General features: G+C 38.4%; 39 protein-coding genes and 1 pseudogene across 56 annotated transcripts; 20 read left to right on the top strand and 20 right to left on the bottom strand.

Moving 5' to 3' along the window:
* Nucleotides 1–2489: 2489 nt before the first annotated feature.
* On the top strand, nt 2490–3661 carry LOC137943092 (basic leucine zipper 61-like). Its single transcript, XM_068788785.1, has 4 exons — nt 2490–2740; nt 2860–2950; nt 3055–3181; nt 3504–3661. Exons 1-4 carry the CDS (start codon nt 2490–2492, stop codon nt 3659–3661), a joined length of 627 nt encoding a protein of 208 aa, XP_068644886.1.
* Nucleotides 3662–7334: 3673 nt separating this feature from the next.
* Nucleotides 7335–8758, top strand: LOC137943093 (U-box domain-containing protein 1-like; annotated as a pseudogene).
* A 198-nt stretch (nt 8759–8956) lies between these two features.
* On the bottom strand, nt 8957–22779 carry LOC137942467 (UTP--glucose-1-phosphate uridylyltransferase 3, chloroplastic-like). Its single transcript, XM_068788118.1, has 17 exons — nt 22097–22779; nt 21225–21405; nt 20977–21126; nt 20211–20372; nt 14006–14178; nt 13765–13831; nt 13292–13458; nt 12868–13026; nt 11960–12051; nt 11787–11881; nt 11102–11179; nt 10868–10963; nt 10537–10611; nt 10335–10423; nt 10078–10240; nt 9908–9968; nt 8957–9278 (listed from the first exon to the last, which is right to left on the bottom strand). Exons 1-17 carry the CDS (start codon nt 22723–22725, stop codon nt 9166–9168), a joined length of 2550 nt encoding a protein of 849 aa, XP_068644219.1. The 5' UTR covers nt 22726–22779; the 3' UTR covers nt 8957–9165.
* A 6003-nt stretch (nt 22780–28782) lies between these two features.
* On the bottom strand, nt 28783–30306 carry LOC137943094 (uncharacterized). The gene is made up of 5 exons (XM_068788787.1): nt 30042–30306; nt 29840–29916; nt 29653–29689; nt 29478–29561; nt 28783–29387 (listed from the first exon to the last, which is right to left on the bottom strand). Exons 1-5 carry the CDS (start codon nt 30304–30306, stop codon nt 28783–28785), a joined length of 1068 nt encoding a protein of 355 aa, XP_068644888.1.
* A 5196-nt stretch (nt 30307–35502) lies between these two features.
* LOC137936267 (pentatricopeptide repeat-containing protein At2g30100, chloroplastic-like) lies at nt 35503–39186 on the top strand. Its single transcript, XM_068780854.1, has 2 exons — nt 35503–36505; nt 38165–39186. The coding sequence occupies exons 1-2, from the start codon at nt 35783–35785 to the stop codon at nt 38936–38938; spliced, it is 1497 nt and encodes a 498-aa protein (XP_068636955.1). The 5' UTR covers nt 35503–35782; the 3' UTR covers nt 38939–39186.
* A 2774-nt stretch (nt 39187–41960) lies between these two features.
* On the top strand, nt 41961–47033 carry LOC137936233 (ethylene-overproduction protein 1-like). The gene is made up of 5 exons (XM_068780806.1): nt 41961–42232; nt 42322–44500; nt 44696–44987; nt 45605–45917; nt 46439–47033. The coding sequence occupies exons 2-5, from the start codon at nt 42564–42566 to the stop codon at nt 46669–46671; spliced, it is 2775 nt and encodes a 924-aa protein (XP_068636907.1). The 5' UTR covers nt 41961–42232; nt 42322–42563; the 3' UTR covers nt 46672–47033.
* A 1521-nt stretch (nt 47034–48554) lies between these two features.
* On the top strand, nt 48555–49562 carry LOC137943095 (uncharacterized). The gene has a single exon (XM_068788788.1). The coding sequence runs from the start codon at nt 48555–48557 to the stop codon at nt 49560–49562; it is 1008 nt and encodes a 335-aa protein (XP_068644889.1).
* A 3741-nt stretch (nt 49563–53303) lies between these two features.
* Nucleotides 53304–57142, top strand: LOC137936243 (importin subunit beta-1-like). 2 transcript variants are annotated; one of them, XM_068780816.1, is made up of 3 exons: nt 53304–53492; nt 54118–56550; nt 56647–57142. In XM_068780816.1, the coding sequence occupies exons 2-3, from the start codon at nt 54125–54127 to the stop codon at nt 56846–56848; spliced, it is 2628 nt and encodes an 875-aa protein (XP_068636917.1). In that variant the 5' UTR covers nt 53304–53492; nt 54118–54124; the 3' UTR covers nt 56849–57142. The 2 variants fall into 2 exon arrangements, with proteins under 2 accessions (XP_068636917.1, XP_068636926.1); XM_068780825.1 differs by having other exon boundaries at nt 56650–57142.
* Nucleotides 57143–57654: 512 nt separating this feature from the next.
* On the top strand, nt 57655–68336 carry LOC137936260 (uncharacterized). The gene is made up of 6 exons (XM_068780844.1): nt 57655–57753; nt 57870–58014; nt 58926–59083; nt 59332–59416; nt 59495–59588; nt 66786–68336. The coding sequence occupies exons 1-6, from the start codon at nt 57659–57661 to the stop codon at nt 68114–68116; spliced, it is 1908 nt and encodes a 635-aa protein (XP_068636945.1). The 5' UTR covers nt 57655–57658; the 3' UTR covers nt 68117–68336.
* Nucleotides 68337–68496: 160 nt separating this feature from the next.
* Nucleotides 68497–69141, bottom strand: LOC137943096 (non-classical arabinogalactan protein 30). Its single transcript, XM_068788789.1, has one exon. The coding sequence runs from the start codon at nt 69139–69141 to the stop codon at nt 68497–68499; it is 645 nt and encodes a 214-aa protein (XP_068644890.1).
* A 412-nt stretch (nt 69142–69553) lies between these two features.
* LOC137936296 (pollen allergen Che a 1-like) lies at nt 69554–70198 on the bottom strand. Its single transcript, XM_068780885.1, has 2 exons — nt 70008–70198; nt 69554–69902 (listed from the first exon to the last, which is right to left on the bottom strand). Exons 1-2 carry the CDS (start codon nt 70162–70164, stop codon nt 69580–69582), a joined length of 480 nt encoding a protein of 159 aa, XP_068636986.1. The 5' UTR covers nt 70165–70198; the 3' UTR covers nt 69554–69579.
* Nucleotides 70199–75231: 5033 nt separating this feature from the next.
* Nucleotides 75232–75857, bottom strand: LOC137943097 (pollen allergen Che a 1-like). Its single transcript, XM_068788790.1, has 2 exons — nt 75660–75857; nt 75232–75554 (listed from the first exon to the last, which is right to left on the bottom strand). Exons 1-2 carry the CDS (start codon nt 75814–75816, stop codon nt 75232–75234), a joined length of 480 nt encoding a protein of 159 aa, XP_068644891.1. The 5' UTR covers nt 75817–75857.
* Nucleotides 75858–76234: 377 nt separating this feature from the next.
* Nucleotides 76235–83791, bottom strand: LOC137936254 (inactive receptor-like serine/threonine-protein kinase At2g40270). Its single transcript, XM_068780834.1, has 9 exons — nt 82831–83791; nt 82601–82730; nt 81021–81092; nt 80270–80413; nt 80043–80180; nt 78832–79310; nt 78562–78752; nt 77946–78078; nt 76235–77081 (listed from the first exon to the last, which is right to left on the bottom strand). Exons 1-9 carry the CDS (start codon nt 82907–82909, stop codon nt 76483–76485), a joined length of 1965 nt encoding a protein of 654 aa, XP_068636935.1. The 5' UTR covers nt 82910–83791; the 3' UTR covers nt 76235–76482.
* Nucleotides 83792–90316: 6525 nt separating this feature from the next.
* On the bottom strand, nt 90317–91924 carry LOC137943098 (protein NODULATION SIGNALING PATHWAY 2-like). The gene has a single exon (XM_068788792.1). The coding sequence runs from the start codon at nt 91922–91924 to the stop codon at nt 90317–90319; it is 1608 nt and encodes a 535-aa protein (XP_068644893.1).
* A 3257-nt stretch (nt 91925–95181) lies between these two features.
* On the bottom strand, nt 95182–96521 carry LOC137936286 (uncharacterized protein At5g39865). Its single transcript, XM_068780874.1, has one exon. The coding sequence runs from the start codon at nt 96165–96167 to the stop codon at nt 95469–95471; it is 699 nt and encodes a 232-aa protein (XP_068636975.1). The 5' UTR covers nt 96168–96521; the 3' UTR covers nt 95182–95468.
* A 1585-nt stretch (nt 96522–98106) lies between these two features.
* Nucleotides 98107–107039, top strand: LOC137936275 (LRR repeats and ubiquitin-like domain-containing protein At2g30105). The gene is made up of 10 exons (XM_068780863.1): nt 98107–98657; nt 99695–99789; nt 103801–103959; nt 104094–104204; nt 104358–104458; nt 105522–105659; nt 105903–105951; nt 106040–106105; nt 106469–106588; nt 106747–107039. Exons 1-10 carry the CDS (start codon nt 98486–98488, stop codon nt 106870–106872), a joined length of 1137 nt encoding a protein of 378 aa, XP_068636964.1. The 5' UTR covers nt 98107–98485; the 3' UTR covers nt 106873–107039.
* Nucleotides 107040–107188: 149 nt separating this feature from the next.
* On the bottom strand, nt 107189–112254 carry LOC137943099 (sister chromatid cohesion 1 protein 1). The gene is made up of 20 exons (XM_068788793.1): nt 112202–112254; nt 112031–112099; nt 111887–111945; nt 111745–111789; nt 111586–111605; nt 111402–111478; nt 111025–111130; nt 110376–110457; nt 110067–110148; nt 109799–109899; nt 109615–109715; nt 109366–109530; nt 109042–109210; nt 108819–108940; nt 108597–108717; nt 108423–108513; nt 108108–108250; nt 107911–107998; nt 107617–107729; nt 107189–107284 (listed from the first exon to the last, which is right to left on the bottom strand). Exons 1-20 carry the CDS (start codon nt 112252–112254, stop codon nt 107202–107204), a joined length of 1890 nt encoding a protein of 629 aa, XP_068644894.1. The 3' UTR covers nt 107189–107201.
* A 3122-nt stretch (nt 112255–115376) lies between these two features.
* On the top strand, nt 115377–117279 carry LOC137936320 (protein VAPYRIN-like). The gene is made up of 2 exons (XM_068780911.1): nt 115377–116472; nt 116766–117279. The coding sequence occupies exons 1-2, from the start codon at nt 115513–115515 to the stop codon at nt 117222–117224; spliced, it is 1419 nt and encodes a 472-aa protein (XP_068637012.1). The 5' UTR covers nt 115377–115512; the 3' UTR covers nt 117225–117279.
* Nucleotides 117280–117364: 85 nt separating this feature from the next.
* LOC137936304 (ubiquitin-activating enzyme E1 1) lies at nt 117365–123466 on the bottom strand. 3 transcript variants are annotated; one of them, XM_068780894.1, is made up of 7 exons: nt 123212–123466; nt 122701–123005; nt 121808–122025; nt 120425–121216; nt 119158–120026; nt 118629–119061; nt 117365–118144 (listed from the first exon to the last, which is right to left on the bottom strand). In XM_068780894.1, exons 2-7 carry the CDS (start codon nt 122990–122992, stop codon nt 117548–117550), a joined length of 3201 nt encoding a protein of 1066 aa, XP_068636995.1. In that variant the 5' UTR covers nt 122993–123005; nt 123212–123466; the 3' UTR covers nt 117365–117547. The 3 variants fall into 3 exon arrangements, with proteins under 3 accessions (XP_068636995.1, XP_068637002.1, XP_068636991.1); XM_068780901.1 differs by having other exon boundaries at nt 122701–122981; nt 123212–123309; XM_068780890.1 differs by lacking the exon at nt 123212–123466 and having other exon boundaries at nt 122701–123203.
* A 2315-nt stretch (nt 123467–125781) lies between these two features.
* Nucleotides 125782–127703, bottom strand: LOC137943100 (pentatricopeptide repeat-containing protein At1g11290, chloroplastic-like). Its single transcript, XM_068788794.1, has one exon. The coding sequence runs from the start codon at nt 127701–127703 to the stop codon at nt 125970–125972; it is 1734 nt and encodes a 577-aa protein (XP_068644895.1). The 3' UTR covers nt 125782–125969.
* Nucleotides 127704–129267: 1564 nt separating this feature from the next.
* On the top strand, nt 129268–131737 carry LOC137942518 (peptide-N4-(N-acetyl-beta-glucosaminyl)asparagine amidase A). Its single transcript, XM_068788207.1, has one exon. The coding sequence runs from the start codon at nt 129409–129411 to the stop codon at nt 131533–131535; it is 2127 nt and encodes a 708-aa protein (XP_068644308.1). The 5' UTR covers nt 129268–129408; the 3' UTR covers nt 131536–131737.
* Nucleotides 131738–133311: 1574 nt separating this feature from the next.
* LOC137942469 (uncharacterized) lies at nt 133312–136522 on the bottom strand. Its single transcript, XM_068788122.1, has 3 exons — nt 135740–136522; nt 133957–135031; nt 133312–133712 (listed from the first exon to the last, which is right to left on the bottom strand). The coding sequence occupies exons 1-3, from the start codon at nt 136078–136080 to the stop codon at nt 133428–133430; spliced, it is 1701 nt and encodes a 566-aa protein (XP_068644223.1). The 5' UTR covers nt 136081–136522; the 3' UTR covers nt 133312–133427.
* Nucleotides 136523–137710: 1188 nt separating this feature from the next.
* On the top strand, nt 137711–162447 carry LOC137942471 (uncharacterized). 3 transcript variants are annotated; one of them, XM_068788126.1, is made up of 22 exons: nt 137711–137799; nt 137896–138155; nt 139465–139508; nt 139628–139691; nt 140565–140676; nt 140761–140828; nt 151080–151177; nt 151354–151525; nt 151769–151988; nt 152143–152269; nt 152491–152600; nt 153107–153199; nt 153542–153670; nt 153831–153964; nt 158538–158611; nt 159254–159398; nt 159503–159574; nt 160099–160138; nt 160456–160736; nt 161061–161238; nt 161319–161530; nt 161816–162447. In XM_068788126.1, exons 2-22 carry the CDS (start codon nt 138093–138095, stop codon nt 162110–162112), a joined length of 2733 nt encoding a protein of 910 aa, XP_068644227.1. In that variant the 5' UTR covers nt 137711–137799; nt 137896–138092; the 3' UTR covers nt 162113–162447. The 3 variants fall into 3 exon arrangements, with proteins under 3 accessions (XP_068644227.1, XP_068644229.1, XP_068644228.1); XM_068788128.1 differs by lacking the exon at nt 137711–137799 and having other exon boundaries at nt 137825–138155; nt 159290–159398; XM_068788127.1 differs by lacking the exon at nt 137711–137799 and having other exon boundaries at nt 137825–138155; nt 140565–140673.
* Nucleotides 162448–168847: 6400 nt separating this feature from the next.
* On the top strand, nt 168848–172014 carry LOC137936328 (protein LIGHT-DEPENDENT SHORT HYPOCOTYLS 5-like). Its single transcript, XM_068780924.1, has one exon. It carries the CDS (start codon nt 169141–169143, stop codon nt 169888–169890), a length of 750 nt encoding a protein of 249 aa, XP_068637025.1. The 5' UTR covers nt 168848–169140; the 3' UTR covers nt 169891–172014.
* Nucleotides 172015–178542: 6528 nt separating this feature from the next.
* Nucleotides 178543–180039, bottom strand: LOC137943101 (UPF0481 protein At3g47200-like). The gene has a single exon (XM_068788796.1). It carries the CDS (start codon nt 180037–180039, stop codon nt 178543–178545), a length of 1497 nt encoding a protein of 498 aa, XP_068644897.1.
* Nucleotides 180040–180673: 634 nt separating this feature from the next.
* On the top strand, nt 180674–182282 carry LOC137943102 (uncharacterized mitochondrial protein AtMg00810-like). The gene is made up of 3 exons (XM_068788797.1): nt 180674–181003; nt 181128–181178; nt 182250–182282. The coding sequence occupies exons 1-3, from the start codon at nt 180674–180676 to the stop codon at nt 182280–182282; spliced, it is 414 nt and encodes a 137-aa protein (XP_068644898.1).
* A 1413-nt stretch (nt 182283–183695) lies between these two features.
* Nucleotides 183696–190083, top strand: LOC137936346 (gamma-interferon-responsive lysosomal thiol protein-like). Of its 2 annotated transcripts, XR_011109526.1 has the most exons (6): nt 183696–184075; nt 184859–184924; nt 185079–185219; nt 185725–185817; nt 189354–189573; nt 190055–190083. XR_011109526.1 is itself a non-coding variant. In XM_068780944.1 (5 exons), the coding sequence occupies exons 1-5, from the start codon at nt 183830–183832 to the stop codon at nt 189510–189512; spliced, it is 705 nt and encodes a 234-aa protein (XP_068637045.1). In that variant the 5' UTR covers nt 183696–183829; the 3' UTR covers nt 189513–189705. The 2 variants fall into 2 exon arrangements, 1 of the variants encoding a protein (XP_068637045.1); XM_068780944.1 differs by lacking the exon at nt 190055–190083 and having other exon boundaries at nt 189354–189705.
* Nucleotides 190084–190130: 47 nt separating this feature from the next.
* On the top strand, nt 190131–196080 carry LOC137936355 (gamma-interferon-responsive lysosomal thiol protein-like). Its single transcript, XM_068780963.1, has 5 exons — nt 190131–190467; nt 191236–191301; nt 191455–191595; nt 192105–192197; nt 195702–196080. Exons 1-5 carry the CDS (start codon nt 190222–190224, stop codon nt 195846–195848), a joined length of 693 nt encoding a protein of 230 aa, XP_068637064.1. The 5' UTR covers nt 190131–190221; the 3' UTR covers nt 195849–196080.
* LOC137936338 (cinnamoyl-CoA reductase CAD2-like) lies at nt 196063–198038 on the bottom strand. Its single transcript, XM_068780934.1, has 6 exons — nt 197710–198038; nt 197404–197576; nt 197120–197305; nt 196859–197021; nt 196532–196718; nt 196063–196449 (listed from the first exon to the last, which is right to left on the bottom strand). Exons 1-6 carry the CDS (start codon nt 197825–197827, stop codon nt 196305–196307), a joined length of 972 nt encoding a protein of 323 aa, XP_068637035.1. The 5' UTR covers nt 197828–198038; the 3' UTR covers nt 196063–196304.
* Nucleotides 198039–203992: 5954 nt separating this feature from the next.
* Nucleotides 203993–210724, top strand: LOC137936363 (uncharacterized). Its single transcript, XM_068780972.1, has 19 exons — nt 203993–204325; nt 204411–205190; nt 205457–205514; nt 205658–205763; nt 206218–206337; nt 206509–206580; nt 206656–206737; nt 206827–206886; nt 206968–207020; nt 207106–207278; nt 207438–207624; nt 207710–207767; nt 207872–207928; nt 208042–208281; nt 209165–209226; nt 209347–209403; nt 209618–209711; nt 210004–210144; nt 210231–210724. Exons 2-19 carry the CDS (start codon nt 204519–204521, stop codon nt 210303–210305), a joined length of 2367 nt encoding a protein of 788 aa, XP_068637073.1. The 5' UTR covers nt 203993–204325; nt 204411–204518; the 3' UTR covers nt 210306–210724.
* A 334-nt stretch (nt 210725–211058) lies between these two features.
* Nucleotides 211059–219247, top strand: LOC137942472 (arginine biosynthesis bifunctional protein ArgJ, chloroplastic). Of its 2 annotated transcripts, XM_068788129.1 has the most exons (18): nt 211059–211173; nt 211281–211406; nt 211927–212050; nt 212302–212328; nt 212595–212668; nt 212806–212850; nt 213078–213128; nt 213230–213298; nt 213381–213439; nt 213555–213624; nt 213730–213810; nt 213928–214014; nt 215167–215289; nt 216640–216702; nt 218194–218271; nt 218341–218486; nt 218690–218760; nt 218961–219247. In XM_068788129.1, the coding sequence occupies exons 1-18, from the start codon at nt 211105–211107 to the stop codon at nt 219041–219043; spliced, it is 1446 nt and encodes a 481-aa protein (XP_068644230.1). In that variant the 5' UTR covers nt 211059–211104; the 3' UTR covers nt 219044–219247. The 2 variants fall into 2 exon arrangements, with proteins under 2 accessions (XP_068644230.1, XP_068644231.1); XM_068788130.1 differs by lacking the exon at nt 212302–212328.
* Nucleotides 219248–219650: 403 nt separating this feature from the next.
* LOC137936369 (uncharacterized) lies at nt 219651–222964 on the bottom strand. 2 transcript variants are annotated; one of them, XM_068780992.1, is made up of 5 exons: nt 222666–222964; nt 221206–221262; nt 220546–220953; nt 220099–220394; nt 219651–220000 (listed from the first exon to the last, which is right to left on the bottom strand). In XM_068780992.1, the coding sequence occupies exons 3-5, from the start codon at nt 220888–220890 to the stop codon at nt 219862–219864; spliced, it is 780 nt and encodes a 259-aa protein (XP_068637093.1). In that variant the 5' UTR covers nt 220891–220953; nt 221206–221262; nt 222666–222964; the 3' UTR covers nt 219651–219861. The 2 variants fall into 2 exon arrangements, with proteins under 2 accessions (XP_068637093.1, XP_068637084.1); XM_068780983.1 differs by lacking the exon at nt 221206–221262.
* Nucleotides 222965–227778: 4814 nt separating this feature from the next.
* Nucleotides 227779–228861, top strand: LOC137936382 (histone H2A-like). Its single transcript, XM_068781005.1, has 2 exons — nt 227779–228033; nt 228443–228861. The coding sequence occupies exons 1-2, from the start codon at nt 227824–227826 to the stop codon at nt 228701–228703; spliced, it is 471 nt and encodes a 156-aa protein (XP_068637106.1). The 5' UTR covers nt 227779–227823; the 3' UTR covers nt 228704–228861.
* An 844-nt stretch (nt 228862–229705) lies between these two features.
* On the bottom strand, nt 229706–230406 carry LOC137936402 (histone H2B-like). Its single transcript, XM_068781051.1, has one exon. It carries the CDS (start codon nt 230309–230311, stop codon nt 229832–229834), a length of 480 nt encoding a protein of 159 aa, XP_068637152.1. The 5' UTR covers nt 230312–230406; the 3' UTR covers nt 229706–229831.
* A 351-nt stretch (nt 230407–230757) lies between these two features.
* Nucleotides 230758–233608, bottom strand: LOC137936390 (transcription factor bHLH110-like). Of its 3 annotated transcripts, none has more exons than XM_068781029.1 (10): nt 233502–233608; nt 232883–233043; nt 232715–232772; nt 232461–232576; nt 232276–232358; nt 231911–232105; nt 231757–231831; nt 231569–231634; nt 231147–231191; nt 230758–231027 (listed from the first exon to the last, which is right to left on the bottom strand). In XM_068781029.1, exons 2-10 carry the CDS (start codon nt 233040–233042, stop codon nt 230884–230886), a joined length of 942 nt encoding a protein of 313 aa, XP_068637130.1. In that variant the 5' UTR covers nt 233043; nt 233502–233608; the 3' UTR covers nt 230758–230883. The 3 variants fall into 3 exon arrangements, with proteins under 3 accessions (XP_068637130.1, XP_068637139.1, XP_068637120.1); XM_068781038.1 differs by having other exon boundaries at nt 231911–232078; nt 232276–232361; XM_068781019.1 differs by having other exon boundaries at nt 232276–232361.
* A 4150-nt stretch (nt 233609–237758) lies between these two features.
* LOC137942540 (uncharacterized) lies at nt 237759–238633 on the bottom strand. Its single transcript, XM_068788235.1, has one exon. It carries the CDS (start codon nt 238563–238565, stop codon nt 237972–237974), a length of 594 nt encoding a protein of 197 aa, XP_068644336.1. The 5' UTR covers nt 238566–238633; the 3' UTR covers nt 237759–237971.
* A 1415-nt stretch (nt 238634–240048) lies between these two features.
* On the top strand, nt 240049–241839 carry LOC137942473 (small ribosomal subunit protein uS8z/uS8w). 2 transcript variants are annotated; one of them, XM_068788131.1, is made up of 4 exons: nt 240049–240134; nt 240971–241122; nt 241210–241370; nt 241538–241839. In XM_068788131.1, exons 2-4 carry the CDS (start codon nt 240990–240992, stop codon nt 241634–241636), a joined length of 393 nt encoding a protein of 130 aa, XP_068644232.1. In that variant the 5' UTR covers nt 240049–240134; nt 240971–240989; the 3' UTR covers nt 241637–241839. The 2 variants fall into 2 exon arrangements, with proteins under 2 accessions (XP_068644232.1, XP_068644233.1); XM_068788132.1 differs by having other exon boundaries at nt 240072–240134; nt 240985–241122.
* Nucleotides 241840–243519: 1680 nt separating this feature from the next.
* LOC137936411 (protein SUPPRESSOR OF K(+) TRANSPORT GROWTH DEFECT 1) lies at nt 243520–249897 on the bottom strand. 2 transcript variants are annotated; one of them, XM_068781063.1, is made up of 9 exons: nt 249818–249897; nt 248819–249353; nt 246968–247073; nt 246493–246691; nt 244483–244551; nt 244335–244409; nt 244138–244236; nt 243867–244022; nt 243520–243778 (listed from the first exon to the last, which is right to left on the bottom strand). In XM_068781063.1, exons 2-9 carry the CDS (start codon nt 249285–249287, stop codon nt 243653–243655), a joined length of 1299 nt encoding a protein of 432 aa, XP_068637164.1. In that variant the 5' UTR covers nt 249288–249353; nt 249818–249897; the 3' UTR covers nt 243520–243652. The 2 variants fall into 2 exon arrangements, with proteins under 2 accessions (XP_068637164.1, XP_068637171.1); XM_068781070.1 differs by lacking the exon at nt 249818–249897 and adding an exon at nt 249429–249783.
* A 339-nt stretch (nt 249898–250236) lies between these two features.
* LOC137942474 (CDT1-like protein a, chloroplastic) lies at nt 250237–253789 on the top strand. Of its 2 annotated transcripts, none has more exons than XM_068788133.1 (8): nt 250237–250451; nt 250943–251300; nt 251407–251526; nt 251610–251835; nt 251974–252492; nt 252577–252778; nt 252875–252965; nt 253351–253789. In XM_068788133.1, exons 2-8 carry the CDS (start codon nt 250972–250974, stop codon nt 253406–253408), a joined length of 1545 nt encoding a protein of 514 aa, XP_068644234.1. In that variant the 5' UTR covers nt 250237–250451; nt 250943–250971; the 3' UTR covers nt 253409–253789. The 2 variants fall into 2 exon arrangements, with proteins under 2 accessions (XP_068644234.1, XP_068644235.1); XM_068788134.1 differs by lacking the exon at nt 253351–253789 and having other exon boundaries at nt 252577–252650; nt 252730–252778; nt 252875–252963.
* Nucleotides 253790–264844: 11055 nt separating this feature from the next.
* On the bottom strand, nt 264845–270253 carry LOC137942475 (soluble inorganic pyrophosphatase 4-like). 5 transcript variants are annotated; one of them, XM_068788136.1, is made up of 11 exons: nt 270025–270253; nt 268991–269041; nt 267877–267925; nt 267627–267768; nt 267410–267438; nt 266548–266613; nt 266363–266470; nt 266058–266123; nt 265607–265727; nt 265302–265383; nt 264845–265086 (listed from the first exon to the last, which is right to left on the bottom strand). In XM_068788136.1, exons 4-11 carry the CDS (start codon nt 267757–267759, stop codon nt 265044–265046), a joined length of 648 nt encoding a protein of 215 aa, XP_068644237.1. In that variant the 5' UTR covers nt 267760–267768; nt 267877–267925; nt 268991–269041; nt 270025–270253; the 3' UTR covers nt 264845–265043. The 5 variants fall into 5 exon arrangements, with proteins under 5 accessions (XP_068644237.1, XP_068644236.1, XP_068644240.1 ...); XM_068788135.1 differs by lacking the exon at nt 268991–269041; XM_068788139.1 differs by lacking the exon at nt 267877–267925.
* Between the last annotated feature and the right edge of the window lie 3565 nt (nt 270254–273818).

Consider the following 273818-nt stretch of genomic DNA (forward strand, 5'->3'; position numbering starts at 1 on the left):
TTTCTCCTCCATCAAGGAAATACTTGGGATTTTTCCTAAAAAAATATTGCATGGATTGAAAAGAGGTAGTTGTAGCTCATTGCGGCCTTCAAGGGCATGATAGAGATATGCATAAATATAATAATAGATATAAAGATAATGATAGAGATAAAGATAACTAGCGAAGGTATTTAAAAAAAAATGTGGAGCCAGTTCCGTCGCCTGGCGCCGTGCCAACACCTCCCCCCTTGGCGCTTACTTCGCTCTGATGCCGCTGCCGCCTTCCGCCGCTTCGCTCGACATCTTCATCACCGTTGCCCCAATGTCGTCGTCGTCGTCTGCTCTGCCGACAACTCTCACGCCAACGTCGCATAACTTCTCTTCGACCCTCCGGCCACTTGGTGTCTCTCTGTCCCTCTCTATAGTCCCTCTGGAACCCGCTGCCATAGACAGTACCGAGCTACTACCACCACTACCGCTCGTCGACTCTTTGTCCCTCTCTGCAACTCCTCTGGTCCCGTTACCGTAGATAGTACCAAGCTACCACCACCGCTTCCACTCGTCGCATGTCGCTGCCGCACACCGTTGTTGCACGCCGCTACAACGAGCCATCATCATTCCTATATTTTTATATGGTATCAGAGCTTTCGATCAATTAATCAGAACCAGTCTGTCGTCACTGGAAATCCTTATCGGAAGTACCCATACTTGCTATCTTCTCTACCCTTTCTCCGTGCAATCTCATCGGAGGTATTTTTGAGGAAAAAAAAAATCGTCGCCGAAACCTTCCGCTGCTTCGTTCATCGGAGCCAACCCAGAACCCTTTTGCTCCTTCACTGTTCTCGTCGCCATCACTACTGAGCTGTTCCCTTCGTTCGGCGCTGCACTATGTAGAATTTTCCTTCTCCCTCCCAAGCCACCATTGTCACCGTCGTTCGTCCCGACGGCCACAGTGCCGGTGCTGCCCAAATTTCCCTCAGCCGTCACTGTTGTATCTCCCACTGTTGCTACCACTCGTTGCTGCTCGATGTCGTACGCCGTCACCACCTTTCGCCCCCACGGTCGGGCCTCATGCTCCCACTTCAGTAACGGGACCCGTCCTGGCCGTCCCTCTCCCGCTGAAATACTTTGTTTTGATCTTTCGCCCACTGACGATCATGCGCCCGCGTTGCAGTCAAAAACCGTCGCCCACTAGACCCTCCGTCGAACGTTGAAAGCTTTTGTCGCCGTCGCCACTCGCCTTGTTACCGCCTGCCTGTTGTCAGCTCTGCTGGCAACTCCCTCGCCAGCGCTGCCCCCCCACCCTACCGCCCGTCCACCCGTCTCGGTAACAACCTAAGTTCAAGGGGGAAAATTATTTCCCACTTGGACGCGTTGTCCCGCCAGTGCGCAACATGCGAACTCATGCGTGGGCATTCACATGTGCGAGATTCGCCAGTACGATTTTTTTTTATTTAAAAAAAAAATCTTCATTCTAGACGATGTGATTCTGTCTGCCTCCAATGCCGCTGATCTGCCACTTGACGATGACATTCTATCCACACCAGCCGCCTCCAGTGCAATTGCTCTTCCACCAGACAATGTGATTCCGCCTACCCCAGCCACATCCAGTACCGCTACTCTGCCACCTAACAATGAAATTTTGTCCACACCAGTCGTCCTCTAGTACCGCGGCTCTGCCACTTGACGATGACATTCCGTCCGCACCAGCCACCTGTAGTGCTGCTACTCTGCCACCTGACGATGACATTCCGTCCGCACTAGCCGCTTCCAGTGCAACTGCTCTTCCACCAAATGATGTGATTCCGTCTGCTCCAACCGCCTCCAATGCCATTGCTCTACCACTTTACGATAAAATTTCGTTCGCACCAGCCGCCTCCAATGCCGCTGCTCTCTCCAAATCACTTCCAATAACATTCTTTTTGAATATCAAGATTGGACTCTCCTCTCGGAGCTCCATCTTGCATGGGCATGATAGAGATAAAATAAATATAATAATAGATATAAAGATAATTTTGAATTAGAGAATAGACTCAGATTGTAGAGTACTAATCACCTACAATCTCTCTGTGTAATTATATAATAGTTTACACCTGATCAATAATAATCACGACAATATTATTCTTCATTCATATATTCTACACTTTCCTGTTGGAAGGATTGTTTTGCATTTCACAAATTCCCTCCAAAACATGAACCGGAGAGAGGAAAACGACCCTTTGAGAAGTTCCATTATTCAAATAGACTTTAAGAACTTATGGAGGTTTAAAGTAGCCTTTATCAGGTGAAAGAAGCAACGCATTCAAAGCAATAATTTTTCACACCTAATAATAAGCTTTCGTTGTATCTACCCGGCATCCATGCATCTCTCCAGGTTAGTATTTGCTACATATAGCGATACAGTAAATCGGTGGGGACACTCGCCCACGCCTACAAAGCCTATTGCTTTGGCTTCTATTCCCATGTTTCACAGGTGATTCTTCCATTTCACAGTGAGCAAGCACGAGAAGATGGAGGCCAGTGGCTTGCCGCCGAGACCCCCGACGTCCATCCGGACTAACAGGCAACTCCAATATCCGCCAGAGATCGGTGCCTCCTTTGGGTCTGATACTATACTTGCTATTGATCAGCCTCTCGCCTTACCACCAGCAGGCGGATCTTCTCTGCAGATTGCACCTGTTAGCCACCAAAGCTCGCCAGGAAGTGGTTTAAACTGTAGAATGGATCGTCACAACAGCGAGGAGGACAGGAAGGCGAAAAGGTTGGAAGAAAGCTATCCCATTTTCTTATACGTCTTTGGAGAAACAATCCAGAATCGATATCATTAATGAGACTAACGTGAACTCCATTTTTATTTTTATTTTCTGTTTCTTTTGCAAGGATGGTCGCAAACAGGCAATCTGCATTGCGAGCTCGTCTGAAGAAGGCTCAACACAGAGACACTCTCGAGAAAAGCCTTTCTTCGTTGGAGGCCAGTGAAGAGAACTGATTAATACTGGACTTCTAATCTATCGAACGTGTGAACTTGTGTTAATTTTGATTTCTTTGTAATTTCCTTTTTATTTCTGTTTGCAGATTGAAATCGCTACCTTGACTCCTAAAGTGGCGGAATACGAAAAGCTTGCGATGGTTTTGAGCTTGGAAAACGAATCCCTTAAACAACAGCTTGCCCACGGCACGCAGGAAAACGAACTCAAAGATGGTAATAATGGCGAATGAAGGCTCTATTCTATTACGTCCCTTCCCTCCTCTTCTGCCTTTCTCTCCTTCCCTTTCGTTTTGCATATTTGGAAAATAATCCACCTTAGATTTCCTAGAAATGGGGTTTTTTTAATTTCTCAAATATCTGAATGCCTGATTTAAAAAGAAGAAGATTAAATTGCTACTTTATGTTTCAGTTAAATAGTTTTTTTTTTTTTCTTGAATAATGGAGATTCCAAGTTTGACATGAGGAGACGATCTAATAGGCTGATTTTATGGATCATCTTCTTTTATGCTTATTATAATCTTTTCTTTCACTTCAGAGCGGTACGAGTTTATGAAGCACCAAAAACAGAAGCTCGTGCAACTCTTATGTATTCAGTCTCAGCCGGAGCACCAGCTCTCCGCGGCAGGCGAACTCGCGATGCAAGTACCGTCTCTGAACATGCGAGGGAAGTCCTCGGGTTCTTCCCAGTTCTAGGGCTTATTGATTAATGTTTTCTTCTCTATGCAAGATTTCTCTGTGTTTTTTCTCCGAAGGTGGACGGATTTTCATAAATAAGAGAAAAATAATATGGGTCATGCTGGTTATGAATATCACTTGCAACAGTTTCTTACGTTGGATTTGACGATAGAAACAATCTTCCATCCCTTCTCTACTTTGTTCTTCAGTCTACTTTTGCCCCATTGGAATAAATTTTAAGCTGTGATTGAGTTTTGCTTGATAGGCTATTTGCTTAAAACTACTTTGGGAGGCTTTTCAAGTTTTGGGTTTATCCTTTTAATGACTTGTGAGACAAGCAAAAAACTAAGGATAACCATAGAACAACAAATACTTTGCTGTACTCATAAAGCTAGTTTCCGAGCATTAAACATGATTCCAAATATAACTCACAGGCCTGCCTCTATTTAATTTTTTTAAGAAGAAACTAATGCGATATGTGAAATTTAGCTGTACAAGAGGAATCGTTTGAAGCAATTAATGTAAAACTCGGACCCAAAATTAATAGGACTCTGTGATTAATAGTTTTTCATGGAAACCAGAATTCCATACCCTTCTCAAGGTCAAATGGCGTGGGGATTGCTAAAGCTGGAATCTGCTTTCCCGTTTTGAATGTGACTCCTCGTTCTTTCTGAAGAACCGGTTGTGAGTTTCGGCAGCCAAGGAATCAAAATCTAATGAGATGGCTAGTCAAATTTCAATGTAAGACAGCTAAAATTTCATGTGTGCCATAGTTGAATTAACCCCTTGTTATCGACCATTGCTGGTGTTAGTAAAAGTGTCCGGTTAGAACACTGGAGTTATATTTGAAAACCTCATAAGGCAGTTGCATCGTGACTGAGTTACGTCTTCTCCCATTGACTCGATCCCTTGATGGAATGAAGAGCAGAATTTTGAAGTTAAAGCTCGGCAAGTCGACCAGGTTCTCTATCTTATTTATTCATTTATTTATTTTGTATTTTTTTGTAATTTATATTTGTGTCAATAATCATCTTCTACCTTTTTTTCTTTTGTTGTCCATGTATGTATGTATATGGTACAAGCAATATTACTCATTAGGGATTCGAATAACGGAGTTAACTAGCTCTTTATCTACATATGCTCTCGAAATGAAATAAATAAGTAAAATCATTTTGTGCCCGAATATATAAAGCATACTTTTAAGCTTATGTTTGGAACACAAAAAGTGGAGAGAAAAGAAAATTAAGAGAAAAGATAAAGAGGTTTATTTTCTCTTGTTTGGATGCCCATGAAAAATAAGAGAGAAAATGAAAGAGAAATATAATTTCTCTTGTTCAGATACATGTGGAAAAAGAAAAAGAAAAGAAGATTAATAAAATTTAGAGTCTCTTAAGTTTCTATTGCTTTTATTTTCTCTCCAAATTTAATCATTTTATGAGGGAAAATTTATTAACTAAGAGAGAAAGTGATTTTCTCATTGATTATCTACTGCCAAACAACAAAAAATAACTTTCTCTCCCATTTTTTCTATTGTCATCTACCATTAAGAGTAGACATGGATTGGGTTAAATGGAAACCCACATAATCAAATCAAATTTTGGCAGGAAGTGTTTTTTCCATCACCATGGTGACAGCTGGATCAATCGGTCACTAAGCCAAGTTAATTAAAAAAATAAAAAAAAAGGTTATTCTAGATGTTAATTTAATGAGATACATGGATAAAAATAACGAATTAATTTTAGGTTTTTTGTAATTTAAATTTATTATTTTCTACCTCTACCTCATTAGCTTCACCTCAAATTCGTCTTTGCAAAAACCTGTCATAGGATAAGGATGGAATTAGATTTCCAAACCTGGGATGGATTTTTGTGGGGATGGATTTTAGATCAAATTTATAATATTTTCCAAAACACCATTCGAACCAGACTTGCACCCACCCTTAGCTATCATCCTACAACCCTTTCTAAGTATAAATAGTAGGTGTATGCCACCAAGTCTCCTTTTTTTCTTAATTATATATCATAAAAATTAACTTGATAATATACCAATTTAATATTTTTCCACGTTATATAGTTTTTATTTTTTATAATTATATATGTTTTCGACTATCCTTAAAATTTTAATTTCTTCATTTATTTACTAATTTAAGTAAAAATATACCGACATTCAGGATGAAATTAAGTAAAGACTAATCATATGATTAAAAACATAACGAAGTATCTTTTACCAATGTCTAGCCCTAATGAAATTGATAAAACTCATGTAAGTTACCTAAGTTGTCTTATTCAAAAAATTTGGATAACCTGAATTCTCGAGTTCTACAATTATTATTCTCTTGTAAACAAACCTACAAAATCAAATGATAAAAATATTGTTATTCCTTTTCATATTAATTTTTCAAAGCTATTTAAATTCCCTATTCTATTAGCTGGTCTACGGTAGTGACCAGTGGCAACTGGCAACCTAAGCTAGTTACTTTCCAAGTTTTGAGTCCATTCTCTAAGGTTGTGTTTGGAACACATAAAGTGGAAAGAAAAGAAAAGGAAAAGAAGAGAATGAGGGAAAAAAAAGAAAAAAAAAAAGGTTTCTTTTTTTTTCTTTAGATGCCTAGGAAAAATGAGAGAGAAAATGAAAGAGAAAGATAGTTATTCTTATTTGTATGTGTAGAATTTAGGAATGAAGAATAATATTGTCGTGATTATCATTGATCAAGTGTAAACTATTTACAGAATTACACAGAGACTGTAGGTGATTAGAACTCTACAATTTGAGTCTGTCTCTAATTCAATCACTAGTTATCTTTATGTCCATCATTATCTTTATATCTATCACTATGTTTATATCAGTATACTCATGGAAATAAAAAGAAAAAAATTAGTAATATTTTACAATTTTGATGATTAAGTTTTTTCTTAAGTTTGTATTTCTTTTTTTTCTCCCTAAATTCTATCATTTTGTGAGAGAAAATTTATTAACTAAGAGAGAAAGAGATTTTCTATCTTATTTTTTTTCTCAGTGAAAATAACATTCACTCCCTATTGTTCCAAACAGCTAAGAAAAGTACAATTTCCCTTCTTTCACCTCTACTGTCTCCTAGTATTTTATCTGTCTCATCGTTCTTCCCACTTCATCCCTTGCAAATCAATAATTATGCCTACCATCGACCAATCTGTAATCTGAAAGGGGGACCTCTCTCTGATTATATTTGAATCAAAAGATCGACAAATTAGTAATCAACATCTAGCTTTCCCGTGGAAAAATAATGCGTGGCTCATGTTGTACCTCACAGTTTAGCATGATTTTATGGTCGAACTCATTCTAAATTCTAAAGAAAGATGACAAGAAGACGTACTTGTTGGTAACCAAATTAGAGTTCTATAACAAAATTTCTTTCTTCCATTGGACCCAGTTGTTGAAATGTTCAAACCAGATATTATAAACTCTTGTACCTTCCCTATTAAGGCATCTTCATCGCTTTGGACAGAAACCCAACCACCCCTCTAATTCCCCCAAGTCAAAAGCAACCCAGAAGCACTCTTGCCCTTCCACACTCCATCAAAATCTCACATTAGTTTAGACATTTTCTTACCTGACTGCCCAGAAAATTGAGGGGGCAGACTAGTGTTTCCTGAGCTTTGCCAAAAGAGAAATAGCTTGATGGAGGAGAAAGCAATCCTGTAGCAGAAACTGAATGGACACCTCTGCGCCCATCATGGCCTCTGGTCTCCTCCCTTCAGCCTCTTTGGTGGAGGCCTTGAATCAATTATCCAATGAGGTGCTGTCTGAAGACAAGCTCCCTTGCTTACAAACACGTAATAATGCTTCCATGATCCGTAGGATCAAGCTTCAATCCTCTCTCCTTGAAGAGATTCGAGAGTCCACCAACCCTTCCCCTCCCTCACTGAGATGTTTTCTACTATCAGAAGGGTTAAGCTTTTGATGCAAGATGTAAGAATCAAGCTGCTTTATGGAATCTCTTATAGGCAGAGTTTGTGGCGAGGGGATTTCATTGGTGAAGGACATGGGCAACACACTCAATATCCTCCCGCTCAGCTTGCTTGACGTGTCGCCAGATGTTCGAGAACAAGTAGAGCTACTGCACAGGCATGTGAAGTGGGCAAATGTGTTTTTGGATTCGCGAGACAGTGGCAGAAGGGAAAGGCTGTTTGAACTGATGGGTAACAAGGCTGGAATTGGCAGAGAGAATTGAGTTGTTTTGAGAGCTTGAATTGAGAAATGTATCGGATTACCGGGAAGAAATAAGTCGCCTTGAGTCTGAGATACAGAAGTAAGCAGGAACCGGAGGACTGTTGGTGGTCTTCAACCTCAACAAGTTCATCTCGCTTGTTGATTATTCAAAATCTCTCATCCTCAGTGATGATAACATCATGAGGGGATCAGACAAGATGGTCAGTGGAAACAGGACTGAGCTTTGGCTTCTAATCCCATGGCTCCTAATATACCTGATGAGTTCCGATGCCCAGTCACTCTTTGACAATAACAAGCTCCTCATAGTGGAAGCTGGGGCAATAGATAGCATAATTGAGGTCGTGGAAAAAAAAAAGAGCATGGAAACCAGGGAGAATGCTGCCGCAATAATCTTCAGCTTGTCAATGATAGAGTATAAAATCACAATTGGAACTCATTCTACCGTGATGCCTGGACGGACCTGTTGAATTGCTTAGGGAAGGAACATCCCCGGGGAAGAGAGATGCGCCTTGGCTCTCTTTAATCTAGGACTATAATACCAACAAGGTGAGGGCCGTAATAAGGCTGGGATCACAGACGAGGCTTTGGCGGTTTTGGCTCTTCTTTCAGGATGTCCAGAAGGGTTGAGAGAGATCAGAGAGAGTAAGGCTTTAGTGCTACTTGTGGAGTTTGATGAGATTTGATTCTTCTACAGGAAAAGAGAATTCACTGAATCTTTTACTGGGGATGTGCCGAAATGGAGAAGAGATAGCAAAGCATTTTCTGTTAAACCCACAAAGTATTCCTTCATTATGGATTTTGGTGTCCAATGGGTCACCAAAAGCCAGAAGAAAGGATGATGCACTTCTCAGTTTACTTAAGCGCCATTATCTCCAACGCAACAATGTGTTTTATGGAAGAAACTGAGAGTTGGATTATGTTCAGGACTGCTAAATACCATCTATACTTTTGCATTTCATTGAGCAATCTACAAATTGCGGCAAACGTTTCTTGTGTAAAGCTGCATTAGAAACCCTGTAAGAGCACTGACAAAGAATGCCACTGGTTGAAGGAAGAAATATGAAACTTCTCATTAATCACAAACTAACATTTGAGTTTGTCCATTCATTACCTTATACAGATGTTACAGAACTGAGGTATATCATCCACAAAATATTACAATGCTCATAGGCATATTAATTACGAAACATATTTCCAAGTGTTGAACTTTCATTCAACAGATTGAGGAACGGAAGAGTGGATCAATGAGAATGCAGTCTTAAAGTCAGTGAACTTCGATTCACAAGCGACAAACAAGCTCCAGTTAGGGTCCTCTACAACTCTACCATTTCCAGTTGAAAGTGTGTCCCTTTTAGTTTGTACTTCCAAAACCAGCTCCCACTATCCATCATATCTTTCTTTATAGGATCCAGCTTTACTACTAAACCTGATATAGACATAACAAAAAAACATAAGATGGAATTCAAATTATATGAGTATTGAGTATGGTATACTGCATTAGATTACATGCATTTCGTTGGACTTTTCTTCTGCAGCTAAAAACACCTGTTATTTCTGTGAGAAATGAAGCTAGACTCCAAAATAATTCGGAGAGTCGGTGGAAAAGGTGGATGCCTAATGTTTCCCCACTAGGCAGCAATCTTCCTTACATATAAGGGAAGATGACCAGGTTCTCACATATATAAGAGGAATGCAAGACAAAGGGAGAACTAAAAAAGTACAAGAGAGACATGAAAAAAAAACTGAAGTGAGGTGTGGAACCCTTCCTTGAGCAAGATGAGGGAGATTCTTTCAAGTGAGAGCCTTGTGCACCTGCTTCTAATTTTGCAATTTCATTAAATAAAAGCTTACTTCTTCTCATTTGCGCCCATGGACTTCCTAACAATTCTTATTCGTAAAGCACAGATATGAATATGAATGAGTTGGTAACTATAAATAACTCCAATTAATATGCCAAAAGATATGATTAATAAGTGACGAACAAGCACAGTTATTATTTCCAGAGTCTTAAAGTAAAGCCTGCTTAATAATGCACTATAATGTAGCATTACTGACCTGAAAATCCTTGAGTAACTTGCAGCTTATGACCATCAGGAACTTCAAATAAATGATTTCCCTAGATGATTTTTCAAGGAAAAGAGAGGTTCAACAACCACTATCAATAAGAAACAACAAAATTGAAATCTCTTCCTATAATAAGAGTATTGCTTATATACGACATTTACCTGTAGCATTACATCTGTCGCCTCAAACTCAGCATTTCCATGGAGTATGACCTTACATGTCTCATGCCTCTTTACTTCATGCTTCCAGTAGACGTTCTCATTAGATTTCCAGTCAATGCCTTTGTTCAAGACCCTGACATTCTGTAACTTACATCTTCCGCACCTGTTTTTCAACCAAATTCCATGTAATAAATCAGGCTCAAGTTTTCCACTGCTTTATATTTCTTAAATGAGAACATTGAACAGTCAAAATGTACCTATGTCCGTATCGTAGTATTCTTTCATTTCCGTTTACCCTCATAGAGCCCATGATGTTTTCTGCAATAACAATCAGGCTTCCTTCCAGCTGAAGTGGAAACATAAAATGAATTCACTGGTGGTGCTCAAATGCTCTCAAGGAGTTCACCAATAGCAAAGAACAAAGTTGTGACTTGACAAAGTATACCAGATCATAACTACCTGAATATCTCTCCATAAGAACTCTGCTACCTCTAGCTGCAGCTCAGAATCTTCAGAAATAGAACCTCCATGGAACTAATAAATTTAAGAAAGTGAGCTATCTTGCACTCACAGTAGATTTCTTTCGAAAGGGAATACGTAAAGCTTTACATCAATAGTCCTTACGGTCTCAGAGTAGAAAAAAACTGTACAAAATACAGCTTGGATTTGAATCAATCAAAATTTAGAGGGCATTTTGCTAACTATTAGTTACTTAAAATATTAATGACTGTTTTTAATGGTAATATTAAGGACTGTTAAACTAAAAAAGTAACAAATAAATTATGTATACCTTTTGTCTAGAAACCTCCCAAAGAGGGCCTAAAGCAGGATGGAGAAGAATAATAAATGGGGGTCCAGTATTTAAATACTTCTTGTTGTCACCAATCTGATGATGCAGGGAAACAAAGAATCATATGGTGGCATGATTATGGAACAAATAAAACAAATTATAATACACATTAACACATCAGGTGGAAACATAACATCAGAAGCTCAGCAAAACCAAGATGACATGAACAAATACCTCCGGAATCTTTACATTGCACTGTGAAAGTAGATCAGATGCATTTCGTATCAGATCCAATAGTGAACCATCTGGCGTCTGTAAATCAGTTTAGAATGAGTGACTAAAAAGATTAGGATAGTTTCAACTACAACCCATATACTAAACTCACACAACTGCATAAGATTTCACGCAGAAAGGTTGCAGATTTACAAGGAATTATCTCCTGCAGATTAGTGATGAAAATGTATTGAAAAAGGATATGATAAAACTGGTTGGGACATTTGACATTTAAAATGTGAGTCAACAAACATAATATAAAATCTAACTGGTCAATCACAAGACTAGTATATCTTTGGCCACTACAGCAAAAGAATTGGCCCTCAGTGAACTCTAAAAGATACTGAAGGATACAACCTCTATTGCATTACTAAGAATCTAAAACAAACTTAACTTTCTAATCTTCTTCAACTTATACACTCCAGTGAATAATAACAATAACACACTATGCATACCTGGAGGCCAGAAAATGTTTGAAATTTCTTATTCATATCATAAGTAGTACACATATCCATCAATTATGAGTGAATTCAAAAGTGTAACTGTTCTCAACCACTGTAAGGACACCATCCACCAAGCCCCGTGTACCATTACTTGCAACTGTTGTGCATTCCTACCAATTAATAAAAACAAAGAGACCACCAACCTGGTGCAAGGATTTGTCCATGTGTCTCCATTTTCGTTTAGCAGATGAAGTAACCTTCCGTCTTTCATTGTAGACTATGAATGTATCCAACTCATCTGTGAAATTGTGATACAATAAGTGACACCAATCTATAGGAAATGGTAGTTGAACAAAGTTGAAATTATCTTTTCCACCTTCAACTCCTTTATAGCGTCTGGTTGAGTAAGCATTTAGAAATTGATCTGCAATATTTTGCATCGTACATTCTAACCTGCCACCAGAGACACTGCCAAAGGGGAACTTGTCAGTAATGAACCCAACAAAGAAGGTTTTATCAGTTCATTGCCACAATAATTTTGTAGAAAATACAACCTAAGTTGATCAAGTAGCATGTCACATCCACAAAATGTGTGCTCTCAATGTAACTTACCCTGTTATTTTAAAAGCCACTTTGTGCTAGGTAAATTGATGGCTACAAGCAGCACATTCAACTGTACAAGAAAGCACATGCTTAATGGCTAAGGCCATCCGACTCTTGAAGTTTTGGACTATGACCTTCCAAAGCCAGACTTTGTGAAATAGTTAAACTATCTGAATAGGTAATTTTGCTTCTTTGCAATCTACTACTAATAAGATCACCAATTAGAACTCAAATTTAGAAACACCTCTTATATTATCATTGATCATCAGTGGATGTTTACAATAGTACAAATTGAAACCTCTAAAGAGATTTACTAGCAGGGTATCCAAGTACAAGTACTCACTTTTTATAGAAAAAGAATAATTTGGAGCACCAACAAGTACTGCAATCTCAACATATGTGTTAGGAATGTTGCCAGTCTCAAGACATCAATTGAAAATTAGTATATTATGACATGAAATTTCTTTTTTTTTTAATATAACAATGCGGAAGATGGATTCTAATAAGAAGGCTCCAAAGGGATTCCAATATGTAACTATAAACAGTCACAATGAAAGGTTGTGCATAAGCTCTTTTCCAACTGATCAACCAACACAACATGCTAAAAATTATGAACAGAAGTAACAGAGCAGGAAACACAAATATTATACTATGCTTAAAAAAAACATAAAGAAAATGTACCTATGCCGTATTCCAAAATGATCCACAAACGTCACAGGCTTCTTCAAGTTAAGTACCATTCCAGGTAAACATGAGGTGTCTTTACTGGCTCCCACTTTCTCAGCAGAAGCTAAATCAACATAAAGGATGTTCGTATTGGCAGGGAACTCCACCTGTAACCTTCAACAAAACAAAACAAGTTGTTGCTGGAGTTGCTTCTTGAGTTTTTATTAAAACAATAAAACTAACAGTCAGTAAACAGAACCAAGTTCTGTAACCCTGAAAGGATAACACTGCAGTGGATCTTGAATTTTTTAACAGAGAATGCTGTCCCCTAATGTATAATTTGTACTATCTGATCTCCAGAAGCCAAGATCTGATCATCAAAGTATTAAGACAGCACTTGAACAAGTTAAACAGATAAATACACAAGGAATTCATCTACCTGCCAGGAGAAATAGGAGAATCTTTGATGCCCAATTTTTCAAATTCAGTGTACTCAATGCATGTTAAACCATATGTCCATCTGCCTTTCAAATGTTTTTGCTCTACAAGAACATTAATTCCTTCTGTAGCTCCAATCTCCCGCATGCAGGATGCAAAACCTAGTTTCTGCAGTATCAGACAAAGATAGTTATAATAATTATTCTTTTGGGTATCTCAAACAAGAACTTGGGTTTAGTGTTTGTTAGACAAAAAATAAGAGTGTCATTTGAGATGGTCTGGAAATGTCCACTGAAGAACTGACAAGTAAGAAGTGTTTTGTTCACGTAGGTTCATAGACCATAAGAGTAGAAGATGGCCAAAATTGACAAGACGGAAGTGATGGACTAGAAAAAGGCCAATGTTGCAGTTGAGGGAGAAATAAGAAAGCAAAATCCTAACCCCAGTTGAAAGTATCAGTTTAAAGGCCCATACCTTTCCATGGCGCAAACCAATTCCAGCCAGAGCTAAGAGTGTCACATCGGTTGCAGCCACGACATTACTGTAATCATACAACAACAGAGTTACGATGACCAAGCATCATCAGTACATACTTTCATGTTAAGATACAATGGGTATCATTTGGTCCATTTCAATATAGTACATTTTTTCAGACTAAATTTCTCTTTAGGTTTTCACATTAAAGATAAAAAAAACATTTATAAATAACACTAACCTGACTTGTCGTACTGTAGCACCTTTTCTGCCATGGCCGGAAAACCACTGGAAAACACCTTTGTCATATGCAAGTTTCCACAGTGCACCGTGGCCACCAGGTTTACAGACCAGAGAGAAAGGCTTGTTCACCAGCCACCGACCATCTTCTGCTCCAATAGCTGGGACCAGAGGCTGACACAACAAAATTACTCACATAACTGGGGCAGTAGACACTTTTGAACAAATGATATCAATCTCCAAATATCTGACTAATTTAAAGACCCCATCATGTGTACAGCTTAAACCACTCCTTAAATAGTAGAATTCAAGCAAACCAGATCAAATTTATTGTAAATGCTGGAGATTGACAGACACCACAGCCATCAAGGACAAAAAAGACAATCGCTCCATGAGATTCATGAGAATAGTACTTTGCCCACTCTAGGTCAGACTTCTTGCACATACAACCGCATGTTGATACTGAACCATTTGGTTTTGTCAATTACTTTCTATGAATTTGTGAGGTCAATCTCATTAAAAAGATGAAAAGTAGAGAACCCTAACTCTCTCTAAATTCTTTCGAAGTTTATAGTACACCAGTGTAGCACTACATGACAGAGGTGCATATCCACAGGAGTCCAGGAAGAGAGATTAACATGATTGTAAAAATATGAACTTCAGCTAACTCTCTCTAAATTCTTTCGAAGTTTATAGTACACCATTGTAGCACTACATGACAGAGGTGCATATCCACAGGAGTCCAGGAAGAGAGATTAACATGATTGTAAAAATATGAACTTCAGCAGAAAAAGAAGAGTAGAGTGAGGAGGGAGAAAGTTTGCGTTGAGTGCAGCACAGGTCAGGCTTAAAATCGAGCCTTATCTCTCTATTAAATATCACTTAAGTGAAATATATACAAAATTACACATATGCCATTCATTACTTAAACCTTCATAACTCCCTCAATCCTATATACAATTAATAAAAATTGGACTATAGACTTCTAACATGATGTATAAACTATTGCTACTTCAAGAGATAAATAACAGGTAGAGGGAAATGACTAAAAAGCCTTTGCATAGTTTTAACACTCCCCTTCAAGATGGAACATATTTATCTAGAAGCCCCAACTTGTTACAAAAAATCTCAAATTCTGTCTTAGCCAATGCTTTAGTAAAAAGATCACCAATCTGATTAGAAGACGAACATAAGGAGTAACCATTATTCTATTCATCACTTCATCCCAAATGAACTAACAATCAGCTGCCACATGTTTTGTGCGCTCATGGAATAAAGTATTACTAGAAATAAAGATTACATCTCATTATCAAAATACATAGTCATGGCCTCTTTACTGAGAAAATTCAACTATTGTAGCACAAATTTGACCCACTTGAGCTCATTGACAATATGAGTCATTACTTAATACGCAGATCAACAATTGAATAGGCCACCACATTCTATTTTTTACTTTTCCAACTAATTAAATTTCCTCCAACAAAAATACGGTAACCAATTGTGGATTTCCGGTCCAATTTTAATCCTACGTAGTCTGCATTTGAATATGCCTCAATCTTGAAATGATCATGAGGCATACACCAACCCTTTTCATGTGCTCCTTTGAAGTACCTCTATATTCTTTGGGCTGCTTCTGAATGAGTCTTATGAGAACACTCCATAAACTGGCTGACCATACTAACAGCAAACAAGATATTTGGACTAGTGACAGTCGCATAAATAAGTTTACCTACCAATCTCCTATACATAGTCTTATCTCTCAATTTTATACCATCATCTTCATGGAGATTGTGATTGGTTCCCATAGGAGTGTCGGTAGGTTTTACCCCAAGTAACCCATACTTTTGTAGCATATCTCAGCATATTTACAGTGAGTCAATACAACTCCTTGTTTACTTCTAACTACTTCAATTCCAAAAAAATATTTCAATAATCATAAGTCTTTTGTCTAGAAATGCTAAGCGAGATATGTTTTCAACCTATAGCCCTTGCAAATCACTACCATATAAGATTATATCATCTACATAAACAAGAAGTATCACAATTCCAATATGCCTTTTTACGGTGAACAATGAATGATCACAATGACTTCTAGAGAAACCCAAAAACATAACAACTTTATTGAACTTGCCAAACCATACCTAGGGACTTTGCATGAGACAACAGATTTCTTTGCTCAGCTTATATACCTTTGATATCTCCACCTGAGCAACATAACTAGGAAGTTGTTCCATATATACCTCCTCATCCAGATCGTTGTATAAAAATACATTTTCTAAATCTAGTTGATGTAAAGGCCAACCCTAAGTCACTGCCACTGAAACAAGTATACCAACAATAGGAGAAAATGTTTCAAACACACCAATGCCATAAGTTTATAACCTTTTGCAACCAAGTGGGCTTTGTACCTATCAACGGACCAGTCAACATTATACATGTATTATGATCAAGGAGAGCCTCCGTCTCTATTCCATAGCTTGTTTCCATGAAGGAGACAATAATGCTTCATGCATAAAAGAAGGAATAGTACAAGAAGACAATGATAGAGCAAACTCTTTGAAAGAAGTAGATAAAAGTCAAAAGAGACATACTGAGAAATAGGATATCGGGCGCAAGCACGAACACTTTTATGAAAAGAAGACAATAATGCTTCATGCACAAATGAAGGAATAGTACAAGAAGACAATGATAGAGCAAACTCTTTGAAAGAAGCAGATAAAAGTCAAAAGAGACATACTAAGAAATAGGATATCGGGTGCAAGCACGAACACTTTACGAACAGCAACAAGAAGATGTAAATCACTTATCTCAAGATCCTCAACCCAAAAAGAGTTCGGCATAAATAGGAGAGAGAGAATCTTTTGTGGAGTCTTATGAAATTTTCTACGTTGGTACACCTGTAAAGGTTTTGAAGTTTCAATTAGTAGCACGGGGCTAGAGGTGTCCTCCACTAGACTTGGAGCAACATGAACCGGCGGGAAAGAAACACCAGGCAAAGACCCAGACATAGAGAAATATGGTATATCTTCAAAAAATGTAACGTCTGTTGAAATAAATATTTTTTGTGTACCCCTTTTGTGCACAGGAATAACCCAAGAAAACACATTAACGCCTTTTGGAGAGAGTTTATCAATTGTAGGTCCTAACACATGCACAAAATAAAACAACCAAAACCATGAGGAAACAAGAAAACTAACTCACTACTAGGCAGAAGCACCTAAAGTAGAATCTTACTAGGAAGGCATCCTATTAATGAGAAAATAGGCAATGAGAACTGCATCACCCCAATAGGATTTAGGAAGATGCATATAAAATAACATAGTTCGTGCAACTTTCAACAAATGACGATTTTCTGTTCGGTGACTCCATTATGTTATGGAGTATACACAGAAGAGGACTCATGAAGAACACCCATAGAACAACAAAATAAAGTAAATTGATGGTTCATAAATTCAAGGTTGTTATCTGTACACAGAACTTTAAGCAAAGCACCATATGGAGTTTTTATTTTATTATAAAAAGTCAAAAATACATTGAACGCTTCAGATTTCTCCTGTAGTTCTACTAAAATCATCAATAAAGGACACAAAATATTTGTAACTAAAAGTACTCGCTTCAGGACAAATTCTCCATACATCTAAATGAACCATCTCTAATAAACTATTATTAGAAGAAAGACTAGAAGAAAATGACGCTCTTCAGTGCTTCCCAAACTGACAAAAATCACATCGGAAATCAAATTTAGATATCAGAGCTGGAAATAATTGAGATAACTTAGCCAATGAAGGATGTCCTAGTCAAAGATGCCAATGGAAGGGCGTACCATCCACATGAGACACAAAAGAAACATGCTGGGAAGAACCTTCCAAGTGATAAAGGCCATCTCTCTCACACCCTGGACCAGTTATCTTCCTCGTCTGGACGTTCTGAAAAATACAATGAGTAGGATAGAAAGTGACTGAGCAGTTGAAAGATTTTGTGATCTGACTAACAAAAAGAAGATTAACAAGAAATTTGGGAACTAATAAAACTGAATCTAAGAACATAGAAGAAATAGGTTGAATGGAACCTACTCCACTGACCAATGAAAATGAGCCATCAGCAAGTGTAACATTTACATGGCAAAGTTTGATTCAAGTGTGAAAACAAAGAAGATATACATGAGATATGTGAGGATGCATCAGAATCAATAACCCAAGTCGACACTAGACCATGTGTAGAGCAGACTCATCTGATTGAGCTCACTATAGCTAAGGAAGTGGATGGGGGTAAGGACGAAGAACATGTAGTCAACTAGGTTAACCTCTAAAGTAATTGTTGCATCTCATCTGGGCCGTCAAGCACAATGTCCACTATACGAACTGCAGAACTTTCCCTATCCCAAGTACAATAGAGTTTGCCCATGCTGGTTTACTAAACTTCTCACAGCACTGATCTGAAAAATGGTTGGTATGTCCACAATATACACACTACCTTCACCTCTACCTTTACCACCACTAGAATTATCATGGCCTTGTCCTCTACTACCTCCACCACGTCCACGGCTAGAGTCTAACCGACTTGGTCCATGCTAAATATTAAGGGCAGCAGCATTAGTGGAAGTTATTTCTTTACTACTTAGTGCAACCACCGCTTTTTCATGCATGACTTTGTTAAAAGCATTAAAAAGAGAGGGAATATCATCTGAGGCAAGTCATTGAGCACGAAACGCATCATATTCCAACCCAATCCATCCAAAAAATTGGCCACATAAATATGTCCTTATTATTTCTAAACTCTTTTTCATTAGGTAGTGAAAGGAGAATATACACTAATGTCCTATAAGATACTCTGCAACTCACTATAACTATCAATAACTTCCATGTCACCCCTTTTCAATGAATAATTGGCATATAATTCATAAATTTTAGACTGTTTATTCTCCTAAGCATACAGACTCAAGAGATGTCCATATCGCCTTGGCTGTTTCATAATTCATAATTTGGCTTCCAAGTCTGGAATCCATACTTTTGAGTAACCAAGTCATCACTTGGCTATCTTCTGCTTCCTAGTAATCATTTACTGGAACAAGGGGATCATCTCTTATCTATTTTGTCTTCATCTTGGTTTTCAAATAAATCTGGACTAATTTTGACCAAGTCAAGTAGTTTTGTCCATTTAGCTTCTCAGTGGGCTCTTTATTGGTGTATACACTTCACAATAAGCAACCATATCTAATTCAAACAATTATGTCTCTTGTCTCAAAAAATCAAGTAATTTCAAGCAATAAGATGTGTAGACTACGTGAGCCCCACACCAAACACTTTGGGTAGCAACAAATCTCAACTCAAGTATAAGTATACAATTAAGTAGGTTAACCAAAAAAATATGTCACCTTCTTGACAGGTGATGGTACAATATCAGTATAGGACTGCTCTAATTAGCAGTAGAACCAATAACCCTAAGGTTGTGATAGTAGGGAAAGGCGGTCAAAATTCTAGAAATCCCATTTTTCTCAATTAGATGAAACCTTGAAAAAGAAGAGGAAGGACCTAGAAAGACTTGCAAAGGATCCCACTACTCTGATATCACTATTGGGTTTTGGATTGAGCTACGTTCTATCCTAAAATGATTAAAAACTTAGGAGGTCGTCTATTGCTCAACCTTATAACCCATTAATTTTTCTTCTAATTTTTCATTGTGGGACTTTTTCCCACACAAAACTCCCTCTCACATCCAAGCTTACACATAATGAGCCTAATACGTGGGCATAAACCTTGAAAGGGATACACAGACTCCTACTTCATAGAGCCCACAACTCCTACCTCATGGAGCCAACAACACCCAAACTCCTACTTCATGGAGCCCACAACATCTAGAGTCCTACCTTATGGAGTTCACAATACACAGATAACTTGGGGACCACGCAAACTAGGCCTCAACCCACATACAAAACTTGCTTTGATACCACTATTGGGCTTTGGGTTAAGCATGGTTCCATCCCAAAATGACTAGCCACTTAGGAAGCTTGTTGTTTAACTATATAACCCATTAGTTTTTCTTCTAATTTTTCAATGCGAGACTTTTCCAACTCAACAATGAAAGCTCTCTACAGAAGACTATCCTCAAATCTAGGAGTATCTTAAATAGGATCAACCACAACCACCATGTTATACTTCAAGAAAACCAAGGAAAAAGGAGTATCTTAAATAGCTTTCAAAATAAACCTGCTCAAAAAGTTTAAAATTAATTTGACCTCTCCCGAACCATTCCATCCTTTCACAAAGATCTCTAATGCGTTCATGATTCTTCTTTGCTGAACTTGTCATGATTGCAACTGGGGTAATGCATTGTTCTCCATAAATTTTGTAATAAAGGTACTCTCTTGCCTGCAATTTATACAATTGGTCATTAGAAATTCATCATTTACCAGAACCCACTTAACAAAGAATTTATTACAGTTTTACAACTACAGCTGACAGTATATTAACAAAAAGCTGAGAACAGCCAATATTGGTATCTTATGTTAGATGGACATAAAGATGAGAAACATAAACAAGCTATAAAAAAGGGGTAATCAATAACCATTTGGATCAAGGAACCACTTTAATCACTATATATAGAATTTAATTTTAGACAACAGGAAACTTTTTTTTGAGATAGCGTACGAGATTCGATTTGGAAAGAGGAGAGGAAGTACATCACAAGATGCAATTCTGTAGACAATGGAAAGCATTGCACAAAATAACACAGAAGGAGAATATAAGACATGCCTTATGTTTCTGCAGTTTGGAAAGAAAAGGAAGTAACATAGAAAGTTCAATCTTTACAGTTTAAAAGATGCTAACAGGTCCTATCATGGTAAAACTCTTTCAGCTCTGTTTCACAAAACACACTAAAATATGAAAAGGCAGAGAACAACAAAACAGGAAAGAATATATAGTGAATTATCTAAAAACACAGTCAGCAAAACAAATTGAAAAAGTCTGATACCTGAAGATCTCTAATAAGACCCTCTAATAATGTCCGCCCACAATAAGGAAGCATAGCAGCAGGAAGACATTCACCTGTGTGAGAGTCCACTAAACCAAGCCTGTCACCAGAGCCTCCCAAAGGATAAATCTCACCAAGTTGTAGCAAACCCTGAAAAAAATATACATATATATTTTTGTTACAGTTTCCATATAATTGTTGAACTAAATGGAATTGTACTTCTTTTAAGAACAGTTTGAAAAGCTAACCTCTATTCCCCATAAAGCTGCTTGAGATGCATATTCCTTGTTGTCCGAAAGATCAACTCCAGCAGGAACATGAAATTCTTTTAGTTGGTACTCTGTTGAATCATTCAGGAGCCTAGCCCAGCTCATGGTTTGACTTTCTGGTTGTGATTGCAAAAGGAGCTCCAACACCGTTATTTGATATCTGCATAAAAAACCATGCAAGTCAACGAAGGCCTCCACTCTCCACTATATGTGTTTTACTTCATATGTTGATTACACACTACACCCGAAACCTCAGCTGTTAAGATTGAATTCAAGACCTCACACTAGAAACAACACATGTGACCGTTGAAGGATGAGTATTAAACTCTAATTACAACCGAATAAAACTAAAATATGATTAGTAATACCTTATTTCTAATATCTTAACAAAATTTAACAGTCAGCAACCACAAATAATTTTAAGGGGACCATAAAACTCATTTGGCAACCAGAGAAATCTTATTAAATCAACTCAGAGTGTCAGACACCAGCTACAAAGAAAATAATGGCTAAGGACTGCACATGCAAAGTTTATTCTTGGAGTGAAAATCTTTAAAGATACTGAGAAAAATTTTCTATCCAGGTCTGCACCACCCAAGTTTGCATCCTCACGGTGGACTGGTCTGTGAGCAGAACAGTCCAATGGAATATATTTGAAAAAGAAAACAGAGATAAGTCTAATTAAGTTGATTCACGCAAGAAATTCTCCTTTTTCCTGATACTATTAAGTTTGATATGGAAAATGAGCTCAAAGTTACTACTCATTCCGCAAAAATATGTTCATCAGCTTATTTTATACACCAGAAGACCACAAAGAACGTAATTAGAGCTGCGATGATGGGAGTGCTTACCCAACGAGGCCGCCAATACAATCGTAAAACTTTTCGACGTCCCCTAATAGTTTGGCCAATCTCTTCACCGTCGACACATTCCCCTCCTTGAAATCTCGAGGCCCACTTACACCCCCGTCCCATTTCTCAATTAAATCGACTAAAACATAAAACGCGCTCCTCAAAACACTTCTCTCCGACTCAAAATCCCCATCGAACTCCGGCAGAAGCACGTGCTCCTGACCAGCGGCCACAAGGCATTTGAGCAGAAAGAGTTCGTACGGCTTTATAGCGAGCTTAGCGACCGAGTTACCGCGACCGGAGAAGAAACTGATCACTCTGGAGTCAGCATCCAAAACCTGGAGCTTCTGCTTCAAACTCAGGGCATTGGAGAGCCGAGCACGGAGGGAATACAGCCGAGCGAGTTCCTTGCAGAAGTCGAACTCGGGAGCAGGGGCGTACTCGACGGGCACAGTAGAGACGCGGGCAGTTGTCGGCGGAGTCAGAGAAGGGAGGGAGAGAAGAGAAAGAGAAGAGAGAGATTGCCAACGGGGGAGGTGCGTCCGGTGCAGGAAGAAGTGAGGAAACGAACGAGGACAAGGAGAGGTGGAGAAGGGAGGAGAACAGAGAGAAGGCGCGGCGCTCGCCATGCGCAAGTTACCGGAAGACCCAGTTCGGGAGGAGGGAATGGCCGGAAGATAGCGATGATGCAGGGGAGCCTCCGTTCTCGTGCGTGAAACAAAAACAACGGCATTAATAAGAGAAGAAGCAATTTGGATACCGCCAAGGCGGAAGGATATACCAAGAAAATGCCGTTGCGGGGGAGCACGATTCGCTCTTGTCCACAGTCCATACTCCGGACTCCGGAGTCCTCCAAGCAAGTGGGTCCGGCCTCATCCTCTACGGGGAATTTCTATTGACGGCGTTGGCACTGCTGTCTTTACAGCTCATCCAACGGGGAGCACCCTAAAACGTCAAGGCCTTCTCAAGTAGCTGGGTAATTATGACCACTCGGCGTGTGGTCTGAAACCCGCCTCGTCCCTCGTGGGGACATCTCAAAGAATACCAAATGGATCCAAATTTGATTGCCAAACTACTCCTTCCATGTCTATGTCAAAATTGTGCAAGAGTCACCTATAAAAGCACCCTATATATGAATATCTAGAACATTGGTCTTATGAAAGAATTGTGGTTATGGATACCACCTAAGAAAGCAATACAATCATGTGATATGTTCATGTTGACATAATTCTTTAGGTTACTTAGACTTTTAAATACGATTTTATTACTTGTAATATATTTAAATATGGGAACATGTTTGACATATTTCAAAATACAAGGTGTACCTTGTTTTTTAGCATTTGTAGCAAATAAAGATAATTTTCAAATAGAATATTATCTTGTATGTGGAGAATTTAATATGTGGATAAATTTTGAATACAACCCTCAAATTTAACAAAAACCATTAACTAGAGGATATGAGTTATTAATCATGCCTTTAATAAAATAATAATTTATTATTTAAATAGTTAAAAAATTCGAATGGGGGAGGATGGGGGAGATCCTAATCTCTCTCTCATGTCAGCATGAGGTCGGTTTCACAAAGGAACCCGGCTTGGCTTGATTTAAAAACCCCGAGCTCAAATTTTGGGCTTTACCTCAAGCGGGGAAAAAAACCTATTGGGTTTCGGGTCTAGATAGGTTTTCCCAAACCTGATCAACAGGATGAGATGGGGATATAAAATAAGGTAGAGACGGGTTTACATAGATGAAATGGGGATGGGTCGGGTTTAAATCGGGTTTACGAGGACGTGGCACAAACAAGGTTGTGGGGATGGTGATTAGGTTGAAGTCAGATTTGATATTTTGGGTTTTTTTTTTTTGGATTCAAGTTTCAAGAGGTGAAACAAGGGGAGGAGAAGAGTCTCCTTCACTTGATGAAGGTTTTTTAATATATTAAATATTAATTTAATACAAAAATATTAGATTTATTTAGAATAATTAAATTCAATATTTTTCTATTTCACTTAAAAAATATGACATCTAAAGGGAATGTATTTAACATTTCTTATAATAACGAGGGAATTAATTCTCCTCGTGACAAAGAAAGGTTCTAAAGAGAATGAAAGAGAGAGAGGTATTCAATAATAAAAGTAAAGAAGAAGAATGAGGTGATCCTTCGTGCCCTCACTTTTTTGTATATAGAGTTTTATGTGATGCTGACAAATGGGTTTTGTCACTACTCTCTTTCACACATCAAAAGGGAGAGAAGGGTTGAGCATGTAGCCATTTTTCCCATTCAAAAACCGAAGATACAAGAAAGCCTAGCCATTTCTCCTTTGTCTAAGGAGAGCCCCATATAAAACATGTTAAGGTTGCAGTTCACCTCCCTCTTCTTGAGAATGCCTTTATTGAATAGTTCTTCTATAGAAAGTAATATTTAGAAGAGGAATTGTTATTTTACTACAACCATTTTTAAAAAAAATGTATTACTTATTGTCAACGTGTGAAGGAAACCGGTTTGTGAAGCGACACGACTATAAGCACAATAACAAAATAAAATTATAATATTTCAAGTAAATTGAGGTTTTATCTTCAATTTAGTCTTATGAATCAATTTTTATGTATGAACTTGATTAGAGTTTTGTTTAATCTAATGAATGCATTGAAATTCCTTTGGTTGACTAACTTCAATTTTACAACAAGCCTCCATTTGGTATTTGACAAGAAGATTTTATCCCGTATTATGTGTAGCAGATCCAAGGATAGCAGCAAAGTAACAATAATGATGATTACTTATTGCTAACTCTACTATAGAAATCCAATAGGGTTTTAAGCTAACTTGAAATTTTATGCATTGGGAAGGCAATAAAGTTTCTCTTTTCTAACAAGTAGAGTTTCACCACACTATAATAAAAATCCTCCAACAATTATTTCTCTAGCCAAAAGTTCTCCTCCCCCTTCCCCCTTGACTAGCAACACTTGCAAGGGGAGAAGAATGCTTGGTAATACTTTTTTCTCTTTCCATGTGAACTTGCACCTTACCTCATCTATTTTGAAATAATGTCATTTTTTTCTTTAGGTGGAGTTTTTTTACGATGCCATGTGTCATTGATGTGCCACCTCCTTTTCTTAAGTTCCACTCTTTTGCAATGCCATATGTGACTATATGCCACCTCTTTTTGCTTAGGTAATGTTTAGGTGGCCTTCTCCTCTAATTTGATTTTGATTATGCCCCCATACGATCTACTTGATCTTAACCATTGCTCATGCCATGATCTCAATAATTGATCTAGATTTTAACAATTAATTGACTTGTTTGACAAAATCTCTAAGCTTTGATCAACAAGGATTTTGACTATGATCATTGATTAACTGATGATCAATGTTTTGGACCATTAATTGGGGCTCTAACTTTAATGATCACAACCTTATGTTTTTACTTTATATTAGTCATATTTTTTTGTTAATAAATATAAAAGATAAAAAGATAAATTGTTAATATATCATTATTATTAGTTTATTAAGTTTAATAATATAATATGATATATTAAAAATTAATTTCAAGAAAAGATTGTGGGATCACCAATTTTTAGGATTAGGTGCATCATAACTTTATTACTTAAACTTATTAATTAGGCCATATTAAATATGTAAGCCTATGTTAGGTAACCCATTTTGTGTAAAATTTCTAATATTGGTTTTTTTACTCCATTTGTTGAGGTCGTATGAAATTTTACAAGGATTATTTGTTTAATAAATATTTATTATGTTCAATATTTCCTATTTTTGAAAGTAAAGTCTTCTGCATGAAGAAGTTTTATTTTTATAGCTTCACCCAAGAAGTGATTTTTTTCTAATCTGAAAAATTACTTCTTTCAAAGAGAAACTATAGCCAAATATGCTTTTAATAACCTTTTTAGTTAAAAGAGCTATTTTTGACATCCAAAGAGCCCCTTGCCAAATGAAGCTTGTTGGGAAAACAATAATCTCAAGATCATATTCCATTGAATTTTAATAATAAAAAATACTTAAGTTACTAATGATGTGTATTAGAATGTCTTGCAACTCAAAAACACCAAAAAAAAAATTATAATAGTCTAATTGTTTGACCTACCAAAGACTGTCAAAACAGCCTATACACAGGAGAGAACAAGCAATTCATGTCAGAAAATACTCCATTCAAATGGCTTAGAAGCACTGCTTGGTCAACAATAGAGAGAAAATTATGTTGTGCAAACAATCAATTTAGAAGAGGCACGAAGAGTAAAATGGGCAAAAGGAATCAGACAACCCCTCTATCAAGGTTGAACATCAAAAGGAATCGATCGTAGTGAAATATGTCAACCCCTTTGCATAGAACATTTTAAATTATCATACTTTCAATCCCAAATCCAAGACTTATAAACGTCCAAACAATATATGTAATATACCAATGTGTTCAATAGAATAGAAAAAAAAAAGGTTAAGTAATGTATATTTTTTCAAAAAAAATAACAAAAAGTCATTTTGGGACATAACAACTAATTTTTTTTAACGGTGGAAAGCTTTTTATTTAACCAGAAATTGCCTTTGTTGGTCTCACGATCCCTATTGAGATAACTTAGAGGATAAAAGATACATAGGTTACTATGTGCATTAAGTATGTCTTGTACCACAAAAAACTCCAAAAAAAAAAACATTTTAGTAGCATAGTCATTCGACAAGCCATGTTTTGGCCAAACAACTCACACAGAAAAGGGTTCACAAAATAGGTTATGCTAGAAGACACATTGTTAGAATAGCCTAGTAACACAATCTAACTTAAATGAAAGCAAAGAGACTCCATTGAAAACCAGTTCACCCAAATGTCAGAATGGCCAACTGGAAAGAGGGTGAAAGAGTAAAATGATTAAATAACTTGATCACATGGCAAGGAATCGGTCAGATCAGTAGGAGAAATGAAAGAATTGAGGTATATAGTAAAAAGGAGTTAACTACAAAGAAAATTACTTGAATATTTAAATAAATAGAAAAAAAAAGTCGACCACAAGGCAAAAGAGTTGACTACTTGAAGAAATAGAAAAGAAAAAAACTTGACCACAAAGCAAAGAAGTCAACTACTTGAAGAAAGAAGTTGACCACTAGGAAAAAGAGTCAACTACATGAAGAAACAAAAAATAAAAGCAATCAACCACTTAATGAAATAGGTGAATTGTTTATGAACCATATTTTTAAAATTAACAAAAGTGCTAAATGCCACATTTTTAAAATGAAACGGATAAAACCACATATAACAACTATAATTGTCAACAAAAATCATGGGCTAGTCCCCCCATAGATCTGAGTGCACAATTTCTAATGGTCTAGTGACCTTATTTTCACAATGAGACAAATGGTAAATGAGTTTCTTTAGCCATATGACATGAAATACAACTATCTTCTAATTAAATCTTAAACTTAGGAAGCAAATTGTTATTAACTAAAATAGATAGAGAATTATAGAGAATTATTAACTAAAATCTCATTTGCTTAATGATCTTTAATTAGCTAATGGGATAAGAGATGGTGAGATCAACTTATTGCTTCATGGCATATCCAGTGGATGAGGTGGCATAGAACTCTCATTTCTCTCTTAACACCCTAAGAGTCTAAGTCCAAGGGTATGTCATTGAATTTCAATCACTTGCTTAAAGCAACCTAGGAAAATGAGGAAGAGGATGAAATACCATAGTTTCTTCTTGCTTAGGATAACATATGAAGGGTAACTTGTTGCAATAGTGGAAGCCCTACTGACTTTCATATCTACTAGCTTAGAGAAGAGGGAGAGGATTTTCTACAAGGGTCCTCACACAGGAACTGGCTTCTTCTTTTGCACCAAAGCTGATTGGTTCACTACTAATAACAGCCATCTGTGCTCAGTGAAAAGATTCAAGAACCAAAACCAAAATAGTCAATACACACTACAAAGGAACTGCTTGTAATCCTTCCAAGCCACGCACTTGAGACCTGTCAAGGCTATTCATTCATGCGAGTCCTAAATGAACTTGTGTCCCTATTGGACTTCATACTGTAAGACGCAATTCAGAAAAACCTGAGACACTTCATGTAGATATCTGATAGGAAAAAGCAATTTAATATGATCTAGTAACTTGTAGTGGAAATGACATGAACTGGTTGAGACTGAAAACATATAATTATCAGGCCAAGATCAGGAAGCTGTGCTTATACTTTTCCTATAGTGAAAATAAGACTAAAAGCAACTGAAAGCAGAAGAGACTCAAATGACACTTGATCTAGAGCTTCTTTTGTGGGTTTAGTGTCTGAATGTCTTCCAAGCTTGATCTAGAGCTTCTTTTGTGGGTTTAGTGTCCAGTTGGACCCACTTGAGGGTTGGTCCCAGCCCTGTTAGTGTCACGAGGGTGGATCCCACCCAAACTCCCTTTCTTTTATCTTATTTTATTTTAGGAGTTACAGTCTTGACTACTATGTTACAGGTTGCATAATATGCCTGGAGTAGGAAGTTGGGATCAATAAAGAAGAAACTAGATTGTTCTGGGTTGCTGCTGCTGGTGGTTTGGAACTGCCAAGAGATGGAAATGCATGCAAAAAGAGATTAAAAGAATAGGAACAGGTGTTGGGTGATTACCATGCGGGTTGATACACGACAATAATCTTTATATAGACTTGTTGGACAAGTACTTGAGATCTCACTACAACAGTCACCTTCACATAGTCAGATCTAGAGTACTTGGCAGTCTTGCATGCCCCTTGTACCCATCGTCCTCCTTCAACCTACTTAGCTTTGAAGATTTACCAATGGCGGCCTTTGAGTCTCTGTTGCCGCTCTTTGAAGAAGATGAAGATGGCGATGGTGGAGGGAATAAAGAAAGTGACAGGCTGCTATCTACTTCGTCTTCGTCCCAACCTCTTCTGTTTTCCTCAGCTTTTACTGTTAGATTGAGTGACAAATTCAAGTCCAGCTCTTGCCCTTGAACCCTGCCTTTTGCATCCATCGTTCGCTCTTCTTGGCTCGTCGTTGCAGGTAATTGGCCGTTCTGTGTGAGTCTTATTTTGCTCGAGTAACTCATCTCTGCTCTTGCTTGCGATTGAGCCATTGAGGTTGGGGCTATGATCCTTTCTGTACGATGGGTTCCTCGAAATGGGAATTCTTTTTCAGGATCAGTGATTCTCCTGCTAGCAGCTCTGTCTTTGAAGGTGAAATCTAGACTAGACGTTACCGGATTTTCCGTGTACGGGCGGTGTCGCATATGACCGTGACCACCCCATGGAGAACCATCGAATCTAATTACGAGAAATCGATCTCTGTTAGCTGATGCAGAAAATCACAAAACTAATAAAAGACAGTTAAATAGATCAAATTTCACACACCTGAAAGAGGTTGCATGCCCTTGATTGAAACCATGTAGCATCGGAAGCTGGCTGAGACTGAAAATATTATGAGCACCGCCACCTTCCATGAAATCTCTTTGCCGATCAGTGATAGCTGCCATGAAAGAAAAGAGCAGCCCAGCTTTCAATTAAAGAAAAAAGAAAAAGAAAAAGACCCAAAATTCAGTCGGACAATTCGAGTTTACCTTGCCCTGGATCATCAAGCTTCTTGCTCCGATACATCTGATGCAACAAATCAAAGAGGGAAAATTTTAAAACAAAGTGGAAAAAAGTAAAGAGACTAGCTCCTAAGAGAAAAGGGAATAAACTGAAAGCTAATAAATTGATCAATATATAGAACTAGAAAAAAATCAGAATTATCAGACCCAGTACCTGCAAGTGACTCTTTACATGAGCTATGCTTAGACCCTTGATATCCATAAGCTCCAGAACAAGTTTAGGCGTTGCTCCTGCACCAAGGAAGTGATAACATAAAAAATTGAATTAAAATCCAGAAAAAGATGAGAGAGAAAAGAGAGATCGAGAGAGATTAGAGCGAATGAGAGAGAGAGAGAAAGAGAGAGAAAGCACTTACTATCCTGTCCTCCAAGTCTTTCAACAGCATGAACGAAGCAAAGGTGGAGATCGGGGGTCCAACGAAGCCTCGGCATCTTGGAACGCACATATTGTCTTACAGATCCCGAAGATGACTTCTTCTCGTTCTCCTCAACTGTGCTATTGCTCGTGCTCCCTCCATTCGTAGCCTTCTCATCCTCACCCTCTCCTTCCTCCTCCTCCTCCTCCTCCTGATCAAATGGTTTCTTCTGCCTCTTCGGACTTTCACCACAATTGCCTACCATTTCCACCTTCCACGTCTTTCCCTCGGCAGCTAAGGTTCCAAAGAAACGGTTGAATCAGCAAGAAGATCAACGACGACCTGAGGTGAGTACAGAAAATTCGTACGAATAACCCCAAACTCGCTCTCCCCGCAAACCTAAAAGTAGCTAAGGTTACTGCGAGAGCAAGAGAGTACCAGAAGGAATGGTGGGAAACAGAAACGCTAAATTCTGAAAGAAGCTGAAAACCCTAACCCTAACCCTAACATCCAGACACAGATAAAGGACAACCTCTTTCTGTCTCTCTCCCGTCTCCTTCCTCGGTCCTGTAGCTCTGCATGTAAACAAAGCACATCTATCCGCGTGTACCCATGAGTATATGAAATCTATGAGGATGGATGATGCATGGGTAAATAGAATATTTGGTCTGTAGAAATGAAGCAGGAAGATGAAACGGTAAGAGCAGAAAAAGAGATGAAAATTGAAAACACGGGCAAAGCGGTGAGAGACTCTGTGTGGGATCACGTTGCTGATGTTCTGAAGGCTGTCGGTGATGCCGACCCTTTCTCTGAGAAATGCGACTGCAGTTTTACGAGAATCACGGATTTGTCCCTCTCTGCGACGACCCCATGAATGATAAACAAAGTCCAGGTAGAAGAAAGAGGATTATTTATATCCTATATAATATTCCAAGATTCCTGTGAGTTAGGCGATATTCTCTCTATCCACACACAGCGGTGAGAGACACGCTGCCTTGTCCAAAAAATTGACCCAGAAGAAGATCTTCTTCTTCACAGACGAGATCGTTTTGAAGAAGCCAAATCGTGAAACCCGTTTTTCGCAACAGAGGAAACCATTTCAGAAGGCGCTGTATGCCTTCAATTTTTCATGTCTGCAAGAACTTGTTCCAATTTTACCGAAATCAAAGTTATTAAAACCCGTTTTAGAATGAAAAAAGAAGACGTGGGACGCTGTGTCTTCTTCTCTGTGCTAGCATTCTTACCGATCTAATCACTATTCAGAGTCTCAGACAAGAGTAGTCAAAAATAGTAAAGAACCATCGCAGATAATCCAAAATAAAAACAGGGAAAAGAAGCAGACAAGCTCAGGTACTACGTCATATTTCTGATGAGTAGTGATCATTATATTGATACTATGCATGGCATGGAAGCTCTCATGTCTCTCCTCTTTATTGTAAAGCATCCCTCACTCTTTTATAAAGATCCTATTTTTTTCACCCGTTGTTGATCGTGAAAGGTCATTCTTTGCTGTCGTAACCATTTCATTGTTAATGTTTGCATTTTATTACTGAATTTTTATCGTAGATCTTCTGCACAAAAAGCTAATCTGTTTACTGTAACTTAGGGAACCGGATGTTCTTCTACAGTTACAGGAAGCAACTGCTACGGATGTTCTTCTACAGTTACAGGAAGCAACTGCTACGGATGTTCTTCTACAGTTACAGGAAGCAACTGCTAAATTGTTCACATGTGAATGCATATATTTCTTGACATTTCCTGTAGGAGCAATAGGAAATATTTTTTTATCTCGTTCAATTATTTGTGTGACAATAAGAAGTGAACAAAACCAGAACAGAAATTTGGTTAAACACAACCCTTAGATTTAATTATAACATCTTGACTTTCCTCTCTTCTTTTATACTCTTTTTCAATAGTAGTTTGAAAAGTTGGTAGACATGGCAGCACCATACACATAATTGAAGTATTAAATGAACAATTGAAGAGTCTCCAATTTAGTTATTGAGGACACCTGCCCTCCATACTTTAGATTACACAGAGATTTAGAAATATTATTCCTCATCTCTTATCCATGATACAGTATGACCCATCAGCTCCTCCAAATCCAAATCAGTTGATGACCATTGTCACATATAATTTACTAGCTTAAATAAGCACTAGAGACAATAGCTACCTTCAGTAAGCTTTGGATAGTCCAAATTGTTATAGTAGAAAATGGCTCACCAACTTCCTGTCAGCTACTCTGGTTGCTTGTGGGCACACCATTCGGGGTATGAGGCACTGTCTAGAGGTTGCTAGCCACAGCATACTATTATTCATATTAAGATTGTACATATTATAAGTTAACCTTGAGTAGTTAGCATTCCAGTAATGTCCAAAAGTGTCTCATCCTAAATACTGTACATTTTTCTCTTATGGCTATTGAACTCATCTCCCTATCCCTACATCCTTGTTGAAAGAATACATAAGAGTGCCTACCATAAAGGGCGGATCCAATATGAAAAGTCATTTGGAGTAAAACATGTGAAACAGTTATCTCAGCCATCTGATCATGATCGAATAGTTGAGATAACCATTTTGCATGTTTTTCACCAAATGGCTTTTCATATTGGATATCACGTGACCTACCATAACATTTCACATTGATATGAAAATATTTTCATTGTAAGTTCTAAATATGAGAAGCTTATAATTGGTATTTATACATTATATTTCAAGTAAAGAGGTCTTGTAGACTCAACCTCAATGGCAGCTCATGAGTTTGGTTCATCGCAATATAATTACCAAATCAGAGAATGTTGCCCAAGAAGACACGAACTATCTCGTCCTAAACATTATTACAATACCGTCTGAGAAGTATGCTAATACGATCAAAAGTATTATAGAAAGATAAACGACTAAAAAATTATATTTTTTGTGTATAAAATACGAATCACGTGTTAAAGAAACACTATTTTCTGTTGTAGAAAAACTTATAACGATGGACATAGTAGAAAATCCTAGCTCATACAATTCGTGTATTCCACAAAAGAGTAATCACTAAAGCAAATCTTTTTGACTTAGAGAGAGAGCTTTATAATCTTTATACCCCTTTGTTGGAAACACAAGAGTGGATGGTGAATTCAATCTTCTTCTTTTTTATTCATGCTCCCTATCTCTAAAAAAACAAACCCAGCATTCTTCCTATTATAAATAATTAAATACTATGTTAGTTGCATTGGTTAAGTAAGGGGTTAGGTCGATGTACGTATTAAAAAACAAAACAAAACAAACGTAGAAAGAGCTAGTCTTCTTTGAGCTATAGAACCGGTTCATACATTCATTTAAAATACAAGACCAGTGTTTCCATTTTCAAATTCTTTCCTCTCTCTTACTATCTAGTGAATAGATTAAGATTGTCCATCTCTCAATTTCATATCATCAATAGATTAGTGCTCAATGTGAGCCATGAACTTCTTGTTTTTGTCAGCAACACAATCTTAGAATTAATCTTAGATGTGATTCATGTGTAACCCTCCTCAATGGACACAAAAATGAAGTATTCCCTCTTCCTCACTGATCCAAATATCAATTTTTCTCACAATTAGGAGTGTGTGTGTGAGAGAGAGAGAGAGAGAGAGAGAGAGGAAAGGGAGAAGAGTTATAAAAAGGAGTTGGGCATATTGTCACTTTCACGTGAGAGGGTATTGGAAGTGATTTGGTGTATGGAGGAGAGCCTCTCCTAAGCTGTAAAGTCAACCCACCAGTCTCTAGTTTATTGCATGAGTACGTGATTCTAATGAAACCAGCAGGATGTCTGTCTCCCACTCCCATCATCCATGCATGTCAATTGCCATCCATATACATATCCATGCCCATCCCTTTATCATATAAAGCCCCCATTGACCCTTTCTTTGAAGCTTCCACTCTTCAACCAATGGTTTGGTGGATGTAATATGAATCTCGGTGTGAGAAGTTTCAGTATTCTTTAGGAGACTTTAGTTCCTAAATAGTCTTAAGATAGATTTAGATATTATTTTGGTAATAAAAGTAGAGAATATCCTTTGACAAAAAGGCCTTATGATGTTTCCCTTGTTGGACCATGTCTACATCTTACCAGCCTACAATTGATTCAAAATTATATTAGGTAGCCATTAGTTTTAGTAATTCAACTAGTGAACCAATAGAGATGATCATTTGTGGGATTATCTGATGCAAATGACCCACAAACACTTGTTTCTAGTGCTTTTGTTCATGAAAAAGTTTTATATTGTATGTCATGCAATGATTAAAATTTTTATGGCTAAATTCAAATTAATCGCATTAAAAGTGTTTATAAACGGGAAACGAAATGGTTAAGCACTACAAATGGGATTTTTATAGTGGTTCACAATCAATTTTTCAGATTGCTACTCCACTCTCAGGAAGCCATTGCCCTGGAATTAAACTTTTCACTATGAATAGGCAAACGACATCTACAACATAGAATCATAAAAAAAAAACTCATATACATCACCAACTCAAACAATTTGACAATTTGGTACTTGGAGAAGATAATGAGGGAGATATTATGGGTGGAACAACAGGTTGATTAACATCGATGCCACCCAAAATAGGTTGGGTTGTTTGTAAAATAGTAGAAGTAGGTCTAGTAGGTCTAGTAGGAGGGGTGGGGAGGCTTTGGAAAAAAAATCATAAATAAAATCAGTAAAAAATGTATTAAGGGAAAAAAAGGAAATGAAAACTTGGAAAGAGTGGTAAAGGGAATCTAGGTTTCATCGAATACGACATGCCTAGAAATTATATTCCGCCGCTCATTTTTTTGTAGAGTATAAGGACAAGAAACATGTCTAACAATACCTAATGTGCTAAGAAAAGTAGAAAATGTGTGTAACATGAATTCACCACCATTATCACATTGAAAAACCTTGATTTTACATCTAAGCTGAAGCTCTGCCATGGCCTTAAATTTACAAAATGCGAAAAATATCATATTTCAATTTTAAAAGATAAAGTCATGCACATAATGAAAAATCATCAATAAAGATAACATAATGGCAACAACCTTCTAACGAGGTTGTAGGGGTGGGGGGCTCCACACATCACTATGAGTAGTATCGAATAGCAATTCGACATGATGATTACTAGAAACAAAAGGTAATTTATGGCTTTTAGCCATTTGATAATCCACAAAAATGTCTATGTTGAAAAGATAACTTAGGCAACAAGTTCTTATTAATGAAAATAGTAAGAGATCTCATAGAGAGATGCCTTTAATGCTTGTGCCAAAGTTCAGCAAGTGCAGAACTCTAAAGGCATGAATGAATTGTAGCCCAAATGGAAGAATGGGCCAGAATGAGGCCCACAAACTTGTGGTGTCGTCGTCTTCGAAAGTTTGAACACGTTTTCGCCTTCAGCTTCAAAAAATATAAATAAATAGAATCAAGCTCCCCTGCAAGACTGCAACTCGCAATCTCGGAGAATTCCCCTGATTTCGCTCGCTGTATGTGTCTGTTCTGGCGACTGGACAAAAATCCGAACAAGAACAAGAATCGCAAAACCAGAAAAGAAGGGTAGATAGAAACTAGAAAAGATATTGCTTTTCTCTTGGGTTTCTATTTCTCTTTTATGCGCCTGCATGGAGGCTTTCACTCTCTTTTTCTCTGTTCGCCGAAGCTTCTTTCTATAATTCGTTTCAGGCGAAATTCTTTGTCATTTATGAGTCTCGAATAGAAATCTAGAGATTGGAGGTTGGAGAGGAAATGGGTACTGTGGACCGGTTTCTCTCTCCAGCTGAATTCACTCGATTGGCTGTTTCTTTTCCTCGCCGATGGCTCCCGCTTGTTTCTCCGGCTGAGTCTTCTCTCTCGGCTTATTCGAGAGTTCAGAGGAAAGCTTGTTTCGCTGGCTGCCATGCTCGAAACCCTAGAATTAGAGAATCCCCACTCTTCACCTCTCTCGAGTTAGAACAGCTATTCTCCGCCGAGGAGTCATCGATCAGCGACGGTTTCTACGAGACAATCGAGGAGCTGTCTCGCAATGTGCGAGACCCTGCTGACGTTTTATCCGATCACGAGTGCTTGTCCCCACGGGAAATTCAGCTTGTTCTGGTATACTTTTCGCAGGAAGGCCGGGACTCGTGGTGTGCGCTGGAAGTTTTCGACTGGCTTCGGCGATGGGACCGAGTCGACGACGAGACGATGGAGTTGATGGTCTCTATTATGTGTGGATGGGTGGAGAAACTCATCGCTGGAGACCATGGAGTGGACGAAGTGGTGGATTTGCTGAAGGATATGGATTGTGTGGGGTTGAAACCGAAGTTCAGTATGGTTGAGAAGGTGATTTCGCTCTACTGGGAAACAGGGAAGAAGACTGAAGCGATCTTATTTGTGAAGAACGTATTGAAGAAGGGATTGGATTATGTCGATGACAAGGGTGGTGGAACTGTTGGCGGCCCTACCGGATGCCTTGCCTGGAAGATGATGGTATGTTTTTAACACCTATTGAATAGCTCTATAATTGTCTTTAGGTCTAGTTACAGATTTTGAATTTTACATTTGGACATTCTACGGGTAAGTTTGTCACAATGAAGTACGGAAACAGGAAATTTAGGATCAGTTAAAGATTATGAACAAAGAGTTAGAATTGATGAAGAATGAGATTCCCTGTGAAACTGAGACGTGGATTAGTGAAATCTCCTCTTTCCAAGGAACATGCTTCTCTGTTTAATTACTCATCTATCAATTAGTCAATCCTCAATTTCCTGATCAGATTCTCTCTCTAATGAGCCACCAGAAAGTAGCAACTTGTATAAATAACAAAACCAGTCTAGAAGTAAACTGTCATCTTAGCTCATCTTTTTTATTGGTATTACTTTTGATCATAGTTTCCAAGTTGTGCTTGCAAAGAAGAACATTTCTTTCTACAATCACCACTAATGTTTATTGAGGTTGTTATAGGTTTTTAATAAGAACCATGTTTACAATCTGAAAACAATCAACAGGTAGTCAAACTTAACAAAAAAAATTATGAACAATGAAGCAACTGAACATTTTCTCATTTTACTGACTTCTGCTGCAACATTTTCTTGTGAAAGTTCTTTGTCTGTAAGTAGGGAATGGCAAAACATACTCTAACTCAGGAGTGATAGAATTTTGATTGAGTATCATTTAAAGAAAATAAAGTTTGCTCTCACTTTGAATTGTAGCAGTCAACTCTAACTCCCATTCATATATGCACACCTGAACTACTTAAATAACTTTCATTTTCAGGATTTACTGCATCACTTGTGGGTTAAAAGTATGTGTAAAAAGGAAGAGCTGTATTAGATGTTGAAATACAAACTTCAGTTGATTTATGGACTTCACTGAAGATTCAAAGTACTTAAACCACACATTATCATTTTCTCTTTTACTTCATGTGGGTGCTGGTATTCACCAGTTCACCAAGCTTCTGCTCTTTGTTAATATCTTCATAATGCTGCTCCCTCTTTCCAGACACGTGAAGCTTCTGGTGCTTTTGCCAACAAAAACAACATATTCTGGACCCTTATCTCCTCCAAAAAATGTCATTTGTTCTTATTGGCTTTTCTTGTAACAGAAGATAATGAGGGTAAAAATGACAATTATCTGCATATATATTTTGTCTGTAATTATCTGTAAAATATTTTTAAAAAGCAATGATTTTTTATCCTTGAAATTCATATCCAAGAGGTAGAAAATTCGGAAATTTGGTGAACTTTTTGGGTGCTTCCTGCTCTTATACCATGCTGTGGGATTCCTGACCCAAGCTGATGTGGCTTGTCAGACTGTACAGGCCCCTCTATGATCTGTATACCAAAATTCAAAACCATAGTGAAGTGTTGATTGTGGCCAATGACAGCCTTCTTTAGTCCATTGTCTCTTGTCACCATGATTTGATGGGACTGGCATGTAAGGTCTGCTTTAAATGGTTAAAAGAACTTCTACTAATATTTAGAAGGATAGCAGCAGAGACGTATTTTCCTGAAATGCTTCTCACCTTATTATGGCATGAATTGTAATTGGCTTGTGTTCATGCTTTATGCATGTTACAAGCACAATATAAGTTTTCTTCACATTTTATGTGACTATAAAGGAATTGTAACATTATTTTGAATCTGCTAGATGGATGGAGAGTATCGAGGTGCAGTCAAATTGGTGATTGGGTTCAAGGAATCTGGTTTGGAGCCCGACGTGTATAGCTACCTTATTGCGATGACAGCCTTGGTTAAAGAGCTAAATGAGTTATCCAAAGTGTTACGTAAACTAAAAGGATTGATGAAGACTGGTGTTCTATCAGAGCTTGATAAAAATGATGCTGGTCTTATCGAACAGTACCAATTGGATCTCCTGCAGGATGGCGTCCGCTTGTCTGACTGGGCAATTCAAGAAGGAGGATCTTCTCTTTCGAGTGCAGTTCATGATAGGCTCCTAGCTATGTACACATGTGCTGGTCAAGGCATTAAAGCTGAGCGTCAGTTATGGCAAATGAAGCTTGCAGGTAGACAACCTGATGCAGAGCTCTATGACATAGTTTTAGCAATTTGTGCATGTCAAAAAGAGATGGATGCTGTTCGGCGGTTGCTTGCAAGAACAGAGGCAACCGATGCTGGAATCCAGCAGAAGACTTTGTTATGGCTATTGAGGGGTTATGTCAAAGGTGGGCATTTTGAAGATGCTTCTGAAACTATAATAAAGATGCTAGACTTGGGATTTCATCCCGAGTATGTCGACAGAGTGGCAGTTTTGCAAGGACTGAGGAGAAGCATCCAACTGTCAGGAAACTTTGAAGCTTATCTTAAGCTGTGTAAGCGCCTTGCTGATGAAGAGTTGATAGGGCCCTGTCTTCTATATTTGTATCTAAGTCAGTTAAAGCTTTGGATCACAAGAATGCTTTGAAAGTTTGATAAGCCAGATAATTCAGCCATACTTGATGGCTAGATGCAGGGGGTCATACGAATTGATAGCTTCCAAAAGTGGCAAAGGTTTTGTTCAGAGCATTTTTGTTGATTTCTATAGATTGTAAATGTGTTAAGAATATAATAGAGAAAACCAATAGCTGTTGCAGTTGCAAGAAAAGTATCAAAAAGAGTTTGGACTCCCATTGGCTGTAAATTTGTAAACAAAACTACAATAAAAGTTTGGTATTTAAGAGGTTTTCCCTTGCTTCCTTGTTTCTAAATCTGTCATTGAATCCAGTCTTGTAGCAGTTGCATACATGTCTTACCGGATTTTCCAAATTGCAAAGAGCTAATGTGCTCTGCATATGTTGATATTTACTATTGGGCCCTCGTAGTGTCTTTTTCCAAAGAAACTCTAGAAAGACATTTCTAGTAAAAATATATTTTCAGGGACTATTAGTGTCTCATGTTTTCTGAAACACTTTTCTAGCTAGAAATTCTTATAAGAAAAATCGTATAACTTTTCAGGTAAGATTTTTTAACCAAGATGAGCCGAAAAATTATATGAATTTTTTTAATAAGTATTTGATAATTGATGCTATAATATTGCACAAGGCCATTTTTTATTTGATATTTTATTTTATTAAAAATTTAATTTCTATTTATTTCCTTGGAAAAAGACACTAACAAGTCCATTTCTAAAAAGGTTCCCGGAAAAGTTTTTCTACTAGAAATGCCTTTCTAACGTTTTATGGGAAAAAAAAGGCACTAATGGGGCCTTAATTTTCCTTAAAAAATTTTAAAATTCTCTATATAATATCTTAGTATGACACTAATAGGATTTTATCTAAAGGGTTCTTAGAAATGTATATCTTAGGAAATAAATTTCTAGTTTTTTTTCTGAGATATAAAATTCCAACTAGGGCACTAATGAGGCCTAATAGGATTTTATCTTAAGCTTTCTTAAAAATGTGTATCGTAAGAAAAATATTTCTATATTTCTCCTAGGATATAAATTTTCAACTAGGGGCACTTACCGGCCCTTAGTGTCTCCTTGTTCCATGCTTTCAGAATACCTACTTGGAGGCTGTTTGAAGCGTTCTTCGTTACATTATACTAAATCACCTAAACACTCAAGCGACTATCAATTGAAATATACATACCTAAACTCTGAAGCGAGTATCAACTGAAATATTTTGAGCTTAATCTGCAGGATGCGTATAAACTTAAAATATTTTGAGCTTTGTTTATTTCTATTGTTTTTGGGTAAATTGTGATTTTGGGCTGTTTATCATATGACATTGTATGTCTCATACAAAGCTAAACATGGGTGTGACAGAGCTTGTTTTGGATCTTACAAAAATGACAATTCTTCCTTAATATAACAACATTACCATGTTTACTTGAGATCAAAGCAGTTCCTCTGAATTTGATCTCATCCTCGTCATTTTGACCCTAACCAATGCTATATAGATGCGTAAGTCATACTTCCTCTCCTCCCTTTGTCCAACTAAATTTTCCATCTTGAGCTTTTCCTGTGGCTCTCAACTCTACTAATATCGTCATCTTCCTTGACATGCTTCAAGAGAAAAACATAAAAAAAGCTGGATGGTCACAGTTTAATAAGATTTTCCATCGACCGCTGGTCTGTGGCCAACATGGAGAAGCAGATTCAATCTAAAAGGCGACGAGAAGTCTGCCCATGACCGCAAGTTAAGCTCAGAAGAGTGAAGACAGGATAAGACTGCATGTGATTGTGTGTTAGTCAAATTTTGTCAAATATTTGAAGGAAGAAATTAATTGATCAGGCCCCTGAGCTGGATGAAATCCCAAGTCTCACTTTTTAGCTTTTTGTTTGTTAAACTTCTTTTCAATCCGAAAGGGGAGACTTCCCTTTCAACTTCTGGAAAAGTTTCCTTGGAGACTCTAGTTCCAACTCTTCTAATTACAGTAAATTTAAGATATGCAACAGAAAACAACCTTTTGCTGGGGGAGACTTTGTCATTTTCTCCTCCTCGAACAGGATTTCCGAAGACGAAAGTGCTTGACTGCTTCATGGAGTAGGAGTAGATGATGACAATCTGTCAATTTAATTCTTTAGCTGGGTAAAAAGAAAGCCATGCACATCTTTTGTTGCTATTTAATTGCCAAGGGATCCAATGAAGCATTTTATCAGTCAGAGAACAGGAATGACAGTCTACCCACCAGATGATGATCTGACTATCCTTGGTTCATCAGAGTAGGGTCTACGAGGAAGAAATTTTTTGCCTTCTTGTGATCAGATGAGCCTGTTCTCCTGTACCCTGTTTAAACTTGACCATGAAATCTCAAAGCAACAGTCTCTAATGGGATCTTCTCTAAAATGGGTAGAGTAACAGATCCTACACTTTTCCAGAGTAAGGATATCAGTAGATTCATCACATCCAGCATCAATTGTTCCAGAATGAATTCTCAATCATCTCTCCCCAAGAAAAGCTAAAAAAAACCTTTATTATAAAGTATTCTTTTTTTCCAACTTCTTTGGCTTCTGTCCTCGATTAACCTCTCTCATGCAAGAAAATGATTGCGACTACTCCAGCTGCAACACAGTATTTTATAGCCGTAAACAGGAAAGAAAGAAATAAAATAAGTCCATTCTTATCTCTTCCAGATGGGTGTTGATGAGACGAGAAGGCCCCTTTTTTTTTGAGAAGCAGATGAGAAGCTTCCTTCACTTCGGATCAGTAGGTCCAATCGGTACCGCTTGTGGGCACAATGTCGTCAGTGGACCCAGGGCCAGAGCTTTGGATGATGAAGGAGGAGCGATGGATTCGGCAATGGAAGTGGTTGCGACTAAGGACGCAACTCCGTCTCTCGCGGGCTCTCGTTCACCACTTCTCAATTCGTATTCTCTGTGTCTTATGGGAGAAAATTTTACCAATATAAAGAAATACCCAAAAATGAGAGAGGGAGGGATGTCACTAATAAATAAAGAAAACATTTCTCTTCACGAAGCACAAAAGAGGAAGAGAGAGGAAGGGAGAGGGGGACATTGCCGTTCTAACGGCCCCCACACCAACATCTGGTTGGCGGCCAGCCTCTCCCGAAACTGAAGATCTCTTTCCCGACAGGAAGAAGGAAGAAATATGAGAAAAACAATGAAAATTAATCTTCCATTTGTCTTGCAAATCTTTCACTGAGAACACCCGGAAGGAGAAAGAAGGATAAAGGAGCGGGTATAGACGATTCCCTGCGCCACCTTCCTCTAATTTCTCTATCTCGGTCTTTTCGTATGCGGGTTTTTCCGACTGAGGTACGTGATTAGTCTTTTAATGCTGTGCGTTTGATCCAATTCGAGCTCCGTTGACTTATTATCCTTATTCAACTCACTGTTGCTCGTAGCAAGCTGCTGGGATCGATGGGTTAATGTTTGTGTTCCATTTTTTTATTTGGATGAGCTATTGTTGACGACAAAATGCTGCGATCATTGGGTTTCTGTTCAAGTTTCCTATTATCCAATTAGATGTAATATTATGGACGGCGCTCTGCGTGGATTATTCGGTTGGTGTGGAATCCCCTACTTATTGTGTTCACAATCCATGTGCGATTTCATGTAGCTTGCGGATCCAATATTTATAGAAAAGATGCAGCACAATTTCTTAACCTCCATCCGAAGCTTGAAGCTCATAGATGGCTGCAAAGGCAGCCAAGTCTATGCATTGAATCATAACGAGAAGGTTAGCATGGACCCGCACTGCCCCAATCCTGCAAAAATCGATAGCCACAATCAAATCCGCCCTTCTCCCCATACAGACACGTTTCTCCCTTATAGCCTCCCCAGCTCGGAACTCATTGAACCACCCATCGAACCCCATCTTAAATTCATTGATTTTGTTGAAACTCTTGCTGAACTTTACCACTCTCTGGAGGAATGTACCGAAGCAGAGAAATCAGGGATATTCCTCCATCTATGCACTATCTTTAAGTGCCTCTCTGACCCAAAATTGCTCCGGCGGAGTTTAAGATCTGTCCGTCAACATGCTATTGAAGTCCATGATAAGGTTGTGACCTCTGTTTGGCTTCGGTTTGAACGGAGAGAAGATGATCTTGATGGGTATTCACCTTTGAGTTGCCCTGGTCAAACATTAGAATGCCCGAGAGGTGCCCTTATTCACGGTTATGATCCTGACTCAATTTATCATCCATGCCTATGTCGAACTTCCAATGAGATGGCCCCTATGGACGAGGAATGTTCAACTTCTTCATCAATTGATGATAGTGATTTAGCACTTTGCATTGGAGATGAGGAGGTAGTTTGCATCAGACACAAAATTGCTGCTCTATCGAAGCCTCTTCATACGATGTTGTATGGATGCTTCACAGAAGCATGGAGAGAAAAAATAAATTTCAGTAAAAATAATATTTCAGTGGAAGGTATGCAAGCTGTTGAGGAGTACAGCCGGACAGGTAAAGTAGAAAATTTTGCACCCAATCTTGTCTTGGAGATCCTGTCATTCGCAAATAAGTTTTGCTGCGAGAAGATGAAATCAGCCTGTGATACTTATTTGGCTTCAATAGTCTCCTCTTTGGATGATGCAATAGTACTGGTAGATTATGGTTTGGAAGAGAATGCCTACTTCTTGGTTGCTTCTTGCTTGCAAATATTTCTGAGGGAGCTTCCAAAGTCTTTGTATAATTCAGCTGTAACAAAGTTGTTTTGTAATGTAGAGGGTAGGGAGAGATTGGCTTCGGTGGGGCATGCATCCTTCTTGTTATACTACTTTTTAAGTCAGGTGGCAATGGAAGAAGATATGAGATCCAACACCACAGTTATGTTGTTAGAGAGGTTAGGAGAGTCTGCAACTACAGATTGGCAGAAACAACTTGCTTTGCACCAACTGGGTTGTGTTATGTTGGAGAGAAGAGAGTATAAAGATGCCCAAAATTGGTTTGAGGCAGCTGCCAAGATGGGTCATATTTATTCCTTGGCAGGTGTTGCAAGAGCCAAGTATCAACGCGGCCACAAATATTCAGCATATAAGCAAATGAATAGTCTCATATCGGACTATCAACCAGCCGGCTGGATGTATCAAGAACGTTCTCTATATTGTATAGGAAAAGAAAAGGTGATGGACTTGACAGCTGCCACTGAGTTGGACCCCAGCCTTTCATACCCTTACAAATATCGGGCCATTGCAATGATGGAGGATAAGAAGATTGGAGCTGCTATTTCAGAGATAAACAAGATTCTTGGGTTCAAAGTCTCAGCTGACTGTCTTGAGCTACGAGCTTGGTTCTCCCTTGCAACAGAGGATTATGAGGGGGCATTAAAAGATATAAGAGCCATGCTTACTTTGGATCCAAATTACATGATGTTTCACGGGAAGTTGCATGGCGACCAGATGGTGAACCGTTTGCAGAAACATGGGCAGCAGTGGAACTTGGCTGACTGCTGGATGCAACTTTATAATCGCTGTTCAGCAGTTGATGATATTGGGTCTCTTGCTGTGGTTCACCAGATGTTAGCAAATGAACCAGGAAAGAGCCTGCTTTGGTTTCGGCAATCCCTTCTCCTTTTACGGTAAGTTAGTACAGTACCTGTTCATTTATGATTCAATTATTGAGCTGTCATTCCTGTTTATTTTTCCAACTTGCTTGACTGTTGCTTACAAGCTTCATATCATGAAACAACCAGTAAATGCAGTCTCTGGAGTTTCAATATTGTCTTATGATTGTAGGTTGAAAACTGATTTGATTAACTTTTTCTGTTTCATAGGTTAAATTGTCTGAGGGCTGCAATGAGAAGTCTACGTTTGGCTCGAAATCATGCAACCTGTAAGCATGAAAGACTTGTTTACGAGGGGTGGATTCTCTATGACACTGGCCATCGTGAAGAGGCACTAGTCAAGGCAGAGGAATCTATTGCAATCCAGAGGTCCTTTGAAGCATATTTCCTCAAAGCATATGCTTTGGCGGATGCCAATCTAGATGAAGGAAATTCAGCCAAAGTTATCGAACTTCTGGAAGCGGCACTAAAATGCCCCTCAGATGGGCTTCGGAAAGGACAAGTAGGCATTCATATTCCCGCAGTACTAAATAAAATTAACTGATGTGTACTGAATTGCAAACATGTGCCCCTCTCAGGTGATACCTATCCGATTTTTTAGAATGCATAGATAGATTCAGCTTCATATCAGTTGGATCAACCTATGTATTAGACTTTGGGTACGTGATACTGATGCTCTGAACCATGTTCAAGGTTACCCAGTTGAGTACTAATGCACCCTCATGGTCAACCTGGGTTGTCCTGTGACTTCATGGACATGCCACTTCAGAGGGTCTTAGAGAACTTTTCAAAGAATAAACCTGATCATCTTGAGAGTGGTTGATATTTAGCTAGGGTTGTCCAAGTGCTCAGACTTATGGGACTCTTTGCTTGTTCGGCTTGGACCTTTGAAACAGAAAGTTAGGGTACCCGTCATGGTCCACATGTATGGCCTATTGATTACTTTTATTTTTTTGAAATGTCATATCAACATTATTTTAGTTGGCCATATTTTACAAATTACTATTCTATTTGAATTGGACTTGAATTGCGTTGGCATTCCTCTTAGAAGAATTCAAATGTCTGTTATAATGGATTCCTGGCCTTTTGTTTGACAAGTTCCGTTAAAATGTCTTACAGGCATTTAATAATCTGGGAAGCATCTTTGTGGAATGTAATAAGCCAGATCTAGCTGCAGACTGCTACAAAAAGGCACTTGAAATAAGACACACTCGAGCTCATCAAGGTCTAGCACGCGTCCATAGCTCAAAGCGCCAGAAAAAGGCTGCTTATGATGAGATGACTAAGCTGTTAGAGAAGGCAAGAAATAACGCATCAGCCTATGAAAAGCGGTCAGAGTATTCTGATGATCCTGACATGACAAGGAGTGACCTGATGATGGCAACCAGATTAGATCCATTGAGAACTTACCCATACAGATATAGAGCAGCAGGTAAGATTCCTTTTCAGAAATCTAAAGTCATGCAATTTACTTGAATTATATTAGTTTCTTTAGAATTATCAGCTTGCGTGTCTTCAAGATTTATCATATTACATTTTCTTGCTTACAATTGAGAACTTGATACCACTGTTTGAGGAGAAGGTTTTGTTAAAGGCATGAGCCTACTGGAAGCTTAACAAGTTGGGCAGTTTTTCGCTAGTGAAAACAACTTTTAGAATAGGAAAAAAAAATGTATCAAATTTGATCAATCTAGAGGACATACGTAGAGGACTAAGACGAATTTTAAATGTTTTATTTTGAATGTTGAATGTACACCGATACAACCCCGTTAATTGCAAATTGTAAACATGAGTTATATTTTCAGCTTACTGTGCAGTTAAAACAGGCTATAATTTCAAAATGCGCTTCTTTACCTCTGAGCCAGATGAATTGTGGTCAAGTCACATTAAAATAAAGTCCTTGAGCTTTCTGCCATAATATCATGTTTTTAACCTTTCTGGTGCCACCAACAGTTTTAATGGATGACCAGAGAGAAGCAGAAGCAATAGCTGAGGTGACCAGACCTATGGCCTTCAAACCGGAGTTTCAATTACTTCACTTGAGAGCACAGTTCCATGAGTCTATGGGTGACATTGCTTCAACTTTGCGAGATTCATCTGCTGCTCTGTGCTTTGATCCTAACCACGCTGAAGTTCTTGAAATGTACAAGAGAGCATGGGAGAAGGAGAGCCAAGCAAAGAAGTAATACTTCACTCACATTTGGGAGTTGAAGACAATCTGAAGCCTCCGGTTACAGGATGGGCAGTCACTTCTTGGATTTTCAGCCTGTTACCTCGAGTGAAGAGGTGTAAGAAGCAGGAGAGTTGTGTGTATATAACGATCGATACTTCGGTTTACAAATTGAGATTGAGAGTAAAACAGCAGAGGGTACGACCTCTTAGGCCATACACTGAACTTTGTAAAAAAGAATCTTATTTCAATGCCAGGTGATGGTTGGGTATAGGCCTATGAAAGGTCTCCCTTAGGAAGTCTCTTCCTCTTTTGTATCGTGTACTACTTTTTACCAAAAATTTTAGCTAACATGAACAGGTATTGTGTTCCATAAGAAATTATTTTGGGAATGAATGAACCTGAGATACCAAGGTGTGGTGAAGTTAGTTCACTAGTTCTGGAGGCTCTGAGGACTGTCCAATGCACCTAGTCTGGTAAAACCAGTTGGGATAGAGGATTTGGATTCCAAAACATTTTTTGAAGAGTGGAAGGTATAAGTGATCCTATGCATATGTTAGACATAAACAAGCTTTTACACCCAAAATTTTGGGGAATTTTAATCATGGAATTTGGGGAGAAATAAAAGAAATAAAAACTTGAGAGAAAATCTTAATCATGAAAATTTTAAAATATTATTAATTTTTTTTTCTTTTTTCATTTGTACGTGTATCCAAACAAGAAAAACTATATTTCTCTTCCATTTCCTTTCTCATTTTCCACGGGCTTCCAAATAAAAAAAATAAAAAAAACCACTTTTCTTTTCTCTTTCACTTCCACATCTCTTTCTTTTCTTTTTTGTCCACTTTATGTGTTCCAAACACAACCTTACCTTTCTCAATCATTTTTTATCACTCTTCATTGTGGAACCCTTGAATTTACTAGGAAGTTGTTGATGTGAAATAAGGAAGAGAGTGTACTATAGTCGAGGGCTTATGATGCAACAACTCATTTGCAAGTTAGGGATAACTATGGGGTTCATAGGAAGGAAGAGAGTGTACTTTTATTTTTATTTTTTGCAATTAGTTATAGAGAGTGATTTGCAGTTTATTCTAATATTTTGTTTTAGGAATATGATTAGCGAGAGGGGACTATTTTTCTCTCAAATGATTGAATCATAGGTATATATATGTTACAAATTTTCAAGATATGCATTATCGGTAGATTACATGATAAGGGTTATCTACATGATAACAGTCAACAAATACTTTATTGGGTATTTTAGGATATTACCTAATTTTTTTAACATAATAACACAGATAACTAATTTTTTAACTTATTTATATAAATACCTAATTTTGACCGATCAACTACACGTGTACAGTTAAAAGTGACACGTAAACTTTTGACCAATTACGTGGTGTTACATTATCACATCACATCAGCACCCACAGAGTCTTATACCGTGTCACCCACCACATCAGCACTAAAGAGTCTTACTCTCTCTTTCTCCTCAATTTCTTGATCAATGGAGAGCAAAGTGAGGGGGTGAACAACAGATTGGCTGAAACAAGGTGGCAAATTGATGACAGGAAAGAGATGAGAACTTGATAGTCCTGTAGAGGAAATGGGATGTTCATTTTTCTAGAATGCACCTGCTTCAGCAAAAGTACTTCAGGCATCTAATTTGCCCACGTAAAAGAGTCCAACAGTGGCTTTTCTGACTCCACGGGATACCCACAAACACCTTTTGCACCTTTGATCAACCACCACAATAATTCCCCTTCAACTACATCCGCTCCCGCATCTGTTAATGGTTCTGGTATGAAATGGTTTGATCGTCTTCCTTTTTCCTTTCAGTCCATCGCCACCTCTTCTTCACTTTCTCTGGAAGTATCTCATTGCAGAGTAGAGGTTTTAATGGATAGAGGGGACTCAACCAAGGATTTTCATGAAAAACTGGATTTAGATGCGCCCATCCTGTCGACGAGGCGATTAGTGAACTGCAGAAATGTTGCTTTGAAGACTGACTCAGGTCGTGAGACGGGCGCTTCTGGCTTTCATACTCGGGGTTGTGTCCCATTTCTATGGGAGAGAGCTCCTGGCTTGGCTAAGGATGTGCAAGGTGGAGGCAGCCATGAAAACGATGTGCCACCCCCTAAGCCACCACCTAATCAATGGCATCCTTCTCACATGGAGTATAGCGACGAAGACGGATTCAGCATCACGAACGAGAATTACGACAATCTTGCACAAAATGACTTAGATGAGGATGTTTTCACTGATGCAATGGATGTCATTTCCTTGTCTGAATCGTTCGACAGAGCATGCAGTACCTGTACAGCAGCCAATTCCAGTAGCCTCACCCCAGAAGCCTTGAAGTCCGCCGGAAACCTCTCCCCTAACTTCATAATCCGCCGATTCCTTCCGGCAGCCAACGCGTTGGCATTCTCCTCTTACCAGGCCCCTCCAAAGAATTTACACGAAAGAAGTAGCCCTCGTCACCAAAATGGTCACCCAAGGGAGAGTTCAAAAAGCTTCTCGAGCTACCAATCGACAAACATTTCGTCTGCACTAGAAGGAGGCCCTCGGGTGGTGGTAAGATCCTACTCCCCTCCAAAGGCTTGCGGGCTCGAGGTCTTCTCGCCGTTGCGCCTGAAGCATGTACTCTGTGGATTGAAGAGCTCCATCAGGACTTCTCCTCCTCGTGTCAAGAGGCGTCAAAAACCAACAAATGGTGCATCCTTTTATGGATCAAAGAGGAAAAGAGGGAAGACAGAAACAAAGGCACTTGCCAGTGAAGGTGAAAGTAGCATAGACAGATTAGATGCAAGATCAGCTCCAGAATTCAGCAGACAAGCGTGGCAACATGCTCCTCTCAACTCCCCAACTCAATCCTGGCGCTCCCATGGTTATAATGGAAGATAACTAAGCAATTTGTATATTACTACTTGTATGATGCCTCTAAAATTGGAATAAACACAGTTTATCTTTACCTGTCTCTTAGGCTGGAAACAGAATTTTAGTCCACCATATATCGGTGTTATCACCTTGGTCAAAATCCATTACGAATAGGTAAGGGTGGCACCAAGCCAAACTGGTTCGCAAACCATTCGAACTTGGCTAAAAAAAAGTTCAGTTTAGTTTAGTTTTTACTTGAATTCAACTCAAACTCAAACTCAAACTTAAAATAATGTTTGCTAAGTATAATAAGGCAAGTTTGAAATTTTTCAAACTCGGCTTGTTGGCTCGTGAGTCGATTCATTAGTATAAATTTTTTTACGAAAATATTATTTACTCTAATTGCTCTCGTTAGTTGTCTCTTTAGTTGGTTGATAGTTACTCTTATATACCTCAAACCTCAAAGACAATTGATAGTTCAACCCTTTTGGCTCTCTCAAAATCTAATGTTGTTATTTGTCAATAAAATAAACACTATTGATGGAGGTATTTGTTCTTTCTTTTGGTCTATTAAGCTGGTTATTATACATTAGTATGTTCCATTGTAAAGTCTTAGACTTCTCTATGATAGCTTGCGGTTCAATAGTACTAAATTCATCACAATATTCTCTTTATTTATTTTTGTAATTTTTTTATTTTTATAGTTTTAAATGTACGTTAAAGCTCGAACCCGCCTCAAGCTTTAGCTCAAACAAGGTTAAAATTTCTGGGCTTGAACTTGATTCTAATTTTAACCTCAAGGTTAAGCTCGAGTTCCAAGTATTCAGATCAAGCCAAGCTTGAACATATATAGGTTTGAGTTTAGCTTGGCTTGATGCCACCCCTACATATAGGCTAATATGCTAAGTGAACGCTCACCTTTGTCCTCAATAGAAATTGCAATACAACATAGTGTACAAGCACTACAAATAAGAATTTATGGAACCATGGGAGGAAAAGTAATCCCACTTGTACTATTTTCTCTCTTGTGGAAGCCATCGTATCACATAATAGCCCTATTGTTTGATGCAAAATGAGTTTTACTAATTATATTGTTAGTGCAAAGTAAATAAAGCACAAGTACGTACAAGGAAATTTTTTACGTGCTTCAGCCCACCGTGTTTCAAATCCAATAGCAAACTCACGGGACTAAGCAAAGCTTACTCTCCACATACAACAAGCGCAAACTAGCTCGTTCCAATCTAACGAGGTTCATTTTGACCGTCCAACATGGCTCCTTGACCTTTTACAACGCCTAGAGAAAAGAGAAAAATACAACATGAAATACAAGCTAATGGATAACATACTTATCCTTTTGAGCACTTAGGAATATGATTTGCAAGTTTTGGCACAACATTTTCTTAAGGATTCACAAGTTTTGACTCTTAGACACTAATCAATCATTTAATACTTAAAAAATTGCTTGAAGGGGTATTAATTGAACTTTATGCTCTAGTTGATTTTGGAACATTAGAGGATGTGGTCACTCCTTCCATAATCTAGTCAACTCAATGCACCTAAACACTAGTTGAAAATGCTAAACATCAAAACATCTAGTTGATTTTATGTTCATCAAGTAGACTCAATGTAGACCCGTGAAGTTACAAGAATGGATACGATCGGCTCTATCACACATCTAATTCAAAATTTTGGAATTTTTACTTTTGATGATTAATTTCCATTCCAGTTCAATTTCTTAATCTATTAGTTACATAGGATTATCCAAAAACTTGGAGAAGTAAGATAAGTAGACTTTTAACTAAAAAATCTTACATCTTCAACATTTTTAGTTGACTTGTCTTCTTCACAATAATTTTCTTCTAATTTTAGGCTTGGGGTCTTCACTTGGAAACTTGATTCTTCAATTTTGTTTGTGATATCTCATGCGGAAGACCTTTACTTCTTTGATGGAATTCTTGTGTCTAATTGCTTTGAATTAAAAAGGTCAGAAATACACCTCCATGCTATCCTAGTATCATCAAAGCTATGAACACTTGGGCTAACACCTTTGTGTGTGCATATGTGTGTGTGTGTGGAGGGGGGAGATCCTCTGCTTTGATTTCAGCCATAACATAATACTAGGGAGAGTAGGGGATCACTTCTCTATCATAGAAAATGCATAGGGCATCCCCCTTCGTATTAGTCTTGAGACCCTCGACTTACTGGTTATGATGATAATAAATATTTTAGACTAATCGTGACCATGAAGGATTTGTAAAACCTACAAAAATACAAAGAAACAAAAAAGAAGGATTTCAACTTAGATGTTTGAAATTAAGTTTGTTTGAACAAAAGTTCACATAAAAGAAAAAGGTAAGAAAATAAGATTCTTTGAACAAACGGATTAATCAAACAACACACATTCACACAAAATGTAGCTCAAGAAACGATTGGTCAAAACAAAGATGATGTTCAAATGCTATGAAGCAAAAAAAAGTCATTCACACAAGGGTGTTGTTCGAACAAAACGTGCAACAGAAAGCTTCCAAAAAAGATTGTTCAAATAAGGTTGATATTTGAATGAAATAAAGAATTATGAATTTCACAGAAAGGCAAATGTTAAACAAAGACCGTTTGAGAATTTTAAAGGAGTAGAGAACCCCTAGTAATAATAAAATATTTGAATAACAATAGTTTTCAAACAAAGACACACAAGTAAAAGAGTAAGAGGTTAAAGGGTTGTTTCAAATATATTGAATATTTGAAAGACTCTCTATGCAAAAGTATTACTTCAACACATGAATGTTTAAGCTTTAGACAATTGAACCTATTTGAATAGAGGCAACCTAGAACTTTAGAAGGGAAGATTCCAAGCTTTGACCCATACATCATAGGTCATTAAAATTTGTAAGTGACCTACCAAATTGTTATCATATTGAGTTGGCCTTTGCATGTGGTGAACAAACTACTTTGAAATCTTTTTTGTGTGCAGGGATATTTCGTTGTAAACATTTAGCATTCACTTTAATATCGACAATTGAGTTGGCCTTTGCATGTGGTAAACACACTACATTGAAATCATTTTTTTGTGTATGGATATTTCATTATGAACACTTAGCATTTATTTTCAAATCAATTTTTTTATGGGAATTTGAATTAGTTTGTCATTTATTGGAATGGCACATAGGAGGGAGTGTGTATATATTTGTGATTATATTGTACAATTGGCATAAATTAGGAGACATTGTATTTGAACCAAATTACAAAAAAGTAACCTTTGCATAGTGGCTGGTCAAACATATTGAACATAAGACCAACCCCCAACATAGAGTTGAGGTTGAGGTATTAGAAAATCCTTCTGGGGGTCTAGGATTTGTGGGTTTAGGTTGGATAACCTAGTTGTTACTGAAAATTCCCTTCATGGGTCCAGACTAGAGTGTTTGGTTTTCTATTGTAAAATCCCAAGAGGTGGTTTAGGTTAGAGATCTTAGTGTAAATCCATAGATGGCAACATTATAACCTTTCATCGGTCCTTAGTTCGAAATACAAGATTGAAAAATAAAATTCAGTAAGATCGAGAAGACACATCACCGAACCAAAAGAAAATTGAAAATTGAGAAGAAAATGAAACCCAATTGAATCCCCTCCACTGGGTCAAAAATCGATGGCCTCGATCAATTTATCAATCATACACTCGTTCGCTTGGCACGTACGGATTTGAAAAAGATTTCAAAAATACATTAGGGTTTCCTTCGGGACGGCGAACCGCTTTTTTTTTTTTGTTGTTGTTGTTGTTTGCTTTGGCAATGGCTCCCGCTTCTTCCTGGCATTCGAAATAACTTTGAATAAAAAACTATACGGGCACCGCAGCGAACGAATCCCTCTTTCTTTCGTTGCAGTTCGAGAACCGAGAGAGGGGAGGAACGGAGAACGAAAACCCTAACTGTTCGATCATTCGTTTGTTCTGTTTTCCCCAAGGTACGACGCCTGCATCAAGTCTAGGGCTTTTGCTAGAGTTTATAGCTCCCCGGTTTTCTTACTGTTTTCAGGCTTTATTACCGGGTTGAAATTTGTAGATCGTGTCTCCGGTTGTGTCATTGCATGTGGTTTTATGTGTTTTAACTCATCCCTGTGGGAAACAATGGATCTATCTCTTTCTTGGTACGGTGTTTCCTTGTTGCGATTTCTAAAGCCTTGTTAAACGCTTCCTCCCTCCCAGCCCTTTTTCCTGGATTCTCTGGGGTTCTTGACAACAGTTTTTGAACTTCAGTTGTTATTTTTTTGAAGAAATTTTATTTGTTTATTTTGTTCGGAATCCGGTGATGTTGCATGGCAGTTGACTAGTGTTTTTCAGTATTCTTGCTTACCTGGATATGGCATGAAAATGTTTAGCATTCTGAATTCCCCTTTTTCTGTATGGTTTTCCCTTTTAATTTATGAAAACTCGTTTGAAGTTTGATGTCGCTTTATTTTTGTTTTTTTTTTTGTAGTTTCTAGTTTTATTTTACTTTACAGGGTTTAGGGGCTTTCAGATTTAAGTGCTTCTTTATTTGTTTAATTTATGTTGTTTTATCATACTTATTTGCACCCCCGTTTTTCACAGATATAAGATGGCGTTGGAGATCACGCAAATCCTCCTCTCCGCTCAATCACCGGATGGAAATGTCCGGACAGTTGCAGAGGAAAACCTTAAGAAATTCCAAGAACAGAGTCTCCCCCTTTTCCTCATTTCCCTCTCTGTTGAACTTTCCAGTGAAGAAAAACCTCCAGAATCTCGGAGATTGGCTGGTATTATCCTTAAAAATTCTTTAGATGCAAAAGATGCTCTTCGCAAAGAGCAGCTCACCAACAGTTGGGTTAACATTGATCTTTCGCACAAGGCTCAAATCAAAGAGTCACTGCTGAGGACCCTCGGTTCCTCTGTTCATGAAGCCCGGCATACCTCTTCCCAAGTCATTGCAAAGCTTGCTGCTATTGAGATCCCTAGGAAGGAATGGCCAGAGCTTATTGGGATCTTGCTTTCTAATATGACACGCCAAGATTCACCGGTATCTTTGAAGCAGTCCACTCTAGAGACACTTGGGTATGTCTGTGAGGAAATTTTACCGCAAGACTTGGAGCAAGATCAAGTGAATTCTGTTCTTACGGCTGTTGTTCAAGGCATGAATCTTATGGACCACAGTAGTGAAGTCCGACTTGCTGCCACTAGGGCCTTATATAATGCACTAGATTTTGCGCAGACCAATTTTGAGAATGAGATGGAAAGGAATTACATTATGAAGGTTGTATGTGAGACTGCTGTTTCAAAAGAGCCTGAAATTAGGCAAGCAGCATTTGAGTGCCTTGTTTCAATTTCATCCACATATTATGAGAAGCTTGAACCTTACATGCAAACACTGTTTGAGCTCACTTCGAATGCTGTGAGGAGTGATGAAGAGCCTATTGCTTTACAAGCTATTGAATTTTGGAGCTCCATTTGTGATGAGGAGATTGAGCTTCAAGACTCATATGGAGATCTTGAGGATGGGGATTCAAGTGGGGGACACTCAAGGTTCATTGAGAAGGCTCTTCCACTGCTTGTGCCCATGTTATTGGAAACTTTATTGAAACAAGAGGAGGATCAGGATCAAGATGATGGGGTCTGGAATCTTTCTATGGCAGGTGGGACATGCTTGGGACTTGCTGCAAAAACTGTTGGAGATGCTATTGTGCCTCTTGTAATGCCCTTTGTGGAAGCCAACATATTGAAACCAGATTGGCGTAGCCGTGAGGCTGCTACATTTGCATTTGGATCCATCCTTGAGGGCCCATCCAGTGAAAAGCTTCAGCCGTTGGTCCAAGCTGGCCTTGACTTTTTACTCAATGCCATGAAGGATGAAAACAGCCAAGTGAAGGACACAACCGCTTGGACTTTGAGTAGGATTTTTGAAATGCTTCATTCTCCTGGGTGTGGATTCTCAGTCATAACCACAGCTAACCTTCAACGTATTGTTGGTGTTTTGTTGGAGAGCATTAAGGATGCATCTAATGTGGCAGAAAAAGTATGTGGAGCTATTTACTATCTTGCCCAGGGATTCGAGGAGGGAGGAGCCACGACCTCTTCTGTTCTTTCTCCGTATCTGCCTGACTTGATTTCTTCTCTCATTGCCACTGCTGATCGTACTGTTGGTACTGATTCCAGGCTGAGAACATCTGCATATGAGACCTTGAATGAAGTAGTTAGATGTGCAAACATGTCTGAAACATCCCTTATTGTGGCACAACTTCTTCCTGTCATCATGGGCAAATTGTCACAAACATTGGAACTTCAGATCATCTCCTCTGATGACAGAGAACAGCAAGGAAGCCTACAGGCCTCACTCTGCGGAGTTCTCCAGGTTATCATTCAGAAGTTGAGTGCTTCTGATGAGACCAAGCCCATCTTCCTCCAGACAGCAGATCAAATGATGATGTTGTTTCTCCAAGTCTTTGCTTGCCGCAGCTCAACGGTACACGAGGAAGCCATGCTTGCTATTGGGGCATTGGCATATGCAACAGGACCCGATTTTGCCAAGTATATGCCGGAGTTCTACAAGTATTTGGAGGTTGGTTTACAGAATTCTGAGGAGTATCAAGTTTGTTCTATCTCCGTTGGTGTGGTGGGTGACATATGCAGAGCCTTGGATGCTAAGGTGCTGCCTTTCTGCGATGCTATTATGACCCTTCTCCTCAAGGACCTATCTAATAGCATGATTCACCGATCTGTCAAGCCTCCAATTTTTTCCTGCTTTGGTGACATTGCCCTCGCAATTAGCGACCAATTTGAGAAGTATCTTCCCTATGTGATTCCGATGCTACAAGGGGCTTCCCAGCTCTGTGCGACATTGGATTCCACAGATGAAGAAATGTTTGATTATGGAAACCAGCTGAGGCGGGGGATATTTGAAGCTTACTCTGGTATTCTCCAAGGCTTTAAGAATAATAAGGCAGAGCTAATGATGCCTCATGCTGCTCACCTTTTACAGTTCATTGAGGCGGTATTCAAGGATAAGGAAAGGTGTGTACAAATGATTGTGTTTGTGTGTGTGTGTGTGAGAATATTTGTCTACTTTGCCTAAGCTTCTGTTAATGCTAATTTACCTTGATCTTGTAGCAGGGAGGAGAGCGTGACAAAGGCTGCAGTTGCTGTGATGGGCGATTTGGCTGACACACTGGGCCCCAACATGAAGTTGTTGTTCAAGGATCGGACGTTCTATGTGGAATTCTTAGGAGAATGCTTTGCGTCCGATGACGATCAGCTAAAGGAGACGGCAACTTGGACACAGGGAATGATCGGACGTGTTATGGTTTCGTGAGGTTGGATTTTGGGGGCCGGTGAGGAATTGGATTAGTCTGGTCTGGTATATTGTTATATGAAAGGTTGGTCTGTCTAGTTTTGTTGTCCTTTGGGTCAAGGAGCCAAAGCTACTTGTGAAAATCGAATTGTATCATAAAATGGTGCAAGTCCGCTAGTATCCATTTTGTTTTTCCAAGTCCTTGTCCGAAGGACGGTGGCTTTGTTTTGCCATCATCGAGATGGCTTAGCTTCTTGAACTCCATCAATTTATATGGCACCCACTGATTTGTGGTTCTTGTAGTCATTTTTCACAGCGTTACTGCGTGCTGCATGTCTCTGTATTTTTATGACATATTTTCTGCCTGCCATTCTCTTTTCACCACCTTGACTAACGACGAGGTGTCTCTGACCTGCAAAGCATTTAGATAATTCACCCGATTACTGATTTATCGTATTATTAAATAAAAAAGAATAGATAAGAATTGTTTAATATCTGATTAACCGATTATATATAAAAGTAATTTTCATATATTTTATTTGAATAAAAATACTCAACATTAAAAAAAATGATATTTGAGTATTTTTCCTATTTACTATTAAAAATTTAATGGTTAATTATTCTTATCTCTTGAAAATCACCAAATTATTCCCACTCTTTTTAATTTTAATTAATTTTATTTGTCGAAATTTTGTAATTGCTCTTCATCTCTTTTGACCGCTCGGAGCAGCAAATTCTCTCTCAACAAGCGCCTCAGTCACGTTTAAATTTGAAAACCTACAGCGGCTCCTCTGATCTTCGCTCTGACTCTGTCGTGTCCTCTCTCTTCTTATGGCGGACGCTCTCAACAGCGCCAATCTCTTCTCTTTATTGATTGCCGAAATCAAGGCCTACTCGGGCAATGACCCTCTCCTTCCTTGGCTTCGGTAAACACCGCCAGTTTCTCCACCTCTCTTGTTTGTTTTCCTTCCCGGCTTTCTCGTTCTCACTATCGTAATCATCTTTTTGTTTTTCATATATTAACACGTTGTTTTGTGTCCAGTGGCATAAAGAAGATGAAGGAAGTTCTCCCCCCAGAACTTCTCAAAGAGAAGCTCCCCCGATTCCTTCAGAAGTGTGCTTGTACTTTTGAGGGTGACAAGCGATACAAGAACGATTTGCGTTACCTTCGAGTCTGGATTCAATTGGTATTTCATTTGCGCTTCAGACTACTCACATATATCTGCATTTTAAATATCGTAGCACTGTACCTGCGCTTTTGCCTCTTCTTTTTTCCAAGTACTTTTAAATCGACCCGCTCAAATTCTTCCCAAATTTACACTCGATTTAACTTGTCTTTTTCGTTTCTCGTTTAACTGCTTCAGCTGGTTATAAACCATTTGACCCAACTATTCTCTGTAAATGGACATCGATGTCGATGCCTCGTATTCGTTTCTTTCTCCAGATTTTAGTCCAGTTTAATTTTGTTTTGGATTCAGCCAGGCACAAGTTCATTTCTTTAGGAAAAATGATATTGCCGTAGATGGGTCTATTCATGTCACCTGTTACCGGTTTCTCTTGTTTCTTTTTCCAAAAGTCATGTGCTAGAACAGAAATAGTCTTAATCCTTTGGATTGAACTCGAATAAATGGTAGTAAGTTGTAACCATCCGATCTTCCAGAATTTGCAATTTTTGAAATTTGAAAACTTTTGGAACGAATAATAAAAACTTTGGTTTATTACTGACTTCTTCAAGCACAAAAGTCGAACACTGTACATTTTTCTAAATTTACATTCATGTAAATCAATTCCTTTTGCTTTTAGTTTTTTTTCATTGGCTGCACTCGTCCTGTTTCATTCCCCTTGTGTTCCAGTGGCTGGCCATGGTAGTTCAAGTTTCATTCTTTGCGTCACTCAGAGAACTCGTTCCATTATTGGGTGATAACCTGTTAAAATATTTATTCCCTTTAGGAAAATTGTGTTCAGAAAGCTTTTATTATTGGATGATCACTCAAGAGAACTTGCTTTGTTATCGGGTGATAACCTGTTAAATTATTTATTCCTATAGGAAAATTGTTTTCAGGATACTTTAATTGATCTGATCTCATGTTTCGGCTAGATGGATTTTGTGGAAGATCCAAAAGGTCTTTTGAGGAGAATGGAAGCAAATCAGGTCGGAATAAAGCTAGCTCTATTCTACCAGGCATATGCTTTATATTATGAGAAGCTCAAAAGGTTTGAGGAGTCTGAAAAGATGTTCCACTTGGGCGTGCAAAAGTAAGTCACTCTGCTAATTCCTCTAATACTCTAAATGCTGGTGGAGTAATCACATGTAAAGGTATTCTGGGACTTTATTTTGTATTCTCTAAATGAATTGAAGGAATGGTTTTGTGATGCTAGAATTGTAATGGCTAGACTATCTCTAGGTTTGCTATAATGTTGGTCATTGTGCTTTCTATTTATGACTATTAAATGAATTGGTATGAGATTCAGAACTGCTCTGATATATATATACTTATTATCAGCCTTGCTGAGCCTGCTGAAGAGTTGCATAAATCATACGAGCAGTTCCTTCAGCGTATGGAGCAATACAGAAAACGAAAAGCTAGGGTACTTCACATATTTTGAGATGGATTCTTTTTGTTGATTTGAGAGAATTACTATCTAACTATAGATAAATCCTCACAGAAGCAGGCAATGAGAGCTTCCATGGCTGGCAAAGCTGTTCTATCCACTCATGGGGAGAAGAACATAGTTGCAAATGGTAGAAAAAGAACCAATGGTGAGTTAATAGTTCTGTATACTACATGGGAATGGTATTGTAATTTGAAGACTGGATGAAGATAGTGTGGCTTGAGGTGCAGTGCATTGATGATTGTTGAAAAACAAGTACAGGGGTATTTTGGTTATTTTACATTATCTTTATTTATATGTCTTGATGTAATCTTGTTCTTTATGTCTAATTATGTCTAAAGTCCAAGTTTCATATAAATAGGACATGTATGATGGGAGATAGAAGGAGGTTTAAGGTTTCACTTAAGCAAGGGCACTTTGTAATTATATTCAAGCAGCATTATAAATAGAAGTTGGGGGTCGTGCACTACCCCCATAACAGCTCTCTCTTTATGCTTTTCCTTCTCCGCTTTCTCTCCCTCTCATTCTTTCTTCAACTCTCTCTATCTCTTATTACTTTTTTCATGGTATCATAGCAATAGATCATATCTGGGAAGGTTCTTTGTCAGTTTTTCATCATTTCGAAGCAGCAGACATCTACATAGGAAGGATCTTTATCAAGTTTTTCGGCTAATGGTTGGTAAATTTTCAATTTTTTTCTCCTTTTCTCTCTACCATAACCCTAGGGTTACTGGTTCTGCTATTCTTAGAACAGATCTTGATGTTTTAAATTGTCCAAAAGAGGGATGCTGATCTCAAGATGTGTGCAACTCCCAAGCTTATCTGTGCCGATGGCATCCTTAGTCTCTGTTGATGTCAGCCCTATTGATGTTCTTTTGCACTGTTTTGATCTAGAATTTGACACTTGTGATAGAATTGTAGAATTTCTGACTTGTGTACATCACCTAATTGTGGTGGGGCGCACCTATACTGATTAATTTGAATTTGTTGGAAGGTTTATTTAATCTGCTTGGTGTTTCTATATATCTGTTATGCCTGATTCTGGTGAAGTTTACACTCCATCTAAAGAATCTTATAATCTTGATGGAAAAAATATTATCACTATCACTTCTGAAAAATTGGATGGTGATAATTATCTTACTTGGTTCATATATGTTATAATGTATTTAAAAGGTAGGAAGAAGCTGAAATTTATTAGGGATGATCCTCCTATCCCTCAAGATGATGATTGGGAAGCAGACGATTGCAAAGTAATGACTTGGATTGTCAACAACATGAAATCTAGTATTAGGAGTCAGGTTATGAATTTTGAAATTGCCAAAGCTATGTGGTTATCTTTAGCTCTATATGGTCAAAAGAGAAATCTTTCTAGGGTATATGAATTATATACGGATTTTTTCATCTTGAAGCAAGGTAACAAGACTGTGACAGAATATTATAGTTCATTTCTGAGTATTTTGTAGGAAATCAATGTTTTCCATCCATTTACTATGGATGAACAGGAACTTGGGAAACAACAAAGTCAGCTCCTAGTGGCAAAATTCCTCGATGATTTGGGTACTGAATTTGATAGCATAAAGGCACAAGTCCTAGCCTTCGATGAAGTACCTAACCTCTTTACTACTTTTAATAGGGTAATGAGAGTTGAAAAAACTATTGTGCCTAAAGTAGGGAAATACACTAAAGTGGGTGAAGCTACTACTGCCCTTAATACATCAGCTGTAGCACTTGGTTTCACTGAGTCATCCAAAGGACGTATAGGAACTGGTAGAGGTAAAGGTAGAGATAGTTCAGACTGAGAATGAGGCTGAGGGGATGGCAAATATGAGAGAAAGTATGTTCATTGTGGATGCACTAATACTCGAATAGATGTTGGATCAAGTTTGGGAAGCCTGCATGGGCAAACTCTACTACACACGAGGGGATTGCCCCAGGGTCTGAAACTACAACACCTATCCCACCTGGTGCCCCAGATGAATTGCAACAATTAATTTAGCAGCAAGAACAGATTTCATAGCGTTTGGCACAACTCTCCATTTCTTCTACATCCTTGGCTAATACTGCTCCCACAAGTATGTTTGCATTTTCAGTGTCTCATTCCCCATCTTGGTTACTTGAATCTGGAGCTACTAAACACATGTCAGGTATGTCTTTCTGACTTAAAAGAGTTTTCCTTGTTAAGCATATTAACCCTGTTGATGGATCAGTTTCACCAATACAAGCAATGAGAAATGTCACCTCCACTTCTTTCCTTTCACCTTAGTCTTCATTGCTAGTTCCCAAATTTCCTTTTGAATTTGTTGTCCGTTAGTCAAGTTGTGAAGTCCATGAATTGTTCTTTAATCTTTTGCCCTAGGATTTCGTGACGAGGAAGATGATTGGTTCCGCTTGTGAGAGAGGAGGACTATATTATTAGGACAGCCACAAACCAGATAACACTCTACATGCGCTACACACAACTGATTCATCTTCACAATGGCATCTCAGACTCATTTATCCATCACCTGCAAAACTAATTCAAAAGTTCCAAAATTTCCTTCTAACATTACTTTTTAGTACGAGTCATGTCAATTGGGCAAACATCTTTGGAGTTTTTTTCCAGTTTCATCTCATAAAACAAGTAAACTATTTAAACTTGTCCACTCAGATGTCTGCGGTCCTTGTCCTGTGACTAGTCAATTTTGTCATAGGTATTTTAGTTCGTTCATTGATGTATTAGTAGATGTACTTGAATTTATCTCCTTCGAGAAAAATCTGAAGCCTTTGATGAATTTCAACTCTTTTATAATGAAATAAAGAATCAATATGCAGTCTCTATCAATATCTTGCGTATAGACAATGGTCTTGAATTTATGAATCGAAAGTTTGACACTTTTGCTCAGCCTCAAGGGATTATTCATTAGATTTCTTGTGTGTTCACTCCACAACAAAATAGAGTAGTTGAACGGAAGAACCGTCACGTATTTGAGGTGGCTCGAACTATGTTAATTCATATGAATGTCCCTAATTCATATTAGAGTGATGTTGTCCTTGCTGCATGTTTTATGATAAATAATGTCCTATGTTCTTGATGGTAAAATTCCTATTAAGATTGTATTACCCATTGCCCTTTTTTTCCTGGATCACCTCGTGTTTTTGGGTGCGGCGGTTTTGCATATACTTTTGATCCATCCAGGGATAAATTATTTCTTCGTGTCGTTAAATGTATATTTGTGAGGTATTCTCAGACATAGAAAGGGTACAAATGTTTCTGTCTATTTATGAGAAAAACATTTGTATGTGTAGATGGTACTTTCTTTGAGGATGTTTCATTCTTTGAGTCTTCGAGGTCTAAGTCAGTTTCTCTTATTCCCTCGATACCCAGTCTTATCATTTCTATTCTAGTTGATGATAGCATTTAAACTTCACGAGATGTTTCTACTAAGAAACCAATGCAGGTGTATTGGCGTCGACAACAACCATCTCCTCCCGCTCCAGACCCCTCTCTCCCATTGGACCATGACTCTGCATCGTCCTTTGATCTTGAGGTAAGTGATCTCCACTTTCCTATTGCTCTTCGGAAAAATATTCATAAAGGTACTCACCACCCACTATCTCACTTTGTCTCATTTGATTCCTTATTTGACAATTATTATAAGTTTGCTTTGTCCATCTCTACTTGCACTGGTTAACTCCTCATTGGAAAAAAAAAATCCAAAGATGTTGAGATGGAGGCACTGGTTGATAGAGGGACATGGGAATTATGTGATTTACCACCAGGGACTGCAATAGTTGGTTGTCGATGGGTGTATACAATTAAATATAATTCTGATGGGTCTGTTGAACTATATACCTAGACTTTTGGTGTAGATGTATTTGAGACTTTCTCTCCGGTTGTTGGCTTGTCGTCTATCCGAATATTGGTATCTATCGCAGTACATCAAGGCCGGTCTTTGTTTCAGTTAGGTATTAAAAACGTTTTTTGTATGGTGATCTTGAAAAAGAGGTCTACATAGAGCAACCTCAGGGGTATGTTGCTTAGGGGCAGATACATAAGGTATGTCGACTCAAGAAAGCTCTTTATAGCTTAAAACAGAGTTCACGAGCATGGTTTGAAAATTTTAGTCAAGTGGCTTGTCCATGGGATTTTGCAGAAGTCACTTTGATCGTTCACTATTTATTATGAAGAAATCATTTGGAATTATTATCTTATTAGTGTATGCAGATGATATCATCTTATCAGGGAGAGACAAATCAGGCATTGAAGAAATCAAATCCCATTGGTGAATCACTTTTAGATTAAAGATCTGGGTCAACTAAAATATTTTTTGGGCATTGAAATTGCAAAAAGCAAGGAGGGAACAACTTTGATTTAGAGGAAGTCTCTTACTGACATGCTTCAAGAGTATGAACTTTTGGGAGCTAAACCAGCTAATACACCTATGGAGGTAGGAAATGATCTTCATGATGATCAAAGTCCAGAATTGAAAAATAAAACAATGTATCAGAGATTAATAGGCAAACTCATTTATGCTATAGTTACTAGACCGGATATCTCATGTGTAGTTAGTGTAGTGAGTCAGTTCATGGACCATCCACGTAAGATTCATCTAGAGGCTACACAAAGAATTTTACAATATCTAAAAGGAACACTAGGAAAAGGTCTTCTCTTTAGACCTAATGATCACTTGAGGATTGAAGTTTTCTTCGACGTTGATTATGGAAGCTCCAAGCTTGACCGAAAATCAACTATTAGGTATTGTGTATTCTTGGGAGGAAACCTAATCAATTGGAAGAGTAAAAAACAAAATGTGGTTGTTCAGTTTAGTGCAAAAGCTGAATACAGAGCAATGACCCACATCGTCAGTGAGTTAATGTGGGTGAAATCTATTACCCAGGAATTAGGCTTCCATCATAAGGATCCTATGATTATGTATTGTGATAACCAGACAGCAATCCGGTGTTTTATGACAGAACAAAACACATAGAGGTAGATTGTCATTTCATTCGGGTTGCAGTAATGAAGGAGGTGACAACCCATATGTTCAGTCTAGTGATGAACTCAGCGATGTCTTCAGTAAAGCGCTAGGAAGCGTGAATTTTTTAACTTCAATAACAAGCTAGGACTTTTTGACATATACACTCCAGCTTGAGGGGAATTGTTGAAAAAAAAGTACAGGGGCATTTTGGTCATTTTATTTTATCTTTATTTATATGTCTTGTGTAATCTTATTTTGTATGTTCAATTATGTCTATGGTCCAAGTTTTATATAAATAGGACATGTAGAATGGGAGATATAAGGAGATTAGGGTTTCACTTAAGTAAGGGCATTTTTGTAATTATATTCAAACAGTATTATAAATAGATGTTGGGGGTCGTGCACGACTCCCGACACAGCTCTCTCTTTGAGCTTTTCCTTCGTCACCTTCTCTCCCTCTCATTCTCTCTCTTCTTACTTTTTTCACTTGATCAGCTCAATCAAATCATGGTTTTCCTTCCAATTGTCTCTTCAATTGACATTTGAACATACTATGAACCCTCTAATAACCAACTTCAATAGGGTAAAAATTTTTTAGGGTCCAACTTGGTGCCATGTGCACTACTAATGACGTCTAACATTTACAAACTAATGCCACTTTGTCATGCACTTCAATATGAAAAGCTATTTGGTGCGAAACATGATCAATGGCTATCTCAGTTGTCTGATCATGATCGGATGGCTAAGATAGCCATTTCGCACCAAATGGTTTTTCGTATTAGATCAGGCGTGTGTGTAAGATAGATATAGAGAGTGAGCTTTGAATTGCTTATATTGGAGATACATTCTACTTGCTGTTTGTGATGGTCTCTGGAGATGATATAGGCAATTTAATTTTGACAAACAGGTTGAGCCAGGTTAAGGGTAGTTTAAGAAGTTGGGTGTAAATGGGATATAAGGGGAATAACTTCAACTTATAGGATAATATAATCATTAGATATTAATTAGGGTTAATCTTAGGGATGTAATCATCTATTTATAAGAAATTTATGGTTGAGTAGGGCAGCTAAGAAAAATTCTATTTCGTTTTTGTTTCCCTGTGTTTTCTTGCAAAAGCTCATGCACAAGCTCCAACTAACTTATCTTCTTCTTGTTCTTTCGACACTTATTCCCATTGTCCAACACTCTTCCCTCTCTATTGGAGACTTTAGAAGGTTCATAACATAGATGTTTAGCAAAATTTAGCCAGTTAATGGCTGCCTTAGGAATTAAGTGCTAGTTAGCATTTAAATCCTTATACCAAAGATGTTGTCAAATTGCTGCTTGTTGTAGGCAATGGAGATTATATAGAACAGGATGAGAGAATTAATTTTGTTGCTTAAAGCAAGCAGAAAAATCTTATTTGCAGCTTAGTAATTGGCAAAATAAATTATGATGTTTCAACAATTACATCTTCTTAATCAGAAGTTTAAGACATGTGGAGGTGAGAGAACCCATAGAAAACTTAAGTTGCTAGCTCAAATTGATCTTGGAAGTTGTTTATAATATGTAGAGTCTAACTACATTATTATCTGTAGAAAGTTTAGAAACCTGGTTGCTATAGGTCCATAACTGGACTTGTGCCCACTATATGCTCGAAGATGTATGAAAAAGGTTTCTGAAGATAAATTTTACTCTCACTTCTTTTAAAGCGACTCTGAATATATGGTTTGTCTTATCTAATTATTGGTTTGAGGGCAGAATGTAGTCTACCTATGTTGGGTCAATATTAAAGGCCATCAGCTGTCATTTAACAAGTGAAATAATGATGCAGACAGTGAAAGGTGTTGGCTTGTCTATTTAACTGGTCTGTGTCCTATTTAATGCTAGTGCTATTTTATTTTATCTGAAGAGTTCCTCATAATAGCTGACACTTGAATCTTCCTTTTTTATTGCCCAAACCACTAATTTCAGCTTCTATCATACTTGATTCATTAGATTCAGAATATTTTACATTTTCAATAAAACTATTGGTCATGCAAATCACAAACTATGAAATCACCAAAGTGCTATGTGAAACTGTGGATCCTGTAGAAGCAATGAATTGTTGCTTCAGGGTCTCTGGTCAATGAATGGTCTTATTCATTTTGTTGAGAGTGATTTCTGAACCTTTTCTTCAAAATGTTAGTACATTCATACTACTAAGCTTTCATTTTAACCCACAAAAAATTAGTGATTGTTCTTCATGGAGCCCAGGTCCTTAACAGTATTCTACTAATCCTCAAAGATTAAGAGTGTCATGATCACTAAAGATTAAATTAGTCTCTTTTATTCATGACCAGTAAAAAAAACCTAATTGTTATAGTGCAATAAGAATGCAATGACAATCTCTTTATTTTCTGCTGTAGGTGAGGGTTTCCTAACTTTGGATGTTAATAAGATCAAAAGACAGGCTGCTGATACTAGAGGAAGCAAGGAAAGCTCAGGGGCAGTGAGAGAGAAGTCCAACAAGTGTTCGAGTACAATGAATGGAAATTCTGAGTCTAAAAGAGCCCTTTTTTCTGCCCAAGTGGAGAACAGATTGAATTATTGTGATTCCAGCACAGCTAGAACATCAAGTGAACAACTGAACACCAAAAAAGGATTGGAGAAACAAACTTCAGTCTGTGGTGATGACACAGTTGTAGTAAAGTTTGTTGGTTCTGCCATAGTCGGCAAATCTGAAGAAGCTGAAGATGCCTGCCATCATGGCCTTGTGGACCCAACTATCAACACAAAGGAGGTGATGAATGCGATAAATAACATGTTTCAGGAGCCTTTAGAGATAGATCCAAAGGAGAAAAGAAGGTCACAAAGAAGTCAACCCAAAGTGGATCAGGATCAGCCTGCGAGTAAAGGGTTTGAAGTATTCGTGGATGAAAACTTGGATGGAGCAGGCAATTGTGATAAGGAGAATGCAACTAGGGGTATGTCTCAGTTTCAGTTTCTCAGGCATTCAATGGAGGTCACACCTAATAATCACAGACAGGAGTCTTTGATGATTTTTGTTGATAGCGAAGATGAAAATGATGGCTGTAGCAAGAGTTCAAGTAGCCAAGACAGATATAGTGGAGCAAATAAGAAAGTACTCAAAGATGATACAGTAATATGTAGATTTGTAGGGTCTACTGTTTGTGGTGAGTCTGAGATAGAAAATGCTTGCCATCATGGACTAGTTGATCCCACTGTCAACTTGAAGGAGGCTATGGATGACATAAACAGCATGTTTGGAAAGCCATTGGACTTTGTCAAGAGCCACAAGAGAAGAAAACCCAGCAAACCATTAAATCAGAAGCAAGACTCTGGTGGATTTGTTATTTTCACTGATGACAATGAGGGGGAGAAGGGATTAGACTTTATGGAGACGAATAAACCAAATAAGCCAGACAAATCGTTGAATGAGAAGCAAGAGGCTAGTGGATTTCAAATATTTACTGATAGCAATTTGCGAGTCAAACCATTAGACCTTGTCATGACTGATGAGCTGCAGAAGCAGCCCAACTTACACAATGAAAAGCAAGATGCTGGTGGATTTGTGATTTTTGCAGATGATGATTTGGAAGAACAGCAAGATCGAAAAGTTGAATCTAGCACGTCCATCAAGTCTACCCGAGAATGTGACTTATTTGAGCCAACTTTGTTTACTAAAGAGGCCATAGATGATATCAATGAGATGTTCGCCATGCCATTGGACTTTTAGGAATTCAGAAGATGGGATTTTCTCCGTGGATTTAATTTGTTTCTTCATATCTAGTGGAGTTCCATCTGAAGAAAAAATGTGTGGCTGGTCATCTTCTCTTTTGAGCATTTATTTCGGCATGAAAGGATTCTAGTGTTATGCTTCTATTCTGGTGATTATTATGCAGCCTAAATTCAAGGTTAAAAATGTAGCAAAACAAATGCTCTCAAGCAGAACAGGATTGTCTGGCCCAAAGTAATCAAAATTGAACTTCATTAACGTTTTACAACAAGAACACAAAAGCAGAGAGAGACTAAAACTAGATGTCTACTAGCTTATTCATCCAAAAGAACGGAACAACAAAACAAACTATCATGTGAGCTCCAACATGTGGTAGCTCATCAATCCTTCGTCTTCACGGGGCAATTGTTAGGACGGAAAGCAAGAGGGCCAGCTGCATAAATCACAGCTTCATAAGTCTCTCCATACAGTCTCTTGTTTTCGTACCGAATTGGCGCACCGTCGATACCCCAGTTGACATTTGACATTAGATTACAAGTAGGATGGGGAGAGGAAAGTAGATGCACTGTGCAAGCTTGAAGAGGGTGATCCAAGTAATAGTGGTCCATCTTGAAACCTTTAAGCTGGCCATAGAAGTAGCCATGTTGGTCTGTGGTGAAGGCCTTGTAGTAGCTAATCCCGCCCTTATAGTCTTTACAAGCAATGCCAACTTTGGCCGATGGAAGCGGCTCTGCACCCGTCAGCGACCAACTTCCATAACGATCACAGCTCTGGCAGTAAACAACGCCTTCGACAACAACATCGGCGGTCACCTCTTCGGCAGCCTGTGAACATCTGCAAGATATGAAGGCTAACAGCAGGAAGAACTTCACCAGAGGAGAGAAGAGGTGTTGTGTTGCCATTTGAGAACTTGGGCGTTCAATTGAGTTGAAGGAACATGAACCAGAATGTATATATAGAAGGAGCTGGTCGTAGTGGGTGAAGAATGATTGAATTAGCTTGAGATGGACGTGAATGTCACTCATCGCGTTCATGGAACGTGAAGGCTACCTTCAATTGTTATTTGAAGTCGTGGAATATAAAATAAAAGAATTGTTTCCTGAAGTTCTATTGGTCTTTTCTCGGACAAGTTGTTTATATCAATTATATATTGAAATAATGTTGACGATTTTATTAGGTATGAAAACAGAATTAAAACTAATATCACTGATTTTGGAGATAAGCAGACCAATAGAACTTTTGATAATGATCAAAATCAAATGGTTTAAGGTAAGGTGGGTTTTGGATGCAGCATTCTTAAGGTCATATTTTCAATATTCCGTTAAGTTTAGAGGTAAAATGCCAAACAAAGAACACCCATGGAAGATTACAACACCCAGAATGACTCATTTATTCAGAGAGGAGAGACTTACGAGTCTAATCATCCAATCCACTCAATGACACAAGATGAAAGTTTTACGAGATCAAGCAACAATGCCTAATTCCTTGAGGACGACGGTACACTCAGGGAGGGCTTCCTTCTTGAGGAAGCCCAAGGGGTTGGCGTTGCGGAAGTCGGAGACAATGCCATTGTTCTTGGTGAGGAGAACGCGGGCGCTGCTCCGCTGTTCATATGGTTCATTGCAGTCGGCACTTGGGCTCTTTACGAGTTGCACCTCGCAGATGTCATCCTCGTGCTCGCCTTTCACTGGGATGTTGTAAGTCCCCGTCTCATCCGTACGTCCCTCAGCGCTGGCCGTAAGCAGGTTAGTTGATCGGTTGTGGCACTCTATCTTCACATCAGCCCCTGCATTCCCCAAAATTTGCTTTTATCAGTCTAAGAAAAAGGGAAGAAAATGATTCTTGTGATGGAGAAGAAATAGAAGAAGATGAAAGAAGGATATATACGCACCTTCAATGTACTCAGTGATGCGGGTGACGAACCCAACGCGGCAGGTATCACAATAGACCTTCCCCACGACGTTGAGGACGTCGGTACAGTGGACGGAGCACGCGAAGGCTAGGACACACAGGGAGGCAACAAGGACGACATTGTTGAACTTACCCATGAGTGCACTCTTGTTGCTTCTCTCTGGAGTCAAGATTATGGCTGAGGGATCGTAAGGATGAGACGATGACGAAGAGGGGACGAGAAGAAGGATTTATACATCTACTAGATCATAATTGATGCCTTATTTTAAGCCATAGTTAGTTTTTTTTTTTTTCCAAATGGGTATGAAAGGTTAAGATTTATTCATCTATTTTTAGTGAATTTTTTGTTTTGTCTGGGCTTTTTCTCTTGGTTGGTTGATAAGGCTACAACACATTTTTTTCTTTCTAAACATAGATGATTGAAGAACTTTCCATTTACTTGATTCTTATGAACTGTTGGATTTAGATCAGATTTTCGGATCTATTTCTATTTTTAGTCACAACATTTCTCTCGTCCTTCCCTTTGAATAGGTACCCATTCACAACAAAATCGGAATGACTAACTTTATATGGAGATGAATCAAAGGACCGTTTCTTAACACGTCTTTACCTTCTTCTCTGTCATCTTAATTGACTAACTTTTTAGGATTGGACATATTCTACCAGATTGTTGGAGCCATTTTAGAGAGGTTTGATTGGATTGTTTTTTTCTTCTGTTGTATCGAGAGCATTGTAAATTTCGATGAAATGTGTGGTAGCATGTTTGAATGTGCATTATAACAAGGAATACTAGGACAATAAAAGGTGCTTTCATGAGACTTAAACGTATGGAAGAATTAGTTTCTCCAAATGGGAATGGAAGGTTGAGAATCAGTCATGTGTGTTTTTTGTTAATTTTTAGCTTTCTAGCCGTTGGCCGAGAAGGCTACAACTTATTCTTCAAGTATAGATGATTGAAGAACTTTCCATCTCCTTGGTTTTCCTGTAATGGTTGAATGTAAAATAGACTTCCAAATTTATTTCTCTCGCATCATTGGCTTTGAACACGCACTCACACTCTTTGAAGTTCAAGATCGTATACTTTGTATCCCTTTTATCCATAACGGTACCCAAGAAAAATACAATAAGTTGCACATGCATTAAATTTGAATAGTTTTTGGGCGTGAGTGGAGGCAAATCATAAACATACAAATACTCATAAATATGAGTAATTAGGTACAATATTAAACAACTGCTCATAAAGTGTTTTACTTTGAAAACTTGGTATAGGTGTCCAATTTATGAGACAAACAATAGTTAAAATGGCATCCCCCAAAAACCTTTTAGGTAAATGGGCTTGAAAAAACAAGTCAAGTGAGTCAAACTAAAAATGGTGTGTATGAGTGGCTATCATCCTCCACCTAGTCTTCACCGTTAATAGCCTTTTTCGGTGTCAAGACCATTTCGTTTGCATGAAATCATCATTTAGGTCATCCATCCTCTCTAATTCCAAGGCACATTGTTTCTACTTTTCAGTTAGATTTATCGCATCCTCTGAATTTTACTATCAATTGTAACTCTTGTCAATTCAATAAGAGTCACAATTTACCACTCTCTCACTCCACTCTTGTGTCTTCTTCCCCCCTTGACATTATTTTCTCGAATGTTTGGACTTCTATTTATTCTATTGATGGTTTCAATTACTATGTTATTTTTTGTCGATCACTTTACAAAATATATCTGGTTTTATCTTCTCAAACAAAAATCACATATGTTTGATACATTTGTCCACTTAAATCTGTTGTTGAAAACTTCTTTGGTAAATAGATTAAACCACTTTATTCTAATAATGGAGAAGAATATAAAGCATTGTCCTCATTTCTGGCTACAAATGGCATTTCTCATCTCACATCTCCACGCATACCTGAACACAATGGGTATTCCAAATAACAACATCGTCATATTATCGAAACAGGTCTACCTCTTCTTACTCATTACTCCATGCCTCTATCTTACTGGTCATATGTTTTCTCCATTGTTATATATTTCATCAACCATCTACCTACCCCCACACTTAATCTTCTTTCACCATATGTCAAATTGTTTGATACTCCTCCTAGCTACTCTAAACTCTAAAGTTTTCATTGCCTCTGTTATCTGTGGCTCAGGCCATACTCTTTCCACAAACTCACTCCACGTTCTTCTCCTTGTATCTTTCTTGGGTACTCTACCACTCAAGTGCCTATTTATGTCTTTAACCCACTTCCTCTTGTCCTTATCTGTCACGTCATGTTAAATTCGTTGAGTCTATCTTCCCCTTTACTACACTTCAATCTCACCTTGATAGTCCTTCATCTGACACATTCTCCCACTGGTGTTCCTTTGTATCCTTACTTTCAGTTACTGGCACAACAACCACTGCTTCGATCCCTGAGGCTTTTGCAAGCTCCATTCAAGATCTCACATCTAACCCCACTTAACCTCCTCCGTCATCGGCCGACCAACACCCATCATCCAAAAACAACATTAACAAGCCCATCCAAAAATTAAACCTCACTACTCAACTTCCTACATCTGTTGATCGTGAACCAACAACCATGACTCAAGCTTTCACCAATCCCGAATGGCATTAGATTATATCTGATTAGTACGATTCTCTTGTTCGGAATGAGACATGGGAACTAGTTCCCTTAGATCCCTCGCAGAATTTGGTTGTTGTAAATGGATTTTTTTCTTGTTTGGAATGAGACATGAGAACTATTTCCCTTGGATCCCTCGTAGAATTGGGTTGGTTGTAAATGGATTTTTGTATTAAATATCTCTCTGATGGCTCTATTGACATGTAAAAGGCTCGCCTAGTTGACAAAGGGTTTCACCAACACCCTAGGGTTTATTACCATGAAACTTTTAGTCTTTTTGTCAAGTCTACCAATATTTGCATTGTTTTTCACCTTGCAGTAAGTCATAGTTGGTCGCTTCAGTAACTTGATGTCAATAATGTGTTTCTCCAAGGTACGATTATCCCCATTATGTTTGCAAACTTCGCAAGGCTATCTAAAGTATCAAGCAAGCTCCTCGTGCTTGGTACCATGAGTTGCGCCAGTTTCTCATCACCTCCGGCTTCACTAACTCTCATGTAGACTCCTCTCTATTTATCTCTCACACATGTACTGCTATGTTGTATATTCTAGTCTATGTAGATGACATTATTATTAAAGTAGACACTGATCAAACTATAGCAAAGTTCATCCACCTTCTTGCTCAGAGATTTTCACTCAAGGACCTTGACTCCTTGACTTACTTTCTTGGCATAGAAATTGTTCCTCATTCTCAATAATTACTTCAACACCGATATATCTTTGATCTACTTGCTCACACACGTATGATGAATACAAAGCCTGTACCGACACCTCTTGTTACATCATCTACACTCATACTTCAATCTGGCATGACACTCTTTGATCTATCTGAATATCGAACTGTTGTTGATAGTCTGCAATATTTGTCTCTTACTCGTCCTGACATTGCTTATGTTGTGAATAAATTATCTCAGTTTATGCATTGCCCAACTACTAACCATTGGGATGTTGTCAAACGATTGTTGCGGTATCTTTGTGGAACTCTGGATCATTTTATTGTACTACACTGATAATCTCCTTTGTCTCTCCATGTGTTCTCTAATGTTGATTGGGTAGAAAACAGGGATGATTTCACTTCAACAGGTGTTTATCTTGTTTACCTAAGTCGCAATCCTATCTCTTGGAGTTTTAAGAAGCATTGGACTGTGGCTCGCTCATCTACTGAGGCGGAATATCGATATATTGCAACCACTACAATTGAAATCCAGTGGATCTGCTCTCTTCTCATTGAACTGGGTGTTTTTCTTCTACAACAATCGGAGATTTATTATGGCAATATCGGTGTTATAAATTTGTGTTCCAATCCAGTATTTCACTCTCGCATGAAATATGTTGTTTTGGATTACCACCTCATTTGTGAACAAGTTCAGAGTAGCGTTCTCGGGTTACTCATGTCTCCTCTAGTGCTCAATCGGATGATGCTCTCACGAAACCGCTTCCTCTTCTTGATGACCAAGATTGGACTCTCCTCTCGAAGCTCCATCTTGAACGGGCATGATAGAAATAAAAGATAACGAAGATGATCAAGATACGAGATAAAGATAAACTCAACTTGTAATTTGTATCTAGCTAGGTACGTAGCTGAAGAGTTGTACATGCTACGAAACTTGTTGTAAAGCTATAAATACTTGTCTCTTCATCATTGAAATATACAGTGTTTATTAGTTTCTTCTTCTCTTTAATATTGTCAACAACTCAGTATATAATTTAAATGTAGTATAGATCTAGGGCGTTATCAATTACAGAACACCGCTGAGTTTTTTTTTCTTTTGCTTTCCTATATCAACTCAACATCTTGACAATTTTAATTAAATGGTCTCAATCAGTTGTTGTGAAGAATTTTGGGAATTACGTTGTCTGTTATGTCAGATTTTGGACCAAAGGTCTTTTTATCACTTTTTCTTTCTTTCAATTTTTTTGTCTTTGTGTTTCTAAATGAAAAAAATCAAGATTATGGAATTTTTTGTTATCTGGAATCATATAAATTAATGACAGTAGATGTATTTTAGAAAAACTTGGGTATGAGTTCTTTATCATCGAATGAGACAATAGATGGTGGGGACACCAGTATGGCCATCAGGTCCTGTAGACTCGCCAATTATTGTAGAAATTATTTTTATAATTTTTTTATTTTATTTTATTTTTTAGTTTATCTTTTCTTGTTTTACCAAATTTGATTAGATAGTGATCTTATCTTATCTCTCCCTCTCTCCCTCCCCTTTTTCTTCTTCTTCTAAATTATTCTAAATTATCTTATATCTCATTCCAAATTCTCCTTTCGTCCTTTCTCTTTCTAATTACCTTCCTTTCTCTTTGAAACGTATTTTCAGATGCTATACGTGCAATAAAATAAGAAAGATCAAATATTTGATCTCAGTTGAAGGTAAAATATTTCAGAAACTTAGGCACGCAAAGTTTCAACAATTTAATAAACTAGATTATGAAAATAAAATGCCAAACAAAGAACACCCATGGACGATTACAACACCCAGAAAGACTCATTTATTCAGACAAAATGGGAGAGGAGAGACTCGCGAGTCTAATCATCCAATCCACTCAATGACACAAGATGAAAGTTTTACGAGATCAAGCAACAATGCCTAATTCCTTGAGGACGACGGTACACTCAGGGAGGGCTTCCTTCTTGAGGAAGCCCAAGGGGTTGGCGTTGCGGAAGTCGGAGACAATGCCATTGTTCTTGGTGAGGAGAACGCGGGCGCTGCTCCGCTGTTCATATGGTTCATTGCAGTCGGCACTTGGGCTCTTTACGAGTTGCACCTCGCAGATGTCATCCTCGTGCTCGCCTTTCACTGGGATGTTGTAAGTCCCCGTCTCATCCGTACGTCCCTCAGCGCTGGCCGTAAGCAGGTTAGTTGATCGGTTGTGGCACTCTATCTTCACATCAGCCCCTGCATTCCCCAAAATTTGCTTTTATCAGTCTAAGAAAAAGGGAAGAAAATGATTCTTGTGATGGAGAAGAAATAGAAGAAGATGAAAGAAGGATATATACGCACCTTCAATGTACTCAGTGATGCGGGTGACGAACCCAACGCGGCAGGTATCACAATAGATCTTCCCCACGACGTTGAGGACGTCGGTACAGTGGACGGAGCACGCGAAGGCTAGGACACACAGGGAGGCAACAAGGACGACATTGTTGAACTTACCCATGAGTGCACTCTTGTTGCTTCTCTCTGGAGTCAAGATTATGGCCGAGGGATCGTAAGGATGAGACGATGACGAAGAGGGGACGAGAAGAAGGATTTATACATCTACTAGATCATAATTGATGCCTTATTTTAAGCCATAGTTAGTTTTTTTTTTCCAAATGGGTATGAAAGGTTAAGATTTATTCATCTATTTTTAGTGAATTTTTCGTTTTGGTCTGGGCTTTTTCTCTTGGTTGGTTGATAAGGCTACAGCACATTTTCTAAAACAAGAGAACATACAACAGTTCTTCTTATTTACTAATCATGTCACGTAGGTATTTCTTAACACATTTTCAATAATCAAGAAGAGAGAAGACAGGTCAACTGATTCCACTTTTAAAAGTGATAAAGAAAAATTGAAGCATGTTGTTGAACGATTCTTCAGCATTTCTGGTAGCTTTAATTTCACAATCTTCCGAACCTGCAATTCTTTGAACTCTTCACAGCTCTTCAAAACAAGTCAAACATAACCATGCACAAACTACAACTAATTACTCGGCACCCATATATATTTATTATATACAACATTCACACTTGAGATCAGATAAAACCATTCGAAAGGAGCAAGCAGCACTAACTCACTCCGGTATATGTGCAAGAAAAGGAAAGAAAGATTGGAAATCCATTTCTAGCTTGCTTCGGTGGAAAGAATCTCCAGCTCTGCCCACCAAAGAGGAGACAATCGTGGAGTTGCACCGTCAGGGCTTATAGTTGTAATTTCTCTCAATCGATTCACTACCTCTTTCATTGTTGGTCTCTGCTTTGGGTCAGGATTCGTACACAATCGTATCATCTCGCCTAGTGCACTAGCTTCCTCCTCTCGGAAGGATGTCAGTGCTGGGTCCATCATGAGTCTCAACGGTTGAGCTCCATTCATGTAATCTGATGCCCAATCAATCAGTGGCACCTCATTATCTGTGTATGGGAGCTTACCAGTCATCATCTCCAGTAATATTATCCCAAAGTTGTAAACATTGCTCTCAAGATCCGAGGATGAGGATTCCAAGAGGCCAGAGTTTCCGGATCCCATTTTAACAGCTGATGCAATGTTCCAAAAGCCAAAATCTGCAACCTTGGCTGCAAAGTCATCTGTAAGGTAGATAACTGCTGAATGTAAGCTTTTGTGGCCGATGGGTGGATTCAATTGGTGCATATGCTCAAGACAGTACGCCATTCCCATAGCTATCCTCAATCTTGCAGGCCAGTCCAAGTGTTCAGCTTCTTTTACTGCATGAACCAAAACAACCTGATGTGAGCTACTGTTATTTGAGACATGAGATAATATCACATCACAATTGAATCTAAAATCTCTGTGATGGGGTTTGAAGAAAATAAAATCTGGAGAAAACAAACTAAACTTGACTTTGAGATACTTTTTATTTTATTTGTTTTCATATTGAAAAAGACTAGTTGTATCATGATGTTTCCAATAATCCTCTGCCATAAATACTGAGTTCAAAGGAGTAAGGTTTCTGAGAACAAACTATAAATGAAGAAATCAGAAATTTTCTTGTCTTTGCCTGGTCATACATCTATTTTGCAAGTGGAGAGGAAAGACTCAGCAAAGACTCAGAACAGAGGACAACCTAGCAACCAATGTAGAAACTATGGAGCAAAAATGGAGGACTCATTTACCAGAATATAGTTGAGATGAAGTTATCCATTGAGATTTCATCCCCTTCACATTTTCAAAAGAAAAAAAAAAAAAAAAAAAGAGAAATCTCTTGGAAAACATGTTGCACGAGCAACCATTGCTCCAGATATCCCCCCAAATTCTTATGACTTTATCCATCATATTTGGTGCAAAAACACAAGGATCAGAAGAAAGACATTGCCAAGATAAGGATTCTACAGGAGGATACTTTAAGGAAAGAATTTAATCAACAAAAAGCAGAGAAGATATGACAATCATGTTAGGCTCCTTTTGAGTGCTATGAACTAGACAGTATGAATATCCTCTGCAAAAAAGTTTATTCATCAAGAGATGCAAATTGATACTTAAGAACTTTTCATACAATTGAATTTCTTAGGATAAACAAATGAACAAGTGACATGACAATCCTAGTAAAAAACTGAAAGAGAGAAACTTACCATGTAAATGTTCAAAGAGTGTTCCGTTAGGAGCATATTCAAAAACCATCATCCGGGTGAATGGCTCCTCTTCTTCACAGTAGCCAAGAAGGTTGACAAAATTCTTGCAGTTCACTTTTGACAATGTTTCAATCTGGATAAATACAAGACACTCTCTCAATCTGAATATCAATACAAAGGTCAACAGTTTGGCAACATTTTGGATCGGTAAAGTAAAAATGAGCATAGAAGAAGAAAATCTCATAAGATTTTAAATATGGATTCCTTATAATACCCTTTAAATATCTTGGAGACCTACTTAAATTTCATTACTTTTGTCAGCACATCTAATTTTTAAAATAATTTAATTCAAAATGAAATTTTTGAAAAATAGACTAAGATTTTGACTCAACATTTTCCTAATTATTTTCATATTTTCTCGTCTTCTCAGACTTTTCTTAATTTTAAGTTGAAATAATTAGGAAAAAATCAATTTTGAGAACAAGGATAAAAAACTAATGATTTAAACACAGTAAAAATAATAATTTTGAGAAATTTATAACAAAATATTTTTGGAAAAGATTTCTAAGAAACTAAATAAAAAAATATTCTCCTCAAATCTGATTGGCCTCGTTACCTGCTTCCTGAATTGAGCTTCTAAATGTTTTGACCACTCCTTTGGAGATGTTATTGAACTTGAAATCACTGCAATTTCAACTCCACTTGAAAGTGTTCCTTTGAACAGAGTACTATCTGGGGAAGAACCAATTATGTTACTAAAATCCTCACAGGCTGTTTCAAGCTCTTGTCTCTTGAGACTAGGTACCCCTGTAAAAGAAATTATAATTAGAAATAATAAGATAATTTTTAAAAGTAAAGACACATCCATCTGCACAGAGAAAATAACCTGTAACAAATGCTTTCTGCAACTGCCCACTTAATCCTGTAGCCCATGGTCTGACAGTAACCACCTTATTTTTGTGGTAAAAGATAACAAAAATGGCTGAAATGCCAAGGAGAAAGGAGACTCCAACAGCTATAGATCCATAAATAACCCATGAAGACGTGTGACGGTGATGAGCTTCTCCAGAAGCCAAAGGACTGCCAGAGGGGGAAAGTGGTGGTCCCCGTGAAAAAGAAGGTGAAATTGGTTTAGTAATAGAAGGCTCTTTTGGAGAAGGGTTTGATGCAGGTGCAGCTGCAGGTGCTGGCATGGGTGAAGAGTTAGGAGGAGCCGAAATAGAGGACAATGGTGATAATGATGGGCCTGAAGAAGCTGAACCAGTAAAATTAGTTTTATCCATACGTCGTCTGAAGGGACTAATTGTGTCCCTCTCCTGCATTAATCTTCTTTTAGTCTCAGAAGCTCCAATTTGGTCTGTGACCCTAGAAGAAATGACAATGGATAGAAAGTGAGCAAGAAAAAAACACAAACAAATTATTGAAAAGTGCTTTTTAGATTTTCAGTTGCATTAATTATTCAAAAATAGAAAAAAACTATGTTCAGGTATGTTTCTGGTTGCAGGTATGTTTCTGGTTGGCATGTGAGCCCACAAAGAAGGGGCATGGTCACACAGAAAAATCCTTCATTAGCACATAATATTTCTGCCAGACATCTCAAGCAAATATTTCTCAATGTCATTCTATTTTTTTATTATTGTATGAATTTTATGTCGATATCTTTGTAAAATTTCTGATTTTTCTACATAATATAGAAATGAATACATGGAAACACAAACAGGAAAAAAAGCAAAGAAAAAGGTGCCTCCATGTGTCTGTGAGCACAAGATAGAGAGGACCAATTGCACCTGGTCCTATTCCTGCTTTTTAGTATGATTTAGAGGTCCCAAAAGACAACTTGAACATATATAAAAGACCTCCCATAAAAAACTGAGACTGAAGATACAGTAAAAATATTTGTCAAATCCAACGGAGAGTTATATGTTCCATCCAGATTATTGCACAAAGAGTAAATCCAGTCTAAAAGTTTTAAGCAAATAAAAAATCCTTCCAATGATTATTAAAAACAAGTTCATGAGGAAAAGGAATTGATTGCGCGTGGACTGACCAATTTACATATTAGTTATCCGAACACAAAATAAGGAAAAGTGGAAGTACCTAAGGATGGAGATACTATCCCAGCATGTCTCTTGCTCAACATCAGACACAACCTCCTCCATGTGAAGCTCAGAATATACACTGAGCTCATATATTTGAGGGGTCAGACCAACTAGAAACCTGTTATTGGTAATTATGCTGCAAGTAAAAATAAAACAAATAACACTTAATAACTTAATATAAAGAGAAAAATGGAGACTTCGAACCATGAACACAGCATAACTTACAGATATTTAAGGGCTGGCAAATCACTGAGGTTGAAAGGAAGTTCTCCACTAAGATTATTTTTCCCCAAATCCAACACTTCCAGCTGTCTCAATTGCCTGATTTCATCTGGAATGGGCCCAGAGAAAGAGTTGTTGCTCAAGACTCTGCAAGGAATGCTGACATTAGATCTCTGATTTACTTGATGCAGTCCCCAAATCATGCCAACTTGACTAATTCCTGTAAACAGATGAGAACCCTACAAACCATTGCTAGAAAAGAAGGTAGATATGACATGTAGGAAGAAGATAATTATACTATCAACCATCTTGAACGTTTGGAGATGCCACATTAAGTTGGCATTATCTTGGTCTTTCATCCATGAAGATTGGTCTAACAGAGTGATACTTGATTATATTTGAGTTTCATTGTCCATCAATTTAATAGAGCTAATAAAAGTGTGCATTTCACATAAAGGAATAGTGATATCAATGTAGGCCAACATCATTTTTGTCTTCACATTCTCTGTACCAGTTGCACTCTTAACCATCAAACATCAAGGTTTCAATTGAAAATCTTATAAAGATGTAAAGCTTTCTGAAATCTGAATCTATATATGAAGTCAAAAAATATCTAATACCAAAGTTCCAGACTTATCCAAAAAAAAAGAAAAAAATCAATTTGACAAGAAACACTCAAATAAATATATAAAGAAAGATAATTTACAGATTCAGATGTATTAAGTTCCACATATAGAATTTATAGTAAACTTACAGGCATTTTATATGACTAAGTTGCCCCAGCACGGGTGCCAATGTTCCTTCCAGAAAAAGACTGTTCAAATTCCTGCAAGAAAATCAAATATTAGATTTCAAAAACCAATGGAAAACATAACCATAAACAATTCTAGGAATTATGTTTAGAAAAAGAAATAAAATAACACCATTAAGACTTGGTCATGAAAACTTGCCAACAATAGTCAATCAATGCTAGACATTTGTTTCAAGCATAACAAATGACAAAGATGTCCAGAAACCGAGTAAGCCGCAATATATCTTTCGGTAAATAATAGAAACCACTAAACTGGAATTTCTTATGAAAAAGCAAATTAAAGCACATTCGAGACACTATTGATGCTTCATGTTTCTTTACAATTTACAGTGTTTTAACAAGTATCCTTGCTGGGGGAATAGAGAAAACAGAATACAGTGCTCCATCTTCACATATGAGAATCCAGATGTTGACTTTCCGGAGGGCCATAGCCTGATTCAGCAAGAGAAGACCATACTACGGGCAGTTCCAATGGGAGAACCAAATGAATCGAATCTATGATCCTTTCTAACCACCAATAATCCATTATTACAATATGATGGTGAAAATTATGACCATCAAGATGGGGTGGTTCTAAGGCCCTGCAACACCAGTGGATATCTGAAACCTTCAATTTGTGGTTGCAATATGGTGCATGAAAACTAGTTGAATGCTCCAGTAAAATCCTCTTTTCAGAAATACATCCAGGCAATCTTTGGCAATTTCAATCATCTAAGTACTCCTACCACAGTTTTGCATAATTTTCAGTTTACTTTTAAATACATCAAAATTACATAATAATAGCAAAATACAGTTCTGCATTCATTTGATCCATTTCTGTTTTAAAATTTTCTTTTTTTTAAATCTTCAACAAGTGGTTACATCTATAACAGATGAGAGTCAATCAGGGGCACAAAGGAAGCACTCGAGATGTGGCATAGTCCCTGATAGAAAATAAAAACCATGATTGTGTCTGACAGTTTCAAATTCTTCAAAAATCTTGCAGGCTCCTAGTATGCTAAAGTCATACTGTCCTGAAAAAAACCAATTATCAGCTTTGATGCATGGCTTCTGTCAAACCAGCACTTTCTCAAACCATGATTAAGATTTGGCCTTGTCATCAACATCAAGTGCAGCGGACAGCTATGAAAAATTTTTACATTGCAGGAACAGTGGCGTAGCAAAGTTTCCCCATGCCAATCATTTTACGTATCATTGAGGTTAGAAAGCTAATGGGGTAATCACTAGTTTGTTTCAATTTCCTCTTCTTGTCGTTGAGGTAGACAGGGGGATGAGTTTCTACTCCTATAGTTGGTGAGATGACACTATGGAGCTTTATTAATTGAATGTAATTGGCAAGTTAGCCTAGAAGAAGTTGAATCTTCATATGCCCGCACATAGTTCTCATCGGAAGTTTTTTCCCAGAAAGTTAACTCAGCCATCGGCATTTCTTGCTTTCTGTCAGTTATGCAAATTCTTAAGCGCACTAGCTAAAAGCTCCGAATCGACCGATTCATATGATTAACGATGAATGTTTTACTTACAGAGTTTCAATGTTGCCATTGAAGCACCCAACTCCGAACCAAGAACAGGGATCATCACCAGCACGCCAACTAGACAAAGCACCAAAGGGATCTCTCTCGATACGATCCCGGAAACTTAACAGCGCCCAACCTGAGAGCAAAATCACTTACCATCAAAATCAAGTCATACCCAATAGAATTGAAAGATGAAAGCCAAAAAGAATGAATGAAGAAAGGAAGAGAGAAGCAACCTTCAGAATTGAGCGAAAGACACTGGTAAAAACTCTGCAGGAGCAAAGAAAAACTAAACAAAAGTCTATATCTTTCCATCTCTCCTTCAAAACGTGAACTTCTTCTCCCCTCCAATTACATAAACTCAAACAACCACCACAGGCAAGCAACCCACCTGACTTCTCACAACGCCGCGATTGAACAGTTTCGCAAGTTGACAAGGGATGCGAGTTCCTGTACAGAGAAATTCAACACGGAAATGGGCTTGCGGCAGTTCGTAGGAATTCTGACTGCGCTGGCGACTTTTCAAAGTTGTATCCCTCTTCCCTTCTCTGTTTCGAGGGGGCCAAGTAAAAAAAACACGAGCGAGATAGCTTCTGTTGTTGCATTCATTTGACGCGTTTCTGAGCTCTTATTCCAACGGAGTTTTTAAATTACAGAGGACCTCCATCACGTGGTGGCGGGAAAGGTCACGTGAGGGAAGCCTGTAATGGGCATTTTAATGGTGGGATTGTCTAATCACAGGCAATTTGAGAAGTTCTGTGAAATGGGGCATTTTCAAAGGTTGATTGATCCTGCTCGCCGTCCCCAGAAAGCTTTTTCTGTTGTTTGCTGTTTACCATTTCTTGGCTTATTCTGATTCTGTGGGTAATGAAGAAATTTTCAGTTACAGAGTTCCAACTCCATGACCACCGTGTGACTGACTTGACCCACTCGCAGTTGTTGATCGGGTGGACAACCAACTTAAGGACCTTTTCAGAAGCAATTTTTTATCTTGAATTTAGTTGAATCTCCTTTTCAATGAAAGTCCAAATTTCCAACAAAAACCAAAACAACTTTGAAACCTCAAAGAAAGGCTCCATGTAGGCCAATACTGATTTGGATTTTACATCTAATTTTTTTTATTTACATCATGTTTCAACTTTGGAAACTTAAATATTTTGAAGTGCTCAAGCTAATAAAATCAAGGTAATTTTGACCTCCAGTAAGGTTCATCAAAATAAAAGCTCAGAAACAAATATTTTTATTTTGTCACCAGTAATGTTATTTATATTTTTATTAAATGCGCTCCATTGGTAAGCATCAATCCATGTGACCCTGATTAAGCTTAATGACCGAGAGGGAAAAAGAAAAAAAAAACTAAAATGGTATCATCCTTCAGTTTTAGATTGGGTTAATGACTTCCCTCCATTAAAAATATAAACTATTCTTTAACACTCTAATTTTTCAAAGAGAAGAACAAATTTGCTTTTAACACTCTAATTCAAAAATCATATGAAACCCAAAATTCTTCCCCTTTTTTCAGTGATGAGAGAGAAAGAGGCCAGTGGATTCTGGTGCCTTTGTCTGACGTCTCTTGTGTGACAAGTAGATAACATTCAGAAGACTAATTTGAGTGCCCTTGTTTCAAAGGCATCAGGATTTGATGTTTAAGCAAATTCTAATCCCTTTCACCAAAAGCTCTTCTCCTTCCATGTTGCAACTAGATCACTTCCATTAGTTAACTTTTCTTCAACTAACAAACTACTAGTCCTTCCTACCCATCCCAAAAATTGTAGACTTTAACCATAGAAAGCCAAGTGTTCAGCATGAGTTGATAGTATTTATGATTTATTTAATTTGTTCTACCACTGTGTTTCTTTTTCTAAATGATAATCTTGTTTGGGCACCCTGTTCCTTTCAGATGAGGTATCACACAGATAAAATAATCATCAGAATTATAAAAGAATTTGAAGTAGGTAAATAAATACATCAGGAAAGGGTCAAAGCCTCAAAATGGGTATTTATTTATAGTACCATAATAAGAGCCTAACTCATTCAAACACTGAAAAAAATTAACATAGCTTCATTTCCTCAGGTAAAACAGTTATGCCACTAATAGAAAACTGTAGCAATAAATCATGGTCAACAAGAAGTTTTGCTGCAGAAGTAAAAACCCCCATGTGGGATAGGCTGCAAGAAGTAAAATTATTAGCTCTGTAAGATATGGAAGACTCAACTCACCCAATATTCCTTTTCTCAGTGAAGTGAAAGAGGACAAAAGAGTTGGAACACATCTAGTCATAGACCGAGAAAGAATGTAATTGGGTCTTGTTTGTCAACTGAAAGTGATCGTAACTGTGAAAGATAAGAAGCCCCCTTTCTTGACTTAGAAGCTTCATGTCCAGGGGCAACTTATTCCTTTATTTATGCCTACTTACCTCTTCCTCCTTTGATTGGTATGTTTTTTTTTCCATATGAAAACCATAGCAGCAGGGCATCAATCTCTGTCCATCACCCATTTCGTTATTCTGCAGCAATCTGTAAGGAAATGATTGAAAGTTGCAACTATAAACAATGAGAAGAAATAAAAAAGACAAGAAAGAAAAAACAAAGAAATTGGGGCCAAAGTCATGATCAGAGTACAGATGTCACTAGCTTTGTTGAGGTGGCTGTTCTATCCTTTTATATTTTCTTAGCGTAGCTTTGGTGCGAAGACTGTGTCTTCTTCATAGGTGAGCAGCCCCACCCACAGGAGATTTATCAAGTTGAAATCTTATCAAATCCATTTTATAAAAGGATGAAAGTCCATTGCACGGACACATGGCTGATTGGGGTGTTAATTTTATCCGATTATCCTATCATTTGTTCACCGTTTATTAAATGGAATGAAAACGGAACAAAAAATCTTGTTTACACCCTTTCTGTATTCAAGTTTCAGTTCTCTCGAGTCACAATTATTTCTGAGGTGGGTGAGTAGGGTGAGGTGGGGAAGACCAACTGTAATGATAAGTGACTCTGGAAGAGCACAGAACTGATGCAGATCTGAAGCAAAGGCCAATTCTACCAAGACCAGATTAAATTCATGAAGAAGATAGGACCAGATTGTTTTAATCAAAGTATTCATGCAATTGGTTAAGACAGGAAGTGCGGGAAACCAGTGATGATGCTACTGTAGAAAAACCATTGAAGGCGTTCAGAAGAGAGCGTAGGGAAGATTAAAACCGAGCTGTCAGACAGGGCAAGGCAAAGCAGAGAAAGTGAGAGCTGCAAATCTGCAATACGTACATAAAAAGGGTACCGGATTGATGGTGCTCATTAACAACATCCTGCGCCATAAAAGCCAACCAAGCGCTGGCATTTAATCGAACAGTAGCTTTGCGTCATCATTCCCCGAACAGCATTTGTTCTGTACATTACCATCTCAGCTACTGCATTCCTTCTCTAAATAAGTGGCCGGTGGAAGAGTCTCGAAGCAAAGGATTCATTCAAGCTTGCTCCTTGAAACTGAATGTTCAGATGTTGTTGGACGGAAGATCAACAATGCCATGGAAATTAATTACACGCTCTCTTTATCCCTAGCGCGCAAAGAAGAATGGAAGCCAAATGATGAAAATGGGCCAGGCCCCATGACTGTCTACAATCCCCTCTATCTGGTCCACTTCGTCTGTATAAATTTACCCAGCAATAGTATAATGTGTTTGAATTAACTGAAGTTACTTCTCAAAATTAATAGATATTTTACTTATTTTTAACTAATTTTTGCAATGAAAAGTTTTTTAGTAAAAGAAATTCCCTTTGTCTAGATTGAGAATTTTCAGTAAACGTTCACCTCTCTATCGGGGTGAGTATGTTTCATTCATATTTATAATTGTTATAATTGGAGGGATTTTACATTAATTTGATTGTACAATAAATGGAAGAATGGAGTTTGATGAGCTCATGTAATTGAGGGTCAATGGTCTCTATAAAGAAGCCTATTAACAGGGCAGGTAATCTCAATCAACGGAGATCAAAGCACAGGATCTTTAATAGCCCCCCGCAAGTTAAGTGTCGGATTAGGATAGACATGTAACTTGAATTGAAAAAATTGAAAGAGAGGCCGAGACACACTTTTGGTGAAGATATCTGCAACATGTAAGTGAGAGGGCACATACTGAGTGCGAAGTTTTCCAGCAACAACAAGTTCACGAAGAAAGTGGATGTCTAACTCAACGTGCTTGGCCCACTTGTGAGCAATCGGATTGGAGCTAAAAAAAATAGCACTTTAATTGTCACATAATAGAAGAGGTCGTCGGGGAAGAGAAACTTTGAGATCACAAAGAAGATGCGTGAGCCAAATAAGTTTGGCGGCAATAAGAGTAAGAGCACGATATTCAGACTCGCAGTTGGAACGAGAAACAATAGGTTACTTTTTGGCACTCCAGAAAACTAAGTTGTTACCAAGGTTAGATTAACAAAAGGTAGAGCGACGAGTGTCAGGATATCTGGCCCAGTCAGCATCAGAATAAGCAACTAAAGATCCAAGAGCAGCAGATGGATGGAAGGAGAGGCTAAAATGGAGAGTACCCTTGACATATCGAAGAATGCGCTTGACAGCAAGAAAGTGGTCATCAGTGGGAGAGTGTAAAAACTAACTGACTGAGTTGACAACATGAGCAATATTGGGATGCATGATGGTCAAATATTGAAGAGCACCAACAAGAGATCGGTAAAGTGTAAGATCCGAAAATAACTGACCATCAGATGATAGATGCTGAGAAACAACCATAGGAGTATGAAACAAGCTTGTTGTCAAGTAACTGAGCACGAACAAGAATGTCGCGTACATATTTCAGCTGGCTGAGAAATAGACCATCAGTGGTGGATATAGCTTCAAGACCAAGGAAATAACTAAGAGATCCCAAATCCATAGTAGCGAACTCAAAATGAAGTTTGCAAGTAAAGCTATCAAGAAGAGAAGAGTTGTTGCCCGTAACAATAATATTGTCAACATAGAGGAGCAAATAAATGATGTCAGAGTGCTTGTGAAAGACAAAGAATAAAGTGTCGACACGACTGCAGTAGAAGCCAAGCTGAGTGAGGAAGAGTTGAACCGCTGAACCGCTGAAACTAGGCACGGGGTGCTTGCTTGAGGCCATATAGAGTTTTCTGAAATTTGCAAACATGATTAGGGAAGTGAGGATAGATATACCCCGGAGGTTGTTCCATATATACTTGTTCAGTAAGATGACTATTAAGGAATACATTCTTGACATTCAGTTGACGGAGAGCCATCGGTGGGATATTTGGAAAATCTCAAAGCTCTGCTCATGACACAAGATAAAAAAAATAGGGGAGGGGATTTTGGGCCATTTGGACAGAGGAGAAACTGAAGAACTCCGGGTTGAGACCACGGAGGAACCAGTGAGCCTTGTCGGTGTCATCAACGGGACGACCGATGGCATGGAGTTGGTCACACAATGCCTTGAATGCATGAGCATATACAGTCACCAAGTGAGTGCCTCTTTTCATCAAATGAAGATCATCCTTGAGGCAAAGTTCACGAGCTTTAGAACGATGGTTGAAGGTGTTCTCCAGGGCGAGCCAGACTTCATGGGTTGTAGAGAGGCCGACAACTTTAGGCATGGCTTCTTCGGAAAGAGAGGAGAGAAGAAGGCTGAGAAGACGTTGGTCGATTCTTTTCCACGCTAGGTGTTTGGCGTCTGAGAGGTGGGAGAGTCGAAAAGAGGTGGTGGCACAAGGGGTACCATCCACATGACCCAGCAAACCTTGGTTGTCGAAGAGAGGAAGAAATTGACTCTTCCATATAAGATAATTGGAAGATGAAAGTTTGATGGTGACTATGTGGATCATGGTGTTGAAGGGAAGAAGATCGGAAGAGAATTCAGAGGCCATTTAGGATCACGGGATGTTAATCCAGTGGTAGCTATGATACCATGAGAATTTTCAATAAACGTTCACCTCTCTGTCGGGATGAGTATGTTTCAATCATATTTATAATTGTTACAACATAATTGGAGGGATTTTACATTAATTTGATTGTACAATAAATGGAAGATTGGAGCTTGATGAGCTCCTGTAATTGAGGGTCAATGGTCTCTGTAAGGAAGCCCATAACAGGGCAGGTAATCTCAATGATGACAATTTTGATAAAAGAGTTGAATCTCATTAGAAATAATAATTTTCTTCCCAATATTATCTTTTTCTTATTGTGTAAAAAAAAAGAGTAGAATAGGCTACAAATAAGATAAGTGTTATAAATAAAACAAACATATAAAAAATCATTTTTGTTTAACTTTAACGTATTTTTAAAGGTTTTTTATGTTTTTTTCTTATAGATCGTAATTTTTTTACACTATCGAGAAAAGATAATATTATATTTTTCAAATTTTAATTAAATTTGAAGTTCAAATCTTAATGTTTGCTTCATATTAATTGTTACCCAAAGATCATTTGCTTAAGTATGCAAAATATTTCCTTTTATAAGGAAAAGAATGGTTGTAAATGGACAAACACAAAAATAAACCTATCCATCTGTTTAATTTAACCAAGTAATTCGACCTTGATTTCACTGAAAGCTTTTCTTTTACCTATCTCCATTGAAGACCTTAATAAACTGAACAGACGACCAAGTTCTTGTCTCACCAAAGAATTCTGAAAGCTTAAAAGAGGAAGAGATCCCTTGGGCTTGTACTTACTGTTTTAAATGACATCTTTACGTTAGGTTAGTAATCAGAACAGCTCATATGTCACATTACAGAATAAAATTCTGGATGTTGCCCACTTCGTCACTTGATCCTGATAATCTTACGCTTTATTTTACTCAGAACCCAACTGTTCTTTGTCATTTCATCGAACACCTGCAACGAAACGTGGGTTTCAATATATATATATACTTTATCCTTTGTCCATCTCTTTGAAGCCATCTTCCCCATCTTTCGGCAGAAAGTCTCGAAGAACTTCCCACCACAACCGGCGAACTTGCGATGCGACATCGTTCAATTTAAAAAAGGAGATTAGAGTTTGTGTCCTCATCAAGAAACCGTGTAAAAACAGCAGAAAAAACCCGCAGCTTTCTTTTAAAATTCGACGATCATCAGTTCCCGTTATCTGTTTCTTGTCTCGAGAAACAGCTGATGGAAGAGAACAAGAACGTCAACATTAACGCAAGAGTTTTTCACTAGTGGGCTCTCCCTACTTTCCATTGATGTGGATAGAACGTACAGTGAAAGAGGAGGTAAAGCTTTTTTCTAATGTAGATGGAATGAGTTTAGTTACAGTCTCTGAAAACTCGTATCAATCTTTAATACGAGCAGATAACATTCATAAGGAAGATCCAGAGTTCGATTTGGTTGTGAGGACTCTTTTAAACTATATAAAAATGGCTGCATGAAGTCCGGGAAGAGGTGGCCTGAAAACGAAATCAAATGGGGTTTGACACTGAAACGCAGCGGCAACTGATCAAGCTTCTTTCAAATATCTTCAATAGATAGATTACCATGAAAGATCACTATAATACTGTGGATAGCTCATAGGTACACACAATATTGACTCACCTTCAATCAATTAGTCAAACAACAAGTATGTTTAATTTTTCATTAACATATCATAATGAATCTGTGCTGGTTACAAAGTTTTAACAAGAAATTATTGAATAAAATTGTATGTGTATGATTGAAAAACTTCATCTAAATATCCCTCGACATTGTTCATTTGTCTTTCTTTTGTTGGCTTTTGGGTAATCTATTTCCAAGCAGAGACCTTCACCAATGGTGTCCCTCTCCATTCTAAAACCATTTCGTTCCCTTTCTCTTCTGCAATTTTCACTGTGTAAGGGCCTCTTCCTCTCACCATCTCCGTTGCTTCCTGTAACACGTCGTTGCTCAATCTCCACTTCTCCAATTGTGTGGGCGGGCCAATGTACGCTTCCCTGGTCTCATCCCACTCGTTGAAGCATGCAAGAGAAGAAACGGAGGGAGCGACAAATAGGCTTTCCATTGTGATTCTTGCATCAGATAGCTCTGAAGGAAAATGCCACTCCGTTGATTCGAACAAGGCGCGGAAATGTTGCAGACATCCATCGAAGTGTTTGCCGAAACCGATTTCGTTTCCGGTATTCGTGTCCAATCCATCCCCATTTCCAAAAACTATGATCCCATTATTAGTGGATGGGATTTTGCTGGAGTTGAGGTTGGATAGAAGTTCCTTACCCAGTCTCAGAAAATTCCATGCTTGGCTTGTATTTTTATGTCTCTGCTTCCCCATGTGAGGGAGATCCCTCATACAATTGAGGACCATCCACTCTTTTCTTCCTCCTCTCTTCTTCATCCTCGTTTTCTCTGTCGAGAGCTCTTCCATGTCCATCTCGTCCACTGTTAGTCTCAATCCTCGACTGCGTGAGAACTCAAGAAGGTTCCTCTTTGTTTCCTCGAAGCTCCACTGAAGGTGATCTCCGTTCGTATTCTCCTCAAATCTTATCGACGTGATCCGCAGCAGTCGTCTACGCCCCACGGCCTCGATCAAGGGAGGCCACTGGAGCCCTTCTCGTATGTCATAATCCACGATGTGGACGATTTCAGTTTCGACAGGAATGGATTCGAGAATGGTCCCGTTGGCGACGAAGTGAGCCAACCGACCGTAAAGGCAGATGTCATAGAAGGCCCTGAACGCGAGCTTGTAGTTCTTGCTCGATTCTTGCTTCAAGTGGTTGCTCTGTTTGCCAGAGTGGCGGAACAAGTAATAACCGAAACGGTCCAGGGAGGTGCCCCTTGGGGTAACTATTTGACGGATGCGCCTCAAGATCACCTCTCCCAATTCGGAGAGCCCTTTATCCATGGTGTCCCCGTGAGCTTTAAGCAGATGCAGAATCGCCAATTGGTTGAGAGTTTCAGTGGAGTGATCGGGAGAGACGACTGGAGTACTCTGATTGATCATTTGGTTGAAAGAACAAGCAGTACTAGAATCTGTTGATGGACTCATGCTGATTCCTTCTTTCACAGCAGATGCTTGGAGCGATATAGTCTGATCCATCGACGGGCACATACTTCCTTCCTCGTTCAAGGACCGATCTTCTGAAGGAAGCGTATCCACCCATTCACTCAAGTCCATTATCTCCTCTGTCTGCGCACAACGGGTGTTTGAGAAAAGCCCAAACTCATCCAAATCAAGCTCAAATTCTCCCAGTGAGGGGACAGTTTCAATATCCGATACAGCAGCGGTAAACATGATATCCCCAAGAGGATATGAGATGCTTGGGATTGAACAAATGTCAGGGGAATCCCCCGAGGAGTCGAATGAAGAGGAGAATTGAAATTCACTAGCATGGATTGATCCATGCGAGTCGAAATCCATGAAACAGTAATCGGACCATGAAGGCTGAGCAAGAAACTGTGAATTCATCATCTCTAGGATGCAGAAAAAGAAACTGAAGATGAACAAGATCAAAGAAGAAAGAAAAGGGAGAAGACTAAGCAGGTGAAGAAGGTTTTGGGGAGCTTGGATGAGAGGATATTTGCGTTTATATATAGGGTGGTGGGCACAAAAGAAGACAAAAACAGGATAATTGAAAAACAGGAAACTATCAAGTAACCCAAACAAGTTTTGAAACTTTCTTAACAGTTTCAATAATCCCTTTTCTCTCACCAAAACAGAAATCTAGCTGCCATGAACTCCTTTAATCGTCAATATAAAATACCCATTTCACTTTCAGATCAATTTCATTCCAGTTTATAAACCTTACCCATTTAGATTATTAGACCCGATTTCTAAATCCCAAATCCCTCTGGTACCCCTCTAATGGAATACAATTAACAAGATAAGACCAGTCTAATGGAGTTTTTGACAAAAGGATCAAATTGGATAAGAGTTGAGCGTCCAAATTTGATGCAGACATCTATCTTCCAAGCTATCTGGAACGATAATCCCATAAATGTTTTTTTGAAAGACACACCAAATAATGGAATTTCATTGAAAAGGGTTGAGGAATAATATTTTGGCATGTTGATGCTCATCTGGATGAAATTAGCCTAGTGACAAGATTCAAGATCTTTCATTAGAGACCCATTAAGAAGATATAGATGAATGAATATAAAGGATTTAAAAGAAAAAAAAAACAAAGGGAAATAGTTTAAGATGGAGGTCAAACCAGAGGATAGCGGAAGATAGAGAAGATTATCCGATACGAAAAATCATTTATTGAGAAACATATGAAACACTATCTCAACCATCCAATGAACGGTTATTTCAATCGTTGGATCATAATTGAACAGTTGAGATAACTATTTCATATATATATAAATATATATAAAGGATTTAACAAAAAAAAATGAACACTTGATTATAATACTTGAACTTTACAATTAGGTCAGGGGCAAATCCGGAGGTCATTTTCGGAATTTCAGCTGCGCTGGCAAGGCCTTATCCGAATGAGCCGTCAACAATGATCCAACGGCGAAGTGGATGCCACCGCGAGCAAGACGGTTATGAGGATAAAATGCGACTGGATGAGACCAAAAACGCAAGTAGAAGGGGGTAGGGAAGTGGGAGGGGTTTAAAGAACCAAGGAAGAAGCCAACAGATCCGGGTTTGAAGACGTAGTTGAAGGGGCCTACATGTAACGAACTTTGTCGGGTTGGGCGGGACTGTCGACTGTCTCTTGTATGGGCTCTATCTTGAAGTAATTATTTAGAAGGACATTTTTGTCTAAAGATAAAAAATTCTTATTTTAAAAAAAATTAATAAGATAACTTTTTAATAATTATTTATCCCTTTTCTTTGCTTTGATTTCTGCAAAGAGAATTGCTAACTCCTTCCATCCAATGAAAAGAAAAGTAGATTTATAATTATTTTAAATATTAAAAAAAGTATTTAAAATACCATATAATTAAATAGACTATTACTCCATATAATCCGTCCTCTTAAGATTTGAGAATACCAAAATGAACTTGAATTTATTTCGAATGGAATCTTAGTCAATTTTTACCATTAATAATAATAAAAAAAATCAACCCAATTCGATTTCTTAATCATCTAAGTTAATATGAAGACTATATCTTTAAGAATCTAGAATTTGCATTATGTCGGATTTAGGATTTAGGATACGGGATAAATACTTGGCCGTCGTCTCTCTTCCGGATGGGGAGAAGAGAAACCGCATATTTTTTCTTTAGTAGTCTATGGACTTACCAAAATTAGACTACTTAATTTTAGCAGTGAATAGTAAATATAATTAAATAATTAAATATGTTGCCCAAATTAGATTAAAAAACATTAGTTTCCTCACAAATAATCCTTAATCAATTCAGTTCCCCTTATTATTTTAAATGCATATTATAAATTAATATTTAAAATTTAAGCATGTTTGTCTATTCGCATAGAAATGGATTGCATATAGATTTTGAAACTACCTGAATCGACCCATAAGATCGATGGAAGAATAAAAATTGTTAATTAACCCAATCCGATCTGATACCGACTCATTTGCAGCCCTACTTGTTAGGGATCTTTTAATTAAGTTGAAATATCATGCCACCCAAAAAAAAAAAATTCAAAGATGAGCAAAAAGTGATTTTCTATATTCAATTTTGTTCTTTATTAATAACAGTAAAAACGAAAATGAAAACCTAAAAATAGAAGAAGAAGTAATTTTATAAGAAATTAAGAAGCACCATACCTCAAAAAAAGGCGAATCCATGTTCAGACATGTTAGGCAAGTTCATTTTAAAGTTTCTAGAATTGATAAAAAAATCCAAAATCAGTCTTTGTTACTCACAAAGTAGTAGTACCACATGCAACAGGGTCCACTCCCCACAGCCTGAACAAGCTTTTTCTTCCTATTTCCTGCCAAACATCAGAAAAAAGAATAGAACGAGGAAGGGAAATGGTAAAAGTGCAAAGTTGGTCTCTGCCCCTGCTTCCACATGGGCAATCGATGGCCTGACACTGTGAAGCGTGAGCCACATAATAAACCTCCCAGTCTTCTGCTCCCTTCTTTAACTAATGAAATTATGTAAATATTCCCTGCTCTATGTGACCCTGCAACCAACCACCTTCACATGCCAGACTCTTCCTTTTCATCATTTCCTTATCTTTGCCTCACTTTCCCATTTAGTGACATGAACGTGAAAATGACAACTCTAGAGTCAATTACTCCATCTCATACATCTATTGCTGTTTTCTTTAAGAAATAACTGCAGTTTTGGTCTTCTGTGCACATTCCCACATCAATATTCTATTAGCAATGGAGAGCATAAATGAATGAGAATGAATTACTCAGATGACCCATTTTAAAAATAGATTTCAGTGAGAGAAGATCGTCAAGATGAGCTGTGCCTTGGATTAGTTAAATATGAACAAGAACCAGAAAATCTAAAGAAACAGTTTGTTACAGAGTAAACATCTACTTGACTTGTAGGTAAGCATGGTTTGGAGCAGAATAACTCTCACAAACAGTTTCAAGGTGGAAGAAATAGAAAAGATCATGGGCGTAGAACACAGAATTCAATAGGAATTTAAGCTGTCAAATGCCCACCTGTACTTTAATGGTGGTTAAGGGTAGATATTAACAGATGTTATATGAGAAAGGAATCAAAATGAAAGAGAAAATAGCAAGCATTTAATAAACTACCTTTGAAAGTACCCAAAGAAAGAAAGATGAAACAAAACGAACTCCAAATACACAGAAAGCTCTCCCCCCCAAGTTTTCTCTTTTCATTTTTTTTCAATTATCAAGCCTGTTCGTGATCATTAAAGTAATAAAACCAAGAAAAACAGGGAAGAGGAAATTAAACGGAAAAAAAAAAAAACAGAAGGAGATATGAAAAGGATTGGAAAGACAAGTTATCCTTCCTCTTCTCTTCTCAGTGATTTCCTGTAATTTTCTCCTTTTTTCTGTTCTTCACGAGCAACAGGAACAGCATCTGATGAGACCATTCTCGTTGCAGACGGAGCAGCTTCTGAAACCGCCCTTGTCCAAATAACACTTATGGGAACCATTGCATGCATAACACAGCACAAACGAAATTCCTCCACAGGCCTCGCAGACCCCACCTTTCTCCGTGGGGAATCCTTCAATTATCTTCTTCAGCTCGCCGCTCTCGTGCATCTGCCGTATCTCGTCCGCACCACCGACGTACTTGCCGCCGATGAAAACCCTAGGCAGCGTGAGCTTCTTGTGGCGACCCAGGATCCTCTGCAACTCCTCCATGAAACTAGCGTCCATGGACAGATCCCGCTCGTCGATAGAGACCCTGAAGCCCTTGAGAATCGATCGGACGGTCCAGCAGTCCTCGAAGGTTTTCCGTACGACGCGGAGGGATGTGAAGTAGACGACGATTTTCTTCTCCAGCTCGGGCCCACCGACGGCGAGGGTGGCATCGGGTTCAGCATGGGTGGGAAGAGAGTTCCAAGCGCGGAGGGCTGTGGCGGCGATCCGGACGCGGTGGAAGATGGAGGAAGCCTTTTTAATATTTGGGTTATCAGCGTTGGGGATGCTGTTTTCGTCGACGAGGCTCTGGACGTCTTTGAAGGAGGAGAATGCAAAAGACTGCGAGGGCGACGGGCTCCGACGAGGGGATTTTCCCCACGGCGGCCACATCGGGAAAGAGATCGAAGACGAACAAGCAGAAGAAACCAAACCAACCAGGAGATTATATTGAATAAAAGCCCGAAGATTTGATAGGATTTCCCCCCCTTTTTTTTTTTTTTTTTCTCTCTGCTCTTCCTAATGGATTGGTTTAGGAAAGGGTATTGGAAGAACGGGGGCTGAACTGAAAAAGTAGGAGGATCAGAAGGGTAAGGACCCTTTTTTTTACAGGAGAGAGAAATAAAGAAGAGAAGCCAATGAGAGAGAGAGGGGGACAGAGGGAGAGGAAATTTTGGTTTCAGATTGAGACGAAGGGCAGAGTGAAGGGTGATGAGGGTTGTTAAGTTTGTTAAGCGGAGGTGGACTTGCATTTGCCAATTTAGATGAATGTTGCCTCTCAGGGAGAGAGTTTAAGACATGGGAGAAGATTGAGGAAGGGATTAGTCCTTAATTAGAAAATGAGATTGAAGGCCAGGTCAACAACACATTCACAATCAATCTCTCATCCCTCCCTTCTTAATTACTGTTACTGCTCCCAATTTCTGTTTGATTAATTGAGCCAGAAAGGTTCCAATGAAACCCATTTCTTTGCAGTTTCTCTCTTTCTGGGTAATGACAAAAGCTCTTTTATGTTTTATTGCCTCTTTTCCCACTCTTTTGGAGGATTCTGTTTTGATCTTTTTAAGTTCAAATATTGGTTTTCTTTTTGGCCATATTATAAAAACCTGGGTCAAATGGATCTTGGTTGATTGACTCCCAATGAGATTAAACAAAATTGATGGGAAGGGGCCCCCAGGGCCTTCCCATCCTTGATGGCAGGGATGGGGACCCCTCTCTTATCACAAATAAAATACCATGGGTGTCACAAGAGCGGAGAAACAGTCCAAGACTTTGCAATAGAGCATACTAATGTATAATAACTAGTATAATATAAACAAACACCTCGATCGATAGTATTTATTCCATTGGCAAACAACAATATTAGATGGTAAGGAACCCAAAAAGGTTGAATGATTGATTATCTTTGAGGAAAATAAGAGCAACTATTAATCAACTAAAGAGGAAATTGATGGGAGCAATTAGAGTGAAGGGTATTTTCATAAAAAAAAATTATGCTAACAAGTCAATTCACGAGCTAACAAACTGAGTTTGGAAAACCTCGAGCTTGGCTTGTTATACTTAACAAGCTTTATTTAGAATTTGACCTCAAGTAAAAATTGAATTGAGCTGAGCTTTTTTCGAGTGGAGGTCAAATGGTTTGTGAGTCGGTTTGACTTGTTACCACCCCTAATTGTACCTGCATTACTCAATTTCTTAACTAAAATTATGGGTAAAATTATAGGACAAAAAAAATGATACGGTGTTCCTACGTTAACGGTACTTGTCTAAAGTATTCACAATTCATACGGAAGCTTTAATACCGGTGTATGTTCGAGCTTGGTTTAATCTGAATATTTTGAACTCAAACTTGAATTTGAGTTCAGCTTTGAGCCTAAAATTATAATTGAGATCAAGCCCAAAATTTTTGATCGAGTTAGAACTCAAGCTCAAACCTACATTTAAAACTAAAAAATAAAAAAAATTAGTACCCTTGAACTCCAAGCTATCACAATAGAGCATATTAATATATAATAATTAGTTTAATAGACCTAAAAAAGAACAAATATTTCTATTAATAGTGTTTATTTTATTATCAAACAACAACATTAGATGTTGATGAACCCAAAAGGGTCAAAGAAAGATCGATCATCTTTGAAGTAACTAAGAGCAACTATCAACTAATTAAAGTAGGAATTAACAAAAGTAAAATGGTATTTCATAAAAAAAATACGTTAACGAGTCGGCTAACAAGCCAAATTTGGAAAATCGCATGGCTTGTTATACTTAACAAAATTTATTTCAAGTTTGAGCACGCGGATGTCCAAAGGTTTTGAGCCGATTTTGCCTGGTACCACCCCTAATCCAATGAGGTTACCTTGTTCCCTTCCGATGAAGAAAAAGATTCTTGCACAAATATGTAGTTTCCATACTCCAAAACTTCGAAGTTCGGCTGTTTTCTTTACCCTGTGTTTTTCTAAGTGAAAAATAGAACACCCCAGTCGAGCTTTGCAGAATTGCAGGCCACAAGGGGGACGGTGTCAGCTAATCATACCCGCATCTGCCCACCGCAGGTCCCAGCGACTAGAGTACTGATTGTAAGGGAACCGCACGCGAGCGTGACTCATTTATGTGGGGCTTTTCGTCGAACATGTTACTGGTAACCTGTCGTGGAATCGAAGAAAGTTTGAAGGAACTGGCCAAAGGCAGTAAGATTCTAAGAGGAAGAAGCAATGGAAGGGGCTTCTGCCGACTTCTCTGCTTCGAGTATCAATCTCGTGGTGAAATTTATGGGGCGCAATATCCCGGTCACTCTTTCATCGGATTCTACTGTTAAAGACCTCAAATCTGCTCTCCAACCGCTGACAAATGTACTCCCACGCGGACAAAAGCTCATCTTCAAAGGTGCGCGAATTCGTCCTCACTCTGACATGCCTTTTCACTTTTTTTTTTAAAACATAGTCACCAACTATTTCTTTAACTTGTGAATTCGAAATAAATAAGATCTGTTCGGAATTTGTCATTCTTTCAACACTTTTCCTTAACGTTTTCAGGAGAGAAAAAAATTTACCTATGTTCTCTGTTACAGATTCTCTAACTTTTAGGAATGAGTTGGCATGAAGCCGGAGTCAGGAGGAAATATTTTAATTGAGACAATCATATATTTTTCGAAAGTCATTAATTTGAACCATTTAACATGGGATGCCTATCTTCTTCTTCACATTTGGTCCTGGCAGTTGGATTCTTCCTGTATCATCGTCAATTAAGAGATGTTCATCCAGTTTTCCGTAAGAGAAATCATTGCCCCTTCTGCATGCAACTTATACATCCAAAGACCGACTTAGGGAATCAGTTTATGGGCCTTCCCTGCTTTACTCCATCCAGGATTCACCATTTAATAAAGTTGATAAATACTGAAGACGACCATCATCAGCAGAAAAACTATGAAATGCTGTTGATAATCTAGTGAAGGATACGGTATATAGTAAAGATTGCCTCAGTTTAGGTCCAAAGCCCGGTGATACTTGTCCAAGATTGTGTTCTATTATATTTCTAACCATCTCAAACAAAATCTTTCCATATGGAAAGTAACATCGGGTCACTCTATAATGCCATACAACCTTCTATCATGTAAATCTTAACCAAATCCACAGATCCAAAATGGTAAGCCCTACAATGTAGTGTTCTTCTGGAAGATGTTGTTCCTTCTCTCTCTTTCTCTCTCTCCCTCTATGTTCTGAAGGTGCAAATTCATTGTTATTTTTATTGGAACCTTATTGAGGAAAGTTACATTCTTTGAATTTAACCAGACTAACTTTATCCTTTTATTTATCCCTACTTTCTGATTACTCTACTCTTATCATGTAAGCTTTCAGTTGCAAATGTTAAATCTAGTATAGAAAAGTGATTACGAACATCTTAACCTTACTATACTATAACAGGGAAAGTTCTCACTGACACAATGACCTTGAAGTCCTCCCAAGTATCCGATGGATCGAAAGTAATGCTCATGGCTTCTCATGGTTTACACCAAGGGGTAAACTTTACATTCATTCTCTCCTGGCTGTGTACTTTTTTTTTTAATTTTATATTATTTTTAACAGTTTTGTAGTGTTTTTAAGCACCACACTTACCAGTTATGTTAAACCTTAGTAACTTTTATCATAGTTTTCTCTATGATTCATTTATTCACTTCCGTTACAGGTCATGTCACTCATAATAACCTGTCTATTGGTAGATGATTTTTTACAACTTTACCAAGACTTTGGATGTGACAGCCCAAGATCATTGATGTAGTTCCCATGTGTAAGATCTAGCTGAAAAATATCTGAGGACTAGAGATCACCCCAAAATCTCTCATGTTTATGAAAGAAGGAGAAAGAAGTAGAGTTCATTTAAAGAGGCCTGAATCTCTTACTTTAGATTCGTAGAAAGTCTCTCTAAGTTGTAATTTCCTATTTCAAGCCAAATCAAATTAAAAGTTTTATTTGATAGTAACTTATTGTTTTTTTAAGGGAAGTATCACTCAGCAGCTTGCTATTTAGGTAAAGGCTTCAATTAGAAAGTCCTCTTTTAAAAGGAAGTTTCCTATTTTAAGCATGAGTCTTTGCTACTAAACTACGGAAGCATAAACTGAATAACTCTGTAGATTAGAAGATGCTTCCTATTTTGATTTTCTTTTCCAGCAAGTAGATATAGATTTAGAAAATCAGAATTAGAGTCTATTTCCTAGACACCATAGGAATTTCTTATTTTGTTGATTTTTATGCTTATAAAAGTCCCTCATATGTATTTCTCTATTTGTTAGTTTTCTTAGTAGCTGCAGAAACCTAACCTTTTACCATTAAACTTGAATTCAAATTATAGTTTTCTTAGTTGTTTCTGAAATCTAAGGTATTCACACTCTAGAGGAAGCATTCAACTTTGTTATTCTTTAAATATAAACAACTGTGCTCCGTCAATTATGGACTTAGGATTTCCATCCACGACATTGGCAGTGTGCCTCAACTACAGATATTTTTTTGGAGACGCTAAGAATGAACTAGATATCTTAGATTTGAAGGTTCTTCAGCAAATTCCTGGGCCCATATTAGTATGCTTAAATAGGTTCTAGATACATTTTATTTTCTTATATTTTACAACATAAGTAAATTGCTTCCACTCAAGCCATGGTCTTTGGTCAAACTTGCTAAAGGGCATCATATCCGGATTGCAAGTTAAACTTCTCATAGGCTGCATGTATCCCTCTTTGATCTCGCCACATTGTTGATATCATGGTTGAATTGTGTTACTTTCAACTCCTGACACCTGAACTAGTAAATTGCAGCTACATTGAGTAACTTCACTCAGGTTTATTAGGAATCATGAGATATGCCTCCTCACCATACTAGCTGCTACCTCTTGAGCAAGATCAATGTGTGCCAACTGCAACAACACTTCTGAAGACACCAAAAGGAAACTATGGTGGCAATTCATTTGCACTCAACCACTCCTTAGACAATTGTAAACATGTGTTTGATTGTTCCACATAGCTGGTAGAGCTACTTGCAGTTAGTCTTTTGTTATCCCTCTAATGTAATGGCTCGTTAAGTGTCTATAAATAGGAAGGTCAACTATTGGAGAAGTCCCCCCTCTTGACGACTATCTATTGACTCTGTTAAAAGACACCCCTTTTTGTAGGGGTGGCAACTTCCATAGAGATGGCATAAAATTGTAAATATGCAAGCTGGTGTATGTCCTCTTTTTTTTTTTTTTTTTTTTGAAGCATGTAGCCCTAAGGGCATTATAGTCATTGTAAGCACCTTCCTACAACTATAAATACAACCTCAAGGCATGGGGTGAAGCATTCAAGTCTCTTCCTCCTGGCTCAAATTCGTCCATATACCTCTCTTTTTTCCTCTTCCCTCTCTCCCGTGGTTTCTTCTCTCCTCTCTCCCAAGAGCTAGAGTTCCTCTCTTATCTTCTTCCCTTGAGATCTCTTGTGTTTATGTGTTGTCCCTTGAAATCAACAAACTCTATACTTCAACACGGTGATCCTTTTTGTTTACCTCTACTTTTCCTGCAATGATTTGCTTTTCCATGTACTTTTCTCACAAATGATTTTCTTTTTGACTCTTTTTTTAAAAAAATTAAGAATTAGCATAAGATCTCTTCAAGACCAGTTAACTTTTCAGCACCATTAATGTTGAGATCATGTGGCTTCCATATCAGAGAGAGAAGGAAACAATGGGCCTTCCAAGCTTGGTGTGAGGTGGGTAAGGTTGAAGGAGAAGTAACCAAACATGGAGAGAGAAAAGAAGGCACAAACACAAACAATTGTTGGTATTGAAGATCCTAAATGTAGAACTCAGGAGTTAGCATGCAGTCCACACAAGTGACTAAGCATGCAACACACAAAGAGGCGTAATCCTCATTGGTGTCTTATGTTTTTGTTTCCTAGGAGTATATTTCCTTTTTTATCATGTTCTCCTAGTTGGTTTAGCTTTTGGATTAGGTTTTTTCAATCTCATTTTTTAATGAGGATTGGACTTTCCTAAGCTTCTCTTCATTATAAATAAAATAGACAGGATGAGGGGAGAGATGAAGCACACAATTTTCGCTCCTTCTCTCCCATTCTCATTTGCAATCTTCCGTAATTGACAAAACATGAGCTAGGTTTTTCAATCCCCATGTCTACCTATTTCTACTATTCTTCACAATCAAACTAGGCAAAGAAAGGGATGAAATCCCTACTTTCTGCATTTTAACATTCAACAAAAAAGAAATTTATAAAAATTACAAGTCTCTACCTCTGCATATGCCCTCTATGAACAACTTTGCCCCCAATGATTAATAAAGCTACTCTATTTAATGAAAACAAGCACACTACTATTTTGGTTCAGGCTTGGCCCCACAAAACCATGATTATCTACCATGTTTCTGTGTTGACTTCCACGGTAGCCCACTGTATGACGGGGGTCACTCTGGATCAGGTAGTCCTTTCACCTTTTTTTATGACTCTCACTCCGGTACCGTGAAGCACTTTTCATACGTTGCCCCCCCCCCTTCCCCTTTAGGATTACCCTACCCATTTCCTCGCCACTTTTGGGAGAGAGTCACATACTAGTTACTCCAACTTTACCATATGGTTTGATTATCTTGGAGTATATGATTGGATACACCAAAGAGAGTACTGACCTGAGAGTACATGCAGGTGTCAGTAATTGTTGTGTGAGACAATCAAACATTCAAAATTTGTTGTTCCACTCTAGGAGTTTGAGTGTAACCAAGTTCCATTCACTCAAATTGTGTTACTATTAAACTATTTGGTTGTTGTTGAACGAATCCTTGGAGTAGACACCACACGGGCCTTACAAGGATTAGGCTGCTTGACAATGGACAGAAGGATTTTTTAGGAGTCATGATGTTTAAATAATCTTCTCCTTCTCTATTTCTTTTGGAATAACTGATTCTACAAAAGCCAACTTTCTGACGTTCGAAAGTATTTAAACTTTAAGGACAGTCTTTCTAGCCCTTTGGGAGTAGAGGGAGTCACTAAGGTGATGATGTCGTGAAAAAACGGTTCCAAACTGCCATGCTCATTTAGTTTTCTTCTTTTTCACTTTCATTCTTTGCTATCTTTGGCTTGTGGTACTCTCTCCTTCAGGAATTCTCTTCTTAATTGATCCCCGCTTCTCATTGCCATAATAATATCCACAAAAAAAAAAAAGACTGCCATGGCATTTTTGGCACTTCTTTCGAGTACTTTGGAACATTGGCATGGACCTTGGAAGGAAATTTACTCGAAACTCCAACTCAACAAGTAGCTGACTCAATAGATCAGCTAAGGAACGGGATGATTTCACATATTCTTCCCTTCCTTTTCGTTAGTTTGTTTTTCCTCCCTGCCCTTGCACTACTGGCTAGCTTATTATCTTCTTCTTTTTTCTCTTTTGCTTAACCCAAAGGCTCTCTACTCTTCATTCTGATTCATTGTATTTGATACATCCTCACTTTCAAGCATTGTTTTGATGTATTATGGCTCGCCTAATATGATATCCTTCAACAGGAAGGTCCTATCACTCGAGAAGTATCTGCTTCTTCCAACATGAGGAGGACAACTGACAGCAGGACTGTGCAGGCTAAGACTGAGATACCAATTCAGAAAACCCGTTTAGAACGTTGGAAGGTGACTGGTGTTGTAGCCTTGTCAGAATGCTGCTTGAAGGTAAATATTTACTCATAAGAAGGGATCATGGTCATTGTTTGACTTATTGTTTTGAAGTGCTTGTTTGGAAGTTGAATTTCCTGCAATTATCGATAGGCCAGTAAATTTTTGTCCTTATTGTTATAAATTGAAAGGTTATACCTGAGGAAGTCTGGATGTGTGGACCATCTGTCAGAGTATTAGACATCAGTAACAACTCTATCCAAGAATTACCGGCTAAAATTGGATTATTGGTGTCTGTCCAGGTAACCCTTATTTTTTCCAGCATTTTATTTTTAAGTCAGTCTTTCAGTAGTTGATACATACATGAAGAATATAGCTTGCTCCAATGATTTAGAAAACAGAGAATTTTACTCTCGTTGAATGTGGTTTGGGCTGTCACGTTTTGTCTTTTGTAGAAATTGCTCCTGAATGCTAATGAAATCTTGGACGGAAGCATTTGCTGGGAAGGTTTTACATCTATGAAGTTTCTAACTGTTCTGTCTCTGGCTCAAAACCAGTAAGTGATAGTTGTAGAAAACCTATTCTCGGTACTCGTTCTATTTCATGTATATTTTATTTTTCATACATCTTGGTTGTTTAAGTTAGAGAGATTTATTGCCCGAGTTTCTGAAATATCTTTCTTCCTATGTTCATTTTGGATTTGCTTATTGTGAGTTGCAGCTAGATTCACCTTTAGTTCTGTCTTTATTGCCCGAGTTTCTGAAATATCTTTCTTCCTATGTTCATTTTAGATTTGCTTATTGTGATTTACAGCTAGATTCACCTTTAGTTCTGTTTAGGCATGATGCTCTAGTCATAAAATTGTTCTATGCTTCATTTTTGAGCAATCGCTGAGTATTAATAGATGAATCAAGTTGGTATGGCAAGCCAAGTTTTGTAGATGAGAACTTTTGTGACCCTAAAATTTAATTGGGTGCTTCCATTTGTTTAACCTTGTTTGGTAGTTCTCTATCTATTGGCAGGTGAATGAACATGGACTTTCTGCTATTTACTCAGAATGCTTAGATATGAACTCTAACTTTCTGAGTAAAATTTATATGGGAGGATATTAAGGCCTAGTTAGTGCACTGGGAATGTTAGGAGAGAGTGAATTCTCTAGAAAAAGTGCCCAAAGTGCATTAGTGAATAGTTTAGGTAGAATAATAATTGCTTAGAGAATGTGAATCATCTTGTTTATGCATAAAAATAGAGGAACTGATATTCCACTGCCTTTGGTAAAACTTCACTTCCTGTAGAGCAAGTTTTATGTGAAACGAGGTAATACAATTCCATCCTTTATCCCACCACCAATTTGAATGAAGGTTTAGTGTCTCTACTTTTTCTGTCACACTTTCCACTTACGTACACTGCATAAACAATGTATTCTCTAGATAGCCCTGGAATTAATTTTCACTCTCTTTTACTAGGTGTTCTACTTTCTCTTTGCACTAACCCCTCTTCTCATTTTCACTTTCCATTGAAAAAATTAACATCTGTAAAATTTAATATTCTCCTCAAGGGACACGTCTGTTGCTTTAGAATGTTCCCTCTGATTATCAGCTAATGTACCATATATACAGTTTAACTACTTTGCCTGCTGCATTGGGAGCTTTGAGTTCTTTGCAACAACTTCATATTTCCAACAACAAGCTCACTGGTTTGCCAGATGAAATTGGACTTCTCTCTCAACTTCAAATATTGAAAGCAAACAACAACAGGTATTACTTCAACATAGGTGATATATTGTAATTCTGTGCATTTAGGTTGCTCCATTTCTGCATAGAAAAGTTATCCAGTTATATTCTGTGATTTCTCAGGCTTTGTTAGATTTTCTGTCCAGTGGCCCTTTTAATGTGATACTGTGTACCTTATGTACACTGGCAATTTAACTCTTACCACTGAAATAAACAATCTGTCTCTTTAACTTTTTCCTTTGATTCTATTCTTTCTTTTGTTGACAGGATAAGCTCATTACCTTCAAGTATGGGAAATTGTGGTGCTCTTGTTGAAGTAATCTTGCAACCTAAGAGTTCCAAATAAAAAGTCACCTTGATTCTAGGAACAAAAGTTTATTTGTTTAGCTCTGAACATGTTGCAGGTTGATTTTTCATCCAATCTTCTTGTGGAGTTGCCGCAAACATTTGGAAGTTTGTCTAACTTGAAGGTCCATCCCCTTTACCTTTTCTTTAATATTTAACTTGATTTTCATTTGTTAGTCCCTTTTTTCACTGTAACCTGGTAGCGGAGTGAGGTGATAAAATACTTGAATCTGATTTCACCTACTCCTTGTGAAGCTTCTTTGTTCTTTACGGTTTTGTTGTCATCTGTAAGTCGGTCCCTTTTTTTCACGTAATGGCAATGATTTTTTATTTGGTGTAATGCAGCATGATAAATTATTTTAAAAGCACTTAATGCTACACAATAGCTTCCAGATAATGCCAGATATTATACTTTTTTTTTGGAGGGGGGGGGGAGGTTGGGGGTTGGAGGAGGGGAGGATGTTATACCTTTGCTTTCTTTAATGCAGACATTGGTCTTGGGTAACAATGCGCTCAAATCTCTGCCACCCACGCTATTCAAAATGTGCTCACAGCTATCAACACTAGATCTACATCGTACGGAGATCACAAATGATCTTCTTCGCCAGGTATAATTTCCTCACCTTGACTTTTTCTCAGGAGCTGCTGAAATTGTTTATGATGGCCTAGTCCAGTATATGGTCTTCGAGCTATGTTAAGGTGTAGAGAATCCATATCCTTTCTCCAACCCTGTTTGAACGTTTTTTTCACCTAATGGTCATGACAGTTTGAAGGATGGGAAGCTTTTGATGAGAGACGTCGGTCAAAGCATCAAAAGCAGCTGGATTTCAGGGTTGGATTTGCATCCGGATTTGATGAAGGTGCAGATGAAAATAATCGTCCAAATTATTGACTAAAAGGCTGAAGGTAAAGAAACCAACCTTGACTTTGCCATCCACAATAAGTCAAAAAGAGTATAGTCTTGTTATTGCTTTCTGTAGGAATCTTGTGACTATTATAGAAATATTGATCAAAACTGATTTGCAGCGGGCATTCATTCATAATTGTTATTCAAAGCAGTAAAGAACTGGTAAAGCTAGAGCTAGTAATAGAGGTAACCATTACTACTAAATCTAACTAATACACGAAGTAGACAATCAAAGCTAGTTAGTCTAACTAGATGTTAAACCTAGCTAAATGAAAGTGGGAAAATGGCAGAGTACCCGGAGCAAATATGTCCATTTACATCTTTCGTCCTCTTGAGATGAAGATGTCTCCATACGCCACTTTCTGTTCGACTTTCAAAACCTCAGAGGTAGCCAGAACTGCATCTCAACAGGAAAGCGGAAAAAATATCAAATTAGTTGATTCAGTCCAAATTTTTTGGCTGGGAATGCTTTTAAAAAGACCTCTATTTGACAGGCTCTCGTAGTGTTTCAATCTCTGGGCGCTACTACTTTACTACAAGTAAATTATCTAGACTTGTAAGCAATTTATGTATTGTGCTTCATTTCTTGTGGAAGCCCTTGCGGTCCTGATCAAGTAAATTTCTTTATTGTTTTAATTGATGTTTAGAAACGCTTGAGTTCGTTCTAGTCTGAAGAACATTATGCAAAATCAGCTAGTAAAACAGAATACAGATGTAATATTTCCATACCGCATGTGTGGTAAAATAACTGGGCAGCCTTTTTACGGTTCATTCCATGCGCCAATTGGTTGAGAGATTCAAGTCGGGGTGCATCAGGAGCGTCGAAATGCATCTTCAGATGCCTACAAATCGAAGACGAGACAATAAAAATTGTTAACTTGCTTCTTAATTTTTCCTAGACTCTTGTCGGAATTGGAAATGTCATTAAATGCCCACTTTCTGACCAGCAGTTACAATGGTTTAACAAATAATCCCAACTCAAATGGTTAAGATTGTCAAGATGAAAGAGCAGAGGGTGCTCACGTATGAATAGTGCGGGTGATCCCAGCAACCCATGGTTCGGAGGCTGAGGGAACAGGCGTCTGAGTGAGTCCAGTTTCTACGATCAGTTCTGCGATATCAAAATGGTTAACTAGACAAATACTAGAGCCTCTGTAGCAACAGATATAGCACATAGGCCGGATATGGCATATCAGTTTTGTTATTTGTCTCAGACTTACCTGTCGCTGGGGTTAATTCGTACTCAGAGATTCGTCTCAGCTTATGCAAACCCGCCTCCCTTGCTTGCCATGGATTCTCTTCATAGACTGGGTCAAGGCCGCCGGAGCTCTTCCTTGATGAGGAGCTGTGTCTTATCTTTGATCTGTCCACAATCATAATTTACTTCTACGATTTTATACTGGCTCAGATCCTACTAACGGTTAGCAAAAGTGACTTTGCCAGAGAATTTATTCTCCAAAGAACTTCTCTAAATATATGCCACATTTAAGAGAGAAAAAAAAAATTATCGTCTTGAATGTTTTATGGCTACTAACCTGTCTAAAGGCAGCTCAGGGTCCATGTCCATCAGAAGGGAATTTTGTCCCGAAGAAGCACTGGGAATTGTACCTTCTCCTGCTGTAGATCCTGCAAATCCAAGGATACATTTACGATTCCATGAATGAATAGTATGACATCGATTGTACGCAGAGAAGGGTCACTGTGGATACCAGAACTCCCTGGTGTTACAAGACGGCTCATTTTCGCTGCAACATCCTCATGTTGCATATTGACATGGATGGGCATACCCTTCTCGATAGAGAATTGTAGCTCTTGGAACCCGTCTCCACTCTGAAAATCATGAAAAGGCTGGCAAGCGAAACACTTTGTATCAGGTTTCATAAAAAAAAAAAAAAAAAAAAGCTATTGTAGTTGTATCTTAATTTGTATACTATTCGAGGAAGAGAGCTTTGCTTCACAGAATGACTGACAAATTCATGCGTATCCTGCGGAATTGGTCTCTCTCTTGCTGGGGGTGACAGAGGCTCCTGCGGTGTCTCCGAGGAAATTCTACCTGCGGTAACATGATAATTGATATTTCAGTTTCATTTCCATAGTTAAACCATATCAAACGATCATATTTTGATGCCACTGGGGGAGAAGAAGCCAACGTACGTGAAGCTGAATCAGGTTGGGGCAGCACATTGGAACACCTCCGCCAGAGATCCAAAAGTGGAGCTGGATAATGAATTTGTCCAGTAGCCGTTTCGAAGGCCGAAATAAGGGCCACGGGTGGAAGCTCCATCAGGTTGCTGACTTTCAAAGAAAAGAAGGGGTGAAGCATCTGCGTAGTTTGTTCAGAATTTAGTTGGGAATAGTCTTAAAGGTACATGAGCTTCAATGGTGCATGGCATCAAAGGAAGGATAAAGATAAATATTGTATCAATCGCCAATATGTAAAAAGCAGAATGTACAGGTTCGTTTAAGACTTGAACGTACCTTTCTCTTTCTCCCTCTTCTTAAGACAATGTCCGAGCTGCATCGAATCCAATTCTGGTATATATGACCTGAGATGATGGTTTGCTCCGTATCCATTAGAACGACTGGTGGCATTCCTTTTGCTTTTCTTTTTGTACGAAATCGCCTTTGAGGATCCTGCTCGGCCTGTTTAGTCTATATAGTTAATAAAATTATTTTTTATCTTTCTTGAATTATTATGTCAAAATAATAGATTCGCAGGTACACAACCTTGCCATCTCTATTCCTGTCTTCTGATTGTGGTTCATATGGGTGGTCATGTCGCCTTTCTTGGCTTATGTCTGCCGCATCTGGGTAAAAAATGTTAGAACCTACAGTTGTATGAAGGTTCTAGGTAGCTTGCAAAAATGAAAGCTAATTGGAATTAGAACGGTAACAATGGCCGCTGACTGACCTTGTGGACGCTGCTCTGGGAGAGGAGACATGAGAGTAGGAACTTGCAGGTAGTCTGACTGAGTGAAAGTGGCACGATCTTCTTCTTCTATCGTATCAAACCTGTCAATTTACAGATTGGTAGCGATATTTTGGCACAATAAGTAACAAATAAGTTGACCTTTCCGTTTAATGAGTGCAAAAAAGTGGATCTGAACAGGGTAAAAAGACTAAATTTGAGCGCAAGCAAAAACTGCACGAGTAGAGACCCTTTGAAACACCCATCCTACCTGTCATTCCGGTTAAATACATGATCTGTTGCGCGCATTTGCACACTGACGTCTTCAACAAGAGTTATATTCTCCATATCAGCTGACAGTAAAAAGAGAATTAGAGGAATTCGTTAGCAGCAAACATATTCATGGGATTTGGAAGAGACAGACAAGGGATGAACGCGAACAAGAAAGTTTCCTTTACTTTCATCTTCACCACCCCGTCATGGAAATGCTGATTGACATGGCTGTCAAAGGGCTAGCCTCAATTTCCCTGCGGCGAAAGAGGTCGGCTACCAGGGATGAAAGCGTCAGGCATATATATACCTTGATGATGGTGATGATGCTGTAAGAGGTCGTCCTCGTCTGGGTTGATGTTGATGTATGCTTCATCAACACTATCAAGTCCCTGAAGATAAAAATCGAAGTTTCATTTAGCTTTTATATATTTGACGCCAGGATCATGATACAAAGCCAGTCAACTTCTGTAACATCAATTCGATAACTCCCCTTCAGTGAATGGTCTTAACCATTAAAGGACCTATTTAAACAGTATCGAATTCATGTTATAAGAATTTGCTTGTCTAGCCAGAGCCGGAAATCCCACTCCTAATTTCAGCAATTTCCCAAAGAGGCATAATTCTTAAGGCGCGAGGCAAAAGAACCACCGCGTACTTTCTTTTGCCTCTGGAACAGATTTCTGTCGCAAGATATTAACGAGAATGCCAGTGCTGATATCACAACAATGCCCTCCTAATCGTTAAAGGCTACTTCTGTCATTTAACGTCAGGAACTCATGCAAAATGCGTGTGATCAAGGCCCATTATCGAGACTCAGGTGGCGAAATATTTACGAGTGAAAGATTTGCCGGCGCGCAATATTCAGTTTAATTTAAATGACTTAAGTACCCTCAAATTAAATTCGTTCCTTAAGCTTAATATAAAAGGGTATAATAGTAAAAGGAGAATAAAAGTACCATGTTCAAAACGCTGGTAAACGAGGTCGTTGCAGCAGCGTTGGAGAAATGAAGAGGCTGCTCGATTTCCATGTCTTCGTTGTCCTGCAGCGTAACTGCTTCGTACCTACAGAAAAATGAAAATGGAAAAAAAGATCAACGAAAATTCCATCGGATTTGATCTTCTTAACCGTGCCAGACTGCCAGTGACACTGAGATGGTGTGAAGTCATAGGCAATCCGCCTTCTTCAGCTATTTTTGTCCGCCAGCAATCTTCGCAATGGGAAAGACGAGGATATTTTCAGTTCGCAGGGAGAAAAGCAAGGAAGTATAACCGTGTAATGTTGGAAAAATAATGTAAAATCAAACTGTTAGACATGGAGGGAAGAGAAGCTAACTTGGCTTTCTGTCTACCCTTGGGAAGGACGGTGGGATCCGGAGCTGATTTCGTCTTCCGTGCCTCGTTGTTCTCTACCTGCAAGGATACTTCTCTTTCGTAAGCAACCAGATAATGACTTCGTAGAGAACATGCAACAAATTCAAGAAGAAGAATCATAATAACAGGATAGAAACACTAATTACCAGCATTCGAGTGACGTCGTCTGGATACAGCGACGGAGAAAAAGAAGAAAAAAAAAACGATGTCAGATGATAATCCGAATATAAATTATTGAAGAATTGTTGGGATGCTAAGAAAGAGCAGGATGAGATTTGTCTCTGGATGGGAGAGTTCACACATACCATACAACAGTTTCACCTTTCTCCCATACACGATCACCACACCTCCTGAAAATTCCTCAACGTTTTAAATACGAGAAGCAAGACCGGAATGAAAAGTGACTATTGGAGAACTCATTTTTTCTTTTATTGTTCCGCCTCTTACCCATAAGAATGCCAGAGAGTCTAAGCGCCATAGGCACAGACGGATTCAGTATCTCCTCACTGCAGATCACAAAAACAAAATAAACAATGAAGCATAAAAAACCACCGGTGGATGGAAAATACAAATTGAAAACTTAAAACTCACCAGATCTTTATGATATTTAACTGATCAAGCTTCCTTCTATTGATCTTTGCATGCATCGTAGCTGCCATCCTGCATTTCAGACCGGAAATCATTCTCAAACAGAACCAATTCGTAGCTAACCAAACCTAAGAAATGTGACTGAACAAGTCATAACCAGCGATATCTGGTTACCAAATCTGTCCCATAGGAGCTTTCCTAGCCAGGAGCTGGTGAGAGTAGAACATCTTTCCAAAGAACTAGATCCACCTTTCCTCCCTTTGAGAGAGAAAGCGGGTTAAGAACTGCGGAGAGCCCGGTGAGCGTGAGAGCTCAAAGTGACTGAGCACGAGGAGCAGAGAGGAACAAGAGGAAAAAGCAGAGGAAAGTGAAGGGAACAAGGAGTAGGGATTTCATAAAAACCAGAGAAGACGAGGGAATGTTGGGCTCAGTACACGTCGGGAGCGTGTACAAATTACAAAGCCACCGGCCGAACACTTGAAAAGCTTATCCGCGTGAAAAATGAATTAATAAATATTTTTAAAAATAAATTAATTTTAATTAATTAATTAAATATATAAAAATAAGATACTTAAACAAAAATTACTTTTATAATATCTAAGTGCTTAATCAAATTTTTAATTTTTAATATCTAAATTCTCACTCTTAAAATAATAATTACATATTATATTAAAAAATATAAATTTATGTAAATAAAAAAGGGTATTTTATTACAAAAAATTATTTTTATAATAAACTAAAATATATTATATATATTTTAAAATTAATAAATAATATTTAAAATCCTTATTTTTATAATATCCAAATGTTAATCAAATTATTGCTTTTACAATATCTAATTTCTCACTCTTAAGGTAGTCATTAAATATAATATTAAAAATAAGGAATTTCTATAAATTAAAAAATAATTTTATTATATAAAATTACTTTAATAAATTTGAACTTTATTTAGATAATTTTATTTGTCTAAACCAAAATAAATTTTAACTTGTTTTAAATTAATAAATAAATTTTATTATTATTTTACTTAAATATATAAAAATAAATGATTAAAAAATATTTAATTTTATAATATCCAAATACTTAATCAAATTGTTACTTTTCGTAATATCTAAATTCTCACTCTTAAATTAGAAGTAAAATATAACATTAAAATCACGAATATATATAAATAAAAAAGGGGGTATTTTATTATATAAAATTACTCTGATTGATTTATTTTAATAAGATAATTTTATTTAACTATTTTGTTAATAAACTAAGATAAATTTCAACTTTTAAAAATAAAAAAATAAATTAAGATTTTTTAATTTAATTAAATATATAAAATAAAATACTTAAACAAATACTTAGTTTTATAATATCTAAATACAAGAGTGAAAGGGCAAAATGAGTAGAACAAGAGAGAGAGAGAGAGTGACCACTCAAGTGAAAGTGGATTCACTGGCCTTAGGGTGTGATTTCACTTTCACTCGCCACTTACATTACAAACTAATAAGTTTTGGGTTATTTTATCCGATAAAAGTACTTTCACTTGAGGCATTGGGACTTTCATTGTCTATTAAGTGAATGAGCACTATCCAAGATATCAAACCCAAAGCAAAAAGCACTAGCAAAGATAAGAGTAAATGGATAACCCTTGCCACTAGCCATGCGGTCTAAAATACAAACAGAAGCAAGATGAAACCATACATGTCCAGAGAAGTATTGTTTTTTTATCATTTACACATACGCTTATATGAAAACTCAGCCAGTGTGAGTTTTCGTCGAAGCCGGTTCCCTCTTCTTCTTTTTCTTCTTCCAATTATTGATGCCTTGTCGTCACACTTGGCAAACTAGTGTAGGCGACAAAGGAGGAACAATTGATGGAGACAAAAACTTGAATGGTTTGCTGAAGAACATTTAAGTTGTGGGCATCGGTGACAATGCCAGTGGCTATTGCAAAGAGGTGTTACAGGCGGAGAGGAAGAGAAAAAGATTTCAAAAATAAAATTTAGAAAAAGGTAAATACTTGGGATTTAACGAACTGCTCTGATACCATATAAGAGACTGAAGTGAACCACTAATTTGTATTGATTTAAGAGTGATATTTACATACAATTTTACAACAAAAATCTCCTCAACGAGTGATTCGAAGTAATCCTATTCTTATGGATGACTCAACTTATTAGTGAAAATAATATGTTCTTTAAAGCTAACTTTGTTTTTTCGTTGGCATTATGAAAACGTATAAATTGCTGACCAATCTTAATAATAGACAACACCCATTTTGTATCCTCAATCTTAATATGATTCTCCATGGCGGATTTCCACCATCAAGCTCTGAGTGATGATCATGGAATCACCTCGGAAGTCTGGATTCCTGATATTTTGTAAGACCTGTTTTACCAAAAAACTGCCACTAGCATTAGAAGAGGTGAGTGGAAAGATTTGGAGGTATCACTGCAAAAGATGCATATATAGATCATCGTCAATTATTCTCCATCTTCATAGTCTGTTTTTAATCTGCACAAAGCCATGGCTCATCTTTTTGGATTATCAAGAATAACATCAGCGACCAATCATTCACTGATTCCTATGAGTGATCATATGAAATAAAATTGAAGACATTCAATGAGAAAACTGGAGTCTCAGAGTTGCATCACGAGAAGGAATTAGCTATGGCTGCTCATTCATGTGAATCCAATATGAACAGAGGCTCAGACTGATCAATGGGTAATGGGTTCCATGGAAAAGGGACAGAATTCTCTATGCTTAGCTGCTCATTCACATGTTAGAACTTCCATGATTCAATTATAGGATTAGAGCTTCTCGATCTTAAAAAATGTTGAACCACTTTTCTTCTAGTGGTATGATCTTGTCTTCTTCTGCAAACCAAGAGAACTATTATTCAACGAGCGACTCACATGTGAACAGATGAAATTGGGAATTCTGAAACGCGGAAGAGTGATCCATCCCTACCTTGATAATAGGAAACGAAAGTTGTCCAGCATCGATATCTGAAACACTACTAGTTCATTGCCATTGTTCTGAGAAATTTATCGGCCTAATCAAGGATTTTTTGTTGAAACACTCATTCCGTAGAGATTATAACTGCACGCAGTTATATGGGTTAACTGGTGAAAGAGTACTTGATACTGGTCGGTGAATCTAAATGGACTAAAGAACCAGGATCTGTGTTTCTGAAGACGAAGACAATGGTCTGGACTCTGTAGGGTAGTGATTAGTTGTCCTACTTCAATGCCAGAGAAAGAAGACAAAGACAGCAGTGTCTTACACCACCTATTGACTCTCGAAGGGTCTCCTTCAATTCCTCTGCTCAAAACCCGCTTTTGTTTTAATCTTTCATCTTTCTCTGTCTCAAAGAAGACAGAAATTCCATCCCTTCCTTTCATATCTCTCTGAAGAGAAAGTTAAAGCAGAAGAGGAAGGCAAATTCTCATCTCCTTCCATCTTTTTTTCTGGGGACTGGGAGTGCCATTTCAATGGAGAAACTTGTTCAAGTAACAGAGCAAGAAGTGCAGATAGATTTCATCTTGGGTTGCAAATGCCGAGCCAAAATTCATCTCAAATCCCTCTCACCCACCAGCCCAGTAGCTTTCAAAGTCCAAACTTCCGCTCCCCACAAGTTCCTCGTCAGTCCACCAAATGGCCTAATCCCTCCCGCTGCCTCCACCTCCTTTCAGGTCATCCTCAAGCCACAGAGCCAGATACCGCCTTCGTTTCCCAAGTCCCCATCCGACAGGTTCCTCATCAAGATAGCACTCGCACCTGACCTCGAAAGCAGCAGCAACGACAATGGGGATCACCAACTCAATACCTGGTTCTCCTCTTCCGCTCGCGCCACCCACGATATCAAGCTCAAGGTGGTGTACGTCGGTCTCTTCCTCCTCCGCCACGCCGTCAACGCTGGCGATGTCGACGCGGTCAAGCATATTATTAAGCGACAGAAAACCCTCCTCCCCTGCCTCTCTCCACGCGAAGCCGCCGCTCTCCTTCAGACCGCTCCGAACGCTGAAATGCTCGACGTATTCGCGGAGGCGGGACTGGTTAACTACCACCCAGTTGATGGAAAGGAAGAGGACGTCGGGATAGCGTCCAAGGGGTGGACCCCGCTTCATGTGGCCGCTGTATCCGGTCGCGGGGACGTGGTGGAGAGGTTGTTGATTGAGAACGGTGAGAAGGGAAGACTGGAGAGCAGGGACACGCAAGGGCGGACGCCGCTGCACTTGGCGGCGAGTAAGGGGCACTTGCTGTGTCTGAGGCGGCTGGTGGAGGGAGGAGCAGACGTGAACGCGAAAAGTGACGACGGACGAACGGCGCTGTTCAGAGCAGCGGCAAACGGTTCGGCGGAGATCGTGGCGCAGCTGTTAGAGATGGGAGCCGACCCTTCCATTGCTGCGGAGGACGTCACGCCTGTGGATGTGGCTCAAGATAAGGGACACGTAAATTGTCAGATCCTTACTTTTGATTTTTTCCTGACATCTTAGGAAACAGCAGTACATAGAACTTCAACTTGAGATTTGATTTCAAGTAAGACATGGTTTCCAGAAAGAAGCTTCATTCACAAATCGAATTGGAATTTCTCCTCAAACTTATGACAGTCCTTCAAAAACAAAATTTAAAAATCAAAAAAATCTCTAAAACTGAGGAAACTTATATTTGGTAACCTTCTCCAGCTTAACATTACTTCAAACGTTTCATCTCTGGTTTCTTATTGATGTGAAACGTAAAACAGGAAAACGTGGTGGAGATCCTACAACGAGGCGACCGGGTTCTTACCGCGGCGAGACGCGGCGAGATCGACCGGCTAAAATCTCTCTTGGAAAAACCTGGACGCGTCCTTAACTTCTGCGATCAATACGGTCTAACAGCTCTCCACTCGGCGGCCATTAAAGGCCATGCAGAGATAGTAGCGATGCTGGCAGAGTTCGGAATGGACGTGGAGAGTCGAGATGTAGAAGGCCACACCCCTCTGCACCTAGCAGTGGAGAGCGGGAGCAGAGATGCTGTCGAGACGTTGATCGACAGGGGAGCTAATGTGAATGCGAGAAGCAAGAGAGGAGCTACTCCTCTTTACATGGCGATCTTGATGGGTAATGAGAGCATCACACAGATTCTCAAAAACAGAGGTGCTTCTCCTACGTGCGGCTTGCCCTCTTCTTCTTCCTCCGTCTCATCCTCGTCTTTGGCTTAAAACCTGCCGGATCATTCCAGTATGTAATTACTACTTCTGCATATAGTGGATGAAAGATAGTTTCGGACACCAATTTAAGAGTCACATTTTTGCTCTTCAGTTCATAACCATTCCACAAACACACCTAAAACGCTCCAAAATCAAAATCAAATGACCGAATCAGGTAAAGGAAGCACTGCATATAATTCATCCACTCTCTTGTTTTTCCAATTTATATTGAAAATGGAAATTCAGTAATTCATACGTAGGTCCAAGTACTAGACTCGACCAAATTAGGATGATATAACTTAAAAACTATATCCGACTATATATCAAAGAAACCCCTACTTGAAATATATGGATATCAATGGAATATCGATATCGTTATCATCCTCATCCTCACAAGCCACCACAACATCCAAATGGCGCCTGTAAGGAGGAATCTCAACCTTGGCAATCTCCCTCGCCAAATCCGCAACCTTGCGGTCCATCCGCTCCTTGTGCTTCGGAAACATGCTATTGTAGAGAAGACAAGTTCCACATGAAATGCTGTAAGCGTTTAGACCCTTGTCCTTGAGCCACTGAAGGAGTTCTCGCAAGGTGAGATTTTGCTTGATGACCCATCGATCCCACACTGTCCAGCTCATGTCCTGATGCTTGATCACCTTAGGGGGCACTGGTTCTGCAATGGAGAAGAGAGGAAGGGCAAGGTTGGCAAATGTATTTCGATAGTCTTCCAGCTTGTGCCCGCCACTTAACACCTTGAAGAGTTCAAGGCAAACGAGACCAGTTGCCATTGCTGTGGATGTGGCAATGGCAGGTATTATCCTTCCTGCAATGAATTTGGCTCTCAGCTTATCGACTTCAGGAATGCTGTAGTTCCTGGCACGCATGTTGGCCAGTCCCGCAATGAAGTCCATGTGGTAGTTTGTATCATCATCCTGAAATTTGTGCACAACAGAAACGGTTCAGGGAACATGTGGATCCAGGAAAGGCGCAATCCTACCATCATTATACAAGTCATGGAGGAAATATTTCAGGAACAACAATAACGACACAATAGTGATAATACATAATTAGAAGAATGAAATCCACTTGCAAATTTGAACAAACGCAAGAATAGCTTATACAGCGCGACTCAGCACCTGAAATACAAGCGGAAAGTTAAGAACAGGAACATTTTGAGGTTACAGCTCAATGACCTTTTCTCGTCTTTCCCAGCTGCCCTCTCCATACAGAGGCGATATGCAAAAATGAAGTACTGACAATAGTATATGCACAAGATGCCCAAAATCCCAGGAGCTGCACTTGAACTACTCGCTTCGAATAAATTTAAACGTATTATTTTTCGGTACCTATGTTTAATCCCATTATGAAGAAAGGAAAATATTTAAAACACTCAAAAAAAGATAGTGGTACACACACCTTCTCAAATTGTATTGGATTCATCCTAAAGCCAGGGGCGAGGCTATCAGCACAATCTTCCAATTTCTTAACCAAGCTGTCGATTACAGCTGAATCATCAACGGAGGCAGCCGACAGACTTGTGGCTTTCTCATCTGTCACAATCTTGACCCCCGTCTTAGGCTGAAAATCAGGGACCAATACTTTGTCCACAGCATTTGACAGCTTCTGTGGATTCTTAGCCCATTCAGGAACAGGTATCCCAAATGTCTCTGCTCGCAATATGGAAGCTGCCATAATAAAGTGAAGATGACCTAGATCACTAGATGAAAACTGGAGGGGACGTGGAAAACGTTTAGGAGCAGACCAGAAGGGTGCCCCTGTGCTCGTGGCTGCATCTTCAGGAAATGTAAAAGTCAGCTGCTTTACTCGGTTGGCAAAATAATCTTCAAACCTGCACAAATAAATTCCCCAGTAAGAAAAAGTACTCCCAGAGCTTTACAGAGCAAGGGTAAAATGTGTTTATTACTAAAAGAGAAATAACTCGTACTTCAATCGTGCCCATGTGATACAGTCCTGGAAAGTTTCACATCTCTCTTTGTCAAGACACTCTATGATTCGTTCCAGGAGATCTCTGGCTTGTGCATCTCCAGCACTCTTTTTATCAGATGTATATTTGGCTGGGTCAGACAAGAATGTGTTAACTTCAGCTGGTGTCTTTTCAAGCAACCCCTCAAATTCAGAACGTGCCCATGTCAAGCAGTGATCAATATTGTGAGGAAATGAATGAACAGTGCACATGGGTGCTTGTTTCTCGGGAGGATCACGAGAAGCTCCATAATTCTCTGTAAGATGAGGGATGACCATCTGTGTGTTGCATTTAGCACCTAAAGTTCCAGATTCTAAAAGGGCTTTTTGGAAGTATATGCATCTAAGGTCTATGTACAGCCTAGCATTCACATTATCTAAAGCATTAATGACCACATCAAGATTCTCCCAAAATTCGTCATCAAACACGTTTTCTGTTGCAGGACTTGCACGATTTTGGAGAGCTTCAATGCGAAGAAGGGGATTGATTGCATTGGCTGCCGAAGCAGCGACCGTGGACTTGGCCTGCCCAATGTTCCAGTCACGGAAAAGGAATTGACGACTGAGATTGCTCTTCTCAATGACATCGTCATCTGTTATAGTCAGCTTCCCTTGGTTCCCACAGGAAACTCCCATAAGAGCTAGGTTCTTCAGGAACTCACATCCCAGGGCACCAGATCCTACTACAAATACTTTTGCCCCCTCCAACTTCTTCTGAAGCTTCAATCCGAAGACTGAGATTTGAGCATCATAACGGCTGTTCAATGGCTTCAGATCATTGGGATCCAGTGGTTCACAAGGAAGTGACTCAAGCGAGTCAAAGTAAAAGAACTGCAAAGCAGACCAAGACCCAATACTATAATTAGAACAAATTAGCAAGATAACAAAAAACATTAATAATAAAATTGAATGCATCATAAACTCAAGTTCACTGAAACACAGAGATCCATCATAAATAGGTGCTCCAAAAATGGCACCACCACAGTCCATATAAACACGCCATTCAAGCAACGAGTACAGTCATAAAATCTTTGCATAAAGCTAACTATTATGTATTGCAAGTTTATAAAGCTACTTATGTATGCTATCTAACAGTGTATAATTGGTGAGATTTTTAAACTCCGGGCCCCAAGAGGAGGAACATATACAGAAATCATTTTGTCAGAGGATTATCAACAAACTAGATTAGAAACACCCTCCATAATTTAATTAACCTTGAAGTCTATTACCTGAAAAAGTGGATGAAATTTTCCAGAGCATGCTTTCACAACCTCTTGTCCAACAATACCACCAAACATGGCAGCCATTGGATTCAGGACTGCCCTTGAACCAAATGCAAAATTCCTGAAAAGTTTCTCATCAATCTTTTCAATAACATCACCTGAGGCATCATTAATAGCAACAGCATACTGTATCAGCTTGTGAGCGTCCTCCTCAGACCCAGCAACAGGAAACCGCCCCACTTCACAGATAAATTTATCCAAAGCTTGAAAAGCCAAGTGCAGCACCGGTGGCCGATCAAATTTGGAGAAGTCACTAAGAAGGAAATCCCCAGGATCCTTGAGAGCTTCCTTTAGCGGTTTGAATTTCAGAACCTTTGGCTGTTTCACTTGTGTTACTATTCCACCTTTTTCATAAAGGCCGAAGTTTGTGGTGTCCTCCTCGAGAGTAAAAGAGTAGGCTCTAGCATTTTTTATCTTTCTCGGTTTCCCATCATTGAGCTCAAACATGCCCTGCACCTCTGAAAACACAACCAGGTCCGCATCCTGGAACTCAAGCCGTTCATCATCCACACATGACACAAGGGTAGGATTATCATTGCTAATGGATGCAATGATGCCAGTGTGAGGTTCCTCACCATCCACATCAACGACGGTGAATTCAGGACCAAAGTCACAAAAGACATTACCAAAGAGACCTCGGACTTCACTTTTGATGAAAGCAATTGGGGGTTGGTGACTGTGGCAATAATCATTGAACTCAATTGCTTTTTCCAGGGTAATGTCAGTGAAAACAACGGCCTGCAGTGCATAGAAGCTTCAGGTTAGGGTTTCAAAGCTAAGTTGACAACCAGAATCAATTACAAAATAGTAGGAGATTATCAGTGAAGACGTTTTATTAGGGAAGCAGAGAAACAATGAATTGCTGCAAAGGCCAAATAAAGTTAGTTTCCCATTCCCCTTCTAAGCAATCATTTTTTTCTTAAAAGATGATAATAAGCAATAGATTCAGCTTGATTCAGAACAAACATGAAATTACCAACCAAGTAGCAAATTTTGGAATTCAGAAAGAAATATCAATTAAGTATCCATGACCTCACTCTTGCTGGCAGATCTTGTATGAGAACACCCATTTTAACAGTGCTAATAATAAAAGGCTAATACAATACATTCACTTTCTACAACTATGATAATCTCATAATCTTTATATTCTTTGTAGACATTCAAAACAAGCCATCTTAGCAAATTAACAAGAACAGTAAGAAAAATCAATTTTCATACTCTATGGCATGATAAGTTCAAACACAAACAACAAAGTCCACTTTTTTGTGTGTGTGTGAGTCGCAAGTAAATTGGTTCAAAATGTGAACAATGAAAAGAAAAACGACAAACCTGGAAACCAGAGAGATGCTCATTGGACAATTTTGTCGTTAGTGTAGATATCATAACAGCATTATTAAGCTCCTGAAGCTTCTGGACGCAAGCAAGTGCCCTGTTCTTCCCAATATCATCTTCTGAGAAAATAAAATTGCTAGAGAGATCCCACATCTCAACAGTTCCTTCATCATGCAAGGTGACTGACTTAACCCCCGCGAGAACAAGATTCTTTGCTGGAAGCAGTAATAATCACTTGTTAGCCAACAATTATAAGATTAATAGAATAAACGATTAAACCAGTAATACATAAGGAACTTCGAAAACAGTACCAAATCCTTCTTCCTAGATATCTATAACAAATTGATCATGACAAATAAATCTGTTCACTTGTAATGGTATGCAGTATACCACATAGTTTTGTTAGGAAAAGTTCAAAACCAAATTAAACTTTTTCACAAGCATTCTTGAAGAGATGACAAAGCAGCAAATTTCAAACTTCACAGAATTTATGTTCCAAAATTGAAACCAAGAAAGCAGTTCATAACCTCAGCAGAACAATGCAAACCGTATGCTTGGCCACAAAAATTCAGATGGCATCAAAATTAACCGGAACATCCTTACATCGACAGAACTTGTCACTCGCCATAGATCTACAGCTACACTAAAACTTGATTTTTTGCAATAAAAAGGAACCACGCCGCAGCACAACATCCAACCAGTTACACTGGACCCGAATTATGTAATCCACCTTTTTTTTTTTCTCAAAAATCTAATCATCCATGTCAAATTCATATACGATGGGGGAAAAAAAAAAAAAAAAAAAGGGGACAAAAATATATTTTTTGGAAGCAGCAACATACTAGGTAATAAAATCGATACAACAAAAGGTGAATGAGTAAAATCCATACCGATCTCAGCACCAAGGCCCTGCATGCCAGAGATGAGAACATTAGATGCAAAAAGGCGGCGCATAGTCTCACGACCATAGACAGCGAGCTGCCGACTGTGAAGATCTTCGTCGATGTCGTTCGGGTTTCCGTCCATGGCAGCAAGGAGTGGCGGGCCCACGAGATCGCTGCTGTGGCTGTTGTTTTCCGTCACGGACGGAGAGATCAAGCTATCCACCCTCGGCTTCTTCAACGCTTCCGTGTCCTCAACGATAATTTCCGCCTCTCCGTCGGCTCTCTTTCTAGGAAGCATATAGTGATATAAACTGCTCAAAACCCCGCCAGAACCCATCGACAGGATCAAAAACAACAACAACAAAAGAAGCAAAAGATTGAAGACATTTAGATGAAAATGAGCCCAGGAAAGCAGCAGTCCCACGATGACCGGCACAGAAACCAAAATTCCTGACAGTAACCCAAATCTGAGGTCCATGAGAGATTAACTAGCAAGAACTAAGAGCTAAGAACGTACCGATGACAACTTCTCGGAACAAAGAATGAAGGAAGGTCACACGGAAAGTAAATGTTAGTTTTCCTCCGATTCTGTTGCGTTTCTCTCTCTTTCAATGATCAATCTCCCTCTCTTTCCACGGAAGATATTCCTTTAAATCTCTCTCTCTATCTCCCCGTTTCCGTCTCAGAATCTTGTAAGGTTTTAGGGCAGTGCCGATGCCCTACCCTCACCCCGAAGATCGCTGCGACAAGAGTGAGGGAAAGTTCGTGGGCAGGTGAAAGCGCTCTGATTTATAGCTTTCTTCGTCAAAACAAGGACGCTAGCGCTCACCACGGTAAAAACACGCTGGATAAAAACTCCGCACTGTCGCTGTATCTCAGAGGCGGTGAGGAAGAATTTATTCTCATTTCCTTTTTAACTTTTCTTTTTATTAAAAAAGTAAAAAAAAGTATTATTTTTATTTTCTCTATCATCTCGTTCGTTCGTTCGTTGACTACAGGGAACCGGGCCCCTTAGATTTGATCCGGTCGTGGTCTGCAAGGTTAGTACAATTCCCGAACTAACTAGAAGCTTCTTTCAGGAGGTCCGGGCTGACGCGTCGGCCGTTTGCATTTTCGGATTTTTTTCCCGGAAATCAAATGTCCATATCGACTATGTATGGGTATGGGCTTGTGATGTTGGTCGCCTTTCAAATTTATTGTATACGAATATGGGCTATATTGATCCACCTACTACTGGCTGCTGACCGACAACTGTGGATTGGATCCACGTATTTATGAACATGATGGGTAACATCAAAATTCACAAGACTCCATTATATTAATTATAGTGTTGTAAGATTTTTTTATTGTGAGAGTCATATAAGATTCTTCTATACTGACTCTTCAATAAAGATTCCTTCCAGATCAGTTAAAATAGTTGCATACTAGATATCAAAAGAAATGCTCATCATCTAAATAGCAAGGAAAAAGAAAAAGGACTTCTTGCATATGGACAACTATTAAATGGAAAAATCTCTATTCTAGTCTCCTATGGAATAAATACTCGAACAAACAACTAGCAACTTCACTTTAGATGTTTATGTTTGCCAGTGTAGCCTGAAGGTTAAAAACAAACAACATTTCTCCATAATAGAACAATCTCCTACCAATCATGTTTTTGGAGACCACATGTCCGAAATGCCATTGATTTCCACTTCCCAGCTTCTTCCAGAGCTTCTTAGCTGGTAATACTTGTCCTTCCAGACCTTCAGAAGTCCTGTTAAATAAATGCTCCATCCTCCAGTCTGCTGTTGCATGTGGCAAGAGTAACTTCCATGTGTTTTCCTCTGATGGAGCCATTGAGAAGTCTCACCATCAGATGTTTATCTTGGGTGGGATAATGAGTGTGTTTAGCAGCTATAAATGCATGGTCTAATCAAACTAGAGATTGGTGGTAAAATCGTTTCCTGATGAGACCCACCAACAAAGTAGAGGAAGCCATGAAGCATTTCAATGGAGGTTGCAGAGGCACTTCCAGCCCAACTGGTTGCAGAGGAGTTTTCAAAGACCATACAGGAAATATCATCTTCCTATACACTGGAACCTTTAGGAACAATGGCTCCACCAAAGCTGTGATGAGAGTCTCTTCTCTAGTGGCTAAAAATTTTCAAAGACTGATTCTACAACCCATTGTGGAAGAGGCAACTGAAAAGTGATAACTGGTTGTTGCAAGAGACAAACGTTGGATGAAACCCCATTAGATCCTATGGATGTCACAAAACCAAGACATCGTTCTTCCATACCACTATTTGGCTTCATTCGTTGAGATCAGAAAATTGTTCTCCATTCTCAGAAAAGTTAACAGGCAGTGACTCATCGGTTGCAGATTCATTAGCCCCAGCTCCTGATGCTCTTGGGGAGGAGGCCCCTTGATTTTGTGTCAGCTGAACTTGCTTTGTTCTCTTAAGAAAATTTATCCACAGTTCACAACAAAGTTGTGCCAGTGGTTTTGTCACAGTTAATCTTAACTACACAAAATAATCGCTATCATAAAAACTTTCCAACACTGAAATGCAAGAGACTAATCTGAAACGATATTGAGGACAACTGGGCCATCCAGCCTTCTCTGTGCTGGTGAACTAAGTGTTGATGTAAGACTTCCCCAGTAGCCATGTACTTTTTGGTCTTAGAAGTGTTCACCAGCAGCAAGCACCCCTATTACATAAAGGGGTGTGTTCACACCAAATGGCCTCAAATGGGAAAACCAGATGAGTGACAACAGCCTTAACAGTTAAATATGATTTTCGTGTGCTAGAGTCCTGCCAGCATGCAGTCAGAAAGAATTGTTGCGAATTGAAGTGATAGCCAGTTCCATGTTCCAAATCACTTCTTTTACCCCTGAGCTTCAAAGTTTGCCTTGCCACCTTCCTTTTTTACAAAAGTACAACAAGTAGATAGTTGTACTTAATATAGCAATATATCTAGGGCAACTGAAAGATATTTACCTTTTGCATCAATGTCCTTGCTACCTTCAAACTTCTACCTTACATTAAGGTCATAGATACATGTGCAAGTTTTCCCATCCATGACTATGAAAACACCATGTCACACCCCTCTTGCGCATAAGTACCACAAATTGATGGTAGTACTTAATGCAGTAACATAACAAGGACAACTGAGAGATATTTGCCTCTTACTTCAGCATCCTTGCTACCTTCAAAATTCCACCTGTCCATTGCATGTTTTCCCATCCATGCCTATTAAAGCACGATCTGCATTAGAATTATGTGCAAACATTACAACACCTCACAACACAACTGATCTTCCATGACACTAGACAAGTGATCCTTGTTTTTCACTTCAATCTGGCTAAGCCCAGGATGACTCTTTATGACACCCCTCCCAATCATAAGCTCCCGAAGTTGGGCTTTATCATCCCAAAGGCCCCATCGTGCGAAAGCATTAGAGAGTAAGATATAGGTAGATGGATCACACGGACACATTGTAAAGAGACAATGAGCTGTCCGACGAGCCATATACACATCACCATGAACAATACATGCACTAAGCAGAGCTCGATAGACTGAAGCTCCTGGCTCAATTGGCATGCCCTTGATGAAAAATTCCGCTTCCTCCAGCTGTCCTGCTCGACCAAGCAGATCAACTTTGCATGCATAGTGCTCTGCTTGAGGAAGTACCTGTAAATCATTCATCAAATCAAAATATCCAAGTCCTTTCTGGAGCAAACCACCATGACTACAAGCAGTGAGAACTGATAAAAATGTTGTATGGTCTGGTTTAATCTTCATTCTTCTCATATGTTCAAACACTTCAACTGCCTCCCTGCCAAAACCATGTTGGGCACATCCAGATAAGATAGAGTTCCACGATACCAAATCTGGTGCACTCATTGAAAAGAAGATCTGTTTTGCATGATTAATCAAACCACATCTTGAATACATAGAAATAAGCCCATTCTGAACGAAAACATTGGAAGCAAACCCATGTTTGAGAACAACAGCATGGGTTTGCTTACCTTCATCCAAGGCTGAAAGGGTTCCAATTGCTTTAAGGGTGATTGAGTAGGTAAAGGCATCCATAGCTATACATTCCCTCCTCATTTTAGTGAATTGTGTGAGAACCTCCTGATCATTTCCCAGATGAGAAAAACTGGCAATGATGGAGTTATAGGAGATTTGATCTATGGGCGAAACAGTTGCGAATAACTTTAAAAAATCGTGTGTGCTACCACATTTGGAGTACATGGACATAAGGGTAAGAACCACATACATATTGGACTCTATACCTTCTCGAATCACCTGGCAGTGGACTTGCTTACCATAATTCAAGTATGTCAACCCGTAAAATGAACTAAAAACAGTGCTGTAAGTTACAGAATTCAAACCAATACCCAGCTGCCGCATTTTGCGAACAAGCAGCATCACTTCATCTGGCTGGCCATGTTGTACAAGTGCTGAGACCATTGATGTCCATGTAATTATATTTCTCTCTTTCATCTCATTGAACACTTTTCTTGAATCTTCCAATCTGTGCAAACTAGCATACATATGAATCATGGTAGTCCAGACTACAACATTTGAGTGAAACCCAAGTTTCACAAGAAGGCAATGAATTTGAATTCCCGTCTCTCTCACCCTGATCCTCGAACAAGCAACCAGGATGCTAGAGAAAGTGTATTGATTCGGTGATATTCCTAACCCAATCATCACTGAGAAAATATCAAACGCCACAGCTGCAAGTTGGCTGTGGGAATAGCTGGAAATAAGTGAGTTGCAAGCAAAGACATTTATCTCAGGCATTTCGTCAAATACTTTCTGGGCCTCAAGCACTCGGTCCGTTTTACCATAAAGATTAATTAAGGCACCCCCAACAAAGACATTAAAATGCAAAGCCAACTTCAGGATAATTGAATGTGTTTGTTCTCCGAAGGAAAAAGAATATGACTTTACACAAACTGACAGAACATAGTTATAATCAGTTGGAGACGGCACAAACCCAATTCGATGCATTGCAGCAAAGAGTTGCAGATAGCGGATATTGGAGTCGCAACCGGAGGATGAAGCAGTTCTTTGGGTAAAAAATGCAGAACTAGTTTCTGCTAAACATGGTGAGGTAGAAAAAAAAGAAGGTTTAAATTCTACTGGTGGAGTCCGTAGAAAACGCCGTAGGTGACGAGTAAAGCACGCGCATTTCATTTTTTTCTCCTACCTCGCATGAATGCATGGAGGCGCGCGAAAAGCATCGGTGCTTCAAAGTCCAACCACTGGTTCGGAGATGTACTAGTGCTACAGTTGATTATCTCGCACTTGTTCTTCGACATCATGCATGAAATTTCGTGTAATAGTTTGGAGCTGCAAATTTTCAATCATGTACTCAAGCAAGCCAAAACAATGAAGAGAAAGTTGATCAAACAAAAAGATGAGAGGACCAAACCAGGAGATAAAAGAAAGACAACATGGCAGCATATTCATGCTGCTGCTTTTAACGTCTAATAGCAGCAATAGCACAGAGGAAGCCTCGAACCTCAATTTCTTTGGAGAAATTGGTTGTTTAAGACACCTCCATTTATTTACATCCCAAAATATGATGCAGGTAATATTTTGCATCCAATAACATACAAACTTAAGCTCTTGTAAGATATTCAAGAAATCCTGCTATAGTTGTGAAAAGTCTTTGTTATGCCCTACTAGATGTGGATAATTGTATCCTTTCACCTACATTTGAGTTTGGATTTAAGACTCTAGGGTTCTAAAAATTTCATGATTTTCTCGATTTTATGCATGATTGATCATGTATCGAGTTCTAGTTTACGAATTGGGAGGTTTTGGTTTAAGTTAGGATGATTAGGTTTCGGAATTTATATTTACTTCTTTTCATGCATGATTGGCCATGTAGTGAAGTCGGTTTTTTTAAAAAATTCATACTCTTGTTGGGTTTATATATATGATTAGTTAGATATAGAGGAATAATTGATGAAATAGAAAGATTGAGTAGATTAAATTCAATTAGTTTAAATTAAATGAGCTGATTCTTGAAGAATTATTCAAATATAATTTAAATTTATAATAACCTTAATATTTAGCATTTAATATATATATTTATATATATTATACATTTAATATATATATTTTCACAAATAATAATTAGGGGTTTATTTTATAATTTTGAGGTAGTCCTAATTATTATATATTTTTATAATATACAATATTTTTATTTAAATAATATTAATTTTAAATTAAATGAATGGTGAAATGACCATGGGCTAAGGGTTGGATTTCCAACTGTCTTTGGGTATTTCTGGGTTCTGGGTTCGGGTTGGGGTTACGGTTCGAGTTTTTAAAACCAAATCCGATTGGGCCCACATATTTGTGCTTTCATATGATATTAGGCTCTTTTGTACTCTCCGGATTCGGAGAGTAAAAATCCTCTTGGATTTAGTGGACATGACAAAGTCAAACTCCGTCACAGTGCCACGTATCTTCCGCACTCCAAGGCGTTTGCTTGGGCCCACCGTTTGAAGTTTCATCGTAGCTTCCTTCGCCGAGAGTTGCTCCCACGTACCGTCATCATTTTTCATCCCTTGACCGTCAAACAAAACCGAAGACCTGCGCTTCACCTTCGTCGCCCTCCAGATACATACTACCGTCAGTTCCTTACCAGTCAGTTATTGGAACTCGAAAATCCGCCGCTGGACTAACTGCGAAACAGCAGCGCATGATGCGTTACCACCACTTAGCCCTCCTTCTCCTCTTTCTTTGCTCCCTCGCCGACTCCCTTCCGCCGCCCCCCACGCTCCGTTTCCTCAAGCCTACGAAAACCATTTCCGTTCAACAAAACGGCACAGTCGAGGAGTACTACTACCAAGTCACGCGCCCTCTTCCGACGGACCAGACTACGCCTTCCTGTTCCCTCGCCCTCCTCGAACGCGACTTCGCTGACACCTATGGATCTCCGCCTGTCTCCGTTGATTACTCCCCGCCGGTCGATTGCCCCGGGGAGTGGACCGCCGTCATTCTCGAGTTCAATGCCTCCTGCCGCGGCGAGCAGTACGATCGGATCGCGGCCGTCTGGATCGACGGCGTCGAGCTGCTCCGCACCAGCACCGCCGAGCCCACCGAGGGCGGGATCTTCTGGAGTGTGAGGAAGGATGTCACTAGGTATGCTTCCGTGTTACGGCGCTCTGATGCCACACTCTCGGTAATGCTCGAGAACATCGTTAATGACGTCTTTACGGGGGTTTATCATGTGAACATTTCAGCGTATTATTACGGTGGTGACAACGAGAGTGAGTGGCTTGAGGGTTTTGATCAGAAAAAAAGAGTTTTCGAGGTGGGGGTAGAGCCTTTAGGACGAGAATATGCGAGTGACGATAGAGGTGAGGAATTAGTTAGACTTCGGGGGAAGAGTCGATCGAAGTTTACGTGGCTAAAGCCTGCTTGTTGGTTGAGGAAACTTGGCTTTACCTCGAGGAAGAAACAAGGTAAGGACAGAAAAGCCGGGTTTTTCTTGGATGATGAGGATGCTGTTGATAGAACAGAATCAGGAGAGTTGTTGAAGAAGAGCGCCGCTAAGGCGAGGAAACTAGGGTTATTATCTGATCAATCGGGATTAGAATTTCCGACAGTTCAAGCTTCACTGTTTGAGAATGGTAGAAGGAAAGTGAGGTCTGGATCTCAAGGGCCTGGAATGATTGCTGTAGGCAGAGACTTCCTACTGAATAAACCTGCGAATAAGATTATCCCCATTTCATCAAATGGAGATGATGGATTCTGGTTCCGCATTCAAAAACCATCAGTTGTACACTCAAAGAGTGTTGAAATCCCACTGAATACTTACAGGGCTATCTTGGAAGTTTACGTCTCCTTCCATTCAAACGATGAGTTTTGGTATTCCAACCCTCCAAACGCTTACATCCAAAAGAACAATTTGACCACAGGACGTGGAAATGGGTCATTTCGTCAGGTTTTCGCAACAATTGATGGGATCTTCGCAGGGTCTGTTGTTCCTTTTCCAGTTGTTTTCACAGGAGGCATAAATCCATTATTCTGGGAGCCTGTTGTGGGCATTGGAGCTTTTAATCTTCCTTCCTATGACCTAGACTTGACACCATTCTTGGGAATTTTGTTAGATGGAAATCCCCATAAAATAGGGCTTGGAGTTACTGATGGCATCCAGTATTGGCTTGTTGATGCAAACTTACACCTCTGGGTGGATCATGCTTTACCTAGAATCGATGCGAAGTTGATTCGTTATAGAGTACCCAACATGTCTGTTTCACGGGATTGCAAGTTCTCTGGTTTAGATGGCTCTTTCAAGATCACTGCCAGGAGGAAGATTCAGTTTGCAGGTTGGGTGAACTCTTCATTGGGAAACATTACAACCCGTGTTCTTCAAGAGCTTGAATTCAGGAACACAATTAAGTTCAAGAAGAATGGGACTTATAAAGAGGTTAGACAGAAAATTAAAACTAAGACAAATGTAAGGTTAGAAGCTTTTTCAGTGCTCTTACTAGGTAGAACAAGACACAGGACCAGGTATCCTCTCTACATTCTGACCACCACCTTGCCCAAGGAAAATAACACTAGTCTATTAACAACCAATTTCATCAATGGATTTGAAGATGAGTTGTCCATTATTTTGCCCAATCAAGTCCACTTCAGTTCCCTTTCTGACAGTCAGAAAGCTGATGGTTGGATGCTGGTCCAAGATCACTCTGTTCTCTCTGGTTCAGCTACTACACAGCAAAGTTATCGATATGCAGATGAAACTGGCTGCTACTCTCAAAGTTTGGTTACCAGTGATGGTAAGGTTTTAGATAAGAATGTGACTGAAGTTTGTTAGTTTCCTCCTAATGAAATATTTCCACTTGCTTGCCCTAGTGTGAATAGAATAACAGATCTGAGTTAGTATAGCATTTCATGTGTTGCTTTATGATCTGCAAAATAAACTGCAAAGCTTGCTGAGCTGAATGGGGAATAAAGCATGTATTATTTTCAGATGTACATCGTCTTTCACAAATATATTTTTGTCGACTTTGCTGAGAGTTTTTTAGGGTTTGAGCATGATTTGTGTAGGTTTTCCTTCATCGAAGTTAAAGAGACTATTGAATGTACTGAAATGAATAATCTCCATCTGAATTCTGAAACGAATCATCTTCTACAACAGATGTATTACGAAGAAAGTACTTACATATGTTAGGAATTAGACGCCTTAATTCAATATTAACGAGAGTAATAATAATCGCAAACGAATAAAAGAAAACAAGCATGAAGAACACAAGATTTATATAGGTTCACCTAATGGTGAAATTATGTCCTATCTTTCGCCGCTGCAGTAATCCACTATGAAGATGAAATAGTTTACAAAAGAACACACTCTTTTTATCTAACCTTTCTAAGTTGCAACTAACATTCATCCATCAATGATGACCCTAACAACAGTGCCCCCAAATATAAAAATAAAGGTAGGGCAACCGTAATACAAGTGCTTTCTCTTTAAGTCTCTGAAAATGAAGAGGGAAATTGAGAGTCTTGAGAGTTTAACAAAGCCAGCAGTAGCTCTATGAAGAAAGGGCAGACCTTGTGCTTGCAGGAAACTGAACTGAAAAAAATACCATATGATTCAGGTAGCGGCCACTTTTCTCTTTATGCTTATGAAAGCATGTGTGGACTACTAAAAGTAACGAAACAGTGCTTGTGCTATTGCGGTTGGTCGATCATAATTAGTGAAAATTGACTTTGAGGTCAAATAATTACTGATCACCATGCCTTAATCCTTTACTTTCTTTTATGCTTATCTACCATTGATAAAGTAACCTTTATGTAAAGTTTTTAAAATATTTAACAAATCATGCTTAAGTCACTACAATAATATTAAAAAAGAATATTAATGATAAGTGTTGATTTCTAGGGCCAACATATGAACATAAGAGATCTCAGGGGAATGAAAGAAGAGATGAACTCAAGATAGACGAATTTGAGCCCAGAAGAAGAGGTTTGAATGTTCTATCCCATATATTTTGAGGTTATATTTATTATTATGTGAAAGTGTTTACAATTATTAGAAATTATAAATACAATATTAATTTTATCAATTTATTAATATATTAAAAATAAAATAGTTTCTTCTTTTTAAAATTTCCTTAAAAATTAACAGGTCAGGCAATTTAGAAGAGACATTTATCTGATAAACAAAATTCTTAAATTTTAATTATGGTTTAAAACGAATTAAAATTCATATTTTCTTAAAAAAATGGGAGTTGCGCTAAGGCACGCGGGTCACCAATCATGCTAACTTCCATGCATCAGGCCTAATTTTATGTGGGGCCTTGGGGCCCACAGCAGGGCTACTAGAACACGGCAAAGAAGCTACGGAGAAAGATGAAGGGCCCACATGGGTGACAAAAACCTACTTGCATATCACTGTGGGCCATCTTCCCTTCAGAGAAAGTCCACTAACATCTCCTTGTCGCGCCATTGTCGCAATGGATTAACAAAAATAAAAAAATACAAGGTCTAACCCCATCGAAATCACACCAATGGCCGACCAAAAGAAGGCAAGAAAGGAGGGCTTCACGCTCTTAAATCTCAAGGATTTGACGCAAAAACAACAAAAAAAGAAAAGAAAAAAGGATTGATCATACATCTCAAATCTACATTTGGGCATCGATCAAATCTACATTTGGGCATCGATCACTGAATAGAGTGTAAGGATTTATACACACTTTCACTGGTTCACTTGATGCCTGGCCTGAGCATTACTGAAAGTATTTCAGAAAACTGGGGACGCTTGGATGGGCAGTTGTTCCAGCACTTCATCATCAAGGATCTCAAATGGGGTGGGCACTCTTTTGGGATTTCTGGCCTCAACCCGCAGGCTGCAATTCCTACAGCTGCTTGAACAGGTGAGTACGAACCATAAGCAGCATCTCCAGTGATCATCTCCCACACCACCATGCCGAAGCTATATACATTGCTCATCCATGTCTCTGTGACACTCTCTGGATCACCTGCAATAATCTGCAAATTCCAATAGGCAGAAGAGAATTACAATTGCAATGACAAAACTCGATTAGTGACCCTGTTTTGCATGGTTTGGTTCTTCCATTCACACACAGTTCAGTTACTAATCCACAAAAATATCGTGTAAATCAATCCAAGTAGTTGATCTGGTGTTCAAAACTTGCAGAACAACCTTCAGTGAGAAAAATAGTGAAGTTTCATCAGTTAAGGCTAAAATGAGTATATTACTTGAGAAACTAACCTCAGGAGCTAGCCATCTGTAGCCAGCAGTCTCATACTCAGTAACCTCGCCTGAATTCCTACTTGTAGTAACAACACCCATATCGCCGAGACAAGCACTCCCATGCCGATCTAACAAAATAGTTTGTGCGTTGAGATCCCTGTAAGGAACTCCATGGTCATTCATAAACTTGATACCCTCTGCAACATCTACTGCTATCCTTATCACTTCTTTGACAGGAATCTTCTTCCCCTTTTGCATCAGGTCTTGTACAGTCCCTCCTTCCATCAACTTTGTCACCACACATAGTCCATGGTTCTCATCAATAAAAACACCATGAAAATGAAGAATGTTTCGGTGCCCACAGGTCATCAACTCCAAAAGATCACGCCGGAACACAATTTCATAACCAGACCCCTTCTCACAGCCACGGAGCTTCTCAATAGATACCCTTTTCCCTTTATAGATACCCTTGAATGAAGTAGGTCCTATCTGATCTCCAAATTCTATACAGTCAGAGTTCAGTAGCCACTTCCCAATCTCATCCACACCGGACAGGATGGTTTGCCATTCATCAACAGCTACCACAAAGGTTGAATCAGGAAGAGGGAGCTGGAGTTTGATCGTTGAATTATCTGTAACAGGTTCATGATTCCGCTCAAAGTCATCTTCTTCATTGTCTATATCTAGATGGGATTTTGTTGCTTGTTCCTGACAGCCACAAAGGCCAAAAGGTAGCTTCATTGATGCCGGTTTTGGCCGTTTCAGCGCAGATTTGAGAGCAATCTCTACTCTGGACTTGAAGTACTTCTCTTGGCCTGATTGAACTAGCACAGCAATAATTCCGAGAGTGAATGACTTCTTTTCAAATACTTGGATCTTTTTGCAGCAAACTGAGGCATTATCAAGAGCTCCAGACATAGCAGACAATGAAATGGAGGAATTACATGCAAATGTCAGACGGAAAATAGATCCATGTGTTTGGTTTTCAGAGATCTCATCAATCCAGATTGCTGGGTGGTCTTCAGTGATGGATTGTTCGATGATGCGCATGTGAAGGAACACTTCTTTCATGTCAAAACCAGCTTGCGCATAGCTGAAAGGAGGTCCAGATGAAAAATAAACATAAGAATAGAAGACAATTTTTTCTTCTGAGAAAAAAAACATTTTTTTTGCGAGCAGGAGTGCAATTCCAACGGATAGTGTACTGGGTCTCCACGAATCGAAACGAAGAGAGCAGAAGATGTGAAGCGTTTGTGGTCAGCAGTAAAGCGAGGAAACAAAAAAGTAACAAACACTCGGTAACAATTGAAGGGACTAATTTATCAGAGACTGGTCTCTGTCTACAATAAAACCAGAAGTACTCTGGTTGAAAGTCGAAACCACAAATGACAGAAAAACGAGGACCTCTCAGGATAACCACAAGATTAACCAAAAAACCTCCAACCAGAACAAGAAAAAGTAAGAGATATAGCAGGATAACGGCTCGAGCCAACCTCATGCAAATATAAATGGATCTAGAAGCTAGAATAAAAAAAGACAAAGGAAAGATGTTAAAAAGAAAAAAACTAGAAAATAAGAAGAGAAAAGCGTCCTTTCAATACAGAATGAATCAGGTAACTAGAATCGAAACCGATAAAATCCAACAACAGAATAGTAAAAACATTTTTTTTAAAAAAAAATCGACGTTTCCTGCAAATGGAAAAAATAAATGATTCATGATAAAAGATCTAGCAGCTCACAAGGGCAGCTCCAAATCGAGAACAAACCCAAGTAACTTGGAAAAAAAAAAAACTCAAAATACCTGATAGGCAAAGAATCAAAATGTTTCCGTATATTGGAAACAAGCTTCTCCGGCAGCTGACTCCCCGGGTATAACTTGGTGAGATTCTGCACAACCCCTCCCCACAAACCATCAATCCTGGTGGCACTCGGATCTCGCGCAGAGTCCAGATTGAGCGAAGTCTTGAGCGTGTTAATCGCCCCAGAGAAGTTCCTGCCCAACCGCTGCCACTTAGATGGCTCCTTGGAGGAGGTGGTAGGCAAGCAAGCCTCGGATCTCGGTTGGGTCTTCACGAGGACCTGCTCGAGCATATCGTCGTCCGGGCTGGCTCGGTTTGACCAACATTCAAGAGCAGCAGCCATTTTCGTCGCAGGCAGGGGCCGAAAACCAGACGAGCTTCAGAATGTTAGAGACGACCCGTTTGGGGCATTTTCATGATATCCCATTTTCACAACGCCAACCGCCTGCAGGAGAGCGGATAAAGATTGATAAGTAGGGTTCCTGTTTGATGCAGTCCGGCTTCCTTTTTTTCTGTGCGAAGAGACCGAGACTTGATAGATGATGGTGATAGACTGATGTGGGAGAGACTGAAGCTCAGCAGTTTTCTTCCAGCTCCACTCAAGAGATTGACTAGATGAGACTTTTGTAGCGTCGTCTGAGGTAAGAAGGCGCGAGACTAGCTCGGTGATTGGTATTATTGTCCGAGATTGTGAAGAAGAGAGCAACAAAAAGAGAAATACAGGTTCCAGAGACTGGTCCACCTCCTCTGCTGCCGAGACTGGAGAGGTGTAGTTCCAGAGTCTCCCTCACGTTCCATTTCATTGTTCTTGTGCAGAAGCAAAGTAAAAATATGGGTCTCAAGGTGAAAGCCTGAAAAACAGTGAGGAAAAAAGGGTTTCACTAGTCAGGTCTCTGGGTACACTTTCACTGGTGCATCTGTGAAACCAAAACAAAATGAAGCAATTGGATATTTACTTAAGCCACATCAAATCTAATTTTAATGTGCTTGACATGATATTCAGTACCGTTATATATGGAAGTTCAATTTTAATTTACTATGAATGGTCAGTGTATTCAATTTTCCCTCATTACTGTGAGGTAATTGTGCCTGGCTTGGTCCAGTCTTTTGTACGGTGGATGACAGGAAAATGTACTCTGCTTCATAAATCAGAGGTCTATGTTATGGTATACTCTACACTGTTAGAATGACTGAAGAAGGCAAAATCCTGCAAAACCAATGGCCTATTTTGAATCAAATCTTACCAATTACAATTTTCCATTAATTCATGAATAGTAGGTAAGCTTAATCATTTTCCATAAATAACTGGCTGGTTGATCTGGTTTGAACTTGACTCCGACTGGTGAAAAGTAAGCAGAGGGAGGTAAGAAATCATCGTAAATGCCGACATTGATATGCGTGTTTTTTTTTTTTCCTTGGACTGAAACTGATTGATAGCAGGAAGATAGCAGATCTCAGTAACTTCTCTTTGGATCAATATCAGCCGAGAGGTAATACGTTACAGAAACCACGACGATGAGAGTTCCATAAACAAGATGATTTCTCCTGAGTTTAGCACTTTGTTTAATTCCGTTTAGCAGATTGTGATCAGGTGGGAATCAAGACCAAATCAGAGGCGAATAAAAGATTAGAAAGGCATGTGAATAGCGGTTAAACCTAACTCCTCCCTCTTAATTTTTAATTAAACCTTGGGCTACTACTATTTTTTTATTTAAATTGTTTCTTGGACTTTATTAAGTTGTTTAATAACGTAACACAAAGAAGATAATGAGTAATCGCTGATAGTGATTGGATTCTCGTGATTCATGCAGTCCCTTCGTTTTTTATTCCGATTAGGGCTACTTATCTGATCAAATTCAACAATGTTGATTATATTGTAGAAACAGTATTTTTATTTATTTTTTTGCTATATTTGAACAATCATTTAACATGTTACATTAGACTTCTTAATGAGATAATAGTAAAATTTAAATGAAAATTATTGGTTATTTGTCAGGACTAGTAGGTGGCTAGATCATATGGATTACCTAATGACACAATTAGAGTTCAGATTAGATTTCAGGTATCTATTGTTGGGATCCCCTTAACTGTCGAATTCGATGATGATTTATAGGATCTTATTTTTTTCTGATTGAAGGGGATTAACCTATTCGAACAGCAAATTCGAGCGGATCTGAGCTTTTTGACTGTTGATCTACGAAGATATTAAGTTTCACGGAGCATACAGGGCCCCTGGGTGCGAGTTTCTCGGGGAGCGATTGTTGGTTCGAGTCACCTTAACGTTGTCGCGCACCGAGCTCAGTCAAGGCGCAACTTCTGTATTCGAGTCGTAGTGAGATTTGCCGGTAATCCGGCATGGCGTCTTCCAAAGGAAAAAAAAAATTGGAAAGTGTCGACGAAGACGAATCTATGGAGGAGGTATGATTTTTCAATTTATCTTGCGTCGATCGCTATCAACGTTTTTATGAAGTACTCATCTACGTACACGAATTTGTAAATTGCTTTATAATTTTGAAACGCGAGGAAATTATTGCCTAGATATGGCGTTCATCGTGCTCCTTTGCATTTAGAGCTTGATTCTAGAAAGCCTCCTATTTATTTGCTTTCGTATCTATTGGCAGTTTATATGTATCTTTGCTTGCTGCTTATCTGTTTTGGCTGGTTTTTATCGATTGCGATCCGTTCTTTATCAACTTCTATGTATGTACTCCAAAATGGTTTTCTAATTCAGTTCGCAATCTATTCGGAGGATATGGAACTTACGATGTCTGGGTGAGCCGGTGAGCGAATTTGGTCAGAGATAACGATGGCGAAATTACAGTTGATTCATGAGTGAATATATCTTCTGGGAGCAAGTGTTTAGTGTAACATGGGTATAATGTCTTTCACAAACTCGTGTTTTACTAAGTGAATGGCATAACTTGCAACATTAGTAAGTGAAGCTGTAACTGCAAGAAATACACCTCAGGAGAAATTTCTTGACAGAATGGAGTACTATAATAAAGACAATGTGAACCTAGTGCTGAAGCTCTTGGAACAACCTTAATGATGGTTCAATTCAAATAGAAAATGGAGTACTAATAACATATCCTTTTTTTATAACAGCGAGAAGAGAAATTTTATTTAGAGAGTACTCCTGAAGGAGACTAGCAATGACACTATTGGCTTCTCGTTAATATTGCTACTAAAATTGCTATGTTGCTGTTATCTTGTATGAATCTATCTTCTGTAGCATTTAACATGTTCATTTGACTCTCAAACTTATCTTTGTAGTTCAAAAGTGGTTATATATAAGTGGCAATTTTCAATAAGATATTATATAACACATTCCAAGTTATTTTTTAAGTGATTTTATTTTTCTTTAAGCTAGTTATAAATCATATTTCACAATTTGAGCCATTCATAGTGAATACAGACATGGTAATGCATATCATTTTGGCATAAGACACCCTATTATGATTAATAATATTACCTTTCTTGATCAACCAAATGCATGGACATAAAGTTGCTTCATTAGTTATTGATGAACTATTTGGTTATAAAAACTTGATGTGGTAACATATGTATAACTCACCTAATGAATGGTCTTGTTATTTATTTCTAATTTAACTATGTGTCAAGTTTTTGTGATTTGCATTTTTTTGTTTTTACTCTTAATGCAATAGGTTCTTTGAATTCTTTCATCTTATTATGTTTTTCTGTTTTTATTTTATTTTAATTGCTACAGCTTGAGCGATTTGATGATTTTACTCTTGCTTCTTCCTGGGAAAGGTATGTTTTGTATTGGTTTTAGATGTAGTTCTTGTCTTTGTAGTTAACTTGAACATGGAGTTGATTTCTATTCTTGGAAATAAAAAATCTGAGCATTCTATACTTTCTTATTTTGCTAGATTCATATCTGACATAGAGGCTATCTGTCGTTTGTGGCTGGCTGATGGGCCGAAGAATCTGGTGGTATGCTTCACATATTAAGATTTTTCCTTTGGTCTGTGTACTTAGTCCATGTCATACAATATATACGATAAGATACTGGATGTTTGATAGAGGCATTTTGCATTCTCATAATCTGCCGGCTAGAACCCTAAAGGCATGTAAAACCAATAGAAAATATCCAGATGACTATAGGAAATTTCTTTGCGATAACTTGAATGTCCCAGTTACAAAACCTTAAATGATACTTAAGCCAAAACAGGTCTTAAAAATATTCCTAATTTTCAATAACTTATGAAGCATGACCATTGTCTAATTGATTATTGTGAAAAATAATCAGAAAAATAAGAAGTTAAAAATCCTAAACATGATGGGTTTTGGACTTGGACTAATTGTTCTTCTTCTTGGACATGGGTCAAAGCTTGGTGTCCGACTCTACTTCTCTTTATGGCTTTATTGTCATATCAAGACTTCCTTTCTTTCCAATTTCCCTTGTTTAGATGTTTGACTTTTCTAATTTTTTTTTATATTGAGAAAATCCCCACATCAGTTGTGAAGCATTCCATGACCTAGTATAAGAACTTGGCTTGTTTTGTATTGGTGAGAGTGGTTAGAGAGAAGTGACAAGGTGACCCACTCTGTGCTTGACCTTTTCTGTTAATCTTCCACTGATTTATTTCCCAGCCTATCTATGTATTTGGAACCATCATGAGGGCCCAATTGTAAGAGGGAGTCTTTGGACATGTTCTACCATTATGTTGGAAATATTCTGCATTGTGTTCTAAACTGTTCCTTGATTTAGAACACGAACTTTGATTAGGTATCTTCACTCTAAGCTTGAGCCTTTGGTTATATGTCTTTTCTCAACTTATTCTTTACGAGTCCTTGTTATTGCAGGGAAAGGGTGCGATGTTGGGTTTTACAAAGAGCTTATATAAAGTAAAAAGTGAAGTAAAATATGGCACAAAAAGCTACTGCATGGAGTATTATTTCAAGATTGATAGTGGTGGTACTTTCAAACTCAATAAACTTTTTTTCATGTGATACTGAGAGAACTTTTTTGTTTCCAAGGTCACTGAGGCTGTCTTTACAGGTAAAACTATAGAGTGGACTGATGATTTACACACATTGCAACTATCTTTTGGAGTGAAGGAGTTTCTGGTTCGTGCTTAGCTTCATATTTGTCTCTCAATGTAAATCTCATTTCTTTTTTTGTCTCGTCTTATTTGTCAATCTATGTTATGAGTGACTTCTGCTTGGATCTTTTATTATTTTTTTTAATATTAGTTTTATGTTTTTAATTTTAACTATTTTTTTTTTATGTAGCAGTAGAAATTATCCCTTGATTGTTAACCATACCTTTGAATGGTTTTCGGTTTAAATCCTTGTGCATATCAAGCAAAACTGAATGTGATCATATGGGCATAATTTATCTTTGAAACTTCCAAATGTACTGCACTTTTTGTCTGGTCGAGGTTTTACACACAATCAAATAAAGAATGGGAAAGAGTGTTCTTTAACTCAATCCAGGAAAACACACCTTAAGTTCTAGGGCGTTTTGAAATATATGATGCATGGAAAGGCTTGAGGAACCTAGGGGGGCCAAGGCTAACTTAAAGACTATGTTGCACTGTAAAACTTTCACATGATTTGTCATTTATTCTGTGATATTATAAAACCTATAATAAAATAGTGTTAAAGAGTAAAAGAAATTATCAGGGTACAAAATATTCAAGGTTGTTATAACTGTCTACTCACCAGATCTTTTTGTTTTTTGAGTCAAGTGGAATTTTATTTCACCAACAAAACAGCAAACAATAACAGCCTAGCTAAGGAGCACTTCCTTTGCAACAAGGGACTGCAAGGAGGCTCCTTGCTTGACAAGATTATCAGCAAAAGCATTCACTGGCCTCAGAATATGAGACCAATTTCAATTAAGAGAAGATACAATATCAACAATATGATTAAAAACATTCCAAAGTCGCCATGGGGGTTTAACAAGGGTTGAGCACCAGCCAATCACAACTTTTGAATCCCTTCAACAATAAGGGAGCCATTGAGATGATCACGGAAAACAATGAGCCTTTTGAGGAGTGCAAACAGCTCAGTTGAGGTGGAGTCAGCAAACCCCAATGGGCCGGAGTAGGTGATGAGAGGAGAACCCTCAGACTCACGGATTAACTCCTCCAAACCTAGCAATACCCGGATTGCCATGCACACTACCATCAAAATTCAACTTCTGGGCGCCCAAATGAGGTGTTTGTCATGCACAACAGTAAGGCTTCTTGTGGATGCAGATATAGTCCATAGCACGCCAATTGAAACGAAGGGGGGAGTCTCTCAAGCTGTTGAGCTCCTTTTGCATATGAAGCTGGGTGGATATGTGACCAATGATGGTGCTGGAGAGTTCCTCTGTATTTCTGAATTTGCAATTGAAGCACCTATTATTGTGCTCCTTCCATATGCCCCAAGGATATGGGTCAAACAGGTCGAAAGAATGATCTTTCCCAACTTTGGAATGTGGGTGCCGAAGATCATCTGACCAGTTCCAAGAAGGTCTTTAGGGAGGCAAAATGGGAGCGTGATTTGGTTAAGCAGGCGACTCCAAACTTCCCACGTATAGGGGCAGTGGAGAAGAAGATGGGGAACTGTTTCATCAGCAATGTTGCAGTGGGGACATAGCACGCAGGGGGTAGTATTACCTCTCTTCCTCAGGTTTTCAACCGTGAGGATCTTGTTTAGAAGGGTGCACCAGATGATGATCAGGACTTTTAGTGGTCCAGAAAGATGCGAGGCAGTAGCCGCATCATGAGATTTAGGATTTTTGGTCCCTCCAATAATGAGGTTGTAAGCTGATGAAACCGAGAACCTGCTGCTGTCATCGAGCCTCTGAACAATTGTCTTGGTTATGCTCACGAATGTTGATTGATTGGAGATCGGTAATGAGGTTGGATACTTGCTGAGTCTCTGTATCATGCGATATTCACCGAAAATTGAAGTTCCTGCAAGCGCTGGTTTCCCAATCTTCAGCCATAGTAACAGATTGATAAGTGCTTATTCTCATCGAGGCTTCATAACTGTAGTCAAGTGGCTCATTTCCATTCCACCAATCCTTCCGAAACCACAGATCTATACAAGATAAAGTAGCACCAAAATTTAGAAAGTAGATAATTTTTAGTAATTTCAGTAAGAAAGAAACATAATGAAATCAAAACTCTTGGGGGGGGGGAGGTACGCCCCTGGGTACAAGTGGACATTTCTCCCTAGATTTCATGGAAAGGAATTCCCAACAGCAATATGCTCTTGGGAGAGTCCCTTTTTAGCTATTAGATAGAAGGGCTATTGGCTGAGTGAGACATATTTCTCTGTTCAATTGATTACACGGCTAATCTCCTTCTATGATTAAGGGGCCTGAAAGCTCTTGAGCAAACAGACAGCCTTACTCCATTAAGGAGGGCCTGGGCTTTGTCTTTCATCAAGTCACACACACCAAGAGGCCCTGAATAGAGTAGAAGAGGAGCACCTGCATGGTCAATCAGTCACACTTCTTCCAAAGCCAGCAGTCCTGAGGTTCCCCATGGAGGAGCTGACAAAGTTTAATTTCAGCCATTCAGGGGTGCTTCCATCACAAGAGTGTGGGGGATGAGTCTTCTTGAAAGTTTATGATGGTCTTCTAGTCTCTCCTTATGGTTATGTTGGGAAGAGGGCATGTTTTGAAGAGGGGATGCCCACAGAATGATAGAGTGGATATATAGTTCAATCATCTGGCCTAAATAGCTGGAGGAGTGCTGAAATGTCTTCTTGTGTCTTTGTACCATCAGCTTTATATTTAATGGGATACACCCAACGACATCCCACAACAACGGCCCTTGCAGGAGGATAAACAAACTCCACGTGCCTCTAAAAACCAAAGCATATATCTCCTTGTCCATAGATCATTTCCACTTTGGTGAAGCTATAACATCCTACACTACTCTAGGTATAGGAGATAGACAATGACAAGGCACATGATCTGTACAAAAGTGACAATGAATCAAAGGATACATGTTTAGGTATGGGATGAGAAGTACATGACCATTTACCTTTTCAGAGACCAAACTGCAAATTTGAATCAGAGTGAACTGGATCAACAAACAAAGAGGAAGACTGTTGGTCTAGAGGAGGGGGTTCACGAACTACGGTGTCATGAATGTGGGGCTCACAATTGGTCAGATTGTCGGCTGTACACTTGTAGTGGTTTGGGGGAACCTGCAATTGGGGCATCCATTAAAGCTATAGGCACACGACTATCTACAAAGGAATCTGCCATTGCCTGAAATTGATTAGAAGACACAAAATATGAAGTATTTTGAAAAAAATCACATTAGCAGAAAATGTATTTCTTGCGCTTAAGAGGATCTTAGCATTTATAACCTTTTTGTGTACGTGAATAACCCAAAAAAATACATTTAACAGTACAAGGGGATAATTTATCAACAAAGTTACCAAACAAATGAACAAAACATGTAGACCCATAGACCTTTATAGGAACCTTTCCATGTAAGACAGATAACGGCATACAATTGATAAAAAAAAACACGAAGTTAAAACTGCATCACCCCAAAAGGATTTGGGAACATTCATTAGGAATAGGAAGGCACGAGCAACTTCAAGCAAGCACCTGTTTTTCCTTTCAGCAACCCCATTTTGTTGAGGGGTATATATGCATGAAGATGATGAGTTATACCACGCATACCACAAAATGAAGTAAATTTGTGATTAAGAAATTTAAGTCCATTATTTGTACGAAAAGTGTGAATATTGGCACCAAACTAATGTTTTGTTTCATAAAAAAATTGCAGGAATACATCAAAGATTTCTAACTTCTTCTTTAGGAGATACACCCATGTAACTCTGCAAAAATCATCTATAAAAGAAACAAATCACTTGAAGCCCCAAAAATAGGGACTTGACAAGGTCCCCAAACATTAGAATGGACTAATTCAAAAACTCAAGAACTATGACTAACACTGGTTGGAAAACTCACTTGACGATGTTTCCCAAGTTGACACGATTTGCATTCAAAGGTAAAAGGGAGTGATCATAGTGACTTTGAGAGAAGCAAATAGACATAACTATCTGATTGAATTTCTCTAACCACGCCCGAGGACTTTGTTTGAGACCATATATGGCCTTCTTGAGCCTACACACCTTATTTATCTTCCCTTGAGCAACATACCCAGGAGGTCGCTACATATACACCTCTTCATGTAGGTCTCTATACAATAAGGCATTCTTTATATCTAGCTAGGATAATGACTATCCTTGATTTACAACCACAAAAATTAAAATTCGTACCATGGACAACCTGATGACAAGGAGAAAGTTTCAAACATGTCAACACCATAAGTTTGTGTATACCCCTTTGCAACCAACCTTGCCTTGTACCTCTATATGGAGCTATTTGCTTTGTATTTGACCGTGTATACCCAACGACATCCAATTACTGTAGCACCAGACGACCAATCACATAGAACCCACGTGCCTCTATCTAGAAGTCTCTTCATTTCAACATCCATGACTTCCTTCCATCGAGGAGATGACAAAGCATCCTGCATAGAAGGAGTAGTGCAAGAGGACAATGACAAAACAAAGTGTTTATAACAATTAAACAAGGAATCAAAAGAAACAAATTGAGACAATGGATCTTTGTACCTTTGCGCATACCTTTCCGAAGAGCAATAGGAAGGTGTAAGTCACTCACCTTAGGATCAACAGGCAAGGAGGATTCAGATGCCAACGTGAGAGGAGGATCTGAGATCTAATATGTAGGTACACATCATCTCTAATATACCAGTAATGGTTTCCCTGAAGTAGCATCAGATGGAGGAATAAGAACATCTTCTACCACAAGAGGAACAATAGTATCTCCACTTGTAAGACATGGGGATTCATTTGTAGAAACTGTAGAAATCGATGAGTAGAATGGGGTATTCTCAAAGAACGTGACATCAGCAAATACAAATGTCTTTCTAGTATATGGACAAAAGCATTTATACCCTTTCGAGTGCGAGAATATCCCAAAAAAATACATTTTACAGAATGAGGAGACAATTTATCTCTACCAAGAACATGTGCAAAACAAACATATCCAAGTACTCGAGGAGACAACGAAAACAATGTGTCTGATGGCATTAATACCTATGAAGGGATTTTTCCTCCTAGAACAGAGGAAGGCATCCTGTTCATGAGGAAACAGGCCGTAAGAATTGCATCGCCCCAATAAGATTTTGGAACATCCATGTGAAACATCATATTGCATGCAACGTCCAACAAATGACGACTCCTACACTCAACCACTCCATTCTGCTGTGGAGTAAACACACATGATGACTGATGTATAATCCCCTTTACTCTAACGTAATAAATCAAACTTCTAATTCATAAATTTCAAACTATTGTCAGTGCAAAGTAAACGAAAAGAAGTATCAAATTGTGTCTTTATTCCATTAAAGAAAAGTTGAAACATATCGAATACTTCAGATTTCTCATGTAGGAGATACACCCAAGTACAATGACTAAAGTAATTAATGAAAGACAAAAAATACTTAACCAAAAGTACTAGATACAAGACAAGGAGCCCAAACATTAGAATGAACGATGTCATATAAGCGACTGCTTTTGAATTGACTGAGAGGAAAATGTGTCCGGTGATGCTTGCCCAGCTGACACGACTCACACTGAAATGAAATATTGGGAGGCAATGCAGGAAAAAGTTGAACCAACTTCTCAGGGGAGGGATGCCCTAACTGAAGATGCTCACTATAAAGGGGCCCAATTAGAGTTAATGCCTGTATTGAGTGTTGTGAGTGGCTCTCCAAATAGTATAATCCATCTCTCTCACATGTGGAACCAATTGTCCTCCTCGTCACGAGATCCTAGAAAACACAATGAAAAGGGTAAAAAGTGATAAAACAATTCATAGACTTTGTGAATTGACTAATGGACAATAGGTTCAAAGGAAATTTCGAAAAAAACAGTATAGACTGGGGTAACAAAAAAGATGACGGAACTAATGTACCCATTCCTTGAACTGAGGATGTGGATCCATCAGCCAAGGTAACATGCTTAATTGTAGTAGACTCCTTTAACTCAGAGAATATGAAGACTTACCTGGCATGTGAGTAGTGGCACCCAAGTCAAAAACCCAGGTAGAGGAAGGACGCACATGTAGAGTTGTCGTACCTGAGCTAACCATAGTAGTTGTAGGAGTGGAAGCAGGAGCCATAGATGCCGAAGTAGAAGCAACAATCAATTATGCCGAACACTGGTCTAGTTGTTGCATCTCATTCGATGCTCCAGGTACAACATGCACTGTGGGCTCAATAGGTGTCTTCGTAGTCTTAGGAGTAAGAGAATTTGCCCAAGTGGACTCGCCAAATTTGGCCCAACACTTGTAAAAAAAGTGATTGGTCTGTCCACAACGAATACACTTTCTATACTGCCTACTATAACCATGGCCTCGGCCTCTACCTTGATTGTCTCTCCCTCTACTTCTTGTACTACTACATCTTAAAGCTTCTGTGGATCCCAGAGTGTTCAAGGCAGACATAGGAACACTTGTAACATCTTTACCACCCCCCCCCGTGAAACAATGTCAGATTCTGCTGCAGGACTCTGCTATATGCAATAGAGAGAGATTGAACATCCTTAGAAGCTAGAAGCTATGCTTAGACAACATCAAATTTTGGTCCTAATCTGTCCAATAATTTTGCAATGTGTACCTGTTCATACTGCTTTCGAGATGCCCTCTCATCTGTAGTAAAGGGAGGAAAATATAACTCTCCTACAGTATTCCAATTAATTCACTGTAATACTCTGTGACAGATCGTTGACCTCGTTTAAGGCTGAACATTTTGGCATAATAATCTGAATAGAATGACACCCAACCATCTGAACTCTCGGTGGGCTTAATGGGAGCCACAATTTTGCTTCAATCAGCTATCTAATTCCCTAACAATCTCAAAGTGTACCACAACTAATGACAAAATGATATGCTCAATCCAAAAAATAACATTGAAGTAAACTATCAACATGCAAAAGTAAAGTGGGCCTCACACACCTCAAATTGGGCACAACTGAATTAATCATATCTAAGCAATATCACTTATAACCTCCAAATCAACCACAAAAACCAGTAATTAGGGCTGATGCAGGCTTAGAATCATGATGATGCAGACACAAAGAAGGTGACACAGGTATAGTTTCAGCATAACATTAGTAAAGAACCCTCTAGGGACAGCATAAACACAGTAAAACTACTTAATTAGCAATAGGAGCCATCAACAAGACGCTTGTAGCAGAAAAAAGAAGGGAAAAACCGTATTTTTACCCAATCAGTAGATGAATTTCTTGAAGAAACCTCTTGTAGGAACCAAGAACTTGTAAAGGAGTAGAAACCTTGTTGAAGAGTGTCTAAGATTGCAATCTAATGCTTTGATACCATGTAAAATTGTAACATTGGAGTTGGAGAAGGAGAAATTTAGAGGAAAGAAAGAGGGGGAAGCAGCAGGAGGCTGCGTTGAGTTGAGGGCTCAGAATTTGAGGCCTCCTCTTTTAATTCCTTCACTTAAGTGATAATGATACAAAATGACAACATTGCTCCTCTTTACAATATCCCTCATAACTCTCTAAATTCAACTCATAATTAAATGAAAATTGAAACATAGACTTATAATATGTTCCAACCCTTGTGAGAAACTTACACTAATAGAAAATGACCAAACTACCCCTATATGTGAATTCTAACAACATCAACTTCTGAACTTCGTGAAAGTTCCTCGGAAGCATATAGAGATATAAATTTTCTGTAAATTGCCTCCCAAAATGATCTATTGAAAGAGCAGTGAAGTAGTACAGAATGGATTGGCTCTTCCACTTCCCCAAAAAGATTGCATAAGCTGTTTACAATTTGCTGGTCCCTTTTCGTCATATCATTACATGTGAGGTGTCTTATTGTCGGCTGCTGTCTAGAGAAAGTAGATCACTTTTTGAGGTCTATTAAATTTGGGGTCCAGGTCCATGTCAAAATGTCTGGCCAAAGTTAACATGCCTTTTCCCAAGTAATAAACGCATGATTTTTCTAATCTTGGATTGGGATGGACATGGGTTGGGTTCTGGGACGGTTTTTGAAAACCTGTCATTGTGAAAACCCATGAAGGGGTTGAAAATCCAATCCTGTCCCCGCCCAATCCTTGCATCCCTAATCATCCCCACTTTGGCCTATAACCCATTTCATCTTTTATGCAACTTAAAATTTTATAGAAAAAATTAAAATATATCAATTTGTATAACAGATAAAAATTATGTCATAAAGTTTTTAAAAAACCTACAATAAATCAAAATATATCAACTAATAAAAATATAATAGTGAAAAAAATTATCCTTTTCTCATTCAACTCTTATATCATTTATAATAATATGAGGATAACTATATACGTAGACCTCACGGGTCGGGTTCGGGGTGGGGATGGGAAAACCTGCTCTGCCATAAAATTGCATAGGGTTTTCCCCCTCTCGCCAACCCTGTTTCCATTGGGTGTGAGGGAAATCCTATTCCCTCTAAAAGCAGGTCGGGTTGGGTTCCTTATTTAACACAAAAACTTAATTCTGGATCCACATGGGACTATTCTTGATACTCCCCCTATATGTGGGGGTCTCTTAATGGCTCCTGTATATGGAAAATTTTGGGTTGAGGCCTACATATGAGTACCCGATTTAATACTTTATTAAAAAATTGAGTCTATCTCTATCCTAAAATGACTAGCCAAAGTTAAGAGGCTTCTTCCCAAGTTATAAGTACAACGTTTTTTCTAATCTCGGTACCATGTGAGACTATTCTTGACAAAGATCCAACAATTTCCAAGCAACAGTAGTGTCATAAGACAACAGATAGTCTAGAGACCCTTGTTTAGTGCCTGGAAGCTTGCTAAACCTGGGCATGGGCCAGTCTTTTTCCTGGCAGTGACAAGTGAATCCACGCACACATTAGGCTGTTAGACAAATGAAATCACATAAGGCTGTTAGATCAAGGAAATGATAAAAGTACATATCTGAGACAATATAAATCTGTTCGTGATTTTGGGCCCTCTGTGTAGTTATGTAACAAGCATTTACATATATCTCTGGCTTCTCTACTAGACTCTGGTCAAGGTCAAATGTCCAAATCTTGGACTTTTCTTGTTGGACATGGGCTAATTTTATAGCATTTTGTCCTTTTGGGACTTTAAAGTCTATGTGAAATCCAGACTTTGTAATCTGGAACTTGCACAAGTATAACTATAGTCCATGGATATTTTGAGGCCAGAAAAAAAGTCACACCAGAAGGACTTTGGCTGAAGTTAGCATTATTGTGCTGCTGTCCAGTACACTGTCCAGTACACATGCTTCGTGATCACTGAATCAATAATCTAGTAGTCTTTGATCCCATATGTGTGGTAAGTTAGGGTTTTGAACCCGCAATGGTTGTAACGGGAGGTCCCCTTAGTTTGTAGTTTTTTCTCTGTTAATACATTATCACTTTTATCAAAAAAAATAAAAAAAATTAGGTTTTTGAAAGCTTTGACAGTGTGTATAGGCTGATGTGCTCTGATTTGGACTTTGACGGTGTGTATAGGCCAATGTGTATCTGATGGCGGTAAGGCAAACTATGCTCCTATTGATCTTGGTCTAAGTGTCTATCATACTCTAGGTGGCCAAAACTGACCTGCACAAGGAAGTCAATATCTATTTCATAACTTGTTTAAGAAATACATGTGCCTTATTGGGGCCACTTCTCTGAAACATGATTCAAAACCATCTGAAGCTTAATGTGATGTGACATGGAAAGGCTTTGTATTTCTTGTATGGAATTGTACTTTTGAGCTTGTTGGATAGCTTACAAGCTTCACTATCAAGCATAGTGCCAAGCGTCTGAACTGATTCATCAACTTCCTGATGCATAAGAGTCATGTTAAAGAATAATCCAAAGTAGATGTCAGAAAGATGGATGTTCACTGTATGTTAAGAACATTTAGGTTCCTCTTTCTCTCTCTCTCAAATGGGTTGTTTCAAATGGAAAGAGAAATTCTAAGACTTTTATGGAACTTTTTCAATACATAATGGCTTATAATCATTCACCACAGTTGAGTTCATTGCCTCTCCGAATTTACTGTTTATACATTGTCATTTGATTTGTTTTTATGCTCTTACAAGCAGCTGGTATTTATCTACTTTAAACTTTTTTTCTTTTTTTAAAAGGTTGGAATCAAACTTTTTCTTTTCCCCTAAACTATGTGTTGGTGAAATTGAGGTTTTCACTACAGTCTACAGATTGCTTAAAGCTGATGTCCTTGATATAAAAATTCCATGACATTTGGTTTGCACAACCACCAGGTTATTTCACCTCTAAGTGCTAGCGGAGTGATCCTTGATGCACCTGAGGCTAGCAAGCTTTTAAGCTCTGTTGCGATCGCGTTATCTAACTGTGGTAGGTAAGTGCTGAGACACGATATCTTCAATGGAAGAAAGACAATAGGAAGTTAGCACTCTATGGAAGTTTATACATTTGTACATTTGTTTCAGTTTGATGTTAGTTTTTTTTTTTTTTTTATAGCATTTTTTAGGGCTCAGTATATCTGGTGAAAAAATTTCTTCAATATTTTTACAGTGTCTGGCCAGCATTTGTTCCAGTGCATGATCCTTCTCGGAAAGCTTACATTGGGATCCAAAACTTGGGGACAGTTTTTACTAGAAGGTTTGAAGCAGATCTTATTGGTAGCCAGGTTCCTGTAAAGCTCATGCATTTGGAGGGGCTGTATGAGCTATTTGTATCTAAATTTGTGAGTATTTAGAACTATTTGGATTGCCTTTTTATATGCCTTAGTGACCTATTATTTGCTTACTGTCAATTTGAGTGTACACTTTCATTTCTTTTCCTATTTTGTCAGTGTCTTACCAATCCTAGGTTTCTTTTGAGAGTTGCATTACATCTTAATTACGAGAATTTTTTATTAACATCTCTTCTTCATACATACCTTTTTTTCATTGAAATTCTAACATTATTTCCACTTGATTGTTTTAAGTCTTATTCAACAGCAGACTACCCCACAACCATTGCAAAAGTTCAGTTTACAATGAAGTTGACATATAGAACCCCTCCCCATGAAGAAGATGAGGATAGTGCACAAACAAGGGAATCTGTGGAGTCTGAAGAAAATTTAGAAGGAAAGACTCGTGGCAGAATCCAGTGGGATGATGATTGTCCTTGGACAGAGTGGTATTCTGCAGAAAACCCTCTAAAAGGTTCAACTATCTGTGAACAATATCAGCATTGGGCTATTCTCTATGCTCTGACAACAATAATGTTACTCTATGGATAGGATTTTGGAATAGGCTATGACTCTCTCTCTTTCTCTTTCTCTTCAGATTTTTAATTAATCTTACTTGTTTTTTGTAGGCTTTGAGTTGATTACCATATGGCTGAGCACGAAAGTTGAGAGCTCGCTGGAAATGGCAGAGTTAGAAAATGCTTCATTATATGCAGCTGATAAGTGTTTTCTCCAGCCTATCTTGTCGCCTTACATGTAAGTTTTTTTTTTTTTTTTTTTTTCAAACTATGAATTTTCTTTACTTAAGGACTCTCAAAGTTTAAAACCTAACAAAAATCAGATATGTCTGATTTGTGAGATAAGAATTTGTTAGGAGTTTTGTGTTAAAAAATTGGCATGCAGCTGTTGGTTATAGACTTCATTGTAAAACTTTCTACATTTTTCTTTTGCACATCTCGGACTGCTAAATTACTCAGTATTGGGGATTCTGGAGGAAACACAATTGGGTTTGCTTCGCAGTTGCGCCTTTTAGTGGATGCTTTGGGAGTCTCCTACAGGGCTCAATTTATGGAAGATTTTGTGTCAGGTATGATATCTATCAGACATCTTACTCTCAATATTATTATTACGGATGGCAATGGCACCGGTTTTGCCAAATCCATGCTTTCCCTGCATCATATGACTACCACTGTCCCATGACTATAAGCCCTCCTTGGTGCCTTCCTGCTTTGAGGTACAACTAAGTGGGTGTTTCTGTGAGAGGAGACTTCTCCTTACTGCGTGGCATTTGTATGTTGTTGTAGTTTCTGTTTTACTTGTCCATTTTTATTTTCTAATCCAATGTAGCTAATAGAGTGTAATAGTGAAAACAAATGTATTTTTTTAGTTTTGGAAGTAGGAGTAGACAGGTGAGAAAAGCCCCATTCATACCCTTACGATGGTTTTATCTTCAAACCTCTTCTGTCCTGTTAAGGGTAGCTTGAGCAGATTGCTTGTTGATGCACCCCATTGTGGTCCCTCCTTCAGGTGATATGTTTGTAATTTAAGTTCTTGATTCTTGACACGTAATTTAATTTTTTTGATTCTTGACAGTTGAAAATCCAAGTGCCGATAATTTCAAGTCGTCAGCTGCTGTACCTCCTCCATCTGTTCTGGACCGTGTGCTCAAAGATCTTTTCCCTGAAGGTACTTTTTCTTTTGTATTTTAAGTATATAATTTTGTGTTAAAAAATTTGAGGCGATAGTCCGTATATGTTTCTTGGAAACTACTTCATATTAGAGATTATACTCTCAAAGCGACAAGAAGTCATGAAGAGGAAATTCCCTTTGTCTGGTTTTCTTCCTATTTTCAGTACTTGCTGTTCTTAGCCACATTTTTTCCCTCTAAATACAAATCTCAGGTGAAAAGATTATTTGTCATTGTCTAACATATCTTGTCTTCAACCATCTTTTAATTTCTGTTTAGTGGACTGTTAAGACTCCTTTTTCTGATGTACATTTAGTAACCAAATATTACCCTCTTTACAGGGGTGCAAGATGTGGACTATGCAAAAGGTGAACATAAGAATTCTCGTGCTATAAAAGGCGCACCTCTAGAGTCGCTCTTTGCACAATTTTGCCTGCATTCTCTTTGGTTTGGCAGTTGTAACATACGTGGTAGGCACAATGGCGACCTTCCAGTATACCATCTATGATCACTTTCATTTATTTCTATAGCTTACATGTCAGTTCCTTTAGGTTCATAACTGTATCAAACTGTGTTTTCATAAGAGAGGGTTTGGAGCTTCTTGCTTACTTTTTTTTGTTTGGTAATCAGCAATAGCACTCCTATGGATAGAATTTGTGCGAGAAGTACGTTGGTGTTGGGAGGAATCACAACCTTTGCCAAAAATGGTGTCAAGTGGCAGTATTGACCTGTCCACTTGTCTAATACACCAAAAACTGCAGATGGTAATCTTTAAGTTAATTCTTTTACTCGTTCAGTTTCTCATATCATTTGATTATATTTATGCATAAACAGAGTAGACTCATTACGGGTGGGCAATGATCGGGTTCGGGCTGGGTTTCTGGAAAACTATAACCTGCCCTATGTACCTGAATTTAAAACTCATCTCACTAACAACCTATAATGGGGTTGAAAACCCAACCGTGTTCCCCTATTGCCCAACCCCTTCCTTGCCTCTTGCCAACATTCTCTATGCCCATGGACCTTTTCATATTTAGCATAACTTTATAAGAAAATTGTAAAAAAGTGAAAAATGTATTAAACAGAGTAATAAAATCATAAAAATACTAAATATGAATTGGTGCAACAATTTAATTTTTGTTTACCCAAATAGCCCAAATACCCAGATTGCCACTCTTGACTCTGAGGGGGAATCTAGAAGCCTCTCTTCCTCGGAAGTTACCCAGAGATATGCCCTCCAGGGGCAAATGCAGTCTTTTGCTCATAGTGACTTGTGCATTGGAAGCAACGTGCAAGATTTAAGTGGCTCGTTGATGTGGATGCCAATACTAAATTCTTCCATGCAGTCGTCTCTGCATGGAGAAGAGCTGACCGCATCACCATGCTCAGCGTCAATGGCGAGATTACCTCAAATTAATCCCTTATTTCAGACTCACTGGTGAATTTTTTTGCAGATTTATATTCTGATTGCTAGCTAGTCTACCTTTCTTCGAAAGAGTTCATTTCCAGGCTATTCCTTCGGCTGCAGCTAATCTCATCGAGCTCCCTTTCTCCAGTAAAGAAATTGAAAAAGCAACTTTGGGCATTTCTTTGGATCGCGCTCTGGGCCCCGATGGTTTTAACAGGGAATTCTATCGCCGATGCTGGCCCTTCATCAGAGACGACATTGCCTGCATGGTCCACTCGTTCTATCAGCATTACATCAGATTTAGGAGCATCGGAGCTTAGTTTATTGCTCTCATCCCTAAAAAAGAAGGGGCAAAACTTCCATCTGACTGCCGGCCGATCAGTCTCACCACCAGTGCCTACAAGGTGCTTGCATGCCTCCTTGCCAATCGCCTCAGGGCGGTTCTCCCTATTGCCATTCATGAGGGCCAGAGTGCTTTTATCCAGGGAAGGAATATATTAGATTCGGCCATGGCAATTTACAAGTTCATCCACCATTTTAAGGCTTTAAAGCTCCCCAGATTCATCCTAAAGCTTGATTTGTAGAAAGCATTTGACAGAGTTAATTGGAAGCTTCTGGACACTCTCCTAAGGAAGATGGGATTCGGGGAAAAATGGCGCTTCTGGATTCAAAGTTGCATCTCCTCTGCAAGTTATTCCGTTCTTCTCAATGGAACGGCTTGCTGGTATTTTAAGGGATCTAGGGGAATCAGACAGGGAGACCCCCTTTCCCCTTTACTCTTCATTGTGGTAGCGGAATATCTTTCGTCTTTGATCTATTCGGCCAAGAACTTGGGTCGGCTCCTCCCCACGACGGACTGTGCAGTCTTTGATGTGTCGATCCTTCAGTTTGTAGACGATACCATTTGTTTTGGGGTTGGTACTATGGATCAGATCCAAAAATTACGTACTGTTTTGAGACTTGGTTTCTGGTCAGAACATTAACTAGAAGAAAACCACCCTCCTAGGCTATCATATCGACTCATTTGTGCTTCAGGGTATGGCTGACTATTTGGGGTGCTTAGTGGGAAATTTGCCAGTTACATATCTTGGACTCCCACTCTTTGACTCTCGGCCTTCGGCGACGCTTTGGTCCCCCCTTATTGAGAAATTTGAAAAGAGACTAGTTACTTGGAGGGGCAAGCTTTTATCTATTGCAGGGTGACTCACTCTCTTCAAGTCTTGTTTAGTAGGTCTGACAAACTATTTATTATCCTTCATGCACTGTTCGGCCTCCGTTTGCTACAAGATTGACGTCATCTACCGGCGTTTTCTCTGGAGAGGATCAGAGGACACCTTCAGATATCATTTGGTGAGTTAGAAGGATATTTGCATGCCCCACAATCGGGGTGGTTCAGAGATGCAACTTCCTTTCACACAGGCAATGGAAGGACCCTCCTCTTTTGGTCGGATGAATGGTGCGGCCCCCGCCCTCTCTCTGAGGATTTCTTAGGGCTCTCTAGAGTGGCGAGAGACCTCTCTTTCTCAAGTGGCCGATTCTTGGAGAGATCGCTCATGGAGTCTCACGTTTCGCCAAAGATTAAATGGTGAGTAAATTTCGGCTTTTTGCTCTCTCCTCTCCAGACTCAACAGCATTACTATTCGTGAGTCTGCAGTTGATAAACTGACAAGGAAGCCCAACATTAATGGCCGATTCACAGTTGCATCCACCTACTCTCATATCAGATAATAAGATTACAACATGCACGAGCACAAGGCTAACCTGGCATGGGAGCTCCTAGCGCCTAGTAAAATAAAATTCTTCATGTGGACGGCCATCAGGGAATAGATCCTCACCTCTGACAACCTCCATAAAAGAGGCTACAACCTCCATAAAAGAGGCTACACAGCTTTCGATCGTACTTGTCCCCTTTGTGGTGTGTGCGACGAGACAATCTAGCATGTTCTCTTACATTGTGATTTTTCTTGGCAAGTCTGGATGAAGATATTTCAGAAGATTGGACTCCAAATGAGGCTACATTAGGACCTTTTTGCCACCTATGAGATGGTTATGGGGATCCGCCTTCTTAGGTTGGACAAGATAATTTCTCTTGGCATGCCTAGCACATGTCCCATGGGGCCTATGGCTTGAGCGAAATAAGCGGAGATTCAACTCCAAGGCTAGCACCCTGAATAATACAGCTTCTCAGGTAGTGGGCCTTATCTCGAGTTGGTTACATACTAGGAAGGAGTTTGCCTCTCTATCGGGTGTTTCCCTTCGGGAAAAATTGGGGTTTGATCGCGCATATGGCGGGCCCCTACAGGAATCCGGTTATGGCCACTTGGGATCCCCCCTCCCCCTTGTTATTGCATCAAACTCAATTTTGATGGCAGTGCTTTAGGTTGTCTTCGGCCGGATGGAGCTGGTGGTGTTTTCAGAGACAGCAGTGGAGACCCTATTCTGTCTATGCTGGGCCGGTGGGTATTGTTGATTCAAATACTGCTGAAGTGAGTGCTCTTCTATTCGGCCTCCAAATCTTCAAAGAGCGCCTCCATGGCAAGCTGCTTATCGAAAGAGACTCAAAGACTGTCATCAGTTGGTGTTCAAAAGATCGCCCCCCCCCCCCCCCTGGCGCCACTGGCCAATCACTGATTGTATTGCTGACATTGTGTCATCAATTCATTGTAATTGGAACTTCATTCCTAGATCAGCCAATTCTTTGGCTGATAAATTGGAAAAATTCGGAACCTCCCAGCAATCTCTCATTGTTTGTGAAAGCTTCCCTCCTTGTAATTTGCTCGTTTGATTTCTCTCTTTATAAAATTCAGCATCATTTAAAAATAAAATTAAGATCTCTGTCTTTCTCTCTCTCTTTTAAGATATAGATGCCTTTTTAAAAAAACAATAAAGGATAATTCATAATAATTTCCCGTGGGACAGGTTTCCTCGATCCCGACCCTGCCTCAAACCCACACTGGGTTTCCATCCTCACCCCATCCTTGTCATGCAGAGTGAGGGGCCAATCTCATCCGCACCTAAATTGGGCAGGTCAAGTCAGGTTCCTTGGCCAGTGTCTACCTATAGGACTTAACCATAGGAGTGAAAATAAGTTAGATTACCATTCAAGAAAAGAAAAAGAAAAAGTTAGATTAGAAGCACATTGAATTTCAATAAAACTGAAAACTGCTCATAAAATCACACAGTTAACCTAAAAAATTAGCAAATTAATGGCACCATATTATTGTGAACCACCAAGTGCTTGCAATGATCATAATTGATACATTTGTTGTGTTTGTGTACATTTAGAAGTTAAAGAAAAATTTCACGATTGTGTTTGTTCAATCTATTTTCTGAGATTTTTTGTGGGAATTTCTTTTCTTTATGCAGAATAGGCAGCTATAGATACGGTTTGAACTTGTTATAAAAGTTAAAAACCAAAAAAAGCTTTCTAGGTCACCTGGAAAGTGGGGAACTGACAATTTGCACTGGAAGCCTCATGATGACCTTTTGTCATTTCACAAAAAAAAAAAAAAAAAAAAAAAAAGTTTCGCCTTTTTGTAATGTGATATGTTTTGATATTGATACAACATAAATTAATACTGAAACTTTTGATGGACTTCATATTTAAACTGCTTGGCAAATTTGTTCTGGAGTGCAAAGTGAACCCACTTTGTTTTCTTTGAGTATCTGAAATGTTTTCAAGCTCCTGCTTTAGTAAGATTTTTCTTGATAATTGTATCATGTTCCCTTCCAGGGGGTTGTCTTCTTTTACTCCTTTATAAATGTCATTTGTTTCAGAAAACAAGTATTTTCTTAAAAACATCATCCGAGCAGCACTTTTGCTGTTATTTGGTGATAACTTTAAAGAGTATACCAATAGTATGGCAGTCGCACCTGAAACCTTGTTAATAATTTTTTGTTTTTCTTACAATTTTCTGTTTCCTGTTCAGCTTGCGATTTGCATAGCAAAGAAGCGCAATTCAAACAAGGATCTCTGTGAGGAATATGATGATCAGCATGGCAGGTGAATCTGCAAGTGAGGGTACCTTTGGCTTCATCTTTCCAATATTGTGGTTTTCTGTCTTTCTCAATGTATAAGTGTCTCTTAGGAGGTATATTTCTGGGGCTATTTCTTGTTATCTGTTTCTTCTGTGAGCTTCAAAAAATTTTGTGCATGTCGTGGGTGGCATTTGTCCTGTCATCTTATGATCAGCTAGAATTATCTGCTAACTGTGTTATAGTCACCATCATAAGAAGATAAAACAAAATAACATCAGAACAACCAGAGTGTTGCAAATTTCAGCTGATTTTCTCTTTCTCTCTCCTCTGCACCCTCTCCCCCACCAATGTGTGAAAAAGTTATGCAAGACTACTGTTTCAGGTCTTTCAGTGATATGAGAGTTTCCATGTCCTGATAAAGTTCTAATGGCAAGCAAGCTTTTACACTGAGGAGATTCAACTTATTTAAGTTTCTACTTTTCACATTGTTTCTACTCTCTCTGAAAAATCATGCTGTTTTCTTCTTCTACTTAGCATATCTACGAGCAGTGAATATTGTGTATATTTTTACATGCTTATTTATTGCAGCTGTGTATATTCATTTTATGTTCAGCAAAAGTTTGTAAAAGTGTTATGCTATACTAAGGTACTACTGAATTTTCTATAGCTCGATGACCAATTATTCTCATGACCTGGAAACTAGTGATGGAGACCTTAAAATGTCAAAGCAAAAAGGAAGAGGGTCTGCTGGTTTTGCAGGTTCCATGATGCTACTGAACTCTTGTCAGAGGATGCATGCTCCTTACACCCAGGTTTGATATTGACAGCTCTCCAGTGATTATTTGTTGATTACAAGGAATGTGGATTGAGCCTTCGCTAAACCAATTTTATTTTTGTCTACAAAAATAATTTTCAGGATGCACCACTCATGACAGAAGATATGCATGAAGAGAGGCTTCACGCTCTTGAAGCTTTTGGAAATGCATTTGTAAGTTTGCTTTCTTTTCTCATATTGATGTTCAAATTTATATTTAGGGATCAAGATATAATGAAAGATTATAGTGGCGAATATGGCTGATATGTATCCTTTTTTTATATTTGTCTATTGTTCTGATGGCAGACCCCAGGGCTGGACTATTACAGTTTTATCTTATGAGTTGTTGAATCTTTTGTGGAAGTTTGAAAGACTGTCAAAAGCTGTCAGGACTTTCTTTACAAACTGTTCTAGTGTTTAATATTTGCTCATACTTGAAGCATTTCATGTTGCTCTAAAGGATAAGAGTGGACCAACGCTACTGGAGGGTTCACTGATCCATCAACTTTCCTTTTGAACTGATTTATATCCTATTTGCAATTGAAGATCTTTTGGTCCCGATGATATTCATGTTGCAATGTTAACCATGGAGCTAAATAATTGAGTGGGCTTTTCTGATGAAATTGAGTTTTTCGTTCTTGCTTTCTTTTTTAGACAAAAAATGAAAAAATAAATTTTCTTTTCTTTTCTTTCTGCAGAGCTTTTCTGCTCAATTGGAGAAAGATGTGCTCTCTTCAGGTAACATATTTCTTTGACCCATTACTCTTCACTTAATTTAATTTGCTTTCATAGAAATCCTTACTTTTCTTCCATTCTAAAAATTCTTGACTCGTTTTGTCTGTTGACTGCTTTTGTCTCATTAAAGATACTCTCGCAGAAGTGACTATTGGATGCAATATTTAAGTTGATTAATAAGAATGTTAGACATCAAATAAATATGTATGGATTTGCGAAAGCATGGAGAAGAGCCTGTTGACATGTGTTCACAGAATATGGTGATAAAACTTAAAAGTCATGTTTAATATTTTGTTTTTTTCTGCTTATGTGTGGACCAGATATGTCAGCATTCAAAGCTGCTAATCCAGATGCAGTCTTTGAAGATTTTATTAGATGGCATTCACCGGGTGATTGGGAAGAAGATAATGTAAATGTAATGAGTAAATCAAGAGATGATACAACAGATAAATTAGAGCACAGTGACTGGCCTCCTCATGGGAAACTTTCTAAACGTATGCTGGAAGGTGGGAATTCATGGCGGCAAATTTGGAACAGTTCTCCCGCTTTGTCAGTTTCAGAGCAAAAACCTCTTCTTGACCCAAATCAAGAAGGAGAAAAGGTTGTCTTTACTATGCTTTCATATCTTGGATGCTCTACTTATCTGTGTTTGGCTGTTCTATGATGTGGTTCACAGTTTTGAAGTTGGTAAATCCTAAACTTGAAGTATAGATGGACTATCATTTTTTCTGTGTCCATCTTATTAAAGGAACGTCCTAACATTGTCAGGCTAGAAAGCAATCTATGGGTGATTCAATCATGTTGTACGTTTTAAGTGTAATAGTTTGTTGAGGTCGGGCTGCAGTTATCTCTGTCAGACCAACACAAATTCAAAAAAAAGTTGGAAGACTTTCACGTTTTGAACTAATAACGACACCCTCTGCAGATCCTTCATTATCTGGAAACACTCAGACCTGATCAGCTTCTTGGTCAAATGGTTTCCACTGCATTCAGAGCATCACTTGACACCCTAAGCCAGACTTCATTCGGTGGTTTGAAACAAATGGATACAAAAATTGGACAATTGTATGTAACTATTAGTTCTGCTCTGAAGCCTTTGCAAGGTACGTCCTCGTTTTTGGCTATGAGTGCAAAACATTGTTGCTAGTTAGCTATTTTAACCATTCTTTTTCCTGTCCCACAGCCAGTAACTTGCCTGATAAGGTTGAACTCATTGATGATCTAAACCGTCTCTGCCTTGTATTTGAACACATTGAAAAGCTACTGACCTTTGCGGCTTCAATTCATCGAAACTTATTACATGCACCCCGGCTCTCTGAAGCAATCTTCTCCCAATTCTTCAGTTTTTATCTTCCGAGGATGGGAAAGGGTATAGTTGATGCAGAAAATGCGAAGGTATGTTCCTTAGCCTGTCGTTGACAAGAAGAAAATTATGCTAGTACTGTTTCTCTATGTCATATTTCTGTGGAAATGACCAGAGCAGGTGATGAAAAGTTCGTGATAGATAGAAAAATTTACTTACTGTGACATTCTTTGTGCCTGCACAAAGAGCTGTTCTTACTGGGATGTTGGTATAAGCCATAGTTCTGATGACAAAAGTTTGGCCTTAGCCTCTGCATGCCCGAGGTACAATCTCCTTTGTAGTGCTCGTCTGCTTATCATCTTTATGAATTCATGTAGGACTTCATTGTCAAAGAGCAAGTTCGAACATCAGAGAGACAGGTCATAATGGATTTGTTTCCAACACCTACTAGCAACCAGTCATGGAGGAAGGTCCTGAGCATGGGTAACCTTCTCAATGGTCATGAACCCATTCTGAGGGAGATCATCTTGTCGGCCTATGACAGAATGAGTGGCAATCACTATGAGTCCAGCAGCCCATGGGGCTCAAATGAAGAAATTGAGACGCACAGAATGTACATTTGTGGGACTTCAAACGATCTGCAGGTTGCACTGTCTGTCACTTCATGCGACTAAGTAGCAACTGTAACATCCTGTATCCTTATTTAATTGAGATGATTATTCTTAAATTGTATGGATTCAATCTGCTTGTCCTGTACCATATTTTAGTCGAATACTACTCTTGGTGTTTCTGTAGCATCTTCACAAATTGATCATTCAGGCATTTCCATGACTTGATCGAACTTGTTGTTTTGTGGGTCTGGCTTTCCGAGATTCATCCTTCCTGTCCCTTTAACGTAACTACAAAGTACTTTGTCTTGTCACAAACTACACGTCTTTCTTGGTCTCTTGTTAGGGATGCTTATTGTCGGTGACAAGACTGAAACAGATAAACAATAATTGCAATCCAGAGGAACTAGTTAAGAGGCAAAAGGGTTTACTTTAGCCAGATTGAAATTCATCTTCATGTGCATTTTTCCTTTTATTCCTGTGTAACCCAAAAGTTTCAAATGTTACATGTTCAAGCAGATGAAGAGCAGGTTTTTTGCCCTATCTAGATCTCAATCTGTTCGAGTGCCCTGGGCCACAACAGACGCCGTTTCCGTCCGGAATTCCACTGGTAACAAACCCATGTTGGAGGTGACTTCTACGCCATAACCAAAGCATCCGAAGCTTGGGTATCCATCTCTGTCGGGTGGCCAAAGTCACCATTGCAATCATGAAGCTTCATGTCTCCGACCCAATCTTCCCCCATATCCATGGTCTGCTACTTATTGCAGACAACGTTCCAACCACATAAACCAACTTAAACACTGGGAAAAAAATTAACCCAATAAATCATCAAATCCAAATAAAATCTTGCATTAGGTGTACTGTGTTCATTGTCACGGATATCTGAATGGGTCCACCCGTACCCACCTCACGAAAGTCACAGAAAAGCCTCCTTTCATCTGCTGCTTTACCTCCTTTTGAGATCATAAAGCAAATATTTAACCAGGTCATTAACTTTCTGGCGCACAATTGATCCAGATATGAAAGAAAACTCTTTTTCTTTTTGTTCTTTTCTTACTAATCTTATTCTATCCGGTGCAGCCGAAGACCATTGAATTCCCACTGAAACACTCCCTGGAGAAATAGACTCTACAGAAAGGAAAGGTGGGTGGCAGGTGTAAATAAATAAATGAAGCCTTATAGGATTCCCATCCAATATAAATGCCCTCAGCAGGGATCATGTACCACTCAGGTTCCATAAATTACTGTCAACATAATAGGGGTTTTTCTCCACTTCACATGGGTCACTTCACCTCTTCCATAAATAAATGAAAAAGCATCACACCAGATACTCTAGGAGTAGTAATAGTCTACTTGGTAATGATTTTAAATATCCATTTTCCAATATAAGTGATTATCCATTAATACACAAATCCAACATTAAAATGACTTGTACTGATAGAACCTCAACATAAGATGATGTCGACTTTAGTAATGATGTCTCATCCACCAATTTTGTCCAAGTAATTATCCACAAATTGTAATTATTGACTGATTAATCATCCTCTTTTTCGTCTACAGGATATTCAAATTACCCAATACGATACGATAATCGGATGTATCGCAGGTATTTATCAGATTATCAAGTACCCAATACCATCTCAATACACTCATGATAGAGATAAAAAAAGATTGATAAGGGATTATCTTCTGTTATCTGATATAAATTGAGTTGAATGGTTAATATCAAGAGGTTATCTAATGGCAACTGCCGATCTACTTGCAAAAGAGTAGAAGCAAAGGCTCCAGGTGACCATCAAGCTGACATTGTAAGACTGTCAGGCAAATACAGACTCAAGAACAGATAAAATAATTGTTGTTTTCCATTAAAAAAAGAAGGGGTCTTAATCATGGTGTAAGATTTTAATTTCCTTAGAGCAAGCTTTGATTGCTTGAAGACTTGAATGATTGAAGGAATCGTTTCTGGAAGGGACAGGTGTAGAAAATAATTGTAAGTTTTCAAAGGGTGGGCACCCCTCCCCCCCCCCTGAAAAATGACATCTTTGTTTGGATTTCTAGGGTTAGAAGAGACTGCAATTGATTGAGGCATTGGATTCGTTTTGCTTTCCCATTTAATATTGAAGAAGAAAAACACAAATTTAATAGAATATAGATCAGATTGCATCAGCCGTACGGTATGATCACCCTCTTCCGTTTGGGCGACTCTTTTTTCTTATAAAAAAAGATCACATGAAATGAGATAAAAAACCCTTTTGTGCCACTAAAAGATGCCAACCTTTTCCCTTTTTTTTTTTTTTTTTTCAATAGATGGTGGGCCCTTAACACGTGGCATGTATCTTTTGTGATAAGGGGTGTTGGTCTGTGGGCCACCACCACAAGCACTTAACCAAGGTGCTTAGTGCACATAGCCTGAAACTTGTGAAATTTTTTATTATCAATTTATGTTGCATGGAAATAGGGTATGGGTAGTGAATGCACTCACATTGTTGGATGAGTAAATATTGATAACAAAATAAAACGAAAGATGATTCGAAAGTCGATAATATAAATATAAGCTCTCTCTTTCTCTCTTCTCTTCTCCTCACGAAAAAGAAAAATGCTAAAATGGGGTCCTCGATAATATAAATATAAGCTCTCTCTTTCTCTCTTCTCTTCTTGTCACGAAAAAGAATACTTTCTTGTAAGGTGGAAATCCTCTCTCCATGAGTATAACATAATGTTCACCTGACGGAGATAAATATAGTCACTACATTCTAATTTCACTATCTTTAACTAGTCCTTGTAGTTGGCCATATATTAGTTTATTATGCTAAAGTGGCTCTAAAGCAAGTCCAAATATACAGAAAATGATGCCATGGTTCGACTACACTTTAGAACAAGTTGATGCCTCTAGGGTTAGACCAAATGAACAAGATGATGCCTCTAGGGTTAGACCAAATGAAGTGGGGGTGACATAGTAAACATAGTAGATTATTCAGCCACTAATCAGTCTATAGACTAAATGAGATGGAATAGGGCATTCAAAGTGTCTCACTAAATGTTGGTACTCTAAATACATGGGCAATAATTAAAGGTTTCAACTTTACCAAGCATTTTCTCTAGTGGGTGAATCATGAAGTTCTAATATGTGCCTCTCAATCTATTCATTCTTATGCAATACTCTTAACATATAGTGGGATGTCCCACAACAAACTAAATATCAAAAAGATTTTTATGTTCATTATTATTCAAAAGGGAAAAAAATCATTTCGGGATGAATTTAGACTTAAATTTTAACATGGTACTAATATCGATTCTAATTACTCTTAAAGAGGTCTTGTAACTTAAGTTATAGACCTAAACCTAACTTTAAAAGAGAAAACAAAACATCTTGGACTTAAATTTTGTTGAATATAACCTTGACTATATTCACATCTTTATATGCATGTATACACTTAACCAATGTGTTCTAGAATTATCGATGAAATAATAGGAAAAAAAGGGGATGAGATGTTAGCAATTTCTATTTTTCAGGATTGACCCATTGTCGCCTTAGATTTAATGAAGGTGGGTAATTATAATTACTCCCTCTTTTGATGGTAAAAATGGTTTAAGAAAGGTAGTCAATGTCTTCTCCATTGAAGAACTTCTAAATAGATCAAAAAAATTGTAGAATTTGATCGCCAGATTAGAAGTAATCATCCTTGAAAATACACAGAGAAGGAAAGAAGGCAGACCAACACCTAAAACTCCAACTCTGAAGTGGGGAAGGAGACTAGGTTTACTGAGCGTAAACAGATACGGCGGCAACGTGGGGAAGACGAGAGTACCTGTTTTGCTGCGACTGTGCGAGTTTGTGAGGGAAACCGACAAATGTTAGGTGTGCAGCTTACCCCGCGAAAAGCGGAGAAAAAGGCCTGGAAGTGGGACCGAATGATGACGTTTGATATGGGAGGGAGCTGACACGCGGTTGGGACAGCCTCTGGTTCTCCTCCCTGGCGTCGCGACTCATCAAGACGGCTGAGACGGCGTCGGTGCTCCTGCAATTTCCCATTCCCAAAACACTATCTTCGTCTTTGACCTCTGACTTGTCTCCTTTTACCACGTTTCTCTTATCAAATCTCCTGCCCCGCTCATTTACTCGTCTCTTCTTTAACTCTTGTCCGACCTCGCACGAGTGGCTCGACTCGTCAGGGAAGAGACTGATATTTTTTTGTTTGATAATGGAGAATTATTGAGAGAAAATAAAATTAGGATAAACTCGAGGGAAAATTTTAATAATCAAAATTTTAAAGTATTATTAATTTTATTTTTCACATATATCTAAGAAAAACTAGTTTTTTTTTTATTTTTTCTCTAATTTTTCATAGAAAAAATTATATTTTTTTTATTTTTTCTCTTTTTTCTCCGTTTTTTGTGTTCTAAACATAACTTTACTCTCAATATAGTCAACCACGTGCCTCTAAAGGAATGTTTACAGATAAAATGGCTTTAATCCATCCACAACTTGCATGTATTTGATCACCCTTCTTCTATAACCATCCGCCTTCTACTCAGTGGGGGTCGGTACGTCCCGTCGACATGTCCGTCACCCTTGTCGAAGCAGAAAAGTGGAGTGGGAAACTTTTTAAATCTTAGTTCTAAAACTCAATTTTTCAGAAACCTAACAAAACTGAAAATCCGAACTTAATCCGAGTGATTGAAACGAACAATTCCATTATAAAAGCCTCAAGATTAAGACCCACTTCTCAGTTCCCCAAATGCTTGAATAATTTCTGCAAATATAACAGTACACAGCCGCTTACTGCTCCAGTTCGAGATTCAAATATTGAGCTAATTCCTCGAGCGAGCCCTTTTACAGCGACGACGCGCGCACGCCACTCAGTAACAAATTAACACGGAAATAGAAAAGAAAGCTTAGAAAAGAGACCCATGATCCAGTCGATTATCTACACTCATTTACCCTTCCAATTATTGCACGAACGGAACCAGAAACCAGAAACCAGAAACCAGAAACCAGAGACCTCTACAGACTACAATAGTACCGTCACTTCCGATGAGACTCGTTAGCTTTAAACCCTTTTTCCGTCCCGAAAGTTCAGGCGAATGCTGCAACTCTCCCGCAAGTTTTTACAATTTCAGTAGAGGCAAAAACTTAAAAAAAGCCTGTAGATCGGGCGAACAGGACGAACTTAGGCAAAAACTTAAATTCCATTTGAAAATACGGTATATTTATATTTATTATTAAAATAAAAAACAGAACGAACGGCCGAGATCGGGCGTCGACGAAGAGAACAAAGACGGGCCCACGGAACAAACGGTGAAATTCGGGCACTAGGGGACAAGCCACTCGATAGGACTGGGATGTGATAAGAAAGCCGGGTCCCGCAAGACACAGATGGACAGGAGTGCGTCACTCTTTTCTCCAACAGCGACGTTGGAACTCATATCCACCTTACATTCTTCCTTTGAGGGTGGGCCCGAGGGTCTATCCGGGGAGGATCGATGTCACGGTGTGGATCCACGATGACTCTGCGCATCGAGGAGAATATTGTGACTTTTCAAGTCATATCAGGCATCTTATCGTTTGCTTCTTTTAGTCTTTTCTGCGTCTTATCTTAAACCAAGCCTCTCATGCGGCTTGTTTTTCTTTAAGCAATTCTTTTCATCAAGCATCTACCGCTACGAGTCCGCTCCATATCTTGTGGGTCCACCTGAAAATCTGTGGGGCCTCTCCCAGGTGGGTCCCATCAGGTTATCACTAATTAATTAATTATCTCGACTTGATAAGAGTAATTAAAGGCGAAAGGGGACGCTGGTGCGTATCGACGATGACTCGGTGTCTTTAGAGTTGAGATGATTCGTTTGTGTGGTGGACCCCACATAACGAATGATCATGATTCCGTCTCACATTGGGATACTTTTAAACAATCTAATTGGCATCAAAATATTATCTCCTTGTAATCAAGGTTTAGATGACACAAATAGACATTTAATACTAATATAAGACAAATTTCATAAGTGAAAGCTACTCTTTTTGACTAATTTACACATATTCTCTTCTATCTTCTCTTCACTCGAAGAATTTGAGGCTAGGTCACACACACGAGAAGGAAACAGATTCAACGGAATTGAAATTCAGCCTTAGTTGTTCTAATTTCTAATCATTAATGTGAAATTACATTAATACGCTTAACGGTGGAATCATATGTATTATCACATTTATGGCCTATTTGGAACTCACAGAAAAGAAAATTATTAGCCGATAAGGTGGGGCCCGACGAGTATCATGGGAATCCTTCTCTCTACCATTTTAACGTAAGAATCTGCAATATTAGAGGTTTGTGGGGGTAGGGGTACCCTCTCTCTGGTCACGGAAAACCTCTTATCGTCGTACCCTGGGGTGACACTCTCCTGGACCTAATCTAAAGGCCTTACGAGCCTCTCCTGATGCACCACGTGGTATATTATAGTTTTTATTTTTTTAATAAAAATTTAGATTGAATTAAAATTATATTTATTAAATAAATTAATAAGGATCGAATTTGAAGGGTAGTGATTGGGACGTTGGGAACGTAGGAATCAGGTCTTGAAAGTGGGTCAATGTGGTCATGCATGTGGCACGTGCGGAAGGGGGAAGGGGGCACTCTTCATGTGAAAAACAAGACGGATGGCTCGTGTGAGGGAAGAGGTGGTGGGCCAGGGGGAGAACGGGAAATAAGGGCCGGGGGTCACGTCCGATGGGGCCACCACGTGAATACGAGAGCATTCAGTCACTCGCTCTCCCTCTCATTCATCCCTTCCTGCCCTTTTCACGTCTCATCTCTCCTCCTTCGCCACTGACTCTATCTCTCTCTCTCTCTCGCTTTCTCGCTCAAATCTCTCCCACGAACAAAGAGAGAAGAGAAGCGACGACGGAGGGAGTATGCGAGATTGGAGATCGAAGACGAAGAGAGGAACAAGACAATTACCTACTCTTTTTTGTGTTTCTAATGTCTTCGCTCTAGCAACGGTTGCTTGTTCGCTTGTTTTCCTTTCTTTTCTTTTCTTTTTTTAAAGGTGCGCGCGTCTGTCTGGGTGTGCGGAGGGAGAGAAGAAGGAATTCGGTTTTGATGGATTCGGCTTCCTCCGGAGGGGCAACAGAGGGAAAACTGGCGTCGACTTCGGGGGAACAGGCACCGACGAAGACGACGACGACCATCGCCACGGGGACGGTGGCAGCAGCGAGCGTCAACGCGGACCTATCCTCCTCGTCGGCAGCTGCTGCGGCGCCGCCTAGCCGGTACGAGTCGCAGAAGCGGCGGGACTGGAACACCTTCCTTCAGTATTTGAAGAACCACAAGCCACCGCTGACGCTGGCCCGGTGCAGCGGGGCCCATGTGATTGAGTTCCTCAAGTACCTGGACCAGTTCGGGAAGACCAAGGTCCACGTCTCCGGCTGCGCCTTCTTCGGCCACCCCAAGCCGCCAGCCCCCTGCGCTTGTCCCTTGAAGCAGGCCTGGGGCAGCCTCGACGCCCTGATCGGTCGCCTAAGGGCTGCCTACGAGGAGAACGGTGGCCGCCCCGAGTCCAACCCCTTTGGAGCTCGGGCAGTCAGGATTTACTTGCGGGAGGTCAGGGAAGGACAGGCCAAGGCCAGGGGCGTACCCTACGAGAAGAAGAAGCGGAAAAGATTGCCAGCACCCACGACCACCACCACGGCGGCGCCGGTGGCAACATCCGCTGCAAATGTCGAAGCCACGAAAGGGGAGGTAGGCCCGAGTTCGTCGTCGACGACGGCTACAACGGAAGCTGGGCCAAGCAGTGCTGCTTCCGCAGCACCGGCAGCGTCGGCTGTGGCTGCTACCAGTGCTTCCGTGTAGCGGCTTCTCTCTCTTTTTTTTTCTTTCTTCAGCTAATTTTGTTGTTAATTTTGAGTATATAAGTAAATATAAATTATGGCGGTCTATTAATATGAATTTATTGAGCAAAAGAATTCACCTGGTGTCCTCTGGTTTTTCGCCTACTCTTGAACTCCGTAGAGAGGCAAACCATCAACATGTTTCTTTCTTTTGCCCTTTTTTCCTTTTGTACTGTTTTTGTTTTTTGTCTAGACAAGTAAGACAAACGTTGATCACCCTCCTCCATCAATCTTACTGGATTTTCTCTCTTGATAAATCAAAATTACAGTTGAAGCCGTTAGTTCTTCCAACTTCGATCATGGTTAACCGACAAAAGCCTTGCTCGAATCAGTGCAGGCTTTCTCCGTTTCTTTTGGCCAACAACAGTGTTTCATTCTCCTTCCAAACTTTTCGGATATAATGTGAAAGAACTAGAAGCAAAATACTAATTCTTTTCCTTCTATGTTTTTCTCTTCACAGTGAATGATCTGGTGGAATACTGAAAAAGTGCGTCAAGCCTATCAATCATTCTTCTTTTTGTTCTTCTTCTCATCTCCGTTTTGCAGGTTATTCTGTCGTCGATGATAATCAAGTCAACTAAAGCCAGAAAACCCAAATGAGAATTCATCTTCTGCACTCTCAGACACCTCTCCTTTCTATATTTGTTTCTTCGTCTGCTACATTAATCTCATCCATCGTGTTCTTCGCCTGTTTAATTTTATCAACACATGAATTAAATAACTGAAACTCAATGTGTTTGCTCTATAATACAGTTTGATTTGTCATTCCATTTGAAGATGAACGTTGTAACCCTTTAATCTTTTCTTTTCTGATTGTTTGAATTGTTGGTGGTGATGTTCGAGGGGAGCAGCCGAGCTAGCAGCAGAAAATCGGTGCTTGTTCCGCTACGCTGCCGGCAACTCTTTTTTCTCAGGTTTGAGAACTTACGTGTGTCACTAATTCGTTTCTTTCTCTCCGTTTCTCACTTCTTCTTCCAGTCCCATCTCTCTCTCTCTCTCTCTCTCTCTCTCTCTCTCTCTCTCTCTCCTTCTCCCATCTAATGATGGAAATTCAGAAAATTCTGCAGAGAAAATTGGTGACATTATTTTCAGATTATTTTATTTTGCTATACCAGTAACTACCTCCCATGGTGTGACAACGACCAGCAGCCGACCTCTTGTGCTGTATATTTTATTCGTAAAGGTTTTATATTCTATAAATCCTCACCGGAAAACATCCAATCACTCCAAACCAGACGTTATTAAACCTGAGAAAGCGTGATTAGCCCGTCATTGCTCTCTTTCTCTCTCCCGATTCCATTGGCGCTCTACCCATTCTCAATTGCTTGATTATGTTTACCCTAAATTTTCTTCAGTTTCAGTAGCTTTGGGTGATGTTTCTCTTTCCGTCTGTAATAATGTTTAATGTACCGAGACCGATTAATTTATCATTGTTTCTTCCAGCGGAATCCATCCCCTTCTAATTATATCTCTGATTCGAATGAGCTTTCAGGTTCCTCCTTGTTGTTTGTTCATTCTTCTGGGTTTAGAGTAATGAGAATACATGCTTTTCATGTTACTTGTTGAACTCAGAAATGGTTTCCTTCTGCTGTTACATTTGATTGCTCTTTTCCTTCTGGCCTTTTGTTTTTTTAAATTTTCCAAACCCATTACTGATCGTTTTTCTCCCGCAAGATCAATTACCAGGTTGATTTTTTTCGTATAATAATATATATACACCTGTTCGTTCTTCGGAAATGAGTACCGAAATTCTTTCTTTGGCCTAATCCATATTGATGCAGTGGTTAATTTCTTCATATTTTGGGGAGAATAATAATTTGCTTCGTCTCTTCGTCTTCATGCCAGGCCATCAATTTTTCTTTTTCGGAAACTTTCTTCCGCTTCAGCTGCCACCAACTGATTAAGATAAGCTAGAATTTTATGGTGCAAGATCACATGCTGCCATTAGTGAAGAGAATGATTCTTTCTTCTAGATTTTTTTTAATTTTTTTCAAAGAGCGATCTCTGCTCCTCTCCTTCATAAACATAAATTACTGCGTTACAACACGAGTTACAGCCATCTGACCTCCGTACTCGTATCTTTCTGTTTCTGTACCTGGTATGTCGTATGGGATTGATCAAAGGAGCAGAAATAGCAAAACCCAGCAAAGAGAAAGCTGAATCGCATCTTTTGTCTTCACATGGCCTAAAATCTCACACAACCAATGTACTAAAATCTGCCGTAACGCAGATTGCAGATTGCAGATTGCAGATTGCAGAGGTAACGAGAGAGACGAAAGGAAAGGGTTTTAAAAGCAGGTGCACCGTCTAGTCTTGTCTACTCACTCGACAGTATTAATATTAAAGGATTCCTGAAAGGAATATATGATTTAAAATATTACATCATTTGCTTCACTGTAAGCCACCACATGCATTAAAATACTTCACCAGCAGCGAAAGTTTGAGAAGAAGACCCAAGTGGGTTTTTTACATTCATGGTGAAAATTTGAAATCCAGCTTCTGGCACACAGAAAATGGATTTCTACAGTCTTCTGCACATCCTCCTGGTTTGCTTGTTTTCCGTTTTTCCCTGAGATGATATTCATATGTTTTGCTGGTGACACCACAACATTTTATAATCTTTGTTGTTTAATCGAGGAAGGTGAGAGCAGACAATTTTATATTATAAACTGCAAATCTCATTTGCCGTTTAGCGTGAAAGGGGATGATCCTTCTTCTAGAACTACATGTTTCTGATTTCATTTTTTATCTCGGTCGACGGGGACGTGATGGAGATCCTCCATCAAAAGCGTCTCAAATGGTTTTTCTGCAGAATTTTTTTCAGCTGAGCCTCGACCTCTACTCGAGCTTCCTCGCCATCTCCTCCAACCTTAGTCCAAATTTCTCTTGCAGTGGCCTCACCGAATACTATATTCAGAGATTCACCGTTTCGATTATTGTAGAACACGACTGGACGACATAATTTTTTTACTAATATCAGGTGATTTCCTTTTAAAACCAGATTGCTGAAGTGGAAAGCAAAATCTTACCTCGCCACGACTCTTGTCCTGGTTATCATTTGATGTGAACTTCCAAGTTCGGTTCTGGAGCTTGTTTCACACAGAAGCAGGGAATTCCTTCCGAAGATAAAGTCCAGAGAAGTTAAAGAGGGAGCTGATGTTGCCGGTCGGGCAACAGAAAGGATAAACAATACCTGTATCAAATTTTGTGCAAAACACAGATTAGGTAAATGATGCATAATCCTTCCTTTTCAAGTTGCTACAGTCGAGTGTGAAGTCTTTTGGATTCATCTGATCTCGTCTTTAATGCATCTTAAAGCCTACAATGGCGCCATGATTCATGACAATCTCAAATACCAGATTTTCAGTCATTTGATCTTCCTTAAACCCAAAAACCCATTTCCTGTCATACATGCAAAACAGTTATCTCCGATCGGATCGGACAGCTGAGATAGTCGTTGATCATAATAATCTTTGCTTGAAACTTAAAAGCAAACATTTTCGAAAGAAAAACCCTTCCTCATCTATTTCAGAATCTAACGTTAGTTGAACAAAAATTCTTTGAAACCTAGTCTTCACAAGCAATAAGAGACGGAACGAATTAAGTAAGGTAGTCAACCTCGTACTAGGTTATTCAAATGATGGGATGCTTGGGCTTCCCACCAGATTGCTTTCTCTTAATAATAAAAGCTTAACTCTTAAAAAAGCACCATGGATTCTCTAAAACTTGTAAATATATCTTCTGCAACCTAAGTCTTGTGTTACTGTGCCCATGATTGAGTTGCTATCATAAGCCTATCACTCATAGGATTACATTAAAAACTCACTAAAAGTCCCTTAATTCTTTCATTCCCATCAGTAATTCAAATTTTTCTACATGAGAAGTCCTTTTAGAGTCTCCCCAAGTCCACATTTGCAGGTGGGAGCACAACAAAGTGCCTGCACTTAGAGAGAGGATTGATGTGGGCAGTGGGGCCCTATGTCCACTGCAGGGGACATTAGTGAATTCTAAGTCAAGAGAAAGAGGAGCAAAAGGAAAAGGAAAAAGAAGAAGAAAAAGCTGTTTACATTGGATAAGCCATAATTATTGCATTGACAAAGTTCTCTAGGAATGCCACTAGCTTCATATGATCAGGAGGGCCAACTTGGTTGTATTTCTCTTGTATGACAAAGTTCGAGGCGAATTAAACGACTCTAATCCCATCTCATACTAAAATGTGGTTCAAGAAATCTCATTATTTTACATGGAAACTTGTCTTTGAAGCATGGGTGATTAGATGAGTGATGTTCTATAGCTAATTATATCACTTTACTTCAGGATTTTTGTGGCTTTATAATCATTTAAAGACTATCTAGCTAAGCTAAGGTTGTGATGTTATGATCCATAGTCACTTCTCTTCAAATACTCTGATGGAAAGTGAAATTGCAATACTTGAGATTGAAGCTGACTCTGGGGTGATTAGTTTCACATATTTACTTGTTTTTTTTAATAAATCTAATATACACAATGAAGATGTCAAACATCTTATACCGAGCCCTTCAGACACATTCTTAAGGGTCTGTTTGGAACCTGTGGAAAGAAAAGAATTTTTTTTTTTATTATTATTATTATTATTCCAAAAAAGAGTTAGTGAAAGGAGAATTTGATTATTATCTTATTTTTATTAACTATTTTTTAGAATTATAATAATTTAAAATTTATTTTATTTTATTTTCTTTTCTAAGGGTTAGAAGGAGATCCTTTTAAGTTCTCCATTTGTGATGTTCTATAGAGGACAAGCAAGTTATTATTGTTTTTCTTCACTTTTTCTTTACCATGGTTGCTGAAACACTAAAAGTGAAAAAAAGAAGAAGCCATCGGTCCATTTGTCTCTTTCATGATGCAGTAATGAAGAGCAGACGCCTTTCATTAAAATCCTAATATTAAGTTGGAAAAGCACTCCATCAAGCATTTTCAAAATCCTAAGAAGCACAAATCAGATATTGGGCTACAGTAGAATAAAACTTTGATATAGATAGATGGTTGTTAGAGAGGTGAAAAGATGTTCAAGAACTGATCTGAATGGGAAGGAGAAGAGAGGACATGGTTGTCATGGAGTGAAATCACAGGTGTCGTTTCTGTAACTACAAACGGAGGAGAGGAGAGTCGGCAATGCAGAGAGAAGGAGAGAGAAGGGGTGGGCCATCAAGCTTGACTTGCTGCATCAACAGTCGCCGACAGCATTTCTCAGAAAGGACGGATAAGAAAGTCACTGTTGAGCGGAGAGCAGCCGGTCGCCTTCTCAGGCGGGTCCACTCGGCTTTAAAGCTTTCCTGCCGTGTTTCATGGCTGTTGGATTGAACTTTCACATTTATGTCTCTGTTTTATGGAGGGATAAAACGAAGAGACATGTGTTACAAGTTGCACCATGGAATCGTACTTCCTATTAAAAGGAGTTCAGTTGCGGGCAGTCGCCGGTGGTTTTATTTGATCCTATGATCAGAAGCTAAAGCCATTTTTAGATTGATTTAACACCTGAGTGACAGTAAAAGAATTAAAAAGAAAGCCTGCTTTGTATTCAATAATTGCAAAATCTGGCTGCGGATTTCAATTGTCGGAATCAGGTTACAAGAGGTGTGAAGTGTGAACTAGTGGAAGAACGCTCAACTGGTTTTTCAAACCACCTGACTTCAGTACTGGGTGGCGGCTCATGGAGAGCCACTGAGATTTTCCGAGAGAGTTTCTTATCAAGAGCATTCAATAGTTGAGTATCTTAAAGAAGGTGATCTGATCCCTTGAATGAGACCAGACAGATCCACTGGGTCCTTGTGAATAGTCCTTTTCAGGTGATCGATCAATCACATGCCACTGTTTCTGCCGAGCTCCTTATGAAAACTTGACTGGTCGGACCTTGGGAAGAATCATAGTGAGCAATGAATTTTCCGGGCAACCACTATTTTAGCATAGAAGAGACCTACACTCGATTTTATTCAAAATTTCAGCAGATTTGATTTACATGATTCCCAACAGTAAAAAAACTAGCTATTATGAATGGATAAGGCTACTTTTTGGTATTTACTAAAAATAATGAAAACTAGGTAAAAAAATTATGAAAAATATAATCAATAAATCCTATTTTTTCTATTGAACATATTGGTAGGTCGCTTATAAAGTTTTGAGACCTACAACTTTCAGTTATTGGCCTGACATTTAAAACCTTTGAATTTCTACAGTATAGGGTTGAATCCTTTGCTTGTGTTTGACTCCTTTTGCTTTTGCACCCTACAAGGGTCGACTCTTTTTTTTTCTATTCCAAAACTCTCTATTAGGTGTATTCGAATCCCTTTTTCTATTTTTTACACAAATGGGATTGAATGCTAACATGGGTTCGACTCTTGTTGCTCATATGGTTTCAAATCCTCTCATGGGTTCGACTCCCTATTACTTAGATGGTTTCGAATCCTCGAGGGTTGACTCCTCCTAGTGGGTTCTACTCTTCTTATATGGGTTTTCTCCACCCAATGGATTCTACTTTTCTTCTTCTTCCAAAACTTTCTATTTCTTTGTATCTGACTCCCTTACTCTTTCTATCATGACAAAGGTTTAAATCTTTCCATAGGGGTTTACTCATTTTGGTCCTTTTTCACCATAAGTTAATTGATTTTTTTGTCTTTTCACTTCAAAGCTTCCTCTGTGCACTATTGTGTTGATTTCTATTCAAGGGCTTGAGTCCTTCAACCTTTGGCACTTTAATTGTTCAATTCTCTAACTGAAGTGGTAGACTTCATCCCATATGGTTGTCTCTTTTTACCCATTTTACCTTTTCTAGACGACTATTTGCAAAAATGATTCTTTATTTTTGTTGTTCAATCAAACAATATTGTTGGGTTAGTTAAATGGTGTGTTTTGTGGCATGAGGTTTTCTATGGCATGGACCATGGTCAAAAGTATTGTTTGATTAATAACTTGTGTGTTTGATTAATACATTATTAATAACTTGTGTGTTTGTTATCATCAAAAGTATTTTAATGGAAATTTTGAGATAAAATTCTCAAATGGGGTCGCACTATTATAATCAAGTGATTAGTTGTCATTCAATTTCCCTGCTTACACTATTAAAATCATAAAAACTTATAAACATAGCAAGTGTCTATTAAAATCCATCTTTAGCATGAGTTTTCATGGAAAAAAGTGTTACAAGTCATAATAGTAATAGGATGTGGTTTACTTGTTAGGAAATTCACATTTCCTATTCTAATTTAGGTAACATATTTATTATGCAGTTATAGGTTCTATTTTTAATGGAATGGGCTGAATTAAGTGGTCTAAGTTTGTTAAGCCCATTAAAGAATATGAGCCAATTGAGTAGATACCATAAAGAATTATGGGAACCCTATATGAGGAGACACATTATGGTTATGGTCCCCAATATACTAAATTGCACACAGTTTTCCTTTTTCCCATACAGAAGAGAGACGAGGGTCCCATTGAAGAATAAGGCGATTTAGTTGAGGAAGACCACAACACCTGGATTAGGATAGATTACGGTTTTTTCTAACATTACTAACACCTCCCCAATTTACATCCATCTGTTTATGGGTTTGAAATTCATGATTTAAGATTTCCGTTGATTATTACCGAATCTGTTTTAAACATCCCTCATATAGTTTAGCAGGTTTTCCAGGTGCTTGACAATCCTGGGAGAGTCTTCTGCAGATCTTCCCTCCCCCTCTTCCTCTCTTTGTTATTGCTGCCCTTCTCCGTCCCCATGATGGATAGCGACGGAGGAGCTGTTGATAACCTAAAAAATAACTTTCTTGTACAGGCCTTAGATATCATATTTTTAAAAATAGCTAGTAGACAGGTATTTTTAATGGTAACCAAATTTCAAATACGGCCCAAGAAATTTTATTATAATCTTCTCAACTCTACATCAATCGTCTGTATCTCCTCTGCTTCTGTTCTCAACATTTCTGATCTCCATCCATTACCATCCAAACGAAGATGAACCACACGTACAGAAGGATGTGATCTCCTCCGACCACCCTCTCTGCGTGTCTCCAGAAGCGGAGAGCTTCCAAATAGAAATCAGTAGAGATTTCTCCAGAATCACTACAATGGAGACGACGGGTATCATACACTTTCAAGATTAAAAATCATAACTTTTTTTTTGGGGGGGGGGGGGGGGGGGGGGGTGTTGGAATTTGTGTTTATATCGACCGGGCCAGTCCTTGTATAAGATCCGTGGGGTTGTTTTCCTAAAAGGTTCGAGCCTTTTAGCCCAATGGTTTCAACATGGTATCAGAGCAGGTTGGTCCCGAGTTCGAGTCCCACTCCCACCGAATTTTGTCCCAAGTATTTCTGGTGAATTTGTCCCGGGTTTTTCCGGTGAATTTGTCCACGGGTTTTCCCATGCGGGAGAGTATTGGAATTTGTGTTTATATCGACCGGGCCAGTCCTTGTATAAGATCCGTGGGGTTGTTTTCCTAAAAGGTTCGAGCCTTTTAGCCCAATGGTTTCAACAGGGGTATGTAAATGCATTCCCAAAGCAGCATTAGATGATAGAAGAAAGACAGCTAAAAACAAGAAGAAAATAGATTATTGAATCCAAAATAATAAGGGTAGAAACATACCATCAAGAGTTGGACTTGTAGTAGGCAAGGACAGTGTAGTTGGTGCCAAGCGCACTGAGAGCTAAGAGGAGAATGGCTGCAACAAGAGAGATGGAGCTCCATGGATTCTTAAAATATGTCTTTTTAAGGTTAACTTTCCACTCACGAAGCCGTCTGTTCCACTTCTTTATGTTCTTCTCATGGTATTCCCTCATATCGGCTCTTAATTTCTCATATGAGGTTTTCGGGAAGTACCTCATATCATGACGCAGCTTTTGCAAGTACTCTGCAATCTTCTCGGCATTTGGACGGTCTGAGAATATGAGTCTTTCAGATTGAAGCAACCGAACATCCCTAGGCGTTTCGAGGAGAAAGGCGATGAACTCTATGTAGGCACTAATTTCATGGCCCTTGCCTGGGTGTAGATGCTCAAAGGCCACCATATTCAGCATCCTACTTTCATCTGACATTCTAACATGGATTACTGGCAAGCTCAGAATCCCCTTATCCTTATCAAATGTGATCTCCAAGTTGGCCAACAGGGGATTTGCTATATCTTTCTTCTTAAATACCACGCCAACGTTCTGTAATTCAGATGCAGTGTAGAATACATTGCTCAGCCGTGGTGTGCTTTGGCGATGGGGTCCGACTATAATGTTTCTTACCTCATCAAGGAAGTGTAGGGATTCCTGAAGTAGGGAGTTGCTCTTTCCCTGCTCAACTCCTTCTTGCTTCTCCTGTTCCTCTCTCTGTTGCGTTGTCTGTTTTGATGTGAGGGAATTTGTTCTGGTCGGAGATCCTGAGACTTGCTTCTCCTGCCCCTCTCCCGATCGCATCGTTTCTTCGAATGCGAGAGAAAGGGTTCTAGTTAGAGATCCAGGGAGCTGGTTTTCCAGCATACCCATATCATCTTCCAAGTCAGAGGCTGCAAAGGGTGCAGCGCTGGTGCTAAACATGGGATCATTTTCACAGTAATCAGACTCAAATTTTTTATCCTTGTTTACATATACTCGTGTCATCTCCAACCAAAATAATCCATCAAGCACCATTAATTGTAAGAACTTATGTGGATCCTTCCATTTCTCATCCAAATATCTGTATGACTCCATTAAGCGCTTTGTCAGAGGCTTGAGTACTTGGACATAATCTTCAAAAGATTTTCCAGATCTCCTGAGTACATGAGCCAGTGCTCTGTGCTTGTGTATTTCCATTTCCATGAGGTGAGGTGCACCGTGATGGTATGGCCCAAAGGATACTACTTTGGGTGTGTATGCTTGAGGATTTCTTTCCCTTACATACCAGGGTACACGATAAATACAACAATTTTCCCACTCTTTTGCCTCTTCCTCTTTGGACATAACCTTCAGCTCTTTCAGCAGTTCCATGTCAACGATGGTGTCCTCTTTCGCAGATTCGGCTATCTGCTTATCCTTTTGCGTTACATGTATGTAAGGTTTCTGCAAGTGATCAGCTGCTTCTACAGAAATCTCCGTTTGCTTCAGTAATCTCCCCGTCTCCATCTCAGCCGGTGATGAACTTACCGCAACCAGGGATTTGAGCAATCCGGCACCTACTGAATAATGAAAGTGGATTCGTGTTTCTTGAGATCTGAGAAAGATATTTTGACGACAAAGAATCAGGCCACTTGCCCCATTTTAACATAAAAATATTTAAAGAAAGTAACTTCCTCTTTCCATCATAGAGATTAAAGTAAATAGAAAAGTAAACTCTCCTTTGCTTTTTCACTGGAATCAGTCCTCAGCTTCGGCCCTACCTCACTACCTGCACTGCATCGTTGTTCATATATTATGTTTTTATCGTATATGATGTTTGTTAGGTAGGCAATGTCTTCATTATACCTATGGTTCAATTTTCATTCATTTTAGAGGTGTATTTTTGTTTTTTATGTAAAATCGTTTAAAACCCTAATTAAAAGGACAATGGGGTGTCCTTTTTTAGGCACACAATCCAAGGCAATAGTTGGTAATCCTCTCCAAGCTCTTTTTCTTTTATTTTTCTTTTTTTTCACCCAAATATCAAACAAAGTCTCCAGGCATGGTTTGAGAAATTTAGTCAGATAGTTATGTTTGTTGGCTTCTCTCAAAGACATTGTGATCATACTCCCTTTTCACCATGAAGCATCAGAATGGTATAATGGTCTTGCTTGGATACGTCGATGATATTATCATGTCTGGTAGTGATGAGCAAGGCATTGAGGAGGTCAAAATACATTTGGCCAAATATTTTCAAACAAAAGATCTAGCCAGAAACAAAACAGGCTTGGTAGTAACTGAAAGAGAGTATGTCACTAACATGTTGCAAGAGTACGACTTGTTGGGAGCTAAACCAGGAGAAACTCCTATGAAAGTTAGGCATGACCTTCATAATGAACAAAGTGAAGAGCTTAAGGACAAGACAGTTTATCGTCACTTAGTCGGTAAGCTTATCTATGCTACAGTCACACGTCCTGACATCTCATCTGTTGTGAGTGTTGTTAGCCAGTTTATGAAATACCCACGGGAAGTTCATGGGTCACCTGATAAGGGATTGTTTTTAAAATGTCAAGATCACTTGAAAATATAAGCTTTCTCTAATGTTGATTATGCAGGATGAAAACTTGATAGAAAAATTATCACAAGCTACTGTGTATTATTGGGAGGTAATCTTATTAGTTGGAAGAGTAAAAAACAAAATGTTATAACCAGGTCAAGTGCTTAAGGTGAGTATAGAATTATGGTTTATACGGTCAATGAATTGATGTGGGTGAGATTTGTGGTCAGAGAGTTTGACCAACAAAAAGATGAACCTATGACCATGTACAAGCCACCATATTTATTGTTGGAAATTTGGTGTTCCATGAAAGAACCAAACATATTGAAGTGGATTGTCACTTTATTTGGGATGTTGTGATGAAAAGAGAAGTTGTCACTCCATATGTTAGATCTAGCGATCAACTTGCGGATGTATGTACTAAATCTCTGGAGAGACGAAAATTTTGAATCTTTTTGTGACAAACTAAATCTCATTGATATATACGCTCTAACTTGAGGGGAAATGTTAGAAAATCAGTAGAAGAACATTTTGGTAATTTTACTTTAGCTATAATTTTTGTAGATGACATTTTATTATTCAACATATTTAACTTTATTTTTAGTTCAAATTTGGTGTAATTTGAGTCGTCAATAGGGAAATATAAGGGATTATGTAAAATATAACTGATTAGGGGTAATTCTATAATTAATTGACAGTTAATTGAATAAGAAGAACTGGGGGTCGTGCATGACCCCCAAGGAGAGCAGTTTCTTGTGGCTCTCTTCTCTCAAAAACTCAATTTCACTCGTTTTCAAAAAAAGAAGTTATAAGGTTACAAGATAAGCCACACTAGAAGCCACTTTTAATAACAAGCATTGCTTAAATATAACATGCTCTGCAACATGCATGAGAATATAAATTCCTGTCAGCTATTCCAAGCCTTCTTCATCAGATAATATGATAATACACTTGTTGAGCCTTCAAGGTTAAGCTGGTATAATTCTAACCAGTGGTCTCCATTGCACATCTTGAACAATTTTAGGTAATGGAGTGCACCTAATGGCCTGCTCTGTGTCCTGTTCAACCAATTCATTTCCTGCTTTTGATAATAAACTTTGAAGCATTTCAGTGGTATAGGAATAACAAGTGGAAGATAGCATAATTGGCTTGTTAATAAGGTTATTGTTCTTTGCCACAGGGGATATATACTGGGAACACTTATGCTACCTAAGTGGATTTTCCCCCCTTGAAAAAACATCATAAAGTGAAGAAAAGGGTTCTGCATCCTAGATCTTTATCAAAGTTCAGCAGTTTATCTTACAAAATCAGAGATACTAGAAATACTAGGTCATTAATGAACAAAGAAAACCGTTCATGAAACAAACTAAAACTACCAACTGCATCACATTTATCTCCAACATAATTTACATTATTTTGTCTTAAACCCTTTTATGAGTGAAATATTAAATATATTATAAAATCCTTTCAAGCAACAGTGTCAAAAAATATGTGAGGCTAAGCAGAAGCTTCCATATCAACATTTGAGTCAACATAGTATTGAATGCTCATCTGTAATTAGGTAAAGCTTTGGATATTGAAATTCAGAAACCCCTGATAAAAACTAGGAATACAACAACATATATGAACTAACCTCCAAACTATAAACAGCTCTATATTAATTTTAATTAAATGTTTGATAATAATGGGATAAGATCAGAAGCAAGAAGAAAACAGAGAGTAATGTAGTAGAAATCCTTTTAAATATTCCAATAACTGAACAACAGACATTCCAGAGTTCGACTCCGCAAAGATCCAAGTATATTTCAAAATTTAGAACAACCTAATCCAATCAAGTAAAAGGAAAAGCAAATTTCAGAAACCAATTCGACGTCATGTCCCTGCTTTTTGACCAAGGAACTGGAACCATGTACCCTTGCGGTAACGGAACCAAGCACCTCAGAATAGGGCGGGACACTGCCGTTCTCGATGCTCCATGTTTCTTCGTGAACGCAATGCCCTGATTGCCTTCCAGTTATCCAAACACGGAATATAATCTACAGCTCCGCCGAAGCTACAGATCTCCCGATCGAACCGAGGCGGTTCAGTCGAAATATCATCATTCGAATCGATCCAGCCCTCACCTCGTTCGGTGCTCAGGGCTGAGAGTTGTCACGACTGGTAGCTTGCGGTGATAACCGAGAAGCGACTATTGGTAAAAAGTAGGACATAGACGCAGAAGAGGAGGACCGCAAAGGAGAACACGAAAGGGTATTTTTGTTCTCGTCGGAGCGTCTGGAATGACGCAATTGATCAACGTATCAGAGAGATCTTCCAACCAAAGAGAGAGTAATCTGCAGGAGAACGTTGAAAATTGTAGTTTTAACTTCAAAAGGGTGAAGAAGGAAATGACGGTTAAATTTCAAGTTAAGCTTACTTAACATTTATACATGATACCGAACCAAACCGGATCTAGAAACCCAAAGGAACCCAGGAGGCTTTCTGGATGAACCGGATAAGGAAACAAACCTTAAGGCATAAGTTTATACACGCTAAATTCTGTGTCCATCCGTGGGCCCCGATGGATGCCAATCGGAAGGAGAGGATCATAGAGGAGAAGTCGAGCAACACGTGTCCAAGTCTGTAGAGCAGAGCGACCTCGGCCAAGAAAATCGCGGGAGCAGAAACTGCAGAGTCTAGTCTTCAATCCCATGGAATTCGTTTCAAATGTCTGAATTCCTCTAGCGGTTTAGAGGTGCAGACTGACTTCTCTTGCTAATTATGGCTTTCAATTTGCGCCTCTGCCTCGCTTTCTTGCTTCTACAACCTCTCTCTTTCTCCTTCGCGGCTGCCGCCGATAAGGTCCCGCTTGCTCTCTACTACGAGACCCTTTGCCCATATAGTTCGAATTTTATAGTTAATTACTTGGCCAATATCTTCAAAAACGGGCTTTTGGATATCGTCGATCTGAAACTTGTACCGTACGGGAACGCTCGCCTCCGGTCCAACGACTCCATTTCCTGCCAGGTTCTCTGTTTCTTCACTCCCGTTCCGTCTTCTATATTTATGTCCCACTTTGTGATTTTCCAATGCCTATGTTAAGATTAATGTTAGAGGAATATTAGGGATTTATCCTTTTAGGAAGAGTTTAGAGATCTTCGGAAGCTGATCTTCTTTAATTGACTTTCACCCGTGAATTGCTGGTAACAACATGGCGTCAGCTCTCCTACTTTAGGCGACTGTCATTTTCCCTTACCACTCAAAGACTCCATTTTTGGCTGTGCAAGTCCAATGACTATGCGGTTCTTTTTGTGGAAGTCTTTAACGTATGAACTCAATTGACGGTCACGATTATATTACTGTTTTTGCATGTTCTAGGTGCTCTCGTTTTCGTCCTACTCATCTTATCTTCTCCTGGTGACCTTCAAATTTTCGTACTCTGATTTGCTGATTTTTATGTTTTTATTTGTTTGTTTGATTTTCGTTCTTCTTTTTCTTTTCCTTATTCACTTTTTTGGAATAGCTGTTGTTGATCTGTCATTTGGACTATGATGAATTATCAAATACTTTTTCGTTGAATAATCCAATCTTGGTGGGAAATCGTCCAAACCTTCTGTATTAGCTGTCAATTTTACTGTCTTCCATGTAAGGATAGAAACTTAAAACCCATTGTTCGACCTCTAGATCAGGCGTTTCCTTCATGTCATGTAAAATAACCACTTTATCACGGGACTATCTCTGAAAGAATTTCTATTTTAATTACTTTTTTTCCAGTTCTGTCTTTTATTTTATTTTATCTTTTTATTGCAGCACGGCCCTTATGAGTGTTTACTGAATACTGTGGAAGCATGTGCTATCAACATATGGCCTGATGTGGTGAGTCCATTTTGCTTCTGATCTTTTCATTTTTCTCAATTTTCTTTGCTCATTTAATAAAGGGTAAATTCATCACTGTTCATGTGTCTATCTTTTTAATTCACTGATTATTGGTTTGATGGTGAAAGTGTTTTAACTCATGATTTTGATGCAGCATAAGCATTTCTCCTTCATTTTTTGTGTTGAGTCATTAGTTGCAGAGGGTAAGTACACTGACTGGGAATCCTGTTTCCAAAAAACTGGATTGGTTTCACGTCTAGTTGCTGATTGCTACACTAGTGGTTATGGACAGAAGGTATATCTCACTCTCTCATGTCATATATCATGTTTTAATCTGTGTATGCATTATTAAAAGGCCTTGCCGTGTGAAAAGCCGTCCTTTCTCTCTCTCTCTCTCTCTCTCTCTCTCTCTCTTCACACATACACACACACACAACACACACATGTGTGCTTCAGTTAGGTGTGAGTGAGGTGAAAACACACCTCCTTTAGTCTTTCCCAGTGAACCCTTTTGTGTGTTTTATACTGGTAAAATCCTCAAATCTTCCAGACAAGACATGCAATTTATCATTTGAAATTGAAAAACATCTTCCTCCTCAAGTATTTAAGCTTTGATGTACATTTTTTTCAGTATAAACAATTGTAGTACCCTTTATGAGTAGGTTTCTTATTATGTTTGCCTTCTTCAAGATGTAGTTCAATATTTTTATCTTGTTGTATTCTGCAGCTATATTGAGCATCATACTGAACTATTATACTTATTTAAATAAGCCTGAATTAGATTCTTACTTTCTATGCAGCTTGAATTACGGTATGCTGCTGAAACCAGTGCTCTCGAGCCTCCACATACGTATGTTCCCTGGGTGGTAGTGGATGGGCATCCGCTGTATGAGGTAACTAGGAATGTCTTATGTGAAATGTATGCTGAATACTCGTCTGTTTATTCCATGGTTACACGACATGCTGGGTTGACTAGTGACTCTATTTTGGAAGGGGTTGGACCAGTTAGTGGGTCAGAGTTGGACCTTTTTTAAGCTATGCCCCTTGACTCCTAGACTTGGAAAAACCAACCAGACCAAAACACAAATAGTTCACCAGGGCCAAGTCAGGTCCCGAGTCCAAGTCACATATCTGAGATTTGTCCTGTATGACTTTTATTGCTTTATCCCCTCTCATGCATATGTTTTCTCTTTTATTTGAGACAGGTTTATGTATTATGGACTTCACCATTCTTTAGCAAAACTATACATTTCTTTCTTTGAAGTAAATGATTTTTTTTAATTTAAAAGGGCTCACATGGGGCAGGGGCATAGTTCATCCTTGTACTAGTACCCTTTGTCGCTGATTCTTGTGCAGCTGTCTGGTTATATCTACTGAATTTCTTCTTATTATGTAGAAGAACAGAGATGAGTGCTCTAATGAAAGAGAAAACTGTCCTTGGTCACTAAAAGTTAACGGCTACCAGAAATTTGAAAAGAAAAGTAATGTAAAATACAATATCGGAAAGCAGGGCAAAGGAATTAAATTCTGTCATCAACATAAAACTAAAGCTATGATGAGAGTCTTATGAACTTCTTTTCTGCTCTGTTTTCTTCTGGGGGTTCTGTGAGCCATTGTTCTTTCTATCTCCTTATGTGAAGAGTATGCATGTGTACTTTCAGTAGTATCTGGGATTTAGAAGTAAGACATTCTGTGTATTCCTTTATGAAGTAAAATGTTTACCATCATACAGGGGAACTCGTCAAATATAGTCTCATGGGCAGCATGGAATAGGAGTGGCGTCGAGCCAAGCTGAGCTCAAACTATGACAGGTTCAGGCTCCACTCTAACTCGAGCCTGTACGTGAGTTCGAGCTTAGCTCAAGCGAAAATCCAATAAATTGAGTTTGGCTCAATGACTAAAGGAGAAGAAGAATGTTGGGTGGAGTGGCACTGCCCCTCCCAATACAGAGAGAGAGAGAGAGAGAGAGAGTAGCCTGGTCCTTAATGGTTTTCTGGAAATGACAAGATTCATAATGGCTACCTCTTAACTATCTAGACTTCTTTTTCTGTGTCATGACAAATTTGTTTTTTCTTCTCATTGTTTTCCTCTTTTCCTATGTTATAGGAATTATAATATTTTGTCAACAGCATCCAGTGGCATACTTACATTTGTCATCTTCACTTGTCCTCCTATGTTAGAGAAGAATTATAGTGAAAGAGCTCTAATTGTCTCTGACTATTCTCTGAATTCCCTTGGTCCTATGTTTTCTATCTTTATCCTCTACAATATGTTGTCTAATTTGCACCACTAGTTAGAAAAGATTAATTTTCATTTCTGACTAGCGGACCCTAGTATGACTTTTAACCAATATTGCGAATTGGACTGAACCAGCAGATTGAACAAAGCTGAACAGAAATTGTGGTACTCTGAAGTATTTATGGTTGCAGAACAGTTTTTCCCTGGAAACCCAGCTGACTCAGCTAGGTAGACTAGTTCATCTGGCAAGTGAGTGCAATCTAACTGGTCCTGATCCAGTTGGCAATGCTTTGAAAGTTAAAATTTCAAAATTTAAGAGTAGCACCCCCAGTACTTGAGTCCATGACCTCTCAAAGAGATGGAAGCTTTTTAACCTTTGACCTTTGCCTAGAAATATGCGACAGTGATGAAAGAATATATATTTTTAAAACAATCCCAATACCAATTTGTTTTTTTGAAAAAAACCACAATACCAATTTGTGCTATTAAAAAATCACCATATCAAATTCTTTTTCAATTGCATAGTGTGACATTATTCTGTGGATTTTATAGCATTGCTCTTCTACTGAGTTGAATGCACCATGAATTTATCATTTAATGGCTCCTAAACTCTAATTGACTTTGGGCTAACTTGATAAATTAACTCAATTTGGGTTGTTATTCTGCACCTCACCAACCATAGCAGTTCTTTATCTTTATTTGAAATTTTATTTATAATGTAATTGGCTCCCTCATCTTCTGTTTATTGCCGTAAGTTTCGTGTGAATGTGTTGTATGCAGTGATTCTGTAACTAAAGTTTTTGTTCCCTATGTGCCTGATTGTTGTTGTTGTTGTTTTTTTTTTTTTTCTAAAAGTCAGTTGTTTTAAATTTGGTATCTTTGAAATCTTGAGTTCTACTTTGTATTGGAGTCCTCGCTTTATGTTTCTGCATCTTTTGTCACACTTGACTCAGTTGGCTGGTAGGAATCAGGGAGGAACAACCTTTAATCATTAGACATGACAGATATGGCTTTACTGACCTTTTCACATTGAAAAAACTTCCAGGTTGTCCTGTTATACTTAAGTACCCAGAAGCTGGCTCAATTGACCCAGAACCTGGCCGAGTGTCTGTAAACAAGGGCCACATACAAGAGTCACTCGAGTCCAAGTTCACTTACCTTAACTCAATCACTCAATTGAGTTTAACATTGGTAAAGGAATGTGAAGCCATATGGGTGGTCTGGAAGAAAACAGCACCAGAAAAGATGGGTAGTCATAAAAAACTCAGTGCAAAAACTGTATAGAAGGACATCAAAAAGCCCTCAAACAATGTCGAAACGTTTACCATAAACTGGTTGCCAAAGAAAGTCATTCATTACTGGTCTCTTTTTTGCGGGTAGGGTTTCTTGAGGGAGAAAAATAATACTCTTCTTTTAATCAAACGGTGCAAATTAATTAGAAAAGTGGGGCATGTTTTAGAATTTTGGATAAGGCAACCTTTATGCATTTCCTAGATTTTTTATTGTTTTGGATACTGATCTTAGAAAAGTGGGGGCATGCTTTAGAATTTTGGATAAGCATTTCCTAGGCTTTTTATTGTTTTGGATACTAATCTTGGACTTGGACTTTGGGCGGTTTGGGTTACCCTATTTAGCATCTTTTGTGAATACTATAAGTGTATATATAAGTAACAATGATCATAAATAATAGATGAGGAATGATCAAAGCAATCTTAACTTTGGCAGATATAAAATGGAGGTAGTTTCGATTCCAATTTCCAAGTTTCCGAACTTGTGGTTCTCCATTCCAAGTTTCCCAATTCTAATTTCCAGAGTATCCCAACCTGTGGTCCTCTGCTGATTCCGATTTCCAAGCTCAACAATGGCTTATGGCTAGTAAGTTTTGCAACTGACCTAAAGTTCTACAGTAACAGTTCCCTGTAATTATTAAGAGACTGTTCATGGCCGGCTTATGGTTCGTGGTTCTTGAACTGATTAGCAGTTCTACAGTAACACCTCCTCATACGTATAAAAGAGGCTGTTTATGGTTTGTGTTGGTGTTTGAATTGAAAATTCATCATTGAAGGAGTTGAGATTGGTAGGGTTGGAAATTAAAATAGCAAAAAAGGATGAAAACAAGGACGAATATGATCTGAGAATCTCTAACATTTGCTGCCTTGATATTTGATTCCTATTGCTTTTCTTGATGCAGGACTATGAGCATTTTGAGACATACATCTGCGAGGCTTACAAGGGACCCCTGCCTGAGGCTTGTAAAGCTGGAGTAGAACAACAGAACAAGTCTCAGAAAAACCATGCTCTTGTCTCGTTTCTGTCTTCGACGAGCACCAGGAGCGCTTCTTCCTACTGACATCCAACATGGGAAGGAGTTTGCATAGGTTTTATTTTCTTCATCTGCAGAAACCATTCAAGTAATGTATCCCTTACTCTTTAAGCTCTCTAATGTATCCTTATATGATTTCATCCATGAAGTAGAAAATGGAGTCCACAGCTTCTTGGGCAAAATCGAACTTACGTCTCCTCATTCTTGAAGATGAACTTTGACGGGCTGTAAAATGATAACTCATTGGCTGGCTTCAGCTATTTTTTAATAATAAATAAATAAATATAATATAATATAATATAAATTATTTAAAATAATTTAAGAAAATTTAGATTATTATATAATATAACCAAATATAATATTTATTATATATGATGAAGGATTTTGTTTTTTTATAACTTTTAAATTATTTTATATTAACTAATAAAAATTATTAAACAGCAACTAAAGTCATTATAAATATTTTTAATTTTAATATTACTATATTGTGTATCGACGAGGAATTTGTTCTCTTTGGATGATTTTATGATGAAATTTCTTTGTTCACGTAACACGTTTGGATCATACAGGAGAAGCCGAGTGACACGTTTCGAAGTCTGTAGAGCAGAGCGAGCCTCGGTCAAGAGAATCGCGGGAGCAGTAACAGCAGAGTCTAGTCTTCAATCCCTTGAATTCATTTCAAATGTCTGAATTCTTCTAGCGGTGTAGAGGTGCAGACTGACTTCTCTTGATAATTATGGCTTTCAATTTGCGCCTCTGCCTCTCTTTCTTGCTTCTACAACCTCTCTCTTTCTCCTTCGCGGCTGCCGCCGATAAGGTCCCGCTTGCTCTCTACTACGAGACCCTTTGCCCAGATAGTTCGAATTTTATCGTTAATCACTTCGCCAATATCTTCAAAAACGGGCTTTTGGATATCGTCGATCTCAAACTAGTACCTTACGGGAACGCTCGCCTCCGGTCCAACGACTCCATTTCCTGCCAGGTTCTCTGTTTCTTCTCTCCCGTTCCCTCTACTATATTTATGTCCCATTTTGTGATTTTCCAATGCTTATGCTAAGATTAATGTTAGAGAGATATGAGGGATTTATCCTTTTAGGAAGAGACTAGAGATCTTCGGAAGCTGGGCTTCTTTAATTGACTTTCACCTGTGAATTGCTGGTATCAACATGGGGCATTCACATGGCGTCAGCTGTCATACTTGAGGCGACTGTCATTTTCCCTTACCACTCAATGACTCCATTTTTGGGCTGTGCAAGTCCAATGACTATGCGGTTCTTTTTGTGGTAGTCTTTACTGGATGGACTCAATTGGCGGTCACGATTATGTTATTGTTTTTGCATGTTCAAGGTGCTCTCGTTTTCGTCCTTCTCATCTTATCTTCTCCTGGTGACCTTCAAATTTTCGTACTCTGATGTGTTTGATTTTCGTTCTTTTTTTTCTTTTCGTTATTCATTTTTTTGGAATAGCTGTTGTTGATCTGTCATTTGGACTATGATGAATTATCAAATACTTTTTCGTTGAATAATCCAATCTTGGTGGGAAATGGACCAAACCTTCTGTATTAGCTGTCAATTTTACTGTCTTCCATGTAAGGATAGAAACTTAAAACCCATTGTTCGACCTCTAGATCAGGCGTTTCTTCATATCATGTAAAACAACCACTTTATCACGGGACTATCTCTGAAAGAATTTCCATTTTAATTACTTTTTTTCTGTTCTGCCTTTTATTTTATTTTATCTTTTTTTGCAGCACGGCCCTTATGAGTGCTTACTGAATACTGTGGAAGCATGTGCTATCAACATATGGCCTGATGTGGTGAGTCCATTTTGCTGCTGATCTTTTCATTTTTCTCAACTTTCTTTTCTCATTTTATAAAGGGTAAATTCTCACTGTTCACGAGTCTATCTTTTTAATTCACTTATTATTGGTTTGATGGTGAGAGTGTTTTAACTCATGATTTTGATGCAGCATAAGCATTTCTCCTTCATTTTTTGTGTTGAGTCATTAGTTGAGGAGGGTAAGTACACTGACTGGGAATCCTGTTTCCAAAAAACTGGATTGGTTTCACGTCTAGTTGCCGATTGCTACACTAGTGGGTATGGACAGAAGGTATATCTCACTCTCCCATGTCATATATCATGTTTTAATCTGTGTATGCTTTAATAAAAGAGTTTGCAGTGTGAAAAAGCCGTCTTCTCTCTCTCTCTCTCTCTCTCTCTCTCTCTTCACACAAACACACAACACACACATGTGTGCTTCAGTAAGGTAGGTGAGTGAGGTGAAAACGCTCCTCCTTTAGTCTTTCCCAGTGAACCCTTTTGTGTGTGTTTTATACTGGCAAAATCCTCAAATCTTCCAGACAAGACATGCAATTTATCATTTGAAATTGAAAAAATCTTCTTCCTCAAGTATTTAAGATTTGATGTACATTTTTTACAGTATAAAGAATTGTAGTACCCTTTATGAATAGGTTTTGTATTATGTTTGCCTTATTCAAGATGTAGTTCAATGTTTTTTCTTGTTGTATTATGCAGCTATATTGAGCATCATTATATTATAATACTGAACTATTATACTTATTTAGATAACCCTGAATTAGGTTCTTACTTTCTATGCAGCTTGAATTACAGTATGCTGCTGAAACCAGTGCTCTCGAGCCTCCACATACGTATGTTCCCTGGGTGGTAGTGGATGGGCATCCACTGTATGAGGTAACTAGGAATGTCGTATGTGAAATGTATGCTGATGAATCGTCTATTTATCCCATGGTTACACGACATTCTGGGTTGACTAGTGACTCTATTTTGGAAGGGGTTGGACCAGGTTAGTGGGTCATAGTTGCACCTTTTTTAAGCTATGCCCCTTGACTCCTAGACTTGGAAAAACCAACCGGACTGAATTTCACCAGGGCCAAGTCAGGTCCCAAGTCCGAGTCAGATATCTGAGATTTGTCCTGTATGACTTTTATTGCTATTCCCTCTCATACATTTGTTTTCTCTTTCATTTGAGACAGGTTTACGTGTTATGGACTTCACCATTCTTTAGCAGAACTATACATTTCTTTCTCTGAAGTAAATGATTTTTTTTTCAATTTAAAAAGGGATCAGATGTGGCATAGTTCATCCTTGTACTAGTACCCTTTGTCCCTGATTCTTGTGCAGCTGTCTGGTTATATCTACTGAATTTCTTCTTATTATGTAGAAGAATAGAGATGAGTGCTCTAATGAAAGAGAAAACTGTCCTTGGTCACTAAAAGTTAACAGCTACCAGAAATTTGAAAAGAAAAATAATGTAAAATACTACATCGAAAAGCATGGCAAAGGAATTAAATTTTGTCATCAACATAAAACTAAAGCTACGAAGAGAGTCTTATGGACTACTTTTCTGCTCTGTTTTCTCCTGGGAGTTCTGTGAGCCATTGTTCTTTCTATCTCCTTGTGTACTTTCAGTAGTATATGGGATTTAGAAGCAAGACATTCTGTGTTTTCCTTTATGAAGTAAAATGTTTACCATCATACAGGGGAACTCGTCAAATATAGTCTCATGGGCAATTGGGAATAGGAGTGGCGTCGAGCCAAGCTAAGCTCAAACTATGACAGGTTCAGGCTCCATTTGATCTACATGCACTAGTCTCCAACTCGAGCCTGTACGTGAGTTCGAGCTTAGCTCAAGCAAAAATTCAATACAGGAAATGACTAAAGGAGAAAAGGAATGTTGGGTGGAGTGGCACTGCCCCTCCCAACACAGAGGGAGAGAGAGAGAGAGAGAACCTTAAGGGTTTTCTGGAAATGACAAGATTCTTAATGGCTACCTCTTAACCATCTAGACTTCTTTTTCTGTGTCATGACAACTTTGTTTTTTTCTTCTCATTGTTTTCCTTTTTTCCCTATGTTATAGGAATTCCTAATATTTTGTCAACGGCATCTAGTGGCATACTTACACTTGTCCTCCTATGTTAGAGAAGAATTATAGTGAAAGAGCTCTAATTGTCTCTGGCTATTCTCTGAATTCCCTTAGTCCTGTGTTTTCTATCTTTGTCCTCTACAATATATTGTCTAATTTGCACCACTAGTTAGAAAAGATTAATTTTCATTTCTGACTAGCAAACCCTAGTATGACTTTTAACCAATATTGCGAATTAGACTGAACCAGCAGATTGAACAAGGCCGAACAGAAATTGTGGTCCTCTGAAGTATTTATGGATGCAGAACAGTTTTTCTCTTGGAAACCCAGCTGACTCAGCTAGGTAGACTAGCTCATCTGGCAAGTAAGTGCAATCTAACTAGTCCTGATCTGGTTGGCAATGCTTTGGAAGTTAAAATTTCAATTTTAAGAGTAGCTCCCCAGTACTTGAGTCCATGACGTCTCAAAGGGAAGGTTTTTAGCCTTTGACCTTTGCCAGAAATATGTGACAGTGATGAAAGAATATATATTTTTAAAACAATCCCAATACCAATTTGTTTTTTTGAAAAAAAGATCACAATACCACTTTGTGCTATTAAAAAATCACCATATCAAATTCTTTTTCAATTGCATAGTGTGACATTATTCTGTAGATTTTATAGCATTGCTCTTCTACTGAGTTGAATGCACCATGAATTTATCATTTAATGGCTCCTAAACTCTAATTGACTTTGGACTAACTTGATAAATTAACTCAATTTGGGTTGTTATTCTGCATCTCACCAACCATAGCAGTTCTTTATCTTTATTTGAAATTTTATTTATAACGTAATTGGCTCCCTCATCTTCTATTTACTGCCGTAAGTTTTGTGTGAATGTGTTGTATGTAGTGATTCTATAACTAAAGTTTTTGTTCCCCATGTGCCTGGTTGCTGTTGTTGTTGTTTTTTTTTTTTTTTTCTGAAAGTCAGTTGTTATAAATTCGGTATCTTTGAAATCTTGAGTTCTACTTTGTAATGGAGTCCTCGCTTTATGTTTCTGCATCTTTTGTCGCACTTGACTCAGGTGGCTGACTTGAAACTGGTAGGAATCGGGGAGGAACAACTTTTAACCATTAGACATGACAGATATGGCTTTACAGACCTTTTCACATTGAAAAAACTTCCAGGTTGTCCTGTTATATACATTAGTACCAACAAGCTGGCTCAATTGACCCAGAACCTGACCGTGTTTCTGTAAACAAGGGCCACATACAAGAGTCACTCGAGTCCAAGTTCACTCACCTTAACTCGATCACTCAATTGAGTTTAACATCGGTAAGGGAATGTGCAGCCATATGGGTGGTCTGGAAGAGCTTGACTGGAAGAAAACAGCACCAGAAAATATGAGAAGTCATAAAAAACTTGCTGCAAAAACTGTATTGAAGGACATCAAAAAGCCCTCAAACAATGTCGAAACGTTTACCATAAACTGGTTGCCGAAGAAATTCATCCATTACTGGTCACTTTTTGGCGGGGGTTTCTAGAGGGAGAAAATGATACTTTTCTTTTCATCAAATGGTGCAAATTAATTAGTAAAGTGGGGCATGTTTTAGAATTTTGGATAAGGCAACCTGTAGGCATTTCCTAGATTTTTTATTGTTTTGGATACTGATCTTAGAAAAGTGGGGCATGCGTTAGAATTTTGGACGAGACAATCTTTAGGCATTTCCTAGGCTTTTTATTGTTTTGGATACTGATCTTGGACTTGGACTTTGGGCGGTTTGGGTCAACCCTTTTTAGCATCTTTTGTGAATACTATATATATATATAAGTAACAATGATCATAAATAATAGATGAGGAATGATCAAAGTAATCTAAACTTTGGCAGATATAAAATGGAGGTAGTTTAAATGGGAAATTCCAAGTTTCCGAACTTGTGGTTCTCCATTCCAAGTTTCCCAACCTGTGGTCCTCTGCTGATTCCGATTTCCAAGCTCAACCATGGCTTATGGCTAGTAAGTTCTGCAACTGACCTGCTGTTCTACAGCTACAGTTCCCTGTAATTATCAAAGAGACTGTTCATGACAGGCTTATGGTTCATGGTTCTTGAACTGATTAGCAGTTCTACAGTAACACCTCATACGTATAAAAGAGGCTGTCGATGGTTTGTGTTGGTGTTTGAATCGACAATTCATCATCGAAGGAGTTGAGATTGGGTAGGGTTGGAAATTAAAATAGCAAAAAAGGATGAAAACAAGGACGAATATGATCTCAGAATCTCTAACATTTGCTGCCTTGCTTTTTGATTCCTATTGCTTTTCTTGATGCAGGACTATGAGCATTTTGAGACATACATCTGCGAGGCTTACAGGGGACCTCTGCCTGAGGCTTGTAAAGCTCCTCTCATTCAGACCACCGACGAAGACCGACTCGCTCATGTGTTCTACGCCAAAAACATAAAACTTGCATCTCAATGAGATGGCAAATGATGGATGTGCCAATGTAAAACTGAATAATTGTACGCCTATGCTTCACTAAATTCCGTGTTGTAATGTATCAGTGAATAGATGGTAACTAGTTTTATAGTTCTGTTAATTCCTCTTGTAACATCATTTGTGGCAAAATTCTTGCACTTTTGTTATTTAAAGAAGTGATCTTAGGTGTAATTTGCTTTTGTAATAGGACACTAAATTGGATAAGTCCTGTTATATTTATAGAGATTCCATTGTTTATTCTCAGCTGGATGAAACGCAGCTAGAGTAGAACAGCAGAACAAGTTTCAGAAAAACCATGCGGTACCAGCAGAACAAGGACTCTGAGAACGTCAGGAGTCCAAAGATCTTTACAACAATGAAGGTTACTAGCAGACTTAAATTCGAAGCAGAAAGAATGGCCTTGCAGAATCTTTATTTACGCCCATCTGCACAAACGTCTCAAGCAATGTAGCCTCTGCTTTTTAAGCTCTCCACAGAATCCTTGATGATTTCCTCCATGGAGTGGAATTTGAGCCCCAGGTTTACAAGCTTCTTGGATGGATCGCGGGCCCTTAACAGCCCTGGTTGGGTATCTTTTGGGAAGCTGCAAAATCAAATTAATCATGAAAATCCAGTCTCTGGTTTGTTTCATCCAAGAAGAAGAGTAATCCCGAACCCGAAATTACCTGGGGACATTGTAGTTCGGGTAAAGCTCTGCAACCTTGGCCGCGAAGTCGCTGAAATGAGTTATAGCTTCGATGCAGAGATGCCTCCCTGATGCCGATTTGTTTTCATATAAGAGAATATGAGCGAGCGCGACATCCTTTACATGAACACATCCCATGTAGAAATCCTCGTATACATCAGTGGAGCCTGTGACGAATGCCGACAGCTTTTTTATTTAAAAAACTGTTTATAAACCTCAAAAATCGAATGTGAATCTTGGTTTGAACCCCAGAGGGAACAGATGTTGATCCTACGAGATACTGATCAGAGAAACCAGTCTGGTTTACCTTTAAGGAGGCGAACAAGCATGGCCATGCTAGCGTTGATGACAGGAGGAAGAATGGGGCCGAGAACAGTGCCTGGATTGACGCAAACCACCTCTAGTCCCGTCTCCTTGCTGAATTCGTACGCTGCTTTCTCTGCCATCGTCTTCGAGATCGGATACAAAAGCTACCCAGGAAAATCAAACAGCAACAAATTTACAGCTTTGACCCCAATTGGAAGAAGGAAAGAGAAAACAAACGGAAAGCAAAAAAAGATGGAGCCACCTCCTTCTGTTTGCAGTACTCGATGTCTGTCCAGCAGTCCTCCCCTTTCACAACATCCGCCGGCCATTTCGGGCTGGGAATGATCCCAGACACTGACGCCGTCACCACCACTCTTTTCACGCCGCAAAACTTCGCCGCCTTCAGCACATTCTTCGTTCCATCGATCGCAGGACCCAACAAGTCTCTCTGTCACGACAAGAAGAAGACAAAACGACCAGATTGTAAGAATTTTCACCTACTATCGCGACATTACAGAGAGTTGTTTCTTGATTCCAAAACTGTACCTCGGGGTCTTCGACTCGCTCAATGGTGTTGGGTGATGCCATGTGAATGACGCCGACGGTGTTCTGGACGGCAGCTAGGATAGAGTTGTAGTCCAGGAGGTCCATCTCGAAGAGACGAAGGTGTGAATCCGCGAAATCCATAGCTTTCAGGTGCTTCGTTTCTTTCTCGTCATCTAATGAAATTGAGAAGAAGAAAAATCTGATTAATTGTACGAATCCATTCATTGCTTGAACATCAAATGATCCTAGACACGAAAACTCCAAACTTTAAAAAGTGTGAAAAGAGGTATGAGGAAGAGCGGATACTGAGATCCTTGACAGTAGTATGGACTGTGTAGCCTCGTTCCAGGAGCAGACGCACCGCCCACGAACCAATGAACCCACTTCCGCCCGTCACACATACGGCCCCATTCGTCGCCGACATCCCTCTAATTTGCTTCTCTATTAGTTTCTTTCTCTGCTTTCCCCCAGTTCTGCACTGGTTCGTGAAACGCTACAGGTCTTTAATACCAGAAGCAGGGCAAGTGCAGAACAAGACGGCTCGTGGCGATGACAAACACGAACCAGGTGTCGATCGTTACTCGGCCCTACTGGCTTTTTCTTTCTCGGAGCTCTCCGCTCCCTTAGCAACGTGGACAGAAGGATGAGACTGATAGAAAGGGACGGGGACCGTCAGCATTCGCCCCTGATTGCAAATCTCGCAAGAATGGAGATTTGATTCGACGAAGGAGGTGCGTCCGTTTCCGAGATATTTGTTCTGGAACAAGTTTCTGGCTTTGTGTCACGTTTCGAATACCTGACAACTGCAGATGTTTCCTTTTACCAACTCCATTATTTCCTCATTGCAGACGAAACAGATGGCGATTTCTTTACCACTCGTCGCTAAAATATCTCTTCAGTTCCATCTTAAATTCATTTTAATATCTTAATCATGGAACTTTGAAACATCTCCTTTGGCGTTTCTCTTGATCCAAATGAAGGATTTTCCTACCTGAACAAGAACTAATAAACACTGATAGCCGATTTCCCAAGAAACATCCATTGCCATGAATGAGCACAGACTTTGACTTGCTCCATCAGCGTCAGCCATTCAGAAGATGAACGCCTTGCTCCTTAAGCTCTCAACAGAATCCTTCATTATTTCCTCCATGGAGCTAAAATGTAGACCCAAATCTATGAGCTTCCTACACGGATTGTGAGCTCTCAGCAGTCCTGCTTGGGTGTATTTGAGCTCTTATTTTATTTTATGACGCACAAGCTTGCTGTTATGCAAGAACCCAATAGGGCTGGGCAGCTGCACAACAAAATTGCTAGCAAATTCTTACTGCCAAAGGCCCTTAACAGTTCATGTAATATGAATTCTGGGATCGCTGCTCATCTAGATCCCTCTCAACACCACCAAAAAAACCCAAATAAGAGACGTCAACCGCCAGGCAGAAAAAGTAGTCATTACAGATTTCCTTAAGCAAATAAAAATAGAGTACTGGTTTCAGGTCATCCAGATATTATACAAGTCAACATGCAACTCTTTTTCACCAGAATGACTCGGAGTTATGAGAATCATTTTACTATGTAATTCAACAAACTAAATCCTGGCTTAACTTTCATAGAGATGACATGAAATTATACTTATGCAAACTGGTCTATACCTTTTTATGTCTTTTTCCCCTTTGAATCATATAACCTTAAGGGTATTGTATTCATTGTAAACACCTTCGCATAATTATAAATATAACCTAAAGCATGGGGTATAGCATTCAAGCCTCTTCGTCTTGGCTCAAATTCGTCCATACTCCTCGCTCTCTTTTCCTCTTCTTTCTCTCCTCTCTCCCAAGATCTAGAATTCATCTTTTCTCTCCTTTATTTGAAATCTATTGTGTTTATGTCTTGACTCTAGAAATAAACATGTTATATGACCTTTTGTTGAAGTATGGTACCTATCAACCAAATACAATTACAGCAATTTCAGCAAATTCAGGACATTCTCCAACAATATCAGTAGTCAAATCAAACTCAGAAAAAATCCACTATAACTTTGTGGTTTCAATTGCCCGGGCACCTTATATTCTGGATAAAGTTCTGAAACTTTAGCTGCAATATCGCTGAAATGAGCAATAGATTCCTGATGCTGACGAGCTCAACATATAATAGGATGTGAGCTAGTGCAACATCTTTAACATGAACAGAATCTATATAGAAATCTTCATATGGTTCTTCTCAGCCTGTAACCTTGCCAAAAGTTTTGACAAAGTTTTTGGCAGATTAGAACTCTTTTCAGCCTCCAAGTGACAAAAGAATTGACTTGGGTTCCCTTGCTTTTGAACTTCTATACTAAACAGTTAACCATCACCGTTATTGTCACATTGCAGGTCATTCCAGAAATTTTATCACTGATTCTCATATATTTGATCTGACAAATTCAGATGAATGCTTAAAGAGTGCAAAGAGGACAACTAGAGATGAATGCTCAAATGAGCAGTTACTTGACTACTTATATGAAAGCAAACCGTTTAGGAGAACATGGAGTGGGGAATGGGCATTTTTTGTCATTTACCTTATCTATATGTCTGTAAGAATTGATGTCTAGAATAGATAGTTGAGAGAAGTCTATAATTAAAGTTACACGTTATTTGGATGTATGGTTAAGGACTTATAAAGATGTGTGTCTAGAGGGGTACTTATGTAATTAGACTGTAAGTCACTTAAAAGAACAAAAAGAAAGAGGGGGCTGTGGATAGCCCCCATTGAGTGCCTTCAACACACTTTTCCTTATCTTCTTCTATTTTTCTTTCTTCCTTCTCTCTTCTTTGTATTCCAATATTTTATTTTATTTATCTTTTGACATGGTTTTAGAGCAATAACAACTTGATTTAGAGCCTATGCAACACCTTTCTTCGTTTATGAATGCATCAACTCTCTAAATAAGGGGATTTCAGGATTTATTACTGACTGAAAGTCAAGGTTGGATTTTTCTTGTTTCCTTGTATTTTCATATCCCTATGATTGTTAGTCCGTACTGCTAACTGAAGAATTTTATATCTAATTAGTGCCCCAAGAGGGTTGTGCTTTGGGTCCTACCTTGTGTTGGTGCCTACATCATCTACAGGGAGGTTGACATCAATCAATTTTTGAAGTTTTTTCTTGTTTATAGTTGAAATTGATCTTGTTAAAGGTGTTATGCATATTATTGGTTGAAATTTGAAGTGATAAAAAATATTGGACTAGGCCCACATTGATTATGCACCCAAAAAGTTGTTTGCTACCCCCCTTGATTGTGTTGTTGATTCCTATTATCTATGGCCGATTCTGGTGAAAAAATTACTCTCCCAAGAGAATTACGAAGTTCCGAAGGGAAAGACTATTTTAATCACTACAAAAAGTTACACTGTTAGAATTATCTAAGTTAGTCTAAGTTAATATGAAACTATCTTAAGGCTAAATGGAAGTCAAAATTTATTAGAGACGGTCTAGCGATTTCTATTACAAATGATTTGGAAGCTTTAGGTCAATAGTACAAACTCCACATTGAGAAGCCAGGTAATGAAATGCGAAATAGTTAAGGCAATGTGGAAGTCTCTAAAGGATTGTATACTCAGGAAAGTAATTTATCTAGAATTTATGAACTACATGTGAAGTTGTTTAGTCTTAAGAGAGGTGACAAAACAATAACTTTTTGGATGGATTGGCACTAGAATGTTGCATAGTCACCCCCTTTCGGTTAAAGTTATTTTTCTTTAGTACTTCTCTATTTTATCATCTTTTGTTTTCATTACTTCAAAGCAATACCTAGAACCACTACCTAAAAAGAATAAGAGTATGTTTAACATCCAACTTGAATCAAGTCTTTTAGACTTCACTCAAAAGGTTTTTGTGTTTGAATTACCCTTAAAAAGTGAGTAGTCTATTTGTTGTGCCTTCAATATGGGTCATAGTTCGCCTTTTAATTTGAGTGAGTGTATTGTAGACTATGACCATTTTGACTAATGTCTGGAGCTTTGTTATAAGGCTAAAAGTGATTTTCTGCTCTCGTATTGTGTTTTATCCAAGTTGGGTCTCTATGTCTTTTTTTATCCCTAAATTGAGGAGGAGAAGGCCAAGAAGAAGTACAAGAAAAATCTATTGTATTTCACATATTGCGGTAATTTGTATACCAAAATATTCAAGAAAGGGCCAGAACAAATAATGAAAATTTTGCATTTATTGAAAAAAAATAGCCAACGAAGATTGAAGACAAATTATTTTTCAGTGCAAGCTGAAATTATAAACTCCAGCTTGAGGGGAGGGTGTTGAAGAGAAGGTATGGAAGAGTCTTTTATGACTCTCACTACAAGAAGTCTCACAAGGCCAAAATTAATATGGTGGAGTCTAAAAGGAGTTTCATAGAAGGAAGTCTCACAAAAGAGTTTTAGTTATGTAAGTTTTCTATTTATTTTCAGTTATTCAATTATTTTAGGACATCTTTGAGTGTTAGACTTTGGGTGTAATTGGGATATGGGTAATATAATTATAATTGGATTTTACTTATTTCCTCTCTTATAAATAGAGACCCATTGTACTCAAATTAGAACAAGTAAGTAAAGTATTTCTCTTTTTTATAAATTCAACATATAAGATCTAACCTTGATAGAAAATTTACTACCAAATATTTTGTGTTTGTGGGAGATAATTTGATTAATTAGAGAAGCAAAAAGTAAAATGTCGTAACTCGTTAAAATGTATAAACTAAGTATAGAACTATGACACATATTATAAGTGAGCTAATATGGGTCAAGTCAATTCTCTAGGAGTTGAATCTAAGTGTTGGTAACCATGTCCTGTAACAACCAAAAGAATATTTTCATTACAAGTAATCCAGTGTTTCATTAGCGAACTGAAACATATAGAAGTTGACTGTCATTTCATCTGAGATATAGTAATGAGCAAAGAAGTTGTTACACATGTTCATCCACTGACTAAATTACCGATATCTTTACTAAATCTTTAGTAAATATGAGTTTGGGATATATTTTTACAAGATTGGGCTTCTAGAGCTCGAAGGGAGTATTAAATGCCATATAAAAACATTTTTGTCATTTTACCTTATAAGTGTAAGTCTATGTTGTCTACATTAGGGAGTTATACAGATAGTGTCTAGAGGGGTAATTATGTAATTAAACTATAAGTCACTTAAAGGAATAAAGAGAAAGAGGGGGGCGTGGATAGCCCCCATTGAGTGCCCTCAACGCACTCCTCTTTGCTTCTTTCGTCCTTCTCTCTCCTTCGTTCTTCCAATTGTCAAGGGAGGGTATTCAGTTTTGCATTCATCTCAAGCCCTGTTCAGTCGGATCAATCTCTGAAATGTTCCAGTTGTTTTGTACTTTCAGATTTTGGAAGGGGATATGTCTATGCTCGACCATCAAGATCTCCTGAAAATGCCAGTAAGCATTCGATCAGTTTCATCATTTTGGTTCCGGCTAAAATTTACTTATTTTTACTTTTTTGTGGGAGCATTGAATGAGACAGATGATCAATTGAAAAGAAATTCCTTTCCCATTACATTAGTAACTGCAGGTCGGCATTTCACACAGACGCAAAGACTATGCTTAAAATGTATATAATCTATATTTAGAATACAGCGAAATCAGAACCTTGGAAGCATGATCATGCAGGCATTAAGAATCTTAATCGTTCAGTTTTCGGCTGCTCTATCTAATTGTAACTTTAATAGCATCTTTGCGTTTGATTGGGAAAAGATTATTTCAGCGGGATTCATTACGGTCCGCACATTAGCAGAGAAAATGTTCTCATTTTAATTTGAACTCACCTCCTTCTGCTTGCAGTAGTCGAGGTCCGTCCACCAGTTCTCCCCTTTCACCACGTCGGCCGGCCATTTAGGATTCGGAGTCATCGCTGAGATAGAGGATGTGACCACTACTCTCTTCACTCCGCTAGCCTTCGCCGCCGCAAGCATCATCTTCGTTCCTTCAATCGCGGGCCTCAGAAGTTCACTGTATCATAGGAAAATAGCAACGAATCACATAACTAGAGACGCTGTTTAAACTCCATTTGAAATTTGAAGGGAGTGACAGAAACTTGGAAGGAACCTCGGGGTCCTGAACGCGATCAATGATGCAGGGAGATGCGACGTGGAGGACGCCGTCGACCTTTTGGATCAGAAGGGAATCGTAATTGTGGAGGTCAATTTGAAAGAGAGGCAGGCACAACCGCTTGGGTTCCAGAGCTCGAAGGTGATCAGGGAAAAGGTTAGATTATTTGAGATTATTTGGTGCATCCTTCTAGGAACAAAATTTCTTCTTCCTTTCCAATCAATTGTTTTGGTCAGTGTAGGTGGGCCTTCTTCCTTTAGCCCAATAAAAGAAAAGCCAAAAATTTCACCCGTCTCCGCCCCAATCGTCTGAGGACAAATAATAACGACAACGAATTTTGTCCACGCCATATACGTGGGGTCCGCAGTGTTCCCCGCTCTGCGTACGCGAAAGAGCCACGTACAGAAACCGCGGGGTCCACGAAAACTATAAATAGGAGCCTCTCAAATTCATAATTTTCTGCTGTCGCGACCTTTTGTTTCCCTCTATCCTCGAACCCAAACTTCTGGATATTAGGGTTTGTTACCGCCTTGCGATTACCGCTTGTTCTTTTGGGAGAATTAAGAAAAGAAAAAAACAAGAGCGCTGATAGGATAGGACCAATAACAAAGAAAAAAACGGACCTTAAAATTCTCTCTGGTCGATCCTGATGAGGAAACCCTAGCTCCTCCTTCCGCCTGAGGTGGTATTTCGGAAAATACAACCGTCTTTTTGATTCCGGAGCTCTGCGGTTTTGATCTTTGAGAGGTGTTTCTGAAGAATTTCGCTGTTTGATTTGGTTCCAGGAATGTGCTTTTGTTTGAATCTTTTGATTTGAAGGTGTTTGATGTTGTCAGGTAGGTCGGCATTTTGGTTCGTCTCAGGATAGCGTTGGATTTTGCTGCTTCAACTAAGTCTTCTGGTCGGTCTATTTTTTTCCAGATTGGTGGATTCGATGCCGAGGATGATTTCTTTCTGCAATTCTTTTTTCTTCTTGGAAGAGGACTGGGAGAAAGTACTGTTGATTTGACATCGTTGATAAATGACGGGATGGATTGCTTGAATTCTTCAGAGCCTGAATCGAAACGTTTTCGTGAATGGATTCCAGACGATGTTGAATTAGATGTGGTGCCTAATAAGAAACAGGCAATTGAAAATTCAAATACGGATGTTTCAGAAGTCACTGATGCTCTGGATATCGCCTCGTGCGGTCATAATGTTTCAAGCAAAGGTGGCATTGGTTGCATTGACGTGACCTCTCCGGGGACAGGAAAATCCAGTTCGGATAGCTATTCTTCTGATTCTTGCTCTCCTTCCCCAACAATGACTGAAGATTTCAAGCCTTCTATCGTCTATGGGGACAACGGTAAACTTAGAATTAAACTGAAAGGCAAGGTTGAAGGCAGTGTAACATCTGCCACATTAAGTCTCACATCACAGAATCATAATGGAAATTATCCGTCATCCGATGGTCAAGACAAGAAGCCGGCATCTGTTGAAGTAGCCGAACCTTTGAACAGAAGGGATTCTGTTGGATCTAGCGAGAATAATCTTATTGCTATGGATGATGTGAGCACTTCAGACATTTGGCATCGAGACCCTTCAAAGCAGAAAATAGAACTCAAAATGTCCACGAATTTACCTCAAAAAACCTGCTCTACAACTTCTATGAAATTTGTTTCCACTGATCTTCTCGATGGAGCTTCTGCATTGGAAGGGAAGGTAACTTAAGCTCTTTTAGTTATTTACTCGTGTGTTCTCAATTTGATCTTGCCATGTTGCCTCATCTGGTTGTGTTTGGGTGAAAAGGTTATGGTTATTTGAAATGTGGGGTGTCGGTACAACACTTGAAGGTTGCTTAAAATTTCATAATGTTAAAGTCATTCTGGTTGTCCACCATCAACCAGTAATCATAGTTTTTGCAAGAAGAGATGGCAATTTGTGGTAGAAATGAAGAACTAAAGAACTCTACGCTCAACATGATGCAGGAAGCCGTTATGAGTGAGATTTGTTCTCAAGAGAGGAAGTCCGATGCAGGAGCTACAGGTGATCTGTGCGTTTCAGTTTGAATTGCTGTAGTCACTTTTTTTGTCAATCTCCAAAGCTTCTATACTTTTTATTTTGAGCAAGGCTAAAGAAAGAATTTATACTTTACCTTCTGCCAATTTCATTTATTCTTATTTTCTCAGAATCATTTCAAGAGGAATCCTCTGACGCACATCAAGTTTATGAAAAGGATAAAATAATCCAACAATCTCAAGCATATTCTCCAGAAGAGTGTCCTCCTAATCTTGGGTAAAAAAAAATTCATTATCATGTTAAAATTGTCTTCTTAGGTTGATACTTACATCTTCAGAAACCAAATCACTGTCTTTTATTGCTTTGTATATGGTTCCATGTCCATTATTGCATAACCATCCAGATAGACAAGTGCTGTGGATTCTCTCTTTTATTGAGTGTTGTAGGTCCTTTACCGCAGCATGCTGTTGGTATTATTATTTTTCATATCATCCAAACCTCTGCTACTTGTAATAGATTTCCATGCTCTGAAATCATATGAGGGGGTTCTGATAATAGTACTTCTATAATTCATATTTGTTCAAAAGAGTTCAAATATGCTGGCCACATAAGTTGTTGTGATTATTCTTTGTTACCTTACCAGATTGCTTGTGCATACTATATACTTATGCAGTTTGTACTTTGGCTAATGAGCTGCGCTAACTTTTTGTTTTCCCCCCTTTTCACACAGGCAAGCAATTGTTGATGATCTTGATCCTGAGTCAAGTAATGCAATGCAGTATTTATGTTTCGATGAGAAGAGTTTGATGAAGCAAGAACATTCAGGAGCTCATGGATGGGTTCCGAAAAAGTTAGTGTTCTCTTTCATGATTTTTTTGCATTCTTGTCAATTAGTATTTTATTCTTTTGGCACTACAAGAATTCATGACTTTACCCTGAATGCCTGTAATAGAGCAACAAATGCTATGTTCTCCTGACGTGTTCTGGGTTCTGAGTAATATGTTCTCTTTGCATTGTTAAGAACGTCAAGACCAGGATTCCACAGTGGGCCATCATCACGGAAGAATACATCTCAAAGAAAGGGCAAGAAAAGGTAATAATTTTATTCTTATGGCAAGCCTGTTTCAGCCCAACTGGCTCTTGAGTGCTTAACAGTTTACTTTTCCAGGGATAATAATTTGCACCGTTTACTCTTTATGCCTAATGGCCTGGTGGATGGAACTTGGCTGGGCTACTGCAACAAGGGAGAGGTCGATTGGATCTAATCCTTTATTTTTAAGTTAACTTTCTGTTACTGTATGTAACAATTTATTGACTAACATCGTGCATTTTCTTGCAGACAGTGCTTGAAGGGCGTAAGCAGGGTAATGGTATCTTCTGCAGTTGCTGTAATGCAGAGGTAAGAAATAGGATTCTAAGGATCATATCACTTGGGTATTTCTTATCAGCATTTTGACTGTTTTCTCCTCTCTATGAACAGATCAGTCCATCACAATTTGAAGCTCATGCAGGATGGGCTACAAGACGTCAACCGTGAGTATTATTCTCATACAACCATATCAGCTCAGAAACACGTGTTTTCAATTAACAGTCATGTGTTTGTTTTGCATGTTTGCAGTTATCGTCATATCTATACCTCCGATGGCTTGACACTTCATGATTTATCAATATCTCTGTCAAAAGAGCTTGCAACTGTCAACTGTAATGATAGTGATGATAAGTGCACTAAATGTGGTGATGGAGGGGAACTGCTTCTTTGTGATGGCAGATGTGGAAGAGCTTTTCACATGGGTACTCCCTGTCTGTCTCTCTTTTTCCCTCGTTTCTGCAAAGTATCATTCTTTGTCTTTTAATCTGTCATTTTTCGTATTTGTAGCTGTCTCTTTTTTTCCCTCGTTTCTGCAAAGTATCATTCTTTGTCTTTTAATCTGTCATTTTTCGTATTTGTAGTTTGCTTGGGTTTGCAATCTGTTTCTGAAGGTGATTGGTGTTGTCCACATTGCGAAGATAAACAGTTGTCTGGTAGAAAGGCAAACTCCACCCATAACACCTCAAATGCAGCCAGGCCACTTACCATACGATTGAGACGTGTTGTTAAAGCACCAGTGATAGAAATAGGTGGATGTGTCTTTTGCGGGTAGGCATCAATACCTGTGGACAGATCCATACGTTCTTCCATGACACCTATCTTTAATGTTGTCTCTTTTGTTTTATATACTCAGGGGCCATGATTTTAGTGCATCTGCATTTAATGCTCAAACAGTTTTACTTTGTGACCAAGTATGCCTCAAAACTCCTTTTCCTTTAATATTTTTTTCTTTTTCTTCTTTGTCTCAATTTTAGAATTCTAAGCTGTTTATACTTCTGTGTTTCTTGGTGTTTAGTGTGAGAGAGAGTTTCATGTAGGCTGTTTAAGAAACCATGGTTTTTGTGATCTAAAGGTAAACAAAAGTTCCAACTTATTTTTTACTTTTGACCAGCTTCTTTAGTAGCATATTAGATGTAATTTTCATTATGACACTTCTCTGTTTTACCTTGATGTCATTGGTTTTAGGAACTGCCAAAGGAGAAGTGGTTCTGTTCTGCTGACTGCACTAGAATTCACACAGAGTTAGCGAACAGGTTAACAGATGGAGCAGAGACAATTTCTGCTTCTTGTATAACTGAAAGGAAGCTGGAAGAAAGAATCCTGAATAATGAAGCTGGAGACTGTTTGAATTGGCAATTTCTAAGTGGGAAATTTGGGTCTTCAGACCAGAGGACACTGCTCTCCAAGGCCGCTGCAATTTTTAGAGTAAGTCTTTACTGGTTTGGAATTGAATTTGCTACTCTAACATTACGTATTTGGTATGGAATTGGCAGCATATGACATGAACAAGTCATGTGTTAGCGGACTTTTTGCATCTCAGTTATCTCTGGTTATCATGGGTTTGTTCCCCATGTATGAACTATTTGTGTTGCCTTATGCACTTCGACAGCAATATGACTTAACTATTGGCTACTTTCTTAAAAAATTACTCCCTGGCCTTTTTTCTGTAATCAGTAATCTGGTATGTGGCTCAAAAATGGGATCTCTGAGCTATAGCTTCTTGTTGGAGACATGCTCCCCTTTGACCCCAAGTGCATCATTTTTGTGTGTTCTTGGTTTGATTTTCTGTTGTACTCTTTCCTTTTCATTGTTTTTATTTGACGTAGGTTTACCTTATGATTTTATTTTTATTTTTAGTCTGCTTTGTAATACCCCCCATGGGATCCTCTGTATATCCCCTTCCCTCTCTTACTGAAACGCTTTTCACTTTCTAAAATAAAAACCGATTATGTTACCTCGACCTATTTCTCAAATGCTTTGATATTGTTATTAATAATATTATTATAAATATTTTAACTTTGTGTTATCTTAATAGATTAATCTTATTTTTCCTAAAAAGGCCAGTGAGGAATGCTGATGTGTGCAACATTTTAGATATTGACAGAATCTATGGATGAGCTTTCTGAAAGAGTTTATTCTACTGTATTCTACATTGAAAAACTGCTGTCTTTACTGCTGACTTAATATGCAAGTTATAGATGTTGCACTTCTTTTTGTTGGTTTTACCTGATTGAAGCTTGACTAATATGCACGTGATTGTTTTCACACAACTTTTTGCACGGGTTTGACTTAATTCTATCTTGATCAGGACTGTTTTGATCCTATAGTAGAAAAGACGGGGCGTGATCTAGTTCCTGCTATGGTCTATGGGTAAGTTTTTGCTGAATTTCTTAAAGCATCCTGATGAATTTTAACCTATGCTTAGGGAAGGAATATCTTGAATCCTATCCAAATCTTCTTATTGATTGTGATTTATTTAATCTTTTGTAGTCGAAATATTGGTGGTCAAGATTTTGGTGGGATGTTTTGTGCAGTCTTGATTGTGAAGTAAGTTCACATTCCTGGAAAGAACAAGCTAAAGGAATTAATAAGAAGGTTCAAGTTCTATAGATGGGAATTAAAGTAAACTATTGGATACATGTTTTACTTTCTGTACACGTTGTATTGAGAAACCTGCTGTGTCCTTAACTATCATGATGATTTCTGTGCTGGTTTGCTATACTGTTTCGGGCATTTTTAACATTTGCTTGTCTAAATACAGTTCAATCGTTGTATCTGCTGGGATTTTCAGAATATTTGGTATGGAGGTTGCAGAACTTCCTCTGGTTGCTACAAGCAAAGAAAACCAAGGAAAGGTGGGGATATCATCTTAACTTGGTGCTTTTCTCTAATGAATTGTCCATCCATTTTTTCTCCTAGAATAATATTTTCTTCTGTAGCTGAACCTGTTGGAGTGAGGAAGTATACTATACAAAAAACGACTTACGAATATGAGGTCTACTGAACCATGTTATAGATCTAAGTGGATCTCTGTCGTGTACTAATGCTACTTGTCTAGCTCCAAAGGCTGTGGAATGGCTCCTATGAATTTCCTTAGCACTCTGTTCTTTAAGCCTTTTTCTCAATTGGTTCATTTGACTATTTCAGGGATATTTCAAGTTATTATTCTCACGCATTGAGAATCTTCTGAGTTCCCTAAAAGTGAGAAATCTCATACTTCCGGCTGCGGAGGAAGCTAAATCAATCTGGACAAACAAATTTGGGTTTACCGAGATGACAGAAGAAAGCGTATGTTATTGCATGTTCTTATTGCTATTTGGCTGCATTTGTCCTGTTGTGAGTTTGACTGACTACGTTACTGGTTTTCTTTCCAGCTCCGCCAATATTCAAGGTACAACCAGATCACTTTGTTCCAAGGGACCTCGATGTTAGAGAAAGCAGTGCCATAGATCCTGTTATAAAGAAAGATGAGCCTTGCAGTCTGAAGTAAAAAAACGTTGTTCAGTTGACCCGAAACTGCGTATTTGGGAGTGGGAATTGGGCAGCTGAGAAGCAGGATCTCGACCTGCAGTTGTCTTACGAGTCGAGAGATGAAGGCGCAACCCAAGTTGTTCATATGAGATTTTTCATCTTATTCTCTTTCGTTCTCCTTTTTCATTTTAAAGTTTTTGTATACGTGCTGCTGTTTTGTCAGATCGAGGCAGCAATTTCTTTGTTTCATTATGATATAAGCCTGTAGTGCTCATTCGCACTGGAATATTGTAGAGAAAATGAATTTTTTTTTTTTTCAGGAGAAATACAAGTGCAGCTCCTTGCTGTACTTTTTTGAAGGAATTTACCCAAATTATATGTTATGTTGTTTTGTGGACCTTCTGTCTGAGAGATTATTTGGTTTAGAGTTGAACAATTCTGAAATGACACTGAAATAACTTCAATTCGGGTGAAAAGAAGCTGAAAATTGAAGTAATCTTTAGTGAATATGTAATTTGTAGGGGTATATTTATAATTAGATATTTTCTCGTACTTGAGTGTTCAAATGCTCACCTGCGCCATGGCTTAAAAACGAGATACTCTCAACACGCTTTCCGCGGGACTGGACCCACGACACCCTAGCGGAGCATCGACGCTACGCTCTCTGCTTCCGGGTCCGTAATTGATCCCGCCTATTTTAGCGCGTATTTTTGAAGTAGGGACTTCGAAAACCTATTACTGATTTACTATCACCTGCTTTCATTACAGCCGTGCTCAATGGCTTCCTCTTTGATGCCTTCTGCTTCTCTCACGTCGATCCAACTTCCCCAAATCCACCACAGAAAGGTAGCTCGTGAAGCGCTGTCCATTATCATTTTTTCCTCTCCTGTTTTCCGCATTTGCAACCTATCAATTGGTTCTGTTTTTTTTTTTTTTTTCTGTTTCCCATGCAGGCTTGCAGCTTATATTGCTCTCCTTGTTCCAAATTTAGGGTGTTTTCTGTTGCTACGAGTACGGATGAAGCTTCCAGTTATGTGCCTCCAGCTCCGATTCTGCTACCTGAAGGGCCGTGGAAACAGGTCAGTAGATTGGTGTACTTATGTTATTTGTGAAGAAATATTCTTGTGTGATTGTTGGTGAATTTCACGAATGTTTACTCACAAAATGCAAACTTATAGCATCTTACTGTAATCTATTTCAGTCAGGAATCCAAAATTTGGGCTGCTACTAGTTGACCTTCTTGAACCTCTTCAGATCTTCTGTTCATTCTTTTATTATGTCGTCTTTGTTTTCAGTAAACTGGTGTACTAATACAGAGAAAACGAATGGAAATCAAGACAAAAAAGAAGATGTATATGACTTTGTCATTCCGTAATCTGACAACATATTTTAATTTGTGACAATCAGTGAACTTACTATCAAGGAGCTTAATGGAACGTAAGACTGACATCATTTGTGGCTTGATGTTTATCTTAGACACAAATGCTGTCCATCAGTGTATATCTTTGCTTTATCCGATATACAATGTAGGTTCTAATAGTTTTATGGGTAAAAATAGACAAAAAATGGTTGGCCTTAGTACTGACATCATTGTTCAAGGTACCTGGAGGTGTCACTGCTGCCAATGGGTTCAAAGCTGCTGGTATTTATGGTGGTTTACGTGCAAAGGGACAAAAACCAGATCTTGCTCTTGTCACATGTGATGTTGATGCCGTTGCGGCAGGTGAGCACCGAGTCTGCTGATCTTGAAACTTCTATAGAAATAATTTGTTTGATATAACCTCTATGAGATTTGATTTTTCATACACATGGAGAAATAAATTTTTTTAGGGTTTATCTCTATGAGACAAAAATTTGATTGTCAATGTGCATGCCTAAATAAAATAGAAAAATAGCTACTTGAGGTAGTCAAACTCCTGCAGATTTTGAAACATCATTATCATCAGAGTCATCATCGTAATTGTAACCTTGTAGGAACTAAAGTTGCAGTCAGCACATCAGGTCATCCCATCCTTTCTGGTCTATAATTTGGTGGCTCCATTGCTAAATTACTATCATCAAGTTGTTACTATCTACCATCTTTGTCATTTCCAGTCATCTTCATTTCCATCACGAAATCCATTCAGCCTGTGCATTACAAAGTTTCTGTTGTATCTGCCGAGACCATCTTAAACAATTGTTCTCATATATCTTTGTATTCAGAAGTTTTCTCTAATTTGTTCATCCTTGATGATAAAGATTTACCTCTTGTTTTGGCCTATCTACAGGGGCATTTACTACTAATATTGTTGCTGCAGCTCCAGTTGTCTACTGCAGACACATACTGGATATTTCTACCACGGTATGCTTGGTTATTTAAGAAATTTATTTCATTGATTTGATTATAGTCCATATGACTCAAACGGTGCATTTCTGTCTGTCATTGAGTAATTATCAGAAATTTCTTTTCCAAAATAATGAAATTGATATTTTTTTCAGGCACGTGCAGTTTTAATTAATGCTGGTCAAGCTAATGCTGCAACAGTAAATTCATATACCTTTCACTTCACTATCATATTTATTTGCAATCAGTAACAAACAAATTGAGATCATATGGCAAGTCGCTGTTGGAAGTAGATGAATAACATGGTGCCTTTTTTGTATATTTGATTGCTTTTTCCTTTTTTAATACCCTTCTGCTTGTTGTATGTGAAGCCAAAAATAACTTATGGACTAGAAATCTGCTTAGCTCACTAAAAATTGCATGACAGGGGGATGCAGGTTACCAAGATGTTATTGAATGTGCGGATGCTGCTTCCAAGGTATTCAGATAGCATGCATTTCAATTCTCTACTCCTAATTCTTGACCTAATACAGGCTTGACATGGTTTCTGCTGCTATTCTGAATATGTCACTGTTGCAGCTGCTTCAATTAAGCCCAGAAAAAATTTTGATCGAATCCACTGGAGTTATTGGTCAAAGAATAAAAAAGGTGAACATGTATCAAAAATCATCTTTGATTCAGTTTTCTTAATGTTGCAACATTCCTGCTGATCATACCTTCATTGCCACAGGAAGCTCTTCTCAATTCACTTCCGAAGCTTGTGGGCTCCTTGTCTTCAACTATTGAGGGGTATTACTTTTTTTCGCATGTAAAATGGTTTAGGGTTTAGGGTAATATTACAAAACCTTAAACATAGTTACATATTACAAAAAAAATCAATGAATAAGCATTTAGTCATGTGCAGGGCTGATTCTGCAGCAGTTGCGATTACAACCACTGATCTGGTGAGCAAGAGTGTGGCCATTGAGTCTGAGGTTTGTGCTATTTCTTTAGGCAAACTACAACAAAAGTATATTGGACCTAATTGATGTTGCAAGCTTTCAACAGTGGAGAATTATTTTTTTGTGTGTGATTGATAGATCGGAGGCAAGTACATAAGAATAGGAGGAATGGCAAAAGGGTCTGGAATGATTCACCCTAATATGGCAACGATGCTTGGGGTATGTATTGCCAAAGATGTCTTAACATATAAGGAAATATATATTCATTATGAAACTTTGGGTATCGATAAACAGTTTTTCTTGAGAAATAAAAATAAATAAATTTCTCTATTGTAGGTGGTAACAACAGATGCATCTGTTGCAAGTGACACTTGGAGAAAAATGGTGCAGATCGCTGTAAATCGAAGTTTCAACCAAATTACAGTGAGTAAAAAGATCGTTGTGTTTTCTTCTTTAGGGAGGCCCCATTAGTTTGTAGTTTTCTTTCTTTTTAATACATTATCACTTTTATATATAAAAAAAAAAGATCAGTGTTAATGGAACTAACATATGATTTGTAGCTTGTTTTTCCTTGACTCAAACATGTTTTTAGGGAGACTGAGCCTATGTTAGCATTGAAGTGCTTTAATGTCTACTGTGCAAATTGACTAATATGACTGGATTATCTAAAACTGGTTAGTAAACTAGTTGCAGTTTAAGAAAACAAGGTTGCTGTTACTTTTGTTATGCACGTGATCTCAACCATTACGCTAAGTTAGAATGAAATAATACTATATGGGCAATGCTCAAAAACAAAAACAAAAAAAACACTGTGGGTGTGGAGATTTAAAATTCTTTGATGGGCATAAAACCAAGGTTGGCAAGCAAAGGCTGTTCTCAATTTCTAGTGCCTTCTCACTTGAAAGGACTTGATGGATGTTGAAGATTTTTATATACGGTCCGTGAAATCATAGTCAACACATATGGTTAAAAATATTTCTATAGCTGTCTGATAACGAGTGGATTTGGTCTTTGGCTCAGCAGCCACATGAAGGGGGGTTTAGTGCGAGGCAATGTGTTCTTCTCACGATAGTAAGGGGTTCACATTCAAAAATAAAAAAATTCTATTATCTTGTTATCAGGCTTCACCCAGCCTCTCCTGTAGGTGTCTGTGTCAGTCATCTTCTTTCTATTAATCACCACACATCACTATTCAGCAGAATGTGTGCAGAGTTGATTATGCTAGTTCTGTTAATTCTTTCGAAACTTTACCTCGATTTGGTCCTGGTTAACCTTTCGTTGGGTCTAAAGCCTTTCCATGCCAGCTAGATTAGGTTCTCAGAGTTTCTTAAGAAAATTATGGATTCATGGGTTTCAGTTTTGATGGTTTCTTTAATGTTTATGGATTTCTATACCAAATACTACATTGATACCATTAGAAATAAGAATTCTGCCTGTCAGTTTCTTAGGCAAAATACACACTTGTAAATTCTCCGTACTTTGACATGGCGGGATTATTTTAGATATATTTACCAATTTGGCATTTTCAGTAACATTTTAAATTTTTTACGAGTTATGCTTGTGAAATTCCTGCAGGTGGATGGAGATACAAGTACAAATGATACAGTTATTGCCCTAGCTAGTGGATTGTCTGGATCGAGTGGTATATTTTCCATGGATACTGATGAGGCACAACAAATTCAAGCCTGCCTTGATGCTGTAAGCTGGTTGCATTATATCTTCTTGGCATACTAGGCTTCTCATTTCATAATAAATTAATATCATAGATTCGCTGAAAATTGTATATGTGATGAAATGGAAGAAAAAATTATGCTAGTAAATGAATTGGATTCCTCATTTCTCCTTTACTAAATTCATGGTCAAAATGCTATATAGGTTTCTCTTGATCATGCATATGGTTTCAACTGCAAAATTCAAGGACTTGCAAAAAGATCACAGTAGCTTGTTTCTATTTGTTCCTCTTAACTACAGTCATGTGGTCGTCTTCCAAATACATATCAGGGGGGGTTTATTGTGCCGGGAATTAATCTGGAATTGTAATTCAATTCCAGATGAGCTGTAATTCCAGAGTTAGTATTTTAAAATTTTCCATTATTTGAGGATTCCACTTCAGTTCTCTAGGAAAGGAAATGAGTTCTAGAGAAGGGAGGGATTTCATATCTGTTCCCCTCTAGATATTTAAGGCCTCGTTTTCTGTTTCTGTTCAACCATCCTGTTGAGAAGGCAGGCCCTTCCCCTTCTCCATTCTCAATCCAAAGGATGGCAGGGGGGGCGGCATCCTCCTTTGTACCATAAAAAAGGAGAGAACAACCTGTCCACCTCGTCCTTAAAATGTTTCCAAATATAAATTAAGAAATCTTAACAATTTAAAAACTATTTTAAATTTTGAATATTAAAAAATATACTGATTTCGTTATGGTTTAGATGTGTTGAAAATTTTATATTAGTTTATGTATTATAAGTTTTTTTTCTAACCAACAGATACTGTTGACTATGCTAAAATCATTTTGATTTCAATGTTTTAATAATATCATCTGAAATTTATTTTGTAAGTTTAAAAGAAGGTAGCTATTTTTTGTTATTTGAAAATCATGTCTTACAGAAACCAACAACAATTATTTTAAATTAGATATGTTGTTAAATTATTTTTCTCTATGTAAATTTTAAAGCATTGTCAATGAGATTCAATTGCATGATAAATTTATTAATAAATATACAATAATAAGTTGTTTATAAATTGTCCAATAATTTCCATTTAATCTCACTAACAGCAGAATTATCTTGCCTAGAAAAGTGAACAGTAATTTTAGATGTTACAATTAATCTGGAATTCTTTGTTCTAGAAATATTTATTTTAGAATGTTCTATTCTAGAATAGAGCTCCTATATATAGTTTCTAGTTATTGGATTCTAAACAGACTAACCCCGTGACTACCTCCATCCACCAATTGAGTTCATCTGAATTACTGAAATTTCACATATTAGAACCACGTGATTTCATAAGGAACATCTTCTCATCTAAGCTCTTCAAATTTTGCAACCTTTTAGGTAATGCAAGGCCTTGCAAAGGCAATTGCATGGGATGGAGAAGGAGCAACATGTTTGATTGAGGTATTGTATAAATGCTGTCATGACTTTACAAGAGTTCTAATCATCACCTGTGTTGTGGAAACAACAGGATATGCTTTTAGTTGCATGTTTGTTACCATTAAATTTTACTCAAGGCCGTGGACTGGCAAACAAGGAACGGTTATGGGTATCCCGTATCTGTTCCAATTATTTGTTAAATTGATGTGGTTATTGTATTTTATTTTTGTTCCATAATCTGTTTATCTCTTAGTAACAAGCCAAACAGGTAAAGAAATTAAAATCATTTTTTTTTACTCACTAATATTTCTGGAACCCTCCATGGAGCCACTGCTGAGTTTTCTGAGCTGCAGTCCCATTATCATTTCTTATCAACAGCAGAGTTGACCCTTTTTGTCTTACTTGATTGGGTTGCATGTGAGATTACATGCAGTTAATATTCTGATGCCTCGCTTTTCAATCAGAAGAAGCGGGTTTTGTGAAACGCTTTCAAATTTTTTTAATTTCTTCATTGCCACGGTCTCCCCATGTTAGCATGTTAGCACTTGCTTGTCCCTGCCACTGACCAAGAGCTTTTCCCTTTGTAGTGGAATGATGAGATGCTGAGAAAAGTGAGAGTTGTGGTGGAAAAGGATGGATAGAAATCATCAAAAGTTTTGAAGATGCCTACCCAATAAAGTGTGTTTTGAGCCCCACTCCCCCTTAAATGGGGATTGTGATTACCTTCCCAAGACACACTACACCCATATCTACACTTGACAGCAACTACATGGATATCGTTGGCTTGAGTTTCCACTAGGAAAACCCACAATTTGCATGCGGCTCTTACTAGGGGTCTTTCAACAACATCGGCAGGGCATGTACTACCTGCAAGACACGCAGTCTTGCCATGCATGCACACTCCCACAACTCCTCACTACAATAGACATGGTAGGCATGTACCACCTACATCGCTCCCTTGCTCCTTGTTTTCTCTACAAGAGTCTGAATCTGGATGCTTTCCTTCCTTCTGTGGATGTACTTTATTTGGGTTTCTATGTTCTTGCCGCCATGTGTATCAACACTCCTTTTGTTCCTTCTCTGAGATCCACTGCAGATCTCATTGGCAAGGCTTGCCACATTAGAGGCATCTGGCCCAAACAGTCAACCAGAAGTTTCTGTCTCAAATGGTGTTGGTTTAAGAATTTTTATAATTACATGAAAAAATTACAAAAATGCCATCAAGTAAATTGGTAAAGGTTAAAGAAAAGGCTTCGTGTTTCCAATCTGTTTAATAAAAAGAATGCAGGAAAATGGGTAGTCTTACCTACATCCATGTATGTGTTCAGGAATTTTGTTCCATATCCATCCATAGTCAGATGGTAGAGAAAAATATCAGCTGGTCATATAAATTCGACAGCCTTAATTTTACTGTTTTTCTCTTCATGAGAACAAAATGAGTCTGGCTACACCTAAATCCAGTTCAATACTAATGGAGCGAATAGTTGAAAAACTCCTTGATCTCTTGATGTTCAGGTAACAGTTTCTGGAACTAATAGTGAGGAGGCAGCAGCAAAAATTGCTCGTTCAGTGGCTTCATCTGCATTATTTAAGGTATTTGAGATACTCTCATCTCATCATGGGTTTACCCATTTCAGAGACCAATTTTGTTGTATTGTTCAGGCTGCTGTCTACGGAAGAGACCCAAACTGGGGACGCATAGCCTGTGCTGCTGGCTATGCAGGAATACCTTTCAACCTCAGCGATCTTCGTATTGCATTAGGGGATATTCTGCTCATGGAGGATGGCCGACCACTTCCATTTGACAGGTTTGTTGATACATAAGTCTTCAGGGAGTGACTCCAAAATATTCAAGCAGGGTAGTATATAATATACTTCTATACATATAAGGCCCTGTTTCGATGTTAGAGAACTAAAGACACATCCAAAATTTTCTAATGGAATGCAATAGAGAAAAACACAAATTGCCATACTTGTAATGCTTCTGAAAATATAGAGGAATTTGTGTCAGGGCTGCTGCTAGTGCTTACCTCCACAAAGCTGGGAGCAACCATGGTACTGTTCAAGTCCATATTTCTGTTGGTAAGCTTTTAAACATTGTCATTCTGCAGTTGTTTTTTCAAGATATCCTTTATTAACACTAATCAGATTTCCTATTAAAGGGAAATTCCTGATTTTTGAGGAAAAAAAAAAAAAAGGGAAGCTTTGGGTCAACCAATAACTAGCCTGGTTATCCCTCTTCGTATGTTATTGATATTGAATTAACTTTTAGCATTCAACAGGGGATGGACCCGGACGTGGTCTGGCCTGGGGCTGTGATCTAAGCTATGACTATGTTAAGATAAATGCGGAGTATACTACCTAAGAGAATTGCATTTGTCTGACAATCTGCAATAAACATGTAGGTTTTGCATTTAAATTTTTTTAAGCAGTTGCAGTTTTTCGATCTAGTTATGGAATCTCAATGCTTCTCCTGGGAAGAAGAATTGTTTTTTGCCAAGCTTTGTTAAGATAAATGCGGAGTACACTATATAGGAGAATTGCAATAAAATTGCTGCTTTTGAATCTAGTTTTTGTAATCTTAATGCTTTCTCCGGGGAAGAATTATTTTTGCCATTTTGGTATTACACATTATCATACCAGACTACTGCCAGGTGACAATATCGGCTCATATTTGATAATCCAAAAGACCCAAACAATCACCTAGTTTGATATGCATAGCATTTCTACCCTGTAGGGGGGGCTAATTCACATTCCGTCAAGTGACGGTAACATGTCTGAGATAACGCAGTCGACATGCCTTTGTTATACCGGCTAAAAGATAATTTGGAGCAATTCAGAAGATAACTGTCTGTAATACCGTATTTTTAGACACCACAATTTAGTAATATATGCCTGATAACGCAGTCCATATGTATGGTTATACCGGATAATAAAACATATTTTGTTTTTTTCTAGAATATCTCAAGTCAGACGCCAAATCACGCGTGTAAGCGTTGAACAAATTATTGCCAACATGAATAACACAGCAAACTCGAAGTTCCAAACCAAAAGTTAACACCAGCATACGAAACACTTGATTGCAAAACTAAACGAAACGCACACAAGCTCGAGTTTTAAAAAAAAAAAAAAACCCTACCACTTTTGGAGTCTGCCGGTTTATTTATGTACAAAGATGCCTGGTCATGCTTCAGCAACAGAATAGTGAACTTTAGTCAGAGAGGCCATCAGAAAGCTGTTGCTTCCACACTTGGACTCCTGATTGCCACTCAATGCGAATTCAACTCCTGCTATAGGCAATTGAGCAGGAGACGCATGCACCCTGCAATCACGACAAAAGAAAAGAAATTAGCTGGTCCTAAAACTGAAAAATAGATAGTAAAATGTCGAGCTTTTCTGTTCAAAAGAGGATATTTGAACCTTTGCCGGAGATTATCTGAGCTACTAACACTTTTCTGACTAATGAGGCGCTTCTTTTCACCATTGCCTGCCCGGGTGGACTTGTTGCCTTTTTTATGCTTGTGTCTGTGGCTATCCTTTCTCTTTGTGCTTCTGTAATACTGCCGTTGGGTGTGGCTACTCCTCACCGTGTGTGACATGGAAGTAGTAGGAGGTTCATACACATCAGCAGCCCACTTTACATTTGTTTTTGCCTTTGGAGGCAAGCCCAGCTGTTCACGCCCACCTTTCAAAGCAGATACTAGCTTTAAAGAAGACTGGACGACACAGAAATGTAAGGATGACATACATGTAAGCAATAAATAAATGAAAGAGATGAACACCCGCTACAAAAAATAATAGGAAGAAAAAGGGATAGATTGCACTACTTATAAGTAATAAAAAGTAAAGAGAATCAAATGAACTTACAGGAAGAGACGATGCTCGAGCAAACGATGCATTCCCAGATGCAATGGAGCCTTCACCATCAAAGGCTGCACCAGAATGTCTCTCTGCTGATGTGAATGTTGCAGACTTACTCAACTTTTTTTGGTTTTTTGTAGCTCTACAACCGACCTCACAATCTTGTTTCACTTCTGCAACCTTCATGTGCTCAGGAAAGGATAACTCATCACACTCATCCTTAATATTTAGAATCACATCAAGAGCCACTCCAACTTCTTCTGCTTCTAAACTGTCCCAACCAGTAACTAAGTGAGAGCCTCCATTCACCTTTGAAATCACTTCGACAACATCCTCCATTCCACAGAACATCCTTCAGTATTTTCTGTGTCAAAGTATAGCAGGGGCCTTCAAACACCTCAAAGCCAATACCTTCTGCAAATAAACTAGCACAAGGTATATCAATATTTGTGACTATACCAGGTGATAACGTGAGGGGAACTGCACAAGAGTTTAACATTAGATTTTAAAGCTTCAGACATATTATACTTCAAATAACTAGGAAAACAGTCACGCATTAACCAAGTATTCATTTCTCTAAAGAGGAAACACCTTCATCCAAAAAGAATAAATTTCTCCAACAAGGTCAAACAGAAAGAATTCAATTGAAGTGATGAGATAACCTACCAGCTACTCAGATTAAGTACCACAATACATAAATTTCCAAAATTGTCAGAGTTTTTCCTGCCATTAAGCCAAAAATAGTACAGGTGATGGACACTGAATAGTAAAAAATGTTTAAACTGTGTGCTCCAGTAAGGGCTGATGAATATAGACAGTAACCTTTTTTTCCAAAAACCAATAACAGAAGTAAAACTTACAAGAAAATGTTTCACCAATCTAGAATGTAGGAAAATTCAAGAATCGAACGATAATCAATTGAGAAGTGGTACGAGTGCCAATAAATGTTAATAATACGAAAGCTAAGCAGTGATTGCCAATGATAAATGAGAGATCATCAATGTACTAGGGCATACCTCACTTCTTCGACTATAACGGTTCCAGGAGAAACCACAGTTAAACACACCCACAATAATGTGAGGTAATAGAAAGCAGAAGAACAAATGTATCAATTATGTAATGAATTTAGTATTGTAGACAAAATATACAGTATGTAAGTATGGAAATGTAAAACGTCCATAAGTATAACTGAATAAGATATCTATCTATACATGTAAAATTCTGTACCAAAACCGTGACAAGATCTTTACATATGCTTAATCATAATTTAAAAATCAGACATTGTAAGCTCAAAAGCCCCCATCAGAAGACCAACCATCTCCAAATATAATGAGCAGTGGTTCAAGCTACACGCATAATTTCCAAAGATACTAAATATGTAACTATCAATATTACAAATCCCGCAAATTACAGCATCTGTAGTGCTATAAGATGCCTGAACAAAGGGGGTCAGATATGCTAATATATGTGTACTAACATTGGGTTGGTCCTCCAATAATATGAAGAGGATGAAAGGGACCATTTCTCCCTTTAAATGGATCCCATTTATCTCTTACTTGTGATTCATGGGGACCAGCCCCGCTGCTAGTACATGGACTGCAAATCTCATCTCCTGAACAAAGAGATAATTACGTTCAGGTCTCTGAAGACCTTGCCCCAAAGAAGTTCATGAAAACTAGGATACTATACGAAGTAGCAGGTGATGCCAAATTGGCCCCACGAAATCCTAGATCAAACTCACAATAGGACATGAGATCCAGAAGGCTCACAACAAAATAAACTATCAATCTGGTAAAAGCAAAATAAGAGAGAAAACCAAACAACAACGACGATTAGTGGGACATGAACATGCACAGCAAAAACCACTTTCAGAAAAACATTTCAAAACAGATAGATGTAGTGACCTTCATAGTATATAAAGGAAGCGCTATCTTTCTGATAAAATTTAGACAAACATAAGATACCTGGGGAAAAAATAGTAAACAAAATCAAATCTAAATTCCTTTCACTATCTAATAAGCAAACTTAGTTTTAATACATGTTCAAAGTGAACAAAAGATAATTAGCACAGTTAGAGAAAAGTAAAAGGGATCGCTAAGCTAAGAAGTGAACGGAAAAAAATATACCTGAGAAACAGTAACAAAGACTATCCTTCTTTTATATCAGAGACACCAGCAAAAATTAAACACAACCACAAATTGAATCGCCGAAGTCGCAAGCAGGACTTTCCGGTTCTCAAACCCGCGTGCAGCACCAGATGTGTGAAAAGAGGAAGGCAACGAGCAGCAAGTCTCCTAATACTGGAAGCGTTTGTATACTATTCGGTGCTTCCAACCGAAAACACCTTGAACTAGATGGATCCGCGGCACGGAAAACAGAACAGGAAGAGAGAGACAGAACCTAAAAAGAACGCATCATTCCAACCTGAAACGTTAACTCAGATTACCTCTACGATTCCACTTTTCTAACTGTTTCAGACGATGAGAAGAAGAACCGCCATGAAAAGAAATAGCCGTGGGGATCATCGTCTCACGCTTCTTAAGGAACTGTCCGAGCACCGAAGGCATAGTCGATGCTCTCGAAGCCCCAAGAACACAAAACCAGATCCCTAACCTCAGGCCACAAAAAAATGATAAACCAAACACAGAAACACACGATCAAGTGAAAACGATTACGCAAAAACAATTAATCAAATAACCGCCTATAATCAGCCCATGAGAACCCCCAAATCATACAAATCAATGCTCCTCGGAATTAAAACCCGTTCCTTATAAGAAAGAAACAGATCCGATGCCCGCTTCAAAACATTTAGAAAAGTTACCGCCGAATTCGATCAAAGACGAAAATCAAGACATGAATTTTTCCACGGAAAGGATAAGAACCGACAAAACAAACGGAGATGGACAAGAACGGTGAATCGAGATGCCGTGAAGCGGGTATAACGAGGCAGCACCCGAAGACAGCAGACCTTTATATAGACGAAGTTCCAGAGCTTGACCGCACCGGCTGTAGCAGGTCAGTCGCCTTGTACAAAACCGACACGTTACAATTTTAATTTTTAGCCAAAAAAGATATTTATGAGTATGTAAAGAAACATTTGATAGCGCGCGGGCGTATCTTATACTGTGCCCGACGGCGAAGGTGAAACAACAAATGGATTTTTTAAGATTAAGTTCATGTGTAACATGAAGATCATGTCAGTTATGTACATTGATCATCTTCGTACTTGGTGTTAGTATTGATAACTTTATGTGCACTGGAAAATAATTTTCAGTGTTAGTGCCTCAACAAAAACATAAAAAACATTAGAATCCTTAAACCCTTACCGTACACTTAATTACAACATAATCCTTAAACCTCAAATTAGGTAAAACAACTATTACTATTACACGAATAAGTTATTTAATATATAATTAAATATATTAATATATGTATTAATTGAATTAGATTTTTTATTGTGCATTAATATGGTAATTACATGAGCCAATGAAATATGTACATGATTAATTATAAATAATAAATAAATAACGTTATAAATAAAAAATGAAAGTAATACATTGAGTTATTCATTTATTAATAACATATTATATACTTTAACCTAAAAATAAATAATTTAAGAGAAAAAATTGATCTAATCAAAATTTTGACACACTATATATTTGTATATAATATATTTTATGTATTATTAATTAATAATATATTATAACAAAATTTAAAACTTTTGGTTTAATTAACTATAGCAATCTGATAATTATGCCAAAATAATTTATCAAATATTTATTTTAATAATATTTTAATTATGACTATTAAATCACTATTTTAATATAGTCATTATAAAATAAATATATTAAATAAATACAAATAATTATTTTTATAAATTAATGATTTTTATTATGATAGTTTAATTTTTCCTAACTTAGGAAAAATTAAACCATCGTCGTCTTCCTCAGCGGCGAACCAGCGGGCAACGACGATAGGCCAGTGGGCAACGACGACGACGGCGGGCAACGCCGATAGAGGCGACACTCCGACGGTACGCCTAGAGGGAGAAGAGAGGGAGGGCGAGAAGCTCGACCTCCCATGCTCTGCGACAGAGGTCGAGAGGGAGAGGAGGGAGGATGGCCGAAGAGGGGGGGGTAGAGAGAAGAGAAGCCGTCGCAGAGGGAGGAAGCAGAGGGAGGAAGGCCTCCCTCCCTCTCCTCTCCCTCTCGACCTCCGTCACAGAGCCTCTCGGTTTCCTGTACTCTACAATGGAGATCGAGAGAGAGAGGCCGTAGAGAGGGAGACCGGAGAGAGGGAGACCGGAGAGAGGGAGACCAGAGAAGGACGGTGGAGACGAAAGAGAGAGCAACGAGCTCTGGGTTCAGGGAGACGACAGAGATGTGGGAACGAGAGAGGAGTGCGCCAGAGAGAGTCCTGCGCGTGAGTCATGTACATGATTCTCAAAATTGGGCGGAAAACATTCTCTGCCTTTTACTCTTAGGACATGAACTCCTGATTCATGGATGATCATGTATATAATATGAAGTTTGGCACTCCCTAATAATATCAGGATATGAATTGATTAATATGCATAAAGATCATGTTCTGAGTCATGACTAACCCCCTAAAGCTAAGTAATACACGTTTCAAGTTGATTTTAAACAGAAAACTCTCAAACCGACTTGATCGCGTTTAACGCGGAATCGGTCCAGTCAACCGTTTAGAAGACGTAAAAGGAAAAAAAGGTGAGAGGCTTACCATTTCATGTGCCATCGCGGACCACTGAAGCTTCTGGAGCAGGAAAAGGAAAATGACTTTTCTTCTTTGAATATTTGTTGGAGTGAAAAGCGCTTCTGGCTCATGCGGATGTCGTTAGGGCGACGAAGTCATCAAAAGCAAATGCTGAACAAGAATGTTCAGTGAAATGCATCACAATAGGTTTCCATGAAGTGTAAACGAGTTTAAATGTACTGGAAAATAATTTTTAGTGTTAGTAACCTCAAATAAAAAGTATGATATAAATAAGAGAATGAGTAACCTTTTATAATAACTTAAATATAATATATACTTAAACAAATAATTAACCAAAATAAATATGATTACCGCACTTATAAGTGATTTAACATGTAGTATTAAAATGTGTTAATATCCTAATTAACGAAAAATTATATTATATTACTTAAAAATTATAATTTATTATAAATTAATACAATAATTACGTGTGACTATAATAAATTATTAAAAATGAATAAAAAGTAAAAAATAATATAAGTCATATAATAAATAAATAAATTGTTTTTTAATAACATAAGAAATATTTTAACATTAAAACTCACTAATTTAATATATTAATAAAAAATTAAATATATTTATCAATAACATAATATATATTTTTATGTATTAATAATTAATAATATATTGTCACAAAATTTAAAACCATTGGTTTATTTAATTATAACAATGCGATAATTAAACCAAAATAATTTATCAAATATTTATTTTAAAAATATTTTAATTATGACTATTAAATCATTAATTTAATATAGTAATTATAAAATAAATATCTATTTATAAATAAAAAATATAAATTATTATACTTATTACGATGGTTTAATTTTTCCTCAACTTAGGCTTCCTCACGGCGGGCCAGCGAGCAACGATGACAGAGTCGGCGCTCCAACGGTACGTCAAGAATGAGAAGAGAGGGAGGCTAAGAGAGGGAAAGGAGAGGGAGGAAGACCGACGGGAGGGAAGGAGAAGAGAAAAAAAATTTGGCCGAAGGATCGCGGGAAGGGGGGGGGGGGGGGGGGGGGAGGGGATGGAGAGCAACATGCGATTCAATTGGTTGATTCACAAAATAGGTGGGAAACCAAATTCCCCGTTTTTTGTATGAGAAAATGAAGAGATGTAATTTAACTTCAATTCAATTCATTCTACACTAACGATTTTATTTAATGAACTAAGTAATACGGAGGGAATTCATTTCACTTCATTGTGGACTAACCCCAATGATGAGTAGAAGTTGAATCAATTCATTTATTCACTTCAATTCAAATTCATTGTGGACTAACCCCCCCCCCCCCCCCCCCCCTTAAGTTTGATACTTTGCATTTCTACGATACTCTGAACCTTCAATACAACCCTCTTAAAAACCGAACCTCCAAATTTGGTCAATTAGAGGCTAAATTTTGAATAAGACAAATTATTTTGGTAATGTTTAAAGGTAAATAAATAAATAAAATTTTAAGACATTTTATTATATTAATAGGTTAAAAATAACATTAATATATGATAAAGAATTAATATAATCTTCCTTTTGTTTATCAGATAAGATTCACATTGTATTTGTCACATGTTATAATTATCTCTTTATATAAAACTTATCTTATAATTATCTCTTTATATAAAACTTATCGGATTATAAATTATATCGATACCACTCTTAATCAATACAAAGATCAAGGTTCAATTCAATATTTTTCTCCTCCACTCCAGAAAAAAAAAAAAAAAAAAAGTCCATTGGTTCAGCTGATGAGAGCCACTCCAAGCCAGCGGTCATGTGCTTCTACATAAACAGGAGCATTGATGGTAATTTGAATATTCTCATCTACAAGATTCATCCTCGCATTCAAATCTCATAACATAGATCAAGATCAAGAAACTTTTAACAAAATAAAATCTCCATTGATGGGCAGGTCTTTGAGAGCAAACTACCTTTGCCGTGAGAATTCAGGAGAGTTGCCTGATATCACATCTTCAGACAAAATCATGAATTCTGACATAAAAATGAATTCCGTGAAAAAGCTAATACGGTGAAGATGATTTACACGAGAAACTGTTCATTCAGGTTGATCGTTCGATAGTGGAATCTTTCGTTCAAGGCGAGGTTGCATAGCATCTCGACTGTACTCCGCCATGGCCGTCCGCAGTGAGCTCTGGTTTCGAATTCAAAATCGCCTAATTGGATGGAGAGTATGCTGCCATCCTTTCCCTTGTTGAAATATCTAAAAATTAAAAATTTGGATAAATGGATTCACTTATTTAAAAAATACTAAAAAAAACTCAAAAGCATGACGCCCAACCACCTGTCGCTGCCATTGGGCAATCTCTCGTCACGCGGATCACTACGAAATCCATCAAAGACCGTAGAAGTATACAGCAATCCAACGGCTCCAGCCCCTACATCCGCTGCGAGGGCAATGCCCCTGCACGTATAAAACTGCCTGCAAGCTCGACATTCCGAAACAGTCGCTTTGTGCTATTCTTCGGATTTCTGCAAAAGTAAAAAAGGGTGAGACGAAAATGGAGGGAGGAGGAAAGGTGAAGAAGGGAGCTGGAGGGAGAAAGGGTGGTGGGCCCAAGAAGAAGCCAGTGTCCAGATCGGTCAAGGCAGGACTTCAGTTCCCGGTCGGAAGGATCGGCCGGTACTTGAAGAAAGGAAGATACTCGCAGCGTGTCGGAACAGGTGCGCCTGTGTATCTTGCTGCTGTTCTCGAGTATCTGGCTGCTGAGGTATTTTATCTTCACTCCTCTTCTACTACTGTAATTTTTTTTATTTTTTTTTAATTTTTATGGGGTTTTTATGTAAAAATTTTCTCCTGTTGTTTTCTTTACTTGGTATGGGTAATCTGTGGTTGACTTGAGATTGCTTTGGATTTTTCTCTCTATTTTCTCTTCTTCTCCTGTTAGAATTTGGGTAAATTTTTCTTGGTTTAACTGAATTGATGTTAATGTATTTTAATTTGGAGGATTTTCACCCCGTTTTGTCGTTTTATCTCTCGATTTCTTCAGTGGTAATGAATTGTTCTTATTTGTCGTTGAGAACTTCTGATGAGGCTACATTTGCTTCTACTTTTCAATATTCTTCGTGTACTCTCTCATTCGTCACATGATACAATGTGTACGTTTCACTTTTTTTCAGGTGCTGGAGCTTGCTGGAAATGCCGCAAGAGACAATAAAAAAAATCGAATCATTCCCAGGCATGTTCTTCTGGCCGTCAGGAATGACGAAGAGCTTGGGAAGCTTCTATCGGGCGTGACAATTGCTCACGGAGGTGTTCTTCCCAACATTAACCCGATCCTCCTACCCAAAAAAACTGACAAGGCAACCGCAAACAAGGAGCCCAAATCTCCCACTAAGTCTCCATCCAAGGCCACCAAATCGCCCAGGAAAGCAGCCTGATTCGTGCCCTGCTTCTCTTTTCTCCCTGTATGTAATCGTGGGTCTTCTCTTTATGTAGCGAAGGAAGAAATGATGTTTGTAATTGGTATCCCCGCACAAAAGAATTGTACCTTTCTAGGATGTTCATTGTTAATGATATTTGCCCCTTTTCTCTTTCAGTTTCTGGATTTTCGAGCAAGTTTAACCATTATTATCCTCAAACTGTATATGTAGTGTAACCCGGTCTTTTTAAAGCAAATGATAGAAGAATTCTATCAGAGGAACTGTTTAAGTGACTTCAATTTCTTTTTGCATTTGTAGTTTATTTTAACAGTTACATCAAACACCAATAGGTTTGATACGCAGAACTGAAATTCTCGCTTGAGGAAAATTAACAGGGATGAACTGTTTAGCGAAAGATAACTCAGTCAAGCTTACGCAAATCCCATTCAATCAGAGACCAAAGAAGACCCATAATTTGATTTACATTTGAATAAAAAGGGCTTCTTCGAAAAGGAAGGGAAGTTAAAATCAAGTCTGAGATTAAAAGTGGCTACCCGCGGCCGCTATGGCCTTCGACGCCTGTTCTTTTAATTTTTTGAAAAGCAGTCAATTCGAATTCACTCTTACTCACCCAAAATTGATGGGTAGTGTATACACATCAGTGAAAGTAAACTTAGTGCCGGTGTAAAATCAGTAAACGAATACTTTGGTAATGTTCATTCATTCACATTTTTAGGTAGTTTTCTCCGTGACCGACCCATTTTCACCATACTGGTGAGTTCTCTTCCCTATCGCTGGTCGCTGGTCAATAAATTAGTTAATAGCTATTAATCATACCCCTCGGGAGATTGTTTTTCCCTGTTCTCTTAACGTCTCTTCACAGTGGCTGGCACAATCTCTCTTTGTAGGTATTTTTCATTAAAAACAAACAAGGAATTACGAAACTACTCAAGAGAAGCAATTGCCATCGAACTTCAAAGAACTCGGTCGAATTAACAGAAAGGTAATAAGCATAAAGGGTTACTGCAAACTCAGTTTTCATAAGACAATGAATTTTTTTGGAAATTTACACAGCAGAATTGGACCCCAATAACGAAGAGAAAGAAAGTATTTGAAATTAGTGATACAACTTCAACTCCCTCTCCTTCAAGAACTCGTAAATTTGGTGACAGCCTTGGTCCCTTCCGACACGGCATGTTTCGCCAATTCTCCGGGTAAAACCAATCTGACAGATGTCTGAATCTCCCTAGAAGTTATGGTAGGCTTCTTGTTGTACCGGGCAAGACGGGACGCCTCCTGTGCCAACTTCTCGAAGATGTCATTAATAAAGCTGTTCATGATCCCCATGGCCTTGCTGGAGATTCCGATATCAGGGTGAACCTGCTTCAAGACCTTGAAGATGTAGATCTTGTACGTCTCGGTGCTCTTCTTCGTACGCTTCTTCCTCTTCTTGTCGCCGGCAGCAGACCCCTCTTTGGCAAGGGACCCTTCTTTGGGAAGGCGCTTCTCAGCCTTGGGCTTCTTCTCCGCGGGGGTTTTTTCAGCTACGGCAGACTTCTTCTCCTCCGCCGGCTTCTCGGCCGCGGGCTTCTTCTCGGCGGGCTTCTTCTCGGCCCTGGGCGCCATGGAGACAGGGAAGGGTGGAACTGGATACGGGGACTTTAGTGGAGAGTCGGTTGTCCGAAGAAGAGACGAGAGAGGTATACGACGATGAAGGAAAGAGTAGTGGAAGTTGTTTTTTATAGATAAAAAGGAAATGAAAGAGATTCGCTAAAAGGTTTTGACGCGGATTGATGATGTGGAGAGCCGTTTGGCGGTTCGATTAAAGAATCAATTGACGTGATTGATGGACGGATGGAATTTGGGTTTCTCCGATCTGAACCGGGGATTTGGATTCCCGCTTATGATTCCCGCTTATTTTATGGTACCAGAATGGACTTTATTTTGCGATAATTACAGTCACGCGCTGCTTGAATCAGCTAATCGTGGCCGTCGATTGTTTTCCCAATAAAAAAAAAAAAAAGACAGGATGGATCTTGGCCCTGATATAGAACGCAATAAAAGCAAGAAGATAATACCTAATCCGCCACAGCTGACATATATTTATAGCTATTTATTCACTATCAATAGGCGTTCAATTAAATGACAGAGTGTAGTCATCTTAGCGTTCTTTCTTTCTGGGTAAATGGTATCAGATTTCAGAATCGAGATATTACATTTCTCCCAGATGGGCATGGGTTGATGCTGCCGGCTTCCTTGGCAAGATTCAAAGTGGATGAGACTGGAACCAGACAAAGCCCTCTGCTACGGAGGTCATATCTATCTTCTCCTCCTCCGGTACCCTGCGAATTAATAAAAGAAAAAGAAAACTAGTTTATTTTAAAATGTACTGTATAATCTATCTTCTCCTCCTCCGGTAAGAATCGGATAAAAAACGAGGAAGCAAATCGAAACAATTTACCTGTGAAGAATGGGAAGTAAACCTGAAGTAAGGGTTACTCAAAACCTGCAGATAGTGAATGTTGACAAAAATCAGTAAATCTTCTTGTCTTTTTTCTCTCAATCTTCTCAAGCGAGAACAACAGATATTCTTTAAAATATTGTATTCTACTAGTGAGATTCAAACGAAATTTGACATGTAATACTTGGACTGGTCAATAGCCATGAACAATATTATATTGCATGGAGGAATCCAAGCTTTTAATCAGTCTTTCAATGGCTTTTTCTATCATAGGAAAGATTCTGTTTAGGGGGGGACCCTAGTAGATGAGAATTGAGCCTCAAGTCAAACCATTGCCACTTGCCGACTTGCCTTCTCTGTAAAGTGTTTTTAATTTTTTCAAGTGAAAGAGAGGTGAGAGCATTCCATTTATACAGAAATACCTGAATCTGTTCTTGAAGAAGCTTGATGTAAACAGTAGCCTCTTGAAGAACTGAAGCAGTGTCAGTCTGCAAAGAATTCAAAGCTTCAGTTCTCGAAACCCAAAACAGATAAACTCTTGCAGAACATGTTGAGATCAGCTGGTCCCAGTTCAATATCTGTTTCTAAAGATGTATAGCCTTTCTCTAACCTTTCCGAATGGAGAAACCAACTGCTGAAGAGCAGTTACTCTGTCTCCGAGCTTGTGATTCCGTCTCAATGGCGCCTGCGAGGAAGCATCAAGCATCAGAAAGCAGCAGTAGAAACGACGATTTCGAGACCCATTCACAGAGTAGCTTACGTACTTTCATGGGTTGAATGTGTGATGAGGATGATGACTCCATTGGTCGTTGATGCTCCTCTATTGAAGAGGCGGCCTTCTTTTTCTTGCATGCAGTCATCATCGTCTCCTCGTAGTTTGCCGAATCGCTTCTAATTGTTCGTTTGCCGGTGCTTTCCATGGCCTTAGCACGCTGATGATTATAAATTGATGGAAGTAACTGTGAGGAGTTGCAGAGATTGTCGTGGATGAAATGGAACGAGGAAAAAGAGTTACAAGAAACGGGATTTGACTTCCGAAAGAGACAGATGGAACAGGAACAGAGAACGTAACGTATTTATCGGATAAAGCCTCGATTTTTTCTAGTTTCTTTAATGGGGAAAAGCTTACTTCATCGTGAGCACAAACTCTGGGAACAAGTCTTGAATGGACAGTGTTCTCGTACTGGCCGGAACTCGTCTTCAACCCATCTCCTTCTACAGGGAATTTCATAGCCAGTTCCAAGTAAGAGAAAAATGAAAAATGATCCAAAAGTTGAAGACCAAAATCTTTCCTTCTTCATGTTTATTTTGAACCTGGGAGAAAAACGAGCCCTTCAGAAGTGTTGACGGTTGGGAGAGGACAGAAGCTTCCAAGATGGAGATGGTTGGAGACCTGAGAATCAATGAAAAACCCGCTGCCATAGGTATTTCTGCACGGATGAGAAATATAAGAGGTCAAAGTGAGATTCTTTATCATTCTTTCAAGTTTTCCCAGTTGCAGATTGAAAAAATAAATAAAATCGCAATAAATTAGTAATCAGTCCGCCATGAATAATTCAATAACATACGATCTCTCCTGCAGGTTGTTTGGAATGTCAGAAATCGCCATGTGAGCTTCCTCATTTCCTGCAAAGTTATCAATTGAACGTTTTCAGTTAAAGCGATAGCGAAGGTATTAATCAAAATCTGCCGCTAAAATTTGAAATGACTGGATAATCAGTGAACAAAACTCCAACCTGAGCTGAAAAAGGACGATGAAAATGGTGGGAAAAATGAGTTTCTCATCCCTGGAAGCTGAAACTCCTGCCACAGATCAGAAGCACTGCAGAGATTTCGATCTGGAGATGTTCGCAAAATTGACGGGAAATCCGTTTCCGAGTTGAAGATATCTAGCATGCTAGAAATAAACAAAGATCTCGTCAGAAGCTAATAACGCCTGCATCAGGAGGAACTCATCATCTTCTTCACTCTGGATTATCGAAATATACTGTTTCTCTTAGTTAACCATACATGAATTAGAGGGGAAAAAACAGAAAAAAATTCGAAGACGACTACCTCATTTGGAGAGAGAATCAGGAGAAAAAATGGAAGGAAACGAATTGAATTTCCCTGGATAAAAGCTAATAAAAATCTAGCTAGTTGAACTCATCTTGTCATGCAATGAAGAAAATAGTAGGAAGAAAAGAATGACATTTTCCATTAAAAGCTCATCAAATTTAATCAAATTTAATCAAATTTTGAAGAAAAGCACGAACGAACCAAAGACTACTAGTTCAGTATCTCTCAGTCTCTTCTTCCGAAACTGCCTTTGCAATAACGGCAGAAAAACCCAAGTTACCCTGACATTATTTTTACCTGAAAACTCGATAAAGCTCTGTTCTTCCAGAGTTCAAACCTCTCCACAAACGAAAAGAATGAACGAACGGGAGCTCGACCTCGTCCTCTCCTTAATACCCAGAGACCAAAAACAATAAGGGTACGAAAATCTCCTGAAGCATCGTCTGTATTAAAGTGTCAGAAATGAGAAAATGTCCGGAAGAAGCAAGCTCTGAAAATCAAGGTTTGTAGGATTCCCAACTCTGGGGTGATTCAACGGCTCTTTTTCCTTATGGGGGAACCTTGTGGTTGCCGGGCATTGAATATGAAGCAAAAAGGGAGGTCCTGGAGACGGAAAAGGACGATGGGGGCTTTATATACAGCAATAGCGGCCTTTTCTTGGAAGCCTTCTGTTCGATTTCCCTTTCAAACTCTCTCACTCTCTTTATTTCCTCTGTTTCGATCCCTCTCTGAGGTTATTCGAGCTCTTTGACTTGCAGAAGGGTTAAAAAAAAAAAATGGCGGTTTTGCTTCTTCCCTTCGTCTTCTCCGCCTGTTTTTATTGCGTTGTCTTGCATGCAGTCTTCGCCTCTTTGCCTGTCGTCTCACCCTCGTTGACTCCTGGATTTCAGTTTCGTCCATAATTATTATTTCAGTTGAAAATCGGAATCATTTTCAACTCCCGGCCCCACCAGAACTGCTCTACAAGGCCTGCTGGCATCTGGCTTACATCTAAGGTTTCATCCTGTCATTTGACTGGTCTTTTTTTGCAAAGATAATTGGCGTCTCCATGGCCCCACACAATGGTCCCACAAAGCAAGTCAACTCCTTGCCAAGGTGATCAGATTGTCACAATTTCGTTTTTTTATTTTATTTTATTTATAAATTAAAATTGGTTTTCAGATAATAGAAAAAAACTAATAAAATAGGATTCTTGAAACCCTAAAAAAATTAGAATTTTACCATTATTATTTTAAAAAATAATTAATAAAAAAATATAATGATCAAATTCTCCATTTCATTAATTATTTTTTCAGAATAATAATAGTCAAATTTTTATTTATTTTATTTTTTTCATACGTATATAATATTACAATTATACCCTTAAAGTAAAACAAGAAACATAAATTAATTACATCAATAACACCTTAATTATATATTCATAATTATGAAATTAATAAATTTTGATATTAAAACAGTTGACTCTAGTTTGAAAGCCAAGGTCAAAAGCTGTTAGCTTTTGTCCCTACACACGAAACCAGAAGAAACAGAAAAGCTTACTTAAATGAGTTTGCGACAGAGGATTAACAAGTGTACTAATCTGATACTAACCACACTAATTATGCAAATTAAATAATGCTCATCCGAGATCTCACGTTAAGAAGCGCCTTTGCTGGATAATTTTTGCTTAATTCCGGTAAAGCAATAGATACTCAACCACCCCAGTGCAGGCCGTTTGATTTAAACGGGGACGGCGTCCTGAACCTGCTAATTTCTATTACTATCAACGTACGGTTTTTGTACTCCGCCATTGTTCATCCAAGCATCTTGACCTTCGTTCTGGTCGGTCCGGTTGAGTGCCGTAAGGGACTGGCGATTTGTTGAATCGTATCAGCTCAATTAGGTACAAAACGGAAATTGCAGAGAGCGACAAAGGGATTGTTTCTTCTGTTTAGAGCTTTAATGAAGATTGGAGAAGATGAAGAGGAGGAAAGCGTGCCGCCCTGTGTCTTCTATTAATATAAGCATGACAACGTATTAAAACTTCCTACGATGGCCCAAAGAAGACAAAGAATGCATGTTTTCTCATAAAAAAATGAATACCTACGAATATCACAGAAAAGACTTCTCTCCGGAACCCACAACCTCAAAAGCTACCAATTCCCACTATTCAGAAAGATACTAGATTTCCTTCTGGCGATTTGGAAGAGCAGAAAATGATGAACACGGTTATGGATTACTGGACTTCAGCCATCTTCGTTTTTTTCCTTGCAGCAAGTTTCTTTGGCGTAAAAACAACAACAAATAACATAAGGAGACTTAAATTCCCAATTTTGCTATAGAAGATTTAGAAAGAGAAAACAACAATCACAGACAGCAGTATACTTATAACTATTAGCACACAAAAACGATAATACTTCAACAGGTATAGACACAACAAGTGGGAATAGATGGAAATACAAAAAAAAGCTATGTTTCTTATCCATTACAACAGACATTAATTACCTGCTCCATTGTGTTGCAACTGGAACTGGAAGTAACAATCAGTTTGATAACTTTCACCTGAGAAAAAATTTCTTTCGTATATCTCATCTCACTCATTTACACTGGATCCTTAAATATATATACAGAGAAGCCTATCTATGACTATACATAAATTTACAAGATTTCTTCCTATAATCTCTCGGAGGATAACCATGATGGTTTCCTCCTCTGATTTCTCGGAAGACAACTCATGCCAACACAGTTTTACCTCAGAAAATCTGCTCAGTAGCTCTTTCCAAATACTACAGCTTCCCATCAATAAAGACAGATTCTTATGCGTTATCCCGACAAGAGAAAAATACAAGATCTTCAAGGGCATGTCACTCTATACTATATTCTATTAATTACGAAAAAGAAATAATTCCCCCTATAAGGAGCAAATTATCTGCAGACCACTGCTATAACCCCATTAATAACCAAGGATGGTTGTCTTTAACTCCAACAGATGGGTATGCAAGGCTCATTCTTAAATCTACTTACATCTGAAAAGCATTGCCACAGGATCATCAAGAAGCACAATATCATCCCATCTGTCATCCAAGGTTGTGTTCTCTGATCAGCATCAGCTGCATAATTTGCTTTCCTTTCTTCTCCGTACATTCCAGATTTCTGGATTTTCCTTTTCCATTTGTTTTATGAGTAAAGCCAATCCTCAAAAAAAATGGAAAAGAAATCATCCACCAGCTTCTTCTATAGAATGTCATTGACAGAAGAAAAAATTGTTCTTCAAACTAAAGGGAAAAATAGTACCCCACACAGAAATAAGCAATTTCTACTCTACCATTGCAATTCATGCTGTGAACATTGCATCTCTTACAAGAAAGCAAACTGTCCATTTGTGCACTCTACACTTCTCACAATGGAAGATGGAAAGAACATGAAACACAGAAGAACCTAAAAACTTAAGTTAGAAGTGCAGACAATCCAGAGCCAAACAACAAGTTCTGATGAAATGAGGTATTGAAAATAAAGTGAGAAAATTAAATCACATTAAGGAAACACTGTCTCTACGCTTTCCCACAATAGAAGATGAGAACAAAATGAGAAACAAAAGAACCTGAAAACTAAAGCAGGAAGCCACAGCAGACAATTCAGAGCAAAAAAAAAAGATATGATGAAATGAGAGTATAGAAAAGGAAATATGAGAAAATTAAATGCATTGTAGAAATATTAGATAAGTACAGGGTTTACGACACAGCAGAACTGCTTCGGTGATATCTGATGCATTTCATAAATGCGATCCATAGACTTCAAACCTCAATGATTCATGTCATATTTCCCCTAAAATATAACGAAAATCACATTATTTAGAAAACAACCAGCTCTACAAAAATAGGTTCACCCCAGCCGCATCCTCATTTTGTCCAATTTGAGTATGTGTACAATGAAAGAGATTCTATAATTGCCATAAGAATGGCCTTAGCCAACTTACCGTGAAACATTGATAAAAACTTCATTAAGAAGATCACAAAGGATGCAACTACAACAATCACATATAGAACGATGAAGCAAAGAAGAAATGTGAAATAAAGTAAAATTACAAAGAGAAAACAAAACTATGAGTCCTATAAAATTGATTGAAAAGCACATCGGCTTTGTGTGTCAAGCAACTCCTGATCTGTGAAGAAGTTTTCTAAAGCATCAGCGTTCTTTCATCATCTGTTATTGATTAGATGCCGTACACAAACAATCAGCACAACGACTATAATCACTGAGTTACAGAATGCCAAACCCACCAAAATAAATATAGAAGGAACATCTAAAACATCACCACCCACAATCTCAACAAGGAGCAAATGAACGATGAACAACTGCAGAAATTTCAGTGAGAGAAACACTTTTTCATAACTAAATACGCTTCAGTCACTGTACTAGCATTTATATCAGCCTCATCGAGCTGCAAAAATTGGCATCAGAACTAGAAAAGTTGCAAACTGTGTAGAAGGAAACTCTCAAAACTCTTTTCAACATAAGACGACAGCTATTCAGGACAAACTCACATTTCGTTATACCATCTACTACTACAGGAAGTTAGTTTAACACTTTAGCACAAATATTCCATTCATGGAAGGAAAGTATTGTCACAAAAACTTGACACTAAAATTTTATTGTGACACCGGCATCTTCACCACGAAAACATCAACCCTCGCAGAACCATATTTCAGATAAACCCAACATGATCATATCCCTGTTTATCCCTTCTATATCTTTAATGAAAAATTACAAGAAAAAGAAGAAACGAAATCACCGAGATGACCCCACGTTCACATTCCGCTGCAGAATACGATTGTTAGTTACACCGCCGTTTCCAATTAGCTCTCTCAGCCCCTGAGTCCCACCTTTACTCTCCTTGTCTTCGTCTTCATCATCCTTGTCCTCATCTTTATCAACCTTCTCCTCAACCGCAGAGGCAGACTTCTTCTGCACCCTCTCGAAGTAGTTACCGTATATGTACTCGGGAGTATAACCATTTTCGTCATCAAACAGCATTATGTGCCCGTGCCACTCCCATACCCTATAATCTGACGCCGCCTCTTCGTGGCAACCAATACATACATGATGGTCGCCAATGGAAACGGCTTGACCTGAATTTGCTTTGAGTGTATCCGTCTTCCCGGAGGCAATTATACGACGGATTTCCCTTTCAAGCTTGGCCTCCTCCTTCGCGAGGCTGGATTGCTCCGTGTTGTCTTCGCTTGAGAGGGAGTGTTCTTCGTCAAGGAGGTCGTCTAGGGTCTGTGAAAGGAAAGAGTTTGTGTCGAGATAAGGGGGACGAAGCTGCAATCGACCTAGACTCTGGAGAAGGAGATTATCGAAATTATTGTTGGAGGAGCTCATCGCAGTCTGCTTTTCGGATTCTTTTTTTCCCTAACTTCGTTTGACGGGATGAGCGCGAGCATATATAACACGAACTCGCGGAAGGGGTTTGGGAGGTTTTTTTTCCTCCGTTAAATTAAGGCCGTTCAAGGCGTCTGTAGAGAGGAGCCAGAAGGACAATGGAGCAGATGTAACCGTCGGATGAAACCCTAAATTTTTGCATACTCTTTACAGTTCACGTCTCTTGGAAGGGTATTCATGTAATTAGAGAGTGCAATAATTTCTAAAAATTTCAAATTAATATATACATTATACGTCACATAATTTCAATGGATGTAACGCATTTACAACTTAATTACTGAAAATATTACAAATTAATTTTCTATAATTTCTTTTATAATATAAAAATTAACAATAAATATAATTTCATATAATATTTTACATTTTGTCACAATGTATTTAGTATAAAAAAATCCTTTACAAACTTTCATTTATTTACTAAATGAAATAAAAAATAATTGATTAAATAATTACGTCTATAAATAAAGATTAAGGGGGAGGGTTTAAATATGTCCATAACACTAATTTTCCTACTCTTTTTATCCCCACCACGTGCTCTACTCGACGTCTCTCTTTCCTCTTCTCCCTTTTTCTTCTTCCTTCTCTTTTTTATTACAGACATAAAATTTTAATAAACTAGTCTTATATATAATTGCGTAATAGGGAAATCAAAATCGCAAATATAAACCTGATCCCTTTTCAATCCATTTAATAAAGATAATTCGGTAATTAGGTAATTTTTTTGTTATATTTTAATTCTATTTAATAAATGACGAATGAAAAATCGATAAAATCGACACCTCTAAAGAACTTCTATTGTTTAAAATATGTTTATTAATCTAAGAGGTTTATCCCTTGTAATTTATAATTCAGTTTAATGGGAAAATGTATATATGTTTGTATATAAAAAAAAGAGTATAAACCTAAGTACATATGAGTTTATATGCACCAATTTTTTAATAATTGATTAAACTATGCCTCTAAAGCGGTCAGTTTTTCACATATTAGTTATTAGTCGGATTGTCCGTGGAGACATTGAGATACTTTTAGGGAAATTTTAGAAATTATCTCAATTTTTTTTGTATTTGGACTCACATTCTGAGATTTGCAAATTCGGAGGTAGATGTGCTTGCCAGGCAGGGAGATACCCTACCATCGCTGGTCGTAAGGGACATGCTCCCCTAAATTTTATAATTTCTCCTGTTTTATTAAAACATCTTTTTAGAAAAGTTATTAGTGGGATTGTTAATAAACGGTTCAGATTCTCGGTTAGGTCTCCAGAATCTAGACGCTCGAAAAACCGTCTAAAACACCCGGTTCAGAGAATTGCTGTGACACGCGTGCCACGAGTAATGAGGGCAAGTGGGGCTAGTTTGTAATTTCGATCCTTTTTTAGGCTGAAAATGTCCGGCGGTTCCCTGAGGCAGTAAAGGTTTAGGCTATTTAAGCTTACGGAGAAACCCTAAGCTCTCTTCTCCTAGAAACTCTTCGACCATCTGGCTGTGGGCGGTACCTTCAAACCCTTTTGAGGTATGGTTTCGGTTTGTTGTTCTTGCTTTGAAGTATAGATGAGATACTTGTTGTAAATTCTTTTGTTATTTTTGCTTGCCTCCTTGTTCAAATGCTGAATATCTTGTCTTTCTCCTTCGTCCCCTCGAGGATGGTTGAAAAAAATGGCAGTTTTGTTTATGACTTTGGCATTTTAAAACATTGAATCGCTACCACCGATGTACTCGTTCAACTAAGTAATGAAGTAGGATTTGTAAACAGATTAGCTGTTGAAATTTATAAATTTTCTGTTGACTCATCTAATGATTGTTTTGCATCTTTATCTCACAAGCGAAGAGTTTTTTTAGATGAAACCAGTTTTCTGATCTTACCCTCGATCATATTTGAAACAGTCAGGAAAAAAATGGCCATTTCTTCTCCTCATGTTGTTAGTTCTCATCTAACTGTCACGCAGTCCGCAATAAATCGGTTTAGTTTAATTAAAAAGTGTAATCTTTAGGTTTTGAAGTGAAATTTTGTTAGACAGTATACCGTTTTGAAGAAAGAGAAACTAAGGAAAACATGAAATTTCAGTTGCTTGGCCAAATTTATCATATTAGGATAATCAGTACTAAAAAATATATTCAAGTTTTAAGATGATTTCTTACTTTCAAAGATGTAGTGAATAGTTTACGATAAGAAGCTTGATTGGAGAGCACATGGGATTCCTCTTCCAAAAGGGTGTCAATTTCTTTCTGAATCTGTTATCCTTATTATGTGTGGGTTGAACCATTTTCATCTCTGCCTGTCATAAATATTGGAGAAAATCTTTCAAGGTGTTTGAGCTCATTGGAACATGGTCATTGAAATGATTTCAGATTTGTGGTTTTAGCCAGAATGGTGAGGGTCAGTGTGTTGAATGATGCTCTTAAAAGCATGTATAATGCCGAGAAGAGGGGAAAACGTCAAGTGATGATCAGGCCTTCTTCTAAAGTGATCATTAAGTTCCTTCTTGTTATGCAGAAGCATGGTTAGCTCCTACTGGTCCTTGTTATTTTCCTCCCTGGTGTCTGTGCCATTACTAGTGTATTCACTCCCAATTTGCTCTATTTGACAGGTTACATTGGGGAATTTGAGTGGGTTGATGATCACAGAGCTGGTAAAATTGTGGTAGAACTGAATGGGAGGTTGAACAAGTGTGGTGTTATTAGTCCTCGTTTTGATGTTGGTGTCAAGGAGATCGAGTCTTGGACAGCAAGGTTGCTCCCATCTAGACAGGTTAGTGATGTGCGGAAGAGGGTTGTTCTTCATTAAAATAGCCTGTGCATTGTAATTCTAAATGTTGTAATCGATGTGAGCAATGGGACTTGCCATGTATTGGAGCCTATTCATCATCACCTTTTGGGAGAAAAAAAAAAGTATTGACTGCTTGTTGATTCTTGCAGTTTGGTTACATTGTCTTGACAACTTCTGCTGGGATTATGGATCATGAAGAGGCCAGAAGGAAGAATGTTGGTGGTAAAGTGCTAGGTTTCTTTTACTGAAAATAGTTGCTGAAGATTATGTTTGGAGAGTTTTGAGTTTCACTGGGAGAAAGACTGTTGTGTTTTGAAATTTTTGTTGAGGTTTGTTTTTTTTCGAGTTGGATTTATCAGTAGAATGGTCACCGCTTTATATCCAAGTGTTAGCGGTCAAATATTTATTTAAGGCAATCAAAATTCAGAATGGCTTCTGCTTTTGCTGTTGATATACCTATTGTTTCCTTTTTGCTCACATTTCATGAAGTTGCTGCTGTTAACGCCTGGAACTATTTAATTGTAATTTAGAGGATTTTCATTAATTAATGTATAAGCGATCCATTAATAAAACCAATTGAGTTTTTCAATTCCTAACCATATGTGATAGTGAAAACACAAACTCCTCCCAATCTTTGTTTAAACACCTACTGAAATTATATAAAGAAAAGCTTTCTTTTTTGTTGATGATTCAAGAAAATTTATGTGTAAGAAAACACCAGGTTGCAGATCATGATATTTTTCGAACTCTTGAGGCACGTTCGAGTTGGATCAAGATGACTATTAAGCTGGAAAACAGCGAAGATCCATATTTTAATTCACCTTACCATCTCTTTTCTTCTTCAAATACGTTATTTTATATTTGATGCAGGATGTATGAGATAACGATAAAATTCCACCTGTAATATACAACAAGCATTACATCTTCTGAAGCCTCCCCACAACTCGGGAGCCTCTGCAAAAAGAAAATCTACTTGCGGAGTCGAGATCAGACGAAAGAAACGGCATGATTTTGTTGATATGGAGCGACAATACTGCATCCTTGCTCGCGTTCTTGGTTGGTCAGCCAGTCAACGTCAACGGAGTCAAGTTTGTGGGTCAAGAATTCAGAGCGATCTCTTCGACGGACGTGCTGGAACTTGAACAAAGACACCTCCTCGACGTCTTCTTCGTGGGCGCGGCAGAAATAGTTCGTCTTGATCCAAGGAGTAAGGAAGTCTCGGCCGCCGCCGCCGCTGAACAGGGCCACCAGTCGCTCTTCGATGAGTTCAAGCAGGTTGTCCATAGTTTTCGTTTCTGAAGGTGCCGACGGAAGATTATGGCTAAGAGCAAGTGGAGAAGAAAGAAGAGATCAGTAGAACCGCATGAGCGACCGAGAGGGTAGAAAGACGAAGATGAGCTGAACTTGTGAGGCTTCGTGGGTGTTTCTCTTCTAAAGGGGTTGACGCTGGCTCTGGAGAAATTGAGACGAAAGGAAGAGATTTAGACACAGCTTTATTTTCATGCTAACTCTTGATTTGGAGCACAAAAAGAAGTTTCCGTGTTTGGATAGGAACGATACAGTTGCTAATTACTGTTCTTTGCTGTCTGCTCTCTCTCTCTCTCTCTCCTAATTCGTGGGGCCCATTTCCCCTAAGTCACCACTGTGCATTGTGCATGGTGTTTCTTACCAATTGGTTAAATCTCTGACTTGGTGACTTTGACCTGTGAATTTTGCCCACATTTAAGTTGGATTTCTGGCACGAAATGTGGTACCAGCGCCCTTAGGAGACGTCTATATGATCTCAGCCTTTGATTGGTCTCGTAAATGAAACTCATTAGCCAATGAAAATTTTTCATCCATAAGATCAATCAGAATGATTTTGTTACATGGTGACACACAGGAGAGGGAGGACCGGTTGAGATGGAAAAGCTGCCATGAAACCATGGTTTCTTCCTTTTACTAAGCAAATAGCTGTGTTTAATAGCCAAGCCCAGAAAGAGTACCCTGACATCTTTGCTCCAGACTGAGACGTCAGAGTCGGACAGCTACTTCAGGACGTGCACCTCATCTCAGCTATTTTAGCAGCTTCAAACGTGACTACCTCAATTTTTAATAGCAAGAAGTTCCCATTTGGTAGCGTACCAAAGACTAACAGGAACATATTTCATTAAGCCAAATAACATAAATACAATTACAGTCTCTGTATCAATTCCCCCCCAAAGTACGAATAGCTATACTCCCAGTGTTGGTGAATATGGAAGACATGCTCTGCACATAAATCGTTAGCCCTCCTCACCAAACTCCTTTGTAAATCTTTCCTGAACTTCAAGGTCTGATTTACTAACTGTTGGCCTCTGCCTTGATAGAACCTTATCAAAATCAGCTCTTGATATTGGTGGTGGAAGTATCTGTCCACACAGTTGGACAACAACGTCTTCTGTTAGCCAGTAGAACAGAGGAAAAGGAGATTATGGGAGAGGGAGAAAGAGAGACAACCTTTGAAGCATGGCCATCAGCAGCAAGTTCTTGCATACTGGTCTGAACTGCTCCCGGGTGTTTGGGTCCACATGGAACCCACATGTCACTGGAGTTCTTAACAAAGAACATAGCATCTTGAGTTTTCCGAACTGGTTCGAAAAGAACGTCCTTAACCTGTAGACAGGAGAGGGTTTAAAAATCCAATCTCACTCAATCCACCTGCCAAAACGTGGTACAGATAATACTGAAAAATGTGTTAAAAGTCTACTGCATAGATGCTGCAACATACACAAACAGAGACATCAGAACCCGAAAAACCTTCAGTTTTGCGACCTAACTGCTCAAAATCACTTTCAGTCAAGTTGTTAGGAGTATCACCCAAATGAACCTGCTCAAAAATGAAAAAAACTTGATCCATCATTGTAAAAGTCAAAACCTTTCGTGCAAAACCGAATTTTACAGTCAAATATGAAGAACATTGGATACCTTAAACATGTGTTGTCTTGCTTTTAAATCAGGGAGTGGAATGTAGATTCGCTTATCAAACCTTCGACGAATAGCCTACAGATCAACATACTTTCAGTTCATGAGACAGGCTTGCTATAACTAAAAACTTTGGAGTCAAAATATCAACCTGGTCAAGAGCATAGGGAGTATTTGTTGCAGCTAGAACAAGGACCTTCTGGTCACCTTTCCCCACACCCTGAGATCAAAAGGAACAATCAGATCTAAAACTGCAGTCTACATGGATATAAATACGAGATCACTTCTGCAAGATGGTTATCATACAACAACGATGCTTGTTCCATTAAAGCTTTGAAATATAAAAGTAAAAATAGATATGACATGAAAGCATGAAACAGGATATTAATGGCTATTTTTATTAGTCCTGAATAGAAAACAATTTCTATCCATATAGAATGGGAGCTCATAGAAAGAAGTAACACTAATAAAATAAGAAAATTTTACTTTACATCCACACAGAACACAAGAAACAGATTGAGAACCTAAACTGCTTTTTATTTTATCAACTACAATAACATCCCATCATTGTGCAAATAAAAACTTTGAGCATTCTCATAAGTCATGGTGGTTTCAGTCAAAAGACTCATCAATTATCAAGCTAGGAAGAATAGTTACTCCTCATCCATTTGGAAAGTCAGAAGAATGTAATGATACTTTTCATAGCCCACAACCAACCACACTACAGAGTACACTAGGAAGTCAGTAACTTGTAGTGGCGAGTAAGCATTTGTAACTTCAATTCTGTACTTTCATAATGCAGATATCAACAACTACCACGCCATAAGCACACAAATGCATGCTTCTATAGCATAAAAGTAGAAAATCTTAGCATAATGAAAATAAAACTCTATACATAAAATCTCAAAACCACCATGCTGCATATAAACTTCAAATCAATCCAATTCACAACAGAGACCCATAATAAATTTTGTGGGAAAGAAAAAGACAATTCAATATGGTGCACCTCTGCATGTTGTTTCAAAAGACAAGAAAAAAATTATAACATGTAGCCAAATGTCTAGTGATAATTTTGTGCACAGGAGAGAGCAGATCAAATCTTAATGCTCATGAAAGATTCAAACCAGAGCTAAACTAAAATTTGGGTAACTCACTTCATTGTGGTATGAGAATAAACTCAGACAGTAATATCATTTTACTAGTTTAAAATTTTTTACAGTATGAAATTTACGTATATAGGAGGATATAAAATATCGGTCTTTCTGTCAGAAAATTACTAACATCAAAACTACCCACCAATATACAGAAGCTAAGCTCCCAGTTGAATGGCTGAGAAAAAAGGGTAAAATGGTAACATCAAGTCTCTCTAATTTTATCTTAAAGAGAGTAAAATGGTAACTGTATGAGGCATGTGGATAACATATATGGTTAAAAATTAAAGACCTCTAAACCACACCAAAATGGAATTGAGATATCTTTCAAATTTCCATTAAAAGAAAAAAAATTACCTTTCAAAATGTTAAAAGATTGGAAAGGTCAAAAATGTCAAAATAGCTAATTGCCCAACTGGAGAAAACACAATATTTATGTATAGCATTCACTTACATATTTGCTGAAAGTCATTTCCACCAAAAATTAGTCCGTTCCTTTTTTTCAATACAAGTTCATTTGATACTCCACTAGCCAACACGAAAAAACAGAGATTCTTCATGCATTTACAAGGCGAAACTCTTTCTAGGCATAGTTTTCATAATCATCACAACAGCACTGCACTACTATTTTTAGGGCATCAGGGGCAAATGCATGTATGTTAAAGTATAAAGAAGTAATGAGATATATAAACTATGTTGTGAAGGCTACTAAGACAGTTACTCTAATCGGGTTAAAGTTTTCTTGAATAGTAATGGAATTAAAACTTAGTCAAACAGCACATCCCCATACATCTGATTAGCAACATCATGTCCATGCAAATAACCTCCAAGGAATACAGAAACTTTGGACCTATAGTGAGACTGACCATCACATTTATAAGAATATTCCAGGACAAACTAGTAAAAATATAAAAGAATATAGATCTAGTGAAAATACAAAAGAATATAGATTTTATTTTCGTAAAAACACTAAAATTAACTATAATCAGCCAGAGCCATTGTCATCATACCTGCATCTGTACAAGGAGTTCCGTTTTGATCCGTCGAGAAGCTTCACTCTCATTGCCTTCTCCCCGCTGCCCACATAAAGAATCTATCTCATCAATAAAGATGATGGAAGGGGCACTTTCACGGGCCATTTCGAAAAGGTTCGAAACAAGCTTCTCACTTTCACCCATCCACTTTGATACCAAGTCTGATGAAGAAACACTATAAACAGAAGTAATTGTAATCATAACTGAAGATAAGATGCAGCTTAACTAATACGCCAGAATTCAAGATCAAGGAAAGGTGCTCAAGATTAACATGATTATCAAGCCAAAATATTCTACTAAAGATATGGTTTTATCACAAAGCTTATCTCAAGCAATGTTGACTGTTTTACTCTAATAAGGGCAAGATTTGTAAAGCTCCTAGTGAATTAAGTAAACAAGCCCTCCGCTTGATAATTCCAAACATACATCTTCACTCATACGAAAAGGTTACCTAAAAAATGTAGAATCTGCTTCTGTTGCAACGGCCTTGGCTAAGTATGACTTTCCTGTACCAGGTGGACCATACAAAAGGAAGGCTCTCCATGGCTTTCGGTTGCCTACAAAAAACAAGTATGAACTTACTGATTCAACAAAATAACAACAAATAAGTGGTTATACTCTGGGTTCTTAAAAATTGAAAAGACAGAGGCAGTAGGAGAGTAGTAAGTTGATTCACATAAAATTAAATACCATCATGCTTATTAAGGTCTTTTCATTATTCAATGGCCAATGTTCCTAAGTCCTACAGAAGGAGAGGTTGTGAGGCATTGGGCTGTAAACTGACTTGCTTCATTTGCATCAGAAATAAGTCATGTTTCCACTCATGAGTAATCAGTCAGGCCTCACTTTGACGAGTGATTATTGGCATTATCTCAGTCAAGTAGGATTTATGAGAGAATATAACCAAGAGGTAGTAATGACCTGAGTGCTTGGTCTACAGAGTAGAAAGTGTTCGTGCCTATTCTGCTATAGAAAAGAATTCCCAAGAAATTTGCTTAAGAAAACCCCAAAGCTCATGAGTCATGGCTGCACTAGCTAAAGCTCTAGATTTTCAAAGACAATAATACAGTTGGCACTGGCACATCACTGATAGTATTGCTGATATTGTATCTTCTATTAATTGTAATTGGAATCTCATTCCTAAATCAACCAACTCTTTGGCTGATAAATTGGCAAAATTCAGAACTTCACAACAATCTCTCATTGTTTGGGAAGGCTTCCCTCCTTTGTAATTTTCTCTTTTGAGCTTTTGTTTTAATAAAAATCAGCATCATTTCAAAAAAAAAAAATGTATCTTTCCGTTTTCTTTAGATGATAAGGAGTGGTTGGCTTCAAGTAGGTACAGTAAAATGAGGCCAAGCATAGCCTTGCCACCACTTTCATCTCTATAAAAAAATTCAAATAATTGCCAGCATATGATGTTTGAAGAAGGCGTGTTATATTGATCATACTGAGTTCAGGATTAGTGGTAAGCATAGTGCCTCAGCTCATGTGCACTTATTCCTCTTCCAGTTCATGTTTCAAACTCTACATTGATAAAGTTATGTTGTTTGGTAAGTTTTCTCTGTCCTATGAATGAAGGCTGAAGAGCCTTTCTCAAAAAAACTGACGTCAAGAGACTTCTCTCACAAACCAGTTTCAAGTCTGAATAACCACAACAAAAATAATTATTTTCGGATACCTAGAAGAAAAAAACCTGGTTTTCAATTTCATCTCCTGTTTTAAGTTTTTCTTCTTCAAAAAACTACCATCACCAGGTCTTCATGATGTACATTGTCTTTTGTGAATATTGGTTATACATGCACACAACCCCCTTAAGCCCTCTTAGTGAGAGTTGAACTCAAAACCTCAAACTTGAAACCCCCATGTGACCATGAGCTAAAGAGCCAAGCTACTTCATGATGTACATTATAAAGAAATAAAAAAAAAAGGAAACCAGAAACTCATCCTTTTCACTGAAGAGAGTTTATTTAATTGAATGCCCATTTGGGGGCAACATAAAGCAGATAGAACCCATAGGTTTATTCAAAAGAATTTGTGCAAGTACAACATATTCAAAGGGAAGCATGATTTTTTTTTTTTTTTGAGAATGAAAATAGGATTATTTTGCCTTTTATTTGTAAATAAAGAGGATGTATAAGAATAAAAAAAAAAAAAAACTATTATGTTTGATTACTTGTGATCAGGTTAATCATAGGACACAACAGTTTGCACCATTACTGTAGAAAATAAGGGAGAAAATATAACTTTGAAATGAAAAGAGTTATAAAGGAAAAGTATGCTTGAGCATAAGTAAACAAACCAGTAAAGAACTGTGGAAATTTGACAGGTAAAATAACAGCTTCTTGCAATGCCTGCTTGGCACTCTCAAGCCCCGCAACATCATTCCACTTGACATTTGGTTTTTCCCTTATTATGGCAGAGTTGAGACCAGCCCTAAGTTTTGACTGTTCAGGATCCTCCCCATCTCCATCCCCGTCTTTAGATTTGCTCTTCGGTCTTGTGGCCACTGCTGCATCCCCATTAGAAGTAGGCCCAGGACCACCTTCATCAAGGACAGCTCGGATCTCCTCCGCTCGACGTAGATACTCAGTAAATTTTTGGGTTATTGCATCTCTGATTTTGGGGTTCTTTTCATATTTCAAATGGGTCTTAAAGTACTCTAGCGCTTTCATATACAGACCAAAGGCCTTCTGATAGTTTCCAGCATTATCTTCTTGAACCGCCTGTCTCACATAATCAATAGCCTGCTCCTTGAAGTTACTGTACATTTTTCAGTTCCAATGAGTAGCATTCAATACATCACCTCTATAAATTGTAGAAAATTACAGTGCTTCCTGCAAAAAAAAGACAAGAAGCTCCAAATTAGGACTCAGATAATTTTATTTTTTTCAATATTTCGACTACCATACCTCTCCCAGCGGTGAAACGGTTCAAACATATTTCCTTTCCGTTCCTTCCCCAATCAATACATCGGATCACCATTTAAACCAGAGGATATCCAACAAAATTCCAAAACGGAAAAAGATCAAAGAAAGCTGCGTCTTTCAAGCCCTCAGTGACGATACAACAAACAGACCTTTCTCTACTTTCAACAATCAAATACATGCAAGACGAAACGCATAAAGAAACAAAAAAGTGACCGTAACAAACCCAAATTTATCCTTTATTCAGCACAACCTAAAAAATCAAGAGAAAACACTTCCAATTTTCCTAAAGCTCGAACCGACCCGATCTATATTTCAACTACTGCAATCATAAACGAAGAGCTGGGCAAAACGAATAATTAGACAGCACAGACCTGGAATTGAATGACTTTTCCTGAGCACTCGATCGATCGGACCCTGAAGCGAGGAAAAAGAAAGTTATCAAAGACCTATCAGGCTTCCAGTTTCGTCGATTAAGTATTACAGAAGAAAGTATCGACCGCAGCCGAGCTGGGCCCACCTTCAGATCGACCGCTAGGATGAAGCTGGTCGCATTACTGTCAGAATATAAATTTCAAAAGTAGAATTGGTAAGACAGAAAAATCTAACCGTCGATTATCGAATTCTTCGATCGAGAGAGAACTGCACATCTAGGCCGTTGATTGTTTACTGGGCTCACTTCAGCTATTCTTTGGCCTTTGCTTTCCAACGTCTTTGGTGGGCGATTCAGTAAATTAAATCGTAAGTGAATGTTCTTTCTGTGCATTAGAACAAACGTTTTTAAGGATCCCTCGTTCCCTCGTTCCCTCGTTCTGCGTTCTGCTTTTTCTTGCAGCAATTCACTAGCTCCAGACGCTGATCTTCCAAAACCCTCTTGAATTTGTCTTTGTTTTTAGGGACGTTGCTCTTAAACGATCGTGCTTTTTAAATTGAAGGGCTCACTGGTGGATCGGAAAGCAGGATCCTCTCTTCTGTTATTCTGGTTAAACCCTATCAGTGAAATTGCAGGTTTCAATTTTCTATCTATAATGGAATTTCGATCCTGAATGTGTTTCTCCATTTTTTCTCCATCTTAATTACTGCGGCTTGGCTTTCTGTTTTCAACATTTTTCGATGTGATGACTGATGAGCAATGTGGTAGATGAAGTATGTGAACAAAAACGACTGTCTAAAAAAAGATTGACCTTGGAGTCCAGAATAAGTGGAAGCGTATCAGGAGATGAAACTTCAGTCTTTTGGGTTTCTTCTGCTTAGCTGAAATGGTCTGCATTGTATCTATTTTTGGGTTCTTCTGCTTAGCCAAAATGACCTCCATTGTCTCTATGGAAACTTCAGAATCCAAAATTAAGCTATGCTATCTCCGCCTGTCGCTGACACTGCTGAAAGCTGATTGCAAATATAATATCATCCTTCTCTTTATAATGTACATGTTTTGGATTTTTGTATCTTTGCTCTGATTATTTGAAAGTCTTATGCTTCTTCCTTGTTTTTTGGAACAGTCCAATTGTTATTTGCAGTAACACAAACCATGGAGCAGGAAACACCCAACGAAAGCAAACAGGAGACTCTAGGTTTCGAGCATGTATTTGTTCCTCATGCAACAGAGGAATCAAGTCTCAAACAGCTTGGAAATGAGATTGACGGTCAGAAGAAAAAAGAATATCATCAATTTGGATCACCTACGCCTCCTCCTGTTGTTCAACCATCAAGGATAAGGCAAAAGGGAGTTATGCTGCCCTCTAGGACTGTGAAACAAATTCCTGAACTTTTCCAGAATGCAGATGTTGGTAATGAATCAAAAGTAGATGACTCTATGAAAATAAATGCAATAGCTGAAGTAAATGAGCTGCCTGACAAGTGAGTCCCTTCAATATGAACTATGACTTTTATTTCTTGCTCACGTTATGCATCATTGTCAGATGCAAGTAGGCATTAACAACAGGCATCTCTTCTCCAATACCAGTTACAAGATTCTAGCTGAGTTCTTTGATCGATTGGACACTTCTGTAAGGTTGCTTGGTTTACAGAAAAAGTTGGCTACTTTTCACAACATCAGCATTCAAGTGGAGATACTTACCAAAAGGCACTTAAATGTTCTCTGCTAATTTATGTTATGCTTGGTTAGTATTTATGCTTAAAAGACTAAAGCAGTTCTTGTTCGAGCAGGAAGTTCTTATACAGCCATCTTGCGCAGATAAAGTACATCTTTCCTGAAGCCATTAAAATTGAGAACACCCTCAAGCATGATGAAATCACCCTGATTATGAAGCCAGATATGAAGGTTACTCTGTTGCCAGATGCTGTGAATGCTCAGCCAGACCAATCTGTATCTCTGGCTTTGTGCCAGACTTTCCGCTCAAGGCTCTTAGATTTCTTTAAGTCACACCCAGAGGTAACTAACTGAAAGCAACTGCTGGATGACCAGCAATTGCATAGTATCTTTTTGACGTCATTGGCATTCTTTTCCTGCATGACTGAACCACCCTCATCATAGATATCTTATGCAAGTGCAATTTTATTTCAAGAGCAGGATGGTGACATCCCAGAAGCATTGCTACCAGAGCCTTTTAACCAAAGTAGTGCTAGTATGGAGGCTGAAATATTGCCCTTGGAATCTTACAAAGAAATACCTCAACCAACTAGTGGATCAGAATCTATAATAAATTCTTCTCTTCTATCTCCATCTTTCCATAAGCATTTTTCGCAAAAGTATATGGTCCCCAAAACTAATGCAAGAAGCCCTCCAAGGAGAGAAGTTTCTTCAACCATTTTAACCACTGAAAATTCCTCCATGGAACTGCTCTGTTCACCCACTCAGTCTTCTGATTACAGTTTTTCTGGTACAACCCCTTCAAAACTAGTCGTCATTCCTTTGGTCGACACACCATTGCAGAAGACTCCCAAAAGGCCAGTTCCCTTGCCATATGGCACTTCTCATGTTTCAAACGGTACTTCTAGTCATGCAGCAACTAAGAGGTCCCTCCAGTTTTCACTGTCTGAAGCTGAGAAAGCTCCAGGCTCTACTGTTGGTGAGACAACAAAGAAACAGGTAGTCTAAGCCTCTCAAGTTTTTTCAACTACTGTTTCGTTAACTTATGTCATTCGAAAACGTAAATTTTTTTAATTTCCTTAGGTGGAGGAGGACAGGGAAGAGGTCAATGAGGAGTATAAATTGGATCAAAATGACAAAGACGAGTGCCATCCGAAGTCTGCTTGCTTAACAGACCTCTTTAATATGATTCATCTTATTTTTCGGAACATAAACTACTCTTCTGTTACAAAACAGGAGCTTGTGCACAAGATACTCTGGCAGAATTGTGATATTACAGAGACAAGTAATCTTTGAAAAGCGGTTTTTGGCCCACGATTTACTCAGTTGCATGGGTATCTATTTTTGTCGGGTAACTATTTTTGTTTGTACATGATTGCAGGAGTAGTGGAAGAACAGCTGGAGCTATTAGAAGAGTTTATTCCAGAGTGGCTCTGTAAAAAGATCGCATTTGGTGGACATATTCTCTACAGGTGAGTAGTTTCTTCTGAACAAAGGAAACTAATTAGTTGTGTCTATCTATTCTGAGAATTCTGAGTAAAATGTAGTTAGACCCTTATTTGTAACCCATAGAATATTAGATGGGATCAAAACTTCCACCTCTTCACTCAGTGGTAGAGCCGTGGGGGGTGGTGTGGGAACTTCCTTTCTAGATTTTATTCTGCTTCCACCCCCTACACCCCTTTCTCCAAAACTTTTCTGGTTCCATCACTATCAGCACTGGAGGGGATGCAGGTGTCACTCCTTTGCATGTTGATATTAACCTTGCTAGTAGATTACATCTTAGTTATTTACCAATACATGCCTTCTGTCTATGATTGATAGTTTTGCTCATGTCTTTGTTGGCTGATTTTGTAGTCTCAAAAGAACATCCGATCCAGATTTCGTACGTGCAAAGCTTAGACAAGCTGTTTGAGAGAAGCATTGGGTAGTTTGCCAGCTCGTTCCACACAACAGTTCTGTCAGAAATACTTTCTGTTCGTTGCACCCGACTGTCATGGATCGGTTTTCGCTGGAAGAGGCATAGCCGAACAAGAACATCCTAAACGCTTCTGAAGCTCTGAAGTGCAGGCTAACCGACCAAGTGCAAATCTCTGACTTCTACTTGTTCACCTTCGGAGGACACAGCCTCTTTTTAAATTGGTTGTGATGTGTTTTTCATTGAACACTGCCCATTTACAAGGGCTTTTCCAAGAATCAGTTACATCTGATTTCCAGGCTTAACTGCTTCAATAAACAAGATGAAGAAAATATATTATGCTACTTATGCTTTGATAAATTCTGGCTATTTACAACCCTACAGTGGTTTCTGGATTTTTGAACTGTTTGTAATCACGAAAGCACCTTCATGAGCATTACTGATGGGGTTTTCGAACTACTGAAAGAAACAACAGAGGGGATCGAGATGATCAGCTTATTATTGATTTAAAACGTCAAATTCCTGAAGGAGAAGTCGATTCTGTGGCCCACGGTCGCTGTGTGAGGCTGAAGGTGACACGAGTAATAATGGTATTATATGGATGGCAAAGAAGCACGACCGTGGAAGAGGGAGAGGGGTGATGTCCCAATCAATTTGGTTAAAAAAGTAGTTCCAACAAGTGATCGACAAGTCGTTCGCATAAAGGTGACATCCCAAATCTCCCTGTTAGTTCAGTTTCCTACGGTCCTGATTCGTCAAAATGGAGTACAAAAGGGTCCCACCATGCAAAAATATTTGTAATCTTCTTCTTTCAAGCGGTTAATCCACAAAAAACTTGAATTGAAGTGAAGAGTTGAATCGAACTTAAATGAATTGATTCAACTTCCACTCATCTTTGGGTGTTAGTGTAGACGAGTTCAAGTGTACTAGAAAACAGATTCCAGTGTTAGTGCCCCCAAATGAAAAGTATGATATAAAGAAGAGAATGAGTAACCTTTTATAATATACTTAAATAGAATATATGCTTAAACAGATAATTAACCAAAATAAACATGGTTACTACACTTATAAGTGATTTAACGTGTAGTATTAGAATATATTAATATCCTAATTAATGAAAAACTATATTATATTACTTAATAATTATAGTTTATTATAAATTAAAACAATAATTACATGTGACTAGAATAAATTATTTTAAATAAATAAATAAAATTTAAAAATAACATATGTAAATATAATAAATAAATAAATTATTTTGTAATAACATAAGATATAGTTTAACATTAAAATTCACTATTTTAATAAAAATAAAAAATACATAATAAATAAATAAATATATTAATTTATCAATAACATAATATATATTTTACATATTATTAATTAATAATATATTAACAAAAAATGTAAAACTAATGGTTTAATTAATTGCATAATTAAATCAATTATGAGGATGGTTTAATTTTTCCTAACTTACGAAAAATTAAACATCTTCTTCCTTAGCACGCGTCATCTTCCTCAACGGCGGGCCAGCGGGCAACAACGACGGTGGCGACGCTTCGACGGTACTCCGAGAGGGAGAAAAGAGGGAGGCCAAGAGAGAAGAGAAGTCGGGAAGCCGAGAGAGAAGAGAAGCGGGGAGGCCGAGAGGCTTGACCTCCCGTGCTCTGCGAAGGGAGAGGAGAGGGAATTCGGGAGGCCGAGAGGCTCTACAACAGAGGCTCGGCCTCCCATGCTCTGCGACGGAGGTCGAGAGGGAGAGGAGAGGGATGCCAAGAGGGAGGAAGGCCTACGGGGGTGGTAGAAGAGGGAGGAGAAAAAAAAACTTGCTGAAGGATCGCGGGGGGAGAGGGGAAGGAGCAATGCGCGTCGCGCGCTTCAATCGATTGATTCGCAAAATAGGTATGAATCAGCTTTCCCCGATTTTTGCCTGAGCGAATGAAGTGGTGTAATCTCACTTCAATGTAATTCATTCTACACTAACACCATTATTTAATGAACTACGTAATACGGGGGGAATTCATTCCACTTCATTGTGGACTAACCCCCCCAGTGTTGTTGGCGTGAGATACTGAGGATTTCTTCCAGATCCGTAAAAACAGAAGAAGAAGTCCTCCATAATAGCTTTAGAGATCTGAAATACCTGTTATTTTACCTATAACCTTTGTATATAAATAGATGTATTTGTATGCAATAGATGGATAAGAAAGAAAGGCTTAACCGAGGTTTTACATGGTATTAGAGTTGGATTAACCAATTCGACGACGACTGCAAGAGGAAAATTCCCGTTCGGCAACGACGCAGGGAACTGAGAGGGGCTCACTCTCTATTGGTGCTCCAATTCGGTCTTCCAAGAGGGTCACTATGTCGTTGGTGGTCATTAGCGACGACCGGTCCGTCAAGACCTCCAGTTCCGACGCTGAGGCTTCGCCGAAGCTTCCTCGTCGAAAAATTCCCTTGTTGTTTTAGGAACCAGTGTCGCGGGGAAGGCGACTAGTTCAAATTAATTCCGTTTGCGAAATTAATTTCAAGCCGATGCAACCCAGACCAACCTGAGCCGAGTCAAGCCAAACCCATAGGCCCAACTAGACTCGGACCAAACCCGACCCAGTCAAGCCGAGTGGAGTCAAGCCTAATGACCCAGACCAGACCCATCGGTCAAATCCGGACCAGACTGGACTCAAGTCGAGCCGGACAAAATCGAACTCGGACTGCGACTTGAATTAGACTTGACTTATGTCTTCATTTATGGCCGATATTGATGTCCAGTCCAGTGAATATTCGTTCTCCTCTACCCTGGATGAGTTGACAACGAGAATGATTGAAGCTTTGAGCAAAGCTTCAACCCCGACCCAAACCATCGATGTTGTTGCACTGATTGGAATTAAGTTGGATGGCACCAACTATGCACTCTAGTCCTAGGTTGTCGAGATGTATATCTCAGGCAAAGACAAATTGGGATATTTGAATGACGAATTTCCTCAATGGATTCTATATTTTGACGATGGCACACAAACAATGCGATTGTCAAAGGATGGTTGATTAACTCAATGGATTCTTCTCTCATCAGTAACATCATTCGATTTCAGACTGTTAAGATGGCCTGGGATGCCAATGCTACTACATATTTTGATGGTAGTGACAACTGTCAGGTATATGATCTCCGGAGACGTGTGACACGTCTAAAACAGTCTGTGGTTCTCTCAAAATATTCTAAAATAATCTTTAGGGCCTCTGGCTTGAAATAGACTTCCGTTGACCAAATCCGATTGGAGTGTTCAGTCGATATACAACGGTATAATACCTTGGTTCAAGAAGAACAGGTATATGCATTTTTGGATGGTCCCGATGATCACCTAGATCATATCTGGAGTGATGTTCTCCAAATACAACATTTTCCAACCATGGAGCAAGCCTATGCTCACATCCACAGAGAGACTATTCGTAAAGCAGTGATGACGACTAGTAGCTTTGATTCACCAGGAGCAGTTTTGACATCTACGAGCATCAAATATGGTTCACACCCTCTAGCACAGTCTGGGTCTATCTCTCTGCATAGTAGCAAATCTGGTTCCAACTCTAAATTACGAGTCACTCCAAATCATGATGGAACTAGATGCTCTCACTGTGGAAAAGCGAAGCATACCCGTGAGAACTGCTTTAAGCTACACGGGTGATTGGTGGCACAAACAAGCTAGAAGGCACCGGGATACAAGTGGGAATAATAAAGGGACAAGGAAGGTTGTAGTGGCTGTAATAGAGCCTCATCTTTCACTTACTCCAAATTCTACTCTAGGTAATGTTCTCATTGGATATAATAGAGAGGTTGATTGCAGTACTTAGATACTTGATTCAAGGAGCAACAAACCATATGATGTTTGATGTGAAGGATTTTTATTAGACCTCTCCTCCCTAGCGGACTAACATTGCCAATACTAATGAAGTTATCTCTCCGATAACAGGGGCTGGAATAGTGATGTTATCATCAGCCCTTCCATTATCTAATACACTACTTCTGTTTTCTCTTTCTCACAAATTACTATCAGTGAGTAAAGTTGTCCATGAACTAAATTGTGTTGTACTTATATACCCTATATTTTGTCTTATTCAGGATATTCTCACCAAGGAGATCATTGGGCATGGTACTAAGAGGAGAGGGCTTTATTACATGGAAGATTTCAGCGTAAGCCGTTCATATCACATGCGGCACCCCAATGACCTCAAAGTGGAACAGATTTTGTTGTGTTAGGCCATCCTTCATTTGGGTATTTGAAACATATGTTTCCCGATCTATTTTCGATTTTGTCAGTTCTGGATTTAAATGTGAAACTTGTATTTTAGCTAAAAGTCATCGGGTCAATTATTCTTTAAGTATGAATAAAAAGTGATGATCCTTTTGCTTTAATTCACTCTGAAGTGTGGAGTCCTTCCCTAAAAGATGTTAGGTCTGGTGTTCATTGGTTTGTCATATTTGTTGATGATTGCACACGAATGACTTGGCTTTACTTGTTAAAACATAAGGATGAGGTCTTTCATGCCTTTCAATCCTTTCATAAGATGATCCAAACTCAATTTTCAGCCAACATTCGAATTCTTCGATCAAATAATGGTGGAAAATATGTGAATCATCATTTCTATGATTATTTTCATCACTATGGACTGATTCATGAAACCTCATGCCCCCAGACTCCTCAATAAAGTGGTGTTGCGGAGAGGAAAAATCACCACATTCTTGAAACAACTTGGGCTCTTTTACCTGGGGCCCAAGTGCCTAGCCATCATTGACCTGATCCTGTCACTACGATTGTCTACCTTATTAACCGCATTCCTTAAAAAAATCTTGAGTTTAAGAGCCCCCTACAAGCCTTGTCAAACTATGTTTCATTACCCTTGGTGTTGATGCTTCCCCCTCGAATTGTTGGTTGCATTGCATTCGTGAATCTCCACAAAAACCAACGCTCAAAGTTTGAGCCATGTGTCATTAGGTGTTTATTTTTGGGATATGCGGGCCATAAAAAAATGATACCGTTATTACGATCCAACTACTCAGCGCACATATGTAACTATGGATGACACGTTCCTTGAATCCGAAACTTTCTACTCATCTGTTACTTCCAGTTCTACTCTTCAGGGGGAGACACGAGAAGAAGAGTTGAATTGGATGACATATGACTGAGTTAAGGACACTGATATAGTGACCACTGTGGAACCAAATCCAGAAAAGATATCCTCAATTTTTTTTGAACTAGTACCCCTCCTCCCCTCAGTATCTAACGACCCATCTCCTGAAAATATCATTGAGGTAAGTAATCCTATTATACCTCAAAATTTTAATAATATGGTTATTCTTGTTGGCTATGAATTACCAGTCAGACTCAATTGGGGCAAACCACTGGACAGATATTCCCCCAAAGAGAAGGGAAACAAATCGAAATATCCTATTGCCAATTATGTGTCTATAAAATAATTGTCTGAACCCCTTAAGAAGTTTGCAAATGAACTCTCCTCACACCATATTCCCACAAGTGTTGATGAAGATTTGAAAGACCCTAGGTGGACTCAAGCCATGAAGGAAGAAATGGAGGCATTAATGAAAAATGAGACCTGGGGACTTGTTCTTTTACCTATAGGTAAAAGAACAGTGGGATGTAAATAGGTATTCTCCATCAAATACAATCCGATGGAGCAGTTGAAGGCTAGTAGCAAAAGGATATACACAAACATATAGAGTGAATTATCAAGATATATTCTCACCAGTGGCCAAATTGAATATTGTTAGAGTTTTGTTATCTCTTGCAGCTAATCTTGTTTGGCCACTACACCAATTTGACGTTAAAAATGATTTTCTCCATGGAGATCTTGAAGAAAAAATCTACATGGATATTCCTCTAGGATATATAGAAAATTCTGAAGCAAGGACGATGTGCAAACTCTAGCGAACTTTATATGGCTTGAAGCAATCTCCTAGAGTGTGGTTTGGGAGATTGAGTTTGGCAATGAGAAAACATGGTTTTAAACAAAGCAACTCAAATCATACGTTATTCTTAAAACATCAATGAGGTAAAGTAACAACCTTGATAGTGTATGTAGAAGATATGATCATCACGGGAGATGATCTAGAAGAAATAGCAAGATTTCAAGAACAATTGGCAACAAAATTTGAGATGAAAAATCTGAGAGGACTCAAATATTTTTTGGGAATTGAAGTTGATAGGTCCAAACAAGGCATATTATTTTTCCAACGAAAATATATACTAGATCTATTATCAGAAGTTGGACTATTAGAGTGTAAGCCTACAGATACCCCAATTATCCTGAATCACAAGCTTGGAAAATACCCAAACCAAGTGCCAACAGACAAAAGAAAGATACCAGAAGTTGGTTGGGAAACTTATATATCTCTCCCATAAACGACCTGATATCGCATATGCAGTAAGTGTAGTAAGCCAATTTATGCATTGTGCAAGTGAAGATCATATGAATGTTGTGAATCAAATTCTTCGATACCAAAAGTCCTCCCTTGGAAAAGGACTCATGTTCTCAAGAAACCATCACCTAAGGGTTAAAGGTTATACAGATGCTAACTGGGCGGGGAATATTTCAGATAGAAAATCCACCTCAGGCTATTTTACGTTTGTTGGAGGGAACCTAGTTACCTGGAGAAGTAAGAAACAAAAGGTGGTAGCGTTATCAAGTGTTGAAGTTGAGTTTCGTGGGATGGATAAGGGGCTTTGTGAACTTCTCTGGCTTCGGAGATTATTAAATAAACTTGGCTTTGGTCCAAACTGTGAGATGGACTTATTCTGTGATAAGAAGGCAGTTATTGATATTTCACATAACCCGGTTAATCATGATTGAACTAAACATGTGGAAGTAGATCGACACTTCATCATGCAAAACCTTGAGACAAAGATAATTCGATTTAAGTTTGTTAAATATGAAAATTAGTTGGTAGACATACTTACAAAAGCAGTATGCAGTAAGAACTTCTACAACTCACTTGGCAAGCTGGGCATCAGAGATTTATATGCACCAACATGAGGGGAACTGTTGGTGTGAGATACTGAGGAGCACTTCTTCCATATCCGTAAAAATAGAGGAAGAAGTCCTCCGTAAAAGCTTCAGAGATCCGAAATACCTGTTATTTTACATGTAATTTTTGTATATAAATAGATGTTAAATGTATGCAATAGATGAATAAGAAAGAAAGACTTTACCAAGGTTTTACAAGTGTAGGCGGAGGGAAAGTGAAAGTGAATTCAAATTCATTTTTATTTACCCAAAATCTTTAGTACGTGTTCAATGAGTGAAAGTGAAAGTAAATTAGCAAGAGATGGAGTAGTTCAACTGCACCTCCTATCCACAAATCATTTCCTTTATGATCGTTGTTATTGTGGTTTAGTTTTCTTTTTTTGTGGTGGCTTTAGTGCTGCCCTTCTTTGCATCCTTTGTTGTACTTTTTTCTCTATCGAACCTCCTTAATGAATTTTCTCTCTCTCGTTGTCACAAATGTTAATCATGTGGTTTGATTTTTTTTTCTTATTTACGTAGCAAACCATGAAACTAGTCTCATTGCTAGATGTCGGAGGCTATATGCTTATGCTCATGATTATCATATTAACTCGATTTCAAATAACAAATGCATTTGCTTTCCTCTAATATTATTTAGCATGCTTCATCCATATATCCATGTTTAGCCCTTCAAGCTGATTTTGTGTCTGTGAATTTTTTGTTTTTACCTTTTGTAAATTATACTCTTAGGTATACCCTTCAATGTTTCTCTTCTTGTTGTTAGAAGTTTATTGATGCTAGTAGTGTTGGATCTACTCTAGACATTATAAAAGTAACCAAGTTTGTTTAGGTATATTATTTTTTATATTTAATTAAATTAATATTTTATTTTATTTTATAAATGATTTATCTTATTTTATTAATTTAAAAGTCAGATAAAACTATCTTAATAAGGTTAAATCTATCATAATATTTTATTAATAAATTTATTCTCCATTTTCCATTATATTTTTTTATTATGTATACTAACACAAGAAATTACTTTACACTACATTTTTCATTGAGCATATTAACACAAAAAAGTAATTCACTTTCACTATTTTATTCACTTTCACTTTCACGCCCTATTAAAGTGAATTCACTTTTACTAGGGGAAGTGGCCCCAAAAGCTTTAGCACACTATGTAAGTGGGGAGTGAAAGTAAATTTAATCCATGAGACTAGTGAATTAACTTTCACTCGTCGTTTCACTTGACAGTTTCACTCGAAGGACATGGGTGTGTTCTTCATAGTTTGTTTTTCTTAGTCAGGTGTGTGTGTTCCTTGTAGTCGGGTGTATGCTCGTAGGAGAGTGTGTTCCTTGTAGTCAAGTTTTCGTAGAGAAGTGTTGAGAAGAAAAAAAATGGTGATGAAAAACACCAGTTGAAAGAGCCCTTGAGAGGCGATGACATAGATCTTGCAAAGGCCAACATGGCGGAAGATGGAAAGAACAGGGAGGATGGGAAACCGGCAGAAGTTCCCTCAACGGAAGCACATGACGCAAAGGAGCTCACTTGTGGAGAAGAGGAGGGTGAAGATTACCAAGAGAAGGCAGACGAGCCATAGTGAATTGAAGTCGTGAAGGAGATGACACTTCTTGGTCTTGTGGTGGAGGCGGAAAATGAGGTGCATGATCAAAGACGGAACAATGAGGTCACAAACAACATAACTCCTACACTAACCTGATTCGTTTTTGTCCTTATTTCCTTTCACTTTTGACTTGTCCCAACTTTTTTCTTTTCGAAGATTGCTGCCTTGCTTGGTAACTGAAAGGGTCAACTCAAATTAAGAAAAGAACCTCCTAAATGACTCACTTAGGAGTGATATCTTTGTTGAACCAAAGGTGTAAAGGTTTGTTCTAGAGACGCCTAATGAAAGATTACTTTATTAGATTTCAATAGTCTTTGTTTCACTTTCTTGTCCATCTAATCTCTTATCGTCAAACTTTTATTGTTTGAGGTTTTCAGTATCCTGGGTATTTTAATTGAATGTGCGAGTCGTGCCCCTAAAATCAGACCCAGTAAATAATCCTTTGAAGATCCTATGCACCATTCAAAAGAACGAGTTTTGGACAATGTTTCCACTTATATAGAATTAAAGCAAACCCTTTTTCTTAGCAACTATTACTTTTATATATCAAATCTCCTTACATTTAGGAGATTGCTTGGTACTACTTTTGCTAGCTTGAATAGGGATACACCATCATCAATGGTACAAATCACGAAAAGATTAGGTACAAATTACCAGAGAAATACAAAGTTGTTTAAAGAAAAAGATTGGTAATTATTTTGATATCCTTCTAATGTTTTTTAATAAAAAAAACTTGAGTAAAAATTATAAGTTTAAATATATTAAAATATTTTATTAATAAAAAATTTCTCAACATTTTCTACTGTATACACTAACATAAAAAATTATTTACACTGTATTTTCCGTTAAGCACACTAACACAAAAACTAATTCACTTTTACTTTCACGAAGTAATTCACTTTCGTTTCCACTTTAATTCTCCTTGGAACTCGTCTATTTTATTCTTCATGGAGAGATCTGAAACTCCGCAACAGACTTTTTTATGTGATATTCTTGTGGAAGTGCTGAAGAAGGAAGCATCAGTTGTGCATGGTGGGCTGTTTTAGAATTTTGACTTTTGAAAAAAAAAAGAAAAATTCAGTGATTGGTGGATTCCCAGTGTAAAGAATCCGAGAAAATCATTTTTCATGAACAACAATCCTACCTGATTCTGGACCTAGTCGGAATCAAGCAGTGATTTCTGTGTAACTTTTCCTTGGAACTTGTAGCAAGTAAGAGAGAACAAGGGTATTTTCGCAGTCTGGTCCTCTTCCCGACTACCTTCTCCTGCATCAGATAACTGGATATGATATCCCAATACAGTCGAAGAGATAATTGGATATGAACGGAGATAGTGTTGGAAGGAACTGAAGGTAATTCAGCTTTTAGAACACATTGAGTTAGAGCTGAAACATTCATTACTAATTTACTGCCATCATTCTAGCCATAAACAGAGAGATAACAAACAAAAGAGAAGGAGCACAGCTGACAGACCAAAGAAATAACAGCGGTTACCATAACAATTTCCACAACACAGTCATGGTTTTCAATACGCCACAAAACGTCTCCAAATCACACAAGTACATTGCCAAAGATTCTAAGTTGCCCTTGAGGTGTGTTTAACAAAAGAAACCACCATGAAGGACGTCGTCTTCTTCCTCCTCTTCCTCCTCTTCCTCGTCGCTGCCGTCGGAAATCGAATCCATTGAACTGCTACTAGTCTGGCTCAAACAGAATAGGATAGTGAAGGGAATTTCCATAGAGGAAGTGGGTTGAGTTTAAAGGAAGAGTTTAGAGGTCGTGGGGTTTTTGTAGGGCTTGATGGCGGGGTATCTTCTCAGGATATGCTTATAACCACGTCATCTTTTGCTTTTCTCTTTAAGACTTTATGCGTTCTGGGTGCTTTTTTTTATTGTTACAGTGGGAGGCATTTACATGCGGATTCTACCTAAGTTTTGTGTTTCCAGCAGAAAGGAATATTCATGTTTTAAGGTTTGGGTGCTTTGCTTTTATTATGAACATGCAAATTGCAGATGCATATCGAGAAGCTGTACTTGGAATTTTGTGGATTCTGGGAATGTCCGAAAGGAATTGATTCCAAACAAAAAAAAGGGATCCCAAGCATCAGATGAATTTGCTTTTATTCTCCGGTTAGCTGTTGAGTGTCACCAGTTGATGAGCCCCACGTATACATCTGCACGGAAGAGCACGCGTTGAGATGTAAGAGTCCCCATCAGAGGTGATGGGGAAACTAGTATAAAAGGCCGACCACCGTGTGGTGTGCAAGTGAGAATGTTATTTTCATCATTTGGTAAGTCAAATATCCTGTCCAATACCGGGATTATCTATACCTGCTTGCTGTTTTTATTTGGCCAGAGGGCGTTCGTAGACGTTGTCAAGCAGCCACCGTTAAGAAACTCGCCTATGAGATGAAATCAAGACAATGATCGTTAATAGAGAAGTAGAGTCGCTTTTGAAACTCATATTTACGTATTGACAAGACAGTAACACCTGAAACGTCGCCCTTTTAAGACCCAAGAACGCAAATAGGAGATGAAAACTTCTAACACGCGGTACTGAGTAGCGTGTGCGAAAAACCCGTAAAACTATGCGCACAGGGAATCAATGACTAAAAACAGCACTAAAGGTTCGAACTAGTCAATTTCATACCATCACCGACCAACGATACGCACGAAGCAGCATGAACAGCGAAACAATCAAATGTACAAATAACATTTCTTCATTGTCATTCCAATAGATTTAAATCCATGTCCATAAGCACCTCTACAGGAAAATAGCAACAACACTGCATGAGCTAAACAAAACAGATACTTTTTTTTCTTTCGTATCCTTTTTCATTTTCTTTTCATATTTTTTTTTTTTTTTTATGAAGTTCCTTATGTCGTGTAGTATACTGGGTGATGTCTGTGTAGGAAGCCATAAGAGCTCATAAAGATCAAAGGAAAATATGGAAGCTCCTTTTTCTGCTCAAACAAGAGATGCTTTACCATGCTCTACCTCCTGAGGCTCTCTACAATGTAAGTTGCATAGAGATCCCTGCAGATGATGTAGAACCCAAACACAAAAAGTAAAAATGGAATGTTATGTGAAATCGTGATAGTGACATGTAAATGACAAATGTAACTGATGCAGTTTTAATAACAAAACTAGTGTGTAGAGTTGTGGCTCATGTGCAAACGTTCCTAATTCAATCAATATTGTTGTCCACATGGAGTTTGGTTAAAAAAAATGTACCAAACTCAAGCACCTACATGGAATGCTGGATAGCTTCATAAGCAGTAGTAGCTGGAAGAAATTCATTGACAGCAACTTCTTTGTTTTCGTTTTTCTTGTCTGAAGTTCATCATCAAGGAAAAGTGGCAAATATAAATCTCATTAGTAGATTACCCACAATTCACGATACTTGCATCACTATCAGCAATAAATAATTAAGTTTCAAAAGAATAACATAATTATGCTCTGGCAGTATTCCAGAGGTCATATGAAATCAAATACAAATTGTGAAGTCCATGAGGAAGCGGTCATCCTTTTTGAGTTATTAAGTTTGCAAGGATACAGTCTTCAAAGAAGCGGCGGATTTCAGCAAGGCGGTGAGGTGGGAGATCTTTGATATCTGTATAATGGCGGTATTCAGGATCATCAGCGCACACAGCAATTATCTTGTCATCCTTCTCGCCCTGTTTGCATTGTAAGATGAGTAATATATAACTTGCCAGAAAAAAATGACCACCTCCATTTTGTTATTAACATTATCTTTAAGGAGAGACAGAGACAGAGACAGCGAGAGATAGAGAGAGAGAGTAGTCAATTCTAAGCCCAAGAAAACTAATGCCCTCCAGGTTCACAACCAGCACAGAACTTTGTTGAGACTCTAAACATAATCAGAAATAGACATCATATTTGAGAGTTGAGACAAAGCACTGATCACGTTGATCTTCCTGACTGAGGAACACCATATGAATTCTAGGAGTAACAATCTTATAAATACTATTTCTCTCACATAGTACCTGATCAATCATAGGCATGAGGCCAATGGCTTTGGCCCGGAGGAAACATCCTGAGAGAACAGGTTCCTACTTGTATTGACAATGTCAGAGGTCAGAGAAAAAGTAAAGATAAAGTAGCATCAGAGTTTCAGAACAAGCTGAAAGTTCCAAATCAAAGTAAACTTAGAAGAGTGAGAAGGCTTCTCCACAGCCTTTGTTCAGGTGTGGGTATACCATAGCAGCGTGTTTCCCACTTCCAGGAAAAGTAGCAACAATGGCTGAGCAAGCATAAGCAGTACATATACCATGTTTATCTTGAGATATACCTGCATTAAGACTAAAACATCCATGGGATCACTATCCTCGCAAAGTGTTCGTGGGATGAAACCATAGTTGTGGGGATAAACGACAGAAGAGTATAATACACGGTCCACCTGCTCATAGAAGTGTAATTTCCTTAGACAAAGATGATTTTAAGCAAGGTATGGAAGAAAAAGAATTCCTAGATTACCTTGATCAGACCAGATTTTTTATCAAGTTCATATTTCACCTTACCCCCTTTTCCTATTTCCACCACCTGCACAATTTTCAAACAATTTCCTTAAACTGTAACCAGCTAACTCATTCATCATGTGATATGTGTGAGTGGACAAGCTAGATATGGATTTTTCACCTCTTGTTCTGCCAAAAAATTCAGTAATCAAATAAACAAATGACAGATTTATGTCGAGCAAGGTAAGGTGGTTCTAACTTTGTAACAACTAATAGTTAGAGAAGTATGCTAACACTGGTAAATCAAAAGGACAACTTCTGGCAGTCAAACATGATGCAAGCTATTGAAGAAGTAATGAACAACAGTGTGTAATCAGAAAAGGGAAATAAGAACACCTAATGCTTCAGATCTTCAGTTGATATATTAACAGGAAAAAATTGAGATGATGAGGGTGCATCAAGACAAAGCTGATGAGTTTTAAAGAAGTGAATGCAAATACAGAGCCAAACCCAACATAGTTCGGTAATAATGAACCGCATACAAAACCAACCTCTGTTAATCTCAGAAAAGTGAGGTTTAAACTGTATGACTTATAGATAGTTAGCCATGTCATGCAACTTTAACACTTTTGCAATGCATGGATGTATACATTTACTGAGCCACCTGCTGCAACTTTTCTTACAATACAACAGCTTACTTTCTAGAACAAGGAAAAGTTTCACACACTTTCTAGGATATTAATCATTCAGATTTCCTAACAGGACAAGAAACTGTATGCATTTAACTTTAACCTACCAACAGTTAGCAAAGCAAGAAAGTGACTTGCAATAAGCATATCCCATTACTAAGTATAGTTAAGCATAATGTGTAGAAGCCTTACACAGTTGAAGATTTTTGGAGCTCCAGGTCCTGCATCCAAATTTTAAAACCTTTAAGTGAACAAGTTCAAAATTATCAAAACACCAACATGTTCAATTCTGAAACCTAGCCTTCTGAAAAGAATAAATAAATAAAAAGAATTAAAGCAATGGCAGTGGCAATTAGCATCTTAAGGCAATGAAAATTAGGAGTGAAGAAGCTGCGACAAAACTCTGTACCTATTTCCAGATCATGCCAGGGGTGTGCAGCAACTGCCCTATGAGTTAAGGATGCTAATATTCGTTCATTAAGACAGGGTCGTGATGGCTGCTGCTTGGGAGCATCCTCAGGAATTTCAGGTGGTGGAGTCATGCCTTCAAGCTGCAAAAATATATTAACAAACTTCTCAGTTATGAGTAACTAGTACCTTGTGACATAATTGCACAGGACATAATGGATAAAAGAAATTTTGAAGAATATCACCCATACAAATTGGTACAAGTCCAAGGGAGTAATGTATCACACAGCTTTCCTTTATCTGTTTACAGTGGAAGAGTCTTGGTAAAGTATGAGTATTTGAAAAATTAGAGAGAAAACTTAAATGTATAAGAGACAGGACATGTATAGTTCCAATTTAGTTTGCCCCACCCCCTATACTTCTGATCCATGCATATATAAAAAAATCTGAGGTTTAACACACTAACATTGCCTTGACATTCTAAGGTCAGCCTTTACAGATGACAACTCTCAACTATTTATCTCAAGATCTACAATTCTAAACCTCAGATTATTTGCAGAAATAAGAGAAGAATCACACAAATAAGAAAACTTTTTTATTTTCAGAAATTTTACTAAGAGACTCCTGAACCTAAAAGGTGGTATCATGTACTTGAAAACTCAGGATCCCAGAGTACATATCACTAAACTTGATGCAGTACTAAAGTATTAGAGAAAAACCAGAATAGAGTAGGGTATTTTGACATCAAGAGGTACAACCTAGCCTGCTCTAGCTCATTATCTGGTCGTCAAATTATGCTGAAGCCTAGTTGTTATATTTCACAAAACATTAGTCTTAGTAACAATCGCTCAGCCTTCAGATTTGAGAATATTTCTCAATGTTAGTTAAAATCATTATGAGCAAGACTTGTTATGCAAATGGAGAATGAATAAGTGAAGAAGGTTTGGAAGCCCCACACTACCTAGCTTTAAGAAATGACTCTGCAACAGAATGCAACTATTTGTTTGTATCATTGAGCACTCATCACTTTGACAACCAAAAGTTTCTTGTATAATAATGTGCTAAATTGAAACAACAAATTGTTAGAGAGCTACTTCTAGGTGAATGCTAGCAATTCGAATAACTGATCTCATCGTTTTCATTCCCAGCTTACCAATGAAAGGGAAATGACAATGGCATGCTAGCCAGGTGAAACACAAACGCAAGATGAAATGGATGTTTACTATTTCTTCTTACTTCAGCAGTTCTCTTACACAACATAGAAGTATCAGAATCTATGTCAGACCTTCTTGAAAAACTGAATAACATTCAGCTAATGCATTTTGCATATCTTACAGAGAACAACTAAGAATCCAAGGGTCATACCACTAAGCGAGAAGAACGTATGGCTATCGATAATTCACAAAATGCTGCAGTCTTGAGAAAGATAGCATCATAAAAAAGTAAATCAGTTACACAATAAACTCAAAGACCAGAGAAAAGAAAAGAAAATTATAAAATGAAACATATGCATCCCCAAACAGAGTTACAAAATGCAATAACACAAGTAAAAGCCAAGTCATCGTAAGTAGCTATGCATGAAGCAGATTTAATCATTCAGATCATTCCTTATATTTAGATCACTGCAAACAAAAGGTAAACCAGTGGCATACTAGCCAGGTGAGACCCAAAAGCAAGAAGAATGGATGTTTCTTAATTTATTTTCACTTTAGCAGTTCTCCTACACAAGATAGAAGTATCAAATCTATGCTCTCACATTCTTGAAAAACTGACCAATATTCACATAAATGCACTTTGTGGATCTTACAGAGAACAACTAAGAAGTCAGACGGCCAAGACACTAAATGAGAAGATCGAATGGCTAACAATATTCATAGAATGCTACAGTCTCGAGAAATATGGCATCAGAGAAAAGTACATCAGGTAGCTAATAAACACAAAGATCAAACAAAAGTAAAACAATTTACTAAATGAAAACTACGCGTCACCAAACAGAGATCCAAACTAGAGGAACACTATAGAAACCAACACGTGCTCATCATAAGTAGCTAGGCACATGAAGCAGAAGATGTCATTCAGATCACTCCTTTTATTTAAGATTAATGCGAATCAGAGACTACGTGCATGCCTAAACAGCGTAAAATGAACTGAATGTACGAGATACAGAAAAGCACAAAGCGCTTGAAAGCAAACAGCGGTGAGAACATAGAAAAACAAACTGAGAGCTATGCTACACATTCAAGGATCAACGTACACCAAATTCAAGGATCATATTTCACTCATCCGAACAAGACGACCAAAAGGACTTCGTACATATACTGCATGATTGATATGTGCCATTGCCATAAATCTACACTAACTTCAAACACAGGAAGAGGAAACTCAGCTTTCTAGAATACCTGTGACAAGAGAAGCGGACTCGAAAGGTGAACAGAAACTTGCGCACCAAACAGTAGATCCGAAAGCAAGAAGAAATAAAGAAAGAAAGAGAGAGACGAAGGAGAGGTGGCCAATCGAAGAGAAACGAAACCCTTAAAAACGCAAAAGAAAGGAAGAGAGCGGAAGCGTGGACATCAAGTTCGTTTCTGCTTTTTCACTCTTTGCTGCTTTAAAGACTAATCGCCAACACTGCTGGTCGCAAAGCAGGCGAGCTGGTGTCAAGGCTTCTCCGCGACATGGAATGGAATTATGCGTGATTCCGCCTGGGTCCACTCAGTCATTCCTACCTGTCGTAAAGGTACTGAGTGGTGGTCAGAGCAAACCGTCGATCTAACGGTTGAGGTGTTATAGTTGAGAATAACGGTAGGGATGGTATGGAGTCGCGTGGAAGCGAAGACACATAGTACCATCGGGCACATGAGAGACGGTAGTCATCGACACTCGGCTGATGGGCACTGAAAGGAGTTGATTTGTGCACCTGGTGGGACGTGAATAGAGCTGGAGTATTATATGTGCCACTATGCTATGGTGGTAGTAGATTTGCTGACAGGTGCGAGATTTTTTTATGATGTAAGGTTCCAATTACTAGATACTTCGCCATGGACTATACTTAATCAACTATGAAGTCATAGATTAACCATTGTCATCTTTCACTATCACTTTACAATACTTTCACTTTATAGGACTTGGACCAATTGTCATCAACCTGCAACATGAGTTCAAAAGCTTGTAAAGTACCATTCGAGTCTTTGAATTCTTTAATGGCCCTGAGCTTTATCTACTCGGTCGTCATCCATGAAAATTTGTCCATTGTTAACCTTCTGGTCGATTAGTATTGCAAGTCTTAGAAAGTATTTAGAGATTCTCTTGTAAGTTTCTCGTCCTCATTGTTTTGAACTAAAGCTCGAGGGATTAAAATTTTACCTTTTTTTACAACTTTTTCTCCTATTTATATCTCATCAAGCACATCTCAGGTATCTTTGGACAGTTTTGCCATGTGAACCTTGTATAAGATGTTTTTCTCTATTGCTTAAATAATGCAGTAGACCTTCATGTCTTTCTTCTTCAATCTTTGATTTTCGTCTGCTCTTTTGAACTCACTTATTTATCCTTTGTTGGCTCCTTCTACCCTTCTTGGACTATTTTGATCCAATCTTGAGATACTAATAACACCAACATTTCCAATCTGCAATGCTCATAGTTGCTTTTGTCGTCATATTTTGGTGGTAAAAAACATGCTACTTGAGCCATTGTTGGATGCCATATGATCTAAAGGGTAAAAGAGTTGAAGAAATTGGTTTGGAAGTACCTTAAAGGGTGAAGATATGGTCTAATGTGAAAAGTTGGTTTGGGTCAACAGGACCAAGTTCAATTTGCTAGATCAACTATCTTTAAAAACTATTAATTGGTTGAACCTAGTCTAGTCTAGTGTGGGTTCAAATTAAAGAGCTGATAAGCTTCATGAGCAGTTTGACTTTGTAAAAATCCGTATTCACTTATGGTAGCTAAATTATTCGAGTATTTCATAAGAATAGGACACATAAATTACCCTTCTATTTAAGGGATTCTTGTTGTAAATATGCGTGTATATATGACTTGAATTCAATGGAAAATTGTGGTTCATTTCAACAAACAACAATTCCTTACGTAGATAGCTGATTTCCCTCCTTTTTATCGAATTTGAGGATCGATGGTCTTGTCTTCCTTTCTTCTTTGCTGCTATACGTCATCTTAGCTTGTTTTGATGTCAAAATCCCTTCAACTCACTTTAATACCACTTGATAGATTGGATTATAAGTCTTCAAAATTTTATATAAAGGATTAGAGAAGGAAAGGATTGAAGAAGAACAAGTACATAGAATAGAGAAAAGGAGGAAGGTTTGGTGAGAGTTTGGAATTTTATTTCATCTATGAAACTTACAGACTCCATCATCAATCTTGCAAAACAAAAAAACAAAAAAAAACTTAATCCAACTCTAAAACTTCCATGAATCACAAATTCCTAATCTTGAACAACTTCCATGTTGATTTATAGGGACGAGATATAAACACAAGAGATCTCAAGGGAAGGAGGAAGAGAAGAATTATAGCTCTTGGGAGAGAAGAAAGAAGAAACTAATAGAGAGAAAGAAGATGAAAAGATAGAGAGGTGTATGGACGAATTTACTTCATTTTATTTCTATATTGTGTAAAAGTATTTATAATGACTACAATGTCATTAGGGTGACCTGTTTCAAAAATAAAAACGATATAAAAGGACATAAACCAATTTGTATAATTACAATTCTATGTCATCTTTATGAAATTCTCCTCACTTATTAGCTATGCCACCCCTACAAACATAGGTGTCTCTTAACATTTCACGGTTGTTACATGGACGAGTGGTACATGTCTTTTAGTTCTTCTCAATCACAATTCTTTCTCTAAGCGTTGACTTTGGGTAAACTCCAACAAGTAGTATTACAAGAACTTACGAGAATCCTTTGAGAGTTGGGTAAGCTTCGAACTGCAATATAGGATGTGTTTTTTCGCCTCACAAGAGAATTGATGCAGTTATTTAGAGGAACGAAAAAACAATTGATGTTGGCACCTTCAACAGCATCTATAAACCCAAGTGGCTAGGACAAAACTATGGAGACAAACTTACCATCGACCAACAACCAAGTTTAGTCTAGAGATATTTTCATCCAAGGACCCCGTTGTCGGTGAACGTCGGTCAGAGATGAAGTTTACTAGGAATGGATTGAAATCACCTTAAAAGTGGAAGTATTCATGAACAATCCCAAAAAAATATTCTTCCACTACGTCAGTGGACACTCTTCAAGTTTTAACAAAGAAGATAAGCCCTCCCATACTCCAAAAACTAGGAAGAAAAATAGCAGCTTGTGCAGCTCATAATGCGAACGACAATGGCTCCTTCTTCCTGATGCCGATCTCTTTCATGCACCTGCTTGCGCTCACATGGCTGCACCCTACAACTCTTTTGCCGCCTGTCGGTGCGCCCCTTCATCAATCACGAGGCACGCTATGGGTAGGCCACCGGGTCACAATAGGAGTAACATAAGTTGGTGGTCGCACTCGACTCAGCCAAGAAGGCAAACGGATCTTGATCTGGCCAGCTTGAAATGGTCTGTACAGAAAATCTGACTATAATTGACGTAGGAATTTGAAGTAACCCACCCACATGCCCTAACCACTGTTTGCTCTTATTTTATTTTATTTCATCACCAAAGGGATTAATTTATGTTTAGGATTTTTTTTATTAAAATGTCTCATCTAACCTAGTGGGTTATTAGGTATGAAATTCATGAATGGCCGTTCAATTATTCATCAATTTACGAGTGGGACCGACCCATCATGACATCGCACAAAGTAAGATTGCTAATTACCGTCACTGGCTTCATGATGGATTGCATAACACAATCATTTGGAAGCAAAGTACCCAAACTCTCCAATCGAAATACAAGGACACAAATTACTAATTTTAGGTAAAACCGACATTAAAAAGTCAAAACCTGTTTTTCTTCGCATGAAACAGATCTCAGAAGGTTTTTCTATTTTATCCTTTTTCAGGAGAAGCGAAAACTGGCACGACCGAAATCCAGCTCTTGCCTGGACTCGGCCACGCCTATGAAACAGTCAAGGTTGGTTCCCATTTTCAATTCGCAAATTTGATTATTTTAATCGGTCACCGGATGCTTCTGAGAGAGGAATATTTCAGCTGTCTTAATGATTAATTTAGATAATATTCTCG

Source organism: Aristolochia californica, unplaced genomic scaffold (genome assembly GCF_029961685.1).
Source record: "Aristolochia californica isolate CCGP_79_NKW_82.1479 unplaced genomic scaffold, dmAriCali1.0.hap1 SCAF_10, whole genome shotgun sequence".
Lineage (NCBI taxonomy): Eukaryota > Viridiplantae > Streptophyta > Magnoliopsida > Piperales > Aristolochiaceae > Aristolochia > Aristolochia californica.

What these genes read in the sequence shown, in the direction of transcription:
- LOC137943092 (XM_068788785.1), top strand. Translation starts at nt 2,490, where the DNA reads ATGGAGGCCAGTGGCTTGCCGCCGAGACCCCCGACGTCCATCCGGACT. An exon ending in GAGGACAGGAAGGCGAAAAG is followed by an intron (nt 2,741 to 2,859) that starts GTTGGAAGAAAG and finishes TTCTTTTGCAAG; the next exon opens with GATGGTCGCAAACAGGCAAT. An exon ending in AAAGCCTTTCTTCGTTGGAG is followed by an intron (nt 2,951 to 3,054) that starts GCCAGTGAAGAG and finishes TTCTGTTTGCAG; the next exon opens with ATTGAAATCGCTACCTTGAC.
- LOC137942467 (XM_068788118.1), bottom strand. Translation starts at nt 22,725, where the DNA reads ATGGCGAGCGCCGCGCCTTCTCTCTGTTCTCCTCCCTTCTCCACCTCT. An exon ending in TCTCCTATTTCTCCTGGCAG is followed by an intron (nt 13,027 to 13,291) that starts GTAGATGAATTC and finishes GTTTTGTTGAAG; the next exon opens with GTTACAGGTGGAGTTCCCTG. An exon ending in AGTTACTCAAGGATTTTCAG is followed by an intron (nt 9,279 to 9,907) that starts GTCAGTAATGCT and finishes TGTCTATATCAG; the next exon opens with GTTTAGTAGTAAAGCTGGAT.
- LOC137943094 (XM_068788787.1), bottom strand. Translation starts at nt 30,306, where the DNA reads ATGGTAGGCAATTGTGGTGAAAGTCCGAAGAGGCAGAAGAAACCATTT. An exon ending in AAGACTTGGAGGACAGGATA is followed by an intron (nt 29,917 to 30,041) that starts GTAAGTGCTTTC and finishes TCCTTGGTGCAG; the next exon opens with GAGCAACGCCTAAACTTGTT. An exon ending in GCTTGATGATCCAGGGCAAG is followed by an intron (nt 29,562 to 29,652) that starts GTAAACTCGAAT and finishes CTTTCATGGCAG; the next exon opens with CTATCACTGATCGGCAAAGA.
- LOC137936267 (XM_068780854.1), top strand. Translation starts at nt 35,783, where the DNA reads ATGGGTACTGTGGACCGGTTTCTCTCTCCAGCTGAATTCACTCGATTG. An exon ending in GCCTTGCCTGGAAGATGATG is followed by an intron (nt 36,506 to 38,164) that starts GTATGTTTTTAA and finishes TGAATCTGCTAG; the next exon opens with ATGGATGGAGAGTATCGAGG.
- LOC137936233 (XM_068780806.1), top strand. Translation starts at nt 42,564, where the DNA reads ATGCAGCACAATTTCTTAACCTCCATCCGAAGCTTGAAGCTCATAGAT. An exon ending in CAATCCCTTCTCCTTTTACG is followed by an intron (nt 44,501 to 44,695) that starts GTAAGTTAGTAC and finishes TCTGTTTCATAG; the next exon opens with GTTAAATTGTCTGAGGGCTG. An exon ending in ATACAGATATAGAGCAGCAG is followed by an intron (nt 45,918 to 46,438) that starts GTAAGATTCCTT and finishes TGCCACCAACAG; the next exon opens with TTTTAATGGATGACCAGAGA.
- LOC137943095 (XM_068788788.1), top strand. Translation starts at nt 48,555, where the DNA reads ATGGATAGAGGGGACTCAACCAAGGATTTTCATGAAAAACTGGATTTA.
- LOC137936243 (XM_068780816.1), top strand. Translation starts at nt 54,125, where the DNA reads ATGGCGTTGGAGATCACGCAAATCCTCCTCTCCGCTCAATCACCGGAT. An exon ending in GTATTCAAGGATAAGGAAAG is followed by an intron (nt 56,551 to 56,646) that starts GTGTGTACAAAT and finishes TTGATCTTGTAG; the next exon opens with CAGGGAGGAGAGCGTGACAA.
- LOC137936260 (XM_068780844.1), top strand. Translation starts at nt 57,659, where the DNA reads ATGGCGGACGCTCTCAACAGCGCCAATCTCTTCTCTTTATTGATTGCC. An exon ending in TTCCACTTGGGCGTGCAAAA is followed by an intron (nt 59,084 to 59,331) that starts GTAAGTCACTCT and finishes ACTTATTATCAG; the next exon opens with CCTTGCTGAGCCTGCTGAAG. An exon ending in ACAGAAAACGAAAAGCTAGG is followed by an intron (nt 59,417 to 59,494) that starts GTACTTCACATA and finishes AAATCCTCACAG; the next exon opens with AAGCAGGCAATGAGAGCTTC.
- LOC137943096 (XM_068788789.1), bottom strand. Translation starts at nt 69,141, where the DNA reads ATGAGTGACATTCACGTCCATCTCAAGCTAATTCAATCATTCTTCACC.
- LOC137936296 (XM_068780885.1), bottom strand. Translation starts at nt 70,164, where the DNA reads ATGGGTAAGTTCAACAATGTCGTCCTTGTTGCCTCCCTGTGTGTCCTA. An exon ending in CATCACTGAGTACATTGAAG is followed by an intron (nt 69,903 to 70,007) that starts GTGCGTATATAT and finishes TGGGGAATGCAG; the next exon opens with GGGCTGATGTGAAGATAGAG.
- LOC137943097 (XM_068788790.1), bottom strand. Translation starts at nt 75,816, where the DNA reads ATGGGTAAGTTCAACAATGTCGTCCTTGTTGCCTCCCTGTGTGTCCTA. An exon ending in CATCACTGAGTACATTGAAG is followed by an intron (nt 75,555 to 75,659) that starts GTGCGTATATAT and finishes TGGGGAATGCAG; the next exon opens with GGGCTGATGTGAAGATAGAG.
- LOC137936254 (XM_068780834.1), bottom strand. Translation starts at nt 82,909, where the DNA reads ATGGAAAGATATAGACTTTTGTTTAGTTTTTCTTTGCTCCTGCAGAGT. An exon ending in TCTTTCGCTCAATTCTGAAG is followed by an intron (nt 82,731 to 82,830) that starts GTTGCTTCTCTC and finishes TTTTGCTCTCAG; the next exon opens with GTTGGGCGCTGTTAAGTTTC. An exon ending in GATAGTATCTCCATCCTTAG is followed by an intron (nt 79,311 to 80,042) that starts GTACTTCCACTT and finishes CATTTCTTCTAG; the next exon opens with GGTCACAGACCAAATTGGAG.
- LOC137943098 (XM_068788792.1), bottom strand. Translation starts at nt 91,924, where the DNA reads ATGGATTTCGACTCGCATGGATCAATCCATGCTAGTGAATTTCAATTC.
- LOC137936286 (XM_068780874.1), bottom strand. Translation starts at nt 96,167, where the DNA reads ATGTGGCCGCCGTGGGGAAAATCCCCTCGTCGGAGCCCGTCGCCCTCG.
- LOC137936275 (XM_068780863.1), top strand. Translation starts at nt 98,486, where the DNA reads ATGGAAGGGGCTTCTGCCGACTTCTCTGCTTCGAGTATCAATCTCGTG. An exon ending in CTGTCTCTGGCTCAAAACCA is followed by an intron (nt 104,459 to 105,521) that starts GTAAGTGATAGT and finishes CCATATATACAG; the next exon opens with TTTAACTACTTTGCCTGCTG. An exon ending in GAAGTTTGTCTAACTTGAAG is followed by an intron (nt 106,106 to 106,468) that starts GTCCATCCCCTT and finishes TCTTTAATGCAG; the next exon opens with ACATTGGTCTTGGGTAACAA.
- LOC137943099 (XM_068788793.1), bottom strand. Translation starts at nt 112,254, where the DNA reads ATGTTCTACTCTCACCAGCTCCTGGCTAGGAAAGCTCCTATGGGACAG. An exon ending in AAAGGTGAAACTGTTGTATG is followed by an intron (nt 111,606 to 111,744) that starts GTATGTGTGAAC and finishes CGCTGTATCCAG; the next exon opens with ACGACGTCACTCGAATGCTG. An exon ending in ATCACCCGCACTATTCATAC is followed by an intron (nt 107,730 to 107,910) that starts GTGAGCACCCTC and finishes TTCGATTTGTAG; the next exon opens with GCATCTGAAGATGCATTTCG.
- LOC137936320 (XM_068780911.1), top strand. Translation starts at nt 115,513, where the DNA reads ATGGAGAAACTTGTTCAAGTAACAGAGCAAGAAGTGCAGATAGATTTC. An exon ending in TGGCTCAAGATAAGGGACAC is followed by an intron (nt 116,473 to 116,765) that starts GTAAATTGTCAG and finishes AACGTAAAACAG; the next exon opens with GAAAACGTGGTGGAGATCCT.
- LOC137936304 (XM_068780890.1), bottom strand. Translation starts at nt 123,172, where the DNA reads ATGGACCTCAGATTTGGGTTACTGTCAGGAATTTTGGTTTCTGTGCCG. An exon ending in AGCATCTCTCTGGTTTCCAG is followed by an intron (nt 121,217 to 121,807) that starts GTTTGTCGTTTT and finishes TATGCACTGCAG; the next exon opens with GCCGTTGTTTTCACTGACAT. An exon ending in ATCCAATACAATTTGAGAAG is followed by an intron (nt 118,145 to 118,628) that starts GTGTGTGTACCA and finishes CACAAATTTCAG; the next exon opens with GATGATGATACAAACTACCA.
- LOC137943100 (XM_068788794.1), bottom strand. Translation starts at nt 127,703, where the DNA reads ATGCATCGAATTGGGTTTGTGCCGTCTCCAACTGATTATAACTATGTT.
- LOC137942518 (XM_068788207.1), top strand. Translation starts at nt 129,409, where the DNA reads ATGATGCGTTACCACCACTTAGCCCTCCTTCTCCTCTTTCTTTGCTCC.
- LOC137942469 (XM_068788122.1), bottom strand. Translation starts at nt 136,080, where the DNA reads ATGGCTGCTGCTCTTGAATGTTGGTCAAACCGAGCCAGCCCGGACGAC. An exon ending in TTTGATTCTTTGCCTATCAG is followed by an intron (nt 135,032 to 135,739) that starts GTATTTTGAGTT and finishes ACCTCCTTTCAG; the next exon opens with CTATGCGCAAGCTGGTTTTG. An exon ending in ACAGATGGCTAGCTCCTGAG is followed by an intron (nt 133,713 to 133,956) that starts GTTAGTTTCTCA and finishes TGGAATTTGCAG; the next exon opens with ATTATTGCAGGTGATCCAGA.
- LOC137942471 (XM_068788126.1), top strand. Translation starts at nt 138,093, where the DNA reads ATGGCGTCTTCCAAAGGAAAAAAAAAATTGGAAAGTGTCGACGAAGAC. An exon ending in CTTGCTTCTTCCTGGGAAAG is followed by an intron (nt 139,509 to 139,627) that starts GTATGTTTTGTA and finishes TTATTTTGCTAG; the next exon opens with ATTCATATCTGACATAGAGG. An exon ending in TACACCAAAAACTGCAGATG is followed by an intron (nt 153,965 to 158,537) that starts GTAATCTTTAAG and finishes TTTCCTGTTCAG; the next exon opens with CTTGCGATTTGCATAGCAAA.
- LOC137936328 (XM_068780924.1), top strand. Translation starts at nt 169,141, where the DNA reads ATGGATTCGGCTTCCTCCGGAGGGGCAACAGAGGGAAAACTGGCGTCG.
- LOC137943101 (XM_068788796.1), bottom strand. Translation starts at nt 180,039, where the DNA reads ATGGAGACGGGGAGATTACTGAAGCAAACGGAGATTTCTGTAGAAGCA.
- LOC137943102 (XM_068788797.1), top strand. Translation starts at nt 180,674, where the DNA reads ATGGTCTTGCTTGGATACGTCGATGATATTATCATGTCTGGTAGTGAT. An exon ending in GTCCTGACATCTCATCTGTT is followed by an intron (nt 181,004 to 181,127) that starts GTGAGTGTTGTT and finishes TTGATTATGCAG; the next exon opens with GATGAAAACTTGATAGAAAA. An exon ending in CTACTGTGTATTATTGGGAG is followed by an intron (nt 181,179 to 182,249) that starts GTAATCTTATTA and finishes TCTTTGCCACAG; the next exon opens with GGGATATATACTGGGAACAC.
- LOC137936346 (XM_068780944.1), top strand. Translation starts at nt 183,830, where the DNA reads ATGGCTTTCAATTTGCGCCTCTGCCTCGCTTTCTTGCTTCTACAACCT. An exon ending in CTAGTGGTTATGGACAGAAG is followed by an intron (nt 185,220 to 185,724) that starts GTATATCTCACT and finishes CTTTCTATGCAG; the next exon opens with CTTGAATTACGGTATGCTGC. An exon ending in ATGGGCATCCGCTGTATGAG is followed by an intron (nt 185,818 to 189,353) that starts GTAACTAGGAAT and finishes TTCTTGATGCAG; the next exon opens with GACTATGAGCATTTTGAGAC.
- LOC137936355 (XM_068780963.1), top strand. Translation starts at nt 190,222, where the DNA reads ATGGCTTTCAATTTGCGCCTCTGCCTCTCTTTCTTGCTTCTACAACCT. An exon ending in CTAGTGGGTATGGACAGAAG is followed by an intron (nt 191,596 to 192,104) that starts GTATATCTCACT and finishes CTTTCTATGCAG; the next exon opens with CTTGAATTACAGTATGCTGC. An exon ending in ATGGGCATCCACTGTATGAG is followed by an intron (nt 192,198 to 195,701) that starts GTAACTAGGAAT and finishes TTCTTGATGCAG; the next exon opens with GACTATGAGCATTTTGAGAC.
- LOC137936338 (XM_068780934.1), bottom strand. Translation starts at nt 197,827, where the DNA reads ATGTCGGCGACGAATGGGGCCGTATGTGTGACGGGCGGAAGTGGGTTC. An exon ending in GCTTGTTCGCCTCCTTAAAG is followed by an intron (nt 196,719 to 196,858) that starts GTAAACCAGACT and finishes CATTCGTCACAG; the next exon opens with GCTCCACTGATGTATACGAG. An exon ending in CCGAACTACAATGTCCCCAG is followed by an intron (nt 196,450 to 196,531) that starts GTAATTTCGGGT and finishes TTGATTTTGCAG; the next exon opens with CTTCCCAAAAGATACCCAAC.
- LOC137936363 (XM_068780972.1), top strand. Translation starts at nt 204,519, where the DNA reads ATGGATTGCTTGAATTCTTCAGAGCCTGAATCGAAACGTTTTCGTGAA. An exon ending in CTTCTGCATTGGAAGGGAAG is followed by an intron (nt 205,191 to 205,456) that starts GTAACTTAAGCT and finishes AACATGATGCAG; the next exon opens with GAAGCCGTTATGAGTGAGAT. An exon ending in TGTGCAGTCTTGATTGTGAA is followed by an intron (nt 209,404 to 209,617) that starts GTAAGTTCACAT and finishes GTCTAAATACAG; the next exon opens with TTCAATCGTTGTATCTGCTG.
- LOC137942472 (XM_068788129.1), top strand. Translation starts at nt 211,105, where the DNA reads ATGGCTTCCTCTTTGATGCCTTCTGCTTCTCTCACGTCGATCCAACTT. An exon ending in CTTCATCTGCATTATTTAAG is followed by an intron (nt 218,272 to 218,340) that starts GTATTTGAGATA and finishes TGTATTGTTCAG; the next exon opens with GCTGCTGTCTACGGAAGAGA. An exon ending in TCAAGTCCATATTTCTGTTG is followed by an intron (nt 218,761 to 218,960) that starts GTAAGCTTTTAA and finishes AGCATTCAACAG; the next exon opens with GGGATGGACCCGGACGTGGT.
- LOC137936369 (XM_068780983.1), bottom strand. Translation starts at nt 220,890, where the DNA reads ATGTTCTGTGGAATGGAGGATGTTGTCGAAGTGATTTCAAAGGTGAAT. An exon ending in CTCGAGCATCGTCTCTTCCT is followed by an intron (nt 220,395 to 220,545) that starts GTAAGTTCATTT and finishes TGTGTCGTCCAG; the next exon opens with TCTTCTTTAAAGCTAGTATC. An exon ending in TCAGATAATCTCCGGCAAAG is followed by an intron (nt 220,001 to 220,098) that starts GTTCAAATATCC and finishes TCGTGATTGCAG; the next exon opens with GGTGCATGCGTCTCCTGCTC.
- LOC137936382 (XM_068781005.1), top strand. Translation starts at nt 227,824, where the DNA reads ATGGAGGGAGGAGGAAAGGTGAAGAAGGGAGCTGGAGGGAGAAAGGGT. An exon ending in TCGAGTATCTGGCTGCTGAG is followed by an intron (nt 228,034 to 228,442) that starts GTATTTTATCTT and finishes ACTTTTTTTCAG; the next exon opens with GTGCTGGAGCTTGCTGGAAA.
- LOC137936402 (XM_068781051.1), bottom strand. Translation starts at nt 230,311, where the DNA reads ATGGCGCCCAGGGCCGAGAAGAAGCCCGCCGAGAAGAAGCCCGCGGCC.
- LOC137936390 (XM_068781019.1), bottom strand. Translation starts at nt 233,042, where the DNA reads ATGCTAGATATCTTCAACTCGGAAACGGATTTCCCGTCAATTTTGCGA. An exon ending in TTCTTCAAGAACAGATTCAG is followed by an intron (nt 231,192 to 231,568) that starts GTATTTCTGTAT and finishes CACTATCTGCAG; the next exon opens with GTTTTGAGTAACCCTTACTT. An exon ending in TTACTTCCCATTCTTCACAG is followed by an intron (nt 231,028 to 231,146) that starts GTAAATTGTTTC and finishes ATTAATTCGCAG; the next exon opens with GGTACCGGAGGAGGAGAAGA.
- LOC137942540 (XM_068788235.1), bottom strand. Translation starts at nt 238,565, where the DNA reads ATGAGCTCCTCCAACAATAATTTCGATAATCTCCTTCTCCAGAGTCTA.
- LOC137942473 (XM_068788131.1), top strand. Translation starts at nt 240,990, where the DNA reads ATGGTGAGGGTCAGTGTGTTGAATGATGCTCTTAAAAGCATGTATAAT. An exon ending in TCTTGTTATGCAGAAGCATG is followed by an intron (nt 241,123 to 241,209) that starts GTTAGCTCCTAC and finishes TCTATTTGACAG; the next exon opens with GTTACATTGGGGAATTTGAG. An exon ending in GGTTGCTCCCATCTAGACAG is followed by an intron (nt 241,371 to 241,537) that starts GTTAGTGATGTG and finishes TGATTCTTGCAG; the next exon opens with TTTGGTTACATTGTCTTGAC.
- LOC137936411 (XM_068781063.1), bottom strand. Translation starts at nt 249,287, where the DNA reads ATGTACAGTAACTTCAAGGAGCAGGCTATTGATTATGTGAGACAGGCG. An exon ending in GTTCTGATGTCTCTGTTTGT is followed by an intron (nt 244,023 to 244,137) that starts GTATGTTGCAGC and finishes TCCTGTCTACAG; the next exon opens with GTTAAGGACGTTCTTTTCGA. An exon ending in CTGATGGCCATGCTTCAAAG is followed by an intron (nt 243,779 to 243,866) that starts GTTGTCTCTCTT and finishes CTGTGTGGACAG; the next exon opens with ATACTTCCACCACCAATATC.
- LOC137942474 (XM_068788133.1), top strand. Translation starts at nt 250,972, where the DNA reads ATGGAGCAGGAAACACCCAACGAAAGCAAACAGGAGACTCTAGGTTTC. An exon ending in GTAAATGAGCTGCCTGACAA is followed by an intron (nt 251,301 to 251,406) that starts GTGAGTCCCTTC and finishes CTCCAATACCAG; the next exon opens with TTACAAGATTCTAGCTGAGT. An exon ending in TTGTGATATTACAGAGACAA is followed by an intron (nt 252,779 to 252,874) that starts GTAATCTTTGAA and finishes ACATGATTGCAG; the next exon opens with GAGTAGTGGAAGAACAGCTG.
- LOC137942475 (XM_068788138.1), bottom strand. Translation starts at nt 267,759, where the DNA reads ATGACTCCACCACCTGAAATTCCTGAGGATGCTCCCAAGCAGCAGCCA. An exon ending in AAAAATCTGGTCTGATCAAG is followed by an intron (nt 266,471 to 266,547) that starts GTAATCTAGGAA and finishes TTCTATGAGCAG; the next exon opens with GTGGACCGTGTATTATACTC. An exon ending in ATGTTTTAGTCTTAATGCAG is followed by an intron (nt 266,124 to 266,362) that starts GTATATCTCAAG and finishes CAATACAAGTAG; the next exon opens with GAACCTGTTCTCTCAGGATG.